At 44.0% G+C, this 233,146-nt stretch overlaps 2 protein-coding genes across 2 annotated transcripts; one reads left to right on the forward strand and one right to left on the reverse strand.

Moving 5' to 3' along the window:
• Positions 1-18,857: 18,857 nt before the first annotated feature.
• On the reverse strand, positions 18,858-67,132 carry LOC115463048 (betaine--homocysteine S-methyltransferase 1). Its single transcript, XM_030193234.1, has 8 exons — positions 67,028-67,132; positions 45,611-45,743; positions 42,267-42,385; positions 33,285-33,476; positions 32,997-33,144; positions 30,498-30,680; positions 21,365-21,593; positions 18,858-19,155 (listed from the first exon to the last, which is right to left on the reverse strand). Exons 1-8 carry the CDS (start codon positions 67,058-67,060, stop codon positions 18,978-18,980), a joined length of 1,215 nt encoding a protein of 404 aa, XP_030049094.1. The 5' UTR covers positions 67,061-67,132; the 3' UTR covers positions 18,858-18,977.
• Positions 67,133-67,326: 194 nt separating this feature from the next.
• DMGDH (dimethylglycine dehydrogenase) lies at positions 67,327-229,550 on the forward strand. Its single transcript, XM_030193235.1, has 16 exons — positions 67,327-67,692; positions 70,962-71,136; positions 80,407-80,505; positions 98,208-98,372; positions 100,348-100,552; positions 117,613-117,861; positions 117,947-118,145; positions 141,827-141,996; positions 143,587-143,740; positions 146,018-146,183; positions 147,017-147,147; positions 149,909-150,126; positions 155,520-155,677; positions 181,853-181,912; positions 217,713-217,847; positions 227,446-229,550. Exons 1-16 carry the CDS (start codon positions 67,589-67,591, stop codon positions 227,659-227,661), a joined length of 2,604 nt encoding a protein of 867 aa, XP_030049095.1. The 5' UTR covers positions 67,327-67,588; the 3' UTR covers positions 227,662-229,550.
• Positions 229,551-233,146: the final 3,596 nt, after the last annotated feature.

A 233,146-nucleotide genomic window follows, 5' to 3' on the forward strand; every position in this document is an offset into this window, starting at 1 on the left:
CAAGGGATTCCATTGCAACAAGGCTGAACGTGCTGGATACTATTGGTCTCCCACACCTTGAGGCAGCACACAGCAAAACTCTGGCCAAAGTCGGTGTGATGAACTAACCATTTGCACGTTTTTCTTTGCATTTGAAACTTAAGCTAAGTAACTTTTTTACGGATCCATCTGTGAGGTTTGCATTTTTAGATTTAAACAAATAAGGGTTTTTTTGATACCAGTGAAGATAAAACAGCCCTTTGATTTTCCTCAACCCTCGTTTTCATTAATGATTCTATGGGTTGGTGGTTGGGCTTCTTTCAGAGGCTTTTTCCCCTTTTCTTCCAATGATTTAATATATGCACTTCACAAAACTATAGTCTTATGAAAGTCTCTAACAGAGTGGAGGCGTGGCCTACCAGTTAGAGCACAGGTCTTGCAATCCAGAGGTGGCCGGTTCAAATCCCACTGCTGCTCCTTGTGATCTTGGGCAAGTCACTTAACCCTCCATTGCCTCAGGTACAAACTTAGATTGTGAGCGCTCCTGGGACAGAGAAATATCCAGTGTACCTGAATGTAACTCACTTTGAGCTACTACTGAAAAAGGTGTGAGCAAAATCCAAATAAATAAAATCTATTGCCATTATACAAGAGAAATTATGGTGTTACATAGTACTAGTACTCTCTAACCTTTTTTTGTGACATACCCAAGGTAGGTATGCCACTGTTTTGGGGATAAGGGTGGGGGAGCAGGGGGACTTGGGACAATGTTGTTCAAAGCGAAACTGATTTTTTTGTTCTTATTTCTTGTTTGTTCTTAATAAAAATAATTATTTAAAAAAAAGTAGAGCACATGGAAAACCCATCAGCAGCAGAAATAGCAGTCAAGCAAAGGCCTAAAGAGGAAAAACGGTCCAAAGGGGAGAAAATAAATATATAAGCAACAGAAAAGCTGTGAAGTGAATATAGAAGAGGCAGGAAGCAGATTAAAAAATGAGGTAGAATGCAACGTCTTTCATAAGAGATCTTGTGCCATATTTACAGAAGGGGGTAAGGAAGGGAGGCAATGAATGTAAGGTATGAAGGGGCAATAATAATGTAAAATGTTTACAAACCTATTTATAGGGAAGGAAGTACCTGAAATATTTGTACAAGTAAGCTACAAAAGCAAATGGTATACACCCATTATACTAGGGATTCAAGCTATGTGCTGACTACACCTCAGTTCAATCTGTTCTGAAAGACAGAGATGGCAAAGGACTGGAGAAGAGATAATTCCATATAGTCCAAGTAACCAGTTGCTTGCTCCAGTCCCTTCACCAGAGTTTGCCACTCTTTAAACCCAAGACATGCCTACTTTTTCAAACACAGCACACCAATCTCTGCCAAGCAGGCAGTGTGGACACACGAGAGGATTCATATGACTAAAAAAAAAAAAAAAGTAGGGAAACATTCAGAGCCTGGACAGACTCAAAGGCGGTGTCACTATCAACGCTAGTCCATTCACCAGGCAGCAGTCTAGGGAAGCAAAATTTAGGAGGTAGCATCATATTGGCACTTGGTCTTCATGTTCCTTATCTTTCCTTCCCTCCACCCCAAGGTGCACAGGCTTTAACTCTCTTCTTTTTCAGGGGTGATGACACAGCAGTGGACTGCTATAGAAAATGCGTGACACCAGCACAGTGCCATGATCATCTGCACATGCTCAAGGCCTGCTGGCTCCCACCCTTCCCAAACAGGAAGTTTGGAGGGGGCAGTAGCTGGCAGGGTTTGAGCATGTGCTTATGCCCAAGGCCCCACACTCTGATATAGATTCTGATTACTGCATCCCTGCCCTGGAGGAAGGGAGGTAAGGCTTGCGCAGGGAGGTGGTACAGAGTGAAAAGGAAAGAATGAGAGAAATGCTGGTGAGCCGGGGAGTGGGGGGCAGGTTGGGGTGGAAGAGATGCTGGAGACCAAGGGGGGGGGGGGGGAATAAAGAAAGTGAAAGATACTGGACACCAAGGGGGTGGGCCTTGAGCTACAAGCTATGCAGGAATGCACAGCTGAAAGTTTTCCTAGGTTGTCAGACTTCCTTGGCCCTGATCACTGTGAACAATCTGTGTGAAACACAAAGCAGGCCTGTTGAAATATGCCACTTGTTAATTCCCCCATTCTGAGGGCCATGCTGCAAGAGGCATGTGTGACCACACATAATGAAGTGCTTGCGTGTTTAAGAGGCTTTGCTGATGACTTGTTGAAAGGTGCCCAAATCAGAGACCATGTGCTGGTCTGGACCTGAGCATAAGAGAGCAGCTATTTTCCAGGGTACATCAGGGCTGAAGAGACACTGGGTAGGAAACATTAAACACACTCACTGGTCTGCTTTTCAAGATATCCGTAATTTGAATACACCAGAGATTTGCATGCAGTATCGCTATATGCAAATCTTATACTTAGTCATTGTAGGTATCCTGAAAGCTACCTAGAATAAAAACCATAGCTTTAGTTGGAGAGTTAGAATTTATAGTATTAAATGAACATCAGGCTTCCCTGATATTGGGTGGAACAAGGATAACCAATGGAATATTGGTACCAGCATATGAAAATATATCAACGTTACAGACAGATGAATTTGGGGATTCTATTGCATACTATGTTAAGTACGGCATAGAATCAGGCAGGATAAAAGTTCTGCAGGAAGCATACTGCACTGTGGAATATCTTTAAACAGAAATTCCATGTATGATTAGGAGGGCTAGAAAGTATAGCAGTGAGAGAATACTACCACTCATCTGACCAGGATGAGAAGATAGACTGAAATGCTTAAAAATAGAGCTTAGGTAATTTTATACTGTCAATAATCAATAGCCACCTTAGCAGTTTACAAAGAATTAAAATCCATGGAAGGGATAATAGGGAAAGGGAATGGGATTTAATATACTGCATTATGTACAGGTACTTATATTGTATCAGGGGCAAGGGAGGGTTAAGTGACTTGCCCAGTCACAAGGAGTTGCAGTGTGAATTGAACCCAATTTTCTTGGTTCTCAGACTATTGCACTAACTATTAGGCCAGTCCTAATGGTCAACACAGTTGGTATCTAATACAGATTTTTATAAGCTAAAAAAACAGCCAGGAGGTCAGGGGAATAGGGGGATGGAAAGAATGGTAAAGGTAAGTTCCATAGCCAGCAGCAACTAAGCAGGAAAACTAAGAATGCAATGGTGAGCATAAGAACATAAGCGTTGACATACTGGGATAGACCGAAAGGCCATCAAGCCCAGCATCCTGTTTCAAACCGTGCCAATCCAGGTTACAAGTAACTGTCATGATCCCAAAACAGTACAACACATTTTATGCTGCTTATCTTAGACATAAGCAGTGGATTTTCCCCAAATCCATCTTAATAATGGCTTAAGGACTTTTCTTTTAGGAAGTTATCCAAACCTCATAAGTACATAAGTACATAAGTAGTGCCATACTGGGAAAGACCAAAGGTCCATCTAGCCCAGCATCCTGTCACCGACAGTGGCCAATCCAGGTCAAGGGCACCTGGCACGCTCCCCAAACGTAAAAACATTCCAGACAAGTTATACCTAAAAATGAGGAATTTTTCCAGTCCATTTAATAGCGGTCTATGGACTTGTCCTTTAGGAATCTATCTAACCCCTTTTTAAACTCCGTCAAGCTAACCGCCCGTACCACGTTCTCCGGCAATGAATTCCAGAGTCTAATTACACGTTGGGTGAAGAAAAATTTTCTCCGATTCGTTTTAAATTTACCACACTGTAGCTTCAACTCATGCCCTCTAGTCCTAGTATTTTTGGATAGCGTGAACAGTCGCTTCACATCCACCCGATCCATTCCACTCATTATTTTATACACTTCTATCATATCTCCCCTCAGCCGTCTCTTCTCCAAGCTGAAAAGCCCTAGCCTTCTCAGCCTCTCTTCATAGGAAAGTCGTCCCATCCCCACTATCATTTTCGTCGCCCTTCGCTGTACCTTTTCCAATTCTACTATATCTTTTTTGAGATAGAGACCAGTACTGAACACAATACTCCAGGTGCGGTCGCACCATGGAGCGATACAACGGCATTATAACATCCGCACACCTGGACTCCATACCCTTCCTAATAACACCCAACATTCTATTCGCTTTCCTAGCCGCAGCAGCACACTGAGCAGAAGGTTTCAGCGTATCATCGACGACGACACCCAGATCCCTTTCTTGATCCGTAACTCCTAACGCGGAACCTTGCAAGACGTAGCTATAATTCGGGTTCCTCTTACCCACATGCATCACTTTGCACTTGTCAACATTGAACTTCATCTGCCACTTGCACGCCCATTCTCCCAGTCTCGCAAGGTCCTCCTGTTAAGCTAACTGCTTTTACAGCATTATATTCTTTTCAAATGGCTTTGTCAGGTTAAGTGGCTAATTTTATGCTGTTTGAAAATAAAATAAAATGGAAGTTGAATTGCCAAGTTTACAATGTAAAATATAAAAAAAATTAATGAAAATATTTTAGGTAGGTGGTTTTTCAGACTGATGGTGAATACAGTTTAGCCTTTAATTTGAAATAGGTGACTGTTTACTGAAGTCTTTCCCTCCTAATATTGATTAGTTTGATAATATTGGCTATTAGCTACTATTAAATTGTTATCAATGTCAGTGAAAAGTTAAAGTTTATGGACTTGTGGTAGTAAGTACATTCGAATATGCCGAGCAGCCAGTGAAGGGTGAGTGTATAGGAAGCTGCCAGTTCCCCATAAGAACACTCCCTCACAGAGTGACATTAAAAAGCCAGTCCTGCAGTACAGAGTAGAAAGGACACAGATCAGTTAGGGCAGAGCAGGGCAAATGTGGTTCATGGAGTCAGTTAAAAAAACTCCAGAGCACAGTCAAACCAGGGAGGCACAGGGATGAGAGAAGCAGTCCTACAGTGTATGCCTCCACTACATACATGTATGCTACCAGACACATGGCTAAGGTAGGCAAAGCTTTATTTTGGAATCTCGTGAGCATCCTCGTACCACAAGGTTTCTGTTAGATGCAACCATTTTGCACTGGCTTCCACAATGGGCAGGAGTGGGCATCACTCCTGTCTCTATGCCCCACTGGACCATCAGGTATTTACAAGTATGCCAGGGAGGCCTACAGGGGTGGGGGGTCAGTTGGCCTTTAAATATACATGGGGAGGAAAGACTGGGTTGTGGGGGAGGGAGAGGGCAGCAGGATGAGTGCTGGAACTCAGAAGCTAACCAGCCACTGGTGAGAAGATAACTGGGCACCAGCCAATATTCAGACCACTGCACGGTTATCTTTGTAGCTAAAGCTAGGACAGCCTTTTTGCAGTCCAAACTTTAGTTGCTTAACTAACTGGTTAGTGGACTGGATATGGCTGGTTAGGTCCTGGCTTCTCCCATGCTCCATCCACGGACTGCTCCAGCATTAACTGGACAGTGCAGGGGCGGTTTGTGGTAACATTCAGTGGCACTGTCTGGTTAAGTGACACTGAATATCACCACTTAGCAGCAAGGGCCCAATATTCAGCCCACCGGAGGCAGACTGGCTAAGTCCTGCCGTTGGTGCTGAGCCGAGATACTCAATGTCGGGCCATTTCCAGTGATCAGCATTTAATGTTTTTTTTTATTTTGGCTGCTATAAACTTAACCAGCCAAGATAATATTCAGTGCTGGCTGGTTAAGTTTATAGTAGCCAAAGATAGCCATATTGAACTGCGTAAATAGCAGGCCTATTTAACTTAGCTGGCGAAGCTCTGAATATTCAGTTAGCTGCTATGCGCCGACCGTGAATATTCAGCAAGATATTGCTGGCTATCCCCCACTGAATACTTACAGACAGCCGGTTAAGTGCTATTTAACAGGCCAGGAGCTGTTCCTGGCCAGTTAAATAGTGCTAAATATTGGCCAGGAACATTTTAAAGAGAATGTGATAGGATATTGGGAGCCAATGCTCCATAAACAGTAAAGGCATTACATGAACATATTTTTTTTCTTACCAAATAACACTGATTGATGTACTCTAACAAAATAGAAAATGTACCTCTATACTGATTGAAGAGTGTTTCAGAACCTGCTAGGGAGCTCAAGTTTCTAGATGACCTGAATGACTACTTCTTAAAGCCAGACAAGATCTAAAAATGGCAGATGGAAGTTTGTGGACAAGTGTAGAGCAATGTATGTACGGAAAAATAAATCCTGACTATAGATAATACAGAGTCCCACAACAGTGATTACTACTTAGCAAAAGATTTGAGTCATTTTGACTACATAGAAATACTAAATTCAAACGGAAGTAAAAAAAAAAAGGAAATTGAATTTTAAGTTATTTAGAAATAATAATAATTAAAAAAAAGACCTCAATCTTAGAGAATTATGAGTGCTGCACATTTTAAACACAACCTTTGTAGACTTGTGATTTAGTTGATTTGTTTACTTTGTAAGCCATCCTTGCGGCAAATTTGGCAATGAGTCTAGAAATGTAAATACCTCTGTCTTAATCTAGGTGATGGCACCTAGAGATTTGGTCACCTCATCTGAAATATTTAGAGCTAGAACTGTACACAAAAGGGTAACCAGAAACATACAGGAAAAACAAAACTCCACAATCAATGCTTAGGGCATATGCAGCATTTTTATGAGATGAGCTTTGGCAGGAATGCTTCACTATGAGGATTCATGGTCCATTTGCACCGCTCGTTGTAGCCCCCTTTTTAAACGAGAACGTCACAATGAGTATCTTATCGTTATTTTCTACAGACATGCTGAGTTCCCCTTCTGATTTGGATTGCTGATTACATAGATGGATATGGGATGTGGCTTTAATCACATACAATTTTCCCAATACTTCTTCAGTTTGCTTTCTATTTTTCCATATTTTTGTGGGATTTAGAGTGATTCCTTCTAACAATCGTTCCTCAGTTCGACTTCAAAGTGATCATCTCAAAAAGTGCTCTTCAGTTTATGTCAATATTGCTGCAAGAATGTGTTTCATTTTATGTTTTTTTTTCTGCACCATTGTCTTGTTTACCTATTACACAGTGCCCTCAAAGTCTTTATTACACGCTGCACTGTCTCACTGTTTTTCCATATGGAATATTTTTATATATGTTCCATTTTGGGACTATTACCTTTTTCTATGCATTGCTCTTTTGGAGTGGTTGTGTTGCTTGTCCTAGCTCTGGCTAACTTTTGTCACAAATGTTTAATATTGGTTGTTAAGAATCATTTTTTTTAAAACCTTTATTACAGTTTCAAATGGAATGTTTGTTATTCAACAGCATCCCACAGATCAATCCAGAAGCTTGTAGGTTATGTCAATCTACCAGCAGGTGGAGATAGAGAGAACATCAGAGCTCAGCCATATAGGACCCTGGCAGAAGCCTCACTTTCAATATTCTATCTAGCAAGTGGTTGGACATATCCTGGCAGCTCTGAATCGATGGGGGCTCCTGGCTTTTATCTGGGTGCAGTTGAGCAATGAGGGCAAGTTGGCCAGTACTGGCTGGGGACACACCTGGTGGGGCCTCTGGAATGCAGGCAGTAGGAGACCTGTTTTCACAGGATGTAGAGCCTGGCTGAATGTTTCTTCGGTGCGCACTGCCTTTGCCCTGATTCCCTGCACTGCAAGTACTACTTATTGTTTCTTTTCCTGTGGGGGCATGTCCGTGCCGGCTGAATCGGCTAAGTGCTGCTCCCGGTGTGGAGCCTGGAAAGCAGCATCAGGGGTCTGTGCCTCGTGTGCTTCCCCCCTTTCCGAGCTGGCACTGCCTATCACTCAAGGTCTGGCATGTTGGAGTCTGTCGAGCTATGAGGACTTTGTAGGACTGCGGGCACCAACTTAGATGCATCAATACGATCCTTTTTCCTGGCCTCGGTGAAAATTTGCCTGGGGGGAGGGGCTAGCCCCCATGGTTTCTAATCTGGAGGGGGGCCTGAGGTTCATCTCTCCCTCAAATTGGGGCGGTTGATGCACAAATCCTTCCTTCTGAAGAGACATTAGTCAGCATGGCCCCTATCGGTGGAGGTCCCCAGACCAAAGAGGGCAAGCTTGGAGTGCGCCAAGGAGGAAGTTTCTCTCTTTCTGGCCCCTGTGTCAGAGGACTGCCTGTCAGTGATCTTGGGGCATTCTGTGGGGGGGAACCAGAAGGGGAATTGCCCCTGGAGAAGGGGGATGACCCCCATGGTGACAATGATGTTTAGAAAGGAGTTGTCCTCCCTCATTACGTTGGCACTCAAGGTCCTTAAGATCTTGGCTCTGGACCATCCAGTGTCAGAGGTGACAGCACACCTGATGTCAGGGGTCAAAAAGCCCCTCCCCCCCCCCCCCCCCCCGAGGACCTTTCATATTCATACAGCCATATGGATCCTTATTGTGGACCAGTGGGACAGCCCGGAGGTAGGGCTGTAAGTTGCCAGGGTGATGGTCAAGTTCTATCTGTTGCTGGTAGTAGAGCTGGAGTCTCTGCATCTGCCCAAGATGGAGTCCCTCATCACGGTTGTCTCAAAAAGAGACCACCTTGCTGATGGAGGGTGGCACAGCCCTTAAGTACTTGCAGGACAGATGGTTGGAGGCCTCGCTGAAGTCCTCCTTTGAGCTGGCAGCACTCTGCAGGCTACCTTCTGTGGCTCATGCCTGCTGGAGTTGTGAAGGCAGCCTCCATGGGGGACGGTTTCAGTTTCATTCTGCCTTGTTTCACCTCCTGTGGGCATCGGCTAAGATGATGTTATTGTGATTGCGAGGAGATGGTTGTGTTTCTGCCACTGGGCCACAGATCTGGCATCTAAGTTGCACTTGGTGAAGCATCCCTTCAGGGGGACGTTCCTGTTTGGCAATGATTTGGCAAAAATTGTTAAGGATCTTGGGGATTCCAAGGGGTAGCCACTACTGGAGGACAAGGTGAAATCTTCTTTGTGTGTGTGTGTGTGTGTGTGTGTGTGTGTGTGTGTGTGTGTGTGTGTGTGTGGGGGGGGGGGGTCCTGGTCTCAGGAGGCACGCAGGTACCGTCCCGGAAGTCAGGGTTGTTTCAGCATTCCTGCTATCAGAAGCAGTCCTTTCAAGGGAACAGGCACACAGCCAGCACCTTGACTTCGCGGGTGGCCCAGGCCCCACTCACTGTGCAATAATGGGGTCTTGGTCCATTGCTCTGGGCTTGTGGTTGGTGGGCGCCTGTCACTTTTCCTGGAAGAGTGAACCAGGATTACGTCAGACTAGTAAATCCTGGAGATTGTGTGAGCTGCCAGATTTTTCCTGTAATCCCCTTGCAAAGTGCTGGCAAAGGTTCAGGTGGTTCAGGCCAACGTCAATGCTCCGGTTGGGGTGGTGCACTTGCTCCCTCCAGAGGAGGTTGGACAGGGATGTTACTCCATTTATTTAGTGGTTGACAAGAAGAGTGGCTCCTTTCATCTGGTCCCTGACCTTAAGAGGGTCAACAGAGCCCTCAAGGAGAGGCACTTCTGCATGGGAGACGCTTCACTCAGTGATAATGCTAGCACAACTGGGGTCATTTTTGATATCTCTGGCTCTCAAGAAGGCATATCTCCATATTCCCCATTTGGCTGCCACACCAGCGTTTCTTCAGGTTCATGGTTCTCGGGATACATCATCATTTTGTCGTTCAGCTTGGCAACTACACTCCACCCTTTGGATTGGGGAGTTCACTGCTTCAACAGGACAGCGCAAGGTCTTTGGTCACACAGAGGCAGCGTGGCTGCTCAGTAGATTGAAATTGAGAGCAATTTGGAAGGCTTTGATGTTCCTGGATCTCCTGTGGGACAGAGCTGTTTGCATCCTTTCCAACACCACTACGGCGGTGGAGTATATCAACAAGCTGGGTGGAACCAAGAGTTCAGCCCTGGCAGTGGAGTCTGCTTGTCTGTATCAATGGTCAGAGCTTCACCAGTCTCACCTCCCGGCAGCACACATTATAGGGTGCTCAGTGTTTAGGTGGACCGTCTCAGTCACAGGCTGTTGGATCCCGGGGAGTTGGTGCTCTGATCTTGGACCACCGAGGGATGCCAGAAATGGATCTCATGGCGATCCGGGACAATGCCAAGGTGCCCTGTTCCTGCAGAAGATGGAGGGACACAGCGGAAGGCGCAGATGTGTATTTTATGCTTTTCTGCCTTGGCCGATGATTGGATGGCTTCTGGGGGCGCATTGCTCGGCACCCAGGTCCAGTGGTGCTGTATTGGCCTCGGCAACCAGGTACGTGGACTTATTCTGGCGTTTGGTGGATCACCCACTTCAGCTGGCAGAGGGCTTCTGGTGCTCATGGAGGATCCTGCCCCCTTTGGTCTTACGGCTTGGCTCTTGAGAGGTGGAAATTAATGAGAGGCTATTCAGGCTCGATGATTAAGATTTTGCTTCAGGCCCAGAAAATGTCAACTTCCATCACATACACAAGGGTCTGGAGAACCTTCAACTCCTGGTGTGGGTCACAGTGGGGTGGTTGCTTCAGCTGCCTCACTGGCTGAGACCCTGGCCTTCTTACAGATGGGTCTGGAAAAGGAGCTGGTACTGGGCTCCCTGAAGGTGCAAGTGGTGATGTTGGCATTCTTTTGCGGTTGGCTGCAGTGCATGTCCATGGTGGTGCATCCTGATGTGGTCAGGTTTCTATGTGGTCTTAACCATCTCCATCTGCCCAGGTGGCTGATTTGTCTGGCATGGCAGCTCAATTTGGTACTGTGGGCTTTTCAGACTTTGCTATTTGAGCCTTTGGACAAGATCTCCTTGAAGAACTTTGAAAGCAGTGTTTCTCGTGGCCATTGCTTCATGTTCTTCACTGCTTGGGTATTGACAATACTGAAAAAGTGAAGCTGCTGCCAGGGTCTCCTATATGGCTGAACTCTGACTTCTATCTCCACCTGCTAGTAGACCGACATAACCTGCAAGTCTCTGGCTTGATCTTCAGAACTAATAGAAAGAAAATGAACAGGCAAGAACTAATTTTTCCCTTGGCTTACCTAATTGTTCATTCCTCCTCTTTCTTGTGTGCTTTTTTGCTTTATATACACAGGTTTTGCCTTCCTGTTTACCAAGTGTGTCTTAGTTTACTTCACATTTGCTCAGGTATGTTTTTTTATTTCCATACCATTATTTTCTCACTCTTAACCTCCTACTCCGTTTTTATTGCTTTGGGGGTCATACAATTCTTTACAGATAATCCAAAGCTGTTGGCACATGATTTAGCCTTTCAACATTTAGATATGTTATTTATTTCTACATTATTTTCAATACATATGTGTCAATGGTTTGCTTCAGGTGGTTCTTCCACAGTTCATTTTTGTAGTTTTTTTTTTTTTTTAATATTATATGCAAGGTATACTGTCATTGCAGTTTTTTAGGTGGCATTTTGCTATGTATTTTTAAAAATTCTCTGTTCTATTGTTTATCATTTATATTTTGATGTTAATTTACATATCTGCATACATTTTTTTTGGCTTAGTGCCTGTTTTAGATATGTGCTTATTGTTTTTAGTATGTACAGAGTTCATTTGTGTTGTGTGTTCAGAGGTTCCATGCTGCTTATTTTTATACTAGCCGTTGAGCCCGTAAAAATGGGCTGGTATTGGGGTTTTCCTTCCTTCCCCCTCCCCCCCACCTCCGTGAGGCCGCCACCGCTACCGTTCCCCCCCCCCCCCGGAGTCGCCGCCATCCCTCCACCCGGCCCCTCTCTCTCTCCGCTACTAAACTTACACATCCATTCACCGGAACGCAGCACGCACATCAGCTGAGCTGCCGCCGGCCCTTCCTTCTCTGCCTGTGTCTCGCCCTCCTGTGACGTAACGTCAGCGAGGGCGGGACACAGGTAGGGAAGGAAGGCCGACGGCAGCTCAGCTGATGTGCGTGCTGCGTTCCGGCGAAAGTTTAGTAGCGGAGGGCCCGGGCCAGGTGTGTGTGTGGGGGGTAAAGGTAGCGGCGACCTCGGGTGGGTGGGTGGGGGGGGAGCGGTATCAACCTCGGCGGCGCAGTTTCCCTCTCTGTCCCGCCCTCGTCATCACGTATTGACGCGGGGGCGGGACAGAGAGGGAAGTCTCTACTGCGCATTTGCGAGTGAGTCGGTCACTCGCCGTTTATATGTTTGATATAAATGTTTTTAACTTAATTCAATTATACTATTTATTCATTTTTGTATATATGTACCTTTTGTTATTGATTTTGTCAAACTCTCCTGATGCAGACAATAAAGGAAATCAAGCATCCAGCACTTTTGTCACCTCCACTGTCCGTTTGTTTCAGAAAAGGGCAACATATTAAGGGGATGAAAATGGCTCTGTATCTAGACAGTGAATGATACATACCTGTAGCAGGTGTTCTCCGAGGACAGCAGGCTGATTGTTCTCACGACTGGGTGACGTCCGCGGCAGCCCCCACCAACCGGAAGAAGCTTCGCGGGCGGTCCGCACGCGGGGCACGCCCACCGCGCATGCGCGGCCATCTTCCCGCTCGTGCGTGACCGTTCCCGCCAGTTGAATGACAAGCAAGAAAACAACATGAAAACGCAACTCCAAAGGGGAGGAGGGAGGGTAGGTGAGAACAATCAGCCTGCTGTCCTCGGAGAACACCTGCTACAGGTATGTATCATTCACTTTCTCCGAGGACAAGCAGGCTGCTTGTTCTCACGACTGGGGAATCCCTAGCTCTCAGGCTCACTCAAAACAAGAACCCAGGTCAATTGAACCTCGCAACGGCGACGATACAACAGAAAATTGACCTACGAAGAACAACTAACAGAGTGCAGCCTGACCAGAATAAATGCGGGTCCTGGAGGGTGGAGTTGGATTTACACCCCAAACAGATTCTGCAGCACCGACTGCCCGAACCGACTGTCGCGTCGGGTATCCTGCTGGAGGCAGTAATGCGATGTGAATGTGTGGACAGATGACCATGTCGCAGCTTTGCAAATTTCTTCAATAGTGGCTGACTTCAAGTGGGCCACTGACGCTGCCATGGCTCTAACACTATGAGCCGTGACATGGCCCTCAAGAGCCAGCCCAGCCTGGGCGTAAGTGAAGGAAATGCAATATGCTAGCCAATTGGAGATGGTGCATTTCCCGACAGCGACCCCTAGCCTGTTAGGGTCAAAAGAAATAAACAATTGGGCGGACTGTCTGTGGGGCTGCGTCCGCTCCAAGTAGAAGGCCAATGCTCTCTTGCAGTCCAATGTGTGCAACTGACGTTCAGCAGGGCGGGTATGCGGCCTGGGGAAGAATGTTGGCAAGACAATTGACTGGTTAAGATGGAACTCCGACACCACCTTCGGCAGGAACTTTGGGTGGGTGCGGAGCACTACTCTGTTGTGATGAAATTTGGTATATGGAGCATGAGCTACTAGGGCTTGAAGCTCACTGACCCTACGAGCTGAAGTAACTGCCACCAAGAAAATGACCTTCCAGGTCAAGTACTTCAGATGGCAGGTATTCAGTGGCTCAAAAGGAGGTTTCATCAGCTGGGTGAGGACGACATTGAGATCCCATGACACTGTAGGAGGCTTGATAGGGGGCTTTGACAAAAGCAAGCCTCTCATGAATCGAACGACTAAAGGCTCTCCAGAGATGGCTTTACCTTCCACACGATAATGGTAAGCACTAATCGCACTAAGGTGATTCCTTACTGAGTTGGTCTTGAGGCCAGACTCCGATAAGTGCAGAAGGTATTCAAGCAGGTTCTGTGCAGGGCAAGAACGAGGTTCTAGGGCCTTGCCCTCACACCAAACGACAAACCTCCTCCACTTGAAAAAGTAACTCTTTTTAGTGGAATCCTTCCTAGAGGCAAGCAAGACCCGGGAGACACCCTCAGACAGACCCAACGCAGTGAAGTCTACGCCCTCAACATCCAGGCCGTGAGAGCCAGGGACTGAAGGTTGGGGTGCAGCAACGCTCCGTCGTTCTGCAAGATGAGTCTGAAAACACTCCAATCTCCACGGTTCTTCTGAGGACAACTCCAGAAGAAGAGGGAACCAGATCTGACGGGGCCAAAAGGGCGCTATCAGAATCATGGTGCCGTGGTCTTGCTTGAGCTTCAGTAAGGTCTTCCCCACCAAAGGTATGGGAGGATAAGCATACAGGAGGCCGGTCCCCCAATGGAGGAGAAAGGCATCAGACGCCAGTCTGCCGTGGGCCTGTAGTCTGGAACAGAACAGAGGCAGCTTGTGGTTCGTCTGAGAGGCGAAAAGGTCCACCGAGGGGGTGCCCCACTCTCAGAAGATCTTGTGTACCACTCTGGAATGAAGCGACCACTCGTGCGGTTGCATGACTCTGCTCAGTGTGTCGGCCAGACTGTTTACACCTGCCAGGTATGTGGCTTGGAGGAGCATGCCGAACTGGCAAGCCCACCGCCACATGCCGACGGCTTCCTGACACAAGGGGCGAGATCCAGTGCCCCCCTGCTTGTTGGTGTAATACATTGCAACCTGATTGTCTGTCCGAATTTGAATAATTTGGCAGGACAGCCGGTCTCTGAAAGCCTTCAGTGCGTTCCAGATCGCTCGGAGCTCCAGGAGGTTGATCTGCAGATCCTTTTCCTGGAGGGACCACAGACCCTGGGTGTGAAGCCCATCGACATGAGCTCCCCACCCCAGGCAAGATGCATCCGTCGTCAGCACTTTCGTGGGCTGTGGAATTTGGAATGGACGTCCCAGGGTCAAATTGGTCCGGATGGTCCACCAGAGCAGTGAAGTGCGGCAACTGGTGGAGAGGCGGATGACATCTTCTAGATTCCCGGTGGCTTGAACCCACTGGGAAGCTAGGGTCCATTGAGCAGATCTCATGTGAAGACGAGCCATGGGAGTCACATGGACTGTGGAGGCCATATGACCCAGAAGTCTCAACATCTGCCGAGCTGTGACCTGCTGAGATGCTCTGGTCTGCGAAGCCAGGGACAAGAGGTTGTTGGCCCTCGCTTCGGGAAGGAAGGCCTGAGCCGTCTGGGTATTCAGCAGGGCTCCTATGAATTCCAGAGACTGGGTTGGCTGGAGATGGGACTTTGGGTAATTTATCACAAACCCCAGCAGCTCCAGGAGTTGAGTAGTGCACTGCATGGACCGGAGGGCTCCTGCCTCCGAGGTGTTCTTGACCAGCCAATCGTCGAGATACGGGAACACGTGCACTCCCAGCTTGCGAAGGTACGCCGCTACCACCACGAGGCACTTTGTAAACACTCGTGGGGCAGAGGCGAGCCCAAAGGGCAGCACACAATACTGAAAGTGCCGTGCGCCCAGGCGGAATCTGAGATACTGTCTGTGAGCTGGCAGTATCGGGATGTGAGTGTATGCGTCCTTCAAATCCAGGGAACATAGCCAATCGTTTTTCTGAATCATTGGCAGAAGGGTGCCCAAGGAAAGCATCCTGAACTTTTTTGACCAGGAATTTGTTTAGGCCTCTCAGATCTAGGATGGGACGCATCCCCCGTTTTCTTTTCCACAAGGAAGTACCTGGAATAGAATCCCTGCCCTTCTTGCCCGGGTGGTACGGGCTCGACCGCATTGGCGCTGAGAAGGGCGGAGAGTTCCTCTGCAAGTACCTGTTTGTGATGGGAGCTGAAGGATTGAGCTCCCGGAGGACAATTTGGTGGCAGGGAGGCCAAATTCAGGGCGTATCCGCACCGCACTATTTGGAGAACCCACTGATCGGAGGTTATGAGAGGCCACCTTTGGTGAAAAAATTTTAACCTCCCTCCGACCGGCAGATCGTCCGGTACGGACACTTTGAGGGTGGCTATGTTCCCGTGGATCCAGTCAAAAGCCCGTCCCCGGCTTTTGCTGTGGAGGCGCAGGGGGCTGCTTAGGCGCACGCTGTTGACGAGAACGAGCGCGCTGGGGCTGTCCCTGCGCCTGACGAGGCCTTCGGGCCGGCTGGGTGTACCTACGCCTTGCAAAGGAATAGGGCACAGCCTGCCGGGCCCGGGAAAAACGTCCACCTGCTGAGGTGGATGCTGAAGGCGCCCGGTGGGAGAGCTTGTCGAGGGCGGTTTCCCGCTGATGCAGTTGGTCCACCAGCTGCTCGACCTTCTCACCAAAAATGTTATCCCCCCGGCAAGGGACGTCGGCCAGTCTCTGCTGGGTGCGGTTGTCCAGGTCAGAGGCACGCAGCCATGACAGCCTGCGCATCACTATACCTTGGGCCGCAGCACGAGATGCCACGTCACAGGTGTCAGATACCCCTGGACAGGAACTTTCTACACGCCTTCAGCTGCCTGACCACCTCCTGATAAGGCCTGGACTGCTCCGGCGGGAGCTTATCGACCAGGTCCGCCAGTTGCTTCACATTGTTCCGCATGTGGATGCTCGTATAGAGCTGGTATGACTGGATGCGGGTCACGAGCATGGAGGATTGGTAGGCCTTTCTCCCAAACGAGTCCAGAGTGCGAGACTCCCGCCCCGGGGGCGCCGAGGCGGTATCCCTCGAACTCCGTGCCCTCTTGAGAGCAGAATCCACGACCGCCGAGTCATGGGGCAATTGTGGCCGCATTAACTCTGGGTCCGAGTGGATCCTGTACTGGGACTCTGCTTTCTTGGGGATGGTGGGATTAGATAATGGTCGCATCCAGTTCCGAAGCAGTGTCTCCTTGAGGACATTGTGCAGCGGCACTGTGGTGGACTCTCTAGGTGGTGATGGATAGTCGAGGACCTCGAGCATCTCAGCCCTCGGCTCATCCACAGAGACCACGGGAAAGGGAATGCAAATAGACATATCCCGTACAAAGGAGGCAAAAGAGAGACTCTCAGGAGGCGAGAGCTTCCTCTCTGGTGAAGGCGTGGGGTCCGAGGGAAGACCCGCAGACTCCTCTGAGGAGAAATATCTGGGGTCCTCCTCTTCCCCCCACGAGGCCTCTTCCTCGGTATCGGACATAAGCTCATGTAGCTGAGTCCTGAACCGGGCCCGGCTCGACGTCGAGGCACCGAGGCCTCGATGTCGTCGAGCGGTGGACTCCCGCGCCGGCGGGGACGAAGCTCCCTCCATCGACGGGGACTCCACCTGCGTGGCGGTTGAGACCGGCGCCGCAAGCGGTGGCGGCACCGGGCTAGAGCTCGCTGGCGCCACAGTCATCGGCGCCGAGGGCGCAAGCACCCCCGGCGCCGGCACAGCCTGGCGCATCAGCCCTTCCAGGATCCCCGGAAGGATGGCTCTGAGGCACTCGTCCAGGCCCGCTGTCGGGAAAGACGTGGGGGCCGGTAGAGGCATCGGTGCCGGAAGCTGCTCGGGTCCAGGAGACTGCACCGAAGTGCTGGGACCCTGACGTGGCGGTACCTCCACTACCGAGGGGGACCTCTCCTCTCGACGCGGACGCTTCGGCGTCGACTCCTCTCCGGTACCGAGAGCCGGATGCGTCGAGGGCGACCGGTGACGGTGCTTCTTTGCCTTCTTACGGTGCCCGTCACCGGTGCCGGGTGGGATGGAGGAGGAGGAGGTCGATCCCCTCGGTCCCGAGGAACCGGGTCAGACAGGGTTCGGTCCCGAGGGCCACGGGCTGAAGGAGTGACCGGGGCCGACTGCCCACGCGGTCTCACCTCTACCCTCACCGGAGGACCGGCGGGCCGACGGGACCTGTTCTCCTGGGGTCGATGGCATCGATACCGGTACCGAAGGACCGGGCGTCGATACCGATGCCGTCGAAGTCGACGTCGAGGGGCCGGCGCAAGTTCCAAAAAAGACGGTCCCGCAGAACTTGCCTCGCAACCTGAGTCCGTTTCCGGAGACCGAGACACAGAGAACACGACTTGATATTGTGCTCCGGCCCGAGGCACCAAGCGTGGGTGTCTGTCTGCGAGATCGGCCGGCCGCACCGACAACACTTCTTAAATCCACTCGGGACCTTCGAGGACATCGACGGAAAAATCGCGTCGGCGAAGTTAAAGTCGTCGATGGTGGCGGAAATCACACCTCGAAAAAATTAATCGATCGCGCGGCCACAAGGCCGCGACGCCCTCGCTAGAAACGAGGGAAAAAGGAGCGCGTGCTCTTTTTTTTTTTTTTGAAGAAAAGGAAACTGGAGCGCGCGGCAACCGAATAAACGAAAATTAAAAAAAATCGCGTAAACGCGACGGTCTTTCCGGGGCTGCGAAGGGAGAGCGGCGACGGCACGACTCTCCCCAGGCGCGGAAAAGAAAAGACTGGCGGGAACGGTCACGCACGAGCGGGAAGACGGCCGCGCATGCGCGGTGGGCGTGCCCCGCGTGCGGACCGCCTGCAAAGCTTCTTCCAGTTGGTGGGGGCTGCCGCGGACGTCACCCAGTTGTGAGAACAAGCAGCCTGCTTGTCCTCGGAGAATGCTGTTTACATGTGCATGCATGCATTTTATAATTGGAAGCCACATCTTTATTAAAATATCCACGTCAGTAACTACAGCTGCCCGCTCCCAGTTTAGACCTGCGGGTCTACATCAAGATGCAGGTACAAAGGCCAATGAAACCCCACACCCGCCCAGACAACGATGGCTCCTCCATCATATAGGGTTTGCATGGTTGCATGATCATTTCCCTGAATGTGTGTCTGTCCGCTGTCATCCTATCCGTCCTGTCCTATTAATTGACAGAGTTCCTTTCTGCTAATTTTTGATAGTTATTGTACACTGCTTTGATTTGCCTGGCATTAAAGGAGGAATATTAAATGCCAATAACCCTAAACACAAGTCATTTGCATGAGTGTTAGTCTATCACATGGGGGTCCCTGGTGGATAGTTAGCTCTTCCCAGAATAGACCATTTCCTCTAGCTGATTATTACTCAGTTCTGGACATCTTCCTTATCAGTAAATCATCTGCACAAGAAATCTGAAGGCAATTCAGCCTCACAGCTTTGACGACATCTAAGCTTGTAGAGTCTTAGGAATGAATGCATTCTTTCACTAAAGACAAATTTCTCAAAAGGCTCTTTGAAAATGCCATTTTATTTTATAAATCCAACAAAACAAAAATTTGGACTGATTCACTTTGAACTGTTAAAGTTCAGTCCTACATGCTTGGGAAGTAACTCAAGTTGTTCTGAGAATTAGGATAACTTCTGCTTCTCAAACAGCTCCTTCAGTTGTTGTTCAGTTGTTGCTTCTTTTTGCTGCATCAGCTCAGCAGCTCCTTTGGTCACTCCCCATGCATCTGGCTTTGACATGGAAGGGCAGTAAGGTCTACCTGAAGCAGGCAATAGTTTTTCCCAATAGTCTCTTCTTGCCCTGGGGACACAAAAAAAAGCTGGTAATAAATGTATAAGATATTGAACTGATACAGCGCAAAAGTGAATTGAACACAGTTGTGTTAAAGGCATATCTTATGGTCTGTTTTAATCACTGGTTCCTGCCTGCATCTGAATTCAGGAATGGTCTGCTTTCCTTGGTGAATCTACTGGGCTTCCTCTTCCTAGACAAATCTGGCAGTGTTGGAAACCTTAGGCCCCCTTTTATCAAACAGCGCTAGTGGCTGCCAGTGAAGTAATGCTAACAAAGCCCATTCACTTTGAATGGGCTTTGTCGGCATTATTGCGCGACAGCCGCTAGCACGGCTTGATAAAAGGGGGGCCTTAGTAAGGCTTTTACCAAGTTTCAGTAAACCCATATAGGGAAATGGAAATTTACCATAGTTTCACTTTCTTACATATAAGTATTGGGTAAAATTGCAGAAAATGCTTTGAACACACTGTTGCTAACTAACATTTCACATTCCTTAAAGGTATTTTTGCTTCCAACATCAGGCAACTAGACACTTATGTATTGATTGCTAAGGATCAAAAGGATGTTATAAAAATCTAAAGCCCACCTAGTCTGCCCATATTTACTGGGATGTATTAACCGCTTTTATGAAGATGTTTACCCAAGGCGGTTACAGCAAGTACAGCTTGACATAAAACTTACAAATTTTGTTAACAGCAAAATAAAAGTAAACTAACCAAATATAGGCAAAAGTACAGTCGATGCCGTAAACCTGGAGATGGCAAATTGAATCCTAATTTCAATAGCATAGATCCAAGTTGCTGGCTCTACCCTTACTTTTCCCAGCAACAGAATATTAAACTGCACTTCATCACATGCTTTGAATTCTGGTAAACCACTTTGGTTGAACCACAGAAAGGCCTTACTAGTTGACTCCACTGGGAGAGAGAGTGATCCTTTCAGTGCTTTCGAGATTGATTTTAGGCTTGCATTTATACAAATCTGCCTAGTTCATATCATGCTCTGATCCTTTATGTATACCTTAGAGGAGAGGGGAACAGGGAACATATTATACCTTTCAAGTATTTAAAAGTGTATAACAATACAGTGGCGTCGCGAGGGCAGCTGACACCCGTGGCGGGTCGCCGCAGCGCGGCGCACCCTCCCCCGAGAACATACCTGGAAGGCGGTGAGAGGCAGGCGGGAGAGCCAATCCACCGAGTCCACGCCGCTGGGGGGTGTCGGCGCCTCGCTGGTTCCCTGCTCTCTGCCCCGGAACAGGAAGTAACCTGTTCTGGGGCAGATAGAGCAAGGAACCAGCGAGGCGCAGACACCCCCCCCAGCGGCATGCACCCGGGGCGAACTGCCCCACCGCCCCCCCCCCCCTTCCTACGCCACTGACAAATAAACCTTAAGGACAGGGAAGCTACAGAACATGAAATGACTTCAAGGCTGTAAATTTAAAATCAGGAAATGCTTTTCAAGGAAAGGATGGTGGATGCCTGCACAGCCTCCTGGTGGATGTGATAGGAACAAAACCGTATTCTTTGCCTTTTTGAATTTGGTCACATACAAAGGACCCCTATAAAGCAAGGGGATGGAATCAAAGCAAAAAACTTATGACTCATTTACAAAAAGGCTTGCACAGAACAGGTACATCTCTAGCCACTTTGCTGGAAAGACTAGATAAACCATGCTGGTCTTTACCTGCCGTCATTTACTATGTTACTCTCAGGGGCGTAGCCAGCAGTACATTTATGGGGGGGGGGGGGGGCCTGGGGAGTCCACACATCCTCCCCCCCTTCCCGATACAGAAATCGTATCTTTGCTGGCTGAGCCACCCCCTCCCCCTTGTGCTGCTTTGGTAGTGAGGAAGTCAGTGGGGTGCCTCTAGCTGTTGATACTGGTGCTCCCTGAGCATGCTCAAAGAATGTTAGCATTGGAGGATGGAAGCACATCGACAACTTCATTGCTCCTGAGGTAGCATGAGGGGGAGAGGGCAGCTCGAGCAGATCTCTTCAGCTGGAAGGGCTCCAGCATCTCTGCCAGCCATTGAATGGATGCTGCAGTTTTGGAGGGGGCCTGAGCCCAATGCTGCCCCCCCCCCCATGGCTTTATCACTGATTCTAGAACTTTGCCTCTGGTGCATTTGTAAACCAGTAATTTGAGTTTCAAAACAAATGCCAAGGAAAGATCTTCAGCTAAACGTAATAGTGCACTGTACTATATACTATACCTTGCTCTAACCCATGGTTTAGTGTGCATGTCTAAACCGCTGCCCCAATTCCCATGCTTTTCAGAGGCTTTTGGCAAGAACCCCCTCTCTGGGGCTAGCTCTTCTGCTATTGCTCTGATGTGATACGGCTCAAATCCACAGCAGCCACCAATGTAGCGAATTCCAAGTTTATAGGCCTCTCTTGCATACTTTTGCACATCCCATCTGGTTATAATCCTTGGTTCCAGAGCTACAAAAATGAAAGCCACAAAAACCATTTAGATAGAAGCCTCAATTACAATCGGAACTGGTCATATTATAGCAACAAACACACAATTCCTACTGTTAATGAAACTGAGGTCAAACGCTAAGCAGTTGCTGCTTGGACATGCAAACCCCACCCCCCAAATTATAGCAAATAAATCAGTATTTGGAGATTATATACTTTCTAAAGTCACTGGATGACAATTATATAAACATTGTATAGCTTGTGTGCTGTTCATAAATCTGAGCCCTTTTCACATAAACCTAACTTTCCCAGCTGATTCCCCTTCTGAACACGACTCCTCATTCCCCTACCCATTCAAAAAAATCTTAAGTCACTTCAATTCTCAGGTTCTATCCCACTATCTCCCTCATTTGTTAGTTACCACTGCTAAATAGTCTAGACAGATAAAGCAACCATACTGCTCGACTTTATCAGAACACAGCGATTTACAAAAAAAAAAAAAAAAAAATCATACAATATAAAATCAGTAAAATGCATAAAGATATACAGGAACTCCAACAAAATGATACGAAAGTACACTAACACACCAATCCATACACATTTGAATAAACTATAGGTAAAAAAAGAAAGCCAATATGTTGTCTGAAAAAGGAATACTAGAATTGGGAAGATAAGAAGGGTATGGCCCATTTAAAAAGGTTAATATTGGGGCTATTACAAAATAAACCTGTAAGCACAGATGTTTTGGTTGGATATTAGATGATTTAATTTATGTTCCTTTCACTCTGACACAAAACGGGACCTTAAATTTTCAACTAGTTGGAAATCACTTAGGGGCCCTTTTACAAAGTGGCGGTAGAACTACTGCTGCACACCAAATTGCAACTACTGCCAGACTATCGCAGGAGCCCGGTGGTAATCCCCACCCTCGGCGCATGCCATTTCTAGTGCTACAAAAATATTCTGTGGAGGAGTGGCCTAGTGGTTAGAGCACCGCTCTTGAAATTCAGAGGTGGCCGGTTCAAATCCCACTGCTGCTCCTTGTGATCTTGGGCAAGTCACTTAACCCTCCATTGCCTCAGGTACAAACTTAGATTGTGAGCGCTCCTGGGACACAGAAATATCCGGTGTACCTGAATGTAACTCACTGAGCTAGTACTGAAAAAGGTGTGAGCAAAATCCAAATAAAATAAAAATGTCCGTAGCGCAAGGTTAGCAAAGGATCTACCGTCACCTAAATAGGTGGTGATAAGGGCTCTCTCCCCCCCCCCCTCTGGAAATGGTTGAGCGCCAATCCCTATGATTGGTGCATGGCCATTTCCTTAAAAAAAAAAAAACCCAGATGTAATCCCCTGTTAGGTTGGGGATTACTAGAAGAGTAAGTTCCCTAGAGGGGAGTGACTGGGAGGAAGCCAGCCCAAGGGGAGTAGCTTTGAAATGAAATGCAGAGAAATAGTGCCCTGGTACTGAAGAGTGATGGGGGGGGGGGGGGGGGGGGGGGGGGGAAGAGGAGGAGTTTGGAAGGCAGATAAAGCTAAGGTACACCCTTTGGTGGGGGGGGGGGGGTCTTTGGTTGCCTACAGGCTTAAGCTGCTTGCACTGTCCTCTGCCAGGAGGAGGGAAAGGGGAATCCTAGAAAGCAGAGAACCTTTGGCTGTAAGAGGCCGGTTGTGGGCTCCATAATCTGGCAACCAGGAGTGGAGTCGTGCTACAGGTGGGTAGAGGAAGACCTAGCCCGGGAGCAGGGACTGGCGCTAGGGAGAGCTCGTCCAAGGACAAGGGTGGATCCAGATAGTTATACTGTCAGGAGTGCAGGACCTTTGGGAAGTAAAATCTCTCTACCGAAGCCTTGTGAATATCGTATATATCCCCTGAAAGAATGTGCCCCTAGTAAATATAATTGAGAATAGTGGAAAAGGTGTTCCTTCCGGGAAAACAGAAGGTCTGGGGAATGAGTTGTGCTGCAGTTTATTATGGAACTGTGAAGAAGGTTAAAGTCTGCCTGTTGCAGAGGTTACAATAAAAAAGTTAATTTTGTTATTAAACCCTTCGGAGTGCCGTGTGGTTCCTGGACAAGAGCTGAATGGAACCTAGAACCGAAAGTGTCTCCCTAACCCCCGGATCGCTATTCCGGACCATTGACCCACTCCCAAGCTCAACTGCATGTGTGCTGAACTGATGAGTGAGGGGAGACTGGCCCTAAATGTGAAACAGAACTGAGATCTGTTTTGTGGCTCAGGGCCGGAACTAGTGCATGGGTGAGACCTGAGTTACACAGCCTTCTACCCGCTGCAGTAAAAGGGGGCCACACCGATGCTACTGCAGGCCCCCTTTTACAGCAGCTTGGTAAACGGGGCCCTTAGATATTCATCATTACGTGTCCTCAAATGTACTTATGACATGGTCAGACTTGGAGGGGGAAGAGAATAGGCCAAGTGAAAATATGGCTATAGTCACACCTTTTTCAGTAGTAGCTCAAAGTGAGTTACATTCAGGTACACTGGGTATTTCTCTGTGCCTGGGGGCTCAAAATGTAATTTTGTACCTGAGGTAATGGAGGATTTAGTGACTTGCCCAATATCACAAGCAGCAGCAGTGGGATTTCAACTGGCTACCTCTGGGTGGATGTCAAGACCAGTGCTTTAACCACTAGGCCACTCCTCCAGATTTGTCTGGTACACTGTGTATAAACACACTTTCACCCCCATACAAGTTTTGGTGTACTACATTACCATTTAGCTCTTCACAAGAATTTTAATACTGCCCGATTGGATTTGTAAAATCAAGATGAGGTAGATTTTAATTCTTGGAGATTACAAAGTGGGGAAAACATGGCTCATGTTATTCTTTCCGACCACTCTGCATGTAAATGCACGTGTGTGTGTGTTGGGGGTGGGTGGGAGGTGTGTGTGTTAAAGCGTGTCTGTGCACGTCCTTGTGTTGGTATGTATATGGGGGGTATGCATCTATATGTGTGTGCTTTCAATGGGGAGAAGACAGTTTGAAAGGCACAATTCCTTAATCCAGTGCTTATCCAACTTCTATGACTGCAACCCCATTCATGCACTCGCAGAAAGCATGCAGCCCCTGCACAGATGTGGGCCAATGACTGCCCAGGTCATGACCCCAAACATGGTTTGTCACCCATTTGGGGTTGCAACCCACAGTTTGGGAAGCCCTTCTTAATTGCTATATTACAGTGAATCAATGTATGTATACTGCAACAGTTGGAAATATATTGTGGCATTGTTTGGGAGGGGTTATTGCATACGGTGGGAGGTGGAAGATTTCTCCACATCACTTGCTCCATTCTTGTGAATAGAGCTGCCTTCCAGTTCTTTGCCCCCATTGCCTTCCTATTGGGTGGATCCTACATACAGAGGGGAATTTTTGATAGGACGTCTAGTCCGACTGGACGTTTTGCGATTTGGATGGGTTTTTGGTCCATTTTCAAAAAAACGTCAAGGGCAAAAAACGCACAAAATCAAGCCATTGGGATGTAGGAGGAGCCAGTATTTTTAGTAGACTGGTTCCCCTGACATCCCAGGACAACGATAGGGCACCCTAGGGGGCACTGCATAAACTGCTCCCAGGTACACATCTTACCATGTCTACTGAGCCCCCAAAAACCCACCACCCCCAACTGTACACCACTACCATAGCCCTTACGGGTGGGGGGGGGGGGGGGCACCTATATGTGGATACAGTGGGTTTCTGGTGAGTTTTGGAGGGTTCACAGTTTCATCCACAAGTGTAACAAGTAGAGAGCGGTAGGAGCATGGGTCCACCTGTCTACAGTGCACTGCACCCAACACTAGACTACTGCAGTGACCTGCATGCTGTTCTAATGGACCCGAGTATTTTAGATTTTTGCTCACACCTTTTTCAGTAGTAGCTCAAGGTGAGACATTCAGGTACACTGGATATTTCTGTCCCAGGAGGGCTCACAATCTAAGTTTGTACCTGAGGCAATGGAGGGTTAAGTGACTTGCCCAAGATCACAAGGAGCAGCAGTGGGATTTGAACCAGCCACCTCTGGATTTCAAGACTGGTGCTCTAACCACTAGGTAACATCTGAGGCTGGCATAGTGGTTGGTAAGTAATTTTTTCATCACATTTTTGGGGGGTGGGGAGGGGGTTAGTGACCACTGGTGGAATAAGGGGAGGTCATTCCTGATTCCCTCCAGTGGTCATCTGGCTATTTAGGGCACCTTTTTGTGCCTTATTCGTAATAAAAACAGGTCTAGCTCAAAACGTCTACATTTTAGTCCTGGACGTTTTTGTTTTGTTCCATTATGGTTGAAAAACGTCTAAGTCTTAGGAGCGCCCAAGTTCCACTCTGAATACACCCCGGCACTTCCCCTTGAGATCTGGACGCACTTCAGAGAAAAACGTCTAAAAGGTTTCGAAAACATTGATTTGGACGTTTGTGAGAAAAATGTCCAAATGCAGACTGTCACTTTTTGGATGTTTTTCTCTTTTGAAAATGAGCCCAACAGTCTCTGCTGCTAGTAATGATGGATACAAGCAGGGCAGGCTCACTCACATGGTGGTGGTGGTGGAGGTGGGGGTGGTGGAAGAGACTACAGAATTGCAAATAGAGGTTTCAAACTCAGAAAAATGTCTACACATATTACCTATCATTCAACCTTCTGGATATTAATGTAAAATTCTGCTGACTTCTGAATTTAGGGTTCTCACACGGTGCAAGGGAGAGCACAAAATCACCCACCATTTATTGTTTCTGCTGTAGTGGCCACAGTGCAGTGGACAGGGCGGGGGCAATAGGAAGCGTGTCACCTAAGGTACGATTCCAGCTCATGATGTTCCTGACAAAAAGTATGCGTAAAGTTTGCCAGTGGCTTAATCTGGCCTTGCCCATGGATGTTACTTGGCAATACACAAGCAACCAATAAGTATTTGAAATATTTTTCAGTGTTAGTAACAAAGAAAATGAAGTATTAACATTCCCTCTGTGTGTATGTATGCATCTATTCTGTGGGCATGTGTTGTGTCTGTGGCATGGGCATCTGTGGAGCAGATCTGAGGGGGAGGGGTAGTATGGACTATGTAGGGGTAGGTGTGAGGGTCGTGATTTGTGGAGTGGCGGAGCATTTTCAGTGGAGTAGTTTGGGTCTGCAGTAGAGAGCTGCACGGGGATGAGGTTTGCGGGAATCCCGCGGAACCCGCGGGATTCCCGCGGGGATGGAAGCAGTTCTGCAGGCTTCCCGTGGAAGTGTAAGCTGCACCTGCACCAGCCTCTCATCTACCGAATACCAATTTCTTTGAGTGGTCTCCTCCTCCTCCTCTTCTTCCTTGCTTTAACAGCATAAATGTGGAAAGTCTTCCATTAAGGAGGTGGTAGAGTCACAAATGATGACGGAATTCAAAAAGGCGTGGGATGAACACAGAGGATCTCTAATTAGAAAACGGAAGTTATATAAAAGCTAACCTTAAATGGCTGCATGTGTGTGGATGTGTCAAGTGACGCTTAGATGGCGACTCTGGCTGTGATGAACTAGGGCTGATACCTGGCAGACTTGTATGGTCTGTGTCTCATACATGGCAATCTGGTGTAGGATGGGCTGGAAAGGGCTTAGACAGCAACTTCAGTGGCTGGAACATGAGGACAGTGCTGGACAGACTTTTACGGTCTGTGTCCCACAAATGAGAACATGAATAGGCTGGAGTGGGCTTCGATGGCAACTCCAGCAGTTAGAACGTAAGGATGGGGCCAGATAGACTTCTGTGGTCTTTGTTCCAGAAACATGAAAGACCATAATCAAGTATATAATATCACACTCGTTGATTTAATGATGAATTGATCATGAGTGTGACTATTGGGCAGAGTGGATGGACCGTTCAGGTCTATTTGCTGTCACTTACTATGTTACTATTAATCCTCTTTGCTCTCAGACTGGTGCACAGACCTCAGCTCTGACACAGGCATGAGAATCAAATGTCACCTGACCTACTGGCGCGTGCATGTGGCGACCTCTCAGCACACACTGCCAGTGAATCAGAGACAAATCTTACATGTGTGCACCAGAGTGTTCCAAGTTTCAACTTCCGTTCCTTCCTTGCCTACAGTGCTGTGGCTCAAATCCAGAGAGAGACTGAGGGAGCTGACTGGAATTTTCTTTTATGTACCATTAAATTCTTACGGGGATGGGTTAAATTCTTGCGGGGATGGGTGGGGACGGGTTGGGATGGTTTAAATTTTTGTGGGGATGGGTAAGATTTCTGTCCCCGTGCAACTCTCTAGTCTGCAGTAGATTGTAGGGGTTATATTTTTGAAAGTAGGGTAGTTTTAGTAAGTATGGGCAGTTTAAAGGGATTTTTTTTTTTTTTTTTGAGTGTGGGGCAGTATGTAGGGTGGTATAGAAGTTGCAAGGAGTAGTTTTTGGATGTGGAGCAATTGCAGGGGCAGTTTGCAGGGTGGTGTGGCAGATGTGTACGTGTTTGTGTGGGGGTTAGTTGCTGAGCTTTGGGGGCAGTTTGGAGGTTTGGAAAAGTAGGGAATTCTACCTTTTATAATACCTTACCCTGTTCTCTCCTACCTTTCTATGCTACAGAAATTGTAACTATTTTTCCCATAGTGTTTTGAATTTGCATATTATGTATTGGTGTGTATCTTGTCAATTGTTATGTGATTATACTAAATTGATTTTGGGTTGTAACGTTGTTCCATGTTCAATAAAGATTTTTTTTTTTTTTTTTTTTTTTAAAGAATTGTATTGGTCAATATTTTGGGGGACTAATCCCTGGTCTAACTTGGCCCATTCTCAAACTCAGTCCCCCCAATATTCAGCTGGTGGCAGGCAGTGCAGTTAGCTGCCATCAGCAGCTCTAACCCTGCATATTCAATACCAGGCTGTTTCCCATAACCAGCATTGAATATTTGGGCTTTTTTTGGCTGGCTATGTCAATATTCAGCACTGGCTGGTTAAGTTAATAGCAGGCAAAGATAGGACTGCTATTTATGCAGTCCAATTTGCCTGCTAAACTTAAGTCAACCAGTGCTTGAATACTCAAGGATAGCAAACTATATCGTGCGATACAGCCGGCTAGCTGCTATGTGCTAATATTCGGTGGGGATAACTGGCTACCTCATGCTGAATATTAACATTTAACCGGCTAAGTGCTATTTAACCAGCCAGGAACAGCTCCTGGCTGGTTAGATAGTGCTGAATATCAGGCCCTGTATGTCAGTTTTCTCCCACATTAAACCATATATAAAAATCCTCTCCTATAAATGCCAGCTAAAGCATTCACCATTTAACCAATAGCAAACTTTTAGCTGCAGAGTATGATCAATGCTGGAGGAAAAAGCCTCAGAACCCCACCTTCACCTTGGTTTTTGGTGATAGGTTTTGCAGGGTGATCTCTGGCATTAAATAAACCCCCAAAACCCAAAATTAAAACTCTGTGCTCTGCTGTTATACTGGTGAACCATAATACTGTGACTAGTATAGAAAACACTTGGCTTTAAAAAAAAAAAAAAATGCTTGGCATAGACTCCACCACTGTTTCAAGACATGTCAAGTCCGCTCAGCTTAACGCCCTTTAGTAGACATACCCCATTGTGGCCTCAACACTCAAAGCTTACTGTGCTTGCAATGTTTGATTTAGACCGGTTGTAGCCACTCTAGCTCGCATGTTAGTTATTCAGCATCTAATGTACAAGGGAGGTTTTATGTTGCTTTTACAGTTCGGGGTAACAGCTACCAATAATCCTATGCAAATATATTACAATGAACTCATTAGTATTAAAATGAGCATTCCGTGTAATGCACAGACGTTGCCATGCAATGTACAGAAAGCAGCACCAAACCTTTTCCTTTCAAAATTTTCCAGCACAAGAGTGACTTCGGTGGAGCAGTCTGCTTGTATTTGCATGTGTGTGGGAAATGGAGGGGGGGGGGGAAGGGACCCAGGTCCCAGAGTGTGCACCCCCAACAGGTACAGGGGCCAGAGAGAGACCAAGAGCAGCTGCTCCTCTTCCAAGACACAGAAGTGTTGTCTTTTCATTTTTTCAAAGAAAATGAGCATTCCAAACCTCCAAGGTTCCCCCCAAGGGAACCCTAGAAACCCAACACTAAGGAAGGGGCCAAGACCAGTGCACTCACCAATGCAGGTCAGGGTTTCACAGTCCCTTATACAGGAGCACTGCTCAATAATTCTCAGTCTCCCTCTGCCGGTAGGAGTGCATAGTACCCACTTGTTGGGCATGGTCTGGAGAAGACGATTGGGAAGCATCTATTATAAGTATGTGTGTCCTGCACATAACAGTAGTGTTAAAAAGTGGGTGTAACCCCCCCCCCCCCCCCCCCGACATCAGTGGACACAAGTATATGACATTCATCTATGGTGCACAAAGAGTTGCTGTTTTGCTTTGCAGCAGGAGAGTACCACAAAGGCTGTTGTGATCATTTTCTCACTATAAATAAAACCGTCAATCTTGCACAGCAAAGACTGGTATAATAAAAAATACTAGTCTTAAAGCACATTTGTGACATGATGCACGCCTATGATGCGGTTGTCGCCTTTTTCACTGGGCATGTGAAGAACATCGACGCTTACTGAGAGACTGTTCTGCGCATGAGCTAGGTGCTTTCCTTACTGAGCCGCATGCAGGATTTCCATGCATCTCATTTGCATGTGATTTCCTTTGAGCATTGATAGCTGTTTTCAAAATCAGTAAGTTCAACCACGGCTATGAATGCATGCATTAGCCATGGTTGAACTTCCTGTGGTTTTTTTTTTACTGTCTTACTCTCATGCCAAGTTTCATCCCATTCGGTTACATTTTTAGAGTTGTTTTGCTCCCAGACACAAGGAAAGACATTCTTGACCCCATAGAATTAAAAAAACAAACAACCCCCCCCCTTTTTTTTTTTTTTACAAAAATTATATTAGCCTTACCAAAAGGAAATTCAGGTAGGTCAATAAAACCCTGTTTGCCACAGTCAGGAGTGTGGTAAGCAATGGGCTGAATCATCAGGTGAGCTTTTACTTTAGCAGCTACTAAGCCTTCTTTCATGAGTTTCACTGTTTTCAGAGCAGTCATAGGGTCAAAGTGGCAGTTCACTCCAACAATGGCAGCACCTAAAGGCAGAGAGGCAGGGGATAAATTAAATCAGAGCAAGCTGACGGATAGAAAACATGGACATTATAAACGTGAAAGAATGGACAATAGTGGACACATTATTGAATGCAGAGAATGAAGGACTATAAAGGATCAAGCCATAACAGGACAGGATTGGGGGTTATAACGGTACAATATATGTGGGTATAGAATAGAGATTGTACAACAGTAGTTTTATTGGCTGTATTTGAGATCTGCAAAGTTATTATTGTATCTTGAGTACTTTGTACCGCTATTAAAACCTTGAATAAAATAAAGTTCAAAAAAAAAAAAAATTTAAATCAGAGCGCTTACCAGTTTTTGCCTAGCAATGTTCTCTGATGACAAATGTCTATTGGGTTAAAATGCCATAAAATTTCGTGTACTACATCTAAAGGGATTACTATTTTATTTCTTTATTTGGATGTCATTCACATCTTTTTCAGCTGTAGCTCAAGCTTAGTTACAGTAGGTATTCCCTTGTCCCAGGAGTGCTTACAATGCATGCTAACAGAATTAGCACACATTAAATACTAAGACACCCATAGACAAACCCCCGGATTTTATATATGATGTTCAAATGTGTGTGCGCAACTTTGGACACTTGTCCAACTGTGTATTGAGCCAATTAGTGCTGATAATTGGGTGCTAATTGGCAACAATTAGGATTTACATGCACATCTTACTAGTCGCTATTCTATAAAGATATGTGCCTAAATCTTTTAGCACACAACTGAAAAAGTAATGTGGCTATGTGAGGGGCATGGGGGGGGGGGGGGGGGGGGGCGGGTATTCACTAAAGACGCGCACACTATTACAGAATTCAGGAGATCTGTGCCTAATTTACGTGTGGGGATTTAATCCCAGATTTCAGCTGATGTAAATTCTCATGCAAAAAATTGAGTGCGGATCCCGGCGCTACTCGTTATTCTATAAATGGTGCCCAACTCAGAGCACTGTTTACAGAATAGCCTTCAGTGCTCATTTTTTTTGCACCCATTTATTGAATCTAGTCCAAAATGGGCTTCTTAGGATTTAGTATATGCTAATTTTGTTGGCGCGTGCTATGCTTTAGTAAAAGGGCCCTTGTGTTTGTACCCGAGGCAATGGAGGGTTAAGGGACTTGCTCAAGGTCACAAAGCACTTTGCACCAGGCTTCCCTCATTGTCAGCCTGGTGCTCTAATCATTTAGCTACTCCTCCATTCCATATTCATTTTCCAATTCATCTAACTCAGTCATTACAGACACAATCCAGGGCTACACACCAGGGCTCCTTCCAGAACTCTGCTATCAAGGGACCCACTAGATCAGGGGTTCTCAACTCAAATTTTCAGGACAACTAAAATGAGTATGCATAATATTTGCATGCAGCGAAGGCACTGAATAGAAAGCTCATGCATGTTTACTGTGGTCATCCTGAAAACATGGCACGTTGGGTCAAGGACTGGGTTGGGAACCACTGCTCTAGATGTTACTTTTGTAAAATGACCAAGGCTATACCCCAAGGCTCAGCATCTTGTCTCTACAGCCTCCCAGCTGGAATCTGGAAATAGGATGGACCTAGAAATTGAATCTAAGTTCTTTATATAGGAGAACTCCGAGGTACTACTGAACCAGCTCAACATTTCCACAGACTTTAAGGACATAGTAGGCCAATAAAAGGACACTCCTTCCCTCCCTCCGATATTCAGCTGGTGGCAGGCAACATGGTTAGTTGCTGCTGGTGGTGCTGACCCAGATATTCAATGCTGGGATGTATCCAGCGACCTGCATTGAATATCCAGTTGCAGTTTTGTCCACGGCAATAAATCTTGTAGAACTTGCAAGTTTGGTGCAAAGAATTTTGCAGAATTTTAAAAAGTTTTTGTACAGAATTCCAGCAGGAGTAATATCAAGAGATAATATCCTTTTATTTTCTTCTAAGTATAACAATTTGTATACTAATATTCCAATCTAGACTTCTACAAGATTTCAACAAATGTATATCTATTCAAGATGGACGGCTCTGAGGCAAACAGAAGTATTTGGGAAAGCAGCTGTTTTTTCGGCAGACAGGAGAGATTTATTGCTACATGTTTGTTTCATCTATAAGCCATACCTTTCATTTTACAAGAGTTGTTTACTAAAATGTAAATAAGCACAAACTAGACTGATTCTGAGTTTAGAAAGAGTTTTGCTAAAAGATGATCAAGTCCTACAGGCATGAAGTGTGTTGATCACATGTTCAAGTTGATGTTGGTATATACCCATGCGTATATCATTTTACAAGCTATGGAAAAAACAAACAAAAACTTACCAGCTTTTACAAGTTGGACTGCGCACTCTCCAGGTGGAACACCATTTAAATCTCCCTCAGGACCAATACACATTGTAGCAGCAACTGGTTTACCAGATCCCTTCAGCACTTCTACAGCCCAAGCAGCTTCCTCAACATGTTCAAAATACTGAAAGACAAGAAAATTCCAGCTTAAAAAAAAAGGTCTCCTTTTCACAGAATGTTCTATAAATTTTAAGCTGAATTTACAGGAGATTGGATAGCATGGTCACTAAAAATCAGTTCATATAAATCAAGCTGAATTGTTACCTCTGCAATCAAGAAGTCCACATTCTTTTTCTGGAAAACATCCAGCTGCTTCTTGAAGATTGCTTTCACATCTGCTTCACTCTTGCAGCTTAGGTATGATGGAGTTTGGCTGACTCCTCCAGCTACCAATGCGTCCCCTTCATCTGCCACCTCTCTTGCAATGTCACAGGCAGCTTCATTCACTGCTTGACCCTGAAAAGTCAGAGTGAGAGATACTAAGATATACAAGAACTTTTTCCACCCAAACCAGGGCTATTCAAAAACATTGAAAAGATAACGAAATACAAACATTTCAGAAGACAGACTTGGATAACACAGCATCTATGAACAGCAATATATGTGTATCTCAGTAACCAAATTCAAGAAAACCTGATACAAGCAAACTATCCTTATCAGTCTGATACCATGTGAAACTTTTGGGGGCCCTTTCTAAGCTTGTGTTATGCTCTAACATATACCGAATGCAGCAAAAAAATGGAGCACCTCAGGATGTGTTCCAAGCATCCTGTGGTAACTTTGAAATCTGTACATGGTAACTGCATGCTAAAAGGTTTTTTCTAATTTTTTTTTTGAGGAGGCATGTCAGGGGTGGACAGTGGGCATTCCTGCACTAATCAGTTAGCGCATCTACATTAGCACACGCATAAAGTAGGAGCCCTCACCACCTACAAAAAAAAAAAAAGGCCACATGCTAATGGCAACATTAGTGTATGACCATTAATGCAAATCTAGAGAAAAGGTATTTTTATGGCTGCAGTAAAAATAGCCTTAGCGAGTGGGACAGACACATAAGGGTATGCTAAGGCCACATTTTACCACAGCTTAGTAAAAGGACCCCTTAGTTATGTAAGAGCACAAATTCCACAAAAGAAGGAAAGTTTCAATGTAATGTACAGCAAAGACGTTACAGTGTTTCGCGAACTGTGCTCCGCGGCACCCCAGTGCACAGTGGCAAACTCACAGGGGGTGCGGATGCCAAGCACCAGAACAAGTGTTGCAGCAAGAAGGGAGTGCACCTCCTCCCCTCGGCAATAATCCCTACAAGTCTACATGTAGGGACATAGCGGCGCCGATGTGAGCTATGTATGCCTGCGGCAAGTTACCAATCGCAGCTCAGCTGTGATTGGTCACGGAGCCTGTCTGGCTCCTAAAAGGGCGCTCCTGATTGGGAAGCATCTCAGATATTTACAGACCATACAGCCAGGGTTGGAGAGGTGGAAAGGCAAGTCTCAATGTGGAGGATGACTAGCACCAGGTATAGGAACAGCTGGCTGCATTGAATAAAAAGGCAGATGTCTCTCTAGCTTGTGTTTATATACAATTTAGAAAATTCAGTTCTTGGGCCTGCTGGATTCTTTAACAGACTGAGTTGGTCGGCTTTGTTGAACAATGGATCCCTTAGGCCTTAAAATGGTGACTGCCTAGGCAAGCTGTGGATGGACCAGGCCCCACAGATTGGGAAACAAGACAGATGTTGCTTCATCACAAAACTCTCATACACAAAAGATAGCAATATTGCAAGGCTATGGAAAAACAGCAAAATTTATGCTCCCAGGACAAAAGAATGTTTTTTTCAGGATTACTAGGTACAGATTGCAGCGCAGAGGAGCACCGTTACAAGAGTTTGCTCCCAGTTGATGGAAGGCAATTTGCATGTCGTGCTGATGTACCCAGCATGTTTAAAGTTTTGGAAAAATGGCGTGCAACATATTTTTTTGACTCTATGGAAGATGGAGATATGTTTCTCAAATCAGGGACTGCTATCTGGCTCCAGTACTGTAACATGTGGAGATGAGGCAGAATAGAATGATTCATGAGGTAGTGTGCCTTTTTCACTTATTCAACCTTGGCTGCAGGGACACTTGCTGGTGCTTGGATTCGAAGGCTTGACTTGTGTTCAATTTAATGGACTGCACAGACAATGAGTACAGGAGCTCCCTAAAAGTTTTGTTTTCTCCAGTTACAATGTCAGTGTGTGAGTGGGATTTGTCTGTGGTGCAGCTGTTGATAGGGGGATAGGTACTATGAAGAAACAATTACTATGAGCTGAAAATTAAATTTGAAATGAGATTGTTTGGTGAGCCTGAGAGTGGTGATGGGTAAAGAGTGGAGTGAGGTATACGTTGAATTAAGGCATAGAATTGATTCTACTTAACGGGGATCCACTCTTGGATTTTGGGATATGAGGGGGTAAGGTAGAAATGAAATGGCACATTTTGAAACATGACATTGAGTGGTATGAAGAGAGGAGGACAGCCCCCACCGAATTCAATGGGAATATACCGAGAAGCCCAACTGGCTGGGTGTGCCCCAAGGACTGGGTTGAAAACCTCTGAGGTAGAGGGTGGAGGCTGGGCACATTGCACCCTGTGGAAGAGGTAAACTTTAGAGAAATGCTGTTCCAAGTCTGATAATACATAGATGCTGTGGCCAGGGATGTGTGGAGACCTGTGAAGCTGGTGGTGGTGCGGGGGCTATCATGAAAAACTGCTCAGACACTAAGGGTGCCTTGAACTGAAAATGTATATTTGAAGGCTACATGTACAAGTAGTAGTTTGCCTTTTAGGGGAAGAAATTAGGAATATAAGATCCATTTTAAATCTAATGCTACCCTTACAAGGAGTCAGCAGTGTTCAAGTGTTGCACTGGTCCCATGGTTTATTACTTTTATTCTGCCTGTTCCAAAGAGTATAAAAATATCATAAAAAGTCATGTTAATACAAAAAAATATATAAAAACACACAATTCTACTAAGCCTGTACAAAAGTAACTTTAATTACTACTCTTGAAAAACTAGAACATATACAATTCATCTTCAATACAACACAATGAGAGCTGGTTATGCAGTATTATTCAAACTTTATCAAGTCCTGTCTTGGAGACAAAGACTTGAGATAATGGGTATGATGTTCCAAAAGCAGCTTTATTTGTAACCTCAGTGATTATGCTCTAATGATTTATCCAATAACATTTCTCATAATGAATCAGAATTACAATAGTCAAAGTTCTAGTCTACAATGTAGTGTCTTATTGTTGGCGTTCAACTTAGACTTACATCAAATAGTGCTTACTTTTAGTGCAGAAATCTTGATGCAGGCTACAATTTTATCAGGATCTACCACTTCACAGCTCCACAGCCCTTCTACTCTAGAGGATCCTGTTCTCAAGAGAACAATCCATATGCTCAAATCTGTCAGGGATAATCTCAGTGTATACCATTCACTAATTCTAATACAGGGACCAACCTCTAAACAAGGATGCGAGGTCCCACACAAGCTGAGTGTTCACCATGAGTCAAGTCTAACTGAATCTGCTTTTATCCCCTCTCTCCCTCCCCCCCCCCACCAACTACTGATACCTTTGTGAAAAAAGAGCTTAAATCTTTCCTGGTGTGCTACAACTGGATGTCGGGGTAAAATGAAGTACTCTTGGCAGTTTATCTAGTACCAGATAGAAAGTTTAAGTTTCTAGTACTGTCTATAGCCAGATAATGCAGTTTCCTCATTAATTTGCCTATGCACTTTTATTCTTCTCAGTATCTTCTATCTACTGACCATGCTCAGGCAATCTTTACCTCAATACTATCATTACGATTGTTCTAGTTTTTTTTAATTTGTAAGCCGAGTCCTAACCAGGGGCCTAGAGACAAGGGAATTGTTTCAGGGTGAAAGCTTTTAGTTATCCAGCTGGCCCCTTCTCCCATTTAAATTAACTGTGTGGGGAGAAAAATCTGATTCTATGGAGGTAACACCTAAGGACCAAACTCAGGGGGCATGATTACCAGGTTCTGAAGGAAGTCATAATAGACTAGATTCTACATATGGCACCCAAACATTTGGCAGAGTAAAAACATCTGCAAAGGATGCATAGCTTTTATAGAATCCCGCTCAGTGCCTTATTTTTGTGTGTCATGCAATCCACATAAATCTATGCATGGTGTATAGAATATGCCTAGAATTGCATGCCTGCCTTGATACACACAGTATATAGAATACACCTATATTTCTTTTTTTTTAATTTTTAGAAGTCTTTATTGAACATTATTAATTCTGAACATAGTGTAACACATTCGCAATACAATTTTGCACATAGCTATGTGCCAGATACATAACAAAGAATACACATTTAAGTTTGCCATGCATAATCAAATACAAAATATACTTCAACTTTTTAATTGTGTTTTATAAGTGACCTCCCATTTCCTACCTATCGACCTCCCCTCTTCCCCCCTCCAGTTCCACCCCCCCTAAACCCTCCCCCCCTCCCCCTTCCCCCAGTGCTATTTCTGGTCCTTCACACTCGTAAACTATGTTCTCTTTTTTTTTTTGAATATACCTATATTTCTGTGCACTGTACAGAATGGATCAGCACCGACTTGAGGTCAAGTGTGAAAAAAACATCATGACATCATGTTATACACATGGGGACATTGTAAAAGGGAAAATTAGGTTCTTACCATGATAATTTTCTTTCCTTTAGTCATAGCAGATGAAGCCATTACGTATGGATTGTGTCCATCAACCAGCAGGGGGAGATAGAGAGCTCAACTTTTCTCAGTGCCTCATGGCCAGCTAGCTCCACTGCCTCTTCAGTATTCTGTATCTCCCCAAGCAGGGTGGCAGCAGCTTCTTCGAGCTCCATCAAAATCTGCCTGGGGGTGGCTCCTGGCTTGCCATTTGTTAGCCAGGCTATAGCAGCTTCACTTTTAAGGCACATAGGTCAGCCCTTTCCCTGCCTTACCCATGCCCCCGTGGATGTGGACATATTAGCTTGCTTTTCCCTGTCCTTTCCCACTCAGTGGATGCAGGCACATTGGTTCGCCTTTCCCACTTATCTGAGCCTCCGGAGTGTTTTTATTTACCTCTTTTGCCTCTGCTTTCCTCACAGCGTTAAAAAAAAAAAAAAAAAAAAAAAAAGTCACGTTGCGCTTTAGCGCAGCAATCTTGGAAAAGGTTTTTTTCTTGAGATTCTTCTGCAGGACCGGAGCTGTGATACTCGGTCCAGTGAGGTAAGAGTGTTTTCTGACTCCTCCGGGGTGGGCTCGCGATCGGGACGTCTTTTGGCGCGAACCGCCATTTTTTAATTTTACTGCGGAGACTGTAAAGCGCTGTTCTAAATGTGGCAAGCGCAAGTCAGCAGCAGGGCTCTGTAATTCGTGCTGTAGACGTTAGAGCCGGCCCAAGCATGGCGAGCAGCGATCTTTTGCGCTTTGAGCTGGCAGCGGACGCCATTTTGGATTTTCCACATGGCGCGGCCTCCGTTGCGACGGAGAGCCCTGAATCCGGGGGGGGGGTCCTCTGAGTGAGGCTAATAGAGCTGATAGCCCTGGGCAGGATCCGGGCGATCGGAGCGGTTTTCTCCCCCGATTTTGTTTTAAATGCTGCATAGGGCATACATGCTTAAAAGAGCTCTTCCACAGGGATCTTCGGACCCTCTGCCTGCCCCCCCCCCCCCCCCCCAGTGGATCCTGGCCTTTTGGAGTTGGCTTTGCCTGTTTCTTATCCTCCTGATAGACGCAGAAGGGCTAATTCCCCTTCTGAGTGTGGCGCACCCCCCCCCCCCCCCCCCGTGGTCGGGCTATGAGGATTCTGAGGGGTCTGGCAGAACTTATTGGGCTGAGGAGCCAGAGTCGGGTGCAGAATTGCCACAGGAGCTTCATGATCCATCTGCGGTGAGGATTTTCCACCGCGAGGAGCTGCCAGCGCTTATTTCAGATGCCTTATAACCTCTCACTTTCCACTGCGACTGTCCCTGCTGCCTTTAAACATGCTGTGGTCACACCTCTCCTTAAGAAGCCTTCACTCGATCCTACTTGTCCCTCTAATTACTGACCCATCTCCCTCCTTCCTTTTCTCTCCAAATTACTTGAGCGTGCTGTTCACCGCCGCTGCCTTGATTTTCTCTCCTCACATGCTATTCTTGACCCACTACAATCTGGTTTTCGCCCTCTCCACTCAACCGAAACTGCGCTTACTAAAGTCTCCAATGACCTATTACTTGCTAAATCCAGAGGTCAATATTCCATCCTCCTTGATCTTACCGCTGCTTTTGACACTGTCAATCACAGCATACTTCGATACCCTGTCCTTACTTGGATTCCAGGGCTCTGTCCTTTCCTGGTTCTCTTCCTACCTCTCCCTTCGCACCTTTAGTGTTCACTCTGGTGGATCCTCTTCTACTTCTATCCCTCTGCCTGTCGGCATACCTCAGGGTTCTGTTCTTGGTCCCCTCCTCTTTTCTACCTACACTTCTTCCCTTGGTTCATTAATCTCATCCCATGGCTTTTCCTACCATCTCTATGCTGATGACTCCCAAATCTACCTTTCTACCCATGATCTCTCACCTTGCATCCAAACCAAAGTTTCAGCGTGCTTGTCTGACACTGCTGTCTGGATGTCTCAACGCCACTTGAAATTAAATAGGACTAAAACCGAGCTTCTCATTTTCCCCCCCAAACCCACCTCCACGCTCCCCCCGTTTTCTATTTCTGTTGATGGCTCATTCTCCCTGTCTCCTCAGCTCGAAACCTTGGGGTTCTTTGACTCTTCTCTCTCCTTCTCTGCTCATATCCAGCAGACCGCCAAGACCTGTCGTTTTCTTTACAACATCCGTAAAATCCACTCCTTTCTTTCTACCAAAACCCTCATCCACACCCTTGTCACCTCTCGTTTGGACTACTGCAATCTGCTTCTTGCTGGCCTCCCACTTAGTCACCTCTCCCCTCTCCAATCAGTTCAAAACTCTGCTGCCCGTCTCGTCTTCCGCCAGGGTTGCTTTACTCATACTACCCCTCTCCTCAAGTCGCTTCACTGGCTCCCTATCCATTTTCGCATCCTGTTCAAACTTCTACTAACCTATAAATGTACTCACTCTGCTGCTCCCCAGTATCTCTCCACACTCGTCGTTCCCTACACCCCTTCCCGTGCACTCCATTCCCTGGATAAATCCTTATCTGTTCCCTTTTCTGCTACTGCCAACTCCAGACTTCACTCCTTCTGTCTTGCTGTGCCCTAGGCCTGGAATAGACTTCCTGAGCCCCTACATCTTGCCCCATTCTTGACCATCTTTAAATCTAGATTGAAAGCCCCCCTCTTTAAACATTGCTTTTGGCTCATAACCACTTGTATCCACTCGCCTCCACCTACCCTCCTCTCCTCTACACATTAATTGATTTGTTTGATTTATTTTTTGTCTACTAGATTGTAAGCTGTTTGTGCAGCGCTGCATACGCTTTGTAGCGCTATAGAAATGCTAAATAGTAGTAGCCCGTCGGGACCTGTTCTCCAGGTCATCCACTTTGGCAGACAGTGCATCTGTTGTGGAGGTCAGTTTTACATTCTGAGCAACCGGGGTAGTAGTGTCTTCTAACACCAACACCCTCTGTTCAAGTTTGCTGGGCAGTCTCAGCTAGTAGAGACTCAAAATTCGTAATCTGGGAGGATAAGTGGTCTAGTGTTGGCGCCAGCGCTTTTTCCACTGCCGACGTTATCTGGGATAGTTGCTCCGTTGTGTAAAAAAAAAAAAAAAAAAAAGACCCTCCCTTGTGGCGGCTTTCAGTGCTTTCGTCGGCCGCCCAGAGTTTCTCCTTCTCCTGTTTTGTTCCCCTGCCTGTCCTATTTCTAGATGGTGTCTAAAATTTTGTCCATTTAGCAGGCACTGCGGGGGAATTAATGAAGAGTTGTAGAGGCGGTGCTTTAGGGTTTTATTCGATGAGAAAGGACACCAGGGCCTCGGAGAGCATGAAAATGAGTCTCACGCTCTCAATGCATCACGACTCCCCACATTTATTTATTTTAAAACTTGTACTCTACTTAGCACACACTAAATGATAAGAAGCCATTATGTTCCTTTGGGCATCTTATTTAGCATGCCCTAAATCCATTAGCACACCTTTGTAAAAAGGATCCCTTATAGGTATATAAAGTGCCACTAAAATTTGTAGGGCTACTGTCAATCATCTAACCTCCCCCACATTGTGGCATTTGAGTCTTAATCATGGTCATGCCAGCCTTCTGGGAAGCCCAATGCAGCTGACCAACCTCAGTCATCTGCCCCTTTTAGCTCAACCACTGTTGCTCTGTAGGTATATTCACTTTGAGGCACATGAAACAGGCGTGCAAGTCTGGGATGGCCAGGAAAGGTAGTAATAATCCTAACCGTAGAAGGAAAGGTGGTTTGCAACAAAAAATTGTAGGAGCATAAATGTGGCATAACTAGGGACAAACATGATCCTCAGTGATGGGGCAGTGAGCATAAATCCAGAGATGATGTAGACCCTGTGATACTATCAGTGCTTTTTCTGTGCGGGTACAGCGTACCGGCACCTTTTCCTAGGGCCAGCTCTCCTGCCCGACTTCAGCTTCCAGACAGTCCTGCCGCCCTGCATTTAAATCTTATTTTACCTGAAGTTGCAGCGCTGGTGTTAGTGAAAGCAGCAGGCTCACCTCCTTCAGCTTTCCCTTCCCTCTTAGTGTCCTGCCCTTGAGGAAACAGGAAACTACATCAGAGGAAGGTGGAACACAGAGGGAAGGGAAGGCTGGAGGAGATGAGCCTTCTGCTTTCACTAACACCGCTGGCAGTGCTGAGACTTCAGGTTAAAAAAAATAAAAAAATAAAGATTTAAATGCAGAGCGGCAGAAACAAAAAGCAGGGCTGTTGGGGAGCTGAGGGGAGAGGAGAAATGCTGGACAGGGAATAGAATTGTTGGAGAAAAGGAAAGACAGAGGAAGGAGATGCACACGGTTGGAGGGGAAGGGAGAGAGAAATACTGGACATGGGTGGAAAGAGGAAGGAGATGCATACTGACGAGATAAGGGAAAGGGGAAAGGAGAAAAACTGCACATGGATGGATAAAATAGGCAAAATCTGGATCCACTCTATACTTCCAGTCAAGTTCCGCAGAGAACTGGTACCTTTTTTTCCTACAAAAAAAGCACTGGATACTACAGTAGGTACGAACAGGTATAGATCACATTTACTTACAGAGAACTTCTCAAATACATAATTCCCACGATTCTCCAGCTTGTCATCACTGGCATAGAAGGTAAAGGTCTGCATAACATTTGATCCCGCTCTAAGGAACTCTCGATGAAGCTGACGAACTGCAAAGCAAAAATTGTATGTCATAGGACTCACAGCTTAACAGCAGACCTGAACTCACAACATCAAAAGACTAACCCATGATGTAGCTTTAGCACATTTTAAAAACTTCTGGCTAGGTTATTCTGTTCTAGGCAAAAATCATTGGTACAAAATGCAAAACATTTTTAACATGGGGAGCAGCTGCCATGGACTACTGTTGGTACTTCTCTGCTGAGGATTTCTGAAAGAGAATTCTGTATCAACTTCTAGAACTAGAATTTGAAGTCTTACACTGGTGTTTCCTTATCCAAACTAACCGCTTATGATATTGTTTTAAATTACAGTTTTGATCCAGTAGTTTCACCATTGCTTTCAGCTCAATCAGATCCAGCATCTGTTATGAATTAGCCTTCATTTGAAGCAACCTGAATCATATTTCCTCTGTTTACAAGGGAACCAAACATATCCTTATATACAACTCTCTCCTAGGCCATGTGGATGGGCATTTTCAATATGCAGTGGCGTCGCGAGAGCAGCTGACACCCGGGGCAGGTTGCCGCGGCGCACCCTCCCCCCCCCCCCCGAGAAGAACATACCTGGAAGGCGGTGAGGGGTGGGCAGGAGAGCCAATCCGCCGAGTGCACGCCGCTGGGGGGTGTCGGTGTCTCGCTGGTTCCCTGCTCTCTGCCCCGGAACAGGAAGTAACCTGCTCTGGGGCAGAGAGAGCAAGGAACCAGCGAGGCACCGACACCCCCCAGCGGCGTGCACCCGGGGAGGACTGCCCCACCTTCCTACGCCACTGTCAATATGACATCTGTTTTATGCTAAATGTCCAAGAGGAAGATGCACTAAAAAAAATCGTTAGAGCCCTTTGCTTACAAATTCCCTTAGTGAATCAGTAAGGAATGGGCATGCATTAAGGAAAGGGAATGAAAATGAGCTGCTCGTTGTAGCTCACTTGCTTTCTCTATTCTATTGGTAAACACTCGGCCAGTGGGCCGGTCAAGCATGCGCAGAGCAACCAAGCGTTATGCTGGCTGCTTTGCGCATGCCAAGGACGTCCTTCACAAAAAAAAAACAAAAAACCCCCCCCCAAAACTCACCAGATCCGTTTCAAAGCCTTTCAAAAGTCCGAGAAGCATGGTTAGCTCCCCCCAGGCAGTTGCCCAGACTGCCTGCCTGCTGGGACGAGCTGCAAAGAAAAAAAGAAATATCTCCTGCAACTTCTTCGCAGCTCAAACGTCTTTTTTGGCAGTGCTTCACTCAGCTGAGAGACCTGGAAGTCTGAGCCAATCACAGCGTGTTTAGCTTGGCAAAACGCGTTATGTGATTGGCTCAGGGACTTCCAGGTCTCTCAGCTGAGTGAAGCACTGCCAAAAGAAGACGTTTTTATTATTAAGGGGGGCCAAAATGGACGTTTTTTTTTTTTTGGATGGGCACCCATTTTGGCCGCCTTCCCCCCCCCCCCCCCCTTGCAATAATAAAAACCTCTTTTTTGGCAGTGCTTCACTCAGCTGAGAGACCAGGAAGTCTCTGAGCCAATCACAGCACGTTAGCTCGGCTGAACGCATTGTGATTGGCTCAGGGACTTCCTGGTCTCTCAGCTGAGTGAAGCACTGCCAAAAAAGAGGTTTTTATTATTGCAAAGGGGGAAGGCGGCCAAAACGGGTACCCATCCAAAAAAACAAGTTTTTAATATGTTCATGAATAACAACGTGATAAGAAGGGATGATTACATGGTTTTGTTGAGCTGACCGGAGAGTTCTCAAAGGACTGTATAGGATAAGATCACTACAGAGATATAATGGTTCTCCAGTAGCCAGGATCTTGTGAACTAGAAGTGAAAATTTTTTAAGTTATATGGTGACTGATTGGTAGCCAATGAGCATTTTTGAAGTGCAATGTAACATGATATTTCCTCATATTAGTGATCAAGCGGATTGCAGTGTTCTGAATGAGTTGTAACCGTCTAAGATCTAGGCGCGCTACATGGAATCTGGGGTCTGTGCCTAAAGTTAGAGGCACAGTCTTCTGAAAATTGATCCTTAGGTATATCACTCCTTGGTTTAAAATCTCTGCCCGAGATCACTATATTTGGTAGGTTTGCAGTGAACATCAGTACACCAATTTACGAGTTAACCCCCGGATTCTATATAGCATGCTTAGAGATCCGTGCCGAAATTGACGGGGATTCTATAACAAACATGTGTAACTTAATTGGCTTAACAAGTTAAGTAGCGTAACAGCTCTTAATCAAATACTACTTGGTACTGATTAGAATTTATGTGTACAACTTGCTAAACATATTCTGTAACGAAGTGCGCCAAACTTCTAACATGCATGCAAAAATTTACACGCGTAGTTATAGAATATGGTCCAGTGCGCATAAATCTATGCGCCAGGATTTATGCCACATTTTTGTTGGTATAAACGAATGCGCGTAGATTTAGGTACTGAGATATCAACTAAGCGTATTCTATAATTGGCGCCATAGAATACACTTAGTCAGCACTGATTTCAGTGCCAATTTTTTCTCTCTCTCTTTTAGGTGCCATATATAGAATCTCCTCCTAAATGTTACAGACATGTGCAGCTTGGGACGGTGGCTAAGTGGCAAAATTCTAAGACAGGGCCTTTTTTTATTTTTTTAAACTGGTGGTGGAGTGGGGAGAGGGATAAAGGAGAAAATGGGGATATCCCAAAGAGGGGCTGTAGAGGTAGTTAGCTGGACTGAAGAGTTTCTCTTCAAGGCTTAAACACAAAGGGGTCCTTTTACTAAGGTGTGCTGAAAAATGGCTTGCGGTAGTGTAGGTGCAGGTTTTAGGCGTGCGCCAATCCGTTTCAGTGCGCCTGTAAAAAAGGCCTTTTAAAATTTTTGCCGACAATGGACGTGTGACAAAATCAAAATTGCCACGCGTCCATTTTGGGTCTGCGACCTTACTGCCAGTAATTGACCTACAGGTAAAGTCTCACGCGGTAACTGGGCAGTAATGACTACACACCCCAAATGCCACTTTGTGTGTGTCCGATATGCGCATCCAAAAATATTTTGGCCGCATGTATTGGACACGTGCCAAAAATGAAATTACTGCAAGAACCATGCAGTAAATCCATTTTGGCTTATGTTGGATGCACGTAGACACTTACGCAGCTTAGTAAAATGGCCCCTTAAAAAATTAACTAATTTTATGTGTAATAACCCAAGTAATATTTAGCAATGCATTTTAAGACATTAACATTCTTACCTGCTTCAGGGTGTTCTACTGCAGCTTCTGGGGTCCAAGGTCCAGCTTTGACGAACCCCCGCTTTTCCAAGGCAAAGACAAAACCTCCATCTCCAATTACAGTTTCACCAGCATTCAGACGTTCCAGAATACCCTGCAGGAGAGAAAACACACATTTCCAGAATTTTCTCTTTTTTTTTTAAAAATAATTTAAAATTAACATCCAAAGCAGTGGCGTACCAAGGGGGGGGGGGGGTTGGTAGGGGCGGTCCACCCCGGGTGCCGCGGCGCGCGCCTGTCGGCCAAGTCAGTTCGCTAACTTCGTTCGTTCGCTGCAGCTCCCCTCTGCCCCGGAACAGGAAGTAACATGTTCCGGGGCAGAGGGGAGCTGCAGCGAACGAAGTTAGCGAACTCTGACTCAGCCGACAGGCGCGCGCCGCGGCACTCCCCCCCCCAGCGGCGTGCACCTGGGGAGGTGTCATTTCGTGGGGGGGGGGGGGGGGGGGGGGGGGGGAGGGCACATTGGCGATCTGCCCCGGGTGTCATGCAGGCTAGGAACGCCACTGCAAAGGAACAACTTTGAATGAAACACTTAAGGGTTTCAGTTTCTTTTATTTGCAGGTTGTGTGCTAATGTTTCCATTAGCGTGTAAGACCTACAAAAACGATCATAATCCGCTAGCTAGCTGGATAATGCAGTAATGCTCACTGTCTGCTCCTGAGAAGCCCCTCATGTTAGGGGTGTAGAGTGGGTGTTGCTCTAACCGGTTAGTTCATCTACATTACTGCACACTGGTTAGCGTATGGATAATGTGGGCACTCTTACCACCTCCTTAATAGGGGACGGTTAGTGCTCCCGCAGTAAATTTAAAAGCGGCCATGTGCAAATGATTCACAGCTATTAACGGAAAAAAAAAAAAGAATCGGGATTTCTACAGTTGCAGGAAAGACCTATGTAAGGGCGCACTAAGGCGAATTCTTACCACAGCTTAGAAAAAGGACCCCTAATTAGATAACTGAGTCCCCCTTTTACTAAACCTTGCTAGCTAGCGATTCCCGTGTAGCAAATGTGATGCAGCTCTGCAGCGCATTTGCTGTACCAGGAATCTCTAGGGCACTTTAGTAAAAGAGGTCCTGAAACTTGTCCAACTATTTTCAGACATTAGTAGACATATCTGAACCAAGATCTGAATTTAGTTTTAAGTATAAGGGGCCCTTTTACTAAGCCGCGTAAGTGTCTACATGCGCCCAACGTATGCCAATTCCGAGTTACCGTCCAGCATCTGCGTGGTCCTTGCAGTAATTTCATTTTTGGCGAATGTCCACTACGCATGTCTGAAAAATATTCTTTATTTTCTGGTACGTGTCAGCTATGTGCCGCAAGTGGCATTTGACATGCTTAGGTCATTACCGCATCGTCAATGGCTGGCGGTAAGGTCTCACACCCAAAATGGATGTGTGGCAATTTTCATTTTGCTGCACATCCATTTTCGTCAAAAATTTTTGAGTTTTTTTTTTTTTTACAGGTGTGCTGAAAAATGATTGTGAGCCCAAAACCCGCAGACCATTTTTCAGCGCACCTTAGTAAAATTTTTATTACTTTCTATGCCAAATAATAATTTTTAAAGAGAAGGAGTTTTAATAGGTCTGTCTGAGGGGATAAAGTAGTAAGAAAATAAGAAAAAAAAAAAAAAACTCTCTCAATTCCATGAATAGAATTAATTTGTCCTGTTTTCAAGGTACCTGAAAGAAATAGATCTCTAAGGGGTCCTTTTACTAAGCTGCAGTAAGCATTAACACGTTCATACTGCAGCTTAAAAGTGGGCACTGAGGTGTCCTGTGGTAAGCAGGTTTCAAAATGTGCCCACTGCCCATGCACTAAAAATAATTTTTTATTTTTTGACCGGAGGCGTGTCTGGGGGGGGGGGGGGGGGGGGGGAAGAGTGTGCGTTTCTGCACTAATCAGCACATTTGCATTGCCAGGTGCTAACTGATTAGCACAGGATTAGTGCAAGAGCTCTTACTACCTACAAAATAGGTGGTGGTAAGGGCAGACACTAATTTTTATGAATGGTTAGGACTAATGACTCACCCTACTTTATCAGTTCTAAAAAACAAAAAAACCCCCAACCCAACTACTATACAATTCCATATTTAATATTTGCAGCTGGCTTGAATCATTTCTGGTTACCCCAGTGATGGAAAGATCGCAAAGAGTAGCACCTTTCCCCAACAGTGAAAAATCCCAAAGAGCAGAATCAAGATTCCATGCAACCAACCCCAGGGATAAGCAGTGGCTTCCCCTGTGTCTGTCTTAACTGTTGGTCTTTTTTCCAGGAACTTTTCCACACCTTTATTAAACCCAGATACACTGCTTTACCATATCCTCTGCCAACTGTCGAGTGAAAAAAATATTTTCTCCAATTTAAAGTATTACCATGTATCTTCATAGATTATCCCCTAGTCTTTGTACTTTTTGAAAGAACTTCGGCAGTCTCTTCCCCAAGCTCAGGAGCCCTAACTTTAACCTTTCCTCTTATGAGAGGAGTTCTGTCTGTCCCCTTAATCATTTTGGTTACCATTCTCTGTACCTTTTCTAATTGTGCTATACATTTTTCAAGATGCGGTGACCAGAATTACACACAATAATCAAGGTGAGGTTGTGCCAAATAAAAACTGTTTTCTGGTTACTCAGTTTAAGATAAAAAAAAAAAAAAAAAAAAAAAAAAAAAAAAAAAGATTAACAGCAAAATACAAAACGAACGTCACAATTTTTAGCAAATCCTGACCACCACTTTGCAGCTGCAGTAGAGACGATGGCTAATAAACTATGGGGTCCTTTTACTAAGCTGTGCTAAAAAGTGACCTGTGGAAATGCAGGCGTGGGTTTTGGACGTGCGCAGATTTTTCAGCACGCCTGTAAAAAAGGTCTCTTTCCTGAAAATGGATGTGCGGCAAAATCATAATTGCCGTGCGTCCATTTTGGGTCTCTGACCTTACCGCCAGTCAGATCTAGCGGTAAAGAATTTGGGTAGTAAGGACCTACGCGCATCTGAAAATAATTATTTTTCGGACACGCGCCAAAAATGAAATTACTGCTAGAGCCATGCGGTAGTCAGGTGTTAAGTCCATTTTGGCATGCGTCTGGATTGAGACAGCAAGATGGTGGTTTGTTTAATAAAAGGCACACAGCTGCCTAGATCTTTATGAAATACTATTACAAATCCCGTAGGAACTGTGGGTAGCTGCACCCAAATCTACTTACATCAGTTGAGAGACAGTATGTTACACAAGACTTCTATTCTGCAGAAACCCGAACGGTTCTATGCAGATTACAAAGTTCAAAAAAGAAAATGGATAGACAAGAAATCCAGGAATTACAATCTTAAATACCCAGCACAATCTAATTTTTGAGCAGTACATTTTTTAAAATTTAACAAAATTTTTTAAGGTCTTTAAGATCAAATAGTTTGTAAGTGAACGAATCTGAAAGGGCAGCGAGTTCCGAACTGAGGCTACTTGATATTTAAGTGAAGAAAGCAAACTTTTTTCACATTTAATTTGTCTTACGATGGAAAGCGTAACATCTGATAGCGAGTCCTATAAACAGGACTATTATGAAGAAATGTGATCCAATCATAGTGTGGAGCGTCACCGTTCGTGATTTTGAAAATAATGGTGCAAAGCTTAAATTGTGCTCTGGCCTCTACAGGGAGCCAATGGAACGCCATAAAAAAAATGAGGTAACCGAATCAAATTTATGAGCTGTATCAGCTATGCCGCTGTATTCTGTATGAATTGTACCTAAACATTTTTGAGCACCTGACATAGATGACATTACAATAATCTATCCTAGATAGAATCAGAACATGGTATATATGCACAAAGGTGGTAATTCTCAAAAGCTTGCCTGAAGTTAGGAGGCACTTGTGCTAGAATTCTAGCATAAGCTTTTGCTTCACATAGGATTACTGTAATTCTGTATTGGTGGGAATATCCGAGGGTCTCTACAGGAGATTGCAAAATTATCAGAATATGGCGGCTAGACTGATTTGTCAAGTCTCAAAATATGAGTTGTTTCACTAGTTGCCCGTCAGGTCTCGGATTATATTTAAATTATGCACACTTTTTCAATTTTAAATGGATTAGCCTCTGAGCATTTATCTGATTTGGTAGTCCCTTCTCAGAGAAATAGATTGGGGTACTGTAATAGTAATGACAAACTGTCAAGCACTAGAATGCTTTGCATTTAAATATTCAAGGGCTGACTCAAATCTAAAAAAGTTTTTAAGAATGCTCTTAAAACATACTTTAGGCAATTTAATGAGAAATGAAATGTACTTTATTAGACTGAATGCAATGTATTCTACTTGTCTTTGGGAATGCCCAGTGACAATTTTTTGTAAACTGCAAGGAGCTCAACTGGGATTTTGTGAGGTATAAGTGTCATGTCAATGTAAATTTACGCACAAGTACTTACACTAGGTCAATGGCTGGTGTAAATGCTCACACCTGACTGTATTCTAACCTGTTAACTTAAGTCCACACTCCCAGGTCCACACTCCCTTGCAGTTATGCAGTATGGATTTTGTGCACACATTTTCTAGAATACCAACTAAGGGCAGTTGTGTATAACTGCTAATTAGTGCAAATTAATGCAATTATAGCCAAGTCCTGCTCATTAACGCAATGAGTTATGCACATAAGCAAGGAGGTTTAATTGACTGGAGATGGCAGGAATGTGCTTGGCCCATTATCTGGCCTGAAGCCAACTTGACATTTCGTCCTTTAGATTGTAAGCTCTTCTGAGCAGGGACCATCCTTATTCATTAATTTGTACAGCGCTGCGTAACCCTAGTAGCGCTCTAGAAATGTTAAGTAGTAGTAGTAGCTTGATGCCATATTGAGTCACCCAAAACAATAGCAAATGCTTATTAGAAATAAGGACTGCCCATGCACGGCTTGATATGGACCAGTAGTTTGCTTTGGTTTGAGTGTATCAAGATGGCAGCTACAGCCTTGTCAAGACGTCTCCTATCAATTAAACCTCCTTGCACGCAAGTGCTACTATTCTATAACTTGCATGCTGACTGCACACTAAGGACTAGATTCTATATATCACGCCTAAAAAGTGAGCGTAAAATACGTCTAGGCATATTCTACAAAATAGGCATTAATTTAGGAATACTTTATAGAATATGCCTAAATTACAGTGCAGTTTATAGAATACCCCTACAATCTGCCACACAGAGCCAGCGCTCACCTGCAAACCGGAGCCTCTGGCCATGCTGCAGGTGAGAGCCAGTCAGCAGTGAAGAATGGTCGATTGGGCGCGTGACCAGGAGACACCAGTAACCCAGGAGTAACCCAGGAGCTGGGAGAGGAAAGCTGATGCCTCCCAGTGAAGGAGAGCCCCCTACAATCTGCCACACAAAAAGCTGGCTTGCACTTGCAAACTGGAGTCAAGTCACAGGAGCATCAACTGCAGGGTGAGTACTGCAAGTGCAGGAGGATGGGTACAGTGAAGACTTACTGGCACCAAACCTGAAGGGACCCACCCTCAGCAACCCTGTGATCAGAAACGGGCCAGAAACGGGCTCCCTCGGAGAGGAACCCTGTGGAGTGAGCTCCCACTGACCTGGAGATCAACAAGACAACACGCAGAAAGGGGAAACATGGTCTATCAGTGGCATATTCTACAAAATAGTGAGTGGTGAAACTAGGGAGGTCCACATGGCTGAGACGCATGTGCAGCACAAGAGACCAGCGGATGTGTGCTTCCAGAATGGGAGCCCATGGAGCATAGGCATAATTTGGGGGGGGGGGGGGGGGGGGGGGGAGGCACTGCCCTCTCCAAATGGCTTGCATTGCGGCATCTCTTCTCTCCTTCCAACCCCTCCCTACAGGGTCTGGTGTCACTCCTCTTCCTCTCCCGCTGCAGCCTTTCCATCTTCCAGGCTGCCAGCAGCATTAGCAATGTAAGCACACTACCTTTGCCTGGCCCAGAAGCCTTTTATCTGTTGAGACTTCCTGTTTCCACGTAGGCAGGGCGCTCACTGCAGAGAGAAGGCTTCTGGGCCAAACAAAGGCAGTGTGTTTACACTGCTAATGCTGCTGGCAGCCCAGAAGATGGAAAGACTGCGGCTGGTGGGGGGCAAGGGAAGAGAGCAATTAAAACGGGACCTTAAGAGAAAGGAGGGAGAATGACACAACCTTGCAAAGGGGGAGAGGAAGGAAGCTGGCATAGGGTAAGAGAAGAATGGTCTTGGAAGCAAGGGAATGAAAGACAGGGATGGAGCTGGGGACTGATAGGGTGATGAGATCCAGTGGAGGGTAGATGAAAGATAGGGATTTAGGAGGCTGGATAAGTGAGACAAATGGTAAAAGCTAGTAGGTAGATGAGAAGTGAAAGAGAAAACACAAAGTGGGGGGGGGGGGGGGGGGGGTGAAATGAAAGGTCACTATCAGACAGATGTAGAGAAGGAAAGAAAAGCCAAGACAGAAGAAATGGAAACGCCAACATTGAAAAGAATGTAAAGAAGACTGACATGTGGAAAGTGACAGACTGGGATCAGCCCAATTAGAAAAATAAAATGCTCAGAAAACAAAAAGGTAGAAAAATATTTTTTATACTTTAAGGACTGCTTTAAAAATATTACTTTGCGACATGTACATCTTTTCCCTATTTTGTATCTTATGAGGGTCTGTCCATGTTCTGCATGTGCAACTTCGGTGAAGAATTCTGCTAGCATGTAGTTTCTGTGTAGGAATGTGTAAGTCTACATTGTTCCAGTTTCCCAGTGGAGGGTATATTTGGTGTTTGGAAGAGGGTTTTTTTTACCCCCCCCCCCCCCATCTATATGGCATGGTATGGAGAGTTGCCAATAAGGAAGGAGAAAGAGCTGGGATTTGGAGAGAGCGAACAGAGATGGTACTGTGTCAGGCCTAGGGAAAGTGCACGTTCCCCTTGTTAATTTGGGTGAATGTGAGGGGCATAATGAAGAGAAATTTCCCTTGGTGCTGGCTCATTTCAATTAAAAAAAAAAAAAAAAAAACAACTTCTTTGCTTTAATATACTGGGCTTCATATTCAGTGTTTTAGTCTGGGGTGTGTGCATTTTTTGAAGAACCATTATGAATATGTATGTATGCAAATGTGAAAATTAGGTTCTTACCTTGGTAATTTTCTTTCCTTTAGTCATAGCAGATGAATCCATTACAAATGGGTTGTGTCCACCTACCAGCAGGGGGAGATAGAGAGCACTGAAAAACCATAGTGCCTCTTGGCCAGCTAGCTCCATCTGCCTCAGTATTTGAAGCTTCCAAAGCAGTGTTACACCGCAAAGTAGAACATGAACTTTCCTCACAGCGAACGACCCAGAACAGGAGCAGTAATTCAAAGGAGGGACGAACTCAACCTCCTGTAACAGAACAGAAATCCTGAAGACTGGTTTTCCAACTTCTCCCAATGAGGGAACATAGCTACAGGAAAAACGGAACCCAAAACAGCATTAATCAAAATCAGAGAGGGCTCATGGATTCATCTGCTATGACTAAAGGAAAGAAAAATTACCAAGGTAAGAACCTAATCTTCCCTTCCTTGTCATCAAGCAGATGAATCCATTACAAATGGGATGTATCAAAGCAATCCCTAGATAGGGTGGGAACAGGCCACACCACGCGCCAGCACTTGTGCTCCAAAATGCGCATCCCTCCTGGCAGCCACATCCAGCCTGTAATGTCGGGCAAATGAGAGCTTAGAAGCCCATGTCGCTGCATTGCATATCTATTGGAGAGAGTGCTCCAGTTTCAGCCCAAGAAGAGGAAATCGCTCTTGTGGAATGTGCCTTAAAGGCTTCAGGCGGAGGCTGGCCAGATAGCAGATATGCTGAAAAGATAGCTTCTTGAGCCAACGGGCTATAGTGGCAACTTCACCAACCTTTGCAGCCATGTCCGGGGTAAGCAGCTCCTCTGGTAGCCTCCATCCGAGGATCCCCTCTGGCTTCAGATCCCTCCGCTCCTGCGGGGGTAGAGCCATGTGGCGCATCCAAAATGGCACCTGCTGCCAGCTCTATCGAGCGGGAAGAAACTTCACTCACCATGCTCGGGCCGGCCCCGACGTCTGAAGAGCATGATTTACAAAGCCCCGCTGTGGATCTGCACTTGCCACAACGTGAACAGCGCTTAACCTCCGCAGCCATCGTCAAAAACGGTGGAAAATTTCAAAATGGCCGATTCACACCAAAAACGTCCTGATTGCGGGCCCTCCCCGGAGGAGCTACAAGACTCTTACCTCACCAGACTGAGTCACAGAACTCCGGTCACACTGCACAGACAGAAGGAAGCCTTGGGGGGGGGGGGGGGGGGTGCGCCACACTCAGAAGGGGAATTAGCACTTCTGCGTTTATCAGGAGGATAGGAAACAGGCAAAGCCAATTCCAAAAGGCCAGGATCCACCGGGGGGGGGGGGGGGGGGGGGGGGGCAGGCAGAGGGTCCGAAGATCCCTGTGGAAGAGCTCTTTTAAGCATGTATGCCCTATGCAGCATTAAAACAAAATCAGGGGAGAAAACCGCTCCCTGACCACCCGGATCCTGCCCAGGGCTATCAGCCTCACTCAGAGGACTCCCCCCCCCCCCCCCCACCGGATTCAGGGCTCTCCGTCGCAACGGAGGCCGCGCCATGTGGGAAATCCAAAATGGCGTCTGCTGCCAGCTCAGAGTGCGAAAGATCGCTGCTCGCCATGCTCGGGCCGGCTCTGCTGTCTGTACAGCACGAATTACAGAGCCCCGCTGCTGATTTGCGCTTGCCACATTTAAAACAGCGCTTTAGTCTCCACAGCCATCGCCGAAAATGGCGGTAAATTTCAAAAATGGCGGTTCGCGCCAAAAACGTCCCGATCGCTGGCCCACCCCGGAGGAGTAAAAAAACACTCTTACCTCACTAGACCGAGTATCACAGTTCCGGTCCTGCAGAAGAATCTCAAGAAAACCTCTTTTCCAAGATTGCTGCGCTAAAGCGCGACGCGACTAATTATTTATTTTTTAACGCTGTGAGGAAAGCAGAGGCAAAAGAGGTAAATAAAATCACTCCGGAGGCTCAGATAAGTGGAAAAGTCAGGGAAAGGCAAACCAATGTGCCTGCATCCACTGAGTGGGAAAGGACAGGGAAAGGGCTGACCTATGTGCCTTCAAAGTGAAGCTGCTATAGCCTCTAACACCCCAGCTAACAACTGGCAAGCCAGGAGCCACCCCCAGGCAGATTTTTGATGGAACTCGAAGAAGCTTCAGCCATCCTGCTTGGGGAGATAGAGAATACTGAAGAGGCAGTGGAGCTAGCTGGCCATGAGGCACTGTGAAAAGTTGAGTGCTATCTCCCCCTGCTGGTTGATGGACACAACCCATACGTAATAGCTTCATCTGCTTGATGACAAGGAAGTCACCATTTACATTCCTTTCAATAATATCACAGAAATAGCGGATAAAATTAAAACAGGGCTGGCCCTTATGGAAAGTTAGGCAGAAACCGTCAAACTCAAGCAGGGACTAAAATCAAATTCCAAGAGCTGTGAAGGCCGCACAACGCCACAGACAACAAAAACTTCACAATTAACCACCAAACATACCAAATTGGAATACAGTTAAAATACTGAGAATTACTCTTGACAAATACCTAACACTAGATAGTTAAATATCAGCAGTAGCAACCAAATGCTTCAGAACATTATGGAAACTGCGAAGAATCAGGGATTACTTTCCAAGACAATCATTCTAGATTATAGTACAATCGACAATACTATAACAACTAATTACTGCAAATGCAGAATACGTGGGTTGCAAGGAAAGCGCACTGAAAACGCTGCAAACAGTAAGACTAATTTTCAAGAAATCGAAATACAAAAGAGCTATTCCCCTACTCAAAACACTACACTGGCTACCTATCAAGGCAAGACTTAAAGTGTGCACCATCGTCCATAAAATATTATTTGGTCAGTCATCAGAATATATGATTGAACTATCCCCAAGAAACACAAGCCTGGAAGCCACAAACTACCTACTTCTTCACCTACCCAACTGTCGAAATATAACATACAAATCTACTTACACGGCTAGTTTCAATTATCCGAGTTCCAAATGGTGGAACTCAATACCAAAGTTCACAAGAAGCAACACAATCTACACTTTAGGAATGAACTGAAAACATACCTCTTAACAAAACAAAAACACAACACAGCCATTGATATTCATCCCAAATACAAATCATAAAAACACTACAAGCCCAAACCAAAGTGCAAACAAACTGTAAATCAACACAAGTATCAATATAAATGTGAAATGTAAGAACACAATTGTATCCAACCAGAACATATTTGTAAGCCACTTTGAACTGAAACCTGTTTTTAGATAACAGTGGGAAAGAAGAATGTAAAAATAAATACGTTGAGTGCCCATCCACGTGACTAAATGTAGTTACGGCCAGATATGCCAAGTAAAACATGGTGCAAATGCCAACGCCTAAATTAGGCACTGAGCAGGTGTATTCTATAACAGTGCACAGATTTAAAAAAAAAATGCCAATGACCCGCCTATCCCATGCCCCCCTTTGGCAGCGCACATTAGAATTTATGCGCACCACTTTACAGAATACGCCTAGCATTGTGCATAAAATCTAATGTCAATTAGTACCAATAATTGCTTGTTAAGTGGCAATTACAACTGGATTTGCACACACAATTTGTCGAGTTACATACAGTCTGGGGGTAAATGTAATGCTGTGCACACAACTTTTAGAATCAAGGTGTATGTGCTTAAATCACAACTCGACCTGAACTCTGCTCCAGAAGATGTCTACACTGAACATACGTACAAGTACATGCCATCACACACACTACATATATGCATGAAAATCTTTATAAAATTGTCCCCATGTCCTTATTAGAATAAGGCCTTCTTTCTGCATTTCAAAGGGAGCTTTTCTTTCCTGCATGAACTCACTGCAACATGAAAAATAAACTGAACATAGGTAAGTATTACTACTTCTAGTAACCCTTCTTGCACTAAGCCAGTGTTCTTCAATGCAAGGCCTGCGGGACAATGGTGACTCAGACCTTTGTGGTGGCCCACGCAGTTGCTGTTTTGGAAAAAAAAAATTTTTTGCTGCTAGATGGCCATGGGCTTTGTTTAGAAAAACACTGTCTTGCTCCTCATATTGGGCCTCTCTATCCCCCATCCTCTTCTCCCCCTCCAACAGATCCAGTATTTCTCCCTACCCACCATCCCACAGCGCTGCCTCACTCTCCTTTCTGCTCAGTCTGGTCTCTCTCTTTTTCCCTGACCTCCTTTCCCGCCACCTTTCTACGGGTCTGACTCTCTCCACATCTACTCCTTCCTATACACTCAACAATCTTACAGAATTGGTTTACTTCCTGGCAGTGATTCAGCCAGGCTTCAGTCCGGGAATGTCTTTTTTACATGTTCCTATTGCCACATGGGATGGATGCAGAGAGGGAAGGTCCCCGGGGTGGACAGAAGTAACCTGGCTGATCACTGTGGGGAAGACAGTCAGGTGTATGGGAGGGATGAAGGTAGGGAGAGAGCTGGACCTGCAGAAGGGTGGAGGGAAAGGAGGTTGGGGAAGGAGAGGGAAAGACCAGACAAGGCAGAAGGGAAGAGATATCGGAGCCAGGGAAGAACAGAGTAAGCTTAGTGATAACAGATTTGTGGGGGTGGGGGGAGAAGTAGGAAGAAATGCCGGACCCCTGAAGGGAGGGAAAAGGAGGGCAGGGAAAGAGAAAGACTAGATTGGACCGGGCAGAAGGGAGAGAATATTCAGGCTCAGGGAAGAGGGATACAGTGAGAGATTCTGCCAGCAGAGGGTGGAGGATGCAGAGTGAGGAAAGAAGGAAATAGAAAAAAAGGGAGAGACTGGACATGGGGAAGGAAAGAGCAAAGAAATGCTGGCGGGGGAGAGAGCATAAGGACAAGGGACATGGAATAATGCTGGAAATGTGGAGTGACAGGGATACAGAGGGGTGATGCTGGATGGAAATGAATAAGAAAAAAGGGAGGAAATGATACACATGGATGGAGGGGACAGGTGAGAAGGGGAAAGAGTGAGAGGAGAGGGAAGGGATAGGGAAAAAAGTAGGAGGAAGGGGAAGGGAAAAGAGAACAAGGAGATGGTGAACAACGTAGGAAGAGCTGGTGCACATGGATGGAGAAAATCATTAAGAGTAGAAAAATAAAAGCAAAAACATATTACTATGCCAAATATATTGGCCAATTCTCTCTAAATACTATGAAACTCTATGCCCTAGTTAATCTACTAAAACACACAATCCCTAACTACTGGCAATGAATTAGCTCCTTCTGCTGACCAACTAGCAAATTATTTTGAACAGAAAAATGTCAATCAGAAACCACCTAAATCTTTTCAATATACCTGCCACATCTCCCAATTGCCTTCCTGCAGACAGAATATGGATTTCTTTCTCCAACCCAATATTAGACTCAGTCAAGCCCTACTTACTAAATATGCATGTCCCAGCTACCTCTTAAAATCAGCTCCTGAACAGTGCCTACAATGCTTGCAAATATAACATTTATGCTCAGGAATTTTTCCTTAAAAAAAAAAAAAAATTGGAAAATAATCCCCTATTCCCAAAAAATCCACAATCCAGTTTGCATGAAGTTTCAAACTACAGGCCTGCAGCTTCTATCCCACTGTTAGTTAAAGTAATGGAAGACAACAACTCATGGACTATCTTAACTGTTTCTCAATATTACATGCCTGTCAATCCTCTTACAACACCAAAACAGTCCTAACACATTGCAAACTTCAGAAAAGAGGTAAGTAAAGGCAGAAAGATCATCGTCTTACAATTTGATATATCCAGCGCTTTTGATACAGTGGACCATGACATACTAGTCAATTTGTTAGATTATATTGGCATATCCAGAAATGTTTTTCAATGGTTCTCACCTCTAGATTCTACCAAGCCAATCAGGCCTCATCTCAGCTCCCTTGTCCCCTAATTGCGGGGTGCCACAAGGCACTCTCTCCCCCATCCTGTTTAATATAAATGATGGCACCTCTAGGTTATTTACTTGAATCAAATGGTTTCAACTGTTTCATGTAGGTCGATAATATTACAATCTATATCACTTTTGACAAAGATATCCAAGAAGTCTTAACCAAATCAGGTCTAGACCTAATGGAATCATGGGCAAACAATTACAAATTAAAACTTTAACAGAGAGAAAACCAAATTCTTAATACTAAAACCCTCACCAACTAATTACTTCTACTTTTACTATTCGTAAAAAACCTTATCCACTGGAGCATAATTTTAAAATCCTGGGAATAATAATTGATCAACATCTCTAATTTGAACCACAAGTATCCAAATTAGTGTCTAATGTATTCAAATCATTATGGAAACTAAAGATTTATGTCCAAAACAATTTACAGATCATTAAAATTTGATAGTACCAAGGATTGATTGAGTTGCAGTCTATGCAGGACTTAAGACCTCACTAATCAGATCAGAAAATTACAAACTGCTCAAAACACAGTAGCTTGTTTTGTACTTAAAGCTACCCGATACACCAAAATGACCCCGCTTCTACTCAAACTACACTGGCTACCTACAAGTTCACGCATTACTTTCAAATTATGTGCATTTACCCACCAAATAATTTATGGTTCATCCCCATCTTACAAGCAGAATCTTATAGAGCTATCAACACGCAATGCTAAAAAAAGCATCCAGAGACAACTATTGAAAACTCACTTGATAGATCAACCTTCAACGTCTAACAATAGAAACAACTACCCTTCTAACTAAACTTGCAACAACTCTGTCCATATTCACATTCTATCCTATGCATTACAAACATGTTAAATTATCAGGATTTCATGTTATGCTGTTAGTATACACACACACATTTTGTTTTATATAATCAGAACGCCTTGTCAGTTCTACTTTATTGTGAACCACATTGAACTTGAATCTTATTTCAGATAATATGGGATATAAAATGTCATAACTGAATAAATAAAAGAGCAGGAAGAGATTATGCATATGGATGGAAGGGAGAGGAAGGGATGGGAAGAGATGGAAAAAGTAAGAACATAAGACATACTGGGTCAGACCAATGGTCCATCTAGCCCAGTATCCTGCTTCCAGCAGTTGCGAATCCAGGTCACACTGGCAGAAACCCAATTAGTAGCAACATTCCATGCTACTAATCCTGGGGCAAGCAGTGGCTTCCCCCATTTCCATCTCAATAACAGACTATGGACTTTTCCTCCAGGAACTTGTCCAAACTTTTTTTTAAACCCAGATACGCTAACCATCATTACTATATCCTCCAGCAAACCGTTCCAGAGCTCAACTATTCTTTGAGTGAAAAAATATTTTCATCGAGTACCCCCTTGTCTTTGTACTTTTTGAAAAAGTGAAAAATCAATTCACTTTTACCCATTCTACACCACTCAGGAAGAAAGCAGAATGTGAAAAATCAGTGTCAAAGATGGATGTAAGGCAGAAAGTTAAGAAAGAGAAAAAGAAATAGTAAATGGCCAGTAGGCCATGGAAACAGAATTAAGAGAACCACAAAAAGAGCGGAAGATGAACCAAAACAGACCAGAAGAGACCATAGGGAGTAAAAGCATCAGAAAAGTTTAATAGGACAACAGAATTAAGAGCACAGAGGAAGCACAAGCAGAGACTGGGAACAAGATTAGAAAAATAAAATCACTAGATAAAAAAATGATTTTATTTTCAGTGTAGTGAATGAAATTTGTTAGTTTTGAGTATGTACATCTGTTTGCATTTTGCACTGTACAGGAAGAAATGCATTTTTTCTATTTCTCTGGTAGTGCAGTGCACGCAGAGTCCGGCATCTTAGGAGAAGCCCATAGCTAGCTCTCTATCCATTGGCCTCCCTTGTTCAGTCGTAACCCGGTAGGTAGGTTGGGAGCACTTGGGGACATGTCGCACAGGGCATGCTTCCAGGTTGCTACACTTCTATCCTAATCTTCCTCTCCAAGATACTTGAACATGTGCCATTCACCACCGCTGTCTTCACTTTCTTTCATCTCAAGCTGTTCTTGACCCACTCCAATCTGGCTTTCGCCCTCTTCAATCAACTGAAACTGCACTTAAAGTTTCCAATGACCCGTTACTGGCCAAATCTAAAGGTCTCTATTCTATCCTCATCCTTCTCGATCTATACGCCGCTTTTGACACTGTTGATCACAGCGTACTCCTTGATACGTTGTCTTCACTTGGATTCCAGGGCTCTGTTCTTTCCTGGTTCTCCTCCTACCTCTCGCTTCGCAACTTTAGTATACAGTGGGGGAAATAAGTATTTGATCCCTTGCTGATTTTGTAAGTTTGCCCACTGACAAAGACATGAGCAGCCCATAATTGAAGGGTAGGTTATTGGTAACAGTGAGAGATAGCACATCACAAATTAAATCCGGAAAATCACATTGTGGAAAGTATATGAATTTATTTGCATTCTGCAGAGGGAAATAAGTATTTAATCCCTCTGGCAAACAAGACCTAATGCTTGGTGGCAAAACCCTTGTTGGCAAGCACAGCGGTCAGACGTCTTCTGTAGTTGATGATGAGGTTTGCACACATGTCAGGAGGAATTTTGGTCCACTCCTCTTTGCAGATCATCTCTAAATCATTAAGAGTTCTGGGCTGTCGCTTGGCAACTCGCAGCTTCAGCTCCCTCCATAAGTTTTCAATGGGATTAAGGTCTGGTGACTGGCTAGGCCACTCCATGACCCTAATGTGCTTCTTCCTGAGCCACTCCTTTGTTGCCTTGGCTGTATGTTTTGGGTCATTGTCGTGCTGGAAGACCCAGCCACGACCCATTTTTAAGGCCCTGGCGGAGGGAAGGAGGTTGTCACTCAGAATTGTACGGTACATGGCCCCATCCATTCTCCCATTGATGCGGTGAAGTAGTCCTGTGCCCTTAGCAGAGAAACACCCCCAAAACATAACATTTCCACCTCCATGCTTGACAGTGGGGACGGTGTTCTTTGGGTCATAGGCAGCATTTCTCTTCCTCCAAACACGGCGAGTTGAGTTCATGCCAAAGAGCTCAATTTTTGTCTCATCTGACCACAGCACCTTCTCCCAATCACTCTCGGCATCATCCAGGTGTTCACTGGCAAACTTCAGACGGGCCGTCACATGTGCCTTCCGGAGCAGGGGGACCTTGCGGGCACTGCAGGATTGCAATCCGTTATGTCGTAATGTGTTACCAATGGTTTTCGTGGTGACAGTGGTCCCAGCTGCCTTGAGATCATTGACAAGTTCCCCCCTTGTAGTTGTAGGCTGATTTCTAACCTTCCTCATGATCAAGGATACCCCACGAGGTGAGATTTTGCGTGGAGCCCCAGATCTTTGTCGATTGACAGTCATTTTGTACTTCTTCCATTTTCTTACTATGGCACCAACAGTTGTCTCCTTCTCGCCCAGCGTCTTACTGATGGTTTTGTAGCCCATTCCAGCCTTGTGCAGGTGTATGATCTTGTCCCTGACATCCTTAGACAGCTCCTTGCTCTTGGCCATTTTGTAGAGGTTAGAGTCTGACTGATTCACTGAGTCTGTGGACAGGTGTCTTTCATACAGGTGACCATTGCCGACAGCTGTCTGTCATGCAGGTAACGAGTTGATTTGGAGCATCTACCTGGTCTGTAGGGGCCAGATCTCTTACTGGTTGGTGGGGGATCAAATACTTATTTCCCTCTGCAGAATGCAAATAAATTCATATACTTTCCACAATGTGATTTTCCGGATTTAATTTGTGATGTGCTATCTCTCACTGTTACCAATAACCTACCCTTCAATTATGGGCTGCTCATGTCTTTGTCAGTGGGCAAACTTACAAAATCAGCAAGGGATCAAATACTTATTTCCCCCACTGTACACTCTGGTGGATCCTCTTCCACCTCTATCCCACTACCAATCGGTGTACCTCAGGGTTCTGTTCTCGGTCCTCTCCTGTTCTCCATCTACACTTCTTCCCTTGGCTCTCTGATGATATCCCATGGTTTTCAATACCATCTCTATGCTGACAAATCCCAGATCTACCTCTCTACCCCTGAAATCTCAACCAGCATCCAGACCAATGTATCAACCTGCCTATCTGATATTGCTGCCTGGATGTCTCAACGTCATCTGAAACTTACCATGGCCAAAACTGAGCTTCTCATCTTTCCCCCTAAACCCACCTCTCCTCTTCCCCTTTTCTCTGTTTCTGTGGATAGCACTCATTCTCCCTATCAGCTCGTAACCTTGGGGTCATCTTCGACTCCTCTCTCTCCTTCTCTGCTCACACTCAGCAGATTGCCAAAACCTGTCGTTTCTCTATAACATCAGCAAAATCCGTCCCTTCCTCTCTGAACACTGTCAGAACCCTTATCCACACTCGTATCACCTCTCACCTAGATTATTGCAACCTGCTCCTCACCGGTCTCCCACTTAGCCATCTCTCTCCTCTTCAATCAGTCCAAAACTCTGCTGTGCGACTCATTTTCCGCCAAAGTCGCTATGCAAACATTAGCCCTCTCCTCAAGTCACTTCACTAGCTCCCTGTTTCTGCATTCAATTCAATCTTCTCTTACTGACATACAAGTGCATTCACTTTACCGCTCCCCAGTACCTCTCCACTCTTGTCTCTCCTTATGCCCCCCCTCGGGCACTCCGTTCTGTGGAGTAATCTCTCGTCTGTCCCCTTCTCCTCTACTGCTAATTCCAGGCTCCATTCCTTTTATCTCGCTGCACCTCACGCCTGGAATAGACTTCCCGAGCCTGTACGTCTAGCCCAGTCTTTGGCTGCTTTCAAATCCAGACTAAAAGCCCACCTCTTAACGTTGCTTTTGACTCCTAACCACTAACTTGCCCTGTCCCTTTATCCCCACCTCTCTAATTCCCTTACCTCTTAGTTGTCTGTATGTTTGTTCTATTTAGATTGTGAGCTCTTTGAGCAGGGGCTGTCTTTTTCATGTATAGTGTACAGTGCTGCGTATGCCTTGTAGCGCTATAAAAGTGATAAGTAGTAGTTTGTGTACATTAAAACTATTAGCTTGTGGTCATTTAGGGCTAGATTCTATATATGGTGCCTGTAATCAGAATACAACCTGATTTGCACACACAACTCAGTCACACTATTTACAATCCGAGGGTTATTGTGTATTTGAACAGGAGTGATCAGTGTTCTGCACGTGCGACTGAGGGCAGGTATTCTGGAGGGGCTGGATGCCTCATTGTCCAGTGTCATGATGACCCCATATAGGAAGATAATTGTTGGCTCTCTTTCAGCCCTCAAAATGGTCCAGACTTAATTAGTGAAGATCACCGACAGTTTCAAGGATCTGGATTCTTTCCGGTAAATCCCTGTACTTTTTGCAGGCCTTGACGCATTGTTTCATTTTAGGAGCCAACCATAGAGACCTCTCTCACAATGCCTCCTCCCCTTCCCCCCCAAAGATCCACTGCAGCTTTTTCAGGGGCTGAATTACTAAGACTTTCCTTCTTTCTCTAGGGCCAGTGCAGAAGGCTGTGCATTAGAGCTCTGCTCTAAAGCTATGTGTAGCTTTTCTGAACGCACACAAAAAAATACATTTCTGCTTCACGCAATAACCAAATAGTATGAAAAAAAAAAAACTGTGTGCAAAAAACATATGCTAACAGGGGACAGCACACTGGAAAACATACATACTTAGGTCTGAGCTAGTGTATTTTTCACTCAAAAAGGTTGTGTCAGCTGGACTTGCATGTGCTAGAATGCTATTCTGTGCACAGTTTTTACAATACCAATATTTATGTGCAACTCTGAATGACAATATACAATTTTTGAATAGAAAAAAATATTGTATTGTGTTTATCAACAATCCAGCACACAACCCCCCCTCAGCACCTCACCCCTGTATTTTTGATCCATCATCTTCAAGGAAGCCAGAAAAAAGTTGCAAGCCCTGTGTGCTCACAGTAAACAAAAGGAATAGGCATGAAATCCTCACTAATGCTGACCACAGAAAAGCAAGCATCTTTTACTCCTTGTTAGACCTTGCCTTAAGCCTGACTTAGGAAATCCTGTGCTCTTGTCTGCACTGAACAGCTAATACCTTTGTTACAATGAGTTGTAAATTAGTATGCCATCTAGCCAAGTTTTTGCACACCAATTAGTTCATGTGCAAAACTTGTTTTAACATAGGGTGTCACAGTAGCACAAAATTGTGTGCAAAAGCAGAGCTAAGCTGTGTACTAAGCCTAATGCACTTTAATGAATTAATACCTTCAGCCCCTCTGATTATGGCATCTGGGCTGCAAGGAACCGTACAGTTTAGGAAAAGAAGAACTTTTGTGCAGAAATGAGGCACGGGACTTGGGTGTGATCTGTGATCATAAGTGATCACATCCAAACAAGTGGCCTATCAGGTAGAAAAGGCGACAGCAAAAGGTAGAAGGATGCTTGGCTGCACAGGGCAAGGACTGGGCAGTAGAAAAAAAGGAGGTGATGCTGCCCCCTATATAAGACCCCGGTGAGACCTCATTAGAATATTGTGTACAAGTCTGGAGCGCAAAAATAGCGGTAAAAAGCAATAAGTAGTGGGATATGAATATTAATCATTGGGGGGGGGGGGAAGAGGACCTCAGACTCGTGCCACTTTCTGATCAATAAGATCATAACAATATAGTCACGTTAATGTAATCACTGGTCCTCTAACACCAACCTCCTCCTGAATGTTTCATACATGCGCTTCTAGCATCCAATGCCTATAAATGCCATATGTCACAGCTAAATAACAAAAACCCAGTTACTTAGCTTGTTTGCTGCTTTAATTACGGGCCTCCCCAACGGTCCCGTTTCGCCAACTGGGGCTTCATCAGGGAAATAGAACCCAGCAACACCAAACTGTGGTATAAACCCAACAGGCTGTTAGTGACGTAAAAGAAAACGCGCCACTAAGCTGTGTTTTAATTTCATATAATTGAGGGAGTTGCTCCCAAAGCTTTTTGTTACTTTGGTAGGTACAATTCTGGAGACCATATCTTCTAAAAAATATAAACAGGATGGAGTTGGTCCAGAGGGCAGCTACTAAAACTAAAAGTGGTAGTCATAACGTGTATGACTTACAGATCTCAATATGTACACTTTGGAAGAAGGGTGGGAGAGGGGAGATATGATAGAGACATTTAAATAAATACTTATGCAGCATAAAAGCACAGGAGGCTAGTCTCAATTGAAAGGAAGCTCTGGAATGAGGGAGCATAGGATGAAGATGAAAGTGGACAGACTCAGAAGTAGCCTGAGAGAATACTTCGTCACGGAAAGGGTGGTGAATAGAATGGTCTCTTGGTGGCGACAAAAACAGTATCTGAATTCAAGAGATTTCTCTCCACCCAGCCTCTCACACTCATGTTGTCAACAGCATGTTGATGAACCCTGCACCCTGATTCATCTAGTTGCTCTTTAGTCCTTTCTCCTTGTCCCAGGCCCTACTTTCACATAATCTGTCTCTCTCTACACCCAGTCCCAACCCAATCTTTTTCCTTTAGAAGGGCAAACATACCAAGCTCTTTAAGGCTCCCCTCCCGTTCCCTGGTTGCTAATACTATGAAGGGCAAACCTTGGGTCACATTCTGCTGCCTGTGCAACCCCTTACCCCTAATAAATCAACCAACTCTCACCTGTGATCCCTCATCAGACCCAGGGCCTCCCTAACCAATCACCCTGCACCTCCCAGGAACTCCCTGGCCAGTCACTGTGCAGTCCCCTGCCAAAATCTAAGTCCCCTTTTCACTGTTCACATTAGACCAGCTCCTATGTAAACCCTACTTCCGAATCCCTCCCATCTACCAACTAGCAAGATCCAGCACCAATATTTCAAAATAATTGGGGGTGCCAAACACAATACAAATTACATCTCCCTGGACACAATGAAGGAGTTTCAGGCTTGCTCGATATTCAGGTTCTCAGCATGCATTGGCACCCAAAGAGCTGGCTCATATGGCAAGTTATTTAGCTCTGCCCGATGTGGGTTTACAAAACGTTTTAAAAGACAACAAAAATGTGTGCTATGAATTTTCTACACAAAAAGTAAAGAAACCAGACTACTTGATAACGTTAATAACTTCTGAACCTGTCAAATGAAAAAAAGGAAAGCAGGAAACAAAGATTAACACAAAAAGAAAAATAAATGAGTGGAGGAGTAGCCTAGCGGTTAGTGCAATAGACTTTGTTTCACACTGCAGCTCCTTGTGACTCTGGGCAAGTCACTTAACCCTCCATTGCCCCTGGTACAAAATAAGCACCTGAATATATGTAAACGGATTTGAATGTAGTTGCAAAAAACTCAGAAAGGTGGCATATGAAGTCCCATTTTCCTTCCCTCAAAAACAGACTAAACTTACTTTCTTAGGCTGCTTTGCTCCAGTTGATGCCATTCTCTCGAGGGCTGTGATCTGATTCTCTACAGATAGAAAATCCCCAAAACTTCATCCAGGCTTTATATGCGCACCAAAGTAGAGGCAGGGGGCGGCTCCAGGGGGCTCAGAGCCAACTCCTACTGTTGGACGATCCCACCTCCACCCCCCCCGCATCCCCACTGTTGGACGATCCCACCTCCACCCCCCACCCGCATCCCACCACAGTCCGAGCTCGAGCTGCCTGCAATTCGATTAACTCTTTCACCCCTGTCCTCAGCGCTTATAATCATGCCACCGCATTTCAGTTAGCAAAAACTTTGCGCGAAACTTTGCAGTTCATTAAAATGTCCGAGGTATGCTTAAATATCCGCTTTTGTTTTATTATATGGTATAGATATAGAATGAGGGGGGGGGGGCACCCGCTCCCTCAGGTTGGGGGAGGTGCATCACTTAAGCTCGTTTTAGCAAAGCTGGGGAAGCTGTTGTGTGTGTGTTTGGGAGCGAGCAGTGCTGCAGACAGCTGCTTGCAGGAGGAGGTGAGGTGCCATGTTCAGCCTTGCTCGGAGGTGCCGTCCCCTGCCGCTGCTTTCCCGGGATTGGGGAGCTCCGGCCGCCCTCTCGCGGGGTCTGAGCGGCTCTTGCCCGGGCGGGTGAGTACGAGAACGCGCTTGTGACTCTATGTCTTGAGGATCGACTTGGTTGGATTATAAGAGCAATCAACTCCTCTGTGGCCCTTCGTGTAAAGTTGCCAGCTGGTTTAATTTCTTTCGGGACAGATTGAGCCATGAAAGCATGCATTGCACAGGGTCTCCTGTTGATTTTAGGACTGCAGCTGAGTTCAGTCTGCTCCAAGAACCTGTAACTAATTAAGAATCCTCTACCCCAGAATAAGGCTCGTAATCTGTAGAGCAGTGCTTGCTAGTCTTTTTGTGGTCGAGACTCCAAGATAGCAACCAAAATAAAATATTGTGACCCCTCCCCCACCGTTGAAGGTGCAGACTGTAGAATAAAGATGTACCAATGGATAGCTCACCCAAATCATGTCACAAATGTGGGCTTTGTGAGCGCATTTGGGGGGTCCCTAAGCTGTCTCTCTGTACGGCAGAGAATTTGAGAAGCTGTGGTGCATTGGCCCCATGCATCTGCTCCCCCCCCCCCCCCAATAAAATGCACTGGGGTCAATGCAGCTACCCTTCATGTCTTCCTAAAACAAGTGTAATGCAAAACCTTTGCAATGCTGTAAGCAAACAACATGCACATTATGGCATTGTCAGAAATAAAAGCTGCACGCCGTTGTGTCAGGAGTAAACTATTTCCCTTTGTATCAGAGCAGGAGTGGAGATTGGCGCATGCACTGACAGAAAGGGAGATACACCAGAGTCCTTACCTCATATCTCCCCCCTGCAAAAATTTCCTGGAGGCCCAGTAGGCCATTGGACACGCTGACCCCACAAAATAATCCTTGATGACCCAGTAGCCCCCACTAGTCCCTGAACCCCCCCCCCCCCACAGAGATGTCTTTGGTGGCTCCACCCTTTACCATCAATATCATAGAGGCCCATTTTAACCCCCCTCAATACCCTTGAGCCCTGCAGAACCCCCAAAGTTGGGAGGCAGGAACAGTGCTCACTTGCTTCTACTCTAAAGCAGAGGTCAGTCTGACAAATAAAGCATCACTCCTGCTTCCCAACTTTAAAGGTGTGCTTGGAGGTTCCAGAAGGGGGGTTGGCAATTATTACTACTACTTATGACTTCTATAGCGCTACAAGGCATACGCAGCGCTGTTCACCATACATGAAAAGACAGTCCCTGCTCAAAGAGCTCACAATCTAAATAGGACAGACAGATAGAACAACTAAGAGGTAAGGGGATAAAAGGGTACAGGGCAAGTGAGTAGTGGTTAGGAGTCAAAAGCAGCGTTAAGAGGTGGGCTTTTAGCCTGGATTTGAAAACGGCCAAAGATGGGGCTAGACGTACAAGCTCGGGAAGTCTATTCCAGGCGTGAGGTGCAGCGAGATAAAAGGAACGGAGTCTGGCATTAGCAGTAGAGGAGTAGGGGACAGACGAGAGATTTATCCACAGAACGGAGTTATGGGCAATTATGGGGGAAAGTCTGTTTAGAACTGCAGGGCATTTTAGTGGAGTGGGAACCTATAGGCTGCCAGGGAAACCTGTGGGGTTGGGAACCAGGGAGATATTTGGGGGAGGTAGGGAGGGGTCACTGGGCCACAAGGGTATTTTTGTGGGGTCAGGGTCCAAATAGTCGGGTGGGGGTATCGGGAGCATTGGGAGGGTGGTGGATCAGTAGGACCTGGACCTGCAGTAGGAACTGTGTCACTTCAACTCAAATAACCCCTTTGCTCCCACAATGCGTCTCTATGCTGGTCCTATTCTGGTATAAAGATGCAACGTTAAGGGGGTATTTTACTTAGGAGCACTAGCGTTATAGCTCGCACTAAAAATCCACTGGTGCTAAATGCTGAAATGCCCATTGTATTTCTATGGGTGTCTCAGAGTTTTGCACCAGCTGATTATTAGTGCGAGCTAAAAAAAACGCAAGCAAGCTTTAGTAAAAGACCCCCTAAGTGAAGACTAAAAACTGCACTGAATTCTAACGCAGTCTTTACATTGGGAATAATTACTTATCAAGCACTTAGTGTGCCCACTGCAGTATCCATTAGTGCAGTAGTTTTACAGAAGATTTTCCCATGTTGGAAGGCTTTCTGAATTGGGGAGTAAAAGTAGTATAGGAAGATCTTGCCACCCCTACATGTTTACATTATTCTGCCCCTGCATGATTATATTAGGCCTACATCGCGAACAGGAAGTTGTGTGAGAAGGAATTCTCAGGCTGGTGCGAGCAGGGGGAATGTGTTGCTGCTCGCTGCTGGTGAAGAACTAAAGGACTTAGAGGTATGGGGGGGGGGGGGGGGTCGGGAGAGTGGAGTTAAGTGGCTCCACAATTTCCTGGAGGGAAAGATGTTGGAAGTCTTCAGCTGATGGGTCTTGGGGAATTCCTGCCAGCCTCTTGGCCAGTGGCGTAGCCAAGGGTGGGCTTCCACTTTGGGTTCAGGCCCACCCAGTAGCAGCATACATATGATGTGGCTGGCAGGGATCCCCAAGCCCCACCAGTCGAAAACTCCCAACAAGTGTCCCTCCTGCATACCTTGTAAGTAGCAGATCTTCGCCTGCAGCGAGCAGTGACATACATACTGCTTGCACCGGCCCCACAGCCTTCCCTCTGATGTATTTCTGCCTAGGCGGAAACAGGAAGTTGCATCAGAGGGAAGGGTGTGGGGCCAACATGAGCAGTGTGTATTAGTTGCTGCTCGCTGCTGGTGAAAATCTGTTATTTAAAAGGTATACGGGAGAGGGGGGATGTTTGAGAGACCATATGGTATGCAGGCGAGAGAAGGAGAGACCAAATCACCTGTGGGATGGGGCGAGGTTCTTCTGCCCACCCATCTTAGGCCCAGGCCCAACCAAAATTGGGTGTCTGGCTACGCCCCTGCTCTTGGCTTTGCCACTGCTCCCAGTCTTTAGTTTACATAGGCAACAGGGATATCACTGCAGCCATCAATAAATGGCCAGCAGAGGCTGAATTAATCTCTGAGGCACCAATACAGCAGGGAACTGTAGTCATGGGTCACAAAAATTATTTTCCATGTTTGTTGCATTACTGATCAGAACCTTATCAGAACCTTTGAAAATAGTTCTGGTTTGAATGTATAGTTATGGGTTGCTTGTCTTCTCCTACCTATGTAATTAGAGTAAACTGATACCAGTTCACCTTTAAAATAGTTTAGTTACTTTAATATGTACCATACGAAGGCACTAAGAGGCTTTTGAGTTGGCTTGTATGGAAATCCCTTAGGAAAGAAAATCAAAAAGCCATTGTCTTTTTTAATCTGTTTTTCAGACAAGACCGTCCATCTTCAAATTTGGGAAAGAGATGGAAAGACACGGCAGAGGTGGTGATCGTTGGAGGTGGTTGTGTTGGTGTGAGTCTTGCTTACCATCTCGCCAAGGCTGGCATGAAGGATGTAGTTCTTCTAGAAAAATCAGAACTGACAGCCGGCTCTACTTGGCATGCAGTAAGAAAAATATGGTTAAAATTACAGAAAATAGATAAAATTTTAGATAAGAATTTCTTATATCATCCATAAATGATAGAGTTATCCTAAACACACACTTATTGTTTTCCAGTTGGTCACCACTATTATTCACTGAAGAACAATGAAAAGATGAAGGTGTGACCACACCTCGAATATTGTGTTCAATTCTGGTCACCACATCTCAAAAAAGATATAGTGGAATTAGAAAAGATACAGAGAAGGGCGATGATAAAGGGGATGGGACTACTTCCCTATGAGGAAAGGCTAAAGCGGCTAGGGCTTTTCAGCCTGGAGAAAAGATGGCTGAGGGGGGGAGGTATGATAGAGGTCTATAAACTAATGAGCAGAGTGGAACGGGTAGACGTGAATTGATTGTTTACTCTTTCCAAAAATACTAGGGGGCACCAAATGAAGCTACAAAGTAGTAAATTTAAAACGAATCAGAGAAATTTTTTTCTTCACCAAACATGTAATTAAGCTCTAGAATTATTTTGCCAGAGAATGTAGTAAAAGCAGTTAGCTTAACGGGGTTTAAAAAAGGTTTGGATGGCTTCCTAAAGGAAAAGTCCAGACCCATTATTAAAATGGACTTGGGGAAAATCCACTGCTTATTTCTAGGATAAGCAGCATAAAATGTTTTGTACTTATTTGGGATCTTGCCAGGTATTTGTAACCTGGATTGGCCACTGTTGGAAACAGGATGCTGGGCTTGATGGACCTTTGGTCCCAGTATGTAAGGGGGTTATTTATTAACAGTGCACTGTTGCTGTTGATGCATTTTATTTACTTTAGTTCCCATTTTATGCAATGGGCCCGTGGTAAATAATGCATGTTAATGGTGTTAGGTACACTAACTGGTTGACGGACAGACGCCAGAGGGTAGTGGTGAATGGAATTTGCTCGGAAGAGGGAAAGGTGAGTAGTGGAGTGCCTCAGGGATTGGTGCTGGGGCCGATTCTGTTCAATATATTTGTGAGTGACATTGCCGAAGGGTTAGAAGGTAAAGTTTGTCTATTTGCGGATGATACTAAGATCTGTAACAGAGTGGACACCCGGGAGGGAGCGGAAAACATGAAAAAGGATCTGAGTAAGCTAGAAGAATGGTCTAAGGTTTGGCAATTAAAATTCAATGCGAAGAAATGCAAAGTGATGCACTAAGGGAATAGAAATCCACGGGAGACGTATGTGTTAGGCGGGGAGAGTCTGATAGGTACGGGCGGAGAGAGGGATCTTGGGGTGATAGTATCTGAGGATTTGAAGGCGACGAAACAGTGTGACAAGGCGGTGGCTGTAGCTAGAAGGTTGTTAGGCTGTATAGAGAGAGGTGTGACCAGCAGAAGAAAGGGGGTGTTGATGCCCCTGTATAAGTCGTTGGTGAGGCCCCACCTGGAGTATTGTGTTCAGTTTTGGAGGCCGTATCTTGTTAAGGATGTAAAAAGAATTGAAGCGGTGCAAAGAAAAGCTACGAGAATGGTATGGGATTTGCGCTACAAGACGTATGAAGAGAGACTTGCTGAACTAAACATGTATACTCTGGAGGAAAGGAGAAACAGGGGTGATATGATACAGACGTTCAAATATTTGAAAGGTATTAATCCGCAAACGAACCTTTTCCGGAGACGGGAAGATGGTAGAACGAGAGGACATGAAATGAGATTGAAGGGGGGTAGACTCAAGAAAAATGTCAGGAAGTATTTTTTCACGGAGAGAGTAGTGGATGCTTGGAATGCCCTCCCGCGGGAGGTGGTGGAAATGAAAACGGTAATGGAATTCAAACATGCGTGGGATAAGCATAAAGGAATCCTGTGCCGAAGGAATGGATCCTCAGGAGCTTAGTCGAGATCGGGAGGCGGGGCTGGTGGTTGGGAGGCGGGGATAGTGCTGGGCAGACTTATACGGTCTGTGCCAGAGCCGGTGGTGGGAAGCGGGACTGGTGGTTGAGAGGCTGGGATAGTGCTGGGCAGACTTGTACGGTCTGTGCCAGAGCCGGTGTTTGGGAGGCGGGGCTGGTGGTTGGGAGGCGGGGATAGTGCTGGGCAGACTTATACGGTCTGTGCCCTGAGAAGCACAGGTACAAATCAAAGTAGGGTATACACAGAAAGTAGCAAATATGAGTTATCTTGTTGGGCAGACTGGATGGACCGTGCAGGTCTTTTTCTGCCGTCATCTACTATGTTACTATGTAACTTGTTAGTAAATGACCCCCTAAGAGAATAATTTTCTAAGCCATTTCCGAAGATGAAGCATTGCTTAGTCACACAAATGTGCTTTTATAAAATTACCCCCAATATGTGGGTAAATAATTTACATAAGGTTATATTTGCATACTTCTACCCTCACGAAGCAGAGACATTTTCAAAGGTAGGGTTAAGGAGGGCTTGTATATATGCACTTTGGGGACAATTTTATAACTTGGTGCCTCAGTACTGCGTGTTGAGCACCAATTCTATAATGGCATCTTGGCACCAAGATTCCATTATAGAATACTAGTAAAAAAGGCCCGTTTCTGAGACCAATGAAAGGGGCGCTAGCAAGGTTTTCATCGTAGTGTGTATGTTTGAGAGAGTGTGTGTGAGAGTGACTGTGTGAGAGAGAGAGACAGAGTGAATATGCGAGTGTGTGTGACATAGAGTGAGGCTGTCTGTGTGAGAGTGTGTGTGTGAGAAAGAATGAGAGTGTGTGGCAGGGGCCCCCCCTCCGTCTCCCGCCCTTTTTCCCCTCCCCTTTTTTCTCCCCTCCCCCCTCCCAGCTTCAGGGTCGTGGGCCCCCCTTCTTCCGCCTTTCAGGGTCGTGGCCCTCCCTCCCACTGTCACGTTCAAGCTGGCTCCCTCCCTCCCACATTCAGGCTGGCTGGCTCACTCCGTCCCTCCCTCCGACGTTCAGGCTGCCTGCCTGCCTGCCTCCCTCCCTCCCACGTTCTGGCTGGCTGGCTCGCTCCCTCCCTCCCACGTTCAGGCTGGCTCGCTCCCTTGCTTCCACCCAAGTGTCAGTGCTCCGTTGTGATGCGAGAGCGGGGCGATGGTAGTCCTCCCTTTGTTGTAGGTCATTCGTGCTCGCGATGTGTTTGACGTCCAGATATCAGTCAGATTATTTTACAGTTGTAATATTAATTGGGAACAAACAGGAGAGCATTTGAAAGGAACTAGGTTAGATGCAATAAGGACTAGTTCTTAGCTACTCAGGTGACCCTGAATGAGCTTATCCATGAATGGGCAAAAAAGCAGTTGACATATTATAAATATTGCCTTGTTTTTTGGTAGTAAGTCAGGGAGCATGTTTGTAGAGTGAGTGAAATAAAGGAATAAGAGGCCAGGGAAGAAACAGGAGAACTAGGGTTGATGGGTTGGGGAGGAGATGGTATGAGAAGGAGATGAAGAATTGATAGGTAGGTAAAAGGTAAAAAGGAGATTGAAGATTAGGGGGTGAGAAAGGGGGTGAATTTTGAATGGATAGAAGCAGAAAAGAAAGAAATAGAGAAAAAGCTAAAAGGGAAATATTGATATATCTGATATAGGTGGATGAAGACGTGAGGGGAGAAATGACAAATGGATAGCAAACACTGGAAAGAGAGGAGAAGAAGGGAAGGAAAGCAGAAAAGAGAGATTGGGACCAACATGATTAGAAAATAGTGTCCTGACAAGAGGTAGGAAAAGTTTTATTTAGGGCTGAACATTGATTAAAAGTTTTATTCACACGATTAATCACTCCCTCACAGTGCAATATATAGATAGCAGACATAAATTCTCAAAACTGACATAGTTCAATTACTAAACTACAAATAATTTATCTCACCTTTGTTGTCTGGTGATTTTATCTTTCTAATTATCTTGTTCACTATCTCTGGTTCTGCTTCCCTGTGCTCTGAACTCTGTTTACTAGACCTCCTATCTATTCACTATTTTTTTCTGTCCTCCTTCACTTTCTGCCATATATTCATCTTTCACATTCAACTTTCTTCCATTTTTCTTCCTCCTCAAATCTATCTAGTTACCATTTCTTCCCTACCCTCCATGGGCACCATCTCTTCCCATCCCTCTTCTCTCTCCTTCCCCTCCTCTCCATGGACACCATCTCCTCCCATCTCTCTTCTTTCCCCTTCCCTCCACAGGCACCATGTCGTCCTGTCTTCCTTCTCTCCCTTTGCTTTCCCCTCCCCTCCATAGGCACCATCTCTTCCCTTCCCTCTATCCCATGGTCACTGTCACGAAATGCCTAGCCACTTGCCTGGGGTTACCCTGTGGCCACTTAGAGGGTCTATCCCCAGCACAGCTCAGGCCCACCTGCACCTGCTGCTTGTGCTCTACACTAACACCCTTCTCCCACCGATTGGGACACAACCACCTCTGGGCGAGTCTACCACTCTCCAGTTATCCCCAGTGATTTCTAGGTTACTGGAGCCACACTCCCAGTAGTCCCACAGTTCCCAGAAAGCACTCACAGACCCAATATAGAAACCAACAGGATTCTTTATCAGTCCAGACAGGCAGAATGAACAAACTATTGTGTTTATTTGCATAAAAATATTGAACAGTGGACAAAAATGTGCAAATAGAAAACAGTAACAAGTAACTGAAAAATGGATCAATTAGAAAACTAACTAAACATCTATATACTGTCTAAACAGTACATAGGAAGATCAGGACATATAATTGTTCACAGAGCCTTAGCGAAGAGATCTGTCTCCCTCTTCTTCCAGGCTAAGACTGAAGCAACAGCCAGCCACAACTGCTGGGTAATTTCAAAACTCCAGGCCAGTCAGAGCCCAGAACAGTCAAGTTTCAAATAAAAACTGGTTACATTACTGCAAGGCACTTCCTATTATCTGTGTGCCAACTAAAAGAAAGAAGTCAGTCCTCTGTAACAGCTTTAAGCATAAACATGCAGTATCTGCTGGTCAAACCGGAGAAATACACTTCAGACATATTTAAGACAGGAGAATATACAATACATTTTACAGGCTTAAAACACACTCTTTCTTTACAGTCACCATTTCTTCTCTCCCCTCCACTCCATTCCATGGGCACCATCTCTGTTCTTTGTTTTTTCCATCCCCTAAATTCAGTATATGTCCCTCTCAAATGAATCCTCCCACTCCCCCCCCACCAGTGATCCACATCTCTCTCTCTCTTCCTCTTTCTTCTGACACCTCTGCTTACCTCTTCCTGCTCTCCTCCCCATCATCACCACGCTGTCCACATTCTCTGTCTCTCACTCTCATGCTGCCTTTACCTTCCCCTCTAGGCCCTTCAACCTTACCTTTAATGCTGATGGCAGGCTGCTTTTCTCATCCGCCCAAAGCCCCTCTATGTAGTGTCCCACCTCCCCTCTGACAGAACTTCCTGTTTCTGAACAGGACACTACAGAGAGAAGCGTTGGGTGAATGAGAGAAGCATCTTGCTTTCAAAGTGAAAGGCAAGGTTGGAGGGTCAAGAGGAGTAGGTAGAAGCAGCTTGAGAGTGAGAGAACGCGGGCCTTGTACTCTAATGGGCCTCCTCTTCTGGGCCCCAACACTGCTACCCAGAGCCTCTCCTGCCTTGTCCCTGTCCCAAAGTGCCACAGACTCGTACCTCTGTGGTCACTTCCGGGTCAAGGGTGCTCGAGTCTGCTTCCCACACACTGTCAGCAGCTGTCTCTTCCCATAGCGGCAGGACCAGCCCAGCAGCCAGTCCCTGCAGCTCAGGTGAGACACAGTTTTTGCAGTGCTGGATGGTTGCGGGTGGAAGAGAAAGACCTAAATGCTGTATGGTTGCTGGTGGGTGAGAGAGACCTGCCGTTAACGTGCGTTAAAATTTTTAATACACATTAAACATGTACCTCCAAATTCTGTATAGTGCGACTTGAGTTGCATGTGCAAATCTGGCAAATTCTGATATGCACGAGCAACTCAATAGATTAACAAGCCAATCAGTGCCAATAATTGGATATTAACAAGCAATGATCTAGAGATGGAAATAACTAGTGAAGTAATTAAATTTGCTGATGACACAAATTTATTCAAAGTTGTTAAAATTGCAAGAGGATTGTGAAAAATTGCAAGAGGACCTTACAAGACTGGGAGACTGAACATCCCAATGGCAGATGATATTTAATGTGAGCACGTGCAAAGTGATATATGTGGAAAAGAGAAACCCAACTATAGCTATGTGATGCAAGGTTCCACATGACAAATAACCACCCAGGAAAAGGATCTAGGAGTCATCGTTGATGATACATTGAAGCCGTCTGCTTAGTGTGCTGCGGTGGCAAAGAAAGCAAATAGAAGGAATTATTAGGAAAGGAATGGAAAATAAAAACTAGATTTTATAATCTATGTATTTAAAAGGCACCTCCAACGTTCCATTGAAGCCTCAAGCCGGAAACTTGAGGCGCCCGAGATATCCGGTTTGGCCTGCAGGCTGCAGTCACTGTAGCTCCGCCCTCGCATCAAAACGCGATGACGTTGAGGGCGGGGCGGGCCTGCAGTCATTGTACCTACGCCCTCGCGTCAACACGCAATGATGCAGAGGGCGGCCCGGCGAAGACACAGCGGACAACTTCCACACATTCTCTGACAGCTGCTGGGAGAGCGCACCGAACTTTGCAAACTCGCAACCACGTCACTCAGGGACGGAGGGAGGGAGAGGAGAGGTGTGGAACTCGGAAGGGAGGCACGGAGGGGGTGTCTGGAACTCGGGAGGGAGGACGGTGGGGGGGATTACCCTGCTAGCGCCCGTTTCATTTTTTCCTGAAACGGGCATTTCTTACTAGTGCCTTTATAATGCCTGTTATAATCGCTCCATGGTGGAACTGCACCTTTAATACTGTTTTCAATTCTGGTCATTGCATCTCAAAAAAGATATAGCAGAATTAGAAAAAGTACAGAGAACGGCAACAAAAATGATAAATGGGATAAATGACTTCCCTATGAGGAAAGGCTAAAGCGGCTAGGGCTCTTCAACTTGGAGAAGAGGGGACATATTATAGAGGTCTATAAAATAATGAGTGGAGTGGAACGGGTAGACGTAAATCGCTTGTTTACTCTTTCCAAAAATACTAGGACTAGGGGGCATGCAATTAAGCTACTAAGTAGTAAATTTAAAACAAACTAGAGAAAATATTTCTTCACTCAGGGGATGTTTTACTGAACCGTGGTAGCGATTTTAGCTCACGGTAGAAACCAGCTGGAGGTAAACACCAAGACGCCCATAGGAGTATAATGAGTGTCTTAGCATTTACTACCAGCAGATTTCTACTGCAAGTTAAAAACGCTACCATGGCTTAGTGTGGAATTCTTAGTCAGAGAATGTGGTAAAAGCTGTTAGCTTAGCTAGGTTCAAATATGGATAATTTTCTAAAAGAAAATCCATAAGCCATTATTAAAATGGTCTTGGGAAAATCCTGCTTATTAGCAGCATAAAATCTGTTTTAATGTTCTGGGATCTTGCCAGGTACTTTGTGACCTTGATTGGTCACTGTTGGAAATGGGATACTGGGCTTGATGGACCTTTGGTCTGTCCCAGTATGGCAACCCCTATATTCTTATATGTTCTTATGTAATTGGCACTAATTAGAATTTACATGTATTACTCGCTAAGCATATTCTATAAAGTTGTCTACGTAAATTCTACTGCCCAGATCTCAAAAGGGGGTGTGGCCATGGCAGGAGCATGGGCAGATCGTGGGTGTTCTGAAAATGTACGCACAGTATTATAGAATAACCCGTTCTGCTCCTAAAATTAGGCGTGGGCATTTACACCCACTTTTCATTGGGGTAAATGACAGTGCCTAAATTTTAGTCACGTGGGTGGCGCTACACATATTCTGTAAACCACAAGAATTCGTCCTCCAGCACTGCTCTTTTTCTGCCGTGTGGCCTTCCCCTGTGGCTGCTTTTTCTCTCAGGTCATGGATGCGCGGCCTGAGGGGAAAAGCAGCCACAGGGGAAGGCAATGCGGCAGACTGTGAAGAAGAGCAGTCTGCTGTGTCTGTTCTTCCAGGTCCTCCCCAGCCTCCAAGGGGGGGCACAGCGCCGGTTTCTCCCTCCTGCTTCTGTCAGGACACGATCACCTGGGTCCCATCAGGAGCAGGAGAGAGAGAAACCCTGGCACTGGACTCCCCTTGGAGGCCCCGGGAATTTTGCCCCCCCCCCCCCCCGTTCCCCCTCTCGGTGGCCCTGGGAGGGTTGGGTGTGGTCCTTGCAGGGGGAAGGGTAGTTTATTCAAGAGGGGGCCCTTCCCCTGGGAGGGTCCTGGGTCATGCATGTTGTCTTTAAAAAAAAGCAAGTGAAAGCAGTCTTACTCTCACAGGTATTCTCTTAAGTTTTGGTACTTGATCTCTTCAGTCTGAGGAACAGACTGACAGTATTCACTGGCTGACCCTAATACTTTCAGAAGATAAAATCATTTGTATTTGGTTATTGGCCTGAGCCAATATTCAGCATTTTTCTGATACAATTATTTTTCGTAATTTGGGAACTTTTGTATCAGTTTTTTTATTTTTTGTCTACTATGTACTGTATTGCTTTTTGTTGTTTGATTTTATTATATATGTTTATACTGTATAACAGATTTTATAATAGGCAGTTTAGAAATGTTTTAAATACATAAATCTGATCTTGAATGCTCTAGAAGAAGATGACATGAGCAAACAAATTTCAGTGGAATAGTCTAGAGCTGGAGGGAGGAAATCAAGAGGTAGCATCGACTGACAAAACTGATGGATAATGACAGGTGAAAGACACTGTGTGGTAAGCAGGACAAGGATCCTCTATCGGACTCCATGTTTCAGTGCCAGATGCTGCTGTTACATGATATGAAAGCTCCTAATTTAATGACAGTAGTTGGAAGCTTTCTTGAAAGGAAAATCAAGATCTTATTTGTCATACTTGTAAATCTCCTTGTAGGATATCTGAAACCCCTGGACTGACCCAAAGTCAAAAGTTTACTATTGAATACTGTAATGTAACCCTGGGTACTCTCAGTCTGCAGATTATCCAGGCAGACAAATGACAGCAGTTGCCATACAAGAAAGAAAAAACCCCCCTTACCCTCCTGTTTACTAAGCCGCGCTAGTGGCTGCTGTGTGCTAATGCCAACACATTCACTTTGAATGGGCTGTGTCGGCACTGCCGCGCAGCTTAGTAAACAGGGAGGCTAATTTCATTGCTGATTTGCTAATGAGTGTGAACAGTATAGCTGAGGTCACAGGCTACATGTTTCTAGTTCTTTAAGAATTTGTACTTGTTTTTCTTTTTTTTTCTCTCTGTTTAAGGCTGGATTAACAACTTATTTCCACCCTGGAATTAATTTGAAGAAGATCCATTATTACAGCATCAAACTTTATGAAAAACTGGAAGAAGAGACTGGACAGGTGATGCTTTAATATTTAATTTGAAAATATGAATTTAGAAATATCTTTTTGTAGACAGTAAAAAATCATAAATACTGAAAAAAAGAATATCCCGCCAATAGTGAGATGAATAATGTTTACTGAAGTGTGCACAAATGCAGTCTTTCATCTTATTTGTTATGATTTATTTTAATTTCTTATATACCGCCTGAAGGCTATCAAAGTGGTGTACATTCAGGCCTAACTGGATAAATCATGCGATATCGCCGGATATACAGTAGGTGCTAATTGGCAATATTCAGCGGGAGATAAGCTGTTATCTCCTGCTGAATGTTGCCGGATAGATGTCTACATTTGTTTGTATACCACTCTGATACCCCTGCAAAGGGTGGTATATCAAATTTGTAATAAACTAAACTAACCAGTCAGCGGCCATTCCTAACTAGTTAAATAACACAATATTGGAGGGTTTATGTTTAGTGCACTGGCGTGATAAAAAAGGGAACTGGGTTCAATTCCCACTACAGCTCCTTGTGACTCTGGTCAGGTCACTTAACCCTCCATTGTCTCAGGTTCAAAATAAGTACCTGTATTTAATATATAAACCACTTTGATTGTAATCACATAAGGTGGTATATCAAATCTCATCCCCTTAACCTTTCCCATCATAATGCAGTGTAGTAAATAGGCTCATAAGGGGGAGGTTATCAAGATGGGCTACTGTTAAGTTGGGTTATTTTTAGGGGAGGGCAATGATTACAGATTTTAATCGCAATTAATCATGCACTTAAAAATTGTAATCGCACAATTAATCAGCTTAATCACAGCATGCATGCAGCCTTCATCCAGATTCTGTCAAGCTCTTCTCCCCAGCCTCTCCCCCAGTTTCTCTCATGCCCCCTCCCCAACCTTCATCCGGATTCTCTCATGCTCCCCTCCACAGCCTTCACCTAGTTTCTCTTATGCCCCCCATTCCAGCCTCTCCCCCAGTTTCTCTCATGTCCCCCTGCCGAGCTTTCATCAAGATTCTCTCATGCCCCCCTCCACAGCCTTCACCCAGTTTCTCTCATGCACCTCCCACAGCCTCTCCCCCAGTTTCTCTCACCTCCTCCTCCTCAGCCTTCATCAAGATTCTCTCTCCTTCTTCCTTTGCTTTTACCTCTACAGCAGGGCTCCTTCCTTGGCTCTCCTTTAATGCTGACCTGCTGTCCGCTTTTACCTCTACAGCAGGGCTCCTTTTCACCTTCCTCGGTGCTCCTTTTTGCCCCCTGCTCTGCTGAGCTGTGCAGGAAGTTGGGGAAGTCTCGTGGTTTCAAGTCCCGTGAGACTTCCCCAAATTCCTGCACCGTGGCGGCTCAAATATCTGTAGAGCCCGACCATAGAGAGATAAGGAGCACCAAGGAAGAAGAAAAGGAGCCTGGCTGTAGAAGTAAGAGCAGGTCATGGGTCAGCGTGTCAGCATTAAAGAGATCAGGCTACATTACAATGCACGGCCTGTGTTAAAATATTAATGTGTTAATAGCCCACCCCTAGTTATTTTAGCAGTGAGAACCTGTGCTAAAATAACCCGACTTAATAGTAACCCACATTGATGACTTCTCCCCTTAATGTCCATCTTCCCCTCCTCTTGCTGTCCAGTGTTTTTCTTCAGTACTGTTGTGAGCTTTCAGGCCATAAAAACATTGGAAGTGCACACTCAGTTAATAGAAAAGCATATATTTTTTTGTCCAGCTAACCGGTGTTACACTTTTATTTATTTTAAAATGGCATTTATAATCTGCTTTAACCAGCAAATGTTGGTTCTAGGAATGGTTCTATAATTAGGCCAAATGAGGCAGTGGCCTCAGGTGCCAATTTTTGGGGATGGTAGCAGAGACGCCTCAGACCAGGTCCACCAGGTTTTCAATTCTTGTTTCTGTCATTTAAAATTTAAATTGTGACAGAGCTATGGGGAGAGTTTTTCATAATGCAGGCAACCCTTAATCCAGTCATCCACCTGATCTATCCATGGTTTCGCACCCCATGCAACCCTGGTGGCTGCTGGTGCTGCTTTGTGCACTGAACCTCTCTCTGCTTCCAACTGCACTGTCTGCTGTCCAGCTGGGGGCTGACCTAAGGGAAAGAGAGCAGTTGAGGGGGTGAATTAGAGAGCATGGGGTGAGTACATATGAGGGAGAGCAGAGAGCAGGGCACTGAGTGTGGAGGATAATATATGGCAGGGGAGAGAGCTTATGTTTGACTTATTCTTGCTGTACACCGCCTCGAGTGAATTCCTTCAAAAAGGCGGTAAATAAACCCTAATAAATAAATATAAATGGGACCTTGCGATATCAGGACTTGGCCATCCATCTTTCACTCTGGAGGCGTGTCCTCGGGTACTTGGCTCAGGGAACAGTCACTTCCTACAATAATATCTATCCTTCTTTCTCCAGCACTGCTATTATCTCCCTGATGTACGTTTTCCAGTTACCCTTCCTTCTTTTTCCTGGCTTCTCTCAACTGCTCCTCAAGTGTTGGCTTATACTCAAGTGACCTATCCATTGCTTGAAGCTCCTTTTTGAGCTGGGCCCTCAAATTCTCCACCTCTTTTACTGGTTCTGGGTGAAATTGCAACTTGAAACTCATAGGGTTCCCACTGCCTGAGAACATCACCATAATGTCCCCTCAGCTGCTTCACGGTGGCTTCCTCATAGAACTCAGAGACCCTGGACTGGCCCTCTTTCTCATTGCGGGTCAGGCCACTCTCTTTCACATGTGCCCCTTCTTATCTTTGTTGCCCACTTAGCGCACACTTGGTTTGCCACTGAACCACTTCATTGACCACTCAGACTAGCACCCCCTTGCATTCACTTGTTTCCAGTGCACTTCGCGCATGAGCCCTCTCAAGCTCTCAGCTGGCCATCCGTATGGCATCTGCCATGCCCTTTATAATGTCTGACTCTTCTGTCAACTGCCTCCTTAAGGCTCCCACTTGCATCAGCTGGCGCTTGGTCATTCTCTTTTGACTTCCTTGAGTTAGTTCTCCAACCGAACCCTTGTCTTAGCAGCTTCCTTGATCTGGGTATCCATATACCGTAATTTAACTTTCTCAGGGTCTTCCTCCTGCAGACTTTCATCTGGGCCGTCAGGGTTTGTCTCTGGGCCAGCTGCCCTTGCAGTGTCTGCACTCTTTCATTCAACACCGACACCTTTTCTTGGTGTTCCTGCAGACTGACACACTCAGTGGTGATGTGGCACTGTAACCCTGTCAACTCCTGGGACAACAGTACATTCTCTTCCTGCAGCCGGATACATACATCTTGGGCTGCTACCTTTCTTTTACAGTACTCCTCTTCCCAGAGGCACATCTCCTGTATTTGACCATGGAGGTCAGCGATCCTGCCTTCCAATACTTGGACCTTCTCTTGCTCCTTCCGGCTCCTGTGTTGGAGATTAGACAGCTGTCCCTGTAGCTGAGAGTACTGTTCCACTGGCATTGTAGCTGCCAACTCTTGCTGCGGCTGCTGTACTTCAGCTTCTGCAGTCTCTGTTTTGGCCCAATAGCCCTCAGTCTGGACTTTCAACAGGCAAACTTGGTCCTTCAACTCTTAGACCACTTGTTCCTGTTGTATTCTCTCCATCCTTGGCTTCCAGTAGCTTGACTTTCTTTGCTACCTCCTCGTTCGTATTCTGGATTTGCGCGCACAACTTAATTAACAGGCCAATCAGTGCTGGTAATTGAACTTATGAAGCAATTATTGACACTAATTAGCATTAATTAGAATTTTGTGCACAACTAAGCGCATTTTATAAAGTGATATGCTTAAATTCTAAGATGCAGATCTGAAAAGGGGGTGTGGCAATGGAAGGGGCATGGGCGGGTCATGGGCATTTCTAGAATTTACATGCACTGTTATAGAATATGCCTGACCTGTGAGTAATTTAGGCGTCAGCATTTACACCAGGTTGTCATTGGCGTAAATGGCCATGGGTGTTGGGCGTATTCTATAAACTACGCCTAGATTTAGGTGGTCTATAAATTGCGCCTAAATTTAGGTGTGGTTTATAGAATATGCCTAGGCGTATTTTTCGGTGCCAATTGTTTTCATCATGATATATAGAATCTAGCCCATAATGCTAGTATTCTATCAGGCTTATTTTCGAATTGGCACTTGGACATCCATCTGTCAGAGACGTCCAAATCGGTATAATCGAAACCCGATTTTGGACGTCTCTACTGAAGTCAATCGCAAGGATGTCCAAATTTCAAGGGGGTGTATCGGAGGTGTGGTGAAGGCGGGACTTGGGCGTTCCTAAGACTTGGATGTCTTTGACCCATAATCGAAAAAAGCAGAGACGTCCATGACTACAACTTGGACGTTTTCACCCGAACCTGTTTTTATTACAAATAAGGCACAAAAAGGTGCCCGGAATGACCAGATGACCACTGGAGGGAATCGGGGATGACCTCCCCTTACTCTCCGAGTGGTCACTAATCCCCTCCCACCCTCAAAAAACATTATTAAAAATATTACTTGCCAGCCTCAGATGTCATACTCAGCTCCATCACAGCAGTATGCAGGTCCCTGGAGCAGTTTTAGTGGGTACTGCAGGGCACTTCAGACAGGTGGACCCAGGCCCATACCCCCCCTACCTGTTACATTTGTGGAGGAAGCAGCGAGCTCTCCAAAACCCACCAGAAACCCTCTGTACCCACATCTAGGTGTCCCCCTTCACCCGTAAGGGTTATGGTAGTGATGTACAATTGGGGGTAGTGGTATTTGGAGGGCTCAGCACACAAGGTAAGGGAGCTATACCTTGGAGCATTTTATGAAGTCTACTGCAGTGCTCCCTAGGGTCCCCGATTGGTGTCCTGGCATGTCAGGGGGACCAGTCCACTACAAATGCTGGCTCCTTCCACATCCAAATGGCTTTCATTTGGACGTTTTTGACTTGGACGTCTTTGGTTTCGAAAATTGTTGACAGTCAAAGACGTCCAAATCTAAGGATGTCCTAGGTATTTTCGACACAAAAGATGGATGTCCATCTTTTTTTGAAAATGACCTTTTCCCCGCCTCCAGATTAGGACGTTTTACAAAGGAGTCCAAATCCAAACTTAGAGGTTTCATTCGAAAATGCCCCTCTATAACTCCTGTGCCTAACTGTTTGACACACCTATGACCCACCCATGCCCTCCCAGGTCCATGCCCCCTTGGAGTTGTATGCTGATGACACAAAGTTATTCAAAGTCGTTAACTCATGAGAGGATTGTGAAAAATTACAGAAGGACCTTGTGAGACTGGGAGACTGGGCGGCTAAATGGCAGATGACGTTTAATGTGAACATGTGCAAGGTGATGCATGTGGGAAAAAAGAACCTGAATTATAGCTACGTCATGCAAGGTTCCACGTTAGGAGTTACGGACCAAGAAAGGGATCTGGGTGTCATCATTGATAATACACTGAAACCTCCTGCTCAGTGTGCTGCTGCGGCTAGGAAAGCGAATAGAATGTTGGGTATTATTAGGAAAGGTATGGAGAACAGGTGTGAGGATGTTATAATGCCATTGTATTGCTTCATGGTGCAACCGCACCTTGAGTATTGTGTTCAATTCTGGTCGCCGCATCTCAAGAAAGATATAGTAGAACTGGAAAAGGTGCAGCGAAGGGCGACAAAAATGATAGCGGGGATGGGACGACTTCCCTATGAAGAAAGACTAAGGAGGCTAGGGCTTTTCAGCTTGGAGAAGAAACGGCTGAGGGGAGACATGATAGAGGTATATAAAATAATGAGTGGAGTGGAACAGGTGGCTGTGAAGCATCTGTTCACGCTTTCCAAAAATACTAGGACTAGGGGGCTTGCGATGAAACTACAGTGTAGTAAATTTAAAACAAATAGGAGAAAAATTTTCTTCACCCAACGCATAATTAAACTCTGGAATTCGTTGCTGGGGAACGTGGTGAAGGCGGTTGGCTTGGCAGAGTTTAAAAAGGGGTTGGACGGTTTCCTAACGGATAAGTCCATAGACCGCTACTAAATGGACTTAGGAAAAATCCACAATTTCGGGAATAACATGTATAAAATGTTTATACGTTTGGGTAGCTTGCCAGATGCCCTTGACCTGGATTGGCCGCTGTCGGGGACAGGATGCTGGGCTCGATGGACCTTTGGTCTTTTCCCAGTATGGCATTACTTATGTACTTATATAACTTATAGAATACCGACTAAGAGCAATTATGTGCATAACTGCTAATTTGTACCAATTAGTGCTAATTAATGCCAATTATAGCCAATTAAGGCCAATTAGCATCTAATTAATCTATTAAGTTACGTGCACAACTAACCTTATTCTATAAATTGGGCGTGGAAATTTGCAAGCAAGTCGGAAATTTTGGTGTGCAATTTCTAGAAATAGGAGGATATCTTACACATTTGTAACCCTAACACTACTGTAAACTGACTCTTCCTCCTCAAGTTCCTGCCCCTTTACAGGCAAAAGAGCTGTTAACTAACTGGCTTTTGCCAAATGGAAACATTTTGTAATACAGCGTTCATGTTACAAAGTACATCTCTGTTAGGCTGTCTGGTTAACTGAGACACAGCATTTTTTCCCTCGAAATCATAATACCCAATGTACCAGGTGTGTGATTCCCAAACAAAGTCCATTTACAGTGAAGATTGGCAAGAAAGCTATTCTATTTGTAGTTCATTAACAAGGGTAGTTCAAAACAATTGTTTGCTACTCTTGCAGCAATGAATTTGTTCTAGCAGTGTGTACAGTCAATTACATTTTATTCTTCCCTGGCAAGATGTAAATTTACTCCTAGTTGCTGCTTGCACAATCCTCCCTGGTGTAGTTGATAACATTGTAAGATGGAGCAGACATTTTTATTAGGTATAGTCTCAGTTAGGCATTCTTGTTGAAGCAGTCTGGTAACCTACTAGTTTCCAAGGTTGTCAGTATTTGTCCTCATTTTATAGTTCAATAATTTTTATTGATGATGTAACAGACTTGGCAATCAACATTCACAATACAAAACCATATGAAACAATATTAACAATGTACATTCGTGGTGATAAGCTCATCATCAACGTTTTGATATTTCTCCCCTATCTTCCCCCTTTCCCTCCCCTCACCCCTTCACAAATTAATTCAAACTACTTGTTAACATTCTGAACATAATATAGGCCAATTAAGTCCTCATTTTAAAAATTCTATATTGGTAGCTTCTGTTCGTCCAGGTGCAAACATTTCTGTACTCAAATGGTCCTCATCAGCCTCCTGTCTCAGATGATCTCTCTTGTGCTCAATGTATCTCTACTGGAGATTTACCTTTGGACTCTTCTGGAATATTGGAGAGACCAGTCCAGTCTCTCCAGTGCCCAACATCTTCCTCATGGTATTAGGGAGCTGAGCACCTTGCTTTTCCTCTTTCCAAAGTCAAGTTCAGAACTGAAAGTTTCCTACAGGAATCCCACATTGGCACGGGGGGAAGGAGGAGGCCTCAGGGGCCTGGGTTCTTCCACTTTAGACTAAGGGCCACTCCAAAACTGTAGCACCAAATGCATGGTGGCTGGATTGCTCAAGCCAAAGAGATTCGCTGCCGGAGTCCGAGGCCCTGCTTTGGGCAGCAGGAAGTCAGAGGGGTGCTCCAGCCACTGGTGCCAGCATTCCCACTTATGCTCAGTTCATGCAATTGAACGGAACGTGTGTGGAAGTGCTGGTGTCGAAGGCCAGAACACTTCCTTGCTCTCAGGCGGCACAACCTCGTGCTCCGGCAGAAAATGTCCTTGGCTGGAGGGGCTTGAGCATCCCCACCAGCAAAGGTATGATTGTGGGGAGAGGTGTCAGTGGTAGGGGAAGGGGCTCAGAGGAAATGCTTGCCCCCCATCCCGAATCAGTTTCTGGCTATGCCCCTGCTATTGACAGAACACAAAATCTACTCTTTCCTCTAGGTGCTAGAATATTCTCAATACCAGGAAATGTAATTTCTATAATATGTTTATTTTTATTTTTATTTAAAACTTTCTATACTACTCTATCTGATAGGCAGATCAGATTGGTTTACAATACTAACATTTGAGGCTTATATTTTATTAAACTTGATTGATGATATACTGATACTGGTCCCGCTGCTTATGATTGCAATTAAAATTAAGTCTTTTTGTTAAAGTTTTAAGAAATTTATACAATATATATTCAAATAAAATTAAAATAAGGAATAAGATGAAAAACTTGGACCGGTGAAGAGGCAAGGTGAGCTAAGAGATATTCTGACTCTTATGAAATGAGTCGCCACTGAGGTCTGAGATTGTAAAGAATTAGGAAGCATAGAAACAGAGAAAATGGTAGCAGATAAAGGGTATATGGTCCATCCAGTCTGCCTGTTCATATCATCTGCTATCTCTTCCTCCCTCTAAGAGATTCCACATGCCTGTCCCATGCTTTCTTCAATTTATATACAGTCCTTGTCTCCATTACCTCCACCACCAGGTCATTCCACACATCCACCACCCTTTCCATAAAGAAATATTTCCATAATTACTTTTGAGTCTATCCCCTTCAACTTCATCGTATGCCTTCTTGTTCCAGAGCTTCCTTTCAGATGAAAGAGAACTGTCTCCTGTGCATTTATGCCATGGAGATATTTAAGTATCTCAATCATAGCTCCTCTCACTCATCTTTCCTCCAAGGTATACATATTGAGGTCTATGAGTCTGTCTCTATAGCCCAAGTGTATGACCTTGCATTTTTTAGGATTAAATCTTAGAGCCTCAAGCAGTCTGCTGGCTGTTTATTTTTCTTTTATTTTAGTGATTTACTTTATTTCTCCGCTGTATGACACTCTGTCCGCCACTCTAGTGGTCTTTGAAGTTAAGGCTTTTAAAGTGTTTATTTTTGTTTGTAATTTCTATTTCCCTGTGTTTAGACCATTTTCTTAGTTTATGACATAATGAGGCATATTTTCAAAGCACTTAGCCTTCCAAAGTTCCATAGGTTTCTATGGAACTTTGGAAGGCTAAGTGCTTTGAAAATATGCCTCAATGTATCTTTCAAGTGTTGTTTTTTCACTTGTGTATTTGTTAAATTGCATATAAAAATCCCACTAATCAAATGTTAGGGAAAATGAACGTTATTTAAAATATAGGAATGCCAAAGGGCCCTTACATTAGGAAAAGGTACTGTATAGAAACAAAACTTGTGGGATTTTGGTGGTTAGAAATCCAAAGTTGCTCATATATGTTACAGATATTCTCTGAAGACACCAGTTCACCAGTCACACAAGTGGGTCACCTGACTGTGCTTAGCACCAAATGAACAGATTGTTTCAGAGCTTCCTAGATAATAGAAAAGTTTTCACAGACCATGCCTGATAGTTCCCATATTGAAGTAATCTCACAGTTCCCCTCAGTTTTATATATTCATTTTGACTGGGGAGAGAACTGTTTCAAAGGAGAGGTGAGGGATTTGTGTGACTGGTGAACTATTATCTTCAGAGAACGTTAACTTAAATCCTAATAAATAAATAAAACTTTGGGTCCTATTTACTAAGCTGCACTGTAGGCGTGCTAATTTTTAGCATGTGCTAAAAAGTTAGTGCGCCTACAGCATGGCTTAGTAAACAGGGTCCTTTATTTTCTCTGAAGACAAACAGATTTACCAAGGGCCCTATTTACTAAGCTGCGCTGTAGGCGCACAAACTTTTTAGCGCGCTAAAATGTTTGCATGCCTACAGCATGGCTTAGTAAACAAGGCTCCAAGTCACAGAAGTGTGTTTTCTAATTAACGTCTTCTTTTACAAAGCTGTGCTAGTGATTCCTGCGCGGTAAGTGAGAGGAAGCCCATTCATTTTACAGAAAACGGCCAAAAATCCAGTGGTGAACATAGCCATTTTCAAACCAGAAAAATATTTCTTTACTCATCTAGTAAATAAACTCTGGAATTCACAGAGAATGTGGTAAAAGCAGTTAGCAGGGTTTAAAAAAGGTTTGGATAATTTCCTAAATGAAAAGTCCATAAACCATTATTAAGATGGATGGGAAAATCCACTGCATATTCTAGGATAAGCAGCATAAAACCTGTTTTGCTGTTGTGGGATCTTGCCAGGTACTTGTTGGAAACAGGATACTGGGCTTGATGTGGACCTTCGGTCTGTCCCAGTATGGCAGTGCTTATGTTCTTATGCTTTTATATCCAACTTTTTGTTTCAAAAATGGTCATTTGCTAGATGTGTTTCTGCTCACTGCGTCTGTCTTTTTGGACCATTTTCGAAAAAAAAAAAAAAAAAAAAAGTTAAAGGGAAAAATGCACAAATACAATCATTGGGATGTATGAGGGGGCCAGCATTCTTAGTAGACTGGCCACACAGACATCCCAGCAGAACAGTGGGGCATCCTAGGGGGCACTGCAGTGGACTTCACAGAAAAGGTCCCAGGTACACATCTTACCACAACCCTCTTGTATTGTATGGTGAGCCCTCCAAAACTCACCAAAATCCTACTGTACCCAACTGTGCACCACTACAATAGCCCTTATGTCTGTAGGTGTCACCTATTTGTAGGTACAGTAGGTTTTTGGTGGGTTTTGGAGGGCTCACACTTCCCACCACAAGTATAACAGTTATAGTGGAATATGGACCTGGGTCCCTTCCTCTACAGTGCACTGCACTGACCACTAAGCTACTCCAGGGACCTGCTTGCTGCTTTAATAGGACTGGCCATGACATCTGAAGCTGTAATAGAGGCTGGTATGAACTGTTTCTTTCACATTTTTAAGGGTGGGAGAGGATCAGTGACCACTAGGGGAGTAAGGGGGGGGGGGGGGTCATGCCTTAATCCCTCCAGTGGTCATCTGGTCATTTAGGGCACCTTTTTGTGACTTAGTCATGATTGAAACAAGTCTAGACCAAAACATCTAACTTTTAGCCCCAGAGGTTTTTGCTTTGTTCTGTTATGGCAGAAAACATCCAAGTTCTGGGAATACTCAAATGCCGCTTCCAATATGCCCCTTTGTGATTTGAACGCAGTACAGAGAAAAATGTCTCAAATCCAAGTTTTGAAAATCGTGATTTAGATGTTTTTCTCCGAAAAATGTCCAAATGCTACTTTATGCCATTTTTGAGGCATTTTTCTCTTTTGAAAATGAGCCCCCATGTGTGGTAGTGTGAACTAGTGGCTAGGCATGGAGCCCTCACAAAAACAGCAGGGTTGCAAATAAAACAAAATACTTTATTTGCATGCACAAGCTGGGAAGTAGCTTGTTCACAGACTGAGTAAAGTAAGAACAGCAAGTCTCTTGAGTTCATATATTCTTCCTTCAGTCCTGTCCCTGACAGCCTCACAATCCCACTAATCCTGTCTTCCCTATTAACCCAGCCCTAGCCAAGTTCTTGACATTCCTCATGGGATAGAAGCCAAGGGATAAATTAGTCTAACTTGGCAGTCTTTTGTTATCTTTTGCTCTTCCCCTGTTGCCTGCTTGTTCTCAGTGTTGTGACCTGTCTTGTATGTTCATTTTGTTTTCCCCTCCCCCACTTAATTTTGGAATATTGTAAACTGCTTAGATTTCTTTTAGGAAATTTGTCGTATATCAAATAAATTGAACTTGAACTCATAAGCAATCTAGAGGCATAGAGGGATGGTTGCTACTGCCTTCCACAGGCTCCCTGGGGTCTGTCTTCAGACACTACAATTCAGTCCTTTGAAAACTCTTGTGGAGAACGCCTTCTCCTGTACTGGGCCCATTTTCCAACTCTGCGACCCCAGCTTGAACTCTTCCCTTCTCCTACCCTGGGCCTGTCTTCCAATACTTTTGCCTCAGGGTTAAAACACACTTAGAAAATCCCTTCCTCCTTACTCATGGCTTCTCTGTTCTGTTTTGCCTTAGGACTTTCTCCTTACCTGAGCCCCCCTTCCTGACTTAACAGGCTTGCTCTTCCTACCGTAAGGTAGCTCAGTCAGTCTCAGTGAGGGATTGTCTTTAAGGAAACCCGGGCTTACATCACTTACTCCCTCACAACATGAATAATCACCAGATGTACTGACTTCGGAAGTCTACTCCAAGTATATGATGCAGAGAAGGGCAACGAAAATGATAAAGGGGATGGGATGACTTCCCTATGAGGAAAGGCTAAAGTGGCTAGGGTTCTTCAGCTTGGAGAAAAGACATTTGAGGGGAGATATGATAGAGATCTATAAAATAATGAGTGGAACAGGTAGACGTGTGTCATGTCCCCTACTTCAATGCAAGCGGCATCCTCGGGCTGCGCAGGGTCCTGTCGACATGCACACTTGGCTGGCACAGCCCTGAGCCATGTATGTGTAGTTCTTCTCTGGCTGCAGGCTCCTTGATTGCTTTTCTTCCATGCACCTGGCTCTGCTCTCTCTCTCTCTCTCTGCCTGGCTCCCAGTCTCCTTGATTGCTTTGCTTCCACCCACCTGGGTCTGCTCTTCCTCTGCCTGGCTTCCCTTGCTTCTCTCCTATTGGTCTTCCGGTTCCTCATTCCCCTGCTCTTGACCTATGGCTGTGCCCCTTCTCCCTGCTGATGTGAGATGCCAGCACTTTATCAGCGGAGCTCTCCCTAGACTCCTTGCTTTGGTTTCTACTTTGGTAGGTGTTACTTGCTCAGTAGTGTGCTTCTCCTCCAGAGGCATAGCCACGGGTGGGCCTGGGTGGGCCCAGGCCCACCCACATTTGCCCAAGGCCCACCCAGGAATGGTGCATGCCACTGACTCGCTCCCTTCCCTCCGCTCCCACGGCGATTCCTTCAATTGTTCGTTTTGTTTTTTCTTGTGCAGTGGTGCTTCCAACTGAAGACTCCCCCCCCCCCCCCCCCCGCCCGGAAGGTCATCCCTGTCTTTTTCCTCCCTTCTGCTGCTCCTTTCCCTGTGCTCTCATCTCGTTCCGCAAGTCCGGCACTTCAGTTTTTTTTCTCCCTGCTTCAGCCTCCTTGCACTGCGCAGCGATTCACACACACAGGCCGGCTTCAGGGTTTGCTCTTCCGCATCCCACCCTCTCCGATGCAGCTTCCTGTTAGGGCAGGACGCACGTGGCAGAGGGAACCTCGGAGCCGGCCCGTGTCTGTGAATCGCTGCGCAGTGCACGCCAGTACTAAGAAGCACCGTGGCAGAAGCAGGGAGAAAAAAAACTGAAGTGCTGGACTCGCGGAACGAGGTGAGAGCACAGGGAAAGGAGCAGCAGAAGGGAGGAAAAAGACAGAGATGACCTTCCAGGCGGGGGGGGGGGGGGGGGGTCTGGTGGGAAGGGAGGGGCAGGCTGAGTGGCTGGCTGGGTGCTGGACATATGGGGGGGCTGTAGGGAGAGAGGGGCTAGAGCTGTGGGGGAGGGGCTGGAGGGAAAGAGATGCTGGATCCATGGGGGTAGGCTGGAGAGAAGGGAGAGTGGTATTGGACTTGTGGGGGGAGAGGTCTGGAGGGAAGGGAGAGAAGTGTTGCCCTGTGGGAGTGGCTGGCTGAGTCCTGGACATATGGGGGGGGGGGCTGTAGGGAGAGAGGAGCTGGAGCTGTGAGGGGATGGGCTGGAAGGAAAGAGATGCTGGAGCTGTTGGGGAGGGGCTGGAGGGAAGGGAGAGAAGTGCTGGACCCATGGGGGTAGGCTGGAGAGAAGGGAGAGGGGTACTGAACTTGTGGGGGGGGGGGTCTGGAGGGAAGGGAGAAAGGTGTTGGACCCTTGGGGGGGGGAAGGGAGAGAGGTGTTGTACTCATGGGAGGCGGCGGCTGATTGGCTGGAAGGAAGAGAGGTGCTAAACCTGGGAGAAGGGAAGGGAAAGAGGTACTGAAGCTAAGGGATGAAAGAACAGGGAGTCAAATACTAAACACACAGAACAAGTGAGAAAAGGAGGGAGGGCAGGCAAGTAGAGAGCTGCACGGTTTCCGTCCCCGCGGGATTCCCGCGGGGACGGAGGCAGTTCCTGCGGGGTTCCCGCGGGGATGGAACCAGTTCTGCGGGGTTCCCGTGGGGACGGAGGCAGTTCCTGCGGGGTTCCCGCGGGGATAGAACCAGTTCTGTGGGCTTCCCGTGAAAGTGTAAGCTGCACCTGCACCAGCCTCTCATCTACCGAATACCAATTTATTTGAGTGCTGTCTCCTCCTCCTCCTCCTCTTCTTCCTTGCTTTAACAGCATAAATGTGGAAAGTCTTCCATTAAGGAGGTGGTAGAGTCACAAATGATGACGGAATTCAAAAACGCGTGGGATGAACACAGAGGATCTCTAATTAGAAAATGGAAGTTATATAAAAGCTAACCTTAAATGGCTGCATGTGTGTGGATATGTCAAGTGACACTTAGATGGTGACTCTGGCTGTGATGAACTAGAGCTGATACCTGGCAGACTTGTATGGTCTGTGTCTCATACATGGCAATCTGGTGTAGGATGGGCTGGAAAGGGCTTAAGCAGCAACTTCAGTGGCTGGAACATGAGGACAGTGCTGGACAGACTTTTACGGTCTGTGTCCCACAAATGAGAACATGAATAGGCTGGAGTGGGCTTCGATGGCAACTCCAGCAGTTGGAACATAAGGATGGGGCCAGATAGACTTCTGTGGTCTTTGTTCCAGAAACACGAAAGAAAAACCATAATCAAGTATATAATATCACACTCGTTGATTTAATGATGAATTGATCATGAGTGTGACTATTGGGCAGAGTGGATGGACCGTTCAGGTCTATTTGCTGTCACTTACTATGTTACTATTAATCCTCTTTGCTCCCTGGCTGGTGCACAGACCTCAGCTCTGACACAGGCACGAGAATCAGATGTCACTTGACCTACTGGCGCGTGCATGTGGCGGCCTCTCAGCACACACTGCCAGTGAATCAGAGACAGATCTTACATGTGCGCACCAGAGTTCCAAGTTCCAACTTCCGTTCCTTCCTTGCCTACAGTGCTGTGGCTCAAATCCAGAAAGAGACTGAGGGAGCTGACTGGAACTGTCTTTTATGTACTATTAAATTCTTACGGGGATGGGTGGGGATGGGTTAAATTCTTGCGGGGATGGGTGGGGACGGGTTGGGATGGTTTAAATTTTTGCGGGGATGGGTGGGGATGGGTAAGATTCCAGTGGGGATGGGTGGGGACGGGTAAGATTCCAGCAGGGACGGGCGGGGATGGGTAAGATTTCTGTCCCCGTGCAACTCTCTACAGGCAAGCCAAATGCAGGCAGGCGGGGGGAAAGAGGGAGGAGAGAGAAGCTGGATGGGGAAAGATAGTGGCACAAAGATGGATGGTGAGCATGAAGAGAGAAGAAATGTCAAATGGACAGAAGACCCTAGCAAGAGAGTTAAGAGAAGGCAGTGGTTAGCAGAAACCAAAGCCTGGGATGAACATTATTTGGAGAAAAAAAAATGACCAAACAACAAAAGGTAGAAAAAATATTTTTATTTTCTATTTTGTGATTAGAATATGTCAGATTTGAAATGTACATCCTGCCAGATGTGGTGTTAGATATGGCTGGGGCCCAGGGCAGAAATCTAGGAGGGACCCCAAAGCACATTATCAGGCTGCACCTTCTTCGAGTTCTGGCAGGCTTGGGGCTCTCTCTGGCCAGGAGGCCAAGGGCAGTTGCCCTAGTTGCACTCCTCTAACACCATCCATAGCATGTGTCATCTTTCTTTTTTGCACAGTATAGGAGGAAATACATCTCTTTCTATTTCTCTGGTATTGTACTACATGAAAAGGCTGGCTTCTTGGGATTTCGGTTTAATTGATGCTTATATTTGTGGTCACCTATTCTGTATTTGGCATTTGTGTTCTGTGTGTGTGACCAAGGTATTCTTTTAGTATGAATTTTCTATGTAGTATTCTGTAGTAATTTGGCTTGTTCAGTTTTCCTAATAGATGTTGATATTTTAGGGCATCACTGTAATATTTAGGGCCCTAAAATATCATAGGTAGAATCCTTGTTTTGGGAGTTAGTGCTGGAATGATAGATTTGATCTAGGTTCTGAGTAGCTTGAATTACTTCACACGTCTGTTATTGAGATTACACAAGAGACAAATATGTATTTGGTGAGTTTTATGGGGAAGTGTCCTAGCCCTGCTCTGCATCCACTGTTGGGGAAGGGCCAGGGGGTTCTGTGGATGCAGAATGTATTTGACTTCAATACCATATAAGACAGAGCTTCCGAAACTGTGGGTTGGGATACCAAATGGGGTCACAAAACCTACATTTGGGGTCACAACTTGAGTGGGCTCTCTATGGTACATCGTTATGCACCTCCAGGGGAGGGGGGTGGGGTCACATAATTTTATTTGGCCACTATTATGGGGTTGTGGTCACAAAAGAATTGACAACCCCTGATACAGGAGAAGCATAAATGTGTTGGGGGACCATGGCTCAATGGGGACTGAAGAGTGCAGTCTTTTGGACTTCCCTCTAGCTTCAGTGTGGCCTGCACTGCTACCCTCATTGAATTTATTGGGAGCAAAGTAGGGGTGGAGCATGGGGTGAGGCAGAGCACGGGTGCATCAGGTGGTGGGTTTTTCTCTTTCAGAAAGTTGGCAACTCTAGTGCCCACCCATCCAACCTGTTGGCCCACCCAAAAATTGCCTTTTGGCTACGCCACTGTTCTCCTCTACTTTGTTCTTCATTGCTGACTTAGCCTGTACCTGGATTACTCTCGTGTCTGCTGCCTGCCTGCTGACTGTGCCTGTACCTGGATTAGAAGCTGTGTGTATGATAGCAGTAGATTTACCCTTTTTTTTTTTGGCAACCACAAAAGCACTTTTTTTGGATGGGCATACCTGTTTTGCAGCTCCCTGCCTCCCGCTGCTGGGAAAAGGTGAGAAACACCTCTCTGAGACCCAGATGTTTAGTACTGGACCATTATCTGGGTACTGAATATTTAGGTCAGCGGTTATACCCAGAAATTATGCAGACATGGCCAATATTCAGTGCCTTACTAGCATAACTAGCCTGGTGAAGATAGGACCTCTATCTAAGTGGTCCTACTTGCCTGATTAGCTCTGCAGGCATTGAATATTCCTGGTGCCCACATACAGGTAACTCCTCATACTGTCTTGCCATTGTCTGGTCAAATGCTGGTGAATATCCCATTCTGACCTACCCAGTGCAATTTAAAGTGTTTTGAATATTGGGCTGTGTTTTTAGCATCACATTTCAATGCATTGCCTCACCCTTCCCAAAATCTGTTAGCCAAGGCCTTCTTTCTGGGTCCCTAAGGGGTCCTTTTACTAAGGTGCGCTGAAAAATGGGCTGCGGTAGTGTAGGTGCGTGTTATGGATGTGCACAGATCCATTTTTCAGCGCACCTGTAAAAAAGGCCTTTTTAAACATTTTTTGCCGAAAATGGACATGCGGCTAAATAAAAATTGGCACATGTCCATTGTGGGTCTGAGACCTTACCTCTAGCCATTGACTTAGTGGTAAGGTCTCACGTGTTAACTGTGCGGTAATCGCATACGTGCGTCTTGAAGCTACCGCCCGATTTTCACTGCGCCTCAGAAAATAAAATATATTTTCTGGCGCGCGTAGCGGATGCACGTAAAAAATGAAATTACCACATAGGCCACGCAGTAGCCAGGCGGTGACTCTGAATTGATGCCCATTGGGCGCACATAGGCGCCTATGCGGCTTAGTAAAAGGGCTCCTAAGGGCCTGACTCAATGGAGGGGAAAAACGATATAGTAAATCTTAATGATCGGTAAAAAGTAAATCAGGTCCTGAGTACTGAATTGCTTATTTTTTTGTTTTTTGTCTTTTAAGGCTGTTGGGTTCCATCAGCCAGGCAGTATTAGAATTGCTTCTACCCCGACCAGAGTGGATGAATTCAGATATCAAATGACACGTACTTGTTGGCATGCAACACCACAGTATCTTATTGAACCTGAGAAGGTGCAGGAGTTGTTTCCGTTACTGAACATGAGCAAGGTAAAAAACCGTTGTTTTGTGAAATTGGGTTAGCTCTTGGAAGATTCTGTGGGGACAATAACAAAAGCCTTTTCTTCAGATACAGTAACGTTTATTGCTCAGCCACTGAACTAGTGAACTATATGCATTGTTCAGCAATCTGCATACTTTTTTTGGCTCAGCATCGAAGTGGCACCAGGAGCAGGGCAGAGGGCAGGACTTAGAGATAGGCATATAATTTTGGATAACCAGAACTATGTGGATATTTTTGTTTGGAAAAGCTGCACTGAACAAAGCATGTGCGTTCTCTGATTATCTTCTGTTTTGTGTGTTTTTCCCCCTAAGACGGGTTTACATTTTTACAGTACTGCATTGGTAATCACTTGTTATCTTCAAAGTCTGTGTCCAAAACAGAAGAAAAGTGGAACAGCCAATTTTGGGGTTGTCCACTCTGGAGAATTGATTATTCTGTCATGTCATTTTCTGTAGAAGTTATAACTGATGATCTTGATAATTTCTTTCCTCACTTTGTTTGGCCACTAGATAATGATCATTTTTTGTCTCTTTTTGATGTATTTCATCTAGTGTTTGGAAAAGAAGCAGTATAACTGATAAGCAGATAGAAACGTTGGGTAATTAATCAGACAGATGAGTTTAGAAAAAGCTAAGAAATGTCAAAACTAGGCATTCTTTAGTAGAAAATTGTTTTCGGCTCCTATCTTTAAATTAGTATACTTCTTTGACATGAAAAGAGAACATTTGTGCCATGATAACTTACCCCCTGGAAAGATATACTTATTATCTTAGTTTCTAACATATTTTGGGCATCCTTTGTTAGATCAGCTGCAATATATAATTTATTGCACCTCCCAACAAGGTTAATTCTCTCTACTTGGAAATTCCTGAGAGGTTTTGACATCAGTTGCTCTAAACACTGTCATCATTGCAGTTTATCTCTGTTTAGTTGAAGAACAGATTTTGGATAAGTAAACCTAAAAAGAAACTCATTTGCAATAGCATTACGGAGAAGTAGAACTAAGCTGAGGAGCTAGAAGAATAAAAGCAGCGGTAATACTTGCAAAAGCTCATTTTCAGGAATTTGTAGCACAATGAAAGTCAGGATCACCCTAACATATTACAGTAAAAATGAAATTTAAATATGGAAATAAAATTCCATTTATACCATTAAGTTACTTTTGTTTAACACAGGATTCAATTGCATGCATGTATGTAGAATTATAGCAATATAACACTGATATATCAGGGCTCATCAAGTGGTTCAGTCCTCAGCACAGGAAACTTGCCTTTGTCTCTGGTCTCATGGACTGCTAGGGTTCAAGTGCATTGTAGAGGTAACATGCTGGATACTAGGAGAGGAAAAGCTCCTTCCTGCTATAAGCGCAGCATCAAGCATAGGTTTCAGAAGAGACTTTTTACTTATCAGAAGACATGTTCTTTGCGTATGCTGCAGTAGCATAGACATGGAAGGCCTTGGAGGCCTAGGCCCCCCAGTTTGGGTTCAGGCCCCCCCCAAAGTCTGCTGGTTTGGCTAGCAGGGGTCTCCAAGCTTCACTAGCAGAAGCTTTCCTGCGGCGACATTCACCACTGCGCTGCCTGCCCTGCTTCCCCCTCTTGCGCGCAAGCTCGGTTTTAATGAAATTGAGCACGCCCGAGCTTCGCGCATGCTCAATTTCACTAAAACAGAGCATGCGCGCCGGGGTGGGAAAGCAGGGCAGGCAGCTCGGTGCTTCTGCTGGCGGAGCTTGGGGACCCCCGCCAGCCCAGGTATGTGGGGGTGGGGTGGAGATCAGCGGGAAAGCAGGGCAAAATGTGCCTCCCCACTTTGGGCTCAGGCCCTCCTAAAATCGAGGTCTGGCTATACCTCTGGTATGCTGTGTGGGCTGAGACATAGATGTATTTTGGGGGGAGGGAGGTTGCTACAAACCTGAGTTGAAAACACAAGTGAATATGAAATTACCTTGTTTGATCCCTTTAGGTTTTAGTTGGACTTTATAATCCTGGAGATGGTCACATAGACCCTTACTCTCTCACGATGGCCCTTGCAGCTGGAGCCAGGAAATATGGTGCTGAGTTATGTTTTCCAGCACAAGTGACTAATCTTGTACCCAGATCTGATGGGACATGGGAGGTTGAAACACCACACAGAAAAATCATAGCTAAAAGGATTGTGAATGCTGCAGGTATGTCTTACCAGGTCTTTAAAAAAGGAGGAGCATTGGGGAAATAGATTTAAAAAATTGTAAACTGTGTTCACTGACATTGTGAATTGTTTGCAATTTATATTAAATACATTTCCCCAAATTGATACACCAACCTTAAATAAGCTTTATCCTGGGATATCAAGCCTTGTGTAACACATGTAAATTATTCAACTTCATATATGACTATACAAGAAAAAGATACTAGCCATATTTCCTTGCTTAATACAGGAGTGTGGTAGCCGTGTTAGTCCACTCTTAAGGTTATCAATAGAAATCAAACAAAATAAAACATGGAAAAGAAAATAAGATGATACCTTTTTTATTGGACATAACTTAATACATTTCTTGATTAGCTTTCGAAGGTTGCCCTTCTTCCTCAGATCAGAAATAAGCAAATGTGCTAGCTGACAGTCAGCTAGCACATTTGCTTATTTCCGATCTGAGGAAGAAGGGCAACCTTCGAAAGCTAATCAAGAAATGTATTAAGTTATGTCCAATAAAAAAGGTATCATCTTATTTTCTTTTCCATGTTTTATTTTGTTTGATTTCTATTTCCTTGCTTAATACAGAAATTCATGCAATGTTTCTGCTATAGATTCTACTACAGATTCCATTACTAATTCCACTATTACTTAGCCATCTGTTGCTGAGTGAAAATAAGAGAGGCTCTGCTAGCTTAACATCATGACTGCACTGCAGGCTTGATGTATGTTTCATTTTTTAATGTCCATCTGTCCTCAGTCCCAATCTGTCCTTGGTGTCCATGTATCAACTAAACTGAAAGCTCTAGTGAGCAGAGACAATTTTTTTTGTCTCTTTAATTTTTATTGAGTTTCGTCAGCAAAGTTAACATACAGTGAGGGGCATAATCGAAAGGGGCGTCCAAGTTTTCCTGAGGACGTCCTCGCAGGACGTCCCGGCGAAGGGACGGGGAAACCCGTATTATCGAAACAAGATGGGCAGCCATCTTTCGTTTCGATAATACGGTCAGGGATGCCCAAATCACAAAATTTAGGTCGACCTTAGAGATGGTCGTCCCTGATTTTCGGCGATAATGGAAACTGAGGATGCCCATCTCAGAAACAACCAAATGCAAGCACTTTGGTCGTGGGAGGAGCCAGCATTTGTACTGCACTGGGCCCCCTGACATGCCAGGACACCAACCGGGCACCCTAGGGGGCACTGCAGTGGACTTCAGAAATTGCTCCCAGGTGCATAGCTCCCTTACCTAGTGTGCTAACCCCCCCAAAAACCCACTCTCCACAACTGTACACCACTACCATAGCCCTAAGGGGTAAAGGGGGCCACTGCGCTGCCTGCCCTGCTTCCCCCTCTTGCGCGCATGCTCGGTTTCACTAAAACTGAGCATGCGCGCCGGGGTGGGAAAGCAGGGCAGGCAGCTCGGTGCCAAGTATCGCTACAGGAAGGCTTCTGTGGCGGAGCTTGGGGACCCCAGCCAGCCCAGGTATGTGGGGTTGTGGGGGGGTGGGCCTGGGTCCGCCTGCCTGAAGTGCACTGCACCCACCAAAACTGCTCAAGGGACCTGCATACTGCTGTCATGGAGTGGGTATGATATTTGTGGCTGGAAAAAATATTTTAAACATTTTTTTTTGAGGGTGGGAGGGGTTTAGTGACCACTGGGGGAGTAAGGGGAGGTCATCCCCGACTCCCTCTGGTGGTCATCTGGCCATTTAGGGCACATTTTTGTGTCTTGGTTGTAAGAAAAAAAGGACCAGGTAAAGTCGTCCAAGTGTTCGTCAGGGACGCCCTTCTTTTTCCATTATAGGTCGAGGACGCCCATGTGTTAGGCACGCCTTTGCTATACCTCCGACACGCCCCCGTGAACTTTGGTCATCCCTGCAACAGAAAGCAGTTGAGGACGGCCAAAATCGGCTTTCGATTATGCCAATTTGGGCGACCCTGTGAGAAGGATGCCCATCTTGCGATTTGTATCAAAAAATGGGCGCCCTTCTCTTTAGAAAATAATCCTGAGTATCTCAGTGTGGACCAAGTGCAACAGTCAACATGAACATTAATGCAATAGGAACTTCCACGTTGCTGTACATTCCAATTGGTGATATATTTTTTCCTCCACCTTATATCTGTTCTGCTCTCACTGCCTCTCCCCCATCTCTTTAGTGTCTCCCTCCAACCCTTAAAAAAAAATACCTCATCAGCAGTGCTATGGTTCCTTCAGACTGCTAGTACAATTAGCCTATTTTCCCCTCTATCCCCCTCCCCCAGAAACAATCTTTTTTATGTGTCTGTAGAATGCTGTGTACACCTGACTGTGCTATATAAATTTGTGAGGGCACATTTCAGATACCTCATTTATGTGCTGAGATCCACGTGGAAATGTCCATGTGGAGTCTGGTGGAAATATTTTAGAAGAGGAGGGCTGCATGTGTAGGTGTGATTTAAAACTGATATATTTCTGTTCCCGGGAATACACAAGTGAAAAGCCAAAGTCCCACTGAAGATACATGTGGAAATGATTCAAAATAGGACCACTTCCACATGTACAATACTCCAGCATCGAGAGTGAGTGAATATGTGCATGTCATGTTAAAAATGTAGACACACATGCATCTTGGACTACCACAGCTCTTTCACATGTAAATTCCACTTGCATTTGCATGTGTAAGTAGCTCATTTTGGTAAGTTGCATGTATAGGTTCCACATGTAAGGGCCACTTGAGTGCCAGTTATGACTGCTATATGCTCTCAAGAATTCATGGCACGGCCTGACCTGCAGAACCTTGACAACGTATTTCCGGTCCCACATATTCATGCAGCTACTAGTGGGCATTTGTTACAGAGAGCACCAATATGACAGCCAGGAGGAGGAGGTACTTTTCAGAGGCTGAGAGTGTCCTCCTGGTACATCTGGTACTCTGTGGGCACGTTTTTCTGACCTAATGGACAGTACCCAGACCATTCTGCAGCACCCCGGCTACCGGCTTCCTGCTGCATCCCCTCCTGTGTTTGTGGAAACAGGAAATACTTCACACAGGAGGCAGAATGAGGCACGAAGAAGGACCTGTCCAGCAGAGCACTGTTAATATGGTCCCGGCACACAGGAAAAGGAGACAAGTATTAAGCAAGTAAGCAGGCCCGGGGAGTGAGGGGCTTGTGCGTGTGTGCGAGGGGGGTCCCATGTGAGGTGGGGGTGTGGGGGCATGTAGGGGGACCTGGGGGTGTTTGCCCTGGGCCCGGCTTTGTCTGGCAGCCCTGCTTCCATCCACCACTGGCATCCAGTTTCGGTCTGGTAAGGAGGAAGTTTTTTGATGTTGTCAGCATCCTCCATTGGTACTGATGCTGGGCCAGAAAAGGAGTTAGGTTGAGGGCTGTAAGACCCATAGGCAGATCCAGAGGAGGAATTCCTGTCATTACCGGATATAATGTTGATTTGACCAGTATTTTGTTGGCAGGTCTTCTTTTTTTCTTTCTATCTTTTTAAGGAGATAGAAGAGCTGTGTATTGTTGGATTGTGGCCAGCAGAGAAGAGTTAACGTGGTAATACCCAGCACTATGGCACACAGGAGCAGGAGACAATCAGCCATACCAGCACCGGGTGGGCAACCCTTGGAGGTTGGGCCCTGGGGAATCTTGCCCCTCCTGCCCCCCCTCTTGGTTGCCCTGGATGGAAGCTTTGGAACTCATGGTGTGTGTCAAATGGACTGCTGCTCCATGCCCATACTTCTGAGAAGTGGCAGCAGTAGAGAGCATGCATCTATGTGAAACCGACAAAACCGTGACATACTCCCCGATGCTGCCTCAGAATTCCTGCCCACACACTTCAGACCATACTGTCCCTGGGGTCATGTCTTCAGAGACAGCACACCACTATACTTCCACTCAGAAAGACCATGAGGGAAATCTGAATCCCTCACAGGAAATAACCAAAACAGCAAAATAAGTGCAGACATTCCTTTAAGACTGCAAAATCTCCAGGCAGAATGCAGGGAAGGAGTAAAGCCTTTAGAAAAATTCAAGCTTAAAGGTGAAGGAAATGTGAAAAGACTGTCAAACAACCCCATTCTTCTGAGAAGCGGTCTCTCTCTCATGTCCTACTGCTAAGTGGAGCAAGGCCAAAGCCCCCAGCAGAAAAATGCCACTGCTATCTCCTCAGCCTACAGGACTGAGAGCAATTGTTCCCACTGCATGTCAAGGTGTCCCCCACAATAGGCTCTTGCAGCTGCTTCAAAAATTCATCCAGGATAGCTTAGTGTTCCTTCAGGGATCAAGTGTAACACAGGAACCTATATTGCAATTATTAGATCAACCACTGTGTGATATTCGGGACTCCACTTGTAATGTACTGCAGCTACCTTCTGTAGTCTTTTACAGATCCTGGAGCTCTCCAAACCAGGATGACCAAAATTTCCAGGATTCAAAGATGATGCTTACTTAACCCGTAGCCTGGCTTGTTCCTGTGTGTGGGAGAAAAAGAAGGAGAATCATCTTCAAACCAAGAACACACAGTGATAGTGCCTCATGGCCTCATGTGAAAACAATATGCCAAAAACCACTCATACACAAAATTTATTTTAAAGATTTCCAAAGTGTTGGCTATTGAACATTTGCCTGCTTTGAGTATCAAAGGTGACTTCCAGTTCATTGTATAGATTCTCATCGCACTAACAGAAGTCGTTGCTCCTCCAGTCCATCAAGTTCTCAATAATTGGCAGACCCCAATTTCCAAACAACCAGTGTCCAGATGTTTCAAGTTAAAATACAAAGCTCACTGCTCCAGACCTTGTCCATTCTCAGTTACCCCACCAGTGTGTGGTAAAAGAAGCCACTCTTAAAAAGTCCAAACTATACAAGACTCATGCATTAACCCCAATGGGAAGAGATCAAAAACTCCTGAACATGTTTGCTATGAAAGATTTTTTTTTTTTTTTTTAGCAGTTGAGCATTCGTTTCATTGACTAAATGTTGGTTTGGTAAGTCCTGAATCACTTTTTTAGTTTTAATCGGCAAAGCACGTTTTCAAGACTATGTTATTTGGCACGATGTGTTAATACCTTTGACTCAATGCAGTATACCATCATAGGATTACTGTAATTGCATCTGTTCTGTGGTTGATCATTGAAGAAATAAGGACTAAAAGCCTATTCATTATATTCATGACCTCTGACACAGCCATTTGCCGAAACACTGCCTATGTTGGGATCCTCAATAAACTCTGACGCTACCCAATTTTGAAGGCTCATTCAGCTTCTTGAATGCATGCTATGAATGTTTTGGCACATCAACTTCAAATTCTATCTATTATTATTCTCTTTTCCAATAGATCATGGAACCTCCTCCCATACCCTCTAAAGTCCCACAAGAGCATGTTGCCAAATTACATCTCAGTTGTGAAGAGTACGAGGACGTGGAGGGGGTAATTGCTAGGGAAAGAGAGAGAAGGGCTCCTTTGGGGTGGCCGGAGTCCTCCCGCAGGGGTGGGCGCCGTAGATTCCGGTCCCCAAGGATCCAGCATGCTAGGGAAAGCAGCTGGTCACCATCCCCAGATGCAATAGGGAAAGCCAAAGACTACAATTCCCAGCAGCCCCTTAGGGAGACACAAAGTAGAGCCAGGGACTGCAATTCCCGGCAGCCCTTGGGGGAGACACAGGGTAGAGCAGGTAAGAGTGGTTCACAGTACCAGTCCCAGAAGACTAAGGGGAAGGAGGAGACTCTGAGCAAGTTCAATCAGGGGAATGAAGAGCAGCTGGGAGGGAGGAGTGGAGAAGAACCCATGCATTGGCAATCAGGGGGTAGTCGAGAGAGAGAGGAGAGCCTGGAAGAGGAGCCCATGGATATCTCTGCTCTCGCTAAAGGTAGAGAATTAAGAGGGCAGATGGCAGCCTTGTTCTCTGGCTTAATGTAGGAAGGGAAAAGGCTGCTTCAGAGGAGGGATTGAGGAATGAATGTTTCAACCTGGGTTGTTTGGGTGGTTGTCAGGAGTTGGTGCTGACAGTGAAAGGGTGGGACCCTTACATTCCCCTGGCCTGTTAGTAGGTGGGTAGGGGAAGAGAAGATTGAAGCGGAAGAGAGATTTTTAGAGTTTGTGCTGTGATAAAAGTGAACTGTTTGAATTGGGGGTTTGCCACAGGACTTTCTCCCTCATCAGGAAAACTGAGGAAGTGAGAGAGAAGGGGGAGATGGGAGAGCCCCACAACTCCCCTCCCCTTTCAAGGGGGGGAAGGGAAAGGGAGGGATTGTTTCAGAGGGAGTTTGAGGCTGAGGGGTGGTGGAATCCAGGAAACACTGAGGGACCACATCCGCCTAGGAGCTGTAGTCCCAAGTCATGGGACAGCTAAGAGGGATAACTCTCCAGACTGTAAACGCTAAGAGGCTAAGCGAGATTACCCTGGCTGTGGATTACAATATAGGCCGTCCCATGGGTTGGTGGATTACAAAGGACCTTTTGAAATTCCGAGCCACTGAGCTCTGAGGGGTAAAAGAGAAAAACGTCCAGACTGTGAAAGAGCAGAGATTGAGCAGGGCGGGGCCCAGGCTGTGGTGACTCTATCACGTGGCCCCGTGGCCATGCGGTTTTACACAGTCTGCAAGAGTGTGCATGCCTTCTTTGCAATGCATATGGGACTAAATTCTATAAATAGCACTGAAAAATTGGCGCTGAAAAAAACGCTAAGTGCTATTCTGTAAACGGCATTCAAAGTTAGGTGCCGTTTATAGAATAGCGCTTATGCCAGGATCCACAACTATCTTTTGTTGTGAGGATCTACACCAACTGAACCATGGTATAAATCTTCGCACCTAAATTAGGCTTGGATCTGTCTTATTTTATAAAAACACATTTAAATTGAAGGAATGCCCCGATCCACCCACAATCCTTCCATGGCTGTACCCCCTTTTTGAATCTGTACGGATTCCGGCGCCTAACTTTGCATGCATAAATTCAAATTAATTCCATTTAGCAGCATTAATTGATAGGGCCCAATTATCAGTGCTGATTGGCTCATTTAATTAAATTGTGCATGCAAATTGGGTGCACCTAAATTTGTGCACACAATTCTTAGTGCTATATATAGAATTCGGAGTCTGATGCCAATGATGCAGCATCTTGTACAGTTTCAGTTGCTACTATAGCTTGAAGAATTGATTGACCCATAGAATCTGGCTTTTCAAAGACCTACCCGACTGTCTCACGGATGCCCCTTGTTTGGGAGACAACGTCTTTGGTGATAGGATGAAAGACAAGAGTGTCTCAAGTCAAAGATATCTCCTCCACCATTCACAATTTATCTTCACAACCCTCCAGTCAGACTTCTCAATTCAGCAGATCTCGGTAGTCCCTCTACAAGTGCCTCTCAACCCAGTCCTCAGGGCACACTAAGCTGGTTGGATTTTCAGGATATGCACAGTGAACATGCATGACATAGATTTGCAGAGGAAAACAAATCCACTGGAGTGGATAAAGAACAACAATGTCCCACGGATAATCTCAGGAGCAAAAGATGAATGGGAACAGAACCAGGTTCTTCAGTGAACAAACCGGAGACGTTCGAAGTTGGAGGTATAATTTATTGATTAGAGACTCTACAAGGTTGTTTTGGCACTGCAAGTGCCTTTCTCAGGAGTCTGTATAAACATCAAGAACATGTATAAGACATATATGACAAATATTTGAATTATAAAGTACATGTAAAAACATACGCAATAAATAATTGAACTATAAAATCATATGCAAGACATAAAATAATCTAGTAGAACTATAAAATATACATTATTGGAAAATAAATGAAGGATAAATGTAATTATGAATATGATTACAAGATATTAGAAATGGTTATACTGGTGACAATAATAGGCTGGCTAGACATCAAAACTCAGTAGACAGAGAAAAAGACGGATTGGCAAACACGGTATTGTAGATATATTTTCTGTAGTGCTAACAGATGGCAATACAATTTAAACTCAAAATTCGCATCAAACTATAGGATTAAAACACAATAAGCATCAAACCATAGTGGAATAGCAATTGTAGGTTGGCTAGACATAAAAACGATACAGAATATAACGGGATTGGCAAACATGATATTACAGATATATTTACTATAATGTGATTAGATGGCAATACTGTGAAATGGAGAAATATGATCATTGAATGTCAAATGCTAGGAACGCATTGTTTGGTGATCAAAAAAAGAAATGTACAGTGAAAAATGAATAAACAACTGCAATACGGTAAAATAAAGATATAAAAAAAAGTGTCATATGCTAGAAATATATGGTGATTCTACCTGTGCTTGTGGATGCAACCGGCAAAAAAGGTGCTGTGTGTAAAACGTTAAATACATCATTAAAATAAATAATACTAACCTGAGGTGTTTTGTATGGAGGAGTAAGCATACAAGGCGTACTGGATATTGTAACTAGTAAGTGAAGTGCTGGTCTGGAAAGAAATTGAAAGGCAACGTGTTCTCACTCCTATTTTGCTCCTGACATAGATTTGCATACATTACAGTATACAAATCTATCTCATGCATATTCACTGTCCAGTATACTCACCCAAAGTTTTCTTTCCTGGACCCCACCCCAGTGAAGCAGAGGAAAAGCTCCATACCCGTGATTTCCATAAAGGTGCAAAAGCTCATCAGAACCACAACAACCTAGGAGAAGGAGGGATGCAGCAGGGGAAAGGGTTCCTGCACCACCTGAAGGCAGTGTGACTTTGACACTGGTGGCTATACAGGGAAAGTCTGCAGTCCACTGGGGGGTTGAGTGAAAGATGCCGGCCTTAGGAGGGAAGGAAGAGATATGGGTATTAAGGGGTAGAAGGCAGAGCATATTGGATCTGCACGGGGGAGCAGAGAGAGGGACACTTGCTGATCCCATGGGTGGATAGAGGGAGAGACACCTGCTGGACTTGTGGGAGCACAGAGAGAGGGACACCTGCTGGACCCTAAGGGAAGGAGAGGAAGAGATGCCAAAACTTGGGGGGGCAGGAGGAAGAGGAGAGAATGTGGCCCCTGGTGGTGATGGGGGGAGCAGAAGAGAATGAAGAGAGATGCTAGCCCCTGGTAGGGGTTGGGAAGAGCAGGAAGAGAGATAATGGATTGTAGGGGGGACAAAAGGGAAGGAAGAGGAGAGCTTTTGGCTCCCAGGGAAGGGGGACAGGAGGGAAAGAAGAGAAGGTTGGCTCTTGGGGTGGGGGGTGGGGGACAGGAGGGAAGGAAGAAATATGGTGGTCCCCAGAGAGGTAGGCAGGAGGGAAGGAAGAGATAACAGATGCTGGACCTGGGGGGGTGGGGGGTTTGTAGAAGGAAGGGAGGTGAGGGGAGAAGTTTCACATGGGTAGGGATAAGGACAAAGAGGGGCAATGCTGGACAGAGGGTGAGGAGTATGGACACAGAGGGGAGATGCTGAATAGGGCAAGACTAAGGACTCGGAGAAGGGAGATGCTCAACATAGCAGGAGGATAGGGGCAGGGACACAGACGGGCGATACTGGACAGGGTAGATAGGGATGTAGAGCGAAGATTAATGATAGTCTTAGAGAAAAAATGACAAATAGACAAGCAGACACTGGCAAGAGAGTTAAGAAAAGACAGAGAAAAGCAAAAAACCAGAAACTGTGATCAACACAATTAGAAAAATAAAATAACCTAACAACAAAGGTAGAAAAAGGAATTTTATTTTCTATTTATTAATTAGACTATGTCAGTTTTTGGAATGTACTTATGCTAGAGCTGGTTTAAGATATGGCTGGGACCCATGAGAGAAATCTTTCTCATTGATCTTAATTCTCCAGCACAGTGGTGGTAAATCTCCAGCTTTGGGATGGGTCACCCTTGGCATTTCTGATTCCCAGTCTGTTCTCAAGAAGTGACACAAAACAAGCAATTGTGCAAAGCATTAATGCTCGGGTGTAGACACTCAGTACCAACAGGGCAATCCTATAACTGGGCACCTTATAGGAGCTTATTCTATAAAGGAAAGTAGTCACCTACTTTCCTTTACAGAATACTAGCCTAACAGGTAAAATATGCACCCAAAATTTAGCTCACACCACCCATAGAGCTGGAGTAATTCTTGCGCCTAGATGTTGGAAACAGCATGTGCAACTTACAATAGTCTATATGTTACATGCATTAAGTGTGCACTTGGCCCAGGCTCCTCTTAATTTATGTTTATCATTTATGGTTCATTTCATTTGATACACTGTCTTTCCTGAAAATGTTACAAAGTGGTTTACGCTTAAGTTTCCAGAGAAAGTAATGCCATTTTTGTTTTAGGGACCCTTTTACTAAGCCGCGTAGGCGCCTGCACGCACCCAATGTGCGCCAAAATAGACTTACCGCTCGACTACCACTTGGCTTTTGCGGTAATTTCATTTTTGGCGTGCGTCCGCTATGCGCATCTGAAAAATATTTTTTATTTTCTGGCACACGTAGCGGACGCGCACCAAGTGGCTTCTGACTCGTGTACATCATTACTGTCCAAATTCTTTACCGCTAGGTCTATGGCTGGCGGTAAGGTCTGAGACCCAAAATGGATGCGCGGCAATTTTGATTTTGCCGCATGTACATTTTCCTGAAAAGAAAAAGGCCTTTTTTACAGGTGTGTTGAAAAATGATTCTGCATGCGCCCAAAACCTGCGCCTACACTACGGTGCGCCCAAAACCTGCGCCTACACTACAGCAGGCCATTTTTCAGCGTGCCTTTGTAAAAGGACCCCTTAGTGTGAGAAGCAAGGAAACAAAAGGAAATAGAAAAAGTATGAGAACAGAAATAGCAAAGTAGGAAGTAATGTAAGCCACATTGAGCCTGCAAATTGTGGGAAAATGTGGGATACAAATGCTACAAATAAATAAGTAGAAGGAAGAAGTAGGCAATTAGTATTAGCATCTCCAAGAGAAGTCAGCTCAATTTACCCTTGAGTACCAAAGGCCTGTTGAAAAAAGTGTTTTAAATTTTGGGAATGAAGGTTCAATGTTTATTAATTTCACACAAGAGAATTGCTTGTTTACAGTTTCTACTAAGCTACTCCCAGAATTCTCAACTATTAAAAAAAAAAAATACAGATGCCTGGAGTTAGTCTGAGACACTGCAAGTATGTCCTAGGTATTAAGGCAGAATACGCTTACTCCTTCTAACATATGCTGGGGTCAGGGATCAGTCAATTCAGGCATCCAAAGCCAATATTGCTTAACTTTCTGAAAGCACACTCAGGATTTCTGCTAATCCAGTGTCTGTTTCAGCCAACTGTTAAGCTGCTTTCTTACACCACCCCTTCCAAATTATTATCCAGGATTTCTTTGGCCAGCACAGTTGTGTTCACATTCCTAACCTCCAAGCAAGGCAGTTGTTTAGCAGCCTGGTAGGCTGTTCCCTGTTTTGACACAGTCTTTCTTTGGCTGTAAACTAGCCTGAGCTGGTTCAAACCACTTTCTCCCAGCTCTCTTCTGCTGGTAGACTGTGCTTTAAATAAGAAGGAAAAAAAAGACTCCTTAAAAAAATAGGATGCATTAAAGTACTTGTATAAAGTAATATAAAATCACTGAAATGTTTGGATAGAATCATTTATCTTTTTGGTTCGTCTTCTGTTACTGGATAAAGTAGTATGGTTGCCATATTATTCCTCTTTAAAAGTAATAAATAGACATAAACAAATAAAAAAAGAAGATACGTTTTATTGGATGAACTTAATACATTTTTTTGTCTAGATTTTGAAGGCCAGAACCACAGAAGGCCTAAAGAAAAGCTAATCAAAAATATATTAATCCCCTCTTTTACAAAGTTACGCTATCAGCTGCTGGTGCCGTAATGCTGACACAGCCCATTCAAGGTGAATGGGCTGTGCCAGCAATACCGCATGGCAGCTACTAGTGCGGCTTTGTAAAAGGGGGGGGGGGGGGGGTTAGTCATAAAAACAGTATCAGCTAATTTTTTTGTGTGTGTGTTATTTTTATTTATTATTTTCTGGTACTTTGCTATTGTGATCTGCAATGAGGAGCTATATAGTACATTTAGAAAATGTGTAACCAGCAGTTGTAAGAGTTTCCTTTTATAATTGTTGGGTGTTTATTTTATTTATTTGTTTAAAACTTTGAAAGCCCTGCAATGAGGTATTGGATTTAGAATCATCACTCCCTTCAACCCTCATGTTGCCTGATACACACCTTGTATTTGTTATCAACCGACTTGGCAAACACCACTACGGTACTATGTAAGCCACATTGAGCCTGCAAATAGGTGGGAAAATATGGGGTACAAATGTAATAAATAAATAAGTTATGCAATACTGAGTGATTTGCCAGCTGAATATCAGATATTTCCAGATATCCACTCTCCTAAAAAGGGATATTCAGTGCTATGCATGCTGACATGATAAAAAAGAAAGATTTTGAGTTTGTAGAAGGTGGAACATGCCCTTACTTTATTACTTTCCCTGTCCTATAGCCTCTCCAACAAAGGGTTATTTGCTCACCTATCAGTGGCTTTATTCAGCTCTGAGACACTTCTATCCCAATAGATTTACTCCAGCTAAAAGCCGGAGTAAAGCCAGGCTCCCCTTTTTGGCCATCTAGCACTGCTTTATTTCTATGGGAGAAAGAAATTACCCTGCCCCCATTCTTTTTCTTCTTTACAAAATCATGGGAGCTGGTCTGTGCCACTTCCAGGGGCGTAGCCAGACACCCAATTCTGGGTGGGCCTGGGCCCAAGATGGGTGGGCAGTAGAACCTTGCCCAGTCCCACAAGTGATTTGGTCTCTCCTTCTCTCGCCTGCATGCCATATGGTCTCTCAAACATCCCCCCTCTCCCGTATACCTTTTAAATAGCAGATTTTCACCAGCAGTGAGCAACTTCCTGTTTCCACCTAGGCAGAAATACATCAGAGGGAAGGCTGTGGAGCCGGTGCGAGCAGTATGTATGTCACTGCTCACTGCAGGTGAAGATCTGCTACTTACAAGGTATGCAGGAGGGACACTTGTTGGGAGTTTTTGGCTGGCGGGGCTTGGGGATCCCTGCCAGCCACATCATAGGTATGCTGCTACTAGGTGGGCCTGAACCCAAAGTGGGTGGGCCTCGGCCCACCCAAGCCCACCCTTGGCTACGCCACTGGCCACTTCCCTAGTTGCTCCTGTCCCTGCCTGTACTGAGTTCAAAGTGGTACTGGCAACCCCTAGCAGTAGTCTTGCTAGGGTTCAAGTTGCCATATAAGGGTAAAAGCAGCTGGAGATCACTCCTGCCCATACCCCTGGACCACCACCGATTACTTTAGGTAGGCCTGGGTTGGGGACTGTGAGATGTGTGTGGAGTCTTCAAAGATCGGGGGGTGGGGGTGTGAATTGAGTTTGAGGAGCTGTGGCCTACAGTGGGGTAGATGCAGGGCTTGGCATGCTTCTAGGAAAAATGTCTCCAGGAAGGGGGGGGGGGTTGGGGAGGCTATATAGTTAGCACTGGGGGAGTGTTTGCTGGTGGGAAAGGGGGAGAGGTCTGCCAGACCATGCCTTTTTTATTTTTTACTTGCACCAACCCCTTTAAGAGTACCAAGCCACGGGTTAGTGGCCCGATGCTCCCAAGCAGTAAAAATTAAGCCAGCTTTGAGTTGGCATTATTTTTCCTTGAATAGCACAGCTTGTGGAGTTCACTGTTAACAGTGTTATTTGATTTACATAATAATAAGCTGTTTTGCATGCATTTACATATTTTTAGTGTGTTTCCCACAGTAACTTAATTTAATGTATATTATGGTAATATAATGCACAGTATTATAATAAAATAAAAGTCTTATTTCAATTTGAATTGTCTTTACTGAGACTATCACCTCTCATTAGGATTCATTTCTTTAATTTGCATGTATCTAATTATGATTTAAGATGGATTTACATTTTATAATTTGCTATGTTTTGTGTTATTTTATAATATGTTTTATATATATGTTCAAGTTTGGTTGTAATATATTTTACGTTCATTTTTTTAAATAAGGGGCCCTTTTACCAAGCTGCGTAAGCATCTACATGCGCCCAGTGTGCGCCAAAATGGAGTTACTGCATGGCTACTACATGGCCCTTGCGGTAATTTCATTTATGGCACATGCCGGCTATGTGCACCCGAAAAATATTTTTTATTTTCCGGCGTGCGTCAGCTACACGAACCAAGTGGCATTTGGCTCACGTAGGTCATTACCGCCCAGTTACTGTGTAAGACTTTACGGCTAGGTCAATGGCTGGCGGTAAGGTCTCAGACCCAAAATGGACGTGCGGCAATTTTCATTTTTCCGCACGTCCATTTTCAGCAAAAATTTTAAAAAGTCATTTTTTGCAGGTGCACTGAAAAATGATTCTGCGCACACCCAAAGCATGCGTCTACACTACCACAGGCCATTTTTCAGCGCACCTTAGTAAAAGGACCCCTACGTTTCTTTCCACCTGATATTAAGTTCTATTTAACCGGCCAGAACGGCTGCTGACTGGTTAAATAGCGTTTAACTGGCTATCCACCAATATTCAGTGGGGGATAACCAGCTATCCCCCACTGAATATCCCCGGTTAGCGTCTAGTAGATAACCGGTTATATCGGCCGATATAACTTGCTATCACCTAGTTTTAAAGACAGTTTAGTGGGCATATTTGGCCGTGTGAAAAGGTGGGATTATCTTTGGCCATTTTAAAGATAACCAGCTAAGTTTGAATAAAACTCAAACATAATAAACACTTTAGGCAAATAATCCAACTATGGCTTAACAAAAAGACCATTAAATATAGTTATGAACCCTATGAAGGTAATAAGTATTACAGTCTAATTGTAGCTAAAAAATCATAAAATATAAAAATCCAAGACAAAGGGTAGACAAGGTTCAGGCACATACCTAAAAAACGTGTCACTAGCAAAAATATGATGAACAATTTAAGGCAGTCAAGCCACACTGATACATGCTAAAAAACCCCACACACGAACATTGTTAAAGGTACATTGTATAAAGGACTTAAGGGCTCTTTTATTAAGCCGCGGTAAAAAGTGACCTGCGCTGGTTTTGGTGTATGAAATTGGCGCGCGCTGGTCCACTTTTTACCGCAGCGAGAAAAAGGCCTTTTTTCTAAAATGGGGCAGTAAATTGCCATGTACTAATGCGTCATGCGCTAATCCCGCGGTAATTGGGCAGCACGTGGCAATGTGGCAGTTCTGCTGATTACCACCGGGAATGCCCCCTGCAATAGAAAATTATTTTCTACCACAGGAAACTCTGCACCAACTTCTGAACCACCACCAGACTCTTGCGCTACCCCAGCAGTAGGGCTGATTTGGCCTTCACTACCCAACAGACACCAACTTTGTGAAAGCCTTCTTAGTAATTGGACTGCATGATGATGATAATGAAGATAAAGACGAAGATGCAAGTGATGAATTAGACAGTACTACTTCTAATGCAGATGATAATTATAATGTTCTATTACATATTGTGTTGACATGTAAGTAGTATACTGTGCCATACTTTGTATTATTTGAACATTTTTACTGCTGTAATTGCCTATTTCTCATGCTTGATCTATTCTTACAGTACACTGCCTTGAGTGAATTCCTTCAAAAAGGCGGTAAATACATCCTAATAAATAAATAAATAAAATTAAAAAAAAAATGACAATAATGATGATAAAGTATTCTTTGCTATACAGAAGTCAAGTGTTCCAGAGAGTCCCTTGATCAAAACCTGCAGACTCGGTCAGTTGATACTTTCTGCTAATGTAGTTGTTAAATACCTTTTTAGCTCTGCTGGATTAATGACTCACAAGTGTACTCGCATGAGTGACAGTCATTTTCAAAAATGTAGTTTTATTAAAAGCAGTGGTGTAGCCACTGGGGACAGGCCTCGGGACTGGGACCCTCACCTTCGACTTGCCCTCCTCTGCTTTAATGACTCAGCAATTTGAACTGAGCATGTGCGGGAGTGCTGACATTGGCGGTTGAAGTGCGCTGCTGACTTGAACGCTGCTCTGGCAGCACAGGCTGGACTCATGGAGACCTCTTGGGCTGGTGGAGCTTGGCATCCTCGCCAGCAAAGGTATGCTCAATGTTGCAGTTGGTGGTGGAGAGAAGAGGAAGGGAGAGATAAGCTGCCTCCCTTAGTCTGCCTTTGGCCCCCTCCCAAAATGCACTTCCTGTTATGCCCCTGACCAAAAGCAAAGTGGATTGAATTGTAGAGCAATAAAGTTGTGGGATAAAAATGTTAACAATAGTTGCATTCATGTGTAGTGTGGTACTTTTACTTTTTTGCTCAAAAAGTATATATTAGGCAATAACTTTTTTACTTTCACTTAAGTAAAATTTTTAATGTGATCTTCAGTGTACTTTTACTTAAGTATTAAAATATACATTTATTTTTACTTTGACTTAAGTACTTTGACCTAGTACTTTGAACAACACTGAAGATGAATAGAGAGAGAAGTTTGGTAATAGTCCACATGGCCACCAAAGCTAGTGATGAAAACTGCAGTCTCTCTGTACTCTTCGATGTTTCATACAGGTCACCCCAGCTTTCTTGGAATCTTAACGCAACCACTTGGACCTCAATGCCACTCAGCTTGTGCTTTCCCTTAATGTTCCATATAACAGGGCAAACACTCAGGCACTCATTCTTGTTTCTTCTGCCTCCAATTCTTTTCTTGCCCCTACCACTGCACTTTCTCTCTATCCAAAACATGTTCATTTTTTTTTCATTGTTTTGGTTGTTTCTTCCTCTACCTTTAAACTATTTCAGGCATCTGCCACCCTTTCTGAAAAGAAGTAGTTTGCAGAGTTTTATATGAACTTTTCTCCTTGTAACTACAGATCATGCCCTTTTCCTGTGTAAAATGGCATTTCCTGTGATGGAAACCTGTTAAATATTTGAAATTTCTTTCATTTCCTCGTTCCTTCTTTCCTTCAGTGCCTCAGCCATCAGTTAAGGATCACATATTATAGCTCACTCTGGAATATATAAGCCTGGGCTGTTAATATAGTTGCTAGATGTCTCAAATGAACATTTGCTAAATGAACATTTAAATATAATTTTTTGGGGATATGTTTGTTTAATAGGTTTCTGGGCCCGAGAAATTGGAAAAATGATAGGTGTAGAGCATCCTCTCATTCCCGTTCACCATCAGTATGTGGTCACAGCAACAGTCCCTGAAGTAAAAGCACTGAAGAGGGAACTCCCAGTACTTCGTGACCTAGAAGGATCTTATTACTTAAGACAGGAAAGAGATGGACTTTTATTTGGACCATATGAAAGTCCTGAGAAAATGAAGCTACAGGAGTCTTGGGTAAAGGAAGGAGTGCCACCAGGTAATTACTATCATAAATAGCTTTTATTGTAACAAAAATAATAAGGTTGACATTATGTGATTTGTGTTATTTTTTTTTCCCCCAGGTTTTGGAAAGGAACTTTTTGAATCTGATTTAGACAGAATAATGGACCATGTTGAGGCAGCTATGGAGATGGTTCCAGTGCTGAAAAAAGCAGACATACTCAACATAGTTTCAGGTCCTATTACATACACTCCGGACATTCTTCCAATGGTTGGCCCTCATCAGGGTTTTCGAAACTACTGGGTAGCTGTCGGTTTTGGGTGAGTGCACTTGATGTTAAACTATCCATTACATTAATAGGGAGGACAATTTTCATTTAGCCCATAGGGTAAAAGTCTGAACATAGTTCCTCAACGCGTATATTAGGGGCAGGATTGGGTAGGGGGATTGCAACAATGCATTAATTTAATCAGATAAATAATGACTGTGAAAAGGGTAATAAGTTTCTTTGGGTACTCTTTCCTTAGGCACTTTTATTACATGCATAATTTCATTTTGAAAATTTCATTTGCAAAAAATACCTATAGCGTTTCTGAAAATTGCCCCTAATTGGGGTAATTTTATAATAGAGCACATATGACAAAGGTGGGAAGATGCACCTATTATTTCAGTAACACTTTTTCACGCTATATGTTTTTGGATCAAAGGGGTTTTTTTGGTCTATGATTATATTTATCACCGAAAGTCATAAATGTGGCTCCTTAAGTTTTGAACCAGTGGAGCATTGACTCAGAGATTTATGAGACCTTTTCCCCCGTTTCTTTTCCAGATATTTATTTATTCACTTGGGGGCCCTTTTACAAAGGCGTACTGAAAATGGCCTGCGGTAGTGTAGGTGCATGTTTTGGGTGCGCGTAGAATCATTTTCAGTGCACCTGTAAAAAATGCCTTTTTAAACTTTTTGCCGAAAATGTATGTGCGGCAAAATGAACAATTGCTGCGCATTCCATTTTGGGTCTGAGACCTTACCCGCCAGCCATTGACCTAGCGGTAAGTCTCACGCGGTAACCGGGCGGTAATGACTTGTGTGCGTCAAATGCCACTTGGCGCGCGCCCAATACGCGTGTCTGAAAATAATTTTTCGGATGTGCGTATCGGAGGCGCACCAAAAATGAAATTACCGCAAGAGGCATGCGGTAGATGGGCGGTAACTCCATTTTGGTGTGCGTTGGATATGCGTAGGCGCCTATGCGGCTTAGTAAAAAGTGCTCCATGGTGACTTATTGGTTCAATTTTGGTTTTTATTTTGCTGATTGAATTGGACCATATATTCTAAGCCTCAAAAAATTTGTTATTAAGGATTCTTAGAACACAATCTTTATAGCCATATCAGTCCTGAAGAAAAATAGATTCTCTTTAAGTTGTGGAACCTTTGTTGGATCACCATAAGAATTATGTAAACATGGTCATTATTGAAAGATCGTTTCAGACATTTGATCTTGGGCTATTGCCTATATCTTGATTTTTACACCATGTTGCTTCCAGAGCTCCCAGGCTCTTTTCGGTCACAATTGCTTTCTGATGGTGCCTTACATAGAAACTTTGAACAGGGAACATGGTGGTAGAAAAAGTCTGCTCATCCAACTACAGCTAATTGTGTACAATCCCGTCCTCTCCTCAGTGATCCTCTGTGCTTGTTCCATGCATCTTGAATTCTAATGACCTTGTATGGAAGGTTGTTTTGTGCATCCACCATGCTTTCTGTAAAAAAAATATTTATTTAGATTTCTTCTGAGTCTATCCCCTTTCATCCTCATCCTTATTCTATGACACTTTATTTCAGAGCTTACTGTCAATTTAAAGAAACCCACCTCCTGTATATTATATAACATAGTAGATGACAGCAGATAAAGCCCTGCACGGTCCATCCAGTCTGCCCAACAAGATAAACTCATAGCATAAGGTATGATGTGGTACTACTTATGAATACTTGATCTTGGTTTGTCCTTGTCATTTTCAGGGCACAGACTGTAGAAGTCTACCCTGCATTGGCCTTATTCTCTAACTACTGGGGCTGTCATTGAAGCCCCACCCCAGCCCATTCAAATCTGTCTAGCCACGATCAGGGCACAGACTGTAGAAGTCTTCCATGCACTGGCTTTGCTTTTCAGTTACTAATGTTGCCATTTAATAGTGCATAAGCTTGTTTGGTTCCATGCCTTCCATAAAGGATTTCTTTGTTTTATTCAATGCATTTTTTTTAATACCTTGGAGATATTTACATGCCTTTATCTTATCTCTCCTATCCCATCTTTCCTTCAGAGGTATATATTTAGATCTTTAAATCTAACCCCATATATCGTATGAAGAAGACCATTTACATTTTTGTTGCTGCTCTCTGGATTGACTCCATCCTTTATATCCTTTACATAAGTACATAAGTAATGCCATACTGGGAAAAGACCAAGGGGTCCATCGAGCCCAGCATCTTGTCCACAACAGCGGCCAATCCAGGCCAAGGGCACCTGGCAAGCTTCCCAAATGTACAAACATTTATATCCTTTTGATGGTGCAGTCTTCTAAATTGTACACAGTATTCAATTGATATCTCACTAGAGACTTGTACAGAAGCATTATAACTTCCTTTTTCCCTACTGGTCATTCTTTTCCTGTTCTATCTGCTAGAGGGCAGAGGTGCAATTTGGATGATATGGCATCCAGTATAAGAGGCTTGGGGATGCTAAGTCTCCCCCAGCCGAAAGCAGACCTGATAGTCTCCCCATGGTATCTGGGGCACCATGCAGCCCAGTACAACAGGAAAGACGAAGAGCAAGAATCCATTAATAGAGGTGCTGCAGCCTGCGGGACCTGTCACCTTCTTTGGGTTTCTGCACAGCGTGGTGATAGCCGGCCCCAGGACTCCTGTTCCCCCTCCCTCGACTCTCACCACCGGTGTCCACTTAGCAATACAGCAGACTGCGTCTTTGGGGGAGGGGAGGGAAGGAGAGGGACTAAAGGCGAGACTGGAAATGGGGGGAGGGAAGTTTGTGGGACTAAAAGGGAGAGACTGTGAACGGGGGGGGGGGGGTGATGGGAAGGAGCTGGACTAAGGCAGGGAGACGGGGAGGGGGAGGAGCAGGACTAAGGCAGGGAGACACTGGAATGGGGGGGGGGGGGGAGGCAGAAAGAGAGCTTTGCGCGATGGTTGGCTGGCTGAAACTGGGAGAGAGTCCAGAGCTGAGTAAAGGTGCTGCTCTGATGGTTCTGAGGTTGGAAGTGGAAGTGGGTGTGGAAATAGGAGTGGAGGAGTGGCCTATGGGTTAGGGGTGGTGGACTTGGTCCGAGGAACTGAGTTCAATTCCACTTCAGTCACAGGCAGCTCCTTGTGACTTGGGCAAGTCACTTAACCCTCCATTGCCCCATGTAAGCGCAATTGAGCCTGCCATGAGTGGGAAAGCGTGGGGTACAAATGTAACAAACAAACAAAAGAACTTGTTGCTGAATCTTTGGGAGAGAAAGATCTGAAGGCGCTGCTCCAGTGGGTCTTGGATGGGGCTGGGAGCAGAAAAGAGCTTTTATTGCTGAACCTTTGGGAGAGAGAGCTGAAGGTTGCTGCTCTGATGGGTCTGGGTTGTGGGGGAAGGAGGACAGGCAGGCAGGAGGAAGAAAATATGCCCAGCCATATCAAATTAATTAAAAGGAAATATAGTGTAGATGTAAATGGCACCATAGCATTGTGTTAGAAAATGATTATGTAGCATTGCTACCTAGTGTTAAGTGTTTTTAATTATGGGGAGTCATGTTTAAAGTAGCTGTGCATTATTGCTGTCCTGCAGATACATACTATATAATAAATGACTTAGAACCATACAGAAAGTAATGTGAATGTAAATGTGGAAATGTGTGGGGTGAACAATGTAGGGAAGTGAGTAAAGATTGTTGATGAATGTAAAACTGGGCTTTTAATAGGTTACAAGATGAGGGCATGTAGGCAGTAGTAATAAGTAGTGATTGCAATGTTAGAAAAGCCAAATGATTTTTACAAGTCGTTGTAGGATTCTAGCCTGAACAGGCAGATTTGTTTTTAATCTAAAAGCAACTTTTTGCATGGAATCTTCTAAGGTTCTGGGAATTATTTTGGATACAAAATTGATTATGAATCTACAGATAGTTATGTGAGCAAGAAAATAATTTTTAAATTTCAACAACTGAAAGGAATTTGATCTGTTTTTTTTTTTTTACTGAACATTTTCCCATGTTAGTTCAAGCTTTTGTGTTGCCTCAGTTGGATTACTGTAGCATTTTGTATAGTGGATTAATTCTAAAATTAATAAACAAGCCTGCAGTTATTGCAAAACACTGCAGCCAAATTGATTTTATGGCTGTTTGCATTTTGATCATGCAACACCATTGCTTAGAAAGCTACATTGGTTACCAGTTACTGCCCGGATAGTTTTTGAGACTGCCTGTGTTGTATTTAGGTTTCAACAGTTTTTATTAATGAAGCACAAAAATGGTGTTTACATAATGTAAATGTCTCTACAATCAGCCTGTGTTGTATTTAATATATTACAGGGGAATTGTTCTCCTCTCCTTCCACAATTGATAGCTTATCGATCGCCTCAAGAAAATTCTCGTTTTTATTGTACTCTGCCGTTGGGGTTTCCATCTGTTAAGAAAGTTTGCTATAAGAGAGTTCACGAGGGCTCCTTTTCTTTTTCAGGCCACTAAACTATGGAATTCTGTACCTGCACAAATTTGTGTGATTTCTGATTACTATTTCGTAAGGATTGAAAACTTACCTCTTTAGTAACATCTAAACGATAAACTCTATGTCTTCTTAACTTCTCAGTATTTGCTTTAAATATTGTAACCCGCCAATCGCCTAAACGTAGAGTGCGCTTTCTACAGATTTGGACACCATACCTGCAAATACTCAGCCCAAGGGGACGTAGTCTGCTTGTCAATGCCTGATAAATAGCGGTATATTGGAGAGTAAGGGCACTATGTAGTAGTAAATTAGTCTAGAGTGGATCTGCTTGCAAGGGGGAGGAGGTACTGGGTGGGGGGGGGGAGGGGTTGAGTGTGATGTATATGGCTAAAGCCTGGCAGTGCTCTAGAGCTTTAATGTTTCATTTTCTGATATTTGTGATAAGCACTATTTTACCTAATGAAGTATTCAAGTGTATGATATTAGGAATATGAGTCATTTAAAACCTAATGTTAACATGGGCCAAGGAATCGTTAAGAGGGGAGGCGGTGAGAAAAATGGGGACGAAAGTGTATGGCGAAGGTTGAATATGTTGCAAGAATGCAGTTTTGTATATCAAGCAATGCTATATGCATATTCTACACTACTTTGTATTGTGGATAATCGTTAATAAAACAGTTTTAAACATAAATATTGTAACCCGCTTACAGCTCTTTTTGAAAGAGATGGTCGTCCAAAAAGTGACATAAATTGGCACTTGGACATCCTTCTCACAGAGACGTCCAAATCGGTATAATCAAAACCGTATTTTGAACGTCTTTGTCAGATGTCCGTCGCAAGGACATCCAGATCTCAAGGGGGGCATGTCAGAGGTGTGTTCGAGGCGGGACTTGGGCGTTCCTAAGACTTGGATGTCTTTGAGCCTAATGGAACAAAGCAAGACGTCCAAGACTAAAACTTGGACGTTTTCACCTAGGGCCTGTTTTATTACGAATAAGACACAAAAAGGTGCCCCAACTGACCAGATGACCACTGGAGGGAATCAGGGATGACCTCCCATTACTCCCCCAGTGGTCACTAACCCCCTCCCACCCATAAAAAACATGATTAAAAATATTACTTGCCAGCCTCTATGCCAACTTCAGATGTCATACTCAGGTCCATGGCAGCGCATGCAGGTCCCTGGAGTAGTTTAGTAGTAGGTGCAGTGCACTTCAGACAGGTGGACCCAGGCCCATACCTCCCCACCTACCTGTTACATTTGTGGAGGAAACAGCGAGCCCTCCAACCCCCCCCCCCCCCAGAACCTTCTGTACCCACATATAGGTGCCCCCTTCACTTGTAAGGGCTATGGTAGTGGTGTACAGTTGGGGGTAGTGGGTTTTGGGGGCTCAACAAACAGTGTAAAGGAGCTGTGTACCTGGGAGCATTTTATGAAGTCCACTGCAGTGCCCCCTAGGGTGCCCGATTGCTGTCCTGGCATGTCAGGGAGACCAGTGTACTAAAAATGCTAGCTCCTCCCACGTCCAAATGGTTTTAGACTTGAACATTTTTGTTTTTGAAAATGGCCGAAAATCAAAGGACGTCCAAATCCAAGGACATCCAAATCCAAGGACGTCCATGGTATTTTCGAACACAAAGATGGACGTCCATCTTTTTCGAAAATGACCTTTTCCCCGCCTTCGAATTTGGACGTTTTACAAAGCTGTCCAAATTCCAACTTAGATGTTTCTTTTGAAAATGCCCCTCTTAGACTCTTTGTTTATATTAGTGGGATATAAATACCTGAACAGAACTGAATAGAACCTTAGGGGGCCTTCAGAAAGGATAAGCTTATAAAAAAAAAGGGGGGGGATAGACTGGTAGGAATACAGATTCAATATGCTTCTTGCGGCTAGATGTCATAGTTTCCAAAAGCGGTAAAAGTGTAAAAATTGACTAAATTGTTCCTACAAGTACAGATGACATTACTTAATTGTAAGAGGTTGACTTTTATGACCTCCTCCCCATGGACATCTGATGAATTTGCATCATTTGAAGGCCAGAATTTTGAAATTTACCATATGATCTCTCTCTTTTCAGGATGAGATTTTCTGCAGAAGCAGTTTTATAATATGACATACCTTTTCATATATTCTTGCACAGGAGTGAGCAGGACAAAGAATAAATTCTCCCCCTGCTTCTCTACGTAATAACACTGAGATCTCATAGTTGTACTTTTTGCGAAAAGAAGGATGTATTCATAGGACAGTTGTGGGCATTTTGAGTGTATTACCACAACCTCATTGTCAGTATGACATTTGGAATCCTACATAGTAACATAGTAGATGACAGCAGAAAAAGCCTCACTGTCCACCCAGTCTGCCCAACAAGATAAACTCATATGTGCTACTTTTTGTGTATATCTTACCTGTATTGTATCGTCATTTTCAGGGCACAGACCTATAAGTCTGCCCAGCACTATCCCTGCCTCCCAACCACCAGCTCTGGGACAGACCGTATAAGTCTGCCCAGCAATATCCTCGCCTCCCAACCACCAGCCCCGCCTCCCACCACCGGGCTTTGCCACCTGATCTCAGCTAAGCTTCTGAGGATCCATTCCCTCGGAACAGGATTCCTTTAGGTTTATCCCACGCATGTTTGAATTCCGTTACCGTTTTCCTCTACACCACCTCCCGTGGGCGAGCATTCTAAGCATCCACCACTCTCTCCGTGAAAAAATACTTCCTGACATTTTTCTTGAGTCTGCCCCCCCTTCAATCTCATATCGTGCCCTCTAGTTCTACCGCCTTCCCATCTCCGGAAAAGGTTCGTTTGCGGATTAATACCTTTCAGATATTTGAATGTCTGTATCATATCACCCCTGTTTCTCCTTTCCTCCAGGGTATACCATGTTCAAGTCAGCAAGTCTCTCCTCCTACGTCTTGTAACGCAAAATCCCGTACATTCTCGTAGCTTTTCTTTGCACCGCTTCAATTCTTTTACATCCTTAGCAAGATACAGCCTCCAGAACTGAACACAATATCCCAGGTGGGGCCTCACCAACGACTTATACAGGGGCATTAAAACCTCTTTTCTTCTGCTGGTCACTCCCCTCTCTATACAGCCTAGCAACCTTCTACTTACGGCCACCGCCTTGTCACAATATACACAGATTACTTGAAACTTTTGAACTTTTTAAATATTTTTAAAAGATAGTGGGTTGGATATCTAGAAAGGCTCTCTCAATAGAATTAATGATTTGCAGAAAGAATGTTAAAGGGAAATGGGATTTGATATACCGCCTTTCTGTGGTTTTTGCAACTACATTCAAAGCGGTTTACATAGTATATTCAGGTACTTATTTTGTTACCAGGAGCAATGGAGGGTTAAGTGACTTGCCCAGAGTGACAAGGAGCTGCAGTGGGAATTGAACTCAGGATCAAAGTCCACTGCACTAACCACTAGGCTACTCCTCCTTCAAAATAATTGCTTTGATTGCTAAAGGGATTATTGAGGCTCTTTTTGACAAAGAAATGTTTCAGTAAGCAGGAGATTGCCACAGGCAAAAGCATACTCCTCCTCCAGTTCGACATGTCAAGCTAATTCGACATGGTAAACCACATCATACTCCTAAGAATACTAGGCCACTTCAGGATTGAAGGAACCGTACTTAGCTGGATCAAAGGCTTTCTAACCACCAGAACTTATCAAGTAAAATCAAAGTCAAACATATCACCACCGTGGAAAGCAGTCTGCGGAGTACCTCAAGGATCACCATTATCACCAATACTCTTCAACATGATGATGATTCCAGTGGCACAGTCCTTATCCAACCGAGGCCTTAACCCATTCATTTACGCAGATGATGTTACAATATACATCCCCTTCAGACATGATCGGACAGAAATAACCAACAAAATCAACGATAGTCTGAACATCATGGACTCCTGGGCAAACTCATTCAAACTGAAACCGAACACACATTGCCTCATCCTCTCCTCTCCATATAACAAATACAAACCCACAACCATAAATATTCCAGGACATACCCTCCCTACCTCGGACAGTTTGAAAATACTCGGTGTCACACTCAATCGCAACCTTACCCTCGCGAGCCAAGTAAACTCTGTAACAAAGAAAATGTTCTAGTCAATGTGGAAGCTCAAACAATTAAAACATTTCTTCCCAAGAGCAACTTTTTGATACCTAATACAATCAATGGTCCTAAGCCATGCAGATTATTGCAACGGAATATACGCGGGCTGCAAAGAACAACTCATAAAAAAACTCCAGACCGCCCAAAATACAGCAGCCAGGCTGATATTCAGCAAAACACGCTTCAAAAGTGCCAAACCTCTCAGAGAAAAGTTGCATTGGCTCCCAATCAAAGAACGGATCATCTTCAAAATCTGCACCTTAGTCCACAAAATCATGTACGGTGTAGTCCCAGGATACATGACAGACCTTATAGACTTACCAATAAGAAACAAAGTCAGATCGTCAAGATCCTACCTAAACCTACACTACCCAAATTGCAAAGGACTGAATACAAAACAACTTACGCAGCCAGCTTCTCCTATATAAGCGCACAACTATGGAATGGGCTCCCAAAAGCTGTGAAAACAATCCATAACCACTTGAACTTCAGGAAATCACTAAAAACCAACCTATTCAAAAAGGCCTACCCCAACGACCCCACGTAACCCTCATCACCTACCAACACACAGCATGACTATGATCGAACAGGACATAACGCAATCTTCATCCATTCCGACCCTCCACTTATACCTTATAGATCACTATACAACTTTGTATTTGTTATCCACTGACTGGGCAAGCGCCTTTGATGGTACACATAGGCACCACCACGCTGGGAAAAGACCCAAGGTCCATGAAGCCCAGCACTCCATCTCCGACAGCGGCCAATCCAGGCCCCAAGAACCTGGCAAAAACCCCAAATTTAATAACGATCATGGACTTTTCCTTCAGGAATCTATCCAGACCCCCTTTAAACTCAGCAAGGCCAGCTACTGTCACTACCTTCTCCAGCAATGAGTTCCAGAGTCTAATTACGTGCTGAGTAAAGAAAAACTTTCTCTGATTCCTTTTAAACCTACCATATTCTAATTTCATCTTTTGTCCCCTGGTTCTATTATTGTTAGAAAGTGTAAACAAATGCTTCACATCTGTCCGCTCTACCCCACTCATTATCTTGTAAACCTCTATCATATCACCCCTCAGCCACCTTTTCTCCAGGCTAAAGAGTCCTAGCCATCTTAACCTCTCCTCATAGGGTAGTCGTATATAGCTGCCTGGATGTCCAACCGCCACCTGAAACTGAACATGTCCGAGACTGAGCTTATCGTCTTTCCACCAAAACCCACTTCTCCTCTTCCTCCACTTTCTGTCTCAGTTGATAACACCCTCATCCTCCCCGTCTCATCTGCCCGCAACTTCGGAGTCATCTTTGACTCCTCTCTCTCCTTCTCTGCGCATATCCAGCAGATAGCCAAGACCTGTCGCTTCTTCCTCTTTAACATCAGCAAAATTCGCCCTTTCCTCTCTGAACACACCACCCGAACTCTCGTCCACGCTCTCATTACCTCTCGCCTGGACTACTGCAACTTACTCCTACCGGCCTCCCACTTAGCCATCTATCCCCCCTTCAATCTGTTCAGAACTCTGCTGCACGTCTCATATTCCGCCAGAACTGATATACTCATATCACCCCTCTCCTCAAGTCACTTCACTGGCTTCCGATCAGATACCGCATTCAATTCAAGCTTCTCCTTCTTACCTACAAATGCACTCAGTCTGCTGCCCCTCACTATCTTTCTACCCTCATCTCCCCTTACGTTCCCGCCCGTAACCTGCTGCCCCTCACTATCTTTCTACCCTCATCTCCCCTTCCGTTCCCGCCTGTAACCTCCGTTCACAGGATAAATCCCTCCTCTCAGTACCCTTCTCCACCACCGCCAACTCCAGGCTCCGCTCATTCTGCCTCGCCTCACCCTATGCTTGGAACAACCTTCCTGAGCCCTTACGCCAAGCCCCCTCCCTGCCCGTCTTCAAGTCTTTGCTTAAAGCCCACCTCTTCATGCTGCGTTCGGCACCTAACCCTTACCGTTCAGTGAATCCAGACTGCCCCAATTTGACTGCCCCTATCGGACCGACCGTTCACTTGTCTATTAGATTGTAAGCTCTTTGAGCAGGGACTGTCTCTCTTTGTTAAATTGTACAGCGCTGCGTAACCCTAGTAGCGCTCTAGAAATGTTAAGTAGTAGTAGTAGTAGTCGTCCCATCCCTTTTATCATTTTTGTCGCCCTTCTCTGCACCTTCTCCAATTCATTTATATCTTTTTTGAGATGAGGCGACCAGAACCCACTGGACAAGAGAAGGAAAAAGAGGCGGAGGCATAGCTATAATTTACAAATTCCAATTCACAGTCACAACAACAGCTGAATCCATCCTCCCCCATCTCGAAATAGCCTCAGTCAGAATCAACCACCCTAACCTGCAGGATCAACTAAATATAATCCTATTTTACAGACCCTCGGCTAAATGGCAAGATGCCCAGTTACACTTCATGGACTTCATCTCAAATACCTGTATGTCCTCCCAAAATATTCTTATAGCAGGAGACATCAACCTTCATCTTGAAGACACTAACACAAACAATGTACACGAATGCAAGGAATTCCTTCAACTCTGGGAGATCCACTGGCCTAACATGCAACCCACCCACAAGAAAGGACACACATTAGACATCATAACCTACAAATTTATCATCAGAAGCGAACCTCACAATAAATGGTACAAAATGGACAGCCACACCATGGTAGACCACTACAAGGCAAACACCTCCCTCCTCTGGAAAATAAAGAAACACAACAAAACAAGAAAAAGAACATACACTACAGAGGCAAATAGACCCTCTAACATTCTGGCAACAAATATACACCGATGAATGGACAACAATTACAGACTCACCCCAATTTCTACAGAATGGGACACACAGATGCAAACAGTTCTAGACAAGATAGCACCACTCCAAACTAGAACTTCACACAGGAAAAACTCAATCCCTTGGTTCAACGAAGAACTGAAGGAACTAAAAACACAGGTTAGAAGACTAGAAAGAGCTTGGACCAAAAAAAAAGACGAACACACACTCAATGAGTGGAAACAGTTACAAAGAAAATACAAATACAAAATTGGACAAACCAAAAGAACGTACTACAGAACTATAATAGGATCAAATTACAAGGATACGCATAAACTCTTTTCACTTGTAAACAATCTCCTAGACACCACACAGGTCACTTCGAATAGCATAGAAACCCCATCGGCAACCAACCTAGCGATCTATTTCAAGGAAAAAATAATAAAACTCCGACGCATGATACCAAGCAATACCACTGAGTACACAAGCATCCTTGAATGCTTAGACCCAAAACCCGGGAATATCCAGCTGATCGATCATGGACCAACTTTGATCTGATCTCAGTTGACGAATCCACACACTGGCTCAGAAAATATGCCAAAACTCATTTCAAACTTGACACCTGCCCTACTAGCCTAGTAAAAGCCGCCCCCAAACAATTCAAAAAAGACCTCACGAACCAAGTAAATTATAGACTCCTAAATGGTCTCTTCCCCACGGATAAAGGAAATATCCTCCTCACTCCACTGCCAAAAGATGCTAAGAAAAGCACAATGGACCTAACCAATTACCGACCAGTTGCTTCTATCCCGCTCATAACAAAATTGATGGAAGGCATAGTGACGAAACAACTCACGGAATACCTAACCAAACACTCAATTCTACATGAGTCTCAATCAGGATTTTGCTCAAATCATAGTACTGAATTCATTCAAAAAAACTATTGCAACCGGCAAGAACATACTCGTACTACAATTCGACATGTCTAGTGCCTTCGACATGGTAGATCATGGAATATTACTACACCTGTTAGAATACTTCAGAATCAGAGGCCCAGTTCTCAAATGGTTCAAAGGACTCCTCACCACCAGATCCTACCAAGTAACAACGAACAATGACAGATCACCACCTTGGACACCGGAATGTGGAGTTCCCCAGGGATCCCCCCTTTCGCCAACTATCTTCAACCTTATGATGACACCACTAGCCAAACTTCTAGCCAATCACAACCTCAACCCCTACATATATGCGGATGATGTCACGATCTACATCCCGTTCAAAAGTAACCTAAACGAAATAACTAACAAGATCAACCGGAGCCTCCAAATCATGCATTCTTGGGCGGACTCATTCCAGCTAAAACTGAACCCAGAAGAAACTCAATGTCTAGTTCTCACTTCCCAATACAACACATACAACTACACTACCATAACCACACCCTACGGCACACTTCCTATCTCAGAAAGTCTGAAAATTCTTGGAGTCAATATTGACCGAAACCTCACACTCGAGACCCACGTGAACAATATAACGAAAAAAATGTTCCACTCGATGTGGAAACTTTAGAGAATAAAACCTTTTTTTCCAAGAAACATCTTCCGCATCCTAGTACAGTCATTAGTGATAAGTCACCTGGACTACTGTAACTCTTTATACGCAGGCTGTAAAGAACAGACCATTAAAAAACTCCAAACAGCCCAGAACATTGCTGCCAGACTCATCTTTGGAAAAACTAAATACGAAAGGGCGAAACCTCTAAGAGAGAAACTACACTGGCTACCACTCAAGGAACGAATTGAGTTCAAGATCTGTACAACCGTCCACAAAATCATCCACACAGATGCCCCACTCTATATGTTAAACCTAGTGGACCTACTGCCTAGAAACGCCAAAAAATCGGCCCGTAAATTCCTCAATCTGAACTTCCCCAGCTGCAAAGGATTAAATACTACTACTTTTGCGTATAAAAGCACAGAGATGTGGAACGCACTACCCATGGCCCTGAAAACTACGGACAATCTAACCGGCTTTCGCAAAGCTTTGAAGACACATCTCTTCAACAAAGCCTACTAAATACATCCTAATAAACCATTCTCAAATTACTCAGGTGCATCAAAACACCTTTCACAATACCTTACCTAGCACCTTACATCTAAACCATACACCTTCAACCGATTATTGAATGTATCTAAGATAATGTAATGACTGCATCATTACAACACTCTGTAAGCCACATTGAGCCTGCAAAAAGGTGGGATAATGTGGGGTACAAATGCAATAAATAAATAATAATAACTGAACACAATATTCCAGGTGTGGTCGCACCATGGAGCGATATAATGGCATTATAACATCCTCATGTTTGTTTTCCATCCCTTTTCTAATAATACTCAACATTCTGTTCGCCTTCTTAGCCGCCGCAGCACATTGAGCTGAAGATTTCAACGTTCTATCCACAATGACACCTATATCCCTTTCTTGGTCCATAACTCCTAAAGCGGAACCTTGCATAACATAGCTGTAATTCGGGTTCCTCCTTCCCACATGCATCACTTTGCACTTGTCAACGTTGAACTTCACCTGCCATTTGGAAGCCCAGTCCCCCAGTCTCATGAGGTCTTCTTGTAATAATTCACACTCCTCCTGCGATGAGACGACCCTGGATAACTTTGTGTCATCTGCAAATTTAATTACCTCACTAGTTACTCCCATCTCAAGGTTATTTATAAATATGTTAAAAAGCAGCGGTCCCAGCACAGACCCCAAGGGACCCCACTAACTACCCTTCTCCATCGAGAATAATGACCATTCAACCCTACTCTCTGCTTCCTATCTTTTAACCAGCTCTTAACCCATAATAATACACTGCCTCCGATCCCATGACTCTCCAGTTTCCTTTGGAGTCTTTCATGAGGCACTTTGTCAAACGCCTTCTGAAAATCTAGATACACAACATCCATCAGCTCTCCTTTGTCCACATGTTTGTTCACCCCCTCGAAAAAATGCAGTAGATTTGTGAGGCAAGACTTCCCTTCACTAAATCCGTGCTGACTTTGTCTCAGTAGCCCATGCTTTTGTATGTGCTCTGTAATTTTATTCTTAATAATAGCCTTCACCATTTTTCACGGCACCGACGTCAGACTCACTGGTCTATAATTTCCCGGATCTCCTCTGGAACCCTTTTTAAAAATCGGCCATTACATTGGCCACCCTCCAATCTTCCTGTACCACACCTGTTTTTAGGGATAAATTGCATATTACTACCAGTAGCTCCACAAGTTCATTTTTCAGCTCTATTAATACTCTGGGAGGAATACCATCCGGTCCCGGTGATTTACTACTTTTCAGTTTGCAGAACTGCCCCATTATATCCTCCAAATTTACAGAGAAATCATTTAGTCTTTCTGACTCGTCTGCTTCAAATACCTTTTCCGGCACCGGTATCCCTCCCAAATCCTCCTCGGTGAAGACCGAAGCAAAGAATTCATTCAATTTCTCTGCTATGGCTTTGTCTTCCCTGATCGCCCCTTTGACACCACAGTTGTCCAGCCCCTACCGATTCTTTAGCCGGCTTCCTGCTTTTAATATACCTAAAAAAAATTTTTGCTATGTGTTTTTGCTTCTAATGCTAATTTTTTTTTCAAAGTTCTTCTTAGCCCTCCTTATCTCCTTTTTGCATTTGGCTTGACATTCCTTATGTTTTATCTTATTGTCTTCAGTTGGTTCCCTTCTCCATTTTCTGAAGGATTGTTTTTTGGCTCTAATAGCTTCTTTTACCTTACCATTTAGCCACGCCGGCTGACGTTTGGTCTTTTTTCCTCTTTTTCTAATACGCGGAATATATTTGTCCTGTACTTCTAGGATGGTGTTTTTGAACAGCATCCACGCCTGATTCAAGTTTTTTACCCTTTCAGCTGCTCCCTTCAGTCCTTTTTTCACCGTTCTTCTCATTTTATTGTAATCTCCTTTTCTAAAGTTAAACGCTAGTGTATTTGATTTCCTGAGTTCACTTACTTCGTAGCCAATATCAAAACTGATCATATTATGATCACTGTTATCAAGTGGCCCTCGCACCATTACCCCCTGCACCAGATCATGAGCTCCACTAATGATTAAGTCTAGTATTTTTCCTTCTCTTGTCAGTTCCTGAACCAGCTGTTCCATGAAGCCGTACTTGATTTCATCAAGAAATTTCACCTCCCTTGCGTGTACCGATGTTTTATTAACCCAGTCTATATCCGGATAATTGAAGTCACCCATTAATATTACATTGCTCTTTTTATTCACTTCCCTAATTTCCCTTGTCATTGCTGCGTCCGTCTGCTCATCTTGGCCAGGCGGATGGTAGTACACTCCTATCACCGTCCTTTTCCCCTTTTCACATGGAATTTCAATACACAGGGATTCCAATAGGGGTTTTGTCTCCTGCAATATTTGCAGCCTATGGTAAATTTAAAACGAATCGGAGAAAATTTTTCTTCACCCAACGTGTAATTAGACTCTGGAATTCATTGCCGGAGAACGTGGTACGGGCGGTTAGCTTGACGGAGTTTAAAAAGGGGTTAGATAGATTCCTAAAGGACAAGTCCATAGACCGCTATTAAATGGACTGGAAAAATTCCTCATTTTTAGGTATAACTAGTCTGGAATGTTTTTACGTTTGGGGAGCGTGCCAGGTGCCCTTGACCTGGATTGGCCACTGTCGGTGACAGGATGCTGGGCTAGATGGACCTTTGGTCTTTCCCAGTATGGCACTACTTATGTACTTATGTACTTATGTACTTATCCGAGTCTAGGTTCTCATTTACATACAGTGCTACCCCTCCTCCAATCCTATCCACCCTATCGCTATGATATAATTTGTAGCCCTGTATGACTGTGTCCCATTGGTTATCTTCCTTCCACCAGGTCTCAGAGATGCCTATAATATCCAGTTTTTCATTGTGTGCAATGTACTCCAGCTCTCCCATCTTATGCCTCAGGCTCCTGGCATTTGCATATAGACATTTCAATGTATGCTTGTTGTTCCGTTTTTAATGCGTTTAATACATGGCATTATTAATATGTTGTCTTCTGTCTGATCATTATTCATTTTATTTAAGGCTATCTGATCCTCTATGATTTCTTTGTCATCCTAAGCCACATTGAGCCTGCAAATAGGTGGGAAAATGTGGGGTACAAATGCAACAAATAAAATATTGATTGTAGGAGGTCAGAATTGATTGTAAAATTGCTCCATCACATATCTAAGTCCCCCCCTCTCTTTTCTATAAATGTGATCCTAATTTTAGCTCTGCTTGCTAGACAGCATGTGGCTTGTATGGTATCCACAGGTTTGAGAGAGAGAGAGAGAGAGAGAGTTTGTTGATATGTCTCGTATCATAGGAATTAGATTGAATCCCACACTGGAATTTACTTACTGAATTGGTAAAGTGATGTGAGAATCTTAGTAAGTGCTAAAAAGTTAATCACACAAATGTTTCTTGCAGCCAGATTCATTATTGCTATATTCTGGAAGTTAGTGCCTAGGAGCAGGGGAGTAGCCTAATGGTTAGTGTAGTGGGCTGAGAACATGGGGAACTGGGTTCAACTCCCCCTGTGGCTCCTTGTGACCCTGGGCAAGTCACTTAGAGGGTCTTTTACAAAACCGCGCTAACATTTTTAGCTCATGGTAAAAATCAGCTGGCGATAAATGCTGAGGCTCCCATAGGAATATAATGCGTGTCTCAGCGTTTACCACCAGCTGATTTTTACTGTGAGCTAAAAACGTTAGCATGACTTTGATCACAGAAAGGCAGCATATCAAATAATAGGTACTGCCATAGTCAATTGCGGAAAGTAGCATGCACTGAAAAATTGTGTATTCACTTAGGTCTGGATGCTGTCTGCTTCATTGAGGGGTCCTTTTACTAAGCTGCACTGAAAAATGGCCTGTGTAGTGTAGACGCGTGTTTTGGGTGTATGCAGAATTATTTTTCAGCACACCTACAAAAAACGCCTTTTTTGGCCGAAAACGGACATGTGGCAAAATGAAAATTGCCGCCTGTCCATTTTGGGTCTCAGACCTTACCGCCAGCCATTGACCTAGTGGTAAAGAATTTGGGCGGTAATGACCTACATGCGTCAAATGCCACTTGGCATTTTTCAGACACGCGTATCGGACGCGCGCCAAAAATGAAATTACCGCAAGAGCCATGCAGTAGTCAGGCGGGAAATCTAATTTGGCATGTGTTGGGCGTGTGTAGATGCTTACGCTGCTTAGTAAAAGGGTCCCCTTAATGTGGGGAAAATAGCTAAAGCACCAGTCTGTAATGACATTTTAGTGTCACAACTCTTGTAAAGCCAGTGTTCTCTCAAGACCTTTGCCTTGCTGACACACAATCTGTTCACTGCGAACATGAGTGCTGCTTGATTTCAGTTTTCACAGTTATTTAATGTCTGCTTACTTAAGAAATAAAGAATTATAACAAAGAAACGGCTTCCATAGGAATGATTTAGAAGTGCACAGCTGCAGTGGCACTGACCAGAAGTTATTTCTGCTGCATGTGACTGTAAAAGCGGATACTTGAGTCAGAAGGCTTCTGAGATACATAAAAGACTGGTAGATATTTTGATTAATTGCTCTTGAAGGTATGTCTGTAGGCAGAGTGAATGTTGTAGTGGAGTCTCAGTGGTGTTTGCTTTTCCTGAGTGCCCCAAATAACAGCTTTTCAGCACTTTCCTCAAGTCTAGCTAGTGTGTACACCATGGAATATTCTGGGTCAAAAAAAAAAAGAAAACCCAGCCCTGTGATCTTCCTCTGGATGAAAATATATCCTCCTGCTAAGTTTAGTTTCATTTACTCATACAGCATAAAGAACAAACAAACTTTCGTAAATACATATCTAGACTGCCCATTACTAAGTATCCTCTGTGAGTGTCCCATATTCTCTTTGAATTCCATTACTGTTTTTTTGCCCCTACCTACAATCTCCCCTTGGGAGGCTGTTCTATTAATCTTTCATCCTTTCTGTGAAGAAATGTTTCCTTAAGTTAAGTTCCTTAGCTTATGCCTTTCCAGTCTCATGTCATGGTTCCTTGTTGTGGAATTTCCTTTCCTTCTAGCCTGTACTGCTGCTGAGGAATGCATTTCTCTATTTTATTTATTAAAAATACTTGATAAGAATATGACCACAGCAGTTTACATACATTAAAAAAATAACACACAACAGAAAAGTACACAAAATAAGCAGTTAAAAGTGTGGAGGGGGGGGGGAGAGGGTAATAGGGCTGAGAAGAAAAGCAAGGAAATTATAAAACAGGGATAATAGACAAGGGAAATATGGGAAAAAGATAAAATGAGGACTATATAATAATGAGTGGAGTGGAAAGAGTAGACATGAAGCATCTGTTTACTGATTCCAAAAATACTAGGACTAGGGGGCATTCAATGAAGCTACAAAGTAGTAAATTTAAAATGAATCAGAGAAAAGTTTTCTTCACTCAACATGTAATTAAACTGGTTAGCTTAGTGAGGTTTAAAAAAGGTTTGGCCAGCTTCCTAAAAGAAAAGTCCATAGACCATTATTAAAATGGACTTGGGGAAAATCCACTGCTTATTTCTGGGATAAACACAACAGCGCTGTAATGTAGTAGAGGTCAAGTCACTTAATCACTAATAGGATGTATCGCGGGAAAGTCTCATACAGTCACTACAGGCAACACACTTGTGTGTAAATCTTATGCCTATTCTCAATGACACATTTAATCATAGACGACCCCCTACCATCCAAATCGATTTTTATAAATATTGTTTTCTTTTAATTGCTGGTGAATAAATACCCATACATCTTATTGTACTGTGATTAAAAGGGACAATCCTGCAAAAGCAAACACACATGGTTGGGATATTGCCAGGTATTTGTGACCTGGATTGGCCACTGTTGGAAACAGGATGCTGGGCTTGATGGACCTTTGGTCTGTTCCAGTATGGCAATATTTATGTACTTATGAACTTATGATGCTCACTATGCCGAGACTAGTGATTGAAAAGTAAAGAAATGGAAGTAAACTCAGTAATGAAATGCTGGAAAGCAAAGGCAAGGACATTATCATAGAGGGATAAAGAGCTAGAGTAACAGGAGGGTTAAGAGAAGATGATGCTCCGTGCACTGAAAGCTGTGAACCTAAGATTAGGAGGTGGAGGTGCATATGAGTACTGCTCCACCTTACCTGTCTTCTTGTCCCTTCAGCTCCCTGAAAGGCAGTAGTGAGTGTAGGGAGGTATCCCCAGAGTTTGTTAAAGATGCTGAAGGTAGTGAAGGGGAAGCCTCACAAGATTATTGAGGAGGTTTATGCAGCAAAAGCTGATGCTCTGCACATTGAGAAGGAAAGAGAGCAGGCCACGGAGGCCCTGGAGATTGTGCATGAGGACAAAGATACAGACAGCTTAATGGAGTAGGATGCAGGTGTTGGTGCTGTGCTTCAGGAGGCAAAGGCGAAGATTCTGCAAACCATTCTTGGTAAATTTGATGGAAGGTTTGAGAGCCTTGTTGCCAGGGATGCTGACTCTAAGCAAAGAACAAGTGCCTTAGAGGACCAGATGGAGACAAAAAGCTCATCATTGCAGGCCTTGCAGGATGAAGTTAAAATGCTGAAAGATCAGTTGGAGAAGCAGGAACACCATCATCTGTGGTCGAACCTCTGCATATATGGTGTTCCTAAAGAGTGGATGCAAGGAAATATGTGCAAGGTCTGGAGAGTGTTTCCTGGTTCATCAGCCTCTTCTGACTATGAGGTGGAGTATGCAAACAGGGAGGTCCACATGCAGCCTAACTCCTTGGCCCCACCATGTGCTTTCATTTTGAAGCTTTGTGTAGGTTGCAGCTGTCCAGGTGCAAGTCAGGTGTGGACTATAATAGCATAAAAAATTGATGTTTCCTGGGCTTGGCACTTTAAACAGGAGCACAAAGGACAGAAATGCTCAGGTGAAAAGTAGTGCTACAATCTATGGGCTTTCAAGCTGGGGTGTGGTATCTTGCTAAACTGATGATTGTGAAAAATGGCATTAACAATTTTATTAACCAATCAAAGGAGAGGTAATTGGTAGTGCAGCAAAGCAGCACAAGAAGAAAGCGTAATGGGCCTCAAGAATCGGTATGACAAAATGAACTTTATTGAAAGACCCGACGGCCTGTGTTTCAGCAGTATGAACATAAGAACGCAAGAGTAGCCATACTGGGTCAGACCAATGGTCCATCTAACACAGTATCCTGTTTCCAAACAGTGGCCAATCCAGGTCACAAGTACCTGGCAGAAACCCAATTATTAGCAACATTCCATGCTACCAGGCCTGGGGCAAGCAGCTACCTCCCCATGTCTATCTCAAAAGCAAACTATAGACTTTTCCTCTAGGAACTTGTCCAAACCTTTTTTAAACCCAGATACACTAACCGCTGTTACCACATTCTCTGGCAAAGAGTTCCAGAGCTTAACTATTCGTTGAGGGAAAAAATATTTCCTCCTATTTGTTTTAAAAGTATTTCCATGTAATTTCCTTGAATGTCCCCTAGTCTTTTGGAATGAGTAAAACAGAGATTTACTTCTACTTGTTTTTACACCACTCAGGATTTTGTAGACCTCAATCATTTCTCCCCTCATCTGTCTCTTTTCCAAGCTGAAGAGCCTAAACCTCTTTAGCTTTTCCTCATATGAGAGGAGTTCCATCCCCTTTATCATTTTGGTCACTGTTCTTTGAACCTTTTCTAATTCCACTATATCTTTTCAGAGATACAGCGACCAGAACTGAATGCAATACAGAGGCATTATAGTATTTTTGTTCGTATTCACCATCCCTTTCCTAATAATTCCTAGCATTCAGTTTGCTTTTTTGGCTGTCTCCGCACACTGAGTAGAAGATTTCAGCGTATTACCTACAATGACACCTAGAACTTCTTCTTGAGTGCTGACCCCCATGGTGGACCCTAGCATTAGGTAATATGATTCGGATTATTCTTTCCAATGTGCATCAACTTGCATTTGTCCACATTAAATTTCATCTGCCATTTGGTTGCCCTATTTCCTAAGGTCGTCCTGCAATATTTCACAGTCCGCACGTGTTTTAACAACCTTGAATAATTTTGTATCATCTGCAGATTTAATCACCTCACTCGTCATTTCCATTTCCATATAATTTATAAGTATGTTAAATAGCACCGGTCCCAGTACCGATCCCTTCGGCACTCCACTGTTCACCCTCCTCCATTGAGAGTAATGACCATTTAACTGTACCCTCTGTTTTCTGTCCAATAACCAATTCCTAATCCACACCAGAACCTTGCCTCCTATCCCATGACTCTTTAATTTTCTCAGGAGTCTTTCATATGGAACTTTATCAAAAGCTTTCTGAAAATCTAGATACATTACATCCACCGGCTCACCTTTATCCACATGTTCATTCATGCCTTCAAAGAAATGAAGCAAATTGGCGAATCAAGACTTCCCTTGGCTGAACCCATGCTGACTCTAGCCCATTAAACCATGTTGGTCTACGTGTTCTGTAATTTTATTCTTTATAATAGTTTCCACTATTTCGCCTGGTGCTGACGTGAGGCTTACCAGTCTGTAATTTCCCGGATCACCCCTACAACCCTTTTAAAAAATTGGTGTCACATTTGCTTTCTTAAGGGGTCAGTTATGTTAATTGTTCCAACATATGTGGTCCAATGGTATTTAATCCTTTATATGTTTGCATTTTAAATGGAAGACTCTGCAGCCATATATAAACTGTAGTGAAACATGGCTCTGAGAACAGTGTGTGATAAACATAAACAGCCCTCTTGGTAGCGAAATGCTCAGCGTGATGCTATTTGCAGATGATACTATGGTGGTTACGTGTAGGCTGCTTTTATCCATAGTAACATAGTAAATGACGGCAGAAAAAGACCTGCATGGTCCATCCAGTCTGCCCAACAAGATAAACTCATATGTGCTACTTTTTTTGTATACCCTACTTTGATTTGTACCTGTCCTCTTCAGGGCACAGACCGTATAAGTCTGCCCAGCACTATCCCCGCCTCCCGCCACCGGCTCTGCCACCCAATCTCGGCTAAGCTCCTTAGGATCCATTCCTTCTGAACAGGATTCCTTTATGTTTATCCCACGCGTGTTTGAATTCTGTTACCGTTTTCATTTCCACCACCTCCCGCGGGAGGGCATTCCAAGCATCCACTACTCTCTCCGTGAAAAAATACTTCCTGACATTTTTCTTGAGTCTGCCTCCCTTCAATCTCATTTCATGTCCTCTCGTTCTACCGCCTTCGCACCTCCGGGAAAGGTTCGTTTGCGGATTAATACTTTTCAAATATTTGAACGTCTGTATCATATCACCCCTGCTTCTCCTTTCTTCCAGAGTATACATGTTCAAGTCATCAAGTCTCTCCTCATACGTCTTGTAATGCAAATCCCTTACCATTCTCGTAGCTTTTCTTTGCACCGCTTCAATTCTTTTTACATCCTTCACAAGGTACGGTCTCCAAAACTGAACACAATACTCTAGGTGGGGCCTCACCAACAACTTATACAGGGGCATCAACACCTCCTTTCTTCTGCTGGTCACACCTCTCTCTATACAGCCTAACAACCTTCTAGCTACAGCCACCGCCCTGGACGTTTTTGCTTTGTTCTGTTATGGCAGAAAAATATCCAAGTCTTAGGAATGCCCAAATTTTGCTCCCAGCACGCTTCCTTGTGATCTGAATGCACTGCTGACGAACTGCATACCAAAACGTTTAAAAAAATGGGTTTCGAAAATAGTGATTTGAACGTTTTGCCAAGCAAACCATCCAAATGCCGATTTGTGCCACTTTTTAAATGTTTTTCTCTTTCGAAAACAAGCCCTATAGTAAATAACAGGAAATAAAGACCAATTTGATGCATCCAGTCTGCCCAGAAAGGTGGCTAGGGTTATACCTGCTGCTCTGTTCATTCCCCCTCCCCTTTTCTTTGTATGTAGGATTGTAACTGCTGCTATGTGTGGGTTTCCCTCTCTATGTCTTTTTTTTTAAGTGTGTGAGTCATTTAAGTGTTACTTTGAGTGGACGTGCTCTATACTTTGATTCCATCCTTATGCCAAGTAGGGATCCTCTGTGTCTATCCCATGCTTTTAAAATTCAGTTACTGTTCTTGTTTCAACTCCGTTCTGTGTATGTTGCCCTTTAAAGCCAAACCCAACAACGGTACAGAATATTTCAAACGTAATGTTGTCAGACTGTGTTTAATTTGGTAGATTCATGGACCAATGTTAGAATTACTTTTGCATTTATGAATAATGAAGGCATTGTGTAAAAAATCCTGTTAACTTGAGTGGATTTTGCTGTGTTTTAAAGATATGGAATAATTCATGCTGGTGGCATTGGAAAGTACCTTAGTGACTGGATCCTTGTTGGGGAGCCCCCATTTGACCTGATAGAACTGGACCCTAATCGGTATGGAAAATGGACCACTGCGCAATACACATCTGCCAAAGCTAGAGAATCCTATGGATTCAACAACATTGGTAAGGAGCTGTTGCATGGGTTCATCTTATTTTTAAATGTGTACACATAATGGATCTCTAGATCACTAATGTTACTTTTAGTAAAAAAAAAAAATCATGAAATTGTTTTTAATTTTTGATTTTGGAAGGTGATGGATTCTGTGAGATTTCCTGACAAAATCCAGCTTTATGTAGCTACCTACTGTGGCTACAGCTGGAATGATTTACAATCATTTAGAGTTTTTCCATAAATAATAAAGTTCTTTCTATAATACCTTTGTACCAAGTGATCTCAAAATCAAAAACGTCAGTACCATGGACACCAGAATGTGGTGTCCCACAAGGATCACCGTTGTCACCAACCTTATTCAACCTAATGATGACACCTCTAGCTAAATCGCTATCCAACCAAGGTCTCAATCCGTATATCTATGCAGATGATGTCACGATATACATCCCGTTTAAGCATGACCTAAAAGAAATTGCAAAAGAAATCCAACATAGCCTCCAAATAATGAATTCATGGGTGGATGCATTTCAACTGAAATTAAACGCAGAAAAGACACAGTGTCTCATCCTATCCTCACAATACAACTCAAACAAAAACAACACTATATACACCCCAGAATACACTCTAACGGTCTCCGATAGCTTGAAAATCCTGGGAGTAACGATTGATCGAAACCTAACACTAGAAGACCAAGCGAAAAATACAACAAAGAAAATGTTCTACGCCATGTGGAAACTTAAAAGAATCAAACCCTACTTCCCAAGAGACACATTCCGCAGCCTAGTACAGTCAATGGTGTTAAGTCACCTAGACTACTGCAACGCGATATACGCGGGTTGTAAAGAACAAGTCATTAAGAAGCTTCAGACAGCCCAAAACACGGCAGCCAGACTTATATTCGGGAAAGCAAAATACGTAAGTGCCAAACCGCTAAGAGAGAAACTACACTGGCTTCCACTAAAGGAACAAATTGCGTTCAAAGTATGCACCATGGTCCATAAAATTATAAATGGAGAAGCTCCAGCCTACATGTCAGACCTCATACACCTACCTGCTAGGAATGCTAAAAGGTCAGCACGTACATTCCTTAACCTCCACTACCCCAACTGCAAAGGATTAAAATATAAGTCCACCTACGCAACCAGCTTCTCCTACATTTGCACACAGCTATGGAACGCGCTCCCGAAGACCATAAAGACATCGCAAGATCTAACCATCTTTCGTAAACTACTGAAAACAGACCTATTCAAAAAAACATACAACAAACAATCGTCCTAACTTCTAAACAACAACAACAACGAAGAATAAGACCGAAACGACATAACCACTGCCCTACACTATTACTCTCACCATAATACCATCACCTGAGCAACTACATAAAGCCGACACTTACACAAGACCACAATGCATTCTTCTACCATGTATGTACGCACTTGATTGCAAAATCATGTGCATATCTAAAGTCCGGAAATGGCATTAGCCATAGCGGCAAATGTAAGCCACATTGAGCCTGCAAATAGGTGGGAAAATGTGGGATACAAAAGCTACAAATAAATAAATAAAATATTGTGTTTTGCATCTGTCTATTTTGCTTCCTCTAGTTGGCTATCCTAAAGAAGAAAGGTTTGCTGGAAGACCTACAGAAAGAATTAGTGGAGTTTATGAAATCCTTAAGTCTCGGTGTTCTATGGGTTTTCATGCAGGATGGGAACAGCCTCATTGGTTCTACAAACCTGGTGATGATACTTCATACAAGTAAGTGTGTGAATATGTGGAGATTTTTTTCCTATTTTCTGGCCTCAGAGCTTTGCCAGACTCCTTTCATTTCCATGCTATCTATAGCCACGCTTTCCATCACCCACAAACATTGATGTGCTTAGTAGCAGAAATAATTGGATTGTTTTCACAAGGTATCTGCTTTCTTAGTATGGCATCCCATTGTTTGATAGATTTTATCTGCTGTAATTCTCTTGGGTCCTAGACTCCTGGCCTTGGTTTGTTGACACTGTGTAACCTTTTGCAGGGAATGTGTAAACTGACAATGGACATTGGTCCTGCAGGAATCTCACTAAAGCTGATAGTTTTAGATAAAACAAAGTATTAAAAGTACATTTAGAATGGAATGCATTTTTTAAGTGGAATTTCAAGGACTAAAATAAATGGCTAATGGTACATTGTGCTGAAACTTATACTGCTTATATACAAAGCCCTTGCTTTTTTACAGCTGCTGTTGGTGGCAAAGATTACAAATTTATCTAGCACATTTTTGAGATTTGTGTTGCTTTTATATCTCATTTGAATAAATGTTTATCACAGAATGCCCTTTTCTACTGAGAATCTTCCAAGTTTGAATATGTTCTTTTCAAAAATATTTTTTAAATCTATGCTGTATGTCTGCTTTGTTCTATCTGTGTTTTATGTCTGTTTTCTTTCTTCCTTTCACCTTTTTTATTTGCCCAACAGTTTTGTCCTGTGTCTTTATTCTTTCAACTCATTTGGAATTGACTTCTGTTGGGCTATAGTGCTGTGTGTATCCATGTGCTACTGAATGGGCCTTTTCTTCTATTAATGAGCACAGCCACTGCAACAAGTCTTTGGATGGGGGCTCCCATTGGAACAGAAGCATGTGGAAGATGCCAGAAACATCCTTTGCCCAGAAATTAAGAATGCTGCCTCTGCAGCAGTCCTGGTAGACTCAGGTAACAGAGTTCTGGCCTGGAACTGAAGCTGCACTGTAGCAAGCAGCATTGCCCTTAAGTCATCAGTTATTTTTAATTGTATAAATCTTTATTGTATGTTTTTTGATTGCATAGACTGGAAGAAGTATAACATTATAACACTAAACACAGAACCAAAAGCCCATGTAGAATGAAAACATAAAAGCTTCCCACCGAACAAACAAACCTCCCCGTGCCCTTTAATCCCCCCTCCTCCGTAACTTAAAACTAACCTTTCTAATTCCCCTCTCCCACCCTTTCCCCCAATAATGTGCTAATTGACAGCACTCTTCAGCTTCTTTGCAATAGGGTTGGTGTCTGATATCAGTCAGCTGTTCCATCCTACTAATAAAATCAAGGCAATCTCTCCAGGTCTGAAGTGCTGGAGCTTCAACTTGTTTCCAGCTGCCAGGAATGGTGCTCCAAGCTGCCATGAGTCCCCATTTAGCCAGTCTGTTTTGGCTCTTACTGAATTTTCAGGGTAATAATCCCAACAAGCAGAATTCAGGCCCTATCTTCAAAGGCACCTCAGCCAGTTTACCAATTTCTCTGCCCACTTGTTGCCAAAGCTCTCCCACATTAACACAGGACCACCAGATGTGCCAGAAAATCCCGTCATGCCCACATTATCTCCAGCACATTCCCGAAGTGTTTGGAAATTTCTTTTGCAGTTCTGAAGGCATTAAATACCATCTATAGAGAATTTTGTAAGTATTTTCCTTTATCACAGAACCAATGACCATACTGGACAATTTACAATCTTTCCTCCCTTCAGCCTTCATGGTGCCTGAAACGCACCTACCTTATTCGACTAAAACATAACCTTGTATTTGTTCTCAACCGGACTTGACGTATGCCTTTACGGTACTGTGTAAGCCACATTGAGCCTGCAAATAGGTGGGAAAATGTGGGGTACAAATGTAATAAATAAATAAATAGACCATTTACCAGCAGTAAGACCCTCCCAGTAATATCTCTTCCCCTAAATCTTTCTCCCAGGCCTCCATAAATTGAAACTTTTTATAATCCTTATCTCTCAGGAATGCATAAAACCATGTTATTGCTCCCTTCATCTGATGGAAAGAGCCCCATAAACTTTCCCATTGCTCTGTCTTCTCTGTCCTGTCAAAGTCCTCTTTTTATGGTTTGTCTTTCTGGCTTATTTCTCCAATTTCTTTTCTCTTCTCACTACTGTCTTGTGCAGGGATAGAGAGAGGAGAAGAGATGCTTCTGGGTGGCCAGAAACAGACACTTTGAAAGACGGGGGTGGAACAGATCAGCTTTAGTAAATATGACATCTGTTATTCTCTTCTAGACCAAGTTTTCGACGAACAAATTGGTTTGAGTCAGTTGGCCGTGAGTATAAACAGGTTATGGAAAAAGTGGGCTTAATTGACCTGACTCCGTTTGGCAAGTTTTCCGTGAAGGGCACAGATTCTGTTAAACTGCTGGATCATCTGTTTGCAAATGTCATTCCTAAGGTAGAGACACAGTACTGTTGTCATTTTATTTAAACATCTGCTGTAGAAAGAATTTATAACCTTGAAGAAATGTTCAAGTCTTAGGTTCCCTGACCTATCTGTGACTTTCTGGAAGTCATGAATACCAGACATTCTTCCCCTCTCCCATCCAATTCTGACAGGAAATTTAAGTTACACAAAAATTGTTTTCTTCTGTTCAGTTGTGGTGGTGGTACTGGGGGGGGGGGGGGAGGGGGGCTCAGAAACACAATAACATTTATGAATTCTGTCCAGATCTTATTACTCTCAGGCTGATACCAATACAGCCTGCAACCCCATTGTGCCATTGGCCTCCCCTGACAGTTGTAAATGTGGTTTATTTTTGCACTATACATAAGAACAGTTTTGGGGCCTGTGACAGCTGTTTTTTTCAGTCCTCTTGTATGAAGAATCTCTAAGTAATGGATCATGTTGGGCAACAGTTGAAAAAACTGTCAATGTAACTGCTTTAAGACTAGCATGTCGATCGACCCATGTATTTATTTCACTTTATATGTTACACATCTTATAGCACTTTGGGCAGTATATTGTGCTGTAAAGTATAAAAATTACACCTAATGTAATAATAACAAAACCATATAGAAAAAAGTAAATATTTGCATGTATCTGTCTTGGTTTGAAACAAAGGTCAGAATCTAAATAAGATTTAATTGACTGCTCATTGGGAACAAATGCAGAGTTTACTGTTTGAATTCCTTCTTTAGTTTATTTCTTAGAATTTATATCTCAAAAATATAAGATGAGTTAATTTGTTTCAGAAGTTTAAATCTGATTCTTGTACATTCATTATGCAGGTGGGCTTTACAAATATAAGTCATATGCTAACACCGAAAGGTCATGTATATGCTGAGCTTACAGTCTCTCACCTGGCCCCTGGAGAGTTTTTGCTGGTTACTGGTTCTGGGTCAGAGCTCCATGATCTGAGGTTCGTATCGATTACAATATGTATAAAATAAATACAGCAAGATGCTAAAAATGGCCCCAATATACAGGAACAACCTCATTGAATTACCCTCTCATAATGCTTCTAAATCATCTAGAGAATATCTTATCCTACATTTCCCAAATTGTAAGAAAGTAACCTACAAAGCAATCTATACTGCTAACTTTTCATATCAAGGCACTAAAATTTGGAACTCCTTACCTATAACCATCAAATGCACCGATGATTATTTGTTATTCTGAAGTCTATGGAAAACTCATTTCTTCTGTCTAGCCTTTAAGAAAATAAGCACCCTTCTTATATAAACTCATGGCATTAATTTTTACCTCATCCCACCTTCCACTACTGCAGTCTATCCCAGCTAATCCTAATCCTTACTTTTTTTTCCTCCATATTTCAATTATCTTGCTTAAATCACTATTATTTAGTATTTAATTACATCTGCTCCTAACTCAAGTTCTACTGGTCTAACATTATATGATGTATTTTACTTTCTGTTAATATACAGTGGTGGAAATAAGTATTTGATCCCTTGCTGATTTTGTAAGTTTGCCCACTGACAAAGACATGAGCAGCCCATAATTGAAGGGTAGGTTATTGGTAACAGTGAGAGATAGCACATCACAAATTAAATCCGGAAAATCACATTGTGGAAAGTATATGAATTTATTTGCATTCTGCAGAGGGAAATAAGTATTTAATCCCTCTGGCAAACAAGACCTAATACTTGGTGGCAAAACCCTTGTTGGCAAGCACAGCGGTCAGACGTCTTCTGTAGTTGATGATGAGGTTTGCACACATGTCAGGAGGAATTTTGGTCCACTCCTCTTTGCAGATCATCTCTAAATCATTAAGAGTTCTGGGCTGTCGCTTGGCAACTCGCAGCTTCAGCTCCCTCCATAAGTTTTCAATGGGATTAAGGTCTGGTGACTGGCTAGGCCACTCCATGACCCTAATGTGCTTCTTCCTGAGCCACTCCTTTGTTGCCTTGGCTGTATGTTTTGGGTCATTGTCGTGCTGGAAGACCCAGCCACGACCCATTTTTAAGGCCCTGGCGGAGGGAAGGAGGTTGTCACTCAGAATTGTACGGTACATGGCCCCATCCATTCTCCCATTGATGCGGTGAAGTAGTCCTGTGCCCTTAGCAGAGAAACACCCCCAAAACATAACATTTCCACCTCCATGCTTGACAGTGGGGACGGTGTTCTTTGGGTCATAGGCAGCATTTCTCTTCCTCCAAACACGGCGAGTTGAGTTCATGCCAAAGAGCTCAATTTTTGTCTCATCTGACCACAGCACCTTCTCCCAATCACTCTCGGCATCATCCAGGTGTTCACTGGCAAACTTCAGACGGGCCGTCACATGTGCCTTCCGGAGCAGGGGGACCTTGCGGGCACTGCAGGATTGCAATCCGTTATGTCGTAATGTGTTACCAATGGTTTTCGTGGTGACAGTGGTCCCAGCTGCCTTGAGATCATTGACAAGTTCCCCCCTTGTAGTTGTAGGCTGATTTCTAACCTTCCTCATGATCAAGGATACCCCACGAGGTGAGATTTTGCGTGGAGCCCCAGATCTTTGTCGATTGACAGTCATTTTGTACTTCTTCCATTTTCTTACTATGGCACCAACAGTTGTCTCCTTCTCGCCTAGCGTCTTACTGATGGTTTTGTAGCCCATTCCAGCCTTGTGCAGGTGTATGATCTTGTCCCTGACATCCTTAGACAGCTCCTTGCTCTTGGCCATTTTGTAGAGGTTAGAGTCTGACTGATTCACTGAGTCTGTGGACAGGTGTCTTTCATACAGGTGACCATTGCCGACAGCTGTCTGTCATGCAGGTAACGAGTTGATTTGGAGCATCTACCTGGTCTGTAGGGGCCAGATCTCTTACTGGTTGGTGGGGAATCAAATACTTATTTCCCTCTGCAGAATGCAAATAAATTCATATACTTTCCACAATGTGATTTTCCGGATTTAATTTGTGATGTGCTATCTCTCACTGTTACCAATAACCTACCCTTCAATTATGGGCTGCTCATGTCTTTGTCAGTGGGCAAACTTACAAAATCAGCAAGGGATCAAATACTTATTTCCACCACTGTATTTTGAACATGTTCATGCTTTTCTAATTGTTATGTAAGCCACATTGAACCTGAGTTCTACTTGGGCTAATGTGGGATATAAATGTCATAAATAAATACATTAAAAATATATATATTGAAATTTGAACAATGAACCTGAACAAACAAAAAAAATAAGTGAAAAATGATAAATTTACCATACATTATAATATGTTTTTATTTTGAAGCTGAAGTTGGAGTCAGTATATTATTACCGACTCCGACCACTCAAAATTGCCATGACTCAACTCTGACTCCACAGCCCTGCTTTGTGCACCATGTATTTAATCTAGATACAAATGTAGACACAGATGTACTAAGCATTTTCCCCACAGGCACAAAATAGGAAAAATCCTGTAGTACATTTTTTGTTACATTTGTACCCCGCGCTTTCCCACTCATGGCAGGCTCAATGCGGCTTACATGGGGCAATGGAGGGTTAAGTGACTTGCCCAGAGTCACAAGGAGCTGCCTGTGCCTGAAGTGGGAATCGAACTCAGTTCCTCAGTTCCCCAGGACCAAAGTCCACCACCCTAACCACTAGGCCAGTCCTCCCAGAGCTTTGTAATTCTTACTTCAGATGCAGAGTAATAGTTTGGCTAAAACAACTTAATTTTTATTGACAGATGGATAGAAGAGGTGGTAACAGAAGGTGGATACAGCGTAGAGATTAAAAATGTGACAGATGAGATTGGAGTTCTAGGAGTAGCAGGGCCACTGGCACGTAAGGTCCTGCAGAAACTAACGTCTGAAGATCTCAGCAATAATGCCTTTAAGTTCCTTCAATCCAAACCCATCAAACTTTCAAACATTCCCCTCACTGCCATTAGGATATCCTATACAGGTAGGAATTTCCTTATCCTCTGTGTTAGTGGAGCTCACATATAAATGACAAAAGGATATCATAGAAGAAATGTCCATTAATCTAGCAAAACCTGTTGAATAATCAAAAGCGATATTTTTTACAGCATAACAGTATAACATTTTGTATTTTTTACAGCATTCTTCAGTTTTGTGTAGTAGTCATTCTAGATTATGTAATATTTTCAAAATTATACTCCATTCCCCAACAGACAAATTGTGGGTAATTCTTCAAGTACAAACTTGCATATTTTTTGATCTTCAATCAAGGAGCCTCTGAGAAAGTGAGTGGTATAGTGGTAGTTGTCCTTAAGAACACTCCCTCACTGAGGTTGCAGGATAGCCCACCTTACATGTTAGAGGCCGAGTCAGAGGGGCAAGGCTCAGGCGAGGAGGTGATTAAATGCCCAAGAGACAGAGAGAGCAAGAGAGGCCTCGCAGCAAATGCTCTCCAGGAGAGAGAGAGAGCTCCTGAGAGCAGAGATCTCCTGGAAGGAGGATCCAAGGGAAGGAACCCTCCCTAAAGTGTAGCTGAGCTGCAGTAGTTGTGGGAGAAAGTCTCAGGGAAGTGGAGAGTAGCCCTGGCTCAGAGGTTTGTCTCCGGTAAAAGCCCAGGGAATGCATGAAAGAGGAACAAACAGATGAATGAACAAATGCTTACAGAAATTAGGAAAGCTGGAAATTGGGCAACATTATAATAATGGGTGATTTCAATTACCCCAGTATTGACTGGATAAATGCTACATCAGGAAGCGCTAGGGAGGTAAAATTCTTAGATGCAATAAATGACTGCTTCTTGAAGCAACTGGTTCAAGAACCGACAAGAAGGGAAGTTATTTTAGATCTAGTCCTTAGTGGAATGCAGGTCATAGTACAAGAGGTAACGTTGTTGGATCCGCTGGGAAACAATTATCATAACATGATCAAATTTGACCTGATAACTGGAGTGAAGTCACTAAAGAAATCTACTGTAACAGCATTCAATTTTCGAAAGGGTGACTATGACAACATGAGGATAATGGTTAAAAAGAAGCTGAAAGGGTTGGCCACAAAGGTTAGGACATTAAATCATCAAAGCCCAGACATGATGTATTCCATATATCAACAAAGGTGGAAAGAAGAGCAAACGACAGCCAGCCTGCTTAAAAGGTGAAGTGAAAGAGGCTTTTAGAGCCAAAAGAGCAACCTTCAAAGAATGAAAAAGGATCTGAATGAAGAAAATAAGAAGCAACATAATGCTTTGCATCTATTGTCAATCTAGATTCAAAGCATTGATAAAGAAGGCTAAAAGAGAATATGAAGGAAAACTTGCCGTGGAGATAAAAATTCATAGTAACACCTTTTTCAGATACATCAGAAGCAGAAAGCCTGTGAGGGAATCTATAGGACTGTTAGATCATGAAGGAGCAAAAGGGGCCCTCAGGGAGGACAAGGCCATAGCGGAGAGATTGAATGAATTCTTTGCTTCAGTCTTTACGGAAGAAGATGTAAGAGATCTACCTGTACCGGAAATGGTTTTCAAGGGTGACAATGTGAACTGAAAGAAATATTGGTGAACCTGGAAGATGTACTGAGCCAAATCAACAAGTTAAAAAGTGATAAATCACCTGGACCGGATGGCATACACTCCAGGGTACTGAAATAACTCAAACATGAACTTGCTGATCTGCTGTTAGTGATTTGTAACCTGTTGTTAAACTGATCCGTAGTACCTGAAGATTGGAGGCTGGCCAATGTAATGCTGATTTTTAAGAAGGGTTCCAGGGGTGATCCAGGAAATCACAGACTAGTACGCCTGACTTCAGTGCTTGGGAAAATAGTGAAGACTATTGTAAACAGTAAAATTACGGAACACATAGACAAACATGGTTTAATGGGACAGAGTCAGCATGGGTGCAGCCAAAGGAAGTCTTGCCTCACCAATTTGCTTCATTTCTTTGAAGGCATAAATAAACATAATAACATAGTAAGTGACCTCAGATAAAGACCTGAATGGTCCATCCAGTCTGCCCAACAGTCACATTCATTGTCAATTCAAGATTTAAATCAACAATGAACATGATATTATTTACTTGATCATGGGCTTTCTTTGGTGTTTCTGGGACACAGACCCATCTCTGTCCTAATGTTCCAACTACTGGAGTTGCTGTCAAAGCTCAAGTTGCCTTCTAAGCACCATTTGACATGCAAACACATATGCAACTCTCTAAGTTTTGTTTTTTATATCATTTTCCGCCACAGTTCTTCTTTTCCACCACCTCCCTCAGGAGGTCATTCCAGGCATCCACCACCCTCTCCGTGAAAAAGAATTTTCTGACATTACTCCTAAGTCTACCAACCCGCAACCTCAATTCATGTCCTCTAGTTAAACCACTTTCCCTTTTCTGGAAAATATTTGTTTCTGTATTAATAGCTTTAAACATCTGTATCATATTTCCTTTCTGGATAAAGGTGAGCCAGTTGATGTAGTGTATCTAGATTTTCAGAAAGCTTTTGACAAAGTTCCTCATGAGAAACTCATGAGAAAATTAAAGAGTCATGGGATCGGAGGCAATTTCCTTCTATGGATTAGGAATGGTTATTGGACAGAAAACAGAGGGTAGGGTTAAATGGCCATTTTCCTGAATGAAGGAGGGTGAATAGTGGAGTGCTGCAGGGAAACGGAATGACAAGTGAGGTGATTAAATTTGCAGATGACACAAAACTGTTCAAAGTTGTCAAAACACATACAGATTGTGAAAAATTGCCAGAAGACCTTAGGAAACTAGAAGACTGGGCATCCAAATGACAGATGAAACTTAATGTGGACAAATGCAAAGTGATGCACATGGGGAAGATTAATCCGAATTGTAGTTACCTGATGCTGGGGTCCACCTTAGGAGTCAGCACTCAAGAAAAAGATCTAGGTGTCATTATAGAGAATACTCTAGAATCTTCTGCCCAGTGTGCAGTGGTGGCCAAAAAAGCAAACAGGATGCTAAGAATTATTAGGAAAGGGATGCAAAATAAGACCAAGAATATTATAATGCCTCTGTATCACTACATGGTGCGACCTCACCGAATACTGTGTTCAATTCTGATCACCGTATCTCAAAAAAGATATAGCAGAATTTGAAAAGGTTCAAAGTAGAGCAACCAAAATGATAAAGGGAATGGAACTCCTCCCATACGAGGAAAGGCTGACATAGTAAAAACATAGTAAATGACAGCAGATAAAGATCTGTACGGTCCATCAAGTCTGCCCAACAAGATAAACTCATTTTACATGGAATGTGATACATTATATGTATACCCGAGTTTGATTTGTCCTTGCTTTTCTCAGGGCACAGACCGTAAGTCTGACCAGTACTGTTGTTGTACTAAGTTCTGAAGCTAATGTCGAAGCCCCTTAAAATCTACACTCCAGCCCACCCCTATCTATTCAGTCACGATCAGGGTGTAGACCGTAGAAGTCTGCCCAGCTCCTGTTTTGTTTCCCAATTACCGGCATCCCCACCCAATCTCCGCTAAGATTCCATGGAACCATTCCTTCTAAACAGGATTCCTTTGTGTTTATCCCACGCATGTTTGAATTCCATTACCGTTTTCATCTCCACCACCTCCCGTGGGAAGGCATTCCACATATCCACCACCCTCTCCGTGAAAAAATACTTCCTGACATTAGTCCTGAGTCTGTCCCCCTTCAACCTCAATTCATGTCCTCTAGTTCTACCACCTTCCCACCTCCGGAAAAGGTTCATTTGCGGATTAATACCTTTTAAATATTTGAATGTGTATCATGTCACCCCGGTTTCTCCTTTCCTCCAAGGTATACATATTCAGGTCAGCAAGTCTCTCGTACGGTTTGCAACGCAAATCCCATACCATTTTTGTAGCTAAGAGGTTAGGACTCTTCAGCTTGGAAAAGAGATGGCTTAGGGAGGATATTATTGAGGTCTATAAAATCCTGAGTGGTGTAGAACAGGTAGAATGAAACAATTTTTCACTCTTTCAAAAAGTACAAAGATCAGGGGACACTCAGTGAAATTACATGAAAATTTGTTTAAAACAAATAGGACAAAATATTTTTTTTTCTCTGAAAGAATAGTTAAGCTCTGGAATCCTCTGCCAGAGGATGTGGTAACATCAGCTAGCATATCTGGGTTTAGAAAAGGTTTGGACAAGCTCCTGGAGGAAAAGTCAATAGTCTGTTATTGAATGGACATGGGGGAGGCTGCTGATTGCCCTTGGTTTAGTGGCATGGAATGTTGCTACTAACTGGGTTTCTGCTGGGTATTTGTGACCTGGATTGGCCACTGTTAGAGGCAGGATACTGGGGTGGATGGACCATTGGTCTGGTCCAGTATGGTTATTCTTATGTTCTTAACTGAATACTGCAGAAGTAAAAACGTGTCTTTATTTGTTGTGACAACCCTGTGTGCTGAGCGGCCTAGCTGGAGCCAGGCCTGGACCTGTGAATGAGTAGTTGGAACTGCAATGAAGAAGCTAGAAGTGTTAAGAGAGAAGGGAATAATTGTGTTTGTTGCCAAGGAGAAAGTGAGCCTGTAAGAAGAACAGACTGTCATGCTTTAATTATTTTTTACCAGTAAAGTTTTCTTTTGATTTTTTTACTGAACTCTGCCTGTGAAGTTTCGATGCCTTTCTGTCGATCACATCACAGAGCCAAAGGACAAAAGTAGAACTAATTATAAAACATAAAAAAACAGAGAAACGTGTGTGAAAAAAGCATCAAACCACTCTCATTAATCCAATTAGAAATGTGTAAAATTTGGTATTTGTGGAATAAATAGATGAAAGTCTCCAAACGATTGTGTTTCAACATACAGTCTGCATCAAATGGGAACACCAGTTTGACATTTATTTAAATGTCCTGTCCTAATAACTGCCTTAATTGCCTCAGATTTCAAGACTCTTCTCCACACCCTGTTTGACCTCTTCCCTCACCTCTTGGTATGGGCACCACTAGTTATGAACCCTTGCCCTAGAGGGGTAGAGAAGTACTTACTGTACCTGAATGTAACTTGCCTTGAACTGATACTGAAAAAGCATGAGCTAAATCCAAATCCTTTCTTTCTGCCTACAAATTTTGGCCCCTGAGCATCAGAGTGTCTCACTGCACTATGCAGCCCTGGAATTCCACAACCCTTTTTTAAAATTTATAGATGAAGTTTGGACATGTATTGACTTACACCATAAAAATGTATCAGTTCAGTGTAGCAGGAAATTTAAGCAAAAGCACTTGTGCATTCATCACATGATGCTGGCCACTTAGTTTTTTTTTAATATTAACCAATCTATGGTTAACCAATGAAACCATTTCAAATCAGTATTTCGTAGCCAGTTCTAAGACAGGATTGTTTTTGGGTCTCTTCTCAGGTGAACTGGGTTGGGAGCTCTACCACAAGCGCCAAGATACTGCAGCTCTCTACAATGCCATAATGGAAAATGGCCAGGAAGAAGGAATTGACAACTTCGGAACCTATGCAATGAATGTTTTGAGACTGGAGAAAGCCTTTCGTGCCTGGGGAGCAGAGGTTAGACAGACATTCTAAGTCTATTGCTGCTTCCTTTTAACAATTTGAATTTTACTTAGTAATGGGAACAAGAAAAAGTTCAATGGAACGTTGGAGTGGTGTGTAGCATGGAAAACTTCACTGTGATCTAGTGTAGTCTGTAGCATGTGGTTAATAAAAATCCATTACCCTACTATCAATTAAGAGAACAAGAATGGACAACTCTTAAGCAGGAAGGAGTCTTGTCAATAAACATCCTAAATGTCCTGACAGTTGCCAGTCATTACAATAAAACAGCTGGACAAACTAGCAGTGTGCTTAGGTACCTAAGGAGAAGTGTCACTAGTAGAATAAGAAGGTGATATTGCCCTTGAATAGGCCACTAGTGAAAATCTCTCATGGACTATTAATGTTCTGGAGACCATACCTATATAAAGAGAGAATGGAAGTTGTTCAAATTAAAGAGTAGTAAATCACCTGGACTGGATGGCATACATCCATGGGTACTCAAAGAATTCAAGCATGAAATTGCTGATCTGTTGTTAGTAATATGTAACCTGTCATTAAAATCGTCCATATTACTTGAAGATTGGAAGCCAATGTGATGCCGGTTTTTAAAAAGGATTCCAAGGGTGATCCAGGAAATTACAGACTAGTAAGCCTGACGTCACTGCTGGGCAAAATAGTGGAAACTATTACTAAGAATAAAATTATGGAACACATAGACAAACATGGTTCAATGGAACAGAGTAAGCATGGGTTCAGCCAAGTCTTACCTCACCAGTTACCATTATTTCTTTGAAGGTGTGAATAAACATATGGCTAAAGGTGAGCCGGTTGATGTAGTGTATCTAGATTTTCAGAAAGCTTTTGATAAAGTTCCTCATGAGAGACTCCTAAGAAAATTAAAGAGTCATGAGATAGGAGGCAATGTTCTGGTGTGAATTAGGAATTGGCTATTGGACAGAAAACAGAGGGAAGGGTTAAATAGTCATTTCTCACAATGGAGGAGGGTGAACAGTGGAGTGCCTCAGGGATCAGTACTGGGACCGGTGCTATTTAACATGTTTATAAATGATATGGAAATCAGAACGATGAGTGCAGTGATTACATTTGCAGATGACAGAAAACTATTCAAGGTTGCTAAAACACGTGTAGACTGTGAAATATAGGAAGAAGACCTTAGGAAATTGGAAGCCTAGGCAGCCAAATGGTAGATGAAATTTAATGTGGTCAAATGCAAGTTGATGCACATTGGAAAGAATAATCCGAATGATAGTTACTGCATGCTAGGGTCCACCTTGGGGGTGAGCACCAAAGAAAAAGATCTAGGTGTCATTGTAGATAATATGCTAAAATCTTCTGCTCAATGTGCGGCAGCGGCCAAAAAGCAAACAGGATGCTAGGAATTATTAGGAAAGGGATAGTGAATAAGACCGAAAATACTATAATGCTTTTGTATCGTTCCATGGTGGGACCTCACCTTGAGTATTGCGTTCAGTTCTGGTCGCTGTATCTCAAAAAATATATAGCGGAATTAGAAAAGGTTCGAAGAGTTACCAAAATGATAAAGGGGATAGATGTCCTCTAATATGAGGAAAGGCTAAAGAGGTTAGGGCTCTTCAGCTTGGAAAAGAGACAGATGAAGGGAGATATGATTGAGGTCTACAAAATCCTGAGTGGTGTAGAAAGAATAGATGTAAATCGATGTTTTACTCGTTCCAAAAGTACAAAGACTAGGGCACACTCAAAGTTACTTGGATATACTTTTAAAACAAAAAAGTGGAAATATTTTTTCACTCAATGAATAGTTAAGCTCTGGAACTCTTTGCCGGAGGATATAGTAACAGCAGTTAGCGTATCTGGGTTTAAAAAAGGTTTGGACAAGTTCCTGGAGGAAACGTCCATAGTCTACTATTGAGACAGTCATGGGGAAGCAACTGCTTGCCCTGGGATTGGTTGCATGGAATGTTTCCATGAACTGATCTGCAAGGTACTTGTTACCAGGGGCGTAACCACAGGGGACCTTAGGGGCTGAGGTCCCCCCCATCATCCATGCATCCACTTCCTCTCTCCTCCCATTCAGTCTTACCCCATTTCTCTGTCCTTCCCCTCCCATCCCGTATTATCTGGATCCATTCTCTCTCCCCTTTCATGTACTGACGTCAAGCAGCACAATTTTCCTCCCTCCCTTCCTCCTCTTGTAGCTCTGTGGGCCTGCGCTAATAAATAATCAAAAGAATACATGTGGGACCGCAGCACTCTGCCTGCTACTACTGTTTCCTTTGCCAGCCCCTCTGTAGATAGAGAGAAGTTGCTAGATGGCGAGTGGTAGAGAGAGACATAGAGGACAGAGATACTTGATGGCAGAGGTAGAAAGAGAAGATTCTGGATGGCAGGGGGAAAGAGGAAACAATTATTGAAAGACTGGGAAAGAAGAGGAAAAAGAGTGGGAGGGCCAGAGTGAGGGAAAGAAATGGTAAGCTGTAGGAAGACACTGTAAAATGAGGGAGATTGAAATCTGAATTGATAGGCAAAAAAAAAACAAAGGAAGAAATCTAAAAGGAACAGATTTGGAGTTGGATGTAATGGAGTAGGTGAAGAAGAGGGAGATAAAAAAATGACCAATGGACAGGAGACCTTTGGGGGGGGGGGGGGGGGGGGGGGGGGAAAGAGTTAAATGAAGAAAGGAAAACAGTAACCAGAGTTTAGGGCTAACACAATTAGAAACATTAAATGGCCAGACTGCAAAGGTAGAAAAAATAATTCTGTTTTTAATTTAGGATGAAGAGTGTGGTAGCTGTGTTACTTCACTTTTAAAGTTAATAAATAGAAATAAAAGAAAAAAACGTAAAAGAAGGTGACACCTTTTTATTGGACTAACGACATTTTTTGACCAGCTTTCTTAAGCTAAAACCTCCTTCCTAAGTCAAGACGAGCTTACCATAACAGTGGTATACTGTTCAGACCCGAAGAAGGAGATTTTGGTGTAAGAAAGCTGGTTAACAAATGTATTTAGTAGTCCAAAAAAAACAAGGTAGCACCTTATTTTCCTTTTTCATTTTGGGATCTGTTTACTAAGCCGCGCTAGTGGCTTCCACGTGGCATTGCCAACACAGCCCATAATTAAACTGCTACTTCAAAGGTATTTTACCTGTTTTATTAATACAGCTTTATAAGACATTTATATTTGTTTTAAAACAAAGTTGAAGGATATGTTCCATTGTGGTAATTATTTTGCCAGATACTGTGATGTGTGTTAAGATGTTGACCAGACACAAGTCTACTATAATGGCAAAGTTTAAGTTATGGGATGAAGCTACTATATTAAAAAATGTTAGTGTTTCCAAAGTTTTCTTAAGTGTGTATGGGGTTATTGTTGATGCAGGACAGACTGTTTACTTAGAAATTCATTATCAAGTGTACTCTACGGCATTATTTAGTATATCAAGAATCAGTCAGACCTATATGCCGAGTGCCCCCCCCCCCCCCCCCGTTAACGCTGCCCTCTCCCCCCCCCCCCAAAAAAATGTCACTGGCTATGCCACTGCTTGTGACTTGACTTGGACACTGTTGGAAATAGGATACCGGGTCTAGATAGACAATTGGTCTGACCCTGTATGGCTACTCTTATTTTCTTATGTAAAGAAACACTGCCAAAATGGTCCTTGACCTCCAACACAAATCCTACACAGAGAGGCTGTGAATTTGAGATCATATGCCACATACCCTGACTTAGGCACCCTGATGTTGCATGATAGGCACCTATTTTGTCTTGGTGCCTAAATTCTGTTAATACAAGCGTAACTCGGTATTGGCACCTCTAATATATAGCCTGGACGTGCACCAGCCGTACAGCCAATGCAAGTGTGAGTGCCTAAATATGGCAGAGAAACATATACCTTACACGCCTATATCCTGCCCTTGCTCTGCAACTATGTACATCCCTATGAGGGAGTCTATAGGAAGCTACCACACCCCCTTAATAACATTCCTGTTCAGTGGCAGAACCAGCTTAAACCGCACATTCCCACCCAGGGGGGAAGTGACACAGGAGAGGCAGAGCCAGGAGGGCATGGTCCAGGGAGTATAAAAGCTCAGGGCACTGCTAGGTTGAGGAGCCCCAGAAGGAAGCAGGGAAGCCCAATGCATATGCCTCCACCACGGATGTGTGAACTGCAACTGCGTCAGTCAGGTAGGCCAAGTTCAACTTGAGATCTTGCAAAACTGTATCTTTGACCTGGCTGGATGCCGGCTAGCATATGTTATTTGCTAAATATTGTACTGGTACTCTGGGGACCCAGGCCAGAGTCAGGCGGAGTGTGCTGCCTTGCACACCATGGCCCTGCAGGAGCAGGCCACAAGAAGAGGTTCCTATATTTAAGGCCTAGTTTTATATTTATGTTCTCCCATACCTGTGAAACAAACTGGAACCTTTGCCCAACACCTTTAATAAAATATTTTTTTGTGTTCATCTTTAACCCATTGTGTGGCTCTGTTTATCAGGGCTCTGGGCCCGCCCTCTTTCATGTTACCACAGCATCCTTGCAAATACTCATTGTAGGTTAAGCAGATATTTGCAAAATAGTGCTTAGGCACCCTGCTAGCACCTTTGTGGCTGTGTGTACACATATTCATGTAAATACAATACAATACAGAGTCTTATATTCCACATCTTACCCAATGGTTTCATGTGGATTACACAATTTAAAAAGATAAGAGAATAATCATCTCTGATAAAATATTAAAGTAAATGCGTAAACAAATATCTCCTCAGCATGATACTGGAAAGGAAAAAGAGAAATCAATCTAAAAAATAAGTCTTCAACATTTTGCTAAATCTCAAGTAAGAAGATTCTTGTCTTAACAATGATGGCAACGAATTTCAGCACTTAAGAATCTAATAAGAAAAAGAATAAGTGTGAAAACATTTATAGCGTATATTGCACACTGAAGGGAAAAAAAAATAAAAGATTGCAGTTTCTGGTACGTGAACAACTAGACAAAGATAAAGAGAGCATAGAGCTAGAATCTAAACATATAGTATTCTAAAAGTGTTCTGCCCTGACTTGCATGGAGGCAGGTTGCCTGTTGTTTATATGTATATGTTGGACATTGTTTATATCAGACTGCATTGCCTGTAACAGTTTACAGTTCTTGTGCCTTTAAGAAAGGCAGGAAGTGCCTTTGGACTACAAATCTTAGTCTTCTTGCAGTGCTCTGTGATAGGCTGTTCCTGAGCACATGTCCTGTTCCCTATGCCTTATGGAACTTTTCCTACTGTCTGACCCTTGACCCTGTGTATGCTGGGTTGTAGCTGGCCCGCTTCTCTCTCCAGTGGGGTGGAGAGAATCTGTCTGCATGCATGCTTTCTCTAAGAACTGTAAGCTGACTTTCTGTACCTTGTTGCTTGCTCCCCCTTCAAACTTCTGTAATATCACCAAGTTTTTACCAGTTTAAAAGCATTTACAGCATCTACTCTCTCAGCTTGGCGACTGAGATCTCCCAGTTCCTCTTGTATACAGAGTGAGCTGGTGGAGAACAGATTCTCAGTTCTGCAAGGCAGAGAATCTTGCCCAGCACATCTAACTAAGTCATTTTCTTTTGTTTGAATTTGCATTAAAGAAAATTTTGGTTCAAGGGTTCTAAGTCTTCACAGTGATGTTCTGTACTCTGATTTAAGCTTCAGTCTATCACAGCCAATGAAACGGCTGAACAAAAAGCAACAGTAGCTATTTTAAAAATACAACAGGCTTTGACTGGGAGATAATGAAGCTCTATCAAAAAGGGAGTTGTCCTGTCAAAATGATAGGCACCAAAAATCAAATGGGCCGCTGTATTCTGTAGAAGTTGAAATCGAGAAAAAAAAAACATCCAAACACCAATATATAAAAGATTACAATAGTCCAAAGCAGAAATTATTATAGCTTGAACTAATAAAATCAATTGTTTCTGAAGAAAAAAGCATTTAACATGGTTAATTATTTTAAGCTTATAAAAGCTCCCTTAATTAATTTACTTAGTTGAGCATTCATCATCAGGTTAGAGTCCAACAGAACTCCCAGAATGCACAAAGATGTTTTTAACTTAAATTCCATGCCACCTAAACAAAATTTGGAAAATGGACCATAAACAGAAGGAGGGCTAATTCAAATCATTTTTGTTTTTTCTGGGTTCAATTTCAAATGAACCGACATAGCCCAGTCCTCTATCAAGGTAAGATTAGTTTGGAGTTGAGTCCCAACAGCATGAGCCGACATAGAAACAGTGATTAACAGAATAATATCATCCACTTATGAGAGGTAAGATAGCCCTTTAGCTTTTAATAAATTAGAAAAAGTTGAGAGGCAACAATACTTTCAGCAATTTTTGCAAACAATGAAATCCCAGCAATAGGCCGGTAATTTGATGGTTCCAAAAGGTTTGGGGCCCTATTTACAAATGCGCTCTAGTATTTTTAGCACATGCTAACCATGTAGATGCCAATAATATTCCTATGGGTGTGTACATGGTTAGCGCATGCTAAAAATGCTAGCGCGCCTTTGTAAACAGGGTCCTTTGTGTTGAATTTTTAGGAATGGGAGTCAAGATAGTATCACCAAGAGATCTAGGGTATGAACCTTGGATAAAAGACTCCACCAAAGTATTATACAACCAAGCTACAAATTCTGAAGGAGCTGAGTTATATAAATTGGAAGGACACACATCCAGGTGACCCTGAGATTTAAAGATTTGCGTATGTAATGCGCATGTAAAGGTGGTTGCCCAGTTTATAGATTTGCTCTTCACATGTACAACACATGTTAATTTTTTATGTAAGAGATTATGGTTAATTTATAAGGTCCTTCACATATCCATATGGAACAAGATTTAGTAAGCGTTTTCCTCAAAGGTACAAAATAGGACAAACCCAACAGTTCCTCACATAGTAGAGAAAAGAAATAGGGGTTGACATAGCACACCTTTGAAACTTTTGAACTTATGAGAAGTTAGTGAATGAACTGTAACAGAAATTGAAAACTATTAAGAAGTGGGAGAAGATGGTCACCAAATTCCTTTGCTAAAGGGTGGAAGTTAATGCTGTATGAATTTTGAAGTGAACACTGGAAGATGGGGATTTGGGATTACTGGATCTCAGGACAGGGGCGTCGCCAGACTTCGGCAGGAGGGGGGTCCAGAGCCCGAGGTGAGGAGGCACATTTTAGTCCCCCCCTGGTGCCACCAACCCCCCCTCCCCCATTTTTAAACCCCCCGAGCCATTTTTGACCTCCCCGCCACCACCACTTTTGACCCCCCCCCAGCACCAACCCTTTTGACCCCCTCTTTCCGCCACCGCCACCACCAACCCTCCCCCACCACCGGGTACCTTTGCTGGTTGGGGTCCCCAACGCCCGCTAGCCGAAGTCCTCTTTTCCAGCGCGGCCGCGTTACTGATCTGCAAGGGCAGGCTTCTGTTTCTGTGAGTCTGACGTCCTGCACAGAAACAGAAGCCTGCCCTTTCAAATCAGCAATGCGGCTGCGCCGGAGAAGAGGACTTCGGCTGGCGGGGGTTGAGGACCCCGCCAGCAAAGGTACCCGACGGCGGTGGGGAGGGTTGATGGGAGGGGGGGGTCAAAGGGGTGGGGGGCAGGGTCAAATCCACGTGGGGTCCATGCCCCCGTGGCCCCACGTAGCTACGCCCCTGTCTCAGGGTATACTCTGTGTGCTGTTTGTTGCAGTATGTCTGGGATTGGTTGAACCATAGCACTGAGTATACAGATCTTGCCACAGAAGTGCACTAGATTGCTCTGTAGCTTAGTTTAGTTTTGACTTGATATACCACTTCTCCTAGCACACAGATTTAAAATGGTTTACAACAATAATAAAATGAAAGTTGAAAAAGAAGTACAGTATCAAATAGGAAAGTAACACATTCACACCAAGGAAAGAAATGCTAGGCACAGATAAAAGGACAAAAAAGACAGGAATTAACTCTTTTACCATCTCCAAAACTTAACCTTCAAAGGATAGTCAAAATAGATGCAGCTGAAGGGCTATTTTAACACAATTCAGCTTGTATTGAAAGGGACAAATTGTTCCACAGAAACAGTCAAAAAGAAAAAAAACCACTATCTGCTGGGTTCAAGGTGGGCTACAGAGGGAAGGGGAAAGAAGCTAGGTAACAGGGGGCACCTTCATGGAGAGTTCTGAAAGCTAGCAAGAGAATTCTAAAGTGAAGATGAAATGAAAAAGGAAACTAATAGAAGAACCCAGTCAAAATTACAGGTATGGCACAAGAAACAGGTGGCCGTATTTTGTAATGTCTGAAAGCATTTTAATAGTCAGGAGGAAACTCCTACATAGGCTACATTGCAGTAGTCTAATCTTGATATTAGAAGTGTGTACATGATATTACTTTCAAAATAGCCCCGATAAGCCCTAAGCTAACGAAGGTAACAAAAAAAAAAAAAACTAGCTTAGTCTGAGAAGGAAGTCCAGAATCAATCATCTCTAAATACGCAAATGAATCAACAGATTCCACTGGAGAGATAAACAGTACAAGGACAGCAGGACAGATCAACTGATCAGAAATTCAGTTGTATTGAGTTTAAGATGGTGGCTGCTAAGCCAGTTAGCCACTGAACATTGCAATGGTTTCAAGTCTGGATTCTGAAAAGTGCTGTAAAAAAAAACCAGAAGAATATCAACAACATAAAAATAGAAACTAAAACCAAAGTTCTGAATAATAGTGACCAAAGGACTTAAAAATATATTAAACAAAAGGGGTGACAGTAAGACATAGAATCTGAGAATGCATTGAATACATTAAATCTTGTACCAGTGAAGTTTTTGAATGCACTAATCTACAGTTTATCAAGGATATAAATAACAAAGATGTTGAAGCAAAACAGAAGTATCCCGCCCTAAGGGCAATGCAATGTTTATTTAACAGTCTGGAATTAGGGCTAGCGAATCTGAATTCTTAGCTCCTGAATACACTGACAAACAACTGACACAAGGCCCATGTAGTTATAAAAATAAATGCTGATTTATTTACAAGCAAGAACAACCAAAAGAATAACTAGCATTTAAGAATTATGTGCAAACACAAGGTATCTCAAAAAGAAGTAATAGATGTTCTTAACAGAAGATTAGTCAGAGTAAACACACGCACCCAAGGCCCATAAATTAGACCACCTGTTTACTACCCAGTAGCAATAACAGAGCCTGGGTTTGTACAGTCTGACATGTAGAATTTCTTCTCCCATAATATCGGTGCAGGACAGTAGATGATGAGCTGTTAGCGAGTACTCTGGAGTGTCCCAGCCATGCAGAGATGCGAAGAGGAGTTCAGTGGAGCTCTACGGGCTGATAGGCAGTTGATGGTAGCAGCTCGGATCTGATGAGGTCACCAGATATGCTGCTTTTATACAATTCTGGTAGTGGCCTTATCTCTGAAGATAAAGTAAGCACCTCCCTTTGTTCTGGACATCCTGACCTCAGAGACCATAAGAATGTCCAATTTATGTCACTGAAGATGCAGTTCTTGAAATTTAGGAAAGTCCCCGACAAGCTGACCAGAAGTTCCTGTCCCAGTACAAGAAGTTCATGACACAGTAGTTGCACGGATTACATCAGCTAAGTAGTCCACAAACAGCTTCTTGTGAGGACAGACCAGAGTTCAGACTGCATTAAAGCATTGTCTGATGTGTAGATTACAGGAGGTTGTCAGCTAAGCTCTGTTGGTAGCTATATACCAGAGGCCTAGACCCCTACAAAGAGGGACTAGCTGAACTGTGGCTTGATATAGGATGATACCAAATGTCTTACCTCTCTAGGCATAGACACTATCCATTTATAGGGATGTCAAAGACTTAAATGAACAGGAATAGGTAAGGACGTGGAAGTTAGAAACATCCCAAAGGACTTCACTTCAAAAGTAAAAAAAAAACAAAATAAAATGTATAAAAAAGATAAAACAAAATTCAACAATGCACCCATAATAATACCCAAATTAGGTATTAAAAAGATCTTACTTATGTCACTATAGGTTCACCCCATTGGTGTTCGCTCCAAGAAGCTTGCCCAAGGAGCACACCCTGCTCCTTAGGCTCACTCCTTCGATGCTCGCCTGTTGCATAAAACACCACTAGTAAGTTAAATTTAAAGGTAGTGACTTCCTGCTTCCACTTACATCAGCAGTTTGAGCCAGAGGAGTCAGCAGTGGGACTAGAGAGGTGTAGTCGCACCATGGAACGATACAGAGGCATTATAATATTCTTTATCTTATTTTCTATCCCTTTCCTAATAATTCCTAGCATCCTGTTTGCTTTTTTGGCCACCACCACACACTGCAGGGCCGGTCAAACCCGGTAAGCAGGCTATGCATTGCAGGAGGGCGTTTGCCTTCAAGGGCGCCTGCTGGGGCTTTTGTTTATCTAATCTCTCCTGCTCATCTCAGTCTGGCTCCAAAGCAGGAGCTGTCAGCTCTCTGTCCAGTCCCCTCCCCCCTCCCAAGCAGAGAAATATCCTCCTGTTGTGTTTGTCAGAGGACCAGTGTTGCCAGGTGGGCGGTTTTACCGCCCAATTGGGCGGTTTTCCACGACCCGGGAAATTTTTGCCCGCGGCGGGTTGCGGTTTTTTGGGCTTCTTTTTGTCTTTTGGGCGCTTTTTTCGGCCGCGGGGGGCGGGGTTAGTGACGTTTTGGGCGGGGTTATTGACGTTCTGGGCGGGGCCGATGACGGCGGGGGCGGGGTGATGACGGCGGGGGCGGGGGTGATGACGGTGGGGGTGGGGGTGTCAGGGGCGGGGTTTGAGTTTGGGCGGGTTTGGGGCTGGATTTAGGCTGGTTTGGGTGGGGAAAAAATTTTCCACCTGGCAACCCTGCAGAGGACCTCACTGCTCCAAACACATTGAGATTGAGAGTGAAACCAGGAGCTGGAATCCAGCCCAGAGAGGGCTCAGAGACAGCACAGCACAGCCTGGACCCTTGTTTTGTCAGAGACTGCTGTTTAGTGCTGCACCTGACCCACCCTTTTCCACCCCCACCCCCACCCCAACACAGCAACTCACAGGACAGGAGGGCTAGATGGCTGCTTTCAATTCCTAACCATCACCAATCTCCTATCTCTCTTTCCCACTTCAGTAACTCCTGTTAGTCTGTCCAACTCAGATTGTAGAATATGTTAGTTTATGCTGATTAAGTCTGCCCTAGCTAGATCCTAAGCTGTGCTGGATGGGAAGACTATTGTGCTGCATGCAGAGTCTAACTTCTTAGGATTTCAGGTTAATTTTTGAAGAATTTGAAGAGGGGCTATCTCTGTTCTACATGTGTGACTGCAAGGCCAAGTGTCTGAATAGGGATCTGTTTGTTAGATTCTGAAATTTTGATAACACATTGTTTTTCAGAGTTGGCAAGACTGTCTGTTCTCCTAATTCCTGGTCTGTGTGCTAAGTTATTTTTCTTCTATACTGGTGTAATATTTTCAATGATGCCATGGCTGGTAAAAGGGGTGTGTCTACTGTGGGGGCGGAGCCATAGTGATCCCGCCCCTGGATGGGTAGGGGCGCCGACTAATAGACTGCAGGAGGGCGCTAGAAACCCTAGGGCTGGCCCTGACACACTGGGCAGATTTCAGCTTATTGTCCATGATGACTCCTAGATCTTTTTCTTGGGTGCTGACTCCTAGGGTGAAACCTGGAATCAAGTAACTACGATATGGATTATTCTTCCAAATATGTATCACTTTACACTTGTCCACATTAAATCTTATCTGCCATTTGGATACCCAGTTTTCCAACTTCCTGAGGTCTCGCTCTACTTTTTTACAATCTGCATGCGTTTTAAGAACTTTGAATACATTTTACATGTAACATAAAACAGGAGACTTATGTGAGTCAAGCAGCTTTAACATAGTAACATAGTAGATGATGGCAGAAAAAGACCTGCACGGTCCATCTAGTCTGCCCAACAAGATAAACTCATATGTGCTACTTCTTGTGTATACCTTACCTTGTATCTGCTATTTTCAGGACACAGACCGTAGAAGTCTTGCCCAGAACTAGCCCCATTTTCAGGACAGACCGTAGAAGTCTTGCCCAGAACTAGCCCCACCACCCAAACACCAGCCCCGCCTCCCAATCTCGGCTAATCTTCTGAGGATCCATTCCTTCTGCACAGGATTCCTTTATGTTTATGCTTTGAAAATGAGCCTCTTAGCCTTCCAAAGTTCCATAGAAACCTATGGAACTTTGGAAGGCTAAGTGCTTTGAAAATGAGCCCCAAGCTTGTCTTTTTTGAGGTGCGGCGACCAGAATTGAACACAATACTCGAGGTGTGGTCGCACCATGGAGCGATACAATGGCAGAATAATATCCTTATTTTTGTTTTCAATCCCTTTCCTAATGATACCCAACATTCTATTTGCTTTCCTAGCCGCAGCAGCACATTGAGCAGAAGTTTTCAACACATCATCAACGACAACACCTAGATCCCTATCTCGGTCCGTGACTCCCAACGCTGAACCTTACATGACTTAGTTATAGGTTGGGTTCCTCTTTCCCACATGCATCACTTTGCACTTGTTCACATTAAACATCATCTGCCATTTAGACGCCCAGTCTCCCAATCTCGTAAGGTCCTCTTGTAGTTTTTCACAATCTTCCTGTGATTTGACTACTTTGAATAACTTTGTGTCATTGGCAAATTTGATTACCTCACTAGTTACCCCCATCTCTAGGTCATTTATGAATATGTTAAAAAGCAGAGGTCCCAGTACTGATCCCTGAGGGATCCCGCTAACTACCCTTATCCATTCGAATAGTGACCTTTTAATCCTACTCTCTGTTTCCTATCTTTCAACCAGTTTTTAATCCACAGTAAGACACTACCTCCAATCCCATGTCCCTCTAATTTCCTCTGTAGTCTTTCATGAGGGACCTTATCAAATGCCTTCTGAAAATCTAGATACACAATATCAACCGGCTCACCTTTGTCCACATGTTTGTTTACCCCTTCAAAGAAATGCAGCAGATTGGTGAGGCAAGACTTCCCTTCACTAAATCCATGTTGACTTTGGCCCATTAGTCCATGCTTTTGAATGTGCTCTGTAATTTTGTTCTTGATTATAGTCTCTACCATTTTGCCCGGCACCGGCACTGCTTTTGTAAAGTGCTGCCCCACAGGCGTGACATCTTTATTAGCAGGGCCGTGCCAAGGGTCTCTGGCGCCCCCCTGCAGACTACCAGTTGGCGCCCCCCCCCCCCCCCCGCACCTGCCTGGCTCCAAGGCAGCGATTCTCCTCTCTCCCCTGCCCTCCCGCTCCCATGTAGGAACTGCCCGCCCTCTTCTCCCCCCCAAGATCCCGTTCCTTTTTTTTTTCTTTTAAATTTACCTTCCTCCGGCAGCGCAGTGTCAGTGAAGGAGGCGGCGCTCCCAGTCCTGACGTCTCTAGCCTTCCCTTGTTCGCTGCTCACTGCCCCGCCTTATTCTGATGTCATCCTTGACGTCGGGACTGAGAGCGCCGCCTCCTTCACTGACGCTGCGCTGCGGGAGGAAGGTAAATTTAAAAGAAAAAAAAAGGAACGGGATCTTGGGGGGGAGAAGAGGGCGGGCAGAGTAAGCACGCAGCAGCGGCGCCCCCCAGAGGATAGCGCCCCCCTGCGGCGCTTACCCCGCTTACCGCATCGGCACGGCCCTGTTTATTAGTACTGGTAATAAAGATGTCACGCCTGTGGGGCAGCACTTTACAAAACCAGAACACTGTACCAGTGACTTTATGGTAAGAATCTTAAAAGAGAACTTTAAAACAATACAGGAACATAAGACCTTTGAAGTCAGAATGATTAAATATTTTGACACCCACCAGACAGGACTTAACAAAGATCTGGGTTTTTTTAGCCCATTATAAACCATAAAATTGTACTGCTTTGAAAATCATACTGCTTTGTCACCCTCCTGTCTCCATACATAGCTCACCTGTCCCTCTTCCTGTCTCTCACCTATCCACCCCCATCCTGTTAGACTGTCACTGGAATGCTTTGATGTTTCACTTATATATACTGTCATCTACCAACATTTGCTTATTTCCGATCTGACAAAGAAGGGCAACCTTCGAAAACTAATCAAGAAATGTATTAAGTTATGTCCCATAAAAAAAGGTATCATCTTATTTTCACTTCCATATTTTCTTTTGTTTTATTTCTATTGAAACAATTGAAAACTGATAATTGGTGTTGCTTCTTACAAGTTCCAAATTTTATATCAGTTTATTGTGAAGCGCTGCGTACGACTGGTAGCGCTATAGAAATGATTTGTAGTAGTAGTTCATCATCTGTTCTTCTAGGTGAAATAGAGACAACAGTACTTGTAATCAAATATCACCTTCATATGCCTAAATGTCAGCAATGCAAAGGATAGCTAAGCGATCCTGGCTTGGTAACATTTCAGTGCCTAGCTACCAAAATGGAATTTTTCCTCATTGTTTATGCTGAGAAGTAGCTTTAATATTGTCCTCACTACATAGTTATGTCACTAGCAGATGGCTAGTTTAGTGCTTACTCTGAACAAGCCAGAAAATGGAGAACTCTGGCTTGGGTCTAAGAAATTATGAACCATCTAAGGAGAGATCAATATATAATGATCATGGCGCCACCCGATGGTCAAAATACAACACACTGCAGTGTACATGTTGCTTGACAGTGCTTATGCTGATTATTAGTTTTACATGTGTAAAATTGATTTTAATGCAAGTTAAGCTATAAATTAACATGTGTGTAGTCAGTTTCTGTGTGTAAAAAGCTTTTAAGCTGAAACAAACCCAAAAAAGTCTGAAAATCAGTCAGAAAGTCTGCATGCGAAGGGGAAATGCTTTCTGTATGCATCCCTTTCAAGCGAGGTGTCCCAGGAGGGCTTCCAAGCTGAAGAAAATTATGGTGATTGGTTTCTCTTTCCTAGAACACCACCATGAGGCAATATTGATTTCAATTCTGCCATGCACTGAAAGGTTAATGGTGGTGGCTGGCAATTCCAGTTCAGCATAAAGATGGAGCTTTATTCCAAGATGCCTCTCTTTCTCAGTAAAATACCCACAGATATCAGTGCTATTTCATATTTGTGTCTTTAAGTGGTCTAATTTGTTCAATGATATGATAATGTTATAATGCATTCATTTTGGTAGTTAATGCAATATTATTTATTTATTTATTTATTTTTTAAATTTGGATTTATTTACCGCCTTTTTCAAGGAATTCACTCAAGGTGTACAGTAAGAATAGATCAAACATGAGAAATAGGCAATTACAGCAGTAAAAATATTCAAATAACAATACAAAGTATGGCATAGTATACTACTTACAATGTCAACATAATACGTAATGGAACATTTTAATTGACAGTGAAGAGTAAAGCAAAGATGGAACATATAGATAGGTAAGAGAGTAAGAAGAATTAGAAAGTAAGGTGACTAATTTAAAGAAAGTTGCACATGAGGTCAGAGAGATGGTTAAATATTATCTTAGTTAGGATAGGAGTGGATAAACATGTCCTGCTGCAGTATGTGCAGCCCATGTCATGCCTTCTGTGTGTGAGTGAGACTAACAAGTTAGTTATTTCTTCCATTAAAGGCTTGGTTGAAGAGCCAATCTTTCACCTGCTTCCTGAAGTAGAGATAGTTTTGTGTTAAGCGGAGCCTTTCAGGCCGTGCATTCCAGAGTGTGGGGGCTACTCCAGAGAAGGCTCGCTTGCGGGTATCACATCGTGTAATGTCTTTTGGAGAGGGTGTGGTTAGTGATAGTCCTTGAGAGGACCTTAGTGTCCTTGGCAGTATGTAGAGGATCATCCTATTCTTAGGTACTCAGGGCCATTTCCTTTAAGGGCCTTGAAGATCAGACCAAGAGTTTAAAATTTAGTCCTGTATTGTACTGGTAGCCAGTGAATTTTTGCAAAAATGGTGTGATGTGGTTACATCACTTGCAACCTTCCATGAGTCTTGCTGCAGCATTCTGAATCAATTAGAGCTGGTGCAGGCCCTTTGTAGTCAGACCGTTGTATAGTGCATTGCAGTAACCCAGTCTTGATGTTATCATGGCATGCACAACTGGGATAAGAGTTACCTTCTCGATGTAAGGAGAGAGGCAGTGTAGCTCTTGAAGGTTGCTTGGATTTGGGGAATCAGAATAAGTGTTGAATTCCAACGTTCCTGACTTGTGATTTGAGGGTGAGTTCGTACTTTCCAAAAGAGATTTTGATGCCAAGTATGTATCCACTTGTGTTAGGGAGCCAGAGAAGCTCGGATTTACTTGGGTTCAGGCAAAGTTTGTTGTGTTTAGCCCATTCTTGAATTGATGTTAGACAGGTAATCAGTTTATTCAAGGCTGTAGGTAAGTCAGGTTCGATGGGTATGAGTAGCTGCACATCATCCGCATAGGAAACTGACTCTATTTTCAAAATAGAAATCCCCATCAAGTTTCATAAAACAGATTGACCAAATGAAATAGCTTCCAAAGAGAAGCTATTGTTTAGCACTATAATTGATATCAGAGTGGGAAAAACTGGAAACCCTAGTGAGACTTTTCACAAATGCTTAAAACACTGTGGTCTGTTTTGTGTACACACCCATAGTGTATGGATGGATTTACCCATGTTATATTTTAGTGATATAGAGGAGAGTTCAAAAGGATCTGGCCAGATAATTAAAAAGTTAACAAACTGAATCCTCTGGAGTGAAAACTACCACCTTCACCAAAGTTACATAAGTGGCTAGATTTCACCACAGGAAAATTGTCTAACAACCAGTACAGAGTGGGTCCAAAAGTACAAAAAAGTACAAAAAGTCACAGAAGCACCAAGAGCCTAAGGAAAATGGGACACAATTCTTTATTCACAACTGTTGATATTCGAAAATGGACCCGACACGGGCTGTGTTTTGGCGCCTAGCACCTGCGTCAGGGGTCTGTATTAAACATACATAGACATATCAATCAAAACGACAATAATGGAAAACAGGAGGGAGGAAGTGACGTCAGCTGAGGAGATGGCTGCTTGATCAGCGAGCTCCATTGTCTTTAGAGCAAAATTGAGACGTCCCTCGCACCATATCGTGGAAAATACCCCTTACCGCAAGAGGAATTGCTCCTGAACTATGGCAGCAAAGAAAAAGCTGGCGAAATTTAAATTCACGTCGGAAACATCGAGTGCTGGCAAGGGAACAGGTCTCCGGTCTCGTGGGGGCCAAGATGGCGGCCGAGGAAAGTGAATCGGACCCGGACCCCGAGGAACAGATCGAAAGCGAAGCAGAGATCAGTAAGAGAGATTTCGCCAGGTGGTTTAAGGAGTTGAAAAACGAGATGGTGACAACCCGATGCAGCATTCAAACTGCGGTAGCAGAACTGCGCGAGGAAGTTAAGGAGATCGGAAACAGAGTGGCGGAAAATGAAGAGAAAACGGAGGCAGCATCGCTGGAAGTGAGAGATCTCCGGGGTTCCCTAAAACTCGAACAGCAAGCAAGGACAGATATGGAATTAATGATGGGAGATCTAGAAAATCGCACCAGAAGGTGTAACTTGAGATTTCGAGGCATTCCTGAGGAGGACCAATATAAAGACTCAGAGAAGGTGGTGCAAGAAATCTGTGCCTTTTTGCTAAACCAGGACTCAAGTGAAGAAGGACTGGGGCAAGAACCTGTAGAACTAGAACGGGCGCACAGAAGCCTGGGATCGCCGAGGAACGGATTGCCTAGAGACATCGTGGCTTGTTTCCTCAGGTTCCCAGTCAAAGAGAAGGTATGGAGAAGAGCGAGAGAACTAGGACATATTACTTGGAACACAGTTAAGCTCTGGATATATCAGAACTTGGCCAGGAAACCATTACAGCGCAGAAGAGACTAAAGTTATCACTAACTGTTTACAAAAATCTGGACTGTGTTATCGATGGCTCTTTCCGTTTGGGCTACAAGTAACGGTGGGAAGTGCCACCCGCCGTCTTCAATCACTGCAGGGAGCATGGAAAGTCCTAAAGGAGATGGGGTGTACGGATGTCCCGAGAGTGGAAGAATCAGCACAGCATCCTCAACGCAGCTCCGAGAGAAAGGAACAGACAGGCTGGCAGATGGTTGAGGGAAAGAAAAACCGTCTCTCATCACGAGTCGCGAGGGAAGCAGTGGAGAAAGAAGATGGCACCTGAATTAGAAACAGACTGAGAGCGGAGTTTGAGTGAGTCTCCCACTGCAGGGAGTGGGTGCAAAAGTTTGGAGTAGTTGAGGGGTTAAGCATGGGAATTGAAGTAGGGGGAAATGTTTGTATAAGTTGTTAAAAAAGAGGGGGAGGGGATGTATAAATGTCTGTTGGATCGGGTAGTCAAGCTCTGAGGAGGGCGTGCTTCCTAGAGGAGAAAACTGGCACAAAATGGAGGATGCCAGCGGAAGGGGGGATTTGGGGGGGGAGGGCGGGGAGAAAGGGGGGGTCAGGGAGGTGAAGGGGGATGGAAAGCTGCATATTGGGTCATGGAACGTCAATGGACTAAATAATCCAGGTAAAAGAAGTATAATTTTTAGAGAATTACGCAGATTGAACTGTGACATAATAATGCTACAGGAAACACATATTAGGAAGAAGGATTAATCGCTAATTATGAATAAAGGATTGGGGGAGGGGTTCGCATTGGCTGATTCTAGGGGGAATAAGACGGGAGGGCTAGTGATTTATGTGAAAGAGCATTTGCAGTTTGTCAAAGAGTCTGTGTATAAAGATAAGGAGGGACGATGCCTCGCAGTCAAAGGGAAGGTAAACAACCGAAATATTACCCTAATAAACCTATATGCACCAAACAAGGGACAAGGGAGATACTTTGAAACTATCAGGGCAGAACTGATTCCCTTTGCGGGGGGGGGGGGGGGGGGGGTAGTGATGCTGGGAGGGGACTTTAATCACCCTAGTGGAGATCCTTGATCACTCTGATAGGCGGGAGGGCGGGGGAGGATACAATGGGCGCCAATTTCTTAGGTTGATGCGCGAACTAGACCTCATAGACATATGGCGATTGAAATATCCAGGTCAGCGGCAATACACACATTATGCTCATGTGCAGGGGACATATGTCAGAATTGATGCAATTTGGGGTAGCCGGAGTGTCTGGGGAGATACAAAGGATGCAGATATTGAGAGCATACATGCCTCCGACCATGCAGCCGTATGGGTTACCCTAGAAGGGTTGGGCAGACAAGTAACAGGGCATACCTGGAGACTCAATGAATCTTTATTAGATGGGGAGACCGACTGTTAGGAAATCAAAAGAACCATTAAGGACTATTTGGAAATAAATGATACCGGGGAGGTATCGGAGGGGATAGTTTGGGCTGCCCTAAAAGCGGTAGTGAGGGGGGGGGGGGTTAATTAAGAAAGGGGCACATAAGAAGAAGCTGAGGGCAGAGCGGGAACTGGAAGTTCGGAGGCAACTGGTGAGATTGGAAGCATTACATCAAAGGAAGGGGGGACCCCACCAAGTAGAAGAGCTAAAAAAATGGAGAGGGGAGTTGCAAATGATTCAGATGAAAACCATGGAATTCCATAGGCAATTAATGCAGCAGAAATTCTTCGAGTTCCGCAACAAAGCTGGGAAACTACTAGCTAAAGGTCTGCGGGACAGAAGGGTTCAGAACACGATCACCAAAATTAAGGGCCCAAAAGATGTGATATTTCATAATGAAGAGGAAATTAGGGACCAATTTATGAAGTTTTATAAAACCTTATACAAAAAAGAATCCACAGCGTCCGCAGAAGGCATCAGGGATTATATACAGGGACTAGGTCTACAGAGGGTGACGGCTCAACAGAGGGGTGTGATTAAGGCCTCAATCACGCTGAAAGAAGTGTTAGGGGTTTTCAGAGGCTTAAAGGGGGGGAGATCCCCGAGGTTGGAAGGATTCACCGCCAAATATTATAAAATTTTCCAGCAAGAGTTGGGACCTCTTTTAGTGAGGCTGGGTAATGGTTGCTTTGTGGGAAAAGAATTTCCGACTAGTATGCAGGAAGCAGGGATATCGGTATTGCTGAAACCTGGGAGAGATCCCATGCTGAACATAGATGTTAAGATCCTAGCCAAAATAATGGCCGATAGGCTGAATGGAATTTTACCATATCTTATACATGAAGATCAATCTGGCTTCATCAGGCACAGGCAAGTAGCAGATAATATTAGAAGAACCCTAAACTTGATGTAGGGGGGCACAGAGGAGAGGAGACTTTATGACATTACAAACAGTAGACGTTGAAAAGGCGTTTGATAGGGTGGAGTGGACATATTTGTGGGAAGTGATGCTGGAAATGGGGTTGGGAAGCTCTTTTGTAGGCTAGGTGAAAAGATTGTATGAACATCCAATGGCAAGGATTAAAGTTAATGGGGGGGGGGGGGGGGGTGGTCGAGTCCATTTAGCATACAACGGGGGACCAGACAGGGGTGTCCTTTATCTCCACTGTTGTTTGCCATCTCTATTGAACCTTTGACCCAGCGAATAAGGGCACTGGAGGAAGTAAAAGGGGTTCGCATGGGTGGGAAGGAGCATAAAATAGCATTATTTGCTGATGACTTACTGTTTTACATAGGATCACCACTAGAAATGCTGCCAGTGCTTATAAAAGAATTGAATTCATTTGGGAAACTGTCCGGATTCAGAGTAAATTTTGATAAATCTGAGCTCATGGGGATAATGGTAACGGTCCAGGAAATAGAACAATTAGGGAGGAGATACGGCTTTCGCTGGACGGGCAGAAGTTTACGTTACTTGGGCATACATATACCACGAGACCTTAATATCTTATATCAATGGAACTATACACCGCTTATTTCAGCCATTCGAAGAGATTTAAATAAATGGAAGGAAGACTGGCTCTCATGGTGGGGCCAAATAGCGGCGGTCAAGATGAATATACTTCCCCGGCTGTTATTTTTATTTCAAACGCTGCCAATTGCTGTCCCTAAAGGGGAATTGCAGAAAATTCAGGCGGAATTAGGGGGATTTATATGGGGGGGGGGGGGGGGGAACACCCGGCTAGATTGTCAAGGAAAATAATGTGGAGAACGATAGAGCAAGGAGGAAGGGCAATCCCTAATATCACTTGGTATTATTGGGCAGCACAATTGAGGCAAATTGGGGTCTGGAGTAGAGTAGATCTCTCACCGGTGACACGGCTGGAGCAGATTTTTGTACAGGAGGGAAGGCTGGATGCATTACTTTGGGGGTCTATCCCAGAACAAACATATAAAACCCTGACCTTAAACCCCTTCATCTCTCATTTGTTCACACTTTGGGGTAGGCTAAAACAGAAACTAAGGGGAACAGAAAGTAGATCTACTTATGCCTGGCTTACACAGGAACTGGGATTCCCTGGGGGACAAGAGAATAAGATAATGGCCTCATGGTTTGACAGAGGTTTAATTAGATTCCGTGAGTTCACGAAAGATGGTAATCTTAAGAATTTCGAAGAGCTCAGAAGGGAATATGATCTTCCTGAGACAGATTTCTACGCTTACCTTCAAGTTAAAAATTATATGGTGACAGCAAAATGGCACAAGGGTAATTGGTTAGAGAATGAACAGTTTGAAAACCTGTGGGGGACTTTAAGTAGGGGAGGAAAAGGGATCTCTAAATTGTATGAACATATTAGAGGAACCACCTTTGAAAAGTTATCTTATATGAAAGCTTGGGAACAAGATCTTAAACAAGAATTTAGCTGGGGAGAATGGAAGAAGATGTGTGTGGAGGTTAAAAGGGCATCTATATGTGTGCTGGTCAAAGAGAATGCGTATAAAATTATGAGTCGCTGGTACTAAACACCAGATAGAATAAAAATAATGTACCCCAATGCCTCAGATATATGCTGGAGGTGTGGGGAGGAGAAAGGGACATATTTTCATATCTGGTGGGAGTGCACGATCATACAGGATTTCTGGGAGACAGTTACGGGATTAATCACACTAGCGGTAGGGGTTCAGTTTCCCTGTGATCCCAAATGTTGTTTGTTGGGTTATGGGAACAAGGGAGGGAAGGCATGGCAAACTAGAAGAAAGCATATGTGTTTGGCAGCAGCTAAAACAACTATAGCATTGAAATGGAAGCAAAGAACAGGCCCTATGAGACAAGACTGGAAAGCTAAACTATATTTATTGATGGGAATGGAAAAATGACAGATAAACGTAGGGGAAAATATAAGCCCAGTGCAGAGGAATGGTTACAATTGGAGGGGATACTGAAGAGGGAGGAGGGGAAGCGAGAAATAAGGACCTAGAATGGGAGAGGAGGGGGGGGGGGGTCTGGGATGGGAGGGTTGGGGGGGAAAGAAGGGATAGGGGGAGGGAGGAGGGATGGGAGGTGGGGGAATAAAAGGGAGGGGGAAATGACTGTTGACAATGCTTGAATGTTGATGTTTTTGAATTCTATAGGAGAATTGCTCTCCATGATTTTGTACTTTTGATGCATTAATAAAAAATTTTTGCAAATGAAAAAATAATAATAATGGAAAACAGATAAAAAACATATACATTTAAATTGTTTCAAACAGTAATTAAAGAACATTAATTTAAAAATATATACATTAAAAAAATTGTAATTAAAAACATAATTTAAGTTTTCAAATCATAATAACATTGTGTTATGAAATTGTATCAGAGATAAGAATTACATATTTTCACAAATATATATATATATATATATATATATATATATATATATATATATATATATATATATATATATATATATATATATATATATATATATACGATCGATACATATATAAAGGCAGAAAAATGATGATGTTACATAACTGTACCTAAGGATTGTCTTTGGAAATCCTTTTGAAAAAATATTGTCTGCACAGCAAAAATAACAAAACATAATCTCTATCATGGTACAAAAAACAATATATATATATAATCTTCTAGATAAATGATGTCAAACTTATTAATAAAAAAATATATATAGATTGTAGCTGCATCCACATCAATACTATAGAAACTTTATAAGATATAATCGCTCACCTGGTGTATTCAAAGATCAAAACTTCTTTCCTATAAAGTTGGATAGCAATCTAAAGAAGTAACAGAAGTTAATACTTATTCTTTGTGTATGCTAAATATGCTGTGTTGTGGATATTAGTATCAAGAACAGGGCTGCATATAATGCAACAGCAGTGTTTTAATCAAATCCTTTAACTAGTGGTTCATGGGTAGTTGATATAAAAAAAATTGGCCATACTGAGGGCCCTGTTTACTAAGGTGTGCCAGCGTTTTTAGTGTGTGCTAACTGTGTAGATGCCCATAGGAATATAATGAGCATCTACATGGTTAGCGCATGCTAAAGACTCTAACACGGCTTAGTGAAAAGGGCCCCGAGTATCTTCCCTTTGAAATTTACCTACATGGGGCATGAGTATGAAAGTACCTGTGGAACTTGTACCTTCATTAATTATTTAAATAAGTATTTACCTCCAAAAACTTTCAAAATTTCAGCAACTCTGTAATTGTTTAGTAAATAAAAATGATCAGTTGAGATTAAATGCTTTTAAAATGCACAGAGACTAACATGTGTTTGAGACCTACTTTCCTTCCTGTATGGAGATGGTGGAGCTGTTGCTGGGGATCGTTATGGTAACCAATTTTTGTCAGGAGAGAAGTCTGTGAGACATGTCCACACACATTCTCTATACCATCACACAAACTGCAATAATCCTTTCTGCTAGCCCAATTACCAGCATTCCGTTTATGCTGTTCAGACGAGTAAAAAGCCAAAAGAAATAGTGTAAAATGTATTTTTTCCTGCACAGATATACTTTTCAGGGCCGCCGAAGGGGGGGGGGGGGGGGGGGCAAAACTCCAGGCTCGGCCTCCAAGGAAGGCCTGGCGCCGGGGTCTGTTCCTCTCCTGTTCCTTTTGGGACCCAGGTAATTGCGTTAACGCAATAACCCAGTCCTGATACAAAGGAGCAGGAGAGAGATAGACCCTGGCACCAGGCCCCCCTTGAAGGCCAGAAAGGAGCAGACGCACTGACGCAAGCGGGTGGGGGGGCGGTGGCAGCCTGAGTGAACTAGGTGCATCGGCAGCATCTGTATTCGGAGTGAGGGGGAGGCGGTGGCCCTGTCCTGGGGTTGGCTCTGTCTCCCGGTGGCCCTGATACTTCCTATGTTTCTGTGTTTCTCTGTTACCCTTAAAATGGCCTCTAATTACACAAATAACATCTGGCCATTTAAAGGTCTATTCTGTAACAGAGTGTCTACGCAAGTAGCATGCGCAAAAGTACAGAATACTAACACTTTCGCGGGTAAGTGTAAACTTATGCCTAAGTGCTAGCAGGTGCTTAAGCACTATTTTGTAAAGGCACACATAAGTAGAACAGCACATAAATTAAGGGGACATGCACATTGGCAGAGCATGGGTGGGTAATGGGCGAAAGCTGCCACGTAAATGCACAACTTACAGAATACTGTAAGTTATGCATGCACTTGCCGCATTTAAGGCTGGTGCAACTACAGACACATATATGTTAGTTGTCTCAGTACCAGGTTGTGCTAGTATTCTAAAACAGAATCTTGGAACTCAGATGCTGTTTTAGTATAGGCTGTCAATGCATGATATGGCGTTGGGACACCTAACCAGTGGTGCCCACTTATAGACTGCCTTCATATAGGGCCCAATATCCAAAGGATTTTTGTGCCTGGCTTTGAGAGTTATGCTCCTAAATTGGCCTCTTTGAAAATTTAACAAAGGCTAAGTGCCTGACATTGGGGCCTTTTTACAAAGCATTGGTAACCCCAACGTGGGCTTACCACATGCTTACTCGGGACTACCACTGGCCCAACTCGGCCGCCAGTGGTAGTTCCGACTCAAGCGCACGCCATTTTTGGTTACTGCGGGAGCCCTTACTGCCACCTCAGTGAGTGGCAGTAAGTGCTCCCCGCCGCATGGCCACGGGGTAAGAGTTATCTTGCTACATGGCCATTTTTATTTTTTTTTGGGGGGGGGGGTTACCCACTGCAGTAAAGAGGGCCCTGGTGCGCAAAACAGCCCCTTCCACTACAGCAGGGCCCTTTATCCATAACTTTTAAGCTCCTAAATTAAGATGAATTTTCAATTGAAAGCTTAAGGCTCCTAAGTTTTGTTGAAAATACAGTAGACTCTTGCTTATCTGACCTTCACTTATCCAACGTTCTGGATTATCTCCAGCATATCTTGGTGGCATCACATCATTGTCTTTGAGATGCACGTGGGTTTCTCTTTCTCTTTCCTGGCATCACATTTAGTTAAAGGGCAGCAATGCTAGGTAAGATTCTTGGGCACATTGTTTAAACTGTTTTTACTGCTTCCTCTTTTGAAATATGTATTCAATATACTTCTATTTTATCCCTCATCCACTTGTTCTGTATTATCTGACTTTTCGATTATCCACAACCTGTCGGTCACGTTTATGTCAGAAAATCAAGACTCTACTGTAGTGCACAGGAACATAAAATTTAGCTCAGCTTTTTTTGAATATTGAGCTAATCATTTTTAAAAATATGGATAAAAGAGGTATACGTTAGTCACCCAACAGGAGTAGCTTAATGGTTAGAGCTGCAGGCCAAGAACTAGGGAAACCAGCTTCAAATCCCACTGCTGCTGCTTGCGACTTTGGGCAAGTCACAACCCTTCATTGCTTCAGGTAAAATCTTACACCTGATATTTAACCATTGTAGTCAGTATTAGGCATTATTTAGGGAAAATGGAGGCTGCCACTGTTCAATCAAAAGTAGAGAAATTTGAGGTAGATCTAGGCACTGTACAATAATAACACAATGTTAGGAAAGAAAGAAAGAAAGGAACTACAATATAGGAAAGTAGATATTCAGTGTCATTACCCAGATAATGGCTATTGCTAAATTTCTGGTTTCAGCACAGACCCAGAAGTTCTATCCGGTTACTGGTGAAATTCAGGGGCATTGTCAAAGTGCCTTTGAAAATCTACCCCTTAGATCGTAAGCCCTCTGGAGACAGGAAAATACTGTGTGCCTTGAGCTACTGAGACAAATCATGAGCTAAATCCAAATTGTATCATGTATCTAATATGTGATGACTTTAAAATATCGGCCTGTGTGTAATTACTTTTAACCTGTTATTTTCCTAAATGAAGAATATTTATAGAGGATAGTGTATGGTCAGAAATGATTTAAACTGCATTGTTTTCATTACAGATGAACTGTGACACCAATCCTCTGGAGGCTGGACTTCAGTATTTTATAAAGTTAAACAAGGTATGTGTAAATGTATTTGGAGATGATCAGTGTGGGCTGTTTGTGCAGTAATGAAGAAGTGAAGTAGCAATGTTTATTCATGGAAGAAAACAGGATTCTGCTTAGTGAGATCCACAATCACTTAGAGAAGGGGTGTGTTGCCTTGCTGGCCTTCAATTTGATCAATCATTCACTACTCATCTCCAGGTTGCAATTCATTGGGGTGACCAGTCAAATTTTGACCTGGTTTAAATATATTTTTAAGAGATCATACATTCTCTGTAGTTATAGGTCAGACTTTATCCAGTTCCCATTCCTTAAATTGTGGGGTGCCCCAGGGTTCAATTTTATTCCCCCCTTCTGTTTAACATCCTTCTTACCCCACTTGTCATTCTGATACAATCTCATAATATAAGTGTGCACATTTACGCTGAGGATAATTTGCTTGTTTATTGCATCAGCCCTCTCAACATCAATTTGACTCCGCTGCAAGATTGTCTCAAGCAGGTGGCTAGCTAGCTATCAGAGCACTATATAGTATTGAATGCATATAAAACACATGTTGGATTTCAAATCATTTTCCTCCTCCTACCCTGTTAGTTTTCTTTGATAAACCAATTCGTACTGTGCACAACTTTCAGTATCTCAGAGTCATTTTGGATTCCAAGCTGACCTTTTCTCATCAGATTTCCTCAGTTGTTAAAGCCTGTTTTTTGTCATCTTTGTCAATTTAGGTCATTATCTCATTTTTTGGATAAAACTGCATTACATACACTATACCATGTATTTATAGGCTCAAGATTTGATTACTGCAACATCATTTATGCTGGATACCTCAAGCAAATCTTAAGCACCTTTTCTCTTCATATCAATCATTTATCTTTCTTCTGCATCCCTATCCACCCTGTCCAGTACTCTGTGTCCCTGCCCCCTGTCCTCCTGCTATGTTTAGCATCTTGCTTTTCTGTGTCCTTATTCTTGCCCTGTTCACCATCTGTCCTCTGTGTCCATATCTCTATCCTCCCTCCACATTCCCAGCATTACCCTTTTTGTCCTTATCCCTCCCCATATTCAGTTTCTCCCCTCATTCTTCCCTTCCCTCACAACACCCACCGCATTTCTACTCTGGGGACAGCATCTTTCCATCTTTCTTCCCTCCCTCCTGTCCTCCCACTACTGCCACCATCACCAGGAGCCATCATTTATTTATTTATTTGTTACATTTGTACCCCACATTTTCCCACCTATTTGTAGGCTCAATGTGGCTTACATGGTACTGGAGAGGTGTTGATAGACTCCGGAGTAAAACAAATACAAATAATGGTTAAGTTGAGGTAGGAAGGGTAGGGACCACATGAAGGAACATGTGGTGGGACCATAAAGAGGATAGCAAGAACAGATGAGATTTTCTTCTCTATTGTCTTGCCTTCAAAGGGGCCAGCATCTTTCTTCCTTTCCTCCTGCCCCCCAGTCCCCCATCCCAGCATTTCTTTTCCTTCCCACCTGAACCCCCCCCATGGCCAGTATTTTTTTCCCATCCTCCTGTACCCCCACCCCTAGGGGCCACCATCTCTTTTCTTTCCTTCCTGCTCCCTTCCTCAGCCCAGTGGCCAGCATCTCTCTCTCTCTTCCCTTCTTCCTACGCTCCTGCTCTCCCGTTGTTTGCGCCCCCTCCCTGAGTCCAGCACTGCTGTGTCTCTTACCCCAGACCTTCTCCCATCCTCCACCCACCTTGCAGACCCAGCACCTCTCATTTTTCAAGCTCCCCCTTCCCTCCTGGTGCACCGCAAAGCTCGCCTGTCTGGCCAGCAGTGTTGAAGATGCTCCTTCTGGCTGGCACAGGCCTCCTCCCCTCTGATGCAACCGCGCAACCTTCTCTGATGCAACTTCCTCTTTCTGGCGGGCCGGCCGCAGCAGAGGGAAGGAGGCCTGCACCGGCCAGAAGGAGCATTTTCAATGCTGCCAGCCAGAGAGGCAAAGCTCACAGTGCGTTTGTGTGTAGGGGGGGTGGGGAGTTTGCACAGCAACAAATATCAGGCTGCCTGATGAGGGAAATAAGAAAAGCAGACCATAACCATGGGGGCGTGGTGTGTGACACACACATTTAGGCCAGCTGGAGAAGGGGCCTAAATGCATGTTACTTGGCATGTCTCTGCACTCCTGAAGGTATTTTAGAATTGAACATGTCCCAACCTGGACGTCTCAATTCCGATGTGTACATTTTCTGTAAAATGGGACTCTGCATGTATTTATAAAATCGCTCCACAAATCCTGAAAAAAATAAAATCACAGTTAAAATTAACCTATGTGCATTTATACCATCTTGGGAGCTGGTGTAAATGTACATGCTTATTTTATAAATAACATACATAAATTATGACCGCCCATGCAGTGTCCAAACTCATATGTTTCAGCTTGGTGGGTGCTTGAACACTCCCCATATTCTGTCCTTCTTATATGAGGAACTGAGAGCAGCATCCTGCAGGGCCACAGTGAACGACAACCAGGAAGGTCTTCTATCTCCTATTTATTGTTCCAACTTCTCTCTGCAGCCTATTGGCTGGCAGTGTGTGACCAGTAGGATGCAGAGGGAGGAGGGAGTTGCAGCAGCCTATGGGCAGTCTGTCTGATGAGTTGATTGTAGGGGTAGGAGCAGTGGCATACCTAGGGTAGTTGACACCCGGGGCTGGTCATTTTTTAACACCCCCCTCCAAAATCCAGTACTAGGCATACCGAGAATACAAAACACTCAGGACCTATGTAGCAATTCTACCATGCCATAAGCAGTAATTTCTACGAGTCACACAAGAAAAAGGAAAGCATCTTAAACACTACAGTGAGTACTGGAACATCAATTCACCTATGGTAAAACAAAACCAGACAGCATAGTACAGATCGTCGATCCTGCACAGTCAGTGCCAACTGAAAGCCATGTCTTTTTCACAAACACAGATACACCCTAATCCACTATAGAATAAGTAATCATAAACTTTCTATTTAGACAAAAATTAAACTGAACCCCCAAGATGCCAGACTCTGCATACAATGCAACACACCACAGAAACAGAAAATGTCCCCTAGTACTGTGCAAAATATAAAGACGGCAGATGTAAATTTGAAAAAAATAACAAATACCAATCACCACTTTACAAATTAACAAATAGAAATAAAACAATATCATTTTATTGGACTAATACATTTAGCTTTCAGAGGCCAAAACCTCCTTCCTCAGGTCAATACAGTATAGTGCTGTTACAGTATCCTATCCTCACATGAGGAAGGGGGTTTTGTTCTCTGAAAGTTAGTCAAAACGTATTAAAATTAGTCCAATAAAAAGATTACCTTATTTACATGTTCTATTTATAAACATTTATTAACACAGCTACAATACTACTTTATCCTAAAGCAAAAAAACAAAAATATATATTTTATTTACAGTTTGTTGTCTCAGGTTTCTTCTTTTCACTGTCTTCCTTCCATCCAGCATCTGTCTTCGCTCTCTCTCTGCCATCCAGTCTGCCCTCTCTGCTGTCCCCTCCATCCAATGTCTGCCCTCTCTCTCTGCCCCTTCCATCCACATCTGCCCTCTCTGTCCCTTCCATCCACATCTACCCTCTCTGTCCCTTCCATCCACATCTGCCCTCTCTCTCTCCCCCTTCCATCCACCGTCTGCCCTTTCTATCCCTTCCATCCACCATCTGCCCTTTCTATCCCTTCCATCCACCGTCTGCCCTTTCTCTATCCCTTCCATCCACCGTCTGCCCTTTCTCTGCCCCTTCAATCCACCGTCTGCCCTTTCTCTCTGCCCCTTCAATCCACCATTTGCCCTATCTCTCCCATCCATCCAGGGTCTGCCCTCCCTCTCGTTCCCCCTTCCATCCAGGATCTGTCCCCCCTCTTTTCGGCCCCCAGTTCCAGCCCCATTATCCCACCTGCCCCTAGTTCAAGCCCCAGCCCACATCTCCCACCTGCCCCCCCTTTTCAGCCCCCAGTTTTAGCCCCACTATCCCACCAGTCCCCAGTTTCAGTCCCAGCCCTTTTCTCCCATCAGTCCTGAGCTTCAGCCCCCAGCCACTTCTCCCTTTCCAGCCCCCAGTTCCAGTACTAGCTCCCTTATCTCCCTACCCTCCTTTTCAGCCCCCAGTTCCAGTCCCCCCTCATCCACATGCCTTGCATTAGGGCCCCCCTTTTCTGCCCCAGACCCATTCTCCCACCTGCCCCAAGCATGGCCCCATTCTCCCTCCTGCCCCCTTCTCAGACCCCAGCTCCAGGCCCCTTCTCCCATATGAGCCCCCCCCCTCCCTGACCCAGTCCCCACCTGCCTATCCTCAGCTCCCTGGACAGATGACAGCCCTCTTCTCCCTGCCACCCGACACCCTGCCTTTAAAAAAAAAATCTGTGAAGCGGCGGTGCAGTGCCTCGCGTCTGCGTTTAAAAGAAGCAAATCGCCTCGTCGGGCCATCCCTCACTGTGTCCCGCCCTCCTCTGATGTAACTTCCTATTTCCGCGAGGGTGGGACAGAGTGAGGGAAGGCCCAATGAAGAGATTTGATTCTTTTACATGCAGATGCGAGGTGCTGTGCCGCTACTTCACAGATTTTTTTAAAAAGGCAGGGTACCGGGTGGCAAGAGAAGACGGCTGTCGTCTGTCCATGGAGCTGAGGGTAGGCAGGTTGGGACTATGGCACCGGCGGCCTTTGGGTGGGAGCGGAGCATGCCCTCACCTGCTGACACCCGGGGCGGACCGCCCCCATTGCCCCACCCTTGGTACGCCACTGGGTAGGAGGTAGCTATGTAGCTTGTTGGCTGGCCATGTCTGACCCATTTGCAACAGGCAAGGAAGTTAAATTGAGAACAGGAGACGGCATGATGTCAAAAAGTTGAAGCTGGCTCAGCCCTGCCTCTCTTGCGCATCTAAAACATCTAAAACGAAGCAAACAAACAAACCTATCAGCTGCTGCATTCACATTCTCATTCTTTTTATTAGTAGCATTTTTATTTGATCTCACTTATATTTTCAAACATGCTGACTTACGCAGCATACAGATGTACACAGAGGAAGTATCGGTTTCATTGGTTAAAGTAGTAATTAGTTCTAAATCATAATCATTGTGTCATTTGGAGGGGATGGTTATAGGGACCTCCTGTATTTGTGCAGAGATGTTTTCACCTAGTAAAGGGCCACCAAAACAGACACGTTATGAAAATCCAGTGCTCAAAAATCAGAGTTACTATTTATAACTACAAAGTTTTTTTTTTACATTAATTAGGTTAAAACCTTGCAACATTTTATTTTTCCTGTGCGTACATCAAAAGAAAAAGATGGTATGTGGGAACTTGCTCCTTTTGTTTTGTGGAATGCAGTGATATATTATAAAAATGCACTTGCTTTTTTTATTTATTTATTATTACTACTGTTTCATAGACAGGTATTGAATAATGAGGGAAGAGCTTCCTTCATGGAGAAGTTCTGTCAAGAGTCAGTCTAAATGTGCCATCACTGACCAATTCTGTTGTATGTATTTATTTCTTCTTTAAGTCTGTATGGTTGTAAAAGGCATTTTTTTAAAATCTTTTGACTCCCGGCTGTGTGTTTGTCTATAGATGAATGTGATTTTATGATGAAGGCAAACAACAATACACTACCAAAATACAGTAGCCAGCAGCACATTATTAGATACCAAGTTCATACAAAGTTAATTATGTTCAGTGGAAAATAAATCTGTTGGTTGCCTGCTATGTGAATATTCCATCATTGTTCATTATTGCTACTAAGTATTACATATTATGGGCATTTACTTTAAACTTTGATTGTTTTAATTCATTTATCCAGAACTTACATGCACATGGTATTGCTTGTTAAACCCAAAGGCGAAGCCTAAGGGTGGTTAAACAATTTGGAATAAACTGTGTTGTGCTGTAGAAATTGTTGTTTACTTTTGCAATGTGTGTATGGATGCCTGTTCAGGTGAGTGCATGTGATAATGTGAGTAACTGTCTATACTTATTTCTGAACATGCGGCATCATTAAAGGACAGACTTTTAAATGCCCAGCTGGGTATATATGGTAATCTAATCTTTGTTAAATGTTTCAGACATATCCATCGACTTGCTCCCATGATGTGACTGAATTCTATTATTCGGTCTTACTGTATTTTAAAATGTAAGCCACATTGAACCCGAGTTTGCTTCAAATAATTTGGGATATAAATGTCAATTTTTAAAAAATCCTTTATCCTCCACCTTTTAAGGCACTGGGAAACAAGTTTGGTCAAGTGAAGACAAACTCAAAATTTCCTGTTCGTTAGCTGGGCTCTAGTATTATCATATTGAAAATGGAACCATACCATGCCTTTGTGGTTATGTTCCACTAATAACTTAAATGATCAACTGGCTTTCTTGAAAGGATTATATAACCTTTGGATGCATGTCTGGGAACAAAAACACACACTTATATATGCAATATTACAGTTCCTCATATGGAGCCACAAAACAACCGTTTAGGGTGGATAGTGTTCACAATGACCTCCTTTTATTATCAACCAGATAGAAGAGATAAGAGTTTTTCATTTTTGGCACAGTAGAAGTCATCATAAGAACAAAATATAAGAAAACCAATGGACTGCATTAAGTGCTTATAGCCTATTTAGTTATGTTTTAACATATAAGAGATCTGCATGAAACCAAATATTTGTTTTTATTATTTTGACTTATAAAACAACTTGTCCATGAAACATTCTCAAAACAGAGTAATCCATTTGTGTATCTAAAATTTAAACTTCTACAAAAGAGATGATGTGAAGATGCGATTTCATGTACCCCAGTGAAAGGAGTTTAATTTTATTTCCATTTAATTTCAATATATTCAATCTTTATAATACCAGGCTTCCGAAGGCAGATTACAACAACAGTTGACATGAGTACATGAGGAAACAGGATATCCTCACTGAGATTTGGCCATATATTACTGTATTCTATAGAACAGTGTAGAAAAATTAGCACAAAATACAGTGTTTATTTCTACTGTTTATCCCACCTACAATAATTTTTAAGCTGTTTTAGTGATATTCATTTCATAATATATAAATCAATTTCCCAAGAATATATAAAACTTATACAGTGAATGTGCTCGGAAAACTTATAAAGTGATTGTGCTCGGAGTCAGCTTCAGAACGTTGGAGGTGTGAATTGTATAACAATTCGCACCTCCAACGTTCTGAAGCTGACTCCGTGGCAGTGAAGCCATGTAGTGTTCGTAGGGTTCGTAATCGCCCCGCCCTCGAGGGAACTCTGTATAATTGCCAGGGAAAGAAACACGACGTCAGAAGGAGAAGGGACCAACCACAGGCCTCGCACTCGCTCTCAGTGCCCCGCCTTCGGAGGGAAGGGAAGGCTGTATATAATATTCACCCACCGGAAGTTCGTTCCATCCCTCCGAGTTCCAGGTTCATCGTCCGTCCCCCCTCCCTTCCTCCCAATTCCAGGGTCCCCCTCCCTCCCAGTTCCAGGGTCGTCGTCCCTCCCTTACAGTTCCAGGTCCACTCCCTCCGAATTTTAAAAGTCATGCTGACTTACCTCGCGCGGTAAAAAGCATGCAGGTTGGTACTTACGTCAGCTTTCCCTTCTCTGTCTCTCAGCTCTGGTCCCGCCCTTGTGGAAACAGGAAATGAGGGCGGGACCAGAGCTGAGAGACAGAGAAGGGAAAGATGAAGTAAGTGCCGAGCCTGCACGCTTTTTACCGCTGCTGCCGGCCGCTGTAACCCTGACAAGGTAAGTCAGGATGACTTTTAAAATTCGGAGGGAGGGGGCCTGGAACTGGAAGGAAGGGAGGGACGACCCTGGAACTCGGAGGGAGGGACGACGACCCTGGAACTGGGAAGAAGGGAGGGGGGACCCTGGAACTGGGAGGGAGGGAGGTCCCTGGAACTGGGAGGGAGGGGGGACGCTGGAACTTCCTTTAAAAACATTAATGGCAGAAGGTGATTACCTTGCTAGCACCGGTTTCATTTCAATGAGAAACGGACTTTTTTTTTTACTAGTGACCAATAAGTGAATAAATTTGCTCATCAAGGTCACCGTTATCTATCATCACACTTCCTTATTATTTAATAGCAGTACGTAAGTGTCCACAGTTCACAGTTCTTCAAATTCAGTTAAAAAAAAAAATCTTAGTCCAAAGCATTTCTACCAAACAGGCCAAGAAGAGGAACACTTATCTTAAGCATTGAGGAGTCAATTCCCTTTGAGTTCTTCTTATTCTGCGATCAGCTAGATACAGTGCCTCTATTTCTTCAAACAACCATGACTTGGATCCAGGTTTTGCTATAAGTTTCATCAAGGGGTACCTTGAAAAATGAATCAAAATCATTAACCATTATATATCAAAACACTTCTCAATCTCAAAAAAATCAAAATTTAATCTACAGGCATACAAGGAAAGCAGTAACGAGCCTGCCTCAAAATGGCACCAGAGGAAATATAGGGCGCCAATTGTCCTTTTAAACAAGCACATGCGCTCTTCACAAAACAGCTGTCCAATCAACTTCTTTGTTTAATCCTATAGGGAATACCATGCCCCATTGGTATATAAATCTTTGTTCTTTATTAATCAGTATGACCTCACGTGCAACTTTCTTTCCAATCAATCACCTTACTTTCTAATTTTTCCTACTTTCTTACTGATGTATATGTTACAACTTTGCCTTACCCTTGCACTACCAATTATAATGTTCTAGTACATATTGTGTTGTCAATGCAAGTAGTATACCATGCCATACTTTGTATTGTTCGAATATTTTTACTGCTCTAATTGCCTCCTGCTCATGTTTGATCTATTCTTACTGTACACCGCCTTGAGTGAATTCCTTCAAAAAGGCTGTAAATAAATCCTAATAAATAATAAATACACTTGAGATACATCCCCCCCTCGACTCAGTTGGATTTGTTGTAAAACTACAAATTTAAAATTTGAGACCATATGGCCCGTATCATAACAATGCTGTTCCAGAGGTGCCTCCATATGAGTCAATCATAGATTACTCATATGTTGAGCTGTTCTATATTTAATCTTACATTTTGTTTGTACTATATAATATTTGAAACAGGGACATTTGATACAATAAATCACTTGCGCAGTTTCACAGTTGTAATATATTTATATCTAGATATGGGAAGCTTTCAAATAAAGAAAAAACTGTCAAATACATTTTAAAAAATCCCTTATCCTTCACTTTTTAAGGCACTGCCTATTCAACTGGAACGGCTTTAGACTTTTTACAGATGGACCATGTATAGTCAGTCTGTTAATTTTTAATAAGCTTTTGCTATTGTTTTCAATAGTGTTTGCTATTGTTTTGGGTGAACTAAAATGGCGACAAGCTCCATTTTACTGGCTTCAGCCCCCATAATGGGCTAGATAGTCTCATGCCGCCGTCTTCTGTTCTCAATCTAACCTTCTGGGCTACAGGGGCAAAAACAGAGCTTCCGCAGTCTCTATGTTGACTGTGTCTGTCCAATGGTGTGCAGGGAAGGAGGTAGCTGCTGTAGCTTATTTGTTGACTGTAGAGCAAAACATATACATTTCCTGTGTGCAGCTGCCAGTGGGGATGGCAAAAGCTTCAGGTAGAGCAGTGTTGCCAGTTGGGCAGATTTCTTGCCAAATTGGGCTACTTTTGAAGTCCAGCTATGGGAATGTTTTTGCGATTGCAAGTTTTTAGTTTACTTTCTTACAGTATGTGTTTTTGGGCAGTATTCACTATTCAACCAATTGCTTGTAGCTCTGCACACAGAACTCACCCAAATGGCAATACTGAATGACCAGCGAGAGTGCCTGTCATGCCCCTCCCATCATCCCGGAACTGCACATGGCAAGGCAGGGTTTAGGTGGTGGATGTTCCTCATTGTTAGTATGTTGTTCCCCTTTTTGCATGCCTTACCTCTGCTAATTGGTGCTGACTGCTGAGCTGCTCATTTTGAGCTAGAGTTCTCCTGGAATAGGGGGTTGGCTGAGTACTGCCAAGTTTCACTAGAAGTGAAGCAAGAGAAACTTTCCCTGCCAAACTGCGTTTTCTATTTTGTCAGAACATCTCATATACACTAACTCTTTCACAAGGGTGACATTACTTCAAACCCCTCCCATCATGGTTAAATGGTCCAAGTATGAAAGGCAGCGTTTATGGACTGGATCCAGAAAGTACCAGTCAATGACACAAAACCAAACATTGCAAATACTGCCAATGTAAAATGCATGCTCATCATGGTGATTTGAAAGCAAACGGCACAACTGAGAAGCACTGTTGCAATTCTGCAACTTTTTCAGATTTGCAGAATCTTTTTGATATTGAATGTCACCAGAAAGGTCTCAGAACCACAGTGAAATTTGCCAAGCTAAAATTGGTGGCACACATAGCTTGTCATGCAAGCATATCAACCATGAACTATCTTGGAGAATTAGTTCAGGACATATCGGGAAAAGACTTGGCAGTTCATTGCACTAAGTGCACTTCTTTGATCAAACACAGTCCTTCAATGCATGAAGATTTATTGGACAATGTAAGGCAGGGCAAAACAAATCCCAGGAGCCACAGTGCCTACAAATTGCACCCTGGCACCTGGGTTTTCATACCCCTGAATGCTGGGGGGGGGGGGGGGGGGTTCAGAGCTGCCTCACAAAGTGTGTCTTCCACATCAGCACCATGATTAAGCTGTCTGTAAGACTGAGCTTGAACTGTGCAGTGCAGGAAGTTCAGGAAGTCTCGTGGTTTCAAGTTTTGCAGGACTTGAAACCGCGAGGCTAACCCAAACTTCTTGCACTGCACAGTTCAAGCTTACAGAAAGTTGAATTGAGGTGCAGATGTGTGAGACATACTGTATGTGAGACAGCTCAGTAAATAGTAAGGTATGTGGAATAGGTGGCAGGGAGAGATTTACCTTGGGTCTCTTTCTAGGTTTGAGCCTTCTGGAAGTGTTCATCTGACTTGTTTCTTGATACCATAGTAGACCAAGGGGCTCATTTTGAAAATAGAAAAACATCCAAAAAGTGGCAGATCACTATTTTTGATACACATTTTTAAGACATTTTTCTATGCAGCTCATCTATAGTGCATTCAATTCACAAGTGGGCATGTATGGGACAGGATTTGGACATTCCCACAACTTGGACATTTTTCTACCATAATGGAACAAAGCAAAAATGTCCAGGGCTAAAAGGTGGACATTTTGGCCTAGACCTGTTTCAATTATGACTAAGTCATAAAAAGGTGCCCTAAGTGACCACTAGAAGGATTAAGGCATGACCCCCTTACTCCCCCAGTGGACACTGACCCCCTCCCACCCCCACCCCCAAAGATGTGAAAGAAACAGTACATACCAGCCTCTATGACAGATTCAGATGTTAAGGCCATTCCTATTACAGCAGCAAGCTGGACCCTGGAGTAGCCTAGTGGTTGGTGCAGTGCACTGTACAGAAGGCCATCCAGGCCATATTGCACTCTAACTGGTACACTTGTAGTCATAGGAGCCAACTTTTCAAAATAATTGGGGGTGCTGAATTTTTTTTTTTACAGGTGGTGCATTCCCCCTCGTCCCCCTCCCTGTCCCCCCAACCTCCCAGTTGCAGTCCCTCCCTCCCCCCTCCCTCCGAGTTCCAGGCCCCCCTCCCTCCCTCCCTCCCTCCGAGTTCCAGGGTCCCCCCTTCCTCCCTCCCTCCCAGTTCCAGGGTCCCCTCCTCCCTCCGAGTTCCAGGGTCCCCCCTCCCAGGGTCCTTCCCCCCTCACTCCCTCCCAGTTCCAGGGTCCCCCCCTCCCTCCCTTCGAGTTCCAGGCCTCCTTCCTCCCTCCCTCCCTTCGAGTTCCAGGCCCCCTCCCTCTGAATTTTAAAAGTCATCTATCTTACCTCGTCGGGGTTAGGGTGGCAGCAGCGGTAAAAGGCATGCAGGCTCGGCGCTTAGTTGTTTTCCCTTCTCTCTCTCTCAGCTCTGGTCCCGCCCTTGCGGAAACAGGAAACGAGGTAAAATAGATGACTTTTAAAATTTGGAGGAAGGGGGCCTGGAACTCGAAGGGAGGAGGGAGGGAGGGAGGGAGGGAATGAACTTCCGGTGGATGAAATGTTGGGGGTGCTCAAGCACCCACGGAGTCGGCGCCTATGCTTGCAGTGGAAAGTGTGAGCCCTCCAAAACCCACCTAAAACCTACTGTACCCACATATAGGTGAGACCTACAAGCATTAGGGCTATTGTAGCGATGTACAGTTGGATACAATAGGTTTTTGGTGGGTTTTGGAGGGCTCCCTTTACAATATAAGAGGGTAATGATGAGATGTGTACCTGGGAACTTTTAAGTGAAGTCCACTGCAGTGCCCCCTAGGGTGTACCACTGCTCTTCTGGGATGACTGCGTGTTTTCCATTGGACTTTAATTATTGCCTAAGCATATTCTATAATATTTACACACATTATATAGAATACACTTAGTTGATAGCCCAGCACCTAAAACTACATGCTTCCATTTATACCAATGAAAACATGGCATAAATCTCTGTGTGTAGACTGGGCCATATGCTATAACAATGTGCGTAAATTTGGGAACACCCATTTCCTCGCCCATAGCCATGCCCTTTTTGAACTGCGCACTTTAGAATTTAGGCACAGTTCATTACAGCATACGCTTAGTGAGTTATGTGTGTAAATTCTAATTACTGCCAATTAGTGCTCATTATTGCTTGTTAAGTGCTGTTAACCCTGATTGGCTTGTTAAGCCAATTAAGTTACACGCATTGTTATAGAATATGCTTAGATTTAGGCGTGGAACTCTAGGTGCGATATGTAGAATCCGAGTAAATGTCTTAAAACATCTAAGAAATGGCCATTTTCGAAACAAAAAGATAGATGTTTTTCAGGTTTGAAAATGGCCAAGTTTGCCACTTGATTTTCAGCAAAACGTCCAAAGTTGAATTTAGACGTCATATTGAAAATGCCCCTTCAAGTACCTGAGTAAAAGTTTTTTCAATCAAAGTGAAAACATATTTACTAAGAGAAGTCTCTTTTTTTTCAGTCCAATTTTGAGTTTTTGTTTTAAATTAGAGTAACAGAGGAGCATAGTGTCTGAAAATAGCAGTCCATCCTGCATGATTTGTAGATACTGTTATGATGTCTGTTAAGTTATGGTCTATGTGCAAGTACCAAAAAATCACCCATTGAAAAACAAGTACACCATGCTAGCAGTGCTGTTTGATGAACTATACAACTGAAAGATGCAATGGAATCCAAAAATTTCCAAATAGGCTTCAGAAGAACATTTAACCGAGAGGCAGAAATAGAGGAGATGTGGTGGGATATAAATAAATGCTGTAACTGAAAGTAGGAGATAATGTATTTTGTATATATTGAAAACCAGACACGTAACAAACCAGTGCCATCTTGTGGTAATGTTCAGCAACCATACAAATTTGCACACACTGTAGAATTAGAATATTAATGTATTGCAGTGAGCATAGGTCTTTCAGTGGAAAACGAAGACCATATCTGTTATCATCACTCAAACCCCCTTTTTTTCCTTCCATGAAGGGGGTAATTTTATAAGAGGCTTAACCATATAGAATAGCTCAAATAGGCAGTCCTTTTACTAAGTTGTTCTTGTTTTTCCTGCGTGCCAGGTCCATTTTTACCGTGGCGGGTAAAAGCACCTAAAAATAAATGGCCATGTGGTAAGATAACTCAGTGGGGGAGCACTTAACAGCCACCCACTGAGGTGGCGGTAAGGGCTTCCGCAGTAACACAGAGGTAACCGGGCAGTGCGCGATGATGCCAGATTACTAATGGGTTAGTGCTGCACAACAACAAAAACCTTTTTACTGCACCATCGGAAATGGGCCACACTTGAACCAGAACTACTGCTGGCGGCTGCATTGGGCCGGCTGTAGTTCCGGGATAGCGTCGGTAAGACCACATTGGGCTTACTGCCACTTTGTAAAAGAGCCCCTCAGAAAATTGCACAAAGTATATGCACATCAAAGTAGGTGCTGGAAAAACTGTGTTTACGTTTTTACAATTTTCACATAGGTATTCCTAGAGGCAGAGAAGGGGTAAGGGGGGGGGGGGGGTTGGGGGAGTCAGCACTCTGTGTATTTATAAAGCACATGCATATGTGCTGTTTTTGACCAGAACACAGACACACAAAGTGACTGCTGCCTTGGAGCCGGTCTAACTGTGTGCAACAGCTCAGATAGGCTGTTTAAATAAAGGCACTCGCACCCAGGAACATCTTACATTTCATGTCAAACGAACACTCTCAGCAGTTCTAATCATTTCTTCACATATGCAAAACAGATGTAGTAGAATTAGAAAAGGTAAAAAGAAGGCAACTGAAATGAAAGGGGATGGAAATGAAGCAAGGCTAAAGAGCTTAGGGCTGTTCAGTTTTGAGAAGAGATGGCTGAGAGAGATTATTGCAATCTATAAAATCCTGAGTGGACAGGAATGGGTAAATATGAATTGTTTACTCTATCAAAATTTACAAAGACTAGGGGACACACTCCTGCTTATTTTCGAAGGAGAAGGGCGCCCATCTTCCGACACAAATCGGGAGATGGGCGCCTTTCTCCTAATGGCGGCCAAATCGGTATAATTGAAAGTCGATTTTGGCCGCCCTCCACTGCAGTCCGTCGCAGGAGCGGTGAAAATTTAAGGGGGCATGTCGGAGGCATAGCGAAGGCGGGACGGGGGTGTGGTTAACACAAGGGCGCCCTCGGCCGACAATGGAAAAAAGAAGGGCCGCCCTGATGAGCATTTGGCCGACTTTACTTGGTCCATTTATTTTCAGGACCAAGCCTCAAAAAGGTGTCCGAACTGACCAGATGACCACCGGAGGAAATAGGGGAGTGGTCACCAACTCCCTCGCACCCTAAAAAAAAAATTAAAAACATTTTTTTGCCAGCTTCTATGCCAGCATGAAATTTCATAGCCAGCTCCGTGACAGCAGTATGCAGGTCCCTGGAGCAGTTTTAGTGGGTGCAGTGCACTTCAGGTAGGCGGACCCAGGCCCATCCCCCCCCACCTGTTACAATTGTGGTGGTAAATGGGAGCCCTCCAAAACCCACCCGAAACCCACTGTACCCACATGTAGGTGCCCCCCTTCACCCAAAAGTGCTATGGTAGTGGTGTACAGTTGTGGGGAGTGGGTTTTGGGGGGGATTTGTGGGGCTCAGCACTCAAGGGAGCTGTGTACCTGGGAGCAATTAATGAAGTCCACTGCAATGCCCCCTATGGTGCCCAATTGGTATCCTGGCATGTGAGGGGGACCAGTGCACTACAAATGCTGGCTCCTCCCACGACCAAATGGCTTGGATTTGGCCGGTTTTGAGATGGCCGGCCTCGGTTTCCATTATCGGCGAAAACCGAGGCCGCCCATCTCTAAGTCCGTTGATCTCAACATTTAGGTCGACCATCTCTAAGGTTGACCTAAATGTAGAGATTTGGGCAGCGCCAACCGTATTATTGAAATGAAAGATGGACGCCCTCTTATTCGATAATACAGTTGGCTCCGCCCCTTCCCGGGGCTGTCCCCGGAGATGGGCGCCCTTATAGGTGGGCACCCCCGTTCGATTATGCCCCTCAGTGAACTTAGTAAGTATCATGGTACATTTAAAACAAATAGGAAAAATATTTTTTTTCACTCAGTTCATAGTTCAGCTGTGAAACTTGTTATTGAAAGAGGTGATAAAGCAGTTAAAGTTTAAAAAAAAGATCTGGATAAATTCTTGGAGGTTAACTGCATATAATGTTACTACTTTTTGAGATCTTGCCAGGTATCTGTGACCTAGATTGACAACTGATAGAAAAAGGATACTGGACTTGATAGAACTTTGGTCTGACCAAGTATGGCAATTCTTATCATCTTATGAGTAACGTGCACTAAAATGCTATAGCACACATTAAACAATGGCTATTAAAATGAATTCATAAAATTGACCAAAAATAAACCTGAAAATTGGGAGAAATTTAGGAAGAATGAAAACTAATGGAATATTTTTGGCCTGTATACATCTCTAAACATTTCAGTAATATCTAATCTAATCTGTTACTTATATACCATGCAAATCCCAGCGTGAGGATTTGCTATATACACTCCTATCGTAAGAATTATCGCTATTCCTGCGTGACTATATACTTATGAGTGATACTATTTCATGCAGGCTATTGATCATTGGTTTCAACGTCTCTGAGAGAGCCGTTTTTTCAAGATATCAACTGTATATGTGAGTCCTTTTTCTTTTATCTTTCTTCTTCTTTTTTCCATCTTTCATTATTATTTTTCTTCTTTTCTTTTCCATCCTTCATTATTCATTTAATTATTTTGATACCCCATAATCAATTTTTTATTCCATGAGCTTATGATCATTCTATTTTTAACATAATTGTTTTTCATTTTTTAGTATATCACAGTTGCTTTTATCATTTTACTCCTTTGGTAGTGGAGAAACATTGAAGAGGTGGGTGTCTTATGCATTTCATTCAGTTTTTGTTTGTATTTACAAGCATAACATAATCATGATAATACTATTTAGAACATTGATTTTTTAATGTGATATTTTACAGTATATATATGTATATTTTGATTTATGTGACATATTATCATATATATATATGTATGTTTTGATCTATCTGTTCTTTTTTATATATATATTTACGATATATATATGTATATTTTGATTTATGTGATATTTTACTATATATATATGTATGTTTTGATTTATCTGTTCTTTTATATACATGTAAATTCTGTGGGATTTAGATTGAATTTTTTAATTCTAATTTCAATTTTAACTTTATATTTGATTATTTATTATATATTATTTTGTTTTGTAGCCCCTGAAGCAGCCCAGTAGGGCGAAACACGGCCTGTGTCGGGCTATTGTATGCATATTCTAATTTATTATTAAAATCATTTTTATCCATCAACGATCTGCTTTGTATATTTTCCATCTCGGTGTATAAAGAGTTACAGTAATCAAGATTAGACAGGACCAGCATTCGGACTAGTACTGAGAAGTGTGGGCTCTGGAATCAGGATTTTAGTAGCCTCAATTGGCGCATTCTGAAGAGGGATTTCTTCCATACATTGTTGATTCGTGTTTCTAAGGATAGCGAGGAGTCCAAGATGATGCCATGGACCCTTGATTCTTTGGATACATTGAGGATTAATCCATTAGGCAGTGTCAGTTTGGAAGGAATATTGGCGGTGTTATTAGAAAACCAGAGCAGTTCATTTTATTTTGGTTTAGTTGGAGCTTGCTCTCCGTGGATCATTTATGTATTTTGTTCATTGCTTGGCAAACCCTGTCAGAAGTTTCTTTGAGTGTGGATCTCCACATGTCGGCGCCCAGCTCCTTGATAGGGTACCTTCCAGACAATGTAAAAGGGATTTTGTAGGAAGTCTTTGAACCAGTTTAGTGCCATCCGTTGAGACCTAGTTTTTTGAGCCTAGCTAGCAGGTGATGATCTACGGAGTCAAAGGCTGGAACAGGATGATTAGTTTACCTTTTGCTGGGTAGTCTTTGATAGTGGAGGTTAACATCAGCGCTGTGTTGGGGCGTGAAGCCAAATTGAGTGGGTTGATAGCAGGAGAACGTCTCGATTGTTTGGAAAGCTGTAGGCTGACTTATGTTTCCAGCAGTTTCGTGAATAGAGGAATCCCAGCTATGCCTTTATAAAATTTCCTCATAACATTTTTGTGCATACGGGGCTAGATTCTATATATGGCACCTAAAATACTGGCGCTGAAAAAATCCTGTGGCAGTGTGGGCGTGTGTTTGTGGTGCGCGCTATAACTTTATTGTACTGTGTCTGGAAAAAGGGATTATTTTAATGCGCCAGAATATGGATGTGTGGCAAAATGAAAACCAGCACATGTCCATTTTTGGCCTGAGACCTTACCACCACCCATTGACTTACTGCCTGGGGCACGCGGTAGCCAGGCGGTAATGTTGATCTGTTGTGCGTGGATGTGCTTAGACCCTTACACGCCTTTGTAAAAGGGCCCCCCCAATTATTAGCACTAATTGGCTCATTAGTCTGTTAAATTATGCATGCAAATTGGGAATGTGCCTAAATTTGTGCGCACAATGTTCACATAAGTGTTGTCATAATGGGACAGACCATCAAGCCCAATATCCTGTTTCCAACAGTGGCCAATCTAGATTACAAGTACCTGGCAAGATACCAAAACAGTACAATACATTTTATGCTGCTTATCCTAGAAATAAGCAGTGGATTTTCCCCAAGTCCATCTTAATAATAGCTTATGGACATTTCTTTTAGGAGGCTAGCCAAACCTTTTTTAAACCCCGTTAAGCTAACTGCTTTTATTACTTTCTCTGGCAATGAATTCCATGTTGAGTGAAGAAGTATTTTCTCTGATTTGTTTTAAATTTACTACTTAATAGCTTCATTGCCTGCCCCCTAGTCCTAGCATTTTTGGAAAGAGTAAACAAGCATTCACATCCACCAATTCCATTCCACTTATTATTTTATAGACCTCTATCATATCTCCCCATAGCTGTCTTTTCTCCAAGCTATCCACCCATTCCACTCATTATTTTATAGACATCTATAATATCTTCCCATAGTCATCTTTACTCCAAGCTGAAGAGCCCTAGCCGCTTTAGCCTTTCCTCATAGGGAAGTTGTCCCATCCCCTTTATCATTTTTGCCGTCCTTCTCTGTGCCCTTTCTACATAAGTACATAAGTAATGCCACACTGGGAAAGACCAAGGGTCCATCGAGCCCAGCATCCTGTCCATGACAGCGGCCAATCCAGGCCAAGGGCACCTGGCAAGCTTCCCAAACGTACAAACATTCTATACATCTTATTCCTGGAATTGTGGATTTTTCCCAAGTCCATTTAGTAGTGGTTTATGGACTTGTCCTTTAGGAAACCGTCTAACCCCTTTTTAAACTCTGCTAAGCTAACCGCCTTCACCACGTTCTCCAGCAATGAATTCCAGAGTTTAATTATGCATTGGGTGAAGAAACATTTTCTCCAATTTGTTTTAAATTTACTACACTGTAGTTTCATCACATGCCCCCTAGTCCTAGTATTTTTGGAAAGCGTGAACAGACGCTTCACATCCACCTGTTCCATTCCACTCATTATTTTATATACCTCTATCATGTCTCCCCTCAGCCGTCTCTTCTCCAAGCTGAAAAGCCCTAGCCTCCTTAGTCTTTCTTCATAGGGAAGTCGTTCCATCCCTGCTATCATTTTAGTCGCCCTTCGCTGCACCTTTTCCAATTCTACTATATCTTTCATGAGATGCGGCGACCAGAATTGAACACAATACTCAAGGTGCGGTCGCACCATAGAGCAATACAATGGCATTATAACATCCTCACACCTGTTTTCCATACCTTTCCTAATAATACCACTATATCTTTTATGAGATGCAGTGACCAGAATTGTACACAGCATTCAAGGTGCAGTCACACCAATGGAGCTACTACTACTACTACTACTATTTAGCATTTCTATAGTGCTACAAGGCATACGCAGCGCTGCACAAACATAGAAGAAAGACAGTCCCTGCTCAAAGAGCTTACAATCTAATAGACAAAAAATAAATAAAGTAAGCAAATCAAATCAATTAATGTGAACGGGAAGGAAGAGAGAAGGGTAGGTGGAGGCGAGTGGTTACAAGTGGTTACGAGTCAAAAGCAATGTTAAAGAGGTGGGCTTTCAGTCTAGATTTAAAGGTGGCCAAGGATGGGGCAAGACGTAGGGGCTCAGGAAGTTTATTCCAGGCGTAGGGTGCAGCGAGACAGAAGGCGCGAAGTCTGGAGTTGGCAGTAGTGGAGAAGGGAACAGATAAGAAGGATTTATCCATGGAGCGGAGTGCACGGGAAGGGGTGTAGGGAAGGACGAGTGTGGAGAGATATTGGGGAGCAGCAGAGTGAATACATTTATAGGTTAGTAGAAGAAGTTTGAACAGGATGCGAAAACGGATAGGGAGCCAGTGAAGGGTCTTGAGGAGAGGGATAGTATGAGTAAAGCGACCCTGGTGGAAGATGAGACGGGCAGCAGAGTTTTGAACCGACTGGAGAGGGGAGAGGTGACTAAGTGGGAGCCCAGCAAGAAGCAGATTGCAGTAGTCTAAACGAGAGGTGACAAGGGTGTGGATGAGGATTTTGGTAGAGTGCTCGGAAAGAAAGGGGCGGATTTTACGGATGTTGTAAAGAAAGAAACGACAGGTCTTGGCGGTCTGCTGGATTTGAGCAGAGAAGGAGAGAGAAGAGTCAAAGATGACCCCAAGGTTTCGAGCTGAGGAGACGGAGAATGAGAGAGCCATCAACAGAAATAGAAAACGGGGGGAGCGGGGAGGTGGGTTTGGGGGGGAAAATGAGAAGCTCGGTTTTGGTCATATTTAATTTCAGGTGGCGTTGAGACATCCAGGCAGCAATGTCAGACAAGCACGCTGAAACTTTGGTTTGGATGCAAGGTGAGATATCAGGGGTAGAAAGGTAGATTTGGGAGTCATCAGCATAGAGATGGTAGGAAAAGCCATGGGATGAGATTAATGAACCAAGGGAAGAAGTGTAGATAGAAAAGAGGAGGGGACCAAGAACAGAACCCTGAGGTACGCCGACAGGCAGAGGGATAGAAGTAGAAGAGGATCCACCAGAGTGAACACTAAAGGTGCGGAGGGAGAGGTAGGAAGAGAACCAGGAAAGGACAGAGCCCTGGAATCCAAGTGAGGACAGGGTATCGAGAAGTATGCTGTGATCGACAGTGTCAAAAGCAGCGGAAAGATCAAGAAGAATGAGGATGGAATATTGACCTCTGGATTTAGCCAGTAATAGGTCATTGGAGACTTTAGTAAGCACAGTTTCGGTTGAGTGGAGAGGGCGAAAACCAGATTGTAATGGGTCAAGAATAGCATGTGAGGGGAGAAAATCAAGGCAGCGGCGGTGAACAGCACGCTCAAGTAATTTGGAGAGAAAAGGAAGGAGGGAGATGGGTCGGTAATTAGAGGGACAAGTAGGGTCAAGTGAAGGCTTCTTAAGGAGAGGTGTGACCACAGCATGTTTAAAGGCAGCAGGGACAGTTGCAGTGGAAAGTGAGAGGTTGAGAATGTGACAGATAAAAGGAATAAGAGTAGGAGAGATGGCATTAAGAAGGTGGGTGGGAATGGGATCAGAGGAACAGGTGGTACATTTTGAGGAAGAAAGGAGAAGTGTAGTTTCCTCAATAGTAACTTCAGGAAAGGAGGAAAGGGAATGAGGGGAAGGAGAGAGAGGGGAACGGACTAGTGGAGGGAGAGGTGGTGAGGTAGAGAAAGCAAGGTTTATCTTTTGAACCTTGTTGTGAAAGAATTCAGCAAGGGTCTGAGGAGATAATGAAGGGGGAGTTGGGGGAGGCATTATAACATTCTCATTTTTGCTTTCCATTCCTTTCCTAATAATACCTAGCATTCTATTTGCTTTCTTAGCCGAACACTGAGCAGAGGGTTTCAAAGTATCATCAATGATAACACCTAGATCCTTTTCCTGGTCAGTGACTCCTAATTTGGAACGCTGTATCATACAGCCATAGTTTGGGTTCCTCTTTCCCACATGCATCACTTTGCACTTGCTCCCATCTCCCAGTCTCATAAGGTCCTCTTGCAATTTTTCACAATCCTCTTGTGATTTAACAACTTTGAATAACTCTGTGTCATCAGCAAATTTAATTACCTCACTAGTTATTCCAATCTCTAGATCATTTATAAATATGTTAAAAAGCAGCAGTCCCAGCACAGACTCCTGCAGAACCTCACTATCTACCGTTCCCCTTTGAGAATACTGACCATTTAACCCTACTCTCTGTTTTCTCTCTTTTAACCAGTTTTTAATCCACAATAGGACATTACCTGCTATCCCATGACTTTCTAATTTCCTCAGGAGTCTTTCATAAAGTACTTTGTCAAATGCCTTTTGAAAATCCAGATACACAGTATTAACCGGCTCACCTTTATCCATGTTTGTTCACCTCTTCAAAGAAATGTAGTGGATTGGTGAGGCAAGAGTTCCCTTCACTAAATCCATGTTAACTTTGTCTCATTAATCCATACTTATGTATATGCTCTGTAATTTTGTTCTTTATAATAGTTTCTATCATTTTGCCTGGCACCAACATCAGGCTCACCAGTCTATAATTTCCCAGATCACCTCTGGAACCCTTTTTAAAAATTGGCATTGTATTGAGCACCCTCCAATCTTTCGGTACCATGCTTTTTAAAAAGACAAATTACATATTATTAACAATAGTTCTGCAAGTTAATTTTTCAATTCTGTCAATACTCTGGGATGTATACCATGCAGTCCAGGCAATTTGTTACTCTTCAGTTTGTCAAATTGCTCCATTATATCTTCCAGGTTTACAGAGATTTGACTCAGTTTCTCTGACTCGTTAGCATTGAATATCATTTCTGGCATTGGTATCGCTCCGAAGAACAACAAAGAGAGTTCAATTCTCCCGCAAAAACACACAAAGAAACAACAAGTCAAGCGGAAGATATTCAGAAAGGCCATGGGCAGAGTGCAGCGTTTCGAGATCAGTCTGAGCAACAGCCGTGTTATCTACAGCCCCGGGGAACCGCTCAGCGGTACCGTCACCGTGCGCCTGGCGGGGGCCCTACCTTATAAAGACCTTTGAAGAAGGCCTCTTGGCCGAAACACGGACCATGTAGGGTCTTAATAAACCATCGTCTTAATAAACCATCGTTTTTGACTGTCAACATCTGTGACTTCAGTCTGGTCTTTCTGAATATCTTCCGCTTGACTTGTTGTTTCATTGGTATCGCTCCCACATCTTCCTCAGTGAAGACTGAAGCAAATAATTAATTTAATCTCTCCGCTATGGCCTTGTCTTACCTGCGTGCCCCTTTTACCCCTTTGCCAATCTGTTTTATTGACGACAAACACAACAATCATATAGAAAACAAAGAATTCCAGCCATCCCAGATTTCCAATTTTCTCCCCATTCTCCCATCCCTATATCCCTCCCCCATCTCAACCTCCCTCCTCTACCCCAATCCAAAGTTCCTAAAGTACTATCTGAAAATATAGGATCTGACATGTGAATACCCCCCCTATCATATCCTGTCTTAATATCCTATATAACAGGATAATGAGCCACATATCTTGAACAAACTAAAATAGGCTTATACAAGAAGTAAAAATAAAATCTAACAAAAGCATACTGCTGTGCACTGGAAAAATATACTAAATAAAGACAGCAAATGCTCTCAACTACAAACAAGTCCATTGCTCATAGAAACAGCATCTTAAGTGCTCACTCCGGCTAGGACAGTTTGCAGAAAGGTTTTTGCTGCCTCCACAGAGGTAAAAAAATGAGTCTGGCCATCATACTTAATCCGAAGTCATTCTGGATAAAGCAAAGCACACAGGATCTTCCAGAGATAAAGCGCAGAACATAGGGAAGCAAAAGCTTTCCGAGCAGTGCACACTTTAGCAGTATAGTCCTGAAAACACAAAACTTTACTATTATCATAATCCAAATTTTGTCCACCATGAAAGGCTTGCAAGATAACTTGTTTATGTGCTAAGTGCACCACACGAAAAACAACCACCCTATGCCTTGCAGATATACCAGTCCCAGAGCCTAGCCAATGAGCCCATTCTATTTTAAAAGGATCATCAAGAGAGATCAGGTGCAAAGATTGGGGAATCCAAGTCTCTCGTCTTCACCAAAACATCATCCTTCAAGGATTCAAAGAGTCCCACCAAACGCAAATTACGGCGCCAGGCTCTGCCCTCCAAATCATCCACTCTGCATTCCATCTGCTGAAGACTGAGGCGAAGCTGATCTATGTCTCGCGATGCACACTGAGTCCCAGCTTCTAGCCCACCCATTTGATGTTGCTGTGCATCAAACTCTAGATCTATACTGTCCAAACGGTCATGAGCATCCTCAATTCTATCATACAACTGCTATAGTTTATTATCCAGTGCAGCTTCCACCACTTCCCACACTTCCGACACGATGTTCTTGGTTTATGCAGAACTTACCAATGGACTCCGCAGGTCCGATAAAACTGCCATCTTAGCTTCTGCTCCCTGTGAATTCTCCATAGCTCTTCTGGTTAATCTCGACGCCATAAGTAATCAAGAGCCTCAAAACCATCCCTTCTTCAAGTCAACTGGCACAGCAGAGAATGCTTAAACTTTGATACTCGTCTCTTGCAAGAAATTAAATCAGGATATGTGGCAAACTTTGTGGCAAGATGGAGGAGCCGAACAGGCAGCCTCTGTTCCTGCTCTAGACATCACGTGTCTGGTCCAACTGATTGTTTTGCCAGCATCTTGCTTCTAATATACCTAAAAAAGGTTTTTGGCAACCTTTATAGAATCACTACTACTACTACTACTACTATTTAACATTTCTAAAGCGCTACTAGGGTTACGCAGCGCTGTACTTCTGTAAGAGTTCATCTACATTTAGGCACCTGGGGGCATCTGTTTAGCATATATTCTGTAAAGGAAACTAGACACCTATTTTCCTTTACAGAATACTAGATACTTTACAGAATACTACATAATTACAACAACAGCAGAATCCATGCTACCCCACCTTGAAATAGCCTCAATTAGAATTAATCATCCCAAACTATGCGATCACCTAAACCTAATCCTATTTTACAGACCCCCGGGCAAATGGCAAGATTCACAAACACACTTTATGGACTTCATTTCGAACACTTGCGTTTCCACCCAGAACCTTCTTATAGCAGGAGACATCAATCTCCATCTGGAAGATACCAACTCAAACAATGTAATGGAATACAAGGAATTCCTCCAGCTATGGGAACTCCACTGGCCAAACATGCAACCCACTCACAAAAAAGGACACACCTTAGATATTATCACCTACAAATTCCCATCAGAATCCAACATCACACTTCCAAATACAAAATGGTTAGCCACGACATGGACCGATCACTACAAAGCAAACCTCTCCTTACGTTGGAAAACAAAAAAGATACAACAAAAACAAGTGATTAAAACATACAATACGAGAGGTAAAATTGACCCACAAACATTTTGGCAACAATTCTTTACAGACGAATGGACAACTCCCACAGACTCCCCCCAATTTCTCCAAGAATGGGACAACAGATGCAAAATAGTACTAGATAGCATAGCACCAATGCAAACCAGGACCTCACACAGGATAAATTCCATACCATGGTTCAATGAAGAACTGAAAGAACTAAAAACACAAGTCAGAAGATTAGAACGAGCATGGATCAAGAAAAAAGATGAACATACACTCAATGACTGGAAACAACTACAAAGGAAATACAAATACACTATCAGACAAACTAAAAGAACATACTACAAAACCACAATAGGACCAAATTACAAGGACACACACAAACTCTTCACACTTGTAAACAAACTCCTAAACACCACATCGGTCACCTCTAACAGCACAGATCTGCAACCAATCTTGCAAAGTACTTCAATGAAAAAATCACAAAGCTACAACTCATGATACCTACTAATAAAACTGAGTACACAAGCATCCTTGAATGCCTAGACCCAAAACCAGGGGAATGCCCAGCAGATCGATCATGGACCAAGTTTGACACAATATCTTTAGACAAATTCTCAAAATGGATCGGAAAATACGCTAAGTCACAATGCAAATTGGACGTATGCCCCAATAGCCTAATAAAATCAGGCCCCAAACAATTCAAAAAAGACCTTACGAAGCACATAAACTTCAGGCTTCAAAACGGCCTCTTTCCCACGGAGAAAGGAAATATCCTACTCACCCCACTACCAAAAAATGCGAAGAAAAGCACAACGGACCTAACTAACTATCGCCCAGTAGCATCTATCCCACTCATAACTAAACTCATGGAGGGCATAGTGACGAAACAACTCTCTGAGTACCTAACCGAACATTCAATTCTGCACGAATCACAATCAGGATTCCAGACAAATCACAGTACAGAAACGGTACTAGTGTCAGCAATGAACGACTTCAAACAAGCAATTGCCACCGGCAACAACATACTCCTCCTACAATTCGAAATGTCCAGCGCCTTCGACATGGTCAACCATGAAATACTGTTACACATACTAGAATACTTCGGAGTAGGAGGCACAGCTCTCAAATGGTTCAAAGGATTCCTGACCACAAGATCATACCAAGTCACAATCAACGTGGACACATCATTCCCATGGACACCTGAATGCGGAGTTCCCCAAGGATCCCCACTATCACCAACTCTCTTCAACCTAATGATGATACCACTAGCCAAACTCCTAGCCAATCAAAACTTCAATCCCTATATATATGCAGACGATGTCACAATCTCCATCCCATTCAAGCAGGATCTAAACGAAATCACCAACGAAATCAATCAAAGCCTCCAAACCATGTACTCCTGGGCTAATGCGTTCAAACTGAAACTCAACGCAGAGAAAACACAATGCCTTGTACTAACCTCACAACATAACAAAAACACCTACTACAAAATAACCACACCATACTGTTCTCTCCCCGTCGCGCAAAGCCTAAAAATTCTTGGAGTGACTATCGACCGAAACCTCACACTCGACACTCATGTGAAGAATACAACGAAGAGAATGTTCCACTCAATGTGGAAACTCAAAAGAGTAAAACCTTTCTTCCCGAGACATATCTTCCGCACCCTGGTACAGTCAATGGTAATAAGTCACCTGGACTACTGTAATGCATTATACGCCGGCTGCAAAGAACAAACTATCAAAAAACTACAAACAGCTCAGAATACAGCAGCCAGACTCATATTTGGAAAAAATAAATATGAAAGTGCTAAACGCTTAAGAAAGAAACTCCATTGGCTCCCACTCAAAGAACGTGTTGAGTTCAAGATTTGCACGATAGTACACAAAATTATACACGCAGATGCCCCAATCTACATGCTAAACCTTGTGGACCTGCCTCCCAGAAACGCGGTAAAATCCTCCCGCAAATATCTCAATCTGCCCTTCCCCAGTTGCAAAGGACTGAAATACAAACTGACACACGCCACCACCTTTTCCTACTTGAGCACGCAGCTGTGGAATGATCTTCCTACAGACCTGAAAGCTATTGACGAAGTAATTAACTTCCGCAAATCTCTGAAAACTCATCTCTTCCTAAAGGCATACAAGGAAAATACATAGCCTACAAACCACTTCAACAGCTCACACAATTACCACAGCTCACCTCTAACTAGTGCTTTTTTTGTGCCGGTACGCAACGGTACGGCGTACCGGCACCTTTTTCTCCTCCTCCCCTCCCCTCCCCTCCCATTATTTCCAGCGATTCTCTGCCTCTCTCCTGCCCTCCCATCGACGTGCAGCGATTTTTCCGTCCCTCACCTCTCCCATATCCAGCGATTCTTCGTCCCCCAGCGTCCTCCTTCACTGCCTGCCAGCCAGCGTCGGAGTCAGAAGCGAACGATGCAGGCAGCGATTGGCTGGCAGCGTCGTAGCTTCCCTCTGCAAGTCCCGCCTATGCGTAAACAGGAAGTTGTAGACGGGACTTGCAGAGGGAAGCTACGATGCTGCCAGCCAATCGCTACCTGCACCGTTCACTTCTGCATCCGACGCTGGCTGGCAGGCAGTGAAGGAGGATGCTGGGGGACGAAGAATCGCTGGATATGGGAGAGGTGAGGGCAGGGGAGGGACGGAAAAATCGCACGTCGATGGGAGGGCAGGGGAGAGGCAGAGAATCGCTGGAAATAATGGGAGGGAAGGGCAGGGGAGACAGAATTGCTGGACATGGGATGGGATGGGAGGGAAGGGCAAGGGAGAGAGAATTGCTGGACATGGGAAGGGCAGGGGAGAGAGAATTGCTGGACATGGGAGGGAAGGGCAGGGGAGAGAGAATTGCTGGACATGGGAAGGGCAGGGGAGAGAGAATTGCTGCACATGGGATGGGAGGGAAGGGCAGGGGAGAGAGAATTGATGGGATGGGAGGGAAGGGCAAGAGAGAGAGAATTGCTGGACATGGGAAGGGCAGGGGAGAGAGAATTGCTGGACATGGGAGGGAAGGGCAAGGGAGAGAGAATTGCTGGACATGGGATGGGAGGGAAGGGCAGGGGAGAGAGAATTGCTGGACATGGGAAGGGCAGGGGAGAGAGAATTGCTGGACATGGGATGGGAGGGAAGGGCAAGGGAGAGAGGATTGCTGGACATGGGAAGGGCAGGGAAGAGAGAATTGCTGGACATGGGAGGGAAGGGCAGGGGAGAGAGAATTGCTGGACATGGAATGGGAGGGAAGGGCAGGGGAGAGAGAATTGCTGGACATGGGAAGGGCAGGGAAGAGAGAATTGCTGGACATGGAGGAGAGAATCGCTGGACAGGGAGGGGAGGACAGGGAAGAGAGAATTGCTGGACATGGAGGGGAGGGCAGGGAAGAGAGAATTGCTGGACATGGAGGGGAGAGAGGAGAATCGCTGGATGGGGAGGGGAGGACAGGGAAGAGAGAATTGCTGGACATGGAGGGGAGAGAGGAGAATCGCTGGACAGGGAGGGGAGGACAGGGAAGAGAGAATTGCTGGACATGGATGAGAGGGGAGAGAGGAGAAATGCTAGAAATGGATGGAGAGGAGAGCAGGAGATAGAGGAGAATTGCTGGACATGGATGGATGGAGGAGTTGGCTAGGAGAGAGGAGAAATGCTGACTTGGATGGAGGAGAGGGGAGAGAGAATTATTGCTTTATATGGATACAGAGGAGGGAAGAGAGATGAGAAATGCTGGACATGGATAGAGGGGAGGAGAGAGGAGAAGTGCTGGACATGAATGGAGGGGAGGAAAGAAAAAAGAAGATGCACATGGATGGAGATGAGGGAAAGGGAAGAGGAGAAAAACTGCACATGGATGGAGAAAATAGGCAAAAGCTGGATCCATGTTATACCTCCTCCAGTCAATTCCATGGAGAAGGACCCAGCTTTTACTTATGGATGCAGGGCAACAAAAGAAGAAGAAAGGAAGAAAGTAAAGAAATAAATGGAAAGGAAGCCCTGGAAATGGAGTTAAGAGAACAGATAGCAGCAGAATCAGAGACTGGGACCAATATGGATAGAAAAACAAAGTCACCAGACAACAAAGGTAGAAAAAATCATTTTATTTTCATTTTAGTGTTTGGAATTTGTCTTATTTTGCACTGGGTATACTGGAGCTGTAACAGCTTACAGAAATTATTTATAATGAAAAAAAATCACATTATTTTTTCTCCTATACTAGTTTAATATTTTCAATGATGTCTGTTTATATGCGCCATGGCTGGTATAAGGGGTGTGACTAATGTGGGTGTGGCTATAATAGGGGCGGTGCCATGTGTGGTGACCCCGCCCACAATGAGTACCGGCACCTTTTTTTCTACAAAAAAAGCACTGCCTCTAACTGACCTAACACTTCCCTGTCTATCCTCCATTACCCAATCTTTAAACAGCAATAATTGTTCTCGTCATCAGGAAACGACTATGCTTATTGTCTCTTAACAACATTCAAACTATAAGAAATGTACCTGTTAATACGAAATGATTATGTCATAACCATACTCTGTAAGCTACTTTGAGCCTGCAAATAGGTGGGAAAAGGTGGGATACAAATGCAATAAATAAATAAATAAAAAAGCTTAACAGGGAATATACACATGTACGCACTCAGATGCAAGCACTTAAGCCAGCCATGAAGCTGGTGTAAAGCTAAGATAGGTATTTTCTGAGGACAGCAGGCCTTATATTCTCACTGATGGGTAACGCGATCCCGCATTGCCCGGTCCAGAGCTTATAACAAGCTATTAAGAGCTTTATGGCGCACGAGACACGTTCCACTGCACAAGAGCGAGTGCCTTCACGCCTGCTACAAGAACTTGGCTACTGCAGTACAATACTACAACATATATAATAAAAAGTCAAAAAGGAGATAACTCCAAGAGCAGGTGGGAGGGTTGTGCGAATATAAAGCCTGCTTGCTGTCTTTGGAGAATACCTGCTACTGGTAAGTATCTTCACTTTCTCTGAGCAGACCTATGTATTCTCACTGATGAGGAATCCCTAGCTACCAGGCGCACTGAAAACAACAACCATTGGTCAGGACAGAAACAGATTAGTCTGAAACTATATACAAACTATGTGAGAATGCAGCCTGGAATAGAAGAAATGGGGCCTAGAGGAGTTGAGTTGGATTCTAAACCCCAGATTCTGCAATACCGTCTGTCCAAACTGACTGTCGTGTTGGGTATCCTGCTCAAGGCAATAGTGTGATGTGAATGTGTAGACCAAAGACCACGTTGCAGCCTTGTAAATTTCTTCGATGAAGGCTGACCACAAGTGTGCTACTGCCTCCATGGCTCTGACATTATGAGCCTTGACAAGACCCTCCAGGGTCAGCCCAGCCTGGGCATGTGAAAGATATGCAATCTGCCAGCCATTAGAAATTGTGTGTTTCCCAATGGCGACCCACATCATGTTGGGATTAAAAGAAACAAAAAGTTGGGTGGACTGTCTGTGGGGCTTAGACTGCTCCATGTAATAGGCCAGTGCTCACTTGCAGTCCAAGGCACTCTCGCAAGGATGGTCATGAGGCTGGGGAAAGAATATTGGCAAGACAATTGACTGGTTCAGATGGAACTCCAACAACCACCTTAGGCAGGAACTTAGGGTGCATGAAGAGAACTACTCTGTTGTGATAAAATTTGGTTTAAGGTGCATCTACTACTAAGGCATGAAGCTCACTGATTGTATGAGCTGAGGTAACAGCCACCAAGAAATGACCTTCTAGGTTAAGTATTTCAGATGGCAGGAATCCAGTAGTTGAAAGGAACTTTCATCAGCTGGGTGAGAACGACATTGAGGTCCCATGACACTGGTGGAGGTTTCACAGGGGGCTTTGACAGAAGCAAACCTCTCATGAAGCAAACAATTAGAGGCTGTCCAGAGATGGGCTTACCCTCTACACGTTGATGGTAAACACTAATTGCACTGAGGTGAACCCTTACGGAATTGGTCATAAGAACAGATTCAGAAAGGTATAGAAGATATTAAAGCAGGGTGTGTAGGACATAAAAAGGGATCTAGGGCCTTGCCCTCACACCTGACAGCAAATCTCCTCCATTTAAAAGAGTAACACCTCTTAGTGGAATCTTTCTTCGAAGCCAGCAAGACCCAGGAGACACCCTCAGACTGATCCAAGACAGCTGATCTCTGAAAGCTTTTAGAGCGTTCCAAATAGCCCAAATGTCCAGGAGATTGATCAGGAGATCTGTTTCCTGGGCAGACCAAGCATCTTGAGTGTGGAGCCCATCCACATGATCTGCCCACCCCAGGTGAGATACATCCATTGTCAGCATTTTTTGCAGCTGAGGAATTTGGAATGGAAATCCCAGAGTCAAATTGGATTGAATAGTTCACCACAACAGGGAGCGAGAAACCTCCGGGGACACTCGGATGACATCTTCCATGTTCCCTGTGGCTTGGCATCACTGAGAAGCTAGGGTCCATTGGGTAGTTCTCATAAACTGTGGATGCCATGTGTCCCAACAACCTCAACATCTGCCGATCCATGATCTGCTGAGAGGTGTGAACCCAAGAAGCCAGTGCAACTAGAGTGTCCACCCTCAGCCCCGGGAGGAAGGTTCAAACCTTTTGCTTATCAAGTAGGGCTCTAATGAACTCCAGTTGCTGGACAGGGTGTAGATGACTTGGAGTAGTTTAAAATGAAATCTAGTAGCTCGAGCACCCAAATAGTCCTCCGCATAGACTCCCAAGCACAGACCTCTGACGTGCTCTTTACCAGCCAATCATCAAGATAAGGAAACACATGGACTTCCAGTCTGTGTAGTGACACTGCGAATAACACTAGTCATTTGGGAAATACCGTGGAAGCCGATGTGAGGCCAAAGGGCAACACACAGTACTGGAAGTGCTGTGTTCTCAGCCGAAATTGAAAATACTTCCAGTGGACTGGAAGTATCGGGATGTGAGTATATGCATCCTTTAAGTCCAGAGAGCATAGCCAATCATTTTTATGAATCATGGGTAGAAGGGTGCCTAGAGAAACCATCCTGAACATGTCTTTGACCAGGAATTTGTTCAGGGCCTTTAGGTCTAGGATGGGATGTATCCCCCCCTGTCTTCGGGCTGGACTGCATGGGCCTTCAGAAGGGCTGAAAGTTCCTCTGCAAGTATCTGCTTGTGCTGAGCGCAGAATAAATGAGCTCTTGGTAGGCAATTTGTAGGTTTCTAATGCCAATTGAGGGAGAATCCGAGACAGACTATTTGAAGAACCCACCAGTCAGGGGTTACAAGGGGCCACCTTTTATGAAAAAACTTCAGCCTGCCTCTGACTGACAAGTTGTCAGGCACAGATGCTTCGACAGTGGCTATGCTCTGCTGAAGCCAGTCAAAAGCTTGTCCCTTGCTTTCACTGGGGAGCAGCAGAGACCTTAGGCACATGCTGTTGATGAGAATGAGCGTGCTGGGGCTGAGCCTGAGAAGGCGGGCGAGAGGAGGCGACGTAACTATTTCTCTGCAACTAGTAGGTACCAACTATGTCTCTGCAAGTAGTAGGTACCCCTTCTCGACTTACCAAGGACCTCCTAGAGGAGGAGGCAGATGCAGAAGGTGCCTGAAGGAATACTCTGGGTGCTGGCTTTTCAGGCCTTTTATACTTCCATCCAAAACTGAGAAAGTGGCTCTGCCTATCCTATGACTCCGGGGCAGAAGGAGGGAGCTGCTGCAGCGAACGAGAGAATTTAGGGAGCGTAGCGAACTGGGAGCAGACAGGCACGCACTGCGGCACCCCCCCAGCGGCGTGCACCCGGGGTGGACCGCCCCCACCGCCCCCCCTTGGTACGCCACTGCCTGGAATAGACTTCCTGGACCTTTACGTCTAGCTCCATCTCTACCTGTTTTCAAATCCATGCTGAAAACCCACCTTTTCACTGCTGCTTTTGGCTCCTGGCCTCTACTCACTTGCCCTCCCCTTGTTCCTTCCTTTCTTCTTACCCAGTACTTCCCTCACCCATAACTGTCTTATCTGTCTGTATTATTTAGATTGTAAGCTCTTTTGAGCAGGGACTGTCTCTCTTTGTGTCCGGTGTTCAGCGCTGCGTGCATCTGATAGCGCTATACAAATGCTAATAATAATGAGTGGGATAAAAGCAGCATTATCTCATTCTTTCTCTTGTGGCATAGGATTAAATAAGGGGTGTAGCCAGCTTTCGATTTGAGGGGGGCCAGGGATGGACCGGGGGTGGGGGTGGAAACAATGCATTTTGTCTCTCTTCTGCCTGCCGCATTTATAAGCATACATTTGCTGGCAGGGATGCACAATCCCTGCCAGCTGATGAGATCCGCTGCCTGAACTGACCCAGTGCTGCCTCAGCAATGAAGAAGTCAGAGGCCTCTTTCCCCTAACATTGGCACTCCTCGCACATGCTCAGTTTGTGTATGAACTGAGCCTGCACAAGGAGTTCTAGCATTGGTGGCTGGAAAGGAGGCCGCCAACTTCTTCGTTGCTGAAGCAGAACTTGGACAGTTCAGGTGGCGTATCTCATTGGTTGCTGGGGATTGGGCATCCCCACCAGCAATTCAATGGTTACTCCAGTTGTGGAGGGGGCCTGAGCCAAAGGCGAGGGGGCCCAGACCCCCTTGGCCCCTGGTGGCTATGCCACTAATGTTCACTGTGTATTGCTATATATGTTGCCTTATAGTCTTTCTGCTGTACATACACTAGGTAGCTGTTATACATCTTGGCTTATGCAGTACTTAAGTCATTTGACAAATAATATTTCTGCCACTTCATTTCATCCTTATCAAGAATATATTATCTCTTCATACAGCTCCAGTGTTAAAGAAAAAATATATGTTTTTTAACATATCTTTTTTTTTTTGTTACATTTGTACCCCGTGCTTTACCACTCGTGGCAGGCTCAATGCGGCTTACATGGGGCAATGGAGGGTTAAGTGACTTGCCCAGAGTCACAAGGAGCTGCCTGTGCCTGAAGTGGGAAACAAACTCAGTTCCTCAGTTCCCAGGACTAAAGTCCACCACCCTAACCACTAGGCCACTCCTCCAATCTAATCTTTACTCCTTGGAATGCTTACTTTGAGAAGAGGTTAGATTTATTTTAGTGCCTCTCCTGACAGGTTTCTAACTATCTCTCAGATGTGTTGATGTTCCCGTATTCCACGGTGTATATACTATAAATTTAATCTCTCATAAACTCGAAGGACTCTGTGTGTTGGCACATCCTTATTTTGAAGCAGGGTTGGGGTCTTACCAAAAGAGCAGCAAGGTGCTGCCACTGGGGTTTATATTCATGAACATGGGAAAGACCATGAAACATTTCATTTTTGTTTAAGTAGAGCATTAGGCATAGGCGCCCCGTATAAGAGGCTTGGGAAAGCTAAGCCTCCCCAGCCCAGCTGTAACCTTCCCCGCCTGCCTCCTCCTCCAAATGTAGCCCCGACTCGAGTCCCGCTGAATTCTGCTGCTGCTGCTGCCGCCGCTTCTGTTGAGCAGCGGCAGGAACAAGCACCGCACTGAACCGCTGCCACCACTTCTCTCCACAGCCAGCATAAGAACAAAAAGAAGCGCGGGGCCGCAGCAGCCTTCATGCATGCGCTGTCGGCTCTGCCGTCCTCTGCCCCCGCTGACATCAATTTCCCGTTCCGGGGGCAGAGGACTGGCAGAGCCGACAGCGCATGCATGAAGGCTGCTGCGGCCCCGCGCTTCTTTTTGTTCTTCTGTCAACGCTGCTGTAGAGAGGCCTGGAGGGAGAGAACATGGCTGCAAACGGTAAGGAAGTGAGGACGCTGGAGGAGAGAGAGAGAGTGGAAAAGAGCAGGGGAGAGCCAGAGAAAGATGGGGAGAGAAAGAGGGGCCATGGAAAAGAGAAGGGGAGAGCCAGGGACATGGAAAAGAGCAGGGGAGAGTCAGAGAGATGGGAGGAGAAAGAGGGGCCATGGAAAAGAGCAGGAGAGAGCCAGGGACATGGAAAAGAGCAGGGGAGAGTCAGAGAGAGATGGGGAGAGAAAGAGAGGCCATGGAAAAGAGCAGGGGAGAGTCAGCGAGATGGGGAGAGAAAGAGGGGCCATGGAAAAGAGCAGGAGAGAGCCAGGGACATGGAAAAGAGCAGGGGAGAGTCAGAGAGAGATGGGGAGAGAAAGAGGGGCCATGGTATTAATTGTGACTATTTTACTTTTACTTATTTTTTTTGTGTGTGTTGTCAGACAATTATGGATGTAAGCCCCACCCTGGCACCATCCCTAACCCTGCCCCCTTTAGCCTCCCCAAACAGTTGGGCCACCGACTGCCTATGGCATTAGGAAATCAAATCCCTTCTTAAAGCAGGTGAATCTGGTGCGGAAGAGGAAAGATTAGGGGAGCAATGTCATATTCCTGCTTCCTTCCCTTAAATTAGATAGAAAAGCTGTGATAATTGCTACGGGTGACAACTTGTAGTCTTCAGTTGGAACAAATCCTATGTAACATGATAAATTTGATGTGGCTTTAAAATAAAATTTAAGCAAATCATGCATAAAGTAAGCATAAGCAATTTGTTTTTACAGCTAGAGATCTGGAAAACTAATACTGAAGAAAGAGCTGACTGTACCTTTCTACTTATTAGAAATTATATTTTCCCTGAAGGCTTCATTTAATCTGTTTACAGTATATTTCACATTCGATGGGCAAGAAAGCAAATGAAAAAGTTAAATGTGCATTTGTAACCTTGTCATAGAGCCTGAACAATCATTTATCATCATTATCCTCTGTATTTCCAGTCCTCAGATTTCATAGGAAAGCAAGCACTGAAGCAGATTAAAGAACAAGGGCTTGAACGGCGGCTGGTCTATCTAACCTTGGAAACGGATAATGTTGATCCAGAGGGAAATGAAAGCATATGGCACAATGGCAAGGTCAGCAGATTCCATTAACAAATCTAAAAGTGTGCTTGCTTCAAGCAGATTTTTTTCAGCATGTGGTCTGCCAGGCCATACACATTTTGCACTAAATTCTAAAAATGGTGCCGAAAGATCGACATTGAAAAAAAAATAGCTCTTAGCACTAGTCTATAAATGGCGCTCAAAGGCACCGCTTATAGAATAGCACTTAGCGCCGGGATCCGGACTACTTTTAGGTGTGACCATTTACACCAACTGAACCCTGGTGTAAATCCTCGTGCCTAAATTCGGTGCAGATCCCTCCTTTATAACAACGCACATAAATTTTGGGAATGCCCCTGATCTGCCCATGACCCTCCCAGGGCCGCACCCCCTTTTTTAGAGCTGCATGTAAAATTTACGCACAGATCCTGGTGCATAAATTTGGTTGCATAAATTTCAATTCATGGCAATTAGCACCAATAATTGATAGGGCCCAATTATTGGCACTAATTGGCTCATTAATCAAATTGTGTGCACAAATTGCAAATGTGCCCAAATTTGCATGTGCAATTTAAAGCACCATTTATAGAGTTTGGAGGTTTATGTCACTAAGGAGTAGCCTAGTGGTTAGTGCCGCGGACTTTGATCCTGGGGAACTGGGTTCAATTCCCACTGCAGTCTGTGGGCAAGTCACTTGACCCTCCATTGCCCCAGGTACAAAATAAGTACCTGTATATATGTAAACCGCTTTGAATGTAGTTGCAAAATACCACAGAAAGGTGGTATATCAAGTCCCGTTTCCCTTTCCCTTTCCCACTTGAGAGGTCCATGTAACTCACATTGTAGGATTCCTCCTTCTTCCAAGTTTGCTGTTGCAATTCCCAAGACTCTGTTCTCATAGTGGCTCCTAAGTAAAAGGATTGGGGCAATCATTGTCATTAGATGCTCATCAGGATCAAAACAAAAAGCTTGCCACTCATGCAAGGTCAGCAGTTGCAAACGATACTGTAGCTTCTGTGCCATTATTTCAGGAAGGCTGCTGCTGCCTGCAGTGATGAAGAATAAAGCAAGCTTAGTTTATAAACTACATATACATACACTGGGATACAAATCGGACTCTAGTGCATATTCTGTTCTATTCTATTGTTTAAGAGTAGTGCATGTGCCGGGATTTACAAGATTAAAACAAAATCAGATACTAAGATAAGATTTAATTATCATTAGCATAATACTTAGCAAAATAAAAAGTTTTCATAGCCTAATGAAAGCAGAGGCGTAGCCAGGTTTTGATCTCAGGGGGAGCAGACTTTTACAAAATAGGCGCAAGATGTTGTCGGCTAGACAGCAGTGTCTGTGTTGTTGCTCAGGGACTGTGGCAGACAATGATTAATACAGGCTGTCTCTGTTGCGTCCTGTCTACAAGGAAACAGTAAGTTACATCAGTAGGCAGGACGCAGAAGAGGTTCCTGGACTGGCCAGAGCAGGCAACCTGTCTTCTTAACTTCAAATACAAATATTCAAATCGTGACCATCACCTCAGGAATAGCACACTCAGTCCTTCCACTGCTGGACACCTTGTTTAAATCAGATGGGCTTTTGTTTGTGTGGTGGCTCTACAGGATATGAAGAACACTAGTCTTGAGCATTTTTATCTTGGGTGACCTTTGGTGGCCCTTGCCCCAGAGCCTACTTTCAAATAGGGCTAGACACTTTGTGAAATAACACAAACCCCTGCAAAAAGACACCCACAACCTATACTGAAAACTTACCACACCAAAACAGCCCTAACCCACCTATGAAAAGACAATGCTATAAATATTACAGTGGGACCTAGAGAAGTGTTTCCCTAGGTGGTCCTGGAGTACCCCCTTGCCATTCAGGTTTTCAGGCTATCCACAATGAATCTGCATGAAAATGATTTGCATGTAATGGAGGCAGTATATGCAAATCAATGTCATGCATATTTATTGTGGATATCCTGAAAACCTGACTGGCAAGGGGGTACTCCAGGACTGCCCTAGAACACAAAACTTACCACACCATAACAGCCCTAAACCACCTATCAGAAGACAGTGCTATATATATTACACTGGGCTCTGGAGCACCAATATACCTACTATTGGGAAACTGGAACAAGCTGCACTGTTACTCATTCCTACACAGATACTACATGCTGGCAGAATCCTTCACCTCAGTCACACATGCAGAACATGGACAGACCCTCATCTATATAACATAAGAGTAGCCATACTGTGTCAGACATCAATGGTCCATCTAGCCCAGTATCCTGTTTCCAATGTGGCCAACCAAGGTCACAAGCACCTGGCAGAAACCCAAATTGTGACAACATTCCATGCTACAATCTAATGCAGAATAGGGAGCCACAACCCCCCCCCCCCCCCCCCCAAAAAAAAAAAACAACAACAACAAAAATTGAAATAGAGACCCCCTGCCCAAGGAAGCCAGACTCTAAACAGTGCTATACTGGTAAAAAAAAAAAAAAAAAGAGAGACAGAAATGCATTTTCTCCTGTACTTTGCAAAATAAAAATATAAAAAATGTACATTTTATAAAGCAGGTACATCTCAGTGCTTACAAAGTATTAAATAAAAATAATTTTGTTCTACCTTTGTTGTCTGGGAATAGTCTTTTTTTTCCATGTTCCATGAGTCAGCCTTACAAATTCTTTTCCAGATTTACCTTTCCATTTCTTCTCTCGCCTCTTTCTTCTTCCTTTCCTTCTCTACATCTGTCTCCAAGTGCACCATCATTTTTTCCTCTGCACTACTATTTGTCCTGTCCAGCATCTCCCTTCTGTGTCCCTTGTCCCTATCCTGCCCCCAAGTTCAGCATCTGCCCTTTCTGTGACCCCATCTCCCCCCCTTTTCAGCACAAGCCTACCTGGTCTCCTCATCTCCCCCTTTCTAGCATCTGCCGTCCTGGTGTCCCCACCTCTCACTTTTTCTAACATTGTCCTGTGTCCCCGTCTTCCCAGCATTACCCCTGTTACCATCTTCCCCTTTTCCCAGCATTACCTCTTTGTCCCCATCTCACCCCTTTTTTACCATTGACCCCATATCCCCCTTCCAGTAGTGCCCCGCTGTGTCCCTATCTCCCCCTCCCTTTTTCAGTAGTGCCTTCTCTGTGTCCCTATCTACTCCCCCCTTTCCAGTAGTGCCTTCTCTGTGTCCCTATCTCCTTCCCCCTTTCCAGTAGTGCCTTCTCTGTGTCCCTATCTCCTTCCCCCTTTCCAGTAGTGCCCCTGTGTCCCTATCTCCTTCCCCTTTCCAGTAGTGCCTTCTTTGTGTCCCTATCTCCTTCCCCCTTTCCAGTAGTGCCCCTCTGTGTCCCTATCTCCTTCCCCCTTTCCAGTAGTGCCCCTCTGTGTCCCTATCTCCTCTTCCCCTTTCCAGTAGTGCCCCTCTGTGTCCCTATCTCCTTCCCCCTTTCCAGTAGTGCCCTCTTTGTGTCCCTATCTCCTTCCCCCTTTGCAGTAGTGCCCCTCTGTGTCCCTATCTCCTCCTCCTCCCCTTTCCTCCTTGCTTGCTTTGAACCGAACGGTGAGGGGGGGGGGGGGTGAGTAAATTGGCTTCACCCTCTCTTCTGCCTGTCTCTTCCGTCTGCATCCTCCAGCACCGGCGATTTTGCCGTCAGCCTGCCAACGTCGGGGCTTCTTCTCCTCAGGCGCGTCCCGCCTACTGCAACTTCCTGTTTTCCGCAGAGGTGGGACGCGCCTCAGGAGAAGAAGCCCCGACGCTGGCAGGCTGACGGCAAAATCGCCCTGTGCTGGAGGGAGAATGCTTCGGGAAATAAAATTGAAGTGACCTCGCGGACGGGAGAGCACGGTCAGAAGAAATACGAAAAGAAAAATAAAATATTTATATTTATTGGGTTGAGGCCGCGCATAGGCGCCATTTTTTCTCATCAGCTGTTAGGGGAGCGACCGCTCCCCCTGCGCCCCACCTGGCTACGCTTCTGAATGAAAGCTCAGATAAGAAGAAATTTGTCCCAGATATAAAGGGAAAGTATTCCAAAGCTTAGTTGCTTGGAATTAGAAGGAAGAGTCAAAAATGTCTAAATCAAATACCTTTATTAGATGGAAAATTGAATAAAGAACGATGCCAACTGCATGACTTTAGATGCAAGTAAAAAATAAAGAATGTGAAAAATACTCTGAGCTGAGACCTTTGAAATGTCTTTAAAATTATGGACTGCTTTTACAAAGCATGATTAGCAGCATGCTGAATGCAAAGAAGGCCTTTCTGCAGTGGCGTAGAAGGGGGGGGGCGGTGGGGCGGTCCGCCCCGGGTGGACGCGCTGGGGGAGGGGGGTGTCGGCTCGCTGGTTCCCTGCTCTTTCTGCCCCGGAACAGGTTACTTCCTGTTCCGGGGCAGAGAAAGCAGGGAAGCAGCAGAGCCGACGCAGCTCCCAGTGACGTGCACTGGGGGCGGATCGGCCCTCCCGCCTGCCCCCCGCTGAAAGGTAGGGTGCGTTTCGTGGGGGGGAGCGCTCCGGAGGGGGGGGGTGCCATGCCCTGCACCCGGGGGGGGGGGGGTGCAGCGGCGACCCGCCCCGGATGTCAGGCACCCTCGCTACGGCACTGCCTTTCTGTTCCCATGAGCTTCTTCACATTCAGCGCACTGCTAATCGGTAGCACAGCTTTGAAAAAGGAGCCCTATACAAGCTGCTTTGAAAAAAAGCCTGAGCTTGAATTGGCAACCAATGTAACCTCATCAGTAATGGAGTAATTCTATCATATTTCTTTGCTCAAAAAATCAGTCTAGCAGCAGTATTCTGCAGTAACTGAAGTTGGTGATTTTACAGAGACTTCCCAAATACAAAGCATTACAATAGTCAATATGTGGTAAGATCAATAATTAAACTAACAATTTGACATGATCCTCAAAAATATAAGCTCTCATAAGGTGTGTAAGTGACTCGGTGTAAGAAATACGGTCCTAAATAATTTTTTCACTTGTGGCTCCATTGTGAGAGCGGAGTCTAAAATGACCCCTAAAACCCTAGATGTTCTGTCAACTGAAATTCTTATTCCCTGATGGGAAAGACAACTCTCCAGGTATTTTGTCTGGCGTGATACTGAATCAGAGAATCTTAAGGCCCTGTTTACTAAGCTGTGCTATAGGCGCGCTAGCATTTTTAGCACATGCTAATGCTAGAGACACCCATAGGAATATATGGGTGTCTCTAGCGTTTAGCGCGCACTAATTTTAACATGTGCTAAAAACGATAGTGCACCTTAGTAAACAGGGCCCTTAGTTTTTTTGTGTATTCAACTTCAAATAATTTTTAATGGTCCTTTGTTCAATGTCTCTGTTTTATGGCATTTAAGTTATTGTTTTATAGTTTTGTGTTGCCTTTGTAGTTTTATAATGCATGTTTTATTGTAAACCTCCTAGGATGGAAAGAGGTATAAATTTTAAAAATAAATAAATAATGGGTCCAATTTTTTTTTTTGTTACATTTGTACCCCGCGCTTTCCCACTCATGGCAGGCTCAATGCAGCTTACATGGGGCAATGGATGGTTAAGTGACTTGCCCAGAGTCACAAGGAGCTGCCTGTGCCTGAAGTGGGAATCGAACTCAGTTCCACAGTTCCACAGGACCAAAGTCCACCACCCTAACCACTAGGCCACTCCTCCACTCCGACAGTGGTGAGCTTTTTGCTGACAGCATTATTCCCGGTTATTCAAAGCTAGGACCTGTGCAGGCTTCGAATATGCACTTATTTTTAAGCCGGGTAATACATAGCCCTTAAGTTCATATTCAGCACTTAAGTAACCATGGGTTACCACACAAAAATAGGACAGACGGATGAGCATTTTGCTCACTGCTGACGGCGTTATTCCCAGATAATCAAAGTCCGGGATCTGTGCAGGCTTTCGCTTTGAATATCCGGTTATTTTTAAGCTAACACATAGTTTCTTAAATCGATATTCAGCACTTAAGTGGCATGGGCTATTGCATAAAAATAGGTCCCATTTATGTGGTAAACCTGGCCGCTTAAGGGTTGAATATCAGCACTTAAGTGGCCAAGTGTGGACCCTGCCCCCCGGAATGCCCCCAACATAGCCGGCGTGGAGAGGCATAACCGAACAGGGCGCCCAAGTTGTCATGAGGGCGTCCTTGCAGGACAGCCCCGTAAAGGGGCGGGGCAACCTGTATTATCAAAAACAAGATTGGCGTCCATCTTTCGGTTCGATAATACGGTCGGGGACGCCCAAATTGCGAAATTTAGGTCGACCTTAGAGATGATCGTCCCCGGTTTTCGGCGATAATGGAAACTGAGGACGCCCATCTCAAAAATGACCAAATCCAGGCCATTTGGTCATGGGAGGAGCCAGCATTCGTAGTGCACTGGTCCCCCTCACATGCCAGGACACCAACTGGGCACCTTAGGGGGCACTGCAGTAGACTTCACAAATTGCTCCCAGGTGCATAGCTCCCTTACCTTCGGTGCTGAGCCCCCCCAACCGCCCCCCCCCCCCAAAACTCACTCCCCACAACTGTACACCACTACCATAGCCCTAAGGGGTGAAGGGGGGCACCTACATGTGGGTACAGTGGGTTTTGGGGGGGGTTGGAGGGCTCAACATTTACCACCACAAGTGTAAACGGTAGGGGGGATGGGCCTGGGTCTGCCTGCCTGAAGTGCACTGCACCCACTAAAAACTGCTCCAGGGACCTGCATACTGCTGTGATGGAGCTGGGTATGACATTTGAGGCTAGCATAGAGGCTGGAAAAAAATGTTTTTACATTTTTTTTTTGAATGGGAGGGGGTTGGTGACTACTGGGGGAGTAAGGGGAGGTCATCCCCGATTCCCTCCGGTGGTCATCTGGTCAGTTCGGGCACCTTTTCGAGGCTTGGTCATGAAAAAAAATGGACCAAGTCTGCCAAATGCTCGTCAGGGACGCCCTTCTTTTTTCCATTATCGGCCAAGGACGCCCATCTCTACATCACGCCCCAGTCCCGCCTTTGATACGGTGCCGACACGCCCCTTTGCCGGTTAATATTACCTGAATATTAGCAGCTAGCCCAGACCAAGCGATTTAACTGGTCCATGGCTGGCTAAATCGCTTTGAATATCGGGCCTAATGTGTATACAGTCATTTACTAAGTTGACTGTGCTGATCAAACTTTTCTGAATAGGAATCAAAATAAAAATATAAAATTGGGCTGGCAGAAACTTCAAAGGTAATAGTAGAAGGGCATTGTCCATCTGTGCAGCTGGGGTGCACATGTATGCATGAGCACACTTGTATACATCCCATACTCATTCTCCCTCATGTCCCACCACTGCTCCTGTGACAGCACAAGGGAGGCTGTTGTGATCCACAAAATGTAGTCTGAAGAACAATGGATCGAAGAAGTTAAAATGAACGTATGCTTCATTTTAATCTCTTTGATCCATTGTTGTTCATCCCACAGTTCCTGTGAGCTATGGTGCTGCATCTTCAAGTGCTGATGTAGGTTCCTAACCCTCCCCTTCTTATGAAGAGTTTCTCATACTGCGGTGCTGCTTCTCTATGGACTGGCAAAAGCAGGGCTGGTGCTTCAATTAGATGAGCTAGGCAATCACCTAGAGTAACGAGATTTGGGGATCACAGCAAAATAGCGAGCAGCTTGGGCAAATAATAATTTCCCTCTCAATCATCAGCTGGTGGAACAGCAGGAACGAACATGGAGGTTGGCAGCTTAACCACAAGAAACTGTGGAGGCTCTGCATATGCATGTGTTGAAGGGTGCTACATCCCTGCCCACTCCTTATCAGGAAGTCTGTGGCAGTCTTTCAGCATGTGCATGTGCTGAGGCTCCATGCTTCCTTTCTGTTTAGCTGCCAGTGTTCCTGCTCATTCCCTGCTGTTCCACCTGCCACAGCACTGACACAGTGGCAAGGGACCTGGGAAGAGATGCTGGCTTTAAGGACTATGGGAGAGATGCTGGACTGATGAGGGATATGGGCAAGAGAAGGACTGGAGGATTGCTGATCCACAAGGTGAGAAGGGATGCAGATAGTTGCTGGACAATCGACAATTGGAGTGGGGGAGTAAAAGAAGGAGCATAAGATGCTGGATTGTGAGGGAAGGATGATTCAGGGTTGCAAGATTAAAGGTTTACCTTGTGCAAATCTAAAGGTGACTTCTAACATCTTTACACTGGCCTTGGGCAAAAGTTCTCATACCCCATCCCCCACTGGTGACACAGTCACACTGTAGTGGTGCCTATATCAGTGTTGGTGGAGGTTCCTACCCTTTCACCAGCATAGGATCTGTCACACCGATTTGTAGCAACGAATATCTAAGTGCCAGTGGAGGTTTCTATCTCCCAATGACGGAGAGTCTATTACACCTCAGAGAAGTTTCTCTAACTACCAATGGAGGTTACCACACCTCACTGACAAAGACTCATCTGAATCACCGATTTCCAAATCAGTGAAACTTACTCTTCCACCACACATCACCATTCTTTTTCCCTCTACTCCCTCCAGTTCACACACCCCGCACACTCCCACTCACCCATTGCAGTCTTCTTACCTAGAACATACTGCTCCTCTCCCACCGTACATCTGCAACCACTCTCATACACTATACATTACAGGGAGGAGAGACCAGCCCACCCCAGACACGCACACACATACTCATCTCCCCAGCCATTAGAGCATTTTTCTCAAACTGACAAGGTCAGATTTTTCCTCTATGTATTGTGTTTTTCCATCAATGTCTCCTGTATCCAGGATTAAATTGCTTTATTTTGGAAATGAACTTTCTATATTCTACCATAATTTGGGGTTGGGATGTCACACATGGCAGTCTAGTGGTACTCTGGTGGCAGCAGAGCTCCCCTGCTGCTGTTCAAAACGGCTCCGGGAAGCTTCCCTGCTGCCACCCGAGTACCACTAGACCACCATGGAAGAACATAGTCGGTCACAGGGGGATGGGGAGGGTTAGGCTGTTGGGCAAATCTGCTTTTCAATGGAGAGGGGCTAGATATAGGAGGGGCAAAGCTGAAGCCATTGTGACTCTGGGGGAGGAGGGAAACCTTTGGGGCTATAATCTGTTATGTTTGGGGTGTTGAGAGGGGAATCGGTCTTGTTGGCTCACTATTTGGGGTATTGAGAGGAGATCAGGATTATTGGCAGTTCTGTTTAGGGTGTTGAGAAGGGGAATGAGGTTGTTGGTTCACTGTTTGGGGTGTCAGAAGGTGATCAGAATTGTTGCCAATTCTGTTTGGGGGGGGGGGGGGGTCGGGAAGGGGATTGATGCTGGAGGAGATGGAGCAGTAGTGGGTAGGGGGCATCACCGCAGCAATGCCACATTCTACTGTCTCCTTCCTTGTCCTATACTGCATTATACATGCCGTGACAGATAGCACGGGAGCCTTGTAAAGTGGTGTCAGTGCTGCGCTACCTGACGGCCCTGTGCAATAATTGTAGAGCACACCCCCTGCATTTATTTTCAGGCTTTGCACTTACCTCATGTTAATTTTTGCATTATTAAAAGGGCCCCCTAGTTCCCTGATTTGAATTATCATAAATACCCAGATCATGTGATTGAAAATTGTTGGTCTGTTTCTCTTAGAAGTAATCTCTTAAGAATATTTATTTGTTTCAGGTCATTGGCAATACCACATCTGGAACATACAGCTATAGTAGCCAGCAGAGTCTGGCTTTTGCGTATGTGCCCATAGAACTCAGTAAAGCAGGACAGGCACTGGAAGTTGACCTTCTAGGGAGAAGATATCCAGCAAGTGTTGTGCAAGAGCCACTGTTGTTCACTGAGCCAACGAGAAATCGCCTTCATGAGAAGGGTGGAAGAGTCAAGTCATAAAGAAATTCTGCGGTGGATTATCAAATACTTGTGAAAACTTCAGAGTTGATGGCGGTTCACTTCTGTCACAACTGTTGATTGAAGTCAAAAGAAAGTCTTAAATGTTCTAGCTTATCAGTCATTTGTATGCAATGGCTGGAAGTGATAAGCCAAAAACTGAATAATGTTTTGTTATTGTATAAGTGCTACATCTTTTGCAAGAATTTTCTTTTTCCGGTGCTAATTTGGAAGATTGTAACTTTAATCTGAGCTCTCCTTAACTCAGTATTGGCATTTGAAATATTTTACCACATGGGGAAAAAATCTTTAAAAGGGGTAACCCATTTTAGTCTGATGTAACAAATATGATATAAGCAGGTCTGACATTACAGGCTAAGGGGGAATGTTATCAAGGTGTGGTAAAAAGCAAGTTTTTACTGCATCTTGATTTACCACGGAACTCACCAACCTGCAGTATATCACCACTCCAGTGGTAAAGGATGTGCCCTGCCTGCAAACCACTTCTCATACATCATTAGGCCATCAGCCTGGAGAATCAGGCCTCAAAGCATAGCCCGATGCTCCTAGGTCACATTTTAAAGTGGCTGCAGCACTGTATCTCCATCCCCTGAGCAGCACCCCCTAATCCAAGGACCCCCTCCCTCCCTCCCACCTGATGAGACTGCAAATGGCATCCTTCCTCCCTTTGGTTCCAGCATTGGACAATAGTTAATATGGCTGTTGTGTTAACAAATTTCACAAATTGAGCTTAATCTTTATCAAGTTCAGGCTCTAAGCAATTCAGTGATTTAACCCTAAAGCTCCCCCCCTTTCCAACTCTTGGGGATTAAGGGCTCATATCTGTACTCTACGGTATCTTCGGACATGAACGATGCCCAGTTGCTCCTGCCCTTGACGGCGCCATCTTACAAAATGGCTCCCTGCTGCAGTCTTGTAGTATACTGCAAAGGTCATGTTTCCGTATGTCTGTTTATACCTGTAATGTGCCATGAATCCATTGTCTCTATTCAGGCCTAGGATGATGATATTGAACTTTTTGATGAGTTCCAGTTCAGCAGTTTCAGGCTAGAGTGTCTCTTTTAAGTTTATATATAGGAGTATGCTGACTTTAAGGTCAGATAGAGAGCCTGGACGGTTGAAATGCTCTCCTACTGGTTTTTGAATGTTACCATTTGTAATGTCAGATTTGTGACAATTTGTTCTTTTTCTTTGGGAATTTTTTAAACTGAAATTTTTATTGTATTTTTCAAGGGGTAACATTCTTCACTGCATATACAAAATACAGTGTACTTTCCATATCCACACAGTAAACAGTCAACTAATGACATCTAGATTCTCAATACAAATAGCTAATTTCTTCCCCCAAATCCTGATCCATACCAGTTGCCAGTTCCCTAAACTGTACCTACCGTTACACCCCCACCCCACTACCTGACAGTAACTCTCCAGAACAGTCAGTCACATTTACATAAAGAAAGAAACTCGAACACTTACCAATCCATAGGTGCCAGCACTCTGGGTGCTTGAGCACCCCCAATATTGAGCAAACTCCTTGATTGTGTCCAAGGAGGGATAATTTCTGTTTGGTTTAGCATCATTTTGAAAATTCGGCTCCTATGCACCAATTACCTTTTTCCAGTGAGATTATTCTGTATTTCAAGTCATAACGTGAAGGGCTTCCAAACTTCCTTCTGATTCCAAATTATATAAAAACTGGCAGATTTTAAAGAAAGAATCATGAGAAATCCTCTTTTCAAACACCCTAATGTCTGCTCTGAGCTTGCGTTATTTTTTCATTGGTAAACCAGCAAGACTACTATTGCTACTACTACTTATCATTTCTATAGTGCTACCAGATGTACACAGCGAGGAACACGGGACATAAAGAGACAGTCTCTGCTCGACAGAGCTTACAATCTAATTAGGACAGACAAACAGGACAAATAAGAGATAAGGGAATTACTAAGGTGGGAATGATAAAACATGGGTACTGAACAAGGAGTAAGGGTTAGGAGTTAAAAGCAGCATAAAAAAGGTAGGCTTTTAGCCTAGATTTGAAGACGGCCAGAGATGGAGCTTGATGTACCGGCTCAGGCAGACTCAGCATTCAAGTGAAGCAATATTTTATTCAAAACCCAAGATGGCCCATGTTTCAGCTAGTGCTGGCATCAGAGGTCAGTCAAAGGTCAAATCTAAGACCTGAACCACAAATACAGTTCAAGAAAATGCAAAAGCCAATTCTCTGTACGGCTCTGAAAAGCAGTAGTGGTTTGCCTGTGCAGAGAATTGCTTTTGCATTTTGTTATATTTGTGGTCGAGAAGGACTCCACAGACAGACGTCTTAGATTTGACCTTTGACTGATCCCTGATGCAGGCACTAGCCAAAACATGGGCCGTGTCAGTTTTGAATAAAATATTGCTTCGCTTGACAACTGAGTCCTTCTTGTCGATCTTGTGTTTGCCAGACATGTTTCCCCTTGCTTTCGCTTTTACAGTGTGCATATAATTTGAATATCATTTCCTTTGAGCATTGGCGAGCTAGGTTTCTGCGTTGTTCTAGCCATATGGTTCTGCATTGTTGGCTTATTGCGGGAATTCTGAGCATCGGCCTGTCAGAGGGGTTCCAACAAGTGTTGTACTGTAGGGCTTGGCTGTAGACAATCGGCCTAATAGCTGATGGGTAGAAGTTGGAAGCATATAGATACCTGAATGTGTGGCAATCAGTGGGGAACTCATCAAAAGGCTTTACATTATCACCTTAGGCCTGAATAGAGACAGTGGATTTATGGCTCACTACAAGTGTGAATGTACTTAACTTTTTTGAGATCATCCTGTCTTTTTTCTTTCACCCACCACAATTCTCAATTAACTGAACAAAGCTGCTATTATCACTCTATTTCCACATCCTGCCATGTACTTTTCAATACTTTACTCAGGTATCCCACCTCCACCCCAATGCATCTTCATGTATATTTACCTTCTGAACATCAGACAGTAGACAACAAAACAGCACATACAAAATGGAAGAATGTTCAAAAATGTATTGATGATGTCAAATACCAGACTTATTGCCCGACACAGGCTGTGTTTCGCCCAAGAAGGGCTGCGTCAGGGGCAAAAATCTCAGAGATATCATTCGTTGTAATAAATGTTATTCACATGAACCTTGAAATGCTAGGTTCTTGACAGAATAATGAGTTCTTGAAAAAACAGCAGGAAGGATATACTAAATGACGATCATCACATGCCTTTCCTCCCTTATATGGTCTGTAGCCCCGCCCAGCACATCCCAGGATACACTGGGAGGGGCTGGGCGCCGCCATTTTGCGGCGGCGTCAACCCAAGGAAGAGGAGGGAGGCAGGCTACCTCCCTCCTCCCACAAAGGTAGGGGGGCCGTGAGGGGGTTTATCACGCTGGACCACCAGGAATTTGACCGACAATGATGGGGGAGGGGGGGAGTTGGGGTGGGCTGGAGGTGCGCCGGACTTCCAGGCTCCCCCCCCCCGTCGCTTGCTAGGAGGGGGGGTTTGGCCGGCGGCCACTGAACCACCAGGGACCATTTTCCGGGGGTTTGGGGGGGCTGGAGACCCACCGGATCTCCAGCCCATCCTGAACCTGGGGGGGGGGAATCGTTGGGGGGGACCGGAAGTCCGTCAGACCGCCAGCCCCCATTGCTCGGGGCAGGGGTAGTCAGGGCCTGGTGGTTCCATGGACCTCCAGCCCCTGTGTTTGACAGGTTTGGGCTTTTGACAGACCAGACCTGTCAAGTGCAGGAGGATTGTGCTGAGATAATTGCGCTGCTTAAATTTGCATGTATTATCTCTGATCATAGGTCTAATAGCGTGGGGCTTTTGATCATCAGTGCCTAGTGTATTAGGTGCCACCTGCTTGTGGCTTTTTTTTTTTTTTTACAATGTGGGAACTAACTACATTAGTATAATTGACAGTCTACTGTATTGTAGCTAGACAAATTAAATCAGTGGTTCTGAAGCATTTTTTGTTCAGTTCTCGCCTATTAAAAATGAAATTCTTAAAAAAAAAAAAAAGGAAATCAGGTAATACTTCAGTCATCCTATATTTTATAGCTTTAATAATGATTCCTAAAATAATATGTAAACTACTAGCTATCCTGTTTTTTTTCCCTCCTGATTTTCCTGTTTTTGTATAACCAGCTGCAATATTTCCACAGCAACCTTTTGTGAGTGATCCACTGTTTTGCTTTTTATTGGACTTGAGAACAGTTTAATCTACCATACCTTTGATAACTAAGTACTTGTAATAATAGTATGATATGTATTGTACATATATATAAAATGTTTTTCACTCTTCAGTCTTATTTTATCCAAACAGAAAAATTAGGCTATTCCTCAATTCCATGTAATTATACCCCAATCCCAGAAAGCCAGATGGTCTCCAGCCCTGTGTTCTTTTCCCATCTTGCTGACCTGTAGAAAACAGGAATGTTTTTTAAAGGCAGTCATGTGGGTGTCTTTCAGCAGCTGGGACAAGAAATCAAGGTGCTTTTAAGAAGGTGTTGGTCACAGTATGAAATTTGGTGATAACTCTTCAGTTACAGGTCAATATTGAATCTGTTTTGTCAATAAGGGTCCTTTTACTAAAGGGTTGGTGCACGGCAATCCAATTCTCATGTTCTTATGATTCTATTCAAGCTATAGTACTGAGGCAATCTTAATGGAATTTCTTACTGAAGTTTGAATTCTGGGGATATTGTTTTGACTGTCTCACTTGAAGTTTAAAACACATCTCTTTACAAATTAATTTCAAATTTCTTCACATTAGTCTGTCTTTTTTTAATTTAATTAACTGGTCAACAACCTTATCTTCTGCTTGTATTATGTCCTTATCAAATTGTACATTGTTACAACCCTTATTAATCTGTTATTCCTTGTTACTCAATCCAACATATTATGACCGATGTAATTTTTCATTCTATATTTATTCAATCTATATTGTAAGCTACATTGAATTCAAGACTTTTTGGGATAGTAACATAGTAGATGACGGTAGAAAAAGATCTGCACGGAGTCCATCTAGTCTGCCCAACAAGATAAACTCATATGTGCTACTTCTTGTGTAGACCTTACCTTGATTTGCATAAACGTTACAAATAAATAAATAAATTTAGAGTCTGCGTTTGACCTCGTAGACCATCGGCTCTTGTTGTCTTGTTTCGAAGCTATTGGTCTGGGTGGATCAGGGTCAACCTTTGTGGTAATGGTGAATCCCAGATGTTAAAATGGAAGTGTGGTGTGCCACAAGATTCAACTTTATCTTCTGTACTTTTTAATATTTTCTTGAATTCACTTCTATCAGTGATCCAGATTTCGTGGGGATTAGTGGCCATGCATATGCTGATGATTTGCTGCTGGTTCGGTGGATTATGGGCCCCTGCAAAAATATGTGTCTGTGATTTTCACTGGATTACTGCACAAGGGCTGGTCTTGAACATGCCAAAACCCACTA

This window comes from Microcaecilia unicolor, chromosome 2 (genome assembly GCF_901765095.1).
Source record: "Microcaecilia unicolor chromosome 2, aMicUni1.1, whole genome shotgun sequence".
In the NCBI taxonomy this organism is placed as follows: Eukaryota; Metazoa; Chordata; class Amphibia; order Gymnophiona; family Siphonopidae; genus Microcaecilia; species Microcaecilia unicolor.

What these genes read in the sequence shown, in the direction of transcription:
- LOC115463048 (XM_030193234.1), bottom strand. Translation starts at nt 67,060, where the DNA reads ATGGCATCAACTGGAGCAAAGCAGCCTAAGAAA. An exon ending in GAGCAAAGCAGCCTAAGAAA is followed by an intron (nt 45,744 to 67,027) that starts GTAAGTTTAGTC and finishes TCTCTCCTGCAG; the next exon opens with GGTATTCTGGAACGTCTGAA. An exon ending in CCTACCTGAATTTCCTTTTG is followed by an intron (nt 21,594 to 30,497) that starts GTAAGGCTAATA and finishes TCATTTTTGTAG; the next exon opens with CTCTGGAACCAAGGATTATA.
- DMGDH (XM_030193235.1), top strand. Translation starts at nt 67,589, where the DNA reads ATGTTCAGCCTTGCTCGGAGGTGCCGTCCCCTGCCGCTGCTTTCCCGG. An exon ending in TCAGAGCTCCATGATCTGAG is followed by an intron (nt 147,148 to 149,908) that starts GTTCGTATCGAT and finishes TTTTATTGACAG; the next exon opens with ATGGATAGAAGAGGTGGTAA. An exon ending in TTCGTGCCTGGGGAGCAGAG is followed by an intron (nt 155,678 to 181,852) that starts GTTAGACAGACA and finishes TTTTCATTACAG; the next exon opens with ATGAACTGTGACACCAATCC.